This window comes from Bombina bombina, chromosome 1 (genome assembly GCF_027579735.1).
Source record: "Bombina bombina isolate aBomBom1 chromosome 1, aBomBom1.pri, whole genome shotgun sequence".
NCBI lineage: Eukaryota > Metazoa > Chordata > Amphibia > Anura > Bombinatoridae > Bombina > Bombina bombina.
In genome coordinates this window covers 63,512,290-63,800,647 of record NC_069499.1, presented here as the reverse complement: position 1 = coordinate 63,800,647, position 288,358 = coordinate 63,512,290, and positions in this window count along the sequence as shown.

Genomic DNA, 288,358 nt, shown 5'->3' with positions numbered 1-288,358 from the left:
TTACATTTTTTACAAAAATGTAAAGAGGGCTGTAGCGGAGAGGCAGTAGGATCTGTAATATCTTTTGGGTAGGCAGAGACAAGCATGTAACTACTCTTGGTAATTGTAATAATAACCCTTTTCCACCAATAATTAGACGACACATAGCCTGGGAGTTAACAAAGACTTTTTTTTTTTTTGGAGTTAACAACTTTTTTTTTCAACGCCAAAAACAACCAACTTTTAAAACAGTCTCCCCTACAAGGGGTTTCCAAACTGAAACAATGACATCATCAAACATATAATTGTATTACAGTAACATACAGTTTAACATACATATTACAGTAACATACAGTTTAACATACACTTTAACCATTAGCCTAAATAACAATTCCCGCATAGTTCATAAGTGGCGAGGTTTGCCACAAGGGCTATGTTTTAAAGTAAAAGTTTTCATTTCTTTTTGTCTCCATAAGTAATAATACAATTATTTAAAGGTTGTGCTTAAAGCACTATTGAATTAAAAGAGTAGAATAGTAATTGTCAGTACAAGTTGGGACTGGACTCAACTCTCAGAACTATGCTCATGACGTGCCCCACAATGGGTTGAAGGAGCAGATTGTTGTTGCACAGTTGGGTTGGTATTATACATCTGCAACACTAAAAAATTTGTTTCGTTTAGTTTTCATTAGTTAAATAAATAATTTCGTTTTGGCAAATTAGTTTAGTTAAGTTTAAAAAAACCTTAGTTTCGGCAAATTATTTATGTTAAGTTAAATTGTTTTTTCGGATCCGTTACTTTTTTCAGGTCCATTCTTTATTCATATGCATTATTCTATTCTGAAGTTTAGAATAGAATAATGCATATGAATAAAGAATGGATCTGAAAAAACAAAAGGATCCAAAAAAACGATTTAACTAAACATAACTAATAAGCGGGCGATTGCCGAAACAAAATTATCTAAAACCACTGCCTCCACCCACATCGCCGACACTAAATAAAGCTATTAACCCCTAAACCGCTGTCCACCCACATCGCCAACACTACCTAAACCTATTCACCCCAAACCACAGTTCCCCGACATTTTAGTCACTAACTAAATCACTAAATAAATCTATTAACCCCTAAACCGCAGTTCCCCAGACATCGCCTACACTAACTAAACCTATTAACCCCGAAACCGCAGTTCCCCAACATCGCCGACACTAACTAAAACACTAAATAAACCTATCAACCCCTAAACCGCCTTTTCCAAATGTCGCCAACACTAACTAAACATATTAACCCCTAAACCGCAGTTCCCTGACATCGCTGACACTATCTAAACCACCGTACACCCACATTGCCAGCACTAACTAAAACACTAACTAAACCTATTAACCCCTAAACTGCCGGCCCCCACATCGCAACAACCTAAATTAAACTATATTAACCCCTAAACCTAAAACCCCCTAACTTTAACATAATTAAAATAGACCTAAATTGAAGTTACACATATTAACTAACTACCTATTTAACAATAAATACAAACTTACCTGTGAAATAAAAATAAAACCTAAGCTAGCTAAAATATAACCATTTGCTAACTACCTAGTTAAAATTAATACAAACTTACCTGTGAAATAAAAACATAAGCTTGCACTAATAAAACCTAACATTACAAAAAATAAAAAACCTAACATTACGATAAATAAAAAACTACAATTGCAAAAAATAATAAACACTAAAATTACAAAAAATAACAAATTATCCAAAAAAATAAAAATTATTCCTATTCTAATACCAAGTTTAAAAAAAAACAAAAAACTCCTCAAAATAAAAAAATCCTAATCTATAATAAACTACCAAGGGCCCTTAAAAAGACCTTTTGTAGGGCATTGCTCTAAAGTTAACAGCTCTTTTGCAAAAATAAAATAAAAACAAACCCCCCCTAACATTACAAACCCCCACCTTCCAAACCCACAAAATGAAAATAAACCTAATCTACCCATTGACCCGAAAAGGGCATATATATGGGCATTGCACTTAAAAGGGCATTCAGCTCTTGTACTGCCCTTAAAAGGGCATTCAGCTCTTTTTCAGCCCATTAAAATAAAAAGCCCTAATCTAAAAAAGAAGAGGTCCGGCGAAAGATCTTCATCCCAGCGACGAAGCATCTTCATCTAGGCGGCTCCATCTTCATCCATCACAGGACTGACTTCTTCTTCATCCCTGCGGAGGCGGAGTGGTTGATGCCCGAAGGCCCAAGTGGAGGTCCATTGGTCCGACGTGAGAGGTCCTCTTCATGCAATCGTCCACCGCACACTGAGGATTTAATGCAAGGTACCCCTTTTATATTGATTTAAACAGCCAATAGGATTTAAGCAGCTCTCATTCCTATTGTCTAGTTGGTATCGATACAAGCAAATAAAAACCAAGGGGCAAGAAAAAGCATGGTCCAGGCAGGAGTATAGAAACACATGGGCAAAAAACAAGGCAAATTCAGCAGGTAGAAAGGAGTGTCCAAAAACAGCATGAGTTGAGGTCTAGGAAACAGCAGCAAACAATCAACAGGCGCACTCAGGAACACAGTTCATAAACAGTCAAAAAATGCAATGGTTTGCTTAAAAAAATAGTGCCCTTGGAGGGAAAAAACATAGCATACTGCAACAGCCACAAACAATGCCAAAGACATGGCACCATCGTAACAATATTTCTTCGGAGTCAGCTAGTTTTTGCCCTCATTAAAAACTTTTATTCCTGGAATCCTGTGTGAATGCATTACTGTATATTATATGTTATCTTGATTTCCTAGAAATAATTGTTTAAAGTGATGGTAAACTCTCCCCTTTTTAAAATAAGATCTGGAATGTAAGCGCTATTTTAGATGGAGTTTTATTCATCATGTGCAATGAAGATGCGCTATAACTTCGTTTTTAATATAGATATGAAATTCAAATACCCCACGTTACACCACCCACTTCAAAAGCCAATTTTTCTGTCAGCTAAATGATTGAATTACTCTCCAATTAATGCTCTAGCTACAACAAAAGTGCCATATGGGGAGAGCGCTGATTGGACAACAATTCAATCTGTTAGCTCACAGAAAATTTTACTTTTGAAGTGGGCGGAGGAGCATGCAGTATTTAAATTTCATATCTATATTAAAAAGCATGTTATACTGCATCTTCCTTACAGCTAATGAATTAAACTCCATCTAAAATAGCGCTTACATTCCAGATCTGATTTTAAAAAAGGGAGGGCTTACCATCACTTTAAATGTGATTAACTATATAGAGTTGACCACATTTACCTAAAGCTACACAGAAGCTAAAAAAAAAGAAAAAAAGAAAATAAGGAGCCAATAGGAAAGAGGAAAACCATCAAATCTTATTACAGGCTGATTACATTTTGAAACTGTTTGACATGTTTTGGAATTGGACATTGAATCCTCCTATGACTCATATGGCTCCTTAGCCCCAGCCCCTCCTGGCCCCTGGATGGAGCTCTGCAGGGTAAGTGCTTGTCCTCTTTAAATTAAATTTTGGAAGGGCTACTGCTTTCATAGGGACACTTGATATTGCAGTAGTATACTTTAGTTGACACATTTCACTCTGTGACTTGTTATTTACCTTTTATTAATCTGTTATAGGGCAAGCCCTGGAACACACCTCACTGATGACTAAGTACCTCTGAGGTTCATGTACCACAGGTCAAGGAACTAGGGTACAGAATATATATTGCTCCTTCAGGAGGAAGAAAGACAAGCATCTCACCTGGATAATATTCTTATAATCTTCCCTTCTCCCTCAATAGATTCCTGTGATCTTCTTATATAGATATCAGGAATGTTAATGATATACATATTCAATTTTACATAAAGACAATATCAGACATTTATTATACAATAGTAATTGAATATGTCAAGATGAACAACAATAGATAAATACACTTCATGTTCACAAATACATGGACACCCCCACTCATTATTAGAGTTCAGGTAATTCAGCCACACTCATTTCTGACAGGTGCATAAAATCCGGCACAAAGCTATGAAATCTTCACTGACAAACATTGGCAGACAATGGGTTATAATGAAGAGTTCAGTGACTTAAAACGTTGCACTTCATAGGATGCAACCTTTGCCACAAGTCAGTTTGTAAAATGTCTGCCCTATAAGATCTGCCCCGGCCAACTGTAAGTTCTATTACTATTAAATGCTAGTGTCTAGGAGCAACAACAGCCCAGCCCTGAAGTGCTATACCATACAAGCTTACAGAGCGGGGCTGCCAAGTGATGAATTGCATAATGTGTACAAATCACCTATCATCTGTTGCATCACTCACTGCAAAGTTTCAAATTGTCTTTGGAAACCAAATCAGCAATATAATTTTGTGTCTGGACCTTTATGAAATGGGTTCCATGGTAGATAAGCTGTACACACATTTCACACCAAAATTCTCAATGCCAAGAGTTGGCTTTAGTGGTGCAAAGCACACCGCCTCTGGACTCTGAAGCAATAAAAATGTGTTCTCTGGAGTGATGAGTCCCACTTCCCTATCTAGCAATGTGATGAAAGAATATGGTTGAGGTGGACACCATAGGAACACTACCTACTGGAATGCATACGTCCTACTGTAAAGTTTTGTGGAGGAGGGATAATGGTCTGGGGCTGACTTTCAGAGTTTGGACTTGGCCCCTTAGTTGCACTGAGATGTCATCTTAATGCTATAGGATACAAGCTATTTTAGGCAACTGGGTGCTTACAACTTTGTGTCAACAGTTAGGAGAAGGCTCTTTCCCGTTCCACCATTTGTGCCCCTGTGTACAAAGCAAGGTCCATATAAACATGGTATTATGAGTTTGGTGTGGAGGAACTCGAGTGACCTGCACAGAGCCCAGACCTTAACCCCATTGAATATTTTTAGGATTTTAGCTTGTTGCCTTTCTATCAGAATGGATTCCAAAGGCAGGGGTAGAGGGGAGGAGAGCGGATTGCATAGTAATAGTCCGGACTCCGGAAACTTAAATATAGAAACTGTGCAGTTTATTGGGAGATAGTTACACGGGCAGATAACGTATAATGTATTGAAACAGATTACACCAGGTAACAGGAACAAAATAAATGCTAGCTGGAGCAAACAGTACAAACAGCTAAAGCAAATGTTGGTTGGTACATGCTATTCAGATGCAGGTTGGGAAAGTCAAGAGCCAAGTTCTGAAATACCTTCTACTGACCAGGTAAGAAAAACCAGAGTGCAGTACACAAGCGGTTGGCAACAACAGGCAGGGGCAGAGCTGGAGACAGGATAAGAAAAACAGGCACAGAAGGCAATAAGGAACTGCAACTGAGATAGGCCAAGCAAAAGTACTGAGAGGGACCAATGCAAGTCAGGTCAATCCAAGATTCAAAGGCAGGAAGCAAAAGTGAAGGCCAAAACACAGGTGAGGTCACAGCCAGGGAATCCAGCACAGAACAAGAACCAAGAACACAAGCACAGGAAAGACTCCAATGCCAGAGCAAGGACTAAAAGCCTAAGCTTCTCTATATAAAGTACAGGAGCACTTTGCTAATTGTCTGGCACCCAGAAAGGGTGGAGATAGGAAACCCCCTTACTGATGACAACATTCTTCTACAAACATCCACTAGTGGCACAACCAGAGAAAGCAAGAACCCTGGTTTGATCCAAGTCATAAATGGTGTGTACTCCAATAAAATTCTGTGAAAATAATCACAAACAAGGATGCTTCTTCGTGTAATACTGATAATATTAAAATGAAATGCACACTAAAGAATCATACTCATAAGTATGGCAGCGCCCAATTGTGCTAAGCAGGGCATTCTGGGAACTCTCAGTGTCCCAGCTTAATAATCCACAGAGCAGGGATTCACCCTGGACCGCCCCTTCTGCTGTAAGCTGGATAATGAAAGCTCAGACTCCCAAATGTCTCAAAAATTAAAAGTTTTATTCATAAAAGACATAAAAACAGAGGGCATAACATATACCCTGTGTGAATAAAAATAAATTAAAAAAAATGATAAATGGTGTGTAGTCTGTTTTTTTTGCACAGACAAAGCTTATGGGATCTTGATAGGAATGGACTGGAACGCAGAATATCTTGTACAACATCAGTACCTGATCTCACAAATGCACTTTTGGCTAAATGGGAACAAATTCCTACTGCAAGCCTTCCCAGAAGAATAGGTGCTGTAATAGCTGCAAGGGGAGGGTGCAAATCCATATGAATGCCCATGGTTTTGCAATGGGATGCCAAACATGCCCATATAATGGTGAAGGTCAGGTGTTCACATACGTTTGATTGTATAATGTATAAAGGAGCTTGCACATAGCGCGTATCAACATCAAAACAGAGAAACTATGCTATGCATGTTATAAGGAATGCTAAAATATTGGGAAAAACATAGCAGTGGGATAACTAATAATTAACATAATACTGATGCTTTTATAAGAGATAAATGGGACCTATGCATACATCTGGTACTCTTACACTAAGGAATATACTGTATGTGACTAATAATTGCAAATTTAATTAATGTCTAGACAGAACATGCCATTTTAAGAGAATTTTCAATATACGTCTATTATCAAATTTGCTTCTTTCTCTTGGTATCCTTTATTAAAAAGCATGCCTATAAGGGCTCAGGAGCAGCAATGCACTACTGAGAAATTGGTGGCTGCACACTCTTGCAAGGGTTGAACACATACGGCTAGATTACGAGTTTTTGTTGGTAAGGCTTGCGGGGCTAACGCTCCTTTTTTTCTTACCGCTCCCTTTAAACAAAGCTGGTATTACGAGTTTTCTACAAGCCGGCGTTAGCCTCAGAAAAGTGGGCGTTGAGAAAAATTTAGCTCCACATCTCACCTCGATACCAGCGTTGCTTACGGTAGCGGTAAGCTGGCAAAATGTGCTTGTGCACGATTTCCCCATAGGAAACAATGGGGCTGAGCTGGCTGAAAAAAAACCTAACACCTGCAAAAAAGCAGCATTCAGCTCCTAACGCAACCCCATTGTTTCCTAAGGGGAAATACTTTTTACGTCTACACCTAACACCCTAACATGAACCCTGAGTCTCAACACCCCTAATCTTACACTTATTAACCTCTAATCTGCTGCCCCAACATTGCCGACCCCTGCATTATATTATTAACCCCTAATCTGCCGCTCCGGAAACCCGCCGCCACCTACATTATACTTATAAACCCCTAATCTGCTGCCCCCAACATCGCCGACACCTACATTATATTTATTAACCCCTAATCTGCCCCCCCAACGTCGCCGCAACTATATTAAATTTATTAACCCCTAATCTGCCGCCGCCAATGTCGCCGCCACTATAATAAAGTTATTAACCCCTAAACCTAAGTCTAACCCTAACCCCCCTAACTTAAATATAATTTAAATTAAACGAAATTAATTTAACATAATTAAATAAATTAATCCAATTTAAAACTAAATACTTACCGATAAAATAAACCCTAAGCTAGCTACAATATAACTAATAGTTACATTGTAGCTAGCTTAGGATTTATATTTATTTTACAGGCAACTGTGCATTTATTTTAACTAGGTACAATAGTTATTAAATAGTTATTAACTACCTAGCTAAAATAAGTACAAAATTAATTGTAAAATAAATCCTAACCTAAGTTACAATTACACCTAACACTACACTATCATTAAACTAATTACCTAAACTACCTACAATTAATTACAATTAAATGAAATAAACTAAATTACGAAAAAACAAACAAACACCAAATTACAGAAACTAAAAAAGAATTACAAGAATTTTAAACTAATTACACCTAATCTAATCCCCCTAATAAAATAAAAAGCCCCCCAAAATAATACAATTTCCCTACCCTATACTAAATTACAAATAGCCCTTAAAAGGGCCTTTTGCGGCGCATTGCCTCAAAGTAATCAGCTCTTTCACCTGTAAAAAAAAAATACAATACCCCCCCAACATTACAACCCACCACCCACACACCCCTACTCTAAAACCCACCCAATCCCCCTTAAAAAACACTAACCCCCTGTAGATCACCCTACCTTGAGCCATCTTCACCCAGCCGGGCACAAGTGGTCCTCCAGAGGGTCCGAAGTTTTCATCCGATCGGGGCAGAAGAGGTCCTCCAGACGGCAGAAGGCTTCATCCAGGCGGCATCTTCTATGTTCACCTTTCCGGAGCGGAGCGGGTCCTTCTTCAATCCAGCCGACGCGGAGCCATCTATCATCCGCGTCGGCTGGATTGAAGATGGACCCGCTCCGCTCCGGAAGGATGAAGATAGAAGATGCCACCTGGATGAAGCCTTCTGTCATCTGGGGGATCTCTTCTGCTGCGATCGGATGAAGACTTCGGACCCTCTGGAGGACCACTTGTGCCCGGCTGGGTGAAAACGGCTCAAGGTAGGGTGATCTTCAGGGGGTTAGTGTTAGGTTTTTTTAAGGGGGGATTGGGTGGGTTTTAGAGTAGGGGTGTGTGGGTGGTGGGTTGTAATGTTGGGGGGGTATTGTATGCTTTTTTTACAGCTGAAAGAGCTGATTACTTTGGGGCAATGCCCCACAAAAGGCCCTTTTAAGGGCTATTTGTAATTTAGTATAGGGTAGGGAAATTTTATTATTTTGGGGGGCTTTTTTATTTTATTAGGTAGGTTAGATTAGGTGTAATTAGTTTAAAATTCTTGTAATTCTTTTTTTATTTTCTGTAATTTAGTGTTGTTTTTTTTGTAATTTAGTTTATTTCATTTAATTGTAATTAATTGTAGGTAGTTTAGGTAATTAGTTTAATGATAGTGTAGTGTTAGGGGTAATTGTAACTTAGGTTTGGATTTATTTTACAGGTAATTTTGTACTTATTTTAGCTAGGTCGTTATTAAATAGTTAATAACTATTTAATAACTATTGTACCTAGTTAAAATAAATGCAAAGTTGCCTGTAAAATAAATATAAATCCTAAGCTAGCTACAATGTAACTATTAGTTATATTGTAGCTAGCTTAGGGTTTATTTTATCAGTAAGTATTTAGTTTTAAATTGGCTTAATTTATTTAATTATGTTAAATTTATTTAGTTTAATTTCAATTATATTTAAGTTGGGGGGGTTAGGGTTAGACTTAGGTTTAGGGGTTAATAACTTTATTATAGTAGCAGTGACGTTGGGGTCGGAAGATTTGGGGTTAATAATTGTAGGTAGGTGTTGGCGACGTTGAGGGGGCAGATTAGGGGTTAATAAAATTTAACTAGTGTTTGCAAGGCGGGAGTGCGGCGGTTTAGGGGTTAATACATTTATTAAAGTGGCTGCGATGTCCGGTCGGCAGATTAGTTAATAATTGTAGGTAGGTTGTGGCGACGTTGGGGGCGGCAGATTTGGGGTTAATAAATATAATGTAGGTGTCAGCGATGTTAGGGGCAGCAGATTAGGGGTTCATAGGTATAATGTAGGTGGCGGCGATGTCCGGTCAGCAGATTAGGGGTTAAAAAATTATTTTAGTATTTGCGATGTGGGGGGGAGCCTTGGTTTAGGGGTTAATAGGTAGTTTATGGGTGTAAGTGTACTTTGTAGCACTTTAGTTAAGAGCTTTATGTTCCGGCGTTAGCCCATAAAACTCTTAACTACTGACTTTTAAATGCGGTAGGAGTTTTGGAGGTAGAGGCTGTACCGCTCACTTCTTCCAAGACTCGTAATACCAGCGTTAGGTAAATCCCATTAAAAAGATAGGATACGCAATTGACGTAAGGGGATTTGCAGTAGCCTCGAGTCACGGAAGAAAAGTGAGCGGTACACCTGTACACGTTAGCGGTACACGTTAAAAAGCAGCATTGGGACCTCTCAAAGCTGCTTTTTAAGGCTAATGCCAAACTCGTAATCTAGGCGATAGTTAAATGGCTGCAATAGTGCAATAAAGATGAAATAATAAAAAGCTCTAACACATTAATGTTTGTGTTAGGAGTTTTATGTCCCTTTAAGGAGGACACAATAGTATTTGATTGTAAGAAGAGGGATGAGTTTAATATCTTCATTTTTTTCGTTATAAACCTGGACTGACAATTACTTCACTACTCTCATATTACAAAAGGGCTATTTTCTCCCTTATACAGGTGCATCTATCTGTCTGTTTACTTAATTGTTCTATCATGTTCAAGATATTAGTACTAACTCTGTGCCTTGTGGTTTCTGCAACTATTAGTCACTTATATCCCTTAGCATACAAGTACCAGATGTGTTTTTATAAAAGCATCATTATTAGGCACTTAGATTCTAAAAAAAATACATTTTAGACTGCCTTGTCTCAGTACCACAACAACCTATATGACAACCTACCCCACACCCCTTGTCTCCTTACCCCTCAACCTGTAGATAGTTTCTCCTCTTATAACTAGGGTGACCATATTGCCGCTTTAAAAGGGACACATATGAAAAATACATATGTCAGGGTTCTTATACAATACATTTCTTTAAACAGCCCTGAAAATAGCCCTGACATATGTATTTTTCATGTGTCCCTTTTTAAAGCTGCAATATAGTCACCCTACTTATAACTGTTTTGTTTGATATGCATATATATTTATTTTATGTATTCCATTATGTACCCTTATTCCTTTACTCAGCAATATGGATTTTTGCATTTTTTCACCACCTCTGGTCCACATCGAGATCCATGACCAGTTAACCACCATGACTAAGATATTCATCTAAAAAAGGGTAGATAACCACAGGTTGATGATGTCATGAGATGCAGCACACATGCAGGACACAGCATAGATGGTACAACTCTATTTTATTGTAGAGCATGGAAACATACATCTGGTAGCATTGATCTCACTAACTAACTGCGACACAGACAAACTGACCTAAGCCCCACCCCCAATCTGGTGACATCACTTCCCACTCTCATCACATCTTCCCCCTTTTCAAAGGACAAAGCATACATTTTTTTTTTCATTTGAATATAACAAATAACAAAGTATACAACAACAATGTTGTATAGTATATAACAAATAACAAGTTACAAAAAATATAAACAACATGAATTACTTCCTGACTTGAACATCGGGGTAGACTACCCTAGTCCACAGTGACCATGGGATTATTCTGCCCATACTTCAGGTCACTGCTCTAACTAATGTTAATCCTGATATCGGGCCGGAAGTTTCACCACTCTTCCGCTTGATGTAACTCTACATGAACTGTCCTCTGATACAGAAGGTGATTGAGAGTCCGCTGGAGACAAAGACATATCCTTGCTGGGATCTTGCTGAGAGGAAAGCACCCCTTTTAAAACAGGGGATCCCACCGGCGGTGGTACTGAGGCATCCAGTTCCAAACTCTCAGTTACAGGCTGAAGATGTGTTCGGTTATGGCGTGTAACTGTCTCACCATCAGTAAGGGCTACATAAGACCTTGGTTCTGGAGAGCGTCCAATTACCGTAGCAGGCGTCTTCCATTTCTTCTCATCATCCAGTTTAATTCTGACACTTTTCCCCACATTCAGCTCCTGCAAGGGCCTAACAGAATGTCTCCTGTCGTAGAAGAATCGATAGCCCCTTTTTGCCTCTTCATCCCTTCGTCCCGAGGAATAGAGCTAGTTGGCTGGAAGACACCCACAGAGGGTAAGGTGGTGCGAATCTGGCATCCTAGCATCAGCTGTGCCGGGCTAAACCCTGTGGCTTGAATGGCAGTCGCCCTATAGGACAAGAGGGCCAGTTTCGGCTCAGATTGCTTTAAAATTAATTTTGTTGTTTGAACTGCCCTTTCAGCCATTCCGTTGGCCTGCGGGTAATGTAGACTTGATGTGGAATGTACAAAATCATATTCTCTGCTGAATGAACTGAACTCTGTGGAAGCGAACTGCATTCCGTTATCACTCACCAGCTCCATTGGTATGCCCCACCGGGCGAACAAGCTCTTGAGACGAGTGATAACACCTTGACTTGTGATTTCATTCAAAGGTGCAATTTCCAAATACCTGGAATAGTAGTCGATCGCGACTAAGAACTTTTTCCCGTGCAGTTCGCACAAATCATCAGCTATTTTCTGCCATGGGCCTGCAGGCAGCGGAGTAGAAATCAAGGGATCCCTTCTCTGAGTAGGCCAGCGTTCCCGGCAAAAGGCACATTTAGACACATGGCTTGCAATGTCGGAACTGATTCCAGGCCACCATACAGCTGTAGCTGCCCTTTCTCTGCACTTTGTAATGCCCAAGTGGCCATTGTGAATCCTGTTTAACATCTCCTGCCGCACGCTAACAGGAATAACAATGCGGTCCTGGAACAGCACCAACCCATCCAGCTCCATGAGCTGTGACCTTTCTGACTGGTAAGAACTTAAAGACATCCAGATTGCCCGACTCTCGGGCCAACCTTCTTTTATGTACTTTATAACTTCTTAAAGGTCTGTATCTAAATATGTCTCTTTCTTTATTTGTTCTAGCTTCCCTGAAGAAATGGATTTGGAGGCCAGAACTGAATCTACATACACTTTGACATCTGGTTCCGTTGAAGACTCTTCAGCAGCAGCCAGTTGGAGCCTGGATAGTGTATCTGCCACAACCAGTTGTTTCCCGGCACATGCACTGCCTGAACGTTGAATCTGAGCAGCCTCATTAGAAGTCTCTGGCATCTTAGGGGTGTTTTGTCAATATCATAGGAATTGATTAGAGGGACTAGCGGTTTATGATCAGTCTCCAGACTAAATTTCTCCAAACCCACTAGGTAACGCTGAAAGCGCTCACAGGCCCAAACTGCAGCCAGGCACTCTTTCTCAATTTGGGCGTATTTTGACTCAGCAGCCGTCAGTGTACAGGAACAGTAGGCGATGGGCTGTAGTTTGTTTTCATTCAGCTGCAGGAGGGCGGCTCCTAACCACATAACTACTCACATCAGCACTAACCACAGTCTTTTTGGAAGGGTAGTAGAACCCCAACACTGGGGCAGACCCCAGCAGGGACTTGACCTGCATAAAACATTCTTCCTGTGAAGGTCCCCAGACCCAGTCAACATCTTTCTTTAGCAACTCTGTGATAGGGTGTAGTATTGGGGATAAATCTGGAAGAAACCTGCCCACATAATTTACAAGGCCCAATATTTGTCTCAGCTCATGTATATCAGAAGGATTTTTCATCTGTTCAATAGCAAGAATTTTCTCGGGGTCTGGCTTGATGCCATCCCCATTGATGATATGCCCAAAGTAACATAACTCAGCTTTCACAAAATGGCATTTCTCTTTGTTTAGCTTCAGCCTGGACTCTCTGATAGTCTGCAGCACACAGCTCAATCGCTGATCATGTTCCTCCAATGTAGACCCATACACTAAGATGTCGTCCATAACGACTGCCGTGCCCACGTGGTCTCTTAGGAGAGAACTCATTTCTCTTTGGAAGATTTCAGGAGCAGAGGATATCCCGAAGGGGAGTCTGCAAAAACTAAACCGACCTACTGGTGTAATGAAGGTAGTCAGGTTGCGGCACTTTGGATCCAGAGGTATCTGCCAGAAGCCGCTAGAAGCATCCAATGTAGAGAAGAACTTTGCCCCCACCAATTTCGGAGCTATGTCTTCAAGTGTCGGCAGCACATATCTCTCTCTCTTCACCGCCTCATTCAGCCTTTTCAAGTCTACGTAGATGCGTACCTTCCCATTTTTCTTAGCAACGGGCACAATGGGGGCACACCAGTAAGTTGCTTCAACAACCTCTTCAATAACCCCCATATTCTTCATACGCAGAAGCTCCTTCTCCACTTGAGGCATGAGCGGGAATGGAATTCTGCGGGGAGTGGTAATGCTGTATGGGACTGCATCACCTTTAAGTGATATATGGACTGGGTTGCAATTCAGTAGGCCCAATTCACCAAACATATCTTCTGAGATCTAATTCACTCTGGCCACTAGGCCCAAACCACAGGCTGCTTTTCTGCTCAATAAGTTGTTAACACACTGACCTCTAATCACATGCACCCACATGGTGAATTTCCTTTGCTTGTACTCGCAGCTGGCAAGAAATTTCCCCGCACAATCAATGCGGCCACCAGGACTATGGACTTTTGTTGTAACTTTCGCCAGCTGGGGCTGTCGAGGCAGTTTTATGAACGCTGCAAGAGACATTACAGCGATGTCTGCTCCTGTGTAAATCTTAAAGGCAACTTTGGCTCCCATTACAGTAAGGGTAACCCTCCAATCATCTTCTGAACCCAGCCGTTCAACAACAGTCCCCACAAAGGACACTTCTTGAACCTCCTGGTCGCTATCCACCTGCATCTCCTTAATATATTCAGTCTTACACACCACTTCAAAATGGCCCATCCTGTTACATTTTCTACATCTTTTGTCTTTAGCAGGGCATATGACACTCTGATCATGGGCACGGTTGCACTGTGTGCATCGGGCATGCTGCGCCCATCCACTTCTGGGCCTATCTTTTGCCCTAGGTCTACCGCTCACACTGTGCCTTTCACTAGCAGCTCTCCTGAACTGCTGCACTTCATCCACAATACTCTCAGACCTCAGATCAGCAGTTTGCTTTTTCACCAGTTCACTCTGGCGGTTAAATCAGACTCTAACTGTAGCTTCAGTGAGACTTCACCATCTGCAATTCCAATAACTATTCTGTCTCTGATTTGCTCTTCTTTAGCAAAACCAAACTCACAGAATTGAGCTAGTTCATACAGGCTGCGCACAAATGACTCCACAGATTCTCCCACACGCTGGGCACGTTTGTGAAAACAAGCTCTCTCATGAATCACATTTATTTTGGGCACAAAGTGGGCACTGAGTTCATTCATAACTATTTCAAAGTCAAATTCTTCCCCTTCTTGGAAAGTAAAAGAATTGAACATTGGCTCCACATCTTTCCCCATAGAGTATAAAAGAGAATTAACTTGTACATCACCACTCTCCTTGTCCAGCTTGGAAACAATCCTGAAGCGCTGAAACCGTTGACGCCACGTGGGCCAAGCTGCAGGCTGAGAGAAGTCAAAAGGCTCAGGTGGGGTAAACTTTGACATCGTCATCGATCAGGAAACAGAAGCGCAGACAAAAACTTCTGACACCATGTCATGAGATGCAGGACACAGCATAGATGGTACAACTCTATTTTATTGTAGAGCATGGAAATATACATCTGGTAGTGTTGATCTCACTAACTAACTGCGACACAGAAAAACTGACCTAAGCCCCGCCCCCAATCAGATGATATTGGGGTATGTGCTGCCTGGTCCTAACATAACTTAATGTTTTCTTACTGCTGGAAGAGTATGACTAAATTACAACTCTTTAAAAGCCACTGGATAAAGTTGCCTTGGTCCTAACACCAGCCATGCTAGCAAGCCAACCCGACCACAGTATGTCCTAGAGAAGATCATGTACAGCAGATGTGACCAAAGAGATAAATCATAGGTCTACTAGTGCTCTCCAGCTTGTTACGTCACTTCCTTATTTCGCTGCAGACAGTTCTGATTATATGTCTTTGTACCCATAGCATAGCTTCAATTAGAAAAAATATATATTTTGTAAGAGTAAATCATGATCTGGCACCATAGCATGATAATATTTAGTGCACGATGCACACAGGCGTAGGGCACACAGACAAACTTCATAAAACAAGTAGACCCCTTCACACTAGAGCTTGTGCCCATGTATTAAAGGGACAGTAAAGTCAAAGTTAAAAGGACTGGATATAGAATAACTTTCTAATCAACTTTCCAATTTACTGCTATTATCCATTTTGTTTAGTTCTTTTGATATCCTTTGATAAAGAGTAATTCTAAGTGAGCTCAAGAGTACATGTATATTTAGCTATCTTTAGCAGTGTTTACAACAATGTCAATACCACAGTATGCTAAAAACACATGCACGCTACTAAGCTCCTGTCAGGTTACCTACATGTAATCCTCAACAAAGGATATCAAAAGAACAAAGCACATTTGACAATAGAAATAAACTAGAAGGCAAGGGACAGCCACCTAGGTAACCTGGGTATCTAAAAAAACAACCTATTTCAGGTTTTGTCCTTTTACATATAACATTAACTAACCCTAGCAACAAAAATCAAAACATTCCCCCTACCAATAATCTACTTCTACCGTGCCATGGATCACACCACTCAAATCTAGATGCAATTTCAGCGACACCATCAGAATATCACAATTGATTTAGAATGAAAAATATCAAGTACAATATACAGTACATATAATCCTTATAATCCTTTGAAGTGTAGCCTAATTATTTAAGGTGCTGAGATTCCATATTTATTCATAATATCACCTATTTGACTGAATCATGTTGAGTTTTGTTACATGAGTTTGGAACCTAATACCAATCCCTTTGGCAGATATGAAGGTTTGTTGCAGTATTATAAAAGTGTACTCAGAAGTAGATCTGCTGATGCTACTGTGTATGCATAATTGAAGACCAAGAGATGGCCTGGTTTGAGGAAAGATTCCAAATGTATTCCTCTATCCGTTTCTATGGAAACATTGAAAAAAATATACATTCTAAAAGAGGTAGGATGAAAATAGGCAGGCAGTCCATTTAAAGGGACATTCAAGAGTAAAATAAAAGGTCCTGTTTTTTAGAATTTTTAAAAATATTTTTTTAAACAATTTTTTTCTTTTTACTACATATTCAAAAGGGTTAGATTTACACTATTGTAACTCTCCCATTCTGCTCAAGAAAAGGATTTGGCCTGTGATTGGAGCATACACTTGTAAGCCTGCTTCTTATTTGCTATCAAATATATAATTATCTGGAACAGGAACATGTTTTGACTGTTCATTTGTTTATATAGAGCTGCAAAATACCCCAGTGGTATATATTTAACCCATTTAAAGTAATTTAACTCCTAGTTAAAAAATGGGATAAAAAAAAAGAAAAAAAGATCTATAACATATTGTACACTAGAATGTATTTTTAAGGTATAATTCTTCTCAGATGATACTTTATTGGAGTATTGATGTGGCACAGGTGTACGCGTGATCACCTATAATTTGTAGAATTTTATTAGTGGGCAAGAAAATACAAGTGATATACTAACAAACTATACATAATAATATAACATTAAACTAATGTTAGTGCTTAACACTGTGCTGGTGTGAAAAATAAAATGATTTAATTCAATGTGCACAACATTGTGTTTATATAGACCAATAGAATATCGTCCTTAAAAACCTGAGATTTTAAAAGGATAAAACATTCCCCAGTTTTGCATAACCAACACTGTCACAGAAATATACTTTTTACCATTCATCGTGAGGTTTGATAGAGGTTGGTACAACAGGTTGGTTAAACAGTCCTAGGCGCTTCTCTAAAGTTAGACCACTCATAATGAACAGTTGTAACCTGCATCTCTCTTAACACAAGAAAGGAAAGAGAGGGGAGAGATGGAAATTGGTGGCTCCATACGGGAGGATTAGATGTAGGAATGGGTTGGGGAGGGCCACTCAGGGCTAAACAAGTTTTCATGGTGATTCCAAACCGTTTCTCTCTTTATGTTTGTGTATTATGAGGTTTGAATGGAATCTTCACATATAAATTTTATATCATGAAGAGTGTTCAGTTTCTGTCGCTTGAGGAAACCATGTTCCTCCAGTGTTAATAAGTCAAATACCTTTTTGGTCCATGATGGGGTGATGGGGTAATTTGTATGTTGTTTATGTATTTGTATGTCTTTATGTGCGTGGGTGTATGTGTGTATTTGTAAGTGCTTGTATATATGTGTGCATTTGTTTCTGTATGTATATGTGTGTTTGTGTATGTTATATCCCTTTATATGCTGATATTAACAAGCTGCTGTACTGTCAGCACTAACTGTTATATCCCTTTATATGCTGTTATCAACAAGCTGTTGTACTGTTAATAGCAACTGTTATATCCCTTTATACACTGTTATTAACAAGCTGCTTTACTGTTAGTAGTAACTGTGATATCTTATTATACGCTGTTATTAACAAGCTGCTGTACTGTCAGTAGTAACTGTTATATCCCTTTATACGCTGTTATTAACAAGCTGATGTACTGTTAGTAGTAACTGTTATATCCTATTATACGCTGTTATTAACAAGCTGCTGTACTGTCAGTACTAACTGTTATATCCCTTTATATGCTGTTATTAACAAGCTGCTGTACTTTCAGTACTAACTGTTATATCCCTTTATATGCTGTTATTAACAAGCTGCTGTACTTTCAGTACTAACTGTTATATCCCTTTATACGCTGTTATTAACAAGCTTATGTACTCTTAGTAGTAACTGTTATATCCCTTTATATGCTGCTATTACAAGCTGATGTACTGTTAATAGTAACTGTTATATCCCTTTATACGCTGTTATTAAAAAGCTGCTATACTGTCAGCACTAACAGTTATATCCCTTTATACGCTGTTATTAACAAGCTGCTGTACTGTCAGTGCTAACTGTTATATCCCTTTATACACTGTTATTAACAAGCTGCTATACTGTCAGTAGTAACTATTATATCCCTTTATATGCTGTTATTAACAAGCTGCTGTACTGTCAGCACTAACTGTTATATCCCTTTATACGCTGTTATTAACAAGCTGTCAGTACTAACTGTTATATCCCTATATATGCTGCTATCAACAAGCTGCTGTACTATCAGTAGTAAATGTTATATCCCTGTATATGCTGCTATCAACAAGCTGCTGTACTATCAGTAGTAACAGTTATATCTCTATATATGATGTTATTTACAAGCTGCTGTACTGTCAGTACTAACTGTTATATCCCAATATATGCTGCTATCAACAAGCTGCTGTACTATCAGTAGTAAATGTTATATCCCTGTATATGCTGCTATAAACAAGCTGCTGTACTATCAGTAGTAACAGTTATATCTCTATATATGATGTTATTTACAAGCTGATGTACTTTCAGTATGAACTGTTATATCTCTATATATCCTGCTATCAACAAGCTGCTGTATTGCCAGTGGTAACCGTTATATCCCTTTATACGCTGTTATGAGCAAACTGCTATACTGTCAGTAGTAGTTACTGTTATATACCTTTATACAATGTTATTAACATGCTGCTGTACTGTCAGTATTAACTGTTATATCCATGTATACGCTGTTATGAGCAAGCTGCTATACTGTAAGTAGTAACTGTTATATCCCTTTATACGCTGTTATAAACAAGCTGCTGTACTGTCAGTCGTAACTGTTATATCTTTTTATATGCTGTTAGAAACAAGCTGCTATACTGTCAGCACTAACAGTTATATCCCTTTATACGCTGGTTTTAACAAGCTGCTGTACTGTCAGCAGTAACTTATATATCCCTTTATATGCTGTTATTAACAATCTGCTGTACTTTCAGTATGAACTGTTATATCCCTATATATGCTGCTATCAACAAGCTGTTGTACTATCAGTAGTAATTGTAATATTTCTATATATGCTGTTATTAACAATCTGCTGTAATTTCAGTACAAACTGTTATATCCCTATATATGCAGCTATCAACAAGCTGCTGTACTGTCAGTACTAACTGTTATATCCCTTTATATGCTGTCATTAACACGCTGCTGTACTGTCAGTACTAACTGTTATATCCCTTTATAGACTGTTATTAACAAGCTGCTGTACTGTTAGTAGTAACTGTGATATCCCTGTATATGCTGCTATCAACAAGCTGCTATACGGTCAGCACTAACTGTTATATCCCTTTTTATATGCTGTTATTAACAAGCTGCTGTACTATCAGTAGTAACTGTTATATCCCTTTATATACTGTTATTAACAAGCTGTTGTACTTTTAGTACGAACTGTTATATCCCTATATATGCTGCTATCAACAAGCTGCTGTACTGTCAGCACTAACAGTTAAATCCCTTTATATGCTGTTATTAACAAGCTGCTGTACTGTCAGTAGTAACTGTTATATCCCTTTATATGCTGTTATGAACAAGCTGCTTTACTGTCAATAGTAACTGTTATATGCCTTTATATGCTGCTATCAACAAGCTGCTGTACTGTCAGTAGTTACTGTTGTATCCCTTAATACATTGTTATTAACAAGCTTGTGTACTGTTAGTAGTAACTATTATATCCCTTTATATGCTGCTAACAACAACATGATGTACTTTTAGTAGTAACTGTTACATACCTTTATATGCTGTTATTAACAAGCTGCTATACTGTCAGCACTAACAGTTATTAAGGTCTAGGAGGCTTCATTCCTTTTACCCATTACCACCAAACCAATTTCTTAACACTTAACTCTCAGGGCTGAGCATGCCACGGGATCCCCCATCCCCCCTATGCCCCGTACACATGGTACCCAAACTTCACCGTCACAAAAAGAGACCCTCTTTCGGCCAAACCATCACCACCTTTTTGTGACCTTTCCTTACCTTTACCCATTCTTGGCACATCCCCTTGATGTCCAACAGCAATTGGCACTTCACCACCACAAAAAGAGACCCTCTTTCGACCAAACCATCACAACCTTTTCGTGACCTTTCCTTTACCAATTCTTGGCACATCCCCTTGATGTCAAACAACAATTGGCACTTCACCACCACAAAAAGAGACCCTCTTTCGGCCAAACCATCACCACCTTTTCATGACCTTTCCTTACCTTTACCAATTCTTGGTACATCCCCTTGATGTCCAACAGTAATTGGTCATTTCCTTCGCTGTTAAGTGCACGCCATCGCGTCGGAACAGCTCTTCCCTTTTCGCCGCTATCAGTGGGTGCTCTATTACTCTGCCCCCTATATACCTCATTGCCTTTGCTGCTACCTGGTTTACCTTCCTTCTTGATCGATACCCCGCTTAGCGTGTATCCGAGTTTCTCCAGTATATTCTTGAAACTATGTTGGACCATATTATCTGGACTAATGACCATGCTACTTTTAACAATTTCATTCCTCCTGTCACTTTCTCTTCTAATTCTCTTAGCGGGTAAGCCGCTATGTCATTCCCCCCCAGGTGAATAATAAGTTCATTGGGACAAACCCCATCTTAGCCTTGCCTGCCGTATTGTTGGCACTAACTCGTTCCACTTCATCCCTCTTTTGCCTATCCATCTAATGCTAACTTCCTTGTGCGAAAAACCTAAATGCACCCCTTGCTCTGACGCTGATGCCCTAGCCTGTTCCAAATAAACGTAGGAATGCCCTATGATCCACACCCTTAACACTCTGCCTGAGTGTTAGTCACCGTTAAACGTAACTATAACAAATGCATCACCACACCGCATGAAAAACACAGTCCTTATAACAACCACTTTAATCTTTTTGCAATCTAATATATGATTTGTAGGCTGATGATTTCCATCTTCCTAGTTTTTTAATTTGTTTTCCAGAACAACCTCTACTCATGGCGGCGGTTGCCACTCCTATTCTAAAGGAGTGCAAAGTATGAACTCCCCCAACCCAAGTTCTCCACTAGTCTTTGCAAGACACTTCAAAATGGAAAAATTGTTATCTCTGACCTGTCCAAATGCCGCAGGAATGTACAACTCCCATCCCTGTGTGCCGCTAGATATCCTTTTACGCTTGCTACTGGACATAGCTTTCCCCCTGACCTTTTCATGTTCAGCTATGCCCCTTTACCTTCTGTGTCTGTCTTGGATCTCCTTACAAAATTAAGCACTGTTTCCTCCCCACATCTCACATCCCCTATTTCTACGCCACCCATTCCTATCTTCCTATTTCTAGGTAACAGCTCCCCTATCCTCATGGCTCCGTCATTTTCTCCTCTTTTTTTTTTTAATATACCCCCTGTCCTTGCAGTCTTTTCCACCCACATTTCTATAACCCAGAATATGCTTAGCCTTGAAATTGATGTTAAATCTTAAACACTTCAGTACGAAATATCTCAAGTACCTAACCAGAGGCAGAGATGATGCTGATAATTGGTTTATCACATCCACAACACCCTTATTATCTGACCAGCAGATTATTCTTCTATTTGATAACATCTCTCCCCATAATTCAGTGGCCACCACTATTGGGAATAGCTCCAGTAGTACTAGGTTCTTAACTTACTCCGTCTCCTTCCACCTCTCCGGCCACTCTCCTGCACACCATCTCCACTGGAAATATGCCCCAAAGCCTAAACTGCCCTTTGCGTCAGTATACAGTTCCAGCTCTACCGCTGAGGACACCTCCTGCCCTATCCTAACTCCATTGAATTCTTGCAAGAAGTTGTACCATACTTTCAAATCCTTACTTATCTCCCCTGACACCCTAATCATGTGTTCTGGTCTTTTTGTGCCCTTCGTGCTTAGCTCCAAATGTCTTTAAAAAAATCCTCCCTACTGGTATGACTTTACATGCAAAGTTCAGTAGAAAGAAAAAAGGTTAGTAATCCTTGCTTCCCGTCTCACCTGCCCTTTATACCTTCTCCCAGCCCCCTTCCTGAGGGATATTTTTCTCCTCCCTACAATTTCCCTTATCAAATCTCTGGCCTTTTTCACCGTCTCCATTGTTAACTCACATTGGCCCTTCATGGAGTCTATGACTATACCTAAAAAGGCTAGCCTGATACAAGGCCCCTCTGTCTTCCCTTTAGCTACCGGTACGCCTAAGAATTCCAGAATTCCCAACAAATTCACCTTTAACTTTTCACAATCGTTAGATCCATCTAATCCCATCAACAACAAAAAAATCATCTAAATAGTGAACAACATTGTCCATACCAGACTTCTTAACGATTAACTAATGCAAAGAAGAGCTAAATTTTTCAAAGAGTGAACTTGAAATTGAACACCCCATGGGTAAATTTTATCAATATAATAGTTACCATTGAACTTGCAACCCATTAACTTAAAACTCTCTGCATTAAGGGGCAATAACTGAAATGCTGATACTATGTGAATTTTTGATAACAAAGCTCCCTTACCCAAGGCACGCACCATATGCACTGCCTAGTCAAAAGACTGGTATTCAACCGATGAATCATTTTTAGCTATTGCATCATTTACTGACCCTCCCCTAGGGTAAGATAGGTGTTGGATCATCCTTTACTTGCCCTGCACCTTCTTTGGGGCTACGCCTAATGGAGACACTACTAAATCCTCAATCAGTTTTTCTTTAAATGGGCTTGCCATCCTCCCTAATTTCACCTTCTTGTCCAATTTCTCTTGCAGCACCTCTGGGAACTCTATGGCTGCCTTTAAATTTCTCGCCTTACCTGCCCCTTTCACCTCAAACCATGCTCTAGAAATTTTCTATCCTCTATGTTCTCATATGCCTGTAATTCCTGTAACAACCTATTTTCAGCTGTGTTTTGGCCAACACCCAATCCAACTCCACTGCTAGTATTACCCTGCTCTCAAAAGGAATACCTGGGCCCATTCACATTGCCCCTTTTACAATCCACACCAGGGTGACTTCCGTTACAATATCTACACACATGCCTATATTTAAAGGAATTCCCTCTATCACACCTCTTATTGTAAAAACAAAATTATTTTTCTGCCATAGCATGGTGTTTATCAGATTATATCCCCTATGCAACCCCTCCTCCTAGTGACATCACGCATATTAATTAAACAATCCAGGAGAAGCATGACCAGCTGAAACTGGAAACCTGGCTTACTCCCTCACTCTTTATCTGGTTACCTAGCTTCTAAACAATGACCTAGCTTAAAACAACAAACCACCCCTTACTTCCCTTCACTAACAAACGGCTAGATTTAGAGTTCTGCGGCCAAAGGGGTGCGTTAGCTACTCGTGTATTTTTCCCCCCGCACCTTTTAAATACCGCTGGTATTTAGAGTTCTCTGAAGGGCTGCGTTAGGCTCCAAAAAGTGAGCGTAGAGCATAATTTACCGCCATTGCAACTCTAAATACCAGCGTTGCTTACGGACGCGGCCAGCTTCAAAAACGTGCTCGTTCACGATTCCCCCATAGGAAACAATGGGGCCGTTTGAGCTGAAAAAAAACCTAACACCTGCAAAAAAGCAGCGTTCAGCTCCTAACACAGCCCCATTGTTTGCTATGGGGAAACACTCCCTAAGTCTGCAACTAACACCCTAACATGTACCCTGAGTCTAAACACCCCTACCCTTACACTTATTAACCCCTAATCTGCCATCCCCGCTATCGCTGACCCCTGCATAATGTTATTAACCCCTAATCTGCCACTCTGTACACCGCCGCAACCTACGTTATCCCTATGAACCCCTAATCTGCTGCCCCTAACTCCCGCTGACCCCTATATTATATTTATTACCCCCTAATCTGCCTCCCCCAAATGTTGCCGCTACCTACCTACAATTATTAACCCCTAAACTGCTGACCGGACCTCACCGCTACTCTAATAAATGTATTAACCCCTAAAGCTAAGTCTAACCCTAACCCTAACACCCCCCTAAGTTAAATATAATTTTTATCTAACTAAATAAAATAAATCTTATTAAATAAATTATTCCTATTTAAAGCTAAATACTTACCTGTAAAATAAACCCTAATATAGCTACAATATAAATTATAATTATATTGTAGCTATTTTAGGATTAATATTTATTATACAGGCAACTTTGTATTTATTTTAACCAGGTACAATAGCTATTAAATAGTTAATAACTATTTAATAGCTACCTAGTTAAAATAATTACAAAATTACCTGTAAAATAAATCCTAACCTAAGTTACAATTAAACCTAACACTACACTATCAATAAATAAATTAAATACAAATACCTACAAATAAATACAAATAAATACACTAACTAAAGTACAAAAAATAAAAAAAGAACTAAGTTACAAAAAATAAAAAAATAATTTACAAACATTATAAAAATATTACAACAATTTTAAGCTAATTACACCTACTCTAAGCCCCCTAATAAAATAACAAAGTCCCCCAAAATAAAAAAATGCCCTACCTTATCTTCACCATGCCGGGTATCACCGATCCGTCCAGAAGAGGGTCCGAAGTCTTCCTCCTATCCGAGCGATGTCTTCATCCAAGCGGGGGCTGAAGAGGTCCATCATCCGGCTGAAGTCTTCATCCAAGCGGGGGCTGAAGAGGTCCATCATCCGGCTGAAGTCTTCATCCAAGCGGGGGCTGAAGAGGTCCATCATCCGGCTGAAGTCTTCTATCAAGCGGCATCTTCAATCTTCTTTCTTCCGGCTCCATCTTCATCCCACCGACGCGGAACATCCTTCCTCCATGACGAACTCCCGACGAATGAAGGTTCCTTTAAGGGACGTCATCCAAGATGGCGTCCCTCGAATTCCGATTTGCTGATAGGATTCTATCAACCAATCGGAATTAAGGTAGGAAAAATCTGGATTAGCCAATCAGATTGAGCTCGCATTCTATTGGCTGATCGGAACAGCCAATAGAATGTGAGCTCAATCTGATTGGCTGATTGGATCAGCCAATCGGATCGAACTTGAATCTGATTGGCTGATTCCATCAGCCAATCAGAATTTTCCTAGCTTAATTCTGATTGGCTGAGAGAATCCTATCAGCCAATCGGAATTTGAGGGACGCCATCTTGGATGACGTCCCTTAAAGGAACCTTCATTCGTTGGGATTTCATCGTGGAGGAAGGATGTTCCGCGTCGGCGGGATGAAGATGGAGCCGGAAGAAAGAAGATTGAAGATGCCGCTTGATAGAAGACTTCAGCCAGATGATGGACCTCTTCAGCCCCCGCTTGGATGAAGACATCGCCCGGATAGGAGGAAGACTTCGGACCCTCTTCTGGACGGATCGGTGATACCCGGCGTGGTGAAGATAAGGTAGGAAGATCTTCAGGGGCTTAGTGTTAGGTTTATTTAAGGGGGGTTTGGGTTAGATTAGGGGTATGTGGGGGGTGGGTTGTAATGTTGGGGGGGGTTATTGTATGTTTTTTTTTACAGGTAAAAGAGCAGAATTCTTTGGGTTATGCCCCGCAAAAGGCCCTTTTAAGGGCTGGTAAGGTAAAAGAGCTTTTCAATTTTTATTTTAGAATAGGGTAGGGCATTTCTTTATTTTGGGGGGCTTTGTTATTTTATTAGGGGGCTTAGAGTAGGTGTAATTAGCTTAAAATTGTTGTAATATTTTTATAATGTTTGTAAATAATTTTTTTATTTTTTGTAACTTAGTTCTTTTTTTATTTTTTGTACTTTAGTTAGTGTATTTATTTGTATTTATTTGTAGATATTTGTATTTAATTTATTTATTGATAGTGTAGTGTTAGGTTTAATTGTAACTTAGGTTAGGATTTATTTTACAGGTAATTTTGTAATTATTTTAACTAGGTAGCTATTAAATAGTTATTAACTATTTAATAGCTATTGTACCTGGTTAAAATAAATACAAAGTTGCCTGTAAAATAAATATAAACCCTAAAATAGCTACAATATAATTATTATTTATATTGTAGCTATATTAGGGTTTATTTTACGGGTAAGTATTTAGCTTTAAATAGGAATAATTTATTTAATAAGATGTATTTTATTTCGTTAGATAAAAATTATATTTAACTTAGGGGGATGTTAGGGTTAGGGTTAGACTTAGCTTTAGGGGTTAATACATTTATTAGAGTAGAGGTGAGGTCCGGTCGGCAGATTAGGGGTTAATAAGTATAGTTAGGTAGCGGCGACGTTGGGGGGGCAGATTAGGGGTTAATAAATATTATGTAGGTGTCGGCGGTGTTAGGGGCAGAAGATTCGGGGTACATAAGGATAATGTAGGTTGCGGCGGTGTGCGGTCGGCAGATTAGGGGTTAAAAAAATTTAATAGAGTGGCAGCGATGTGGGGGGCCTCGGTTTAGGGGTACATAGGTAGTTTATGGGTGTTAGTGTACTTTAGAGCACAGTAGTTAAGAGCTTTATGAACCGGCGTTAGCCCAAAAAGCTCTTAACTCCTGACTTTTTTCTGCGGCTGGAGTTCTGTCGTTAGATTTCTACCGCTCACTTCAGCCAAGACTCTAAATACCAGCGTTAGAAAGATCCCATTGAAAAGATAGGATACGCAATTGGCGTAGGGGGATCTGCGGTATGGAAAAGCGGCCGGCCAAAACCAGCGTTAGGACCCCCTAACACTGGTTTTGATGGCTAACGCAGAACTCTAAATCTAGGCGAAAGTAAATCCCTTAAGCTGTTCTCTTGGTATTCTGTCAGTACACTGTACTAAGGGATTTAAACTTTAGTTTTTCATTCCCTGTAATCCCATTAATTTATAACCTTCCCTTCTCCCAATTTATTTTCTTTAATTAATAATAATAAAGACCAACACAAAAGTTTAGCGTTCTCTCCCCTCCATTAGATATTTTGTTTGTTAGAATATCTTAGCGGTGTATTCAATAAATATTAGCACAGTTTAGGAGTGCCCTCCTAATGAGATTATTTATGGATTATAAATATTAATAATTAATAACAATACAATCTTCATCAGCAATACCTCCAATTCATATAGTAGAATCTTAGCAGTGCACCCCAGAAAAATGTTATATAATCTCAGTAGCGCACTCCAAAATAACATTATTTGAGATATTTAGCAATTAATGACAATAAGATTATTATCAAATATTAATATTTAATCCCAAATTAAATATTTCCTAATCTCTGAACAGGTTATTTTTTTATAAACACAGTCACCTAGTCACGAATTTTGCATTAGATGCTGTGCGGTGCTAACAAGCAGTTTTCCCTCACCACTCACTTACCTGCAGCGCTGGTATTACGAGTTTTCAGAAACCCGTCGTTAAAAGGCAAGAAGTGAGCGTTGAGCAAAATTTTGCTCATTACCGCACTCCAATACCAGTGCTGCTTAAGTCAGCGGTGAGCTGGTGTAACGTGCTAGTGCAGGAGCACGAGGAGAGCCGGCTGAAAAAAATTCTAACACCTGCAAAAAAGCAGCGTAAAACTCCTTAACGCAGCCCCATTGATTCCTATGGGGAAATAAAAGTTATGCCTACATCTAACACTCTAACATAAACCCTGAGTCTAAACACCCCTAATCTTACACTTATTAACCCCTAATATGCCGTCCCCAACATCGCTGACACCTGCATTTTATTATTAATCCCTAATCTGCCGCTCCGGACACCGCCGCCCCCTACATTATATGTATTAACCCCTAATCTGCTTCCCCCAACATCGCCGACACCTACATACTATTTATTAACCCCTAATCTGCCTTCCCCAATGTCGCTGACACCTACATTATATTTATTAACCCCTAATCTGCCGTCCCCAACATCGCCGCCACTATATTAAAGTTATTAACTCCTAAACCTAAGTCTAACCCTAAACCTAACACCCACTAACTTAAATATAATTTAAATAAATCTAAATAAATATTCCTATCATTAACTAAATTATTCCTATTTAAAACTAAATACTTACCTATAAAATAAACCCTAAGATAGCTACAATATAACTAATAGTTACATTGTAGCTAGTTTAGGGTTTATTTTTATTTTACAGGCAAGTTTGTATTTATTTTAACTAGGTACAATAGTTATTAAATAGTTATTTAAGGGACACTGAACCCAAATTTTTTTTGTTTGTGATTCAGATAGAGCATGCAATTTTAAGCAACTTTCTAATTTACTCCTATTTTCACATTTTCTTCATTCTCTTGGTATCTTTATTTGAAATGCAAGAATGTAAGTTTAGATGTCGGCCCATTTTTGGTAAATAACCTGGATTATTCTTGCTGAGTGGTGGATAATCTTAATCCACCAATAAAAAAAGTACTGTTTAGAGTGCTGAACCAAAAAAGAAGCTTAAGTGCCTTCTTTTTCAAATAAAGATAACAAGCGAACAAAGAAAAATTGATAATAGAAGTAAATTAGAAAGTTTCTTAAAATTGCATGCTCTATCTAAATCACGAAAGAAAAAAAATTGGGTTCAGTGTCCCTTTAACTATTTAATAACGACCTAGCTAAAATAAATACAAAATAACCTGTAAAAAAAAACCTAACCTAAGTTACACTAACACCTAGCACTACAATATAATTAAATACATTTACTAAATTAAATACAATTACCTAAATTGCATACAATTAGCTAAATTAAATGAAATTAGCTGAAGTACAAAAAAAAAATAAAACACTAAATTACAGAAAATAATAAACAAATTTCAGATATTTAAACTAATTGCACCTAATCTAATAGCCCTATTAAAATAAAAAGCCCCCCAAAATAAAAAACCCTAGCCTAAACTAAACTATCAATAGCCCTTAAAAGGGCCTTTTGCGGGGCATTGCTCCAAAGTAATTAGCTCTTTTACCTGTAAAAAAAATACAAACAGTAAAACCCACCACCCACACAACAAACCCACCAAATAAAATACTATCTAAAAAAAACCTAAGCTCCCCATTGCCCTGAAAAGGGCATTTGGATGGGCATTGCCCTTAAAAGGGCAGTTAGCTCTTTTGCCGCCCAAAGTCCCTAACCTAAAAATAAAACCCACCCAATACACCCTTAAAAAACCTAACACTAACCCCCTGAAGATCGCCGAAGTCCTCACGGGAGAGGTCTTCATCCAAGCCAGGCGAAGTGGTCCTCCAGACGGGCAGAAGTCTTCATCCACACGGCATCTTCTATCTTCATCCATCTGGCTCGGAGCGGGTCCATCTTCAAGACATCCGATGCGGAGCATCCTCTTCTGCCGACGGACTAACGACGAATGAAGGTACCTTTTAATGAGGATGTAGCAATTGTTAAAGAATGGGAGGAGTCTCTGGATGGTTGTGCATTCAAACTAATGGAGATTTTAGTGAGACGTAGAGGTAAAATTATACTTGGACTAGGTCTAGAGATTCGCCAAATCCAGGGTGATTTAGAAGGGCACAAGGATCATCCTGATTATGAGAAAATTAATACTAATGTAATTTTGAGGACTGACAAATATCAGAATGAAATCATTAAGAATAAAAATAAGAAAATGCTTAGAGATCTAGGAGACTATGAATCTGGTCAAGTGTATTCATATAATAAAGAAGAGGAAGGTACAGTGGATGCTGTATCAAATGAGATAGATCAAATACCATATACCTTGATAAAAGAGAAAACAACTCAAGCATTGAATAAGGGTATTAATTCTACTAGCAATAAAAATCATACAAATCTAAAGGGAAGTACCATCCTGCTAAATCAACACAACATATAGCATCAGTTAAGAATAATATGCAAAGTAAGAATACACCCAAACAAAATGGGGGTAATAAGATAGAGACCCCAATGTGGAGAAATAAACAACAACACTTTAGAAATTTTTCAGGAGGTAACTTTAATAAGTACCCCAAAAACCCGAACTTTAATCAAAAACAACATGATAAACAATTTGGTTCCCCTATGGCTTCTACATCTAGGGCCACATGATAATTACTCTAGAGATGTTTTTTTAGAACAGAGATAAGAAAAATTTTGGTCACCAACACCAATGTGGAAGAGGGATCTAGAAATGAGACCCCTAGATCGAGGGACCCCACGAAAAAGACCTTTTGCAAACGGGGTAGTAGAGGAAGGGGTAAGACCCGCAAAAAGACCAAATTGGAGAGATTAAGGAAAGGAATCTTTAATTTATCAACCCTCCAATTGAGTAATACAGAGATAGGGATCTTAGGAAGGGGCCTTAATTTCAGTCCATCAAATTCCCATAATTTTTTTGATCTGTTTGTCGATATAAATACATTTGTAAGAAAATTAAATATACAATGATATTTTGCAGCTAAGAAATTTAAGGGTTCAAACATGAGGGCAAAATTAACGGATGATATGGCCGAGAGAGAAACAACACAATTCATCTGTTTTGAACCTGATGAATTATGGGAGCATATGTGCAATGATGTGATACATACTGATGTAAGACCTATCTCTAGCTTCAATCCATCTGTCCCATCTAATTCCTATTTGGAGGTTTTTTAGAAATTTAGTGCTGAGTGATTTAGAAGGAATCAAGAAATTTGATCTTGATATGGGTAACCTTAATAAATTTGAAAGGAAATCAATTTCAAATTTAATGTCAGACACTGATATTATAATAAGACAGGCGGACAAGGGGGGGGGGGGGGGGGTTGTGTTGGAAAATAAAAAAGAGACTATGGAGCGCTAAAATAAGCCGAAGTGTAACATAAATAGACAGAAAAATATTAATGTATCAGATTGCTCTCAATGCTCAAAGTTAACAAGTGTAGAAGATAAACCACAAGTGTTATTTGATTAGTTAAGAAACAATATAGGAACAGTATATGTTCCAACTATAATAAATTTAAATATAATAATAAATAGTAAGTCAAATTAATAAATCCCAGAATTGATTGAAGGTGCTGGTTACATATAAGTCATACAATAATTTAATAATAACATACAAAAAACACTAAAACAACAATAAAACACACTATTAGGTTGACCTACTAAAATATTACAATAGTCCTACAATAATACAACACACTGTGTATAAAAGATTTTGTAATACACTAATAAAATGCACTGTGTATCAAAGGTACTTGTGGATAAAGGGTTACAATATCAAAATATATATCGAGTCCAAAAAAGGAATGGAGTCCTAGTGCAGGATGGTATATTACGGCCTTGGTTGATTTCCAGCAGCTATCCTTAGTAGAGTTTTATTGCGTGTGTAATTCCACCTATAGAGAGGGGGAGTTCCTTTTAGTGTAGCATAGGATAGCATGGATAAGAAACAATATCCGTATTCACAGTTAAGACTGCTTGTGTCGGCGTCTCATATAGATTACTCCAATTTCATTGTATGGCAAGTTCCCAAAAGCAGGACTTTGTATGCGGTATCTCATCCAACAAGCCACTATCCTACGTACCACCCTTACAGGTGCAAATTAGTATGCAGATATTATACAAGGATTCGGCGGAAAACTCAGTGGCTGCAGATAGTGTCTCCGTTGGGTCTGATCGTAAGCAACAAATCAAGAAAGCCCTCTGGTCTGCCTTCGGCAGTATAATTGCACCACTATAAGAGTTTATTTGCCATAACCTAAATTCAGCAAATTAACAGCTGTGCTTCACTAGGGAAGCGAGAGTGAGCAACGCATTTCAAATTACTTTCTTTCTCAAGCTCATAATGGGGCGATAACGTGCTCCCTTTTATATCTGACCTATTAATCCTATTGGTTGAATCATGGCCACACACTTGTAAACGGCTCTACTAAAACAGCAGAAAATAAACTTTATAAATTTATAGTGCTGTTATATTTCATATTTCATACGTGCTAAAAAAGTGATAATTACACAATAAAATTACTACAACATAACGCCTAGATTTAGAGTTTGGTGTTAGCCGTCAAAACCAGCGTTAGGGGCTCCTAACGCTGGTTTTGGGCTACCGCTGGTATTTAGAGTCAGTCAGGAAAGGGTCTAACGCTCACTTTGCAGCCGCGACTTTTCCATACCGCAGATCCCCCTATGCCAATTGCGTATCCTATCTTTTCAATGGGATCTTTCTAACGCCGGTATTTAGAGTCTTGGCTGAAGTGAGCGTTAGAAATCTAATGACAATACTCCAGCCGCAGCAAAAAGCCAGGAGTTAAGAGCTTTCTGGGCTAACGCCGGTTCATAAAGCTCTTAACTTCTGTTGCATTCTATTGGCTGTTCCGATCAGCCAATAGAATGCGAGCTCAATCTGATTGGCTGATTGGATCAGCCAATCGGATTGAACTTGAATCTGATTGGCTGATTTCATCAGCCAATCAGAATTTTCCTACCTTAATTCCGATTGGCTGATAGAATCCTATCAGCCAATCGGAATTCGAGGGACACCATCTTGGATGACGTCATTTAAAGGAACCGTCATTCGGCGAGTAGGCGTCGGTAGAAGAGGATGGATCCGCGTTGGCTGGAAGAAGATGGCTCCGGAAGAAAGAAGATTGAAGATGCCGATTGATAGAAGACTTCAGCCCGATGATGGACCTCTTCAGCGCCCGCTTGGATCAAGACTTCAGCCCGATGATGGACTTTTTCAGCCCCCGCTTGGATCAAGACTTCAGCCCGATGATGGACTTCTTCTGCCCCCACTTGGGCTTGGATGAAGACTTCGGAGGCTCTTCTGGACCGATCGGTGATACCCTGCGTGGTGAAGATAAGGTAGGAAGATCTTCAGGGGCTTAGTGTTAGGTTTATTTAAGGGGGGTTTGGGTTAGATTAGGGGTATGTGGGTGGTGGGTTGTAATGTTGGGGGGGGGGTATTTTTTTTTTTTTTCAGGCAAAAGAGCAGAATTCTTCGGGGCATGCCCCGCAAAAGGCCCTTTTAAGGGCTGGTAAGGTAAAAGAGCTTTTCTATTTTTATTTTAGAATAGGGTAGGGAATTTTTTTATTTTGGGGGGGCTTTGTTATTTTATTAGGGGGCTTAGAGTAGGTGTAATTAGCTTAAAATTGTTGTAATATTTTTCTAATGTTTGTAAATAATTTTTTATTTTTGTAACTTAGTTCTTTTTTATTTTTTGTACTTTAGTTAGTTTATTTAATTGTATTTATTTGTAGGTATTTTATGTAATTAATTTATTGATAGTGTAGTGTTAGGTTTAATTGTAGATAATTGTAGGTATTTTATTTAATTAATTTATTGATAGTGTAGTGTTAGGTTTAATTGTAACTTAGGTTAGGATTTATTTTACAGGTAATTTTGTAATTATTTTAACTAGGTAGCTATTAAATAGTAAATAACTATTTAATAGCTATTGTACCTGGTTAAAATAAATACAAAGTTGCCTGTAAAATAAATATTAATCCTAAAATAGCTACAATATAATTATAATTTATATTGTAGCTATATTAGGGTTTATTTTACAGGTAAGTATTTAGCTTTAAATAGGAATAATTTATTTAATAAGAGTTAATTTATTTCGTTAGATAAAAATTATATTTAACTTAGGGGGGTGTTAGTGTTAGCGTTAGACTTAGCTTTAGGGGTTAATAAATTTAATAGAGTAGCGGTGAGGTCCGGTCAGCAGATTAGGGGTTAATACTTGAAGTTAGGTGTCAGTGATGTTAGGGAGGGCAGATTAGGGGTCAATACTATTTATTATAGGGTTAGTGAGGCGGATTAGGGGTTAATAACTTTATTATGGTAGCGGTGAGGTCCGGTCGGCAGATTAGGGGTTAATAAGTGTAGGTAGGTGGCGGCGACATTGGGGACGGCAGATTAGGGGTTAATAAATATAATATAGGGGTCGGCGGTGTTAGGGGCAGCAGATTAGGGGTTCAAAGGGATAACATAGGTTGCGGCGGTGTACGGAGCGGCAGATTAGGGGTTAAAAAAAATATGCAGGGGTCAGCGATAGCGGGGACGGCAGATTAGGGGTTAATAAGTGTAAGGTTAGGGGTGTTTAGACTCGGGGTACATGTTAGGGTGTTAGGTGCAGACTTAGGAAGTGTTTCCCCATAGGAAACAATGGGGCTGTGTTAGGAGCTGAACGCTGCTTTTTTGCAGGTGTTAGGTTTTTTTTCAGCTCAAACTGCTCCATTGTTTCCTATGGGGGAATCGTGCACGAGCACGTTTTTGAAGCTGGCTGGGTCCGTAAGCACCGCTGGTATTGAGAGTTGCAGTGGCGGTAAATTATGCTCTACGCTCCCTTTTTGGAGCCTAACGCAGCCCTTCTGTGAACTCTAAATACCAGTGGTATTTAAAAGGTGCGGGGGAAAAAAAGCCAGCGTTAGCTACGCGGGTCGTTACCGACAAAACTCTAAATCTAGCCGTAAGATAGTTACAAGAATAAAATACTTCATAATAATAAAAATACTAATAAAAATAAAAATACTATAAGTGTAAAAAACATAATAAACATAAACATCTAATAAATGTGCAACAAATTCATCTAATTTACAAGACTCTAAACATTCCAGCACCTTCAAAGTACAAAAAATAAATATAAATAAAATGTATTTATTTATATATATATATATATATAATGCAATAGTTGAGTAGTTGCATTATAAACCTAATTTAGGATTAGTATATTTGAAAATTCCTTAAAAGGTCCTAATTTTGTCTTTCTATTTTAATCCTTTAAAATCTTAATACTAAGATAAAACTATAACTGCATTTTATTTCATAAAAATTTATATTTTATACTATTTTAAAACTAAGTCATAAGAAACATCCCAAATTGAATTCCTGATTCAAACCATGTGGTGTTAAGGTTTTTAACTCGAAAATCCACTTTGCTTCTAGTTTTGAAGCTCTTTTTGGACATTACAGCCTCTCCAATTGGGTTTCACTTTCGGCTAGATTTAGAGTTTTTTTCGGTAACGACCCGCGTAGCTAACGCTGGCTTTTTTCTGGCCGCACCTTTTAAATAACTCTGGTATTGAGAGTCCACAGAATGGCTGTGTTAGGCTCCAAAAAAGGAACGTATAGCATATTTAACGCAACTTCAACTCTCGATACCAGAGTTGCTTATGGACGCGGCCAGCTTCAAAAACTTGCTAGTGCACGATTCCCCCAAAGGAAACAATGGGGCTGTTTGAGCTGAAAAAAACCCTAACACCTGCAAAAAAGCCGCGTTCAGCTCCTAACGCAGCCCCATTGTTTGCTATGGGGAAACACTTCCTACGTCTGCACCTAACACTCTAACATGTACCCCGAGTCTAAACACCCCTAACCTTACACTTATTAACCCCTATTCTGCCGCCCCCGCTATCGCTGACCCGTGCATATTATTATTAACCCCTAATCTGCCGCTCCGTAAACCGCTGCTACTTACATTATCCATATGAACCCCTAATCTGCTGTCCCTAACACCGCCGACCCCTATATTATATTTATTAACCCCTAATCTGCCCCCCACAACGTCGCCTCCACCTGCCTACACTTATTAACCCCTAATCCGCCTCACTAACCCTATAATAAATAGTATTAACCCCTAATCTGCCCTCCCTAACATCGCCGATACCTAACTTCAAACATTAACCCCTAATCTGCCGACTGGAGCTCACCGCTATTCTAATAAATGGATTAACCCCTAAAGCTAAGTCTAACCCTAACACTAACACCCCCCTAACTTAAATATAATTTAAATCTAACGAAATTAATTAACTCTTATTAAATAAATTATTCCTATTTAAAGCTAAATACTTACCTGTAAAATAAATCCTAATATAGCTACAATATAAATTATAATTATATTATAGCTATTTTAGGATTTATATTTATTTTACAGGTAACTTTGTATTTATTTTAACCAGGTACAATAACTATTAAATAGTTAAGAACTATTTAATAGCTAAAATAGTTAAAATAATTACAAAATTACCTGTAAAATAAATCCTAACCTAAGTTACAATTAAACCTAACACTACACTATCAATAAATTAAGTAAATAAAATACCTACAATTACCTACAATTAAACCTAACACTACACTATCAATACATTAATTAAATACAAAATCTACAAATAAATACAATGAAATAAACTAACTAAAGTACAAAAAATAAAAAAGAACTAAGTTATAAAAAAAATAAAAAAATATTTACAAACATCAGAAAAATATTACAACAATTTTAAACTAATTACACCTACTCTAAGCCCCCTAATAAAATAACAAAGATCCCCAAAATAAAAAAATGCCCTACCCTATTCTAAATTACTAAAGTTCAAAGCTCTTTTACCTTACCAGTCTTGAACAGGGCCCTTTGCGGGGCATGCCCCAAAGAATTCAGCTCTTTTGCCTGTAAAAAAAAACATACAATACCCCCCCAACATTACAACCCACCACCCACATACCCCTAATCTAACCCAAACCCCCCTTAAATAAACCTAACACTAAGCCCCTGAAGATCTTCCTACCTTGTCTTCACCATGCCAGGTATCACTGATCGTTCCAGGCTCCGAAATCTTCATCTAAGCCCAAGCGGGGGCTAGACATCCATCATCCGACGGCTGAAGAAGTCCAGAAGAGGCTCCAAAGTCTTCATCCTATCCCGGAAGAAGAGTAGATCCGGACCGGCAACCATCTTCTTCCAAGCGGCATCTTCTATCTTCATCCGATGAGGACCGGCTCCATCTTCAAGACCTCCATCGCGGATCCATCCTTCTTCACCAACGACTTCCCGACGAATGACGGTTCCTTTAAGGGACGTCATCCAAGATGGCTCCCTCGAATTCCGATTGGCTGATAGGATTCTATCAGCCAATCAGAATTAAGGTAGGAAAATTCTGATTGGCTGATGGAATCAGCCAATCAGAATCAAGTTCATCAGCGGATCAGCCAATCGGATTGAACTTGATTCTGATTGGCTGATTCCATCAGCCAATCAGAATTTTCCTACCTTAATTCCGATTGGCTGATAGAATCCTATCAGCCAATCGGAATTCGAGGGACGCCATCTTGGATGACGTCCCTTAAAGGAACCGTCATTCGTCGGGAAGTCGTTGGAAGAAGAAGATGGGTCCGCGGTGGAGGTCTTGAAGATGGAGCCGGTCCTCATCGGATGAAGATAGAAGATGCCGCTTGGAAGAAGATGGTTGCCGGACCGGATCTACTCTTCTTCCTGGATAGGATGAAGACTTTGGAGCCTCTTCTGGACTTCTTCAGCCGTCGGATGATGGATGTCTAGCCCCCGTTTGGGCTTAGATGAAGATTTCGGAGCATGGAACGATCGGTGATACCTGGCATGGTGAAGACAAGGTAGGAAGATCTTCAGGGACTTAGTGTTAGGTTCATTTAAGGGGGGTTTGGGTTAGATTAGGGGTATGTGGGTGGTGGGTTGTAATGTTGGGGGGGTATTGTATGTTTTTTTTTACAGGCAAAAGAGCTGAATTCTTTGGGGCATGCCCCGCAAAGGGCCCTGTTCAGGGCTGGTAAAGTAAAAGAGCTTTGAACTTTAGTAATTTAGAATAGGGTAGGGCATTTTTTTATTTTGGGGGTCTTTGTTATTTTATTAGGGGGCTTAGAGTAGGTGTAATTAGTTTAAAATTGTTGTAATATTTTTCTGATGTTTGTAAATATTTTTTTATTTTTTGTAACTTAGTTCTTTTTTATTTTTTGTACTTTAGTTAGTTTATTTCATTGTATTTATTTGTAGATATTGTATTTAATTAATGTATTGATAGTGTAGTGTTAGGTTTAATTGTAACTTAGGTTAGGATTTATTTTACAGGTAATTTTGTAATTATTTTAACTATTTTAGCTATTAAATAGTTCTTAACTATTTAATAGCTATTGTACCTGGTTAAAATAAATACAAAGTTACCTGTAAAATAAATATAAATCCTAAAATAGCTATAATATAATTATAATTTATATTGTAGCTATATTAGGGTTTATTTTACAGGTAAGTATTTAGCTTTAAATAGGAATAATTTATTTAATAAGAGTTAATTTATTTAGTTAGATTTAAATTATATTTAACTTAGGGGGGTGTTAGTGTTAGGGTTAGACTTAGCTTTAAGGGTTAATCCATTTATTAGAATAGCGGCGAGTTTCGGTCGGCAGATTAGGGGTTAATGTTTGAAGTTAAGTGTCGGCGATGTTAGGGAGGGCAGATTAGGGGTTAATACTATTTATTATAGGGTTATTGAGGCGGATTAGGGGTTAATAACTTTATTATAATAGCGGTGCGGTCCGCTCGGCAGATTAGGGGTTAATAAGTGTAGGCAGGTGGAGGCGACGTTGTGGGGGGCAGATTAGGGGTTAATAAATATAATATAGGGGTTGGCGGTGTTAGGGGCAGCAGATTAGGGGTACATAAGTATAACGTAGGTGGCGGTCGGCAGATTAGGGGTTAAAAAAATTGAATCGAGTGGCGGCGATGTGGGGGGACCTCGGTTTAGGGGTACATAGGTAGTTTATGGGTGTTAGTGTACTTTAGAGCACAGTAGTTTATAAAGCGGCGTTAGCCCAGAAAGCTCTTCTGGGCTAACGCTCACTTCAGACACGACTCTAAATACCGGAGTTAGAAAGATCCCATTGAAAAGATAGGATACGCAATTGATGTAAGGGGATCTGCGGTATGGAAACGTTGCGGCTGAAAAGTGAGCGTTAGACCCTTTCCTGACTGACTCCAAATACCGGCGGTAGACTAAAACCAGCGTTAGGAGCCTCTAACGCTGGTTTTCACGGCTACCGCCAAACTCTAAATCTAGGCCTTTGTCTATTACAGTATAAGTTAAATGCTTGGTGTTGCCATTATTACACTACTTAAAATGTTTGGGAATATGAAGTTCCTTATTTCTGTCCAAATCCATATTCTCAATTGAGTTGATATGCTCTCTTATTCTATACTTGACAGGCCTTGTCGACTCTCCTACATATTGGGCCCCACATAAACACTCAAGAAGATAAACTACATTTAGTCTATACATCTAAAAACATCTTTTACTTTAAAATCCTTTTTTTGTTACTCCTGATTTGAATACTCTACATTTCTTTGAATGTTTACAGGCCTTGCAGCTGAGACATGGAAAAAAACGGCAATTCTATTCCCTTTCAGATCCCTATCTTTACTTGTGTGATGACCTCCCCTTTTCAAGTCAGTGGGAGCTAGATGAGTTTTGAGATTTTTACATTTCCTGTGTACTATAGTTGGATACTGAGGAATACGTGAACCCAACATATCGTCTGTTTTAAGAAAATGCCAATGTTTCTTTAGAATTTTTTCCAACCTCTTATTATCCTCATTATTTTTAGTTATAAATGGAATCTTTAATGCAACCATATCAGTCGATTCTGGAAAAGTTTAATTCTTCATTTGAGCAAGTAGATCTACTCTATTTAATTTCAGGGCTTCGTCACTTTATGATTCTATTAGATCTAACTTATATCCCTTATTTAAAAATGTATTTACTAAAACATCTGATTGCTCAATGAAATCAGAGTCTGTCATACAATTTTTTCTAATGCACATAAATTGACTTTTTGGAATATTCTTTTTCCATTTATCTAAATGGCAGCTTTCTGCGTGAATATACCCATTGGCATTGACTGGTTTGAAAAATGTTTTAGTCTTAATTTTAGCATCTACAACATCTATTTGAAGGTCCAAAAAGCTAATACTATTATTACTTATTTCCTAAGTAAATTTTACATTTTTTTCGTTTAGGTTCATTCTCGAGAAGACCCATTCCAGATCTTCTTTTGTAGGAGTCAGTAGGAGACCAGATTTGCCCCCAAGTCAGTTGAGTCAAGGAAAATTAATTCCCACAGATCCATGAAAATATTAGCATAACTGGGGGCAAATCTGGTCCCCATTGCTGTACCACATTGTTGCAGATAAAATTTCCCATTAAAATTAAAGTAATTATGAGATAAGATTAAATTAATGCTTTCAATTATAAAAATGTTTGCTCATTCAACAAATTAAGATCTTTGTTAAAATAGAAATTGATGGCTTCAATCCCAAAAATCATGTTTAATGCATGTATATAATGCCAAAATGTTGCACGTGGCTAACAGAAAATTGTCTTCCCACTGTACATTCTATAGAATCCAAAGGACATCAGTAGAGTCCTTGAGATACGAGGGCAGGGCTTTAACATAATCTTGTAAAAATAAATCAATATATTCAGATAAATTTGCAGTAAAAGGATCAATCCCAGAGACTATCGGTCTCCCAGGGGGATTTGACACACTTGTGGATTTTTGGTAGGCAGTATAAAGGAGGGATTCTGGGATTCTTGGGGATTAAATAACCAGTTTCTTTATAATTCAGAATACCAAGTACTTTGGCTCTGTCGATAAAATTAATTAATTTTTTAAAAAGTCACCTGTCGGAACTTTTGTTGAACTCATATACGTTTTTTTGTCGTCTAGTAGTTTGTTACATATTTTTATATAGTCATCTTTATTCATCAAAACTATCCCCCCCCCCCCTTATCCACTGGCTTGACCACCACCTCATTATTATCCTTAAGTTCTTTTATATCAGATAATTGTGCTTTTTTTATATTCAAACTTTTTTTATACAATTTTCCAAATTTAGATTTTGTATATCATTTGTAATCAACTTCTCAAAAGTCTCTAAAGGTCCTCCCTTTATATGTTTTGCATAGAATCGAGATTTTTCTCTTAAATTTGTGTGCTTAAAAGTAGCTGTACTGTCTAGTGTCACCTCATTATTTCTTTCGTAAGGGTCCCTAAGGAACCATTTTTTGACTGTGAGGTTTCTTACGAATTTATGTGCATCTATAAATGCATTAAACTTATTGACTCTTTGTGATGGTGCAAAAGACAACCCCTTATCTAAAACTTTTTGCTTACCAGTTAATTGGATGTCACTAAGGTTAAAAATACTATTTTTTTTTTTTTTTTTTTTTATTTTTTTTTTTAAATTTTTTATTGAGGATAGGAAACATACAACATTTATAAACAGTGTGCAAAATAGTTTCTTCCATTTATAGTAAAAGTAGATGTTTGCTTTAGAGTCCTCATTTTTCTTCCCCATAATTAATATATTAGGTCACTCTTGGACCTTACATGCGATATAGCTAGAGTCCAGGGGATATTTATAATGCAAAGAACAAAAAAGTATCTGTCATTAATAAAATCCTTGCAGATATGATATAAACAAATTATAGTCCAGATACTAATACCAGAGCTGAGCATAGCGCATGTGCATAATATCTTGACACTGTCTATTAACCCTTAAACAGTTGCAACATTAATCAATAAAATACACTGTTGTGGCATGATAATATAAAAGTTAGAAACTACGCCTGTTGCTTTTTTCCTAGGAATGTCGTGCATAGCCCTTTGGGATAAACTAACTTGTCGTTTGTGCGAGATGGTCTGTAGGGTCGAATTGGGAGTACAGGTTGGTGTATCATATTCATAAAAAAGGAATAAATGAAAAGAAGAAGAATGGTTAACTATAGGTGAATTGCTATCTGGATACAATAAATATATATGCCTAAAGTTGGTGGTGTTATCATGGGTGTCAGGAGTTGTACTCATAGTGTCTGTCCCGCAGTCCCGGCCGCAGACCGCTAGACTAGACAGATTATGTATATCTGCAACACCCATTGGTTTGGTGTCCCGTAGTTTCGAGTGCCCCTCCTGCTGTATGGCTTGAACAGTGTCCTCCCAGGGGCCCCCCTCTAACCCCCGCGACATACACCTAGTTGCTTAGTTTGAGGAAGGATGAGGGCACTCTATCTAACAATACACTGTTTAAAAGTTCCAGTTAAGATAATTGTATGTGATGCAATCGTCCCACTGTTGGTTCCACCCTTCCTTACCCCCTTATTGTGTAGAGGAGTTGAGGTATGTGGAGTTAATCAGACAATGCCACCCAAGCAATTTTTGAGCCCTATGTGCACATTAAACAACATTCCAAGACAAGACATTTGCTTAAAGAACTACATTCACAAACAGCGTAAAACATTCTTTAACTTAAAACATGGTATGCTTGTGTCACTTAGCTATAGTCCTAGGGATCTCGTCCCTGCTTGTCTCGCATAGATTTTGTTAGGTAACCGCTAGACCCAATGATAGATGTCTTGCCTTAGATCCCGAGCCCGGCGCGGTCAGAGCAAGGCATTTTCCAGCCATCCCCGCCCGACAACCGGCTCCGTGATCGCTGCGTGCTACTTCATCCTGCAGGGCCAAGGTCTTGAGGATTTCTGGGGAGTCGCCATATAGCGGGTTACTTAAGATGTCTGGAGTCACTGACCTTCCGGAGCCACCCCCCAGGCAACAAGGTGGCCCCGCCGGTCTCGGCTTGTGCCCGCTCAGGTATAATAGATGCGTTGTCTGCAGGCGATGGTGAAGTAGTTCTTTCGCGCCTTCTTTGTGGTCTCCGCCACTGCGACTCAATGCTTCCATTTTTCCAGGCGCCATCTTAACTTGATGGCCATGCCGTTGTATCTCATCTCTCCGTATCGGGAAAGGTTTTCCTGTGCCAGGAAAGTCCCGGTAAGCTTTGTCTGCCCATTCGATATGATCTGCCGGTAGAGGTATATGAAGTAGGGTACCAGCTCGCTGTGAAGGCTCCCCTTCTGTCTGTGCATTAAGTGTGACAACTCTCATGGGCTCTATGTGAGAGTCAGGTCTATGATCCTTAACTTGCTGCGCAGTTTTCATCGGAGAAGTTGCCTTTGGTAGTCTGTCTATAAGGAGCTGCAGCTCACTCTCCGATAATGCTTTCTCTATGAGAGGTTGAAATAGACCCTCTATTCTTGTAAGAAATGCATCCCATTTGTCAGGTAGGGGATTACCTCTCATGGTGGCTGTAATGCTCGGTAGTCTTTATTTTTTCTCGTATGTTGCGTAGGCGTCCACTGTCAACAGCAAAGTTTTATTTAGTTGTAAGCACTCTTGCGTGTCAGAAGTATGTAGTTGTAAGAACAGCTCCGGTCAGACACCCCAGAGAGTCCGGGGGGGAGGCGCCGCCTGTAAGTTTGCCACGACTACAGGCCTCAGGTGTCCTTTTCCGACCCTGGGGTCATTAATACAGCAATCAAGGAAAATTAGTGTAAATGTTCTTTAGTATTCACGAAACCTGTCGTGTGGGCTCTTAATGCTGTGTGAATCAAGCAATAATTGGCAAATTATTAGCTCTTCTCCCGGAGCACTAGAAAAATGCGACTGCTCAGAGTCACTTCTTGGACACGCCCCCTAAAAATACTATTTTTATCCTTCTCTACTAGAATCTTTTTGTTTTGGGATTTCTGTAATCCACTCCCTCTTCCTCCCTGTTTTCGGAGGCCCTTCTTTTTCTTTGATTTTTTTGGTGATGGTTTTGATTCCCATCTCCCCAATTTTGATCTCTCTCTAAAAAATGTCCCTGTTGGGTCCCCAATCCACTTGGACCCTGTTTGGGTTCTTCATTTACTATATATTGATTTTCTCTTTTATAATTCTCTGGGAATGTTAGAGGTTGAAATATATTGTAAGGGGATTTACCTTTGGGGAGTTGGAATACATATTACCTTTGGGGTTCTGATAATAGGATTTTGGTGTCTGCCATTTATTAAAATCTTTTCTTGGTGTATTTTGGGTATTTCTCCAATATTGTTTGAATATCTGTTTCCTCTCCAATTTTGATTCCCATTCTGAGAGCCTCTATTGTATTCTCTTTTATCAAAACTATATTGGACGAATTCTTCTGGACGTTTAGGGTATTGATAAACTGACTGTCTGTTTTCTGATTGTTGGTAGTGTTCATTATTCTTAAAATAGTTTTGTTGTCTTTTGTTTCCTTGATAATACTGTTGTTTATAGTTTACATCTTTCGAGGCATTGAACAGACTATTTGAAAGAAGCAGATCATTTGCTTAAAGATGAATTGTATTATAAAACTTTACCTTTTGATCCCACTCTTGCTTATCTGAGAGAATTGATAAGATTAATTGATGATGGGTACTCCCAGAGGGTTCTCAAAGGGAAAAGCAATTTTTGGTGCCAACTAAACTGAGTGTGGCTTACTATTACCACCTACCAAAGATCCATAAGGGACAAGTTGACCCCCTGGGAGACCCATCATTTCAGGAATTGGATGTTTGACGTATAATTTGTCTTGTTACATTAATACTTTTCTGAAGAAAATTATGGTAAATTTAGATTCTTATATTAAGGATACTACAGACTTACTAAGCAAATTGGGGAAAATCCAGCTGGATAGACTGCAGAATAGTATCTGGATAAGCCTTATATACTAATATTCAACATAATATTGGTCTTGAAGCAGTTAGATATTTCTTAGATTTGTATATATATATATGCCAGTGAAACAGAGAGAGTTTATATTAAATGCTATTCTTTTTATTTTAAAACATAATTATTTTGTATATCAAGATACTTTTTTTCTGCAAATCTGTGGAATGGCCATAGGTATGACGTTCGCCCCAAGCTTTGCTAATCTTTTTATGGGGCACTTTGAAATACATCATATGTACCTCTCGGAGCATTGGGCGAGCGTCGTCCATTATGGCCATTTCATAGATGACTTAATTTTTGTTTGGAATAGCACTGAGGGGGAAACTGAGAAATTTGTAAGTTTTTTGAACAATAATGACTATGCAATCTCCTCCCACAGCATAAGAAGTGACAGTATTGATTTCTTGGATGTCACCTTGGGTTAGGATAGTGATGGCATTATTTATTCTAAAACTTTTTTCAAGGAGGTAGATTGCAATAGTTACATAGATAAGAGAAGCAATCACCATCCTAGGTGGCTTAATAATGTCCCACATAGTCAGTTTTGTAGACTGAGGAGAAATTGTAAGAGAGAGAGTGATTTCTTTAAAGAAGCTGAGCTCCTGTCTGATAGATTTAAAGAGAAAGGATATAACCACAATACTGTCACACGGGGAATTATGAAAGCTTCTTCAAGAAATAGGGATGAATTATTACAGGCCAAAGTACATTGGTAGAATAGATATGAGAATTCTCCTAAATTCATAACGCAATTCAATAGTAACTATAGAGAAATTGCTTATATGCTAGAAAAACATTGGCCCATTTTGAAAAGTGATCCAATGCTTAAAGAGATTATAGGAGAAAAGCCTTTATGTGTATTTAGGAGGGCTTCTACTTTGAAAAATTGTTTAGCTCCTAGTAAGGTGGTGGCATCTAACAAGGGGAAAGATCACCAGCCATCTGGAATTTTGAATTTAAAGAAGGGGATTTACAAATGTGCTAAAAGTAGATGCCAGACATGTGGCTATATTGGACACAAGGAGACGAGCTTTAAATCCACCACGACAGGGGAAGTTTTTCAAATAAAGACACATATGACATGCAAAAGTATATATGTAGTGTACCTGATAACATGTATTTGTGGGATGCAATACTGTGGGCGCACCAGCAGGTGTTTAAGAACACGGTGGGGGGAACATCACAGAAACATCAAAAATAAATACAACAAACAAAGTGTGTCACAACATAGTACACATATGCATGAGGGAAAGGACGACACATATCGTATTATCCCTATTGAATTCATCCCCAAATCTTTGCGCTACAATAGATGTACTAGGTTGCGACAGAGGGAGACCTATTGGATTTGGAAACTGAAGACACTATTCCCTGAAGGGTTAAATGAAAATATTGACCTGGCAGCTTTTCAGTAGGTCTCTTCTCTTTTGCCATAATCTAGGCTAAAAATATACTTTTTATTTTTTATTTTTGGAAGATTGTTGCAAATAATATCCATTTACTTATGAAGTTTTTGGTATGCACACAAATACTTAGTATGTCTGTTGCCACCAATCTTTAGAACCTAGGCTCTGATGCAGTTTATAATTTATAGACACTTATTGTGTTCTCATGCTAACATGTGCTATAGGTATGTGCATATTTCCTTTGTAGGGTTATAGTACTATATAAATGGGTCCATATATATTTTTCTTTTATAGCCGTTAATGTAAATATCTTTTGAATATTGTGTAATTATCTTTTGCACTGGTAGTATATTAGTTATGGATGGTAGACTTAGTATTATTACATGGGTAGTACCAGTGGCGGCTGGTGACTTTTGAGGATGGGGGAGCACTAGCCCCGCCCCTCAAATGGCTCCGCCCATTTTAATGTGTGTGTATATGTATATATATCTATATATAACTTATATAATCAAATTTGCTTCATTCTCGTTGTATCCTTTATTGAAAGAGCATCAATATCCCACTGAGCGCTAGTTGAACATATTGGGTGAGCCAATGACATGAGGCATATATGTGCAGGCACTAAACATCAGTTAATTCCCAGTAGTGCATTGCTGCTTTTGAGCCTACCTAGGTATCCTTTTTTACAACAGATATCAAGAGAACAAAGCATATTAGATAACAGAAGTAAATTGGAAAGTTGTTTAAAATTGTTCTATCTGAATCATGAAAGGAAACATTTGGGTTCCATGTCCAGTTAAATATTTTATTTTACAATCTAAAGTTGTTTTATGCCACAATAACTTAAAACATTTTACCTGAATAAATGTAGCTTTAATCAGTCATTACACAAAACTGTGTAATGTGACAGTTGTAGAGAGCTGCCCCTTTAAACACTAATAATTCTGTTTGTGGTTCTTACAAAAAGAAAAAAGAAAAGAGAGAGCAGTCTGGGCTCATCTTTTTTAAGTTTTTTCAGAAGTTCATCATTTCCCCAATAAAGGTAGACAGACCTCACTCATAGTATACATACATACATACACACACAAATTCAAATATATATATATATATATATATATATATATATACACTCACACACACATATACATACACACACATATACATACATACATACACACACACACAAATATATATATATATATATACACACTCACACACACATATACATACACACACATATACATACATACATACACAAATATATATATATATATACACTCACACACATATACATACACACACATATACATACATACATACATACACACACACAAATATATATATATACACTCACACACACATATACATACATGCATACATACACACACAAATATATGTATATATACACTCACACACACATATACATACATACATACATACATACATACATACATACACACACAAATATATATATATATATACACTCACACACACATATACATACACACATATACATACATACACACACACACACACACAAATATATATATATATACACTCACACACACATATACATACACACATATACATACATACACACACACACAAATATATATATATACACTCACACACACATATACATACATACATACATACATACACACACACACAAATATATACACTCACACACACATATACATACACACACTGTAACTGCAGCTTATGTCAGTGTGACTGTGTGATATAAACTTTAGGACAGCAAGTAAGAATGAAATGTTTTTTTAAAAAATGGTCTTAAAACTCTTCTCAGTAACTTAAGACAGCTCCTGGTTTAACAGTCCCTACTGGAACTAGAAGGGTTAATTAGCAAAAGTGGTTCCTTGCTTACTTTTAGAGAGAGGCTGGCCAGATTTATTTGCGGAGGTGACTGTCAGCTCAATACAAACAATAAATCAGAGATTCAGTTCAACACATGGAAGGTCCTTACCTTTATAACCCGGCAGGTCAAGACAGCCATAAAATGCACATTTCTGTTAGAGAAGCGCTGCAGTAATCTCTGTGCACACTTTCCTCAACAGGCTGCTTAGATTTATTTGCCGAGGTGACAATTCAAATACAATTGCCTCGATAACGGCTCCCACCATGCAGCAATCCCTTAACCTGTACTATCTATACATACACACAACTTGGAAGGAAGTCCCTGTGCTAACTATCTAATTACTTGCAGCGTTGGGGTAAATAATCAAAAGCACACTGACTCAGTCAGCAGTTGTACCGAAGGGAAGAGGGACCGTCTGTGGCCAGATTGAGTGCTGTCTAATTACTGGGAGTGCGGGCCGGGTCATGCCGGGGACCCATATTCAGTGAAATGAACTAGCGGTCAACCCTCAGTAAAGGCTTTACCCAAGATTGACCCTTGACTGCTAGTAGTAACTTTCATTTCACTGCATGTGGGTCCCCGCACTCCCAGCAATTAGACAGCACTTAATCTGGCCACAGACGGTCCCTCTTCCCTTCGGTACAACTGCTGACTGAGTCAGTGTGATTTTGATTATTTACCCCAACGCTGCAAGTAATTAGATAGGTAGTTCCGCCCCTGCTCTTACCTCCTTAGACTGCTCTTCTGAAACTGGTGCTTGCTTACAGGCTTGAGGCTGCACTCCACTGCTCCAGCCCAGAGAGCTCCTCTCAGCTCAACCACTATCTCTGCAATGAGATTTCGCGCCGTTGAGCTGGGAGGAGCTTGTCGAGCGTCATCACGTGACTGTGAGTGATGACGCTCTTCTCTGTCACTGGCTGCTGATGGCCTGCTGCCTGTCTCTCTCTAACACCTCCCACCCCTCGCACAGGCTGAAGTGTGCGAACAGCTAACTATGGGGATGGGGAGGCTGGGAGCTGCGCAGCAGGCAATTTTACAATGCGCAAAGCACAGTGCCATAGCTTAGGCTATCGCACGTGCGGTTAGGGCTTTGTATGTGTAAGTAATACTGACTGTATTTGTGATTGGGCATTGGAGACTGTGGACAATAATATTATTTAGACAGTGGCACTTTTACTACATGAATAAATGATAAAAAAAGAATATAAGTTTATATTATATTTTTTTCTGGGGGTAAAAAAATATATAATTTTTTCAATAGGGGGCTATTGGAAAAATTATATATTTTTTTCTGAATTTTTTTTTCTTCTGGAATGCTGAGGGGGGCACGTGCGAGTGTGTCAAATGGAGGAGCCTCCACTGGGTAGTACATGTTCTAATAGGTCACTAGTATCATGTTTATATAACCAACTATTACTGTTTTGAGAGAGATCAATAGGTAATCATCTTATACATTATAATGTGGTTGGTTTAGTCCAATATTTATCGTGACAGTTCTTGTAAATCCGTCTCATGACCCCTGATTGTTTATTACTATGGTGGATCTTTGTTGTCCCGGATACGTTGCTATGTCAACGTTACTTTATCGTCATTAAGTAATTTTATATGACTAGTATGGTTCAATGGGGATGCCGTAATGCTGACTAGTAACATAGATGAGAGATGATATGAATATCATGTAGTTTGTTTTATTTAACGTTGATCGTGACATTTTGTGTAACTCCGCCTTACGACCTCTGATTGGCTTATACTATGGTGAGTCATAAATGTTTTGGATACGTAGCTATGGCAACGTCATGCTTACGTTAAATCAACATATCCACATGGCTAACATGGCTCAATGGGGGAATCGTAATGCAGACTAGTATTATAGATGAGTAACGATATGAATACTACGATCGATTACAAAATGGGGAACTGTTTGTTTTTTTTGCAATTTATATTTATGCTCCAATGTTTAGGTTGGCCACAAGGATATATATTTTGCAATAGGGGGATTATACCATACATTTGGGAATGTTTTGCAATGTGTGTATATATTTTAGGATGTTTGAATTTCTTGTAAATATTGGTTATTATTTGATTATGATCAGTGTGTGGTCTCAGGAATGAGGCAACAATTATATCTATTGATATCATTAGGTATCTAGTAAATGGTACTAGATTGGAGAAAGGTTTTATTTTTACTGTGTTGTCTCAACTCAGCTGTAGACCATCAGCAATCAGAATCATGTGCTTAGATTTTAACAATCAGAATCATGTGCTTAGATTTTAACATGTGTATCTATGTTTGCTAGTATCCTCTCTATATATATATGTTGTCTTTTTCATAGCTCACTTAACACTGCCTGATGAAAAGGTGCCATTAGCACCTTGAAACGTGTAGCAGATATTTATTGTATTGATTTTAAATGATCTTTTAATAGATGATATCCTACTTCTTGGGATATTTCAGTTTTACTGGTTTGTGTGCTTTTATTTGAGGAAGTGACTGTGGATTGTGTATCCTGTGCCTTGGAGTGAGTCAGCTGATAGGCTCTGATACACCAGCTTTTGTTACTTGCACTGCATTATATATTGTGCAGCCTATGTGAGTATCTAGTCTCAGTGGGGATTTACTACTGGGATTTATGCTGTATCATAGTGACTGTCTGCACTATTGGAGTGTGCTTTTCCCCCTTTCCCTATTCTTCTTTCTACCACTACAGGATTGAGGTGACATTGTTATCTGTGGGAGCTAGCTGGTGGGCTCTGATCAATCCAGCCTGTACGAATAGCACTGCTTTATAGTGCGCTCTCTCTGTGAGTATCCATCTATAGAGAGGGTGTTTTCTGGGAGTGACATTCAAATATTTGTTGAAACATTCTGCACCATTGGAGCACCTTCTTCTTTTAGTTTTTCATGTCCAGATTGTTTATCCATATTTAAGAAGAGCTGACCTTGGTGAAGTGTCTACCATCAATGATAGCCTGAGGAGGGCGCCTTTGTCTTTTGCTACTATCGCTTGGATGGCTACAAATTGGTGACTTTATTAATACTGTAAGTCAGATACCTTTTCAGTCCATGATGGGGTGATGGGGTAATTTGTATGTTGTGTATGTATTTTTATGTCTTTATGTGCGTGGGTGTATGTGTTTGTATATATGTGTGCATGTGTGTATTTGTGTGTGAGTGTATGTGTATTTCTCCAACATTGGTGTGTCCGGTCCACGGCGTCATCCTTACTTGTGGGATATTCTCTTCCCCAACAGGAAATGGCAAAGAGTCCCAGCAAAGCTGGTCACATGATCCCTCCTAGGCTCCGCCCACCCCAGTCATTCTCTTTGCCGTTGCACAGGCAACATCTCCACGGAGATGGTTAAGAGTTTTTTGGTGTTTAAATGTAGTTTTTATTCTTCTATCAAGTGTTTGTTATTTTAAAATAGTGCTGGTATGTACTATTTACTCTGAAACAGAAAAGGATGAAGATTTCTGTTTGTAAGAGGAAGATGATTTCAGCAGACAGTAACTAAAATCGATTGCTGTTTCCACATAGGACTGTTGAGATGAAGTAACTTCAGTTGGGGGAAACAGTTAGCAGACTTTTCTGCTTAAGGTATGACTAGCCATATTTCTAACAAGACTGTGTAATGCTGGAAGGCTGTCATTTCCCCTCATGGGGACCGGTAAGCCATTTTCTTAGTCAAAAACAAACAGAATAAAGGGCTTATTATGGGCTAAAAAACTGGTAGACATTTTTATGGGCTAAATCGATTGCTTTATTTGTGCATATTATTCAAATTTAGGCTAACTATTGACATTTATAATCTTGGGGAACGTTTATAAAACGGCAGGCACTGTATTGGACACCTTTTTCAGTCAGGGGGCCTTTCTAGTCATAGACTGAGCCACATTTTCGCGCCATTATTGCGCAGTTGTTTTTTAAGAGCAGGGCATGCAGATGCATGTGTGAGGATCTAAGAATCTCTGAAAAAGCTTTTAGAAGGCGTCATTTGGTATCGTATTCCCCTCAGGGCTTGGTTGGGTCTTAGCAAAGACTGTATCTGGGACTGTATAGGGGTTAAATTGAAAAACGGCTCCGGTTCCGTTATTTTAAGGGTTAAAGCTCTGAAATTTGGTGTGCAATACTTTTAAGGCTTTAAGACACTGTGGTGAAAATTTGGTAATTTTTGAACAATTCCTTCATACTTTTTCACATATTCAGTAATAAAGTGTTTTCTGTTTGAAATTTAAAGTGACAGTAACGGTTTTATTTTAAAACGTTTTTTGTGCATTGTTGACAAGTTTAAGCCTGTTTAACATGTCTGTACCTTTAGATAAGCTATGTTCTATATGTATGAAAGCCAATGTGTCTCCCCATTTAAATTTATGTGATAATTGTGCCATAGCGTCCAAACAAAGTAAGGACAGTACTGCCACAAATAATGATATTGCCCAAGATGATTCCTCAAATGAGGGGAGTAAACATGATACTACATCATCTCCTACTGTGTCTACACCAGTTTTGCCCATGCAGGAGGCCCCTAGTACATCTAGTGCGCCAATGCTTATTACCATGGAACAATTAACGGCTGTAATGGATAACTCCATAGTAAATCTTTTATCCAAAATGCCTACTTATCAGAGAAAGCGCGATTGCTCTGTTTTAAACACTGAAGAGCAAGAGGACGCTGATGATAATTGTTCTGTCATACCCTCACACCAATCTGAAGGGGCCATGAGGGAGGTTTTGTCTGAGGGAGAAATTTCAGATTCAGGAAAAATTTCTCATCAAGCTGAACCTGATGTTGTGACATTTAAATTTAAATTAGAACATCTCTGCGCACTGCTTAAGGAGGTATTATCTACTCTGGATGATTGTGACAATTTGGTCATTCCAGAGAAATTATGCAAGATGGACAGGTTCCTAGAGGTTCCAGTGCCCCCCGACGCTTTTCCTATACCCAAGCGGGTGGCGGACATAGTAAATAAAGAGTGGGAAAAGCCCGGCATACCTTTTGTTCCTCCCCCTATATTTAAGAAATTATTTCCTATGGTCGACCCCAGAAAGGACTTATGGCAGACAGTCCCCAAGGTCGAGGGGGCAGTTTCTACTCTAAACAAACGCACTACTATTCCTATCGAAGATAGTTGTGCTTTTAAAGATCCTATGGATAAAAAATTGGAAGGTTTGCTTAAAAAGATTTTTGTACAGCAAGGCTACCTTCTACAACCAATTTCATGCATTGTTCCTGTCACTACGGCAGCGTGGTTCTGGTTCGAGGAACTAGAAAAGTCGCTCAGTAGAGAAACTCCATATGAGGAGGTTATGGACAGAGTTCACGCACTTAAATTGGCTAACTCTTTTATTTTAGATGCCGCTTTGCAATTAGCAAAATTAGTGGCGAAAAATTCAGGGTTTGCTATTGTGGCGCGCAGAGCGCTTTGGCTAAAGTCTTGGTCAGCGGATGTGTCATCCAAGACAAAATTACTTAACATTCCTTTCAAAGGTAAAACTTTATTTGGACCTGATTTGAAAGAGATTATTTCAGACATCACTGGGGGAAAGGGCCACGCCCTTCCACAGGATAGGTCTTTTAAGGCTAAAAATAAGCCTAATTTTCGTCCCTTTCGCAGAAATGGACCAGCCTCTAATTCTGCATCCTCTAAGCAAGAGGGTAATGCCTCACAACCCAAACCAGCTTGGAAACCAATGCAAGGCTGGAACAAGGGTAAGCAGGCCAAGAAGCCTGCCACTGCTAACAAGACAGCATGAAGGAGTAGCCCCCGATCCGGGACCGGATCTGGTGGGGGGCAGACTCTCTCTCTTTGCTCAGGCTTGGGCAAGAGATGTTCAGGATCCTTGGGCGCTAGAAATAGTTTCTCAAGGTTATCTCCTGGAATTCAAGGAACTACCCCCAAGGGGAAGGTTCCACAAGTCTCACTTATCCTCAAACCAAATAAAGAGACAGGCATTCTTACATTGTGTAGAAGACCTGTTAAAGAGGGGAGTGATACACCCCGTTCCAATAAAGGAACAAGGAATGGGATTTTATTCCAATCTGTTCGTAGTTCCCAAAAAAGAGGGAACGTTCAGACCAATTTTGGATTTGAAGATCCTAAACAAATTTCTCAGGGTACCATCGTTCAAAATGGAAACTATTCGAATGATCCTACCCACCATCCAGGAAAGTCAATTTATGACTACCGTGGATCTAAAGGATGCGTACCTACATATCCCTATCCACAAGGAACATCATCAGTTCCTAAGGTTCGCTTTTCTGGACAAACATTACCAGTTTGTGGCTCTTCCATTCGGATTAGCCACTGCTCCAAGGATTTTCACAAAGGTGCTAGGGTCCCTTCTAGCGGTTCTAAGACCAAGGGGCATTGCAGTAGTACCTTACTTGGACGACATTCTAATACAAGCGGATGGAAGGTGAACAAAGAAAAGAGTTCTCTGTCCCCGTCAACAAGAGTTCCCTTCTTGGGAACAATAATAGATTCCTTAGAAATGAGGATTTTTCTGACAGAGGTCAGAAAATCAAAACTTCTAAGCTCTTGTCAAGTGCTTCATTCTGTTCCTCGTCCTTCCATAGCGCAGTGCATGGAAGTAATAGGATTGATGGTTGCAACAATGGACATAGTTCCTTTTGCACGAATTCATCTAAGACCATTACAACTGTGCATGCTCAAACAGTGGAATGGGGATTATACAGACTTGTCTCCAATGATTCAAGTAGATCAAAAGACCAGAGATTCACTCCGTTGGTGGCTGACCCTGGACCATCTGTCCCAGGGAATGAGCTTCCGCAGGCCAGAGTGGGTCATTGTCACGACCGACGCCAGTCTAGTGGGCTGGGGTGCGGTCTGGGAATCCCTGAAAGCTCAGGGTCTATGGTCTCGGGAAGAGTCTCTTCTCCCGATAAACATTCTGGAACTGAGAGCGATATTCAATGCTCTCAGAGCTTGGCCTCAACTAGCAAAGGCCAAATTCATAAGGTTCCAATCAGACAACATGACGACTGTTGCTTATATCAATCATCAAGGGGGAACAAAGAGTTCCCTGGCGATGAAAGAAGTGACCAAAATTATTCAATGGGCGGAGGATCACTCCTGCCACTTGTCTGCGATCCACATCCCAGGAGTGGAAAATTGGGAAGCGGATTTTCTGAGTCGTCAGACATTTCATCCGGGGGAGTGGGAACTCCATCCGGAAATCTTTGCCCAAATAACTCAATTATGGGGCATTCCAGACATGGATCTGATGGCGTCTCGTCAGAACTTCAAGGTTCCTTGCTACGGGTCCAGATCCAGGGATCCCAAGGCGACTCTAGTAGATGCACTAGTAGCACCTTGGACTTTCAACCTAGCTTACGTATTCCCACCGTTTCCTCTCATTCCCAGGCTGGTAGCCAGGATCAATCAGGAGAGGGCCTCGGTGATCTTGATAGCTCCTGCGTGGCCACGCAGGACTTGGTATGCAGACCTGGTGAATATGTCATCGGCTCCACCATGGAAGCTACCTTTGAGACAGGACCTTCTTGTTCAAGGTCCATTCGAACACCCAAATCTGGTCTCCCTCCAACTGACGGCTTGGAGATTGAACGCTTGATTCTATCAAAGCGTGGGTTTTCAGATTCGGTGATAGATACTCTGGTTCAGGCCAGAAAACCTGTAACTAGAAAAATTTACCATAAAATATGGAAAAAATATATCTGTTGGTGTGAATCCAAAGGATTTCCATGGAATAAGATAAAAATTCCTAAGATTTTCTCCTTTCTTCAAGAAGGTTTGGAGAAAGGATTATCTGCAAGTTCTCTAAAGGGACAGATCTCTGCTTTATCTGTCTTACCACACAAAAGACTGGCAGCTGTGCCAGATGTTCAAGCATTTGTTCAGGCTCTGGTTAGGATCAAGCCTGTTTACAGACCTTTGACTCCTCCCTGGAGTCTAAATCTAGTTCTTTCAGTTCTTCAAGGGGTTCCGTTTGAACCTTTACATTCCATAGATATTATGTTACTATCTTGGAAAGTTTAGTTTTTGGTTGCAATTTCTTCTGCTAGAAGAGTTTCAGAGTTATCTGCTCTGCAGTGTTCTCCTCCTTATCTAGTGTTCCATGCAGATAAGGTGGTTTTGCGTACTAAGCCTGGTTTTCTTCCTAAATTTGTTTCTAACAAAAATATTAACCAGGAGATAGTTGTACCTTCTTTGTGTCCGAATCCAGTTTCAAAGAAGGAACGTTTGTTACACAATTTGGACATTGTCCGTGCTCTAAAGTTCTATTTAGAGGCTACTAAAGATTTCAGACAAACATCTTCCTTGTTTGTTGTTTATTCTGGTAAAAGGAGAGGTCAAAAAGCGACTTCTACCTCTCTTTCCTTTTGGCTTAAAAGCATTATCCGTTTGGCTTATGAGACTGCTGGACGGCAGCCTCCTGAAAGAATCACAGCTCACTCCACTAGGGCTGTGGCTTCCACATGGGCCTTCAAGAACGAGGCTTCTGTTGACCAGATATGTAAGGCAGCAACTTGGTCTTCACTGCACACTTTTGCCAAATTTTACAAATTTGATACTTTTGCTTCTTCGGAGGCTATTTTTGGGAGAAAGGTTTTGCAAGCTGTGGTGCCTTCCGTTTAGGTGACCTGATTTGCTCCCTCCCTTCATCCGTGTCCTAAAGCTTTGGTATTGGTTCCCACAAGTAAGGATGACGCCGTGGACCGGACACACCAATGTTGGAGAAAACAGAATGTATGCTTACCTGATAAATTACTTTCTCCAACGGTGTGTCCGGTCCACGGCCCGCCCTGGTTTTTTAATCAGGTCTGATGAATTATTTTCTCTAACTACAGTCACCACGGTATCATATGGTTTCTCCTATATATATTTCCTCCTGTCCGTCGGTCGAATGACTGGGGTGGGCGGAGCCTAGGAGGGATCATGTGACCAGCTTTGCTGGGACTCTTTGCCATTTCCTGTTGGGGAAGAGAATATCCCACAAGTAAGGATGACGCCGTGGACCGGACACACCGTTGGAGAAAGTAATTTATCAGGTAAGCATAAATTCTGTTTTTTATTTGTATATTTTTATGTGTGTATTTGTATCAGGCAGTGGACTGGGGAGGACTCAAAGGTGTATTTGTGTGTTTACATAAGTGTATATGTGTATTTATAAAACTATATGGGTATGTGTGTATCTGTATGTGTGTGTGCATGTGTGTATATGTGTGTTTTTATATGAGTGTTTGTGTATACATACTGTATATACTGTGTATGTGTATATATATATATATATTATCCTTTAGATTGTAAGCTTGAGAGCCTTTCTACCTGCAGGCCACTTTGTATTTAAAGTGAACTACTACTGATTGTGCTCAAGGGCAGGGCATTTCTCTCCTTTTGTATAACTGAATTATCACACTTACAACTGTTATTTACCCCTAGTGTACTTGTTTGTGTATTACTGTATCCCTGTAATGTTTTTTATTCTTTGTATAGCGCTGCGTAATCTGTTGGCGCTTTATAAATAAATTATAATAATAATAATAATAATAATAATAATAATATATATATATATATATACAGAGAGAAGTGCACTCACAGGAACGAACAACTGGCTCAATACCATTGTTAGCCTGTTCTATGGCGATTTACCACCTGGGTGCAGCTTTTTAGCCCAGTAATGCTTTTCACAGATAAGAACTTTCCTGTAGTATATCAGTCTGATCCCGCCTATTACGGTCAGTCCAGCACCGAAATACCAGGCAATTCCTCTCTGAACAAGGAAGACAGCAACCCCAGACGATCGTTTCGGCCTTCATTGGGCCTCGTCAATGAGGTGTAGCCATATTCCTCTAAGCACACTGAGCAAGGAGACCACGTCTGGTAGCCCCTTTTGCTCAGTGTGCTTAGAGGAATATGGCTACACCTCACTGATGAGGCCCAATGAAGGCTGAAACGATCGTCTGGGGTTGCTGTGTTCCTTGTTCAGAAAGGAATTGCCTGGTATTTCGGCGCTGGACTGACCGTGATAGGAGGGATCAGACTGATATACTACAGGAAAGTTCTTCTCTGTGAAAAGCATTACTGGGCTAAAAGAAGCTGCACCCAGGTGGTAAATCGCCATAGAACAGGCTAACAATAATATTGAGCCAGTGGTTCATTCCTGTGAGTGTGCTTCTCTGTGTGTGTATATATATATATATATATATATATATATATATATATATATATATATATATATATATATATATATAAAATCAATACAACATTTTTGCATAGAAAATTAGCACATCCAGGCAAGTTCCCTGCTTGCTTTTCCCCAGTAAAACTCCATGTACACTGCTACCAATGCACAAGAGGATTCTGGGTAAGATATGCAAATTAGATATTCAAAATCTCAGTTTTTTGCTTTAAATACTGTTTTTACACAGCGATCCCTTAATAGGGTTATTGCAGCAATACAGAAGCCACTGCTAGACAGCCTGTTTCGTTCTTTTTAGAACTCTTCAGTAGCAGATAGATTTTGCATATCTTATTTGCATATCTTATCCAGAATCCTCTTGTGCATTGGTGACAGTTTATATATGGAATTTTACTGGGGAAAAGCAAGCGGGGAACTTGCCTGGATGCGCTAATTTCCTATGCAAAATTTGTGTATTGATTTACTTTTGAGACATGGAGGATTTTAATCTCAGACTTTTATCTCCACCATAAAACATTTTTGTGTGTATTTGTATATGTGTGTATGTATGTTTATTTGTATGCTCTTATCTGTGTGTTTGCATATGTGTTCCTACAATCAACAAGCTTCTGTACTGTCTGTACTAACTGTTATATCCCTGTATATGCTGCTATTAACATGCTACTGTACTCTTAGCACTATCTGTTATATCCATGTATAATCTTCTAATATATGCTGTTATTAAGAAGCTGCTGTACTGTCAGTACGAACTGTTATATACCGGTATATGCTGCTTTCAACAAACTGCTGTACTGTCAGCACTAACTGTTGTATCTCTTTATACGCTGTTATTAACAAGCTGCTGTACCGTCAGTACGAACTGTTATATCCCTGTGTATGCTGCTATCAACAAGCTGCTGTACTGTCAGTAGTAAATGTTATATTCCTTTATACGCTGTTATGAACAAGCTGCTTTACTGTCAGTAGTAACTGTTATATCCCTGTATATGCTGTTATCAACAAGCTGCTGTACTGTCAACAGGGGTCAAGTCCTGTGCGAAGGCATGGTAACGGAGTTCCTGTACTATATTTGCAGGTGGAACTAAGTTCCGCCTGGAAAGAAAACAGAAACGCTTTAGTAAACACTGCTGCTGTCGGTGGGAGGAGCTGGAGCACAGTCTTTTTAGAGGGATAGTGAGATTCTCTAGTAATGGGCAGTAACACTTCCTACAATACACTATAAGGCAAGCCTGTCAGCAGAAATAGGACTATTGCACCTTAAATGGGTGAGACTCTGGGGGGTAGTTATCAACGTGTCAACTTTCCTGCCTTCGCCGGCCCAATACGTCTGCCTAAGCTCGCCTACCTTCGCCGCCGCGGACCTGAAAAAATACGCCTAAGTTATCAAATAAAGCTGTCAAAAAGCCGCGGGGCGATGAGCAGCGGACTGTGAGAGTTATCACTCATCCGATCTTGCTGCTCTTCGGCTTTTTCCCAGCTTTATTGCTAGCCTGTCACTAAGCACTCACACTAAACTACACTGTTCTACCCCCTATACCGGCGCCCCCAGAGCCCCCCGCAACTAAATAAAGTTACTAACCCCTAAACCGCCGCTCCTAGACCCTGCCGCAAGCCTTATAAATGTATTAACCCCTAAACCGCCGCTCCTAGACCCCGCCGCAAGTCTTATAAATGTATTAACACCTAAACCGCCGCTCCCGGACACCGCTGCCACCTACATTATACCTAGTAACCCCTATCCTGCCCCCCTATACCGTCGCCCTCTATAATAAAGTTATTAACCCCTATCCTGCTGATCCCGCACCTCGCTGCAAATAAATAAATAGTTTAACCCCTAAACCGCCGCTCCCTGAACCCGCCGCAACCTATATTAAATTTATTAACCCCTATCCTGCCCCCCCTACACCGTCGCCACCTATAATAAATTTATTAACCCCTATCCTGACCCCCACTACACCGCCGCCACTGTAATAAAATTATTAACCCCTAAACCTAAGTCTAACACTAACCCTAACACCCCCCTAACTTAAATATTAATTAAATAAATCTAAATAATATTTCTATTATTAACTAAGTTAATCCTATTTAAAACTAAATACTTACCTATAAAATAAACCCTAATATAGCTACAATATAAATAATAATTATATTGTAGCTATCTTAGGATTTATTTTTATTTTACAGGCAACTTTCAATTTATTTTAACTAGGTACAATAGCTATTAAATAGTTATTAACTATTTAATAGCTTACCTAGCTAAAATAAAGAGAAATGTACCTGTAAACTAAAAACTAACCTAAGTTACAATTACACCTAACACTACACTATACTTTAATAAATTATTCCTATTTAAAACTAAATACTTACCTGTAAAATAAACCCTAAGATAGCTACAATATAATTAATAATTACATTGTAGCTATCTTAGGATTTATATTTATTTTACAGGTAACTTTGTATTTATTTTAGCTAGTTAGAATAGTTATTAAATAGTTATTAACTATTTAATAACTACCTAGCTAAAAGAAATACAAAATTACCTGTAAAATAAATCCTAACCTAAGTTACAATTAAACCTAACACTACACTATCATTAAATTAATTAAATAAACTAACTACAAATAACTACAATTAAATACAATTACATAAACTAACTAAAGTACAAAAAATAAAAAAAGCTAAGTTACAAAAAATAAAAAAAATAAATTACAAACATTTGAAAAAATATTACAACAATTTTAAGCTACTTACACCTAATCTAAGCCCCCTAATAAAATAACAAACCCCCCCCCAAAATAAAAAAATGCCCTACCCTATTCTACATTAAAAAAGTTCAAAGCTCTTTTACCTTACCAGCCCTTAAAAGGGCCTTTTGTGGGGGCATGCCCCAAAGAGTTCAGCTCTTTTGCCTGTAAAAGAAAAATACAACCCCCCCAACATTAAAACCCACCACCCACATACCCCTAATCTAACCCAAACCCCCCTTAAAATAACCTAACACTAATCCCCTGAAGATCATCCTACCTTTAGTCGTCTTCACTCAGCCGAGCCACCGATGGAACTGAAGAGGACATCCGGACCGGCAGAAGTGATCATCCAAGGGGCGCTGAAGAAATCTTCCATCCGATGAAGTGATCCTCCAAGCGGCGCTGAAGAAATCTTCCATCCGGGCGAGGTCATCTTCCAAGAGGCGCTGAAGAAGTCTTCTATCCGGGCGAGGTCATCTTCGAAGCCGGGTCTTGAATCTTCATCCCGCCGACGCGGAACATCCTTCTTTCCCGACGGACTACCGACGAATGAAGGCTCCTTTAAGGGACGTCATCCAAGATGGCGTCCCTTCAATTCCGATTGGCTGATAGGATTCTATCAGCCAATCGGAATTAAGGTAGGAAAATTCTGATTGGCTGATGGAATCAGCCAATCAGATTCAAGTTCAATCCGATTGGCTGATCCAATCAGCCAATCAGATTGAGCTTGCATTCTATTGGCTGTTCCGATCAGCCAATAGAATGCAAGCTCAATCTGATTGGCTGATTGGATCAGCCAATCGGATTGAACTTGATTCTGATTGGCTGATTCCATCAGCCAATCAGAATATTCCTACCTTAATTCCGATTGGCTGATAGAATCCTATCAGCCAATCGGAATTCGAGGGACGCCATCTTGGATGACGTCATTTAAAGGAACCGTCATTCGGCGAGTAGGCGTCGGTTGAAGAGAATGTTCCGCGTCGGCTTGTAAGCAGATGGCTCCGCTCCGCTCCAGAAGAAAGAAGATTGAAGATGCGGCTTGATAGAAGACTTCATCCCGATGATGGACTTCCGACTTCAACCCGATGATGGATTTCTTCAGCCGCCGCTTGGATCCAGACTTCGGCCCGAGGATGGACATCACTCTTCAGCCCCCCGCTTGGGCTTGAATCAACACTTCCGAGGACCGATCGGTGAACCTGGTATGGTGAAGATAAGGTAGGAAGATCTTCAGGGGCTTAGTGTTAGGTTTATTTAAGGGTGGTTTTGGTTAGATTAGGGGTATGTGGGTTGTGGGTTGTAATGTTGGGGGGGTATTGTATGTGGTTTTTTTTACAGACAAAAGAGCTGAATTCTTTAGGGCATGCCCCACAAAGGGCCCTGTTCAGGGCTGGTAAGGTAAAAGAGCTTTGTACTTTTTTAATTTAGAATAGGGTAGGGCATTTTTTTATTTTGGGGGGCTTTGTTATTTTATTAGGGGGCTTAGAGTAGGTGTAATTAGTTTAAAATTGTTGTAATAATTTTCTAATGTTTGTAAATATTTTTTTATTTTTTGTAACTTAGTTCTTTTTTATTTTTTGTTCTTTAGTTAGTTTATTTCATTGTATTTATTTGTAGATATTGTATTTAATTAATTTATTGATAGTGTAGTGTTAGGTTTAATTGTATATAATTGTAGGTATTTTATTTAATTAATTTATTGATAGTGTAGTGTTAGGTTTAATTGTAGATAATTGTAGGTATTTTATTTAATTAATTTATTGATAGTGTAGTGTTAGGTTTAATTGTAGATAATTGTAGATATTGTATTTAATTAATTTATTGATAGTGTAGTGTTAGGTTTAATTGTAACTTAGGTTAGGATTTATTTTACAGGTAATTTTGTAATTATTTTAACTATTTTAGCTTTTGAATAGTTCTTCACTATTTAATAGCTATTGTACCTGGTTAAAATAAATACAAAGTTGCCTGTAAAATAAATATTAATCCTAAAATAGCTATAATATAATTATAATTTATATTGTAGCTATATTAGGGTTTATTTTACAGGTAAGTATTTAGATTTAAATAGGAATAATTTATTTAATAAGAGTTAATTTATTTCGTTAGAATAAAATTATATTTAATTTAGGGGGGTGTTAGGGTTAAAATTAGTAGCGGTGAGCTCCGATCGGCAGATTAGGGGTTAATACTTGAAGTTAGGTGTCGGCGATGTTAGGGAGGGCAGATTAGGGGTTAATACTATTTCTTATAGGGTTATTGAGGCGGGAGTGAGGCAGATTAGGGGTTAATAACTTTATTATAATAGCGGTGCGGTCCGCTTGGCAGATTAGGGGTTAATAAGTGTAGGCAGGTGGAGGCGACGTTGTGGGGGGCAGATTAGGGGTTAATAAATATAATATAGGGGTCGGTGGTGTTAGGGGCAGCAGATTAGGGGTACATAGCTATAATGTAGCTGGCGGCGGCGTGCGGACGGCAGATTAGGGGTTAATAAGTGTAGGTAGCTGGTGGCGACGTCGTGGGGGGCAGATTAGGGGTTAATAAATATAATATAGGGGTCGGCGGTGTTAGGGGAAGCAAATTAGGGGTACATAGGGATAACGTAGTTGGTGGCAGTGTACGGAGCGGAAGAGTGGCTGCGATGTGGGGGGGCCTCGGTTTAGGGGTACATAGGTAGTTTATGGGTGTTAGTGTACTTTAGAGCACAGTAGTTAAGAGCTTTATAAACCGGCGTTAGCCCAGAAAGCTCTTAACTACTGACTTTTTTCTGCGGCTGGAGTTTTGTCGTTAGATTTCTAACGCTCACTTCAGCCACGACTCTAAATACCGGAGTTAGAAAGATCCCATTGAAAAGATAGGATACGCAATTGACGTAAGGGGATCTGCGGTATGGAAAAGTCACGGCTGGAAAGTGAGCGTTAGACCCTTTCTTGACTGACTCTAAATACCGGCGGTAGCCTAAAACCAGCGTTAGGAGCCTCTAACGCTGGTTTTGACGGCTACCGCCCAACTCTAAATCTAGGCCTTATTTTGCTGTCAGGGGCCTGGCACCATTCTTAGTTATCCCATTCACAAGTCTCTTGTAGAAAAAGAAGGAGAAGGATGGAAAGCAATAGGGGCCAGAACCTGTGCTTTGTTGGGGGTAAGGTAATACAATTTTATGGCCCTACCATTGCCCGGGAGAAACCTCTACTCTAAGGTATATGTGCTATATATGATGTTGTATAAGTAGGCTGCAATGTCGCAGTTATTGCCACGTGGGTGGTGATTTGAGAAAGCAAATAGTCAGTACCTGTTAAGTAGTGTGGAGTGATGGATCCAGATGGATTGTTGTGGTGTTCGGTAGTGTCCAGCTATGGGATACTTCCCTTAATTGCCAAAGATGCGTCCTGCTATGGCCAACTACCTTTTCTGGCCTGCCTTAACCCAGGCTTTCAAAATGGCGCTGATGTTATTTTGTAAAACTCGTCTTTCTCCCTTAAAGAAATCCAGCCAATGTGCCTTTGAAGTTGGGTGTGCGGCTATCCGATATGCTTATCGTGGCTTCCGTGTGCACTTTTACTGTACAGTTGGTCTGACACTATAGAGGTAGGGTGCGTGCGCCCGGTGTATGAAGATCAGTCCGGGTCTCTGCTACTGGATCCGGTCTTGAAACAGGTACAGTTAGTGCGAGCAGTGTCTCCCCTCAACAATTATGCTGGTTAGGTGTCCAGATTGCGGCTGAGTCACATATGCAGACTATTTGTGGGCATCTCAGCTACGGAGCATTAGTTTTCTGTGGCCATGTTGGTAGCTTGCTGGCTCTGCCCCCTTTTAAATATATTTTTGATGTATTTTGTGCAACATATTTGTCGAGAGTAACAGTTAACAAGAGCTCTGAAGTTGCACTATCCCAACGTGCAAGCGAAAGCATTTACTTTCAACTTGTAATACTCGCGTTACAGTTGTGTAGGTGATTACTATTTTTTATTGTGAACTACAGCATGCTGGGGATGGGGGCAAGTTAGAATGGTTAAAGAAAATACTCAACTCACATCTACTAGAAATTAACAGATGATCTTTCTAATGAGGGTTTATAGGCACACTGCATGGTGTTTTGCAAAATAAGATGTCAATTCATACATTACCTAAAAACATGTTGGGGTCTATTTATGAAGCAGCGGATGTTGCCTCAGACCCACTTCAGTTCCGACTGAAGCGGAAGTTAAGAAGCAGCGGTCCTAGACCACTGCTCCTTAACTCATCCGCCACCTCTGAGGCGTATCCGATCGGGCTGATTGACACCCCCTGCTAGCGGCCCCGAATCTGCAGGGGCTGGTATTGCATTTATCGATGTGTGATGGACATGATCCGCTATATCAGATCATGTCCATCTGCACATTAATAAATGGACCCCGTTGAGTGATTGTTTATCTAATCTCTTTTAAATGTGCCCAATTAGCACTAGGTATAATTATGTTTGTGCACTTATCTAAGCAATCACTGTAGGGTATGTAGCTGAGTCAGGTAAACAAGTACCCAATTTCAGCACCAACCTCTATGGGTAGAGTGGGAAAATCAGTTTTCAGAGATATTTTACAACCAAACAAGCAAAGTGAATAGTGGCTGGAAATTGCAATGCTGATTTATTTTCATTAATTAAACATCATTGCCCAGATTACACAGGGTGCAATATTAATATTACTGGACTGTGCTAGGATTAGTGTGCAATTGATATAATTACCAGGTAATGTTTAGCATGCAGCCCATATCCCTTTAGTGGGGCATAAACCTTCAATGGATATCACAGCCGTAATAAACATCGCCCATATTAGTTGAAAGTTATGTGTTGTGCTCGATCACAACGCATAACAGCGCTTATCAGCACGACCTCAGACCTGAAGTAAATTGTGTTAGGACTAGAATAAAAGTTTCACAAAACACATGAAAAACATATTAAAATAAAGTATTACACTTATATATATATATAAAAATATACAGTCGTATGCAAAAGTTTAGGCACCCCTGACAATTTCCATGATTTTCATTTATAAATAATTAGGTGTTTGGATCAGCAATTTCATTTTGATATATCAAATAACTGAAGGACACAGTAATATTTCAGTAGCGAAATGAGGTTTATTGGATTAACAGAAAATGTGCAATATGCATCAAAACAAAATTAGACAGGTGCATAAATTTGGGCACCCTTGTCATTTTGTTGATTTGAATACCTGTAACTACCTAGCACTGATTAATTGGAACACACAATTGGTTTGGTGAGCCCATTAAGCTTTGAACTTCATAGACAGGTGCATCCAATCATGGGAAAAGGTATTTAAGGTGGCCAATTGCAAGTTGTTGTTCTCTATGAGCAGCAGACTGTTGTTAACTAACAGTTATCGATCTCGCTGCTTTTCGGCTTTTTCCCAGCTTTATTTATATACTGTCACTAAACACCGCCACTATACTAAAATGTTTAACCCCTATCCCGCCGCTCCCTGACCCCGCTGCAACTTTAATAAAGTTATTAACCCCTATCCCGCCATTCCCGGAGCCCACCGCAACGCTAATAAATGTATTAACCCCTATACTGCTGCTTCTGAAGCAACTAAATAAAGTTATTAACCCCTATCCTGCTGCTCCCCGACACCGCCGCAACTCTAATAAACTTATTAACCCCTATTCCGCCGCTCCCGGACACCACCACAACTAACTAAATGTATTAACCCCTAAACCTCTGGGCTCCCACATCACTACCACTTACTAAACCTATTAATCCCTAAACCGCCAGCCCCCCACATCACCATAAACTAAATTAACCTATTAACCCCTAAACCTAATAACCCGCTAACTTTATATTAGATATTAACTCATCCCTATCTTATAATAAATTAAAACTTACCTTTAGATTTAAATTAAACTACATTAAACTAATAATTAACCTACCCTAACTAGTATACTAAAATTACATTAAACTATATTAAACTAATAATTAATCTACTCTAACTATTAGACTAAAATTACATTAAACTACAAATTAAATTAACTATATTACATATTTAAACACCTAACTCAAATAATTTAAATCTACTATAAAAATTTACAAAGTCTTTTACAGAGAAGACAAGGCACATGCGCTGATTAAGGTCGCTCTTCACAGGCAGTGCTCCTAAACCGTAGCTTCATTTTGAGCCGCTGGCATTTTTGCAGTGGAAGCGTTCTTGGTTAGAAACTTGCCCAGGGATATGCTTACAAGACGAAGCTGGAGGAGAAGATTTTGTGCTGATATGCTGCCTCCCCTTGTCAGCTGTGGTGGTTCTGCAAGCGCAGTGCTTATTGCAGGTCTTAGTAACTAACAGACTGGATGCATATGTGCACTGCTTAGATCAGCTTGTGATATCTAATCATAAACTCTCAGCGCTAATGTATGTTAGCTACTTAAAGCTTTCTCTGCATTCATGTGATGTCTAATCATAAACTCTCAGCGCTAATGAATGTTAGCTACTAATAGCTAGCTTTCTCTGCATTCATGTGATGTCTAATCATAAACTCTAAGCGCTAATGTATGTTAGCTACTAATAGCTTTCTCTGCATTCATGTGATGTCTAATCATAAACTCTCAGTGCTAATGTATGTTAGCTACTAATAGCTTTCTCTGCATTCATGTGATGTCTAATCATAAACTCTCAGTGCTAATGAATGTTAGCTACTAATAGCTAGCTTTCTCTGCATTCATGTGATGTCTAATCATAAACTCTAAGCGCTAATGTATGTTAGCTACTAATAGCTTTCTCTGCATTCATGTGATGTCTAATCATAAACTCTCAGTGCTAATGTATGTTAGCTACTAATAGCTTTCTCTGCATTCATGTGATGTCTAATCATAAACTCTCAGCGCTAATGTATGTTAGCTACTAATAGCTAGCTTTCTCTGCATTCATATGATGTCTAATCATAAACTCTAAGCGCTAATGTATGTTAGCTACTAATAGCTAGCTTTCTCTGCATTCATGTGATGTCTAATCATAAACTCTAAGCGCTAATGTATGTTAGCTACTAATAGCTTTCTCTGCATTCATGTGATGTCTAATCATAAACTCTCAGTGCTAATGTATGTTAGCTACTAATAGCTTTCTCTGCATTCATGTGATGTCTTGAGGATGACCTCCCTGGGAGGGGCTACGTCTGCCGGCTTTGGGTGCAGGACCCTATGTGCCCTGTCTAATGATATATTGTGAGGGGAGTAGTCGTCTAGTAGGTACTTAAATAGGTCCTGTAGATAGGGTAGTAGTTTACCTGACAAGACAGTTTCTGGTATGCCTCTAATCCTTAAATTTTGCCTACGGCCCCTGTTGTCTAGGTCCTCTATTTGGGACTGCATCTGCATTATAGACGTATTTTGCTGTGTGATATGTTGTTTGAGGAATTCTGTAGTGTTTTGCAGTTCCTCTGTTCCCTCTTCCAACTCCACCACTCTGTTCCCCATACATCTCTCTTGACTTCTGAGATACCTTCTTTAATCATTTGACCCACTTGTGTCATAAAAGATGCAAAGTCAGTTTTAGTGGGGAGAAAACGGATGTCTGCTCTAGTGAGGGGGCTGTTGTCTTCTGGGGATAGGTCTCCCGGCGATGGAGGGTCAGAGTGCTGTTCTTTGTCTGATGCTGCAGCTTTAATTGCCTTGAAATAAGCATTTAGCTTAGTGTCCATTATATTTGGGGTCTTATTGGATTTCTCTGTTCTGGGAGGCTTTCTTGTAGCCATGTTGAGGGCTAGTAGTTTCTTATCAGGGTCAGAGTCCTAGTTTCCTATTTTATCTTCTCCTGTGTTTACAGTCACTATTGATCAGATGCTACAGTTTATCCCCCTCTCTCTTCTCTTCCATTTAATTTTTATTTATTTATTTATTTGTATTTTTCCCCTAATCTAAAGAGGGGTCACTTGGCAGCTTTATCTGGCCCTTTAGGTGCTGAGGTTATTTTAGTGACCTATCAGTTATTAATGAGGGCAATAACACAACAGTCTTATTTTGCTGTCAGGGGCCTGTCACCATTCTTAGTTATCCCATTCACAAGTCTCTTGTAGAAAAAGAAGGAAAAGGATGGAAAGCAATAGGGGCCAAAACCTGTGCTTTGTTGGGGGTAAGGAAATACAATTTTATGGCCCTACCATTGTCCGGGAGATACCTGATGGGTATATATGTGTGTATGTATGTATGTGTGTATGTATATGTATATATATATATATATATATATATATATATATATATATATATATATATATATATTATGTTATATGGGTAATTTGAATCTCACATATTAAGCATATTGAGGGTAGCCTTAAATCTAGTATCAAATGTTTATAATGCAGCATTCCACAAGTTTATTTTTGTATAAGTTGTAACATATGGTTCTAATATAGCATCCTCTCTACAAATGGTTATATGGGCATATTCTGTTATGTGCTATAACAACATTCTTATTTCCTGTGGGCCCCTTATGCCGATGTGAAGTTAACTACGTTTTTTATATATTTCCTGTGACCTCATGTATGACGTATACATCACTATAAATTCTTTGTGTGTTCTTCAATAAAGGGGACTCTTGTGAAAACACTCAGTTGCATGTGTGTGTGATTTCAGTGGTCACCCCAGGGCCCTGAAGAAAACGTGTGCCGCACCCTTATCAGCCAGAGCAGAGCTAAGGAACAAAAGAAGTAACCCTACAAAACTGGCATCAGAAGTGGGATGAAACAGGGAACTCTCGGAAGGTGAGCTGAACAAAGAGTCCTTTTTATTCTGACCTTTTTTCTCTTACCACGAGACCCCTTAAGTTTCATTTTACATAGGAATAGTTGGAGAATATATATGTGAATCTTTGGTAGATTCTAAAAGAGGAATAGTAGATTTCTTTAATAGAAATCAGGTTAAATATATATATGAATCTTTGGTAGATTCTAATCAAATCTTTGATAAAAAATAAAAAGGGAATAATAGATTTCGTTGGTAGAAATCAGGTTATATTAAGTCTGGCTGAAGGGTTAAACCACACATTTTCTTGCTGCTTGCTTTTGAAATATTGCTGTAGGCTAACATTGCTTTAAAGTTATAAGATAAATACTGTATTGTTTATATGAATTCTTATGCTGCTTGCTTTTAAATGTGCTGTATGGCAAAATACTGTTTATTTGTATAAAGTGTTAAGGAAGTAAAATACTGCTTATTGTATAAAGTATTAAGAAAGTAAATTGTTGCTAATATGTATTGCTGTTTCTAAACGCTACATTTTTTCTGGTGAAGGGTGACCATTGACCTAGAGATAATTAATGCCAGAAACTACTGAAAGGATCAGCATAGTGATATTTTTTTTTCTTTCTCTTGTTGTAAACTTAAGCATTAAGCACAATAACTGGTAACGGAGTACAACCATTCTAGTTAATGTGGTTTTTGCAAAAAGATTCAATAATTAATTGCTCTTAAAGGTAAAGGTATTGTATTTGTTTATTTTTATTATTTTTTTTTATTATTTTTTTTTTTTTGTATTGTATTATATTTTGTTGTAAAAGTTTTAAAAGATAAGTTAGGAGTTGAGAATGGGCAAATCCCAGTCTAAACAATTTCCATCACCTATGCAAGGAGAAATATGTAAAGATTATGTGGGAGAATATGGCAGAATGGACAGAAGCTATGAGAAGCTCTTATCCATTCCCCAGAGAGGGGGATAATGATAAATTTCATATGAATATGGTAAAAGGGTTGTGTCTAGGTGATGAAGAGGCATTTCCATGGTATAAAGGTGATCCAGGGTGGAATATTGATTATATGAAAAAGGGTGGGGAAAATTGGCTGACTGTTGCTCCATACTGGCAATATATTGATATAGATGGGAATAAAAAGAAGGGTAAAAGTGAGAAGCAAAGACAGAAAGCATATCCCCCCCCCTGCCCCATATAATGCCCCTCACCTACCTTTGCCATCATATAACAGACTATATCCTAGCCTTCCATCCCCTAGTGACATAGATCTAGAGACTATTGCTATTGCCTCTGCTCAGGTACCCCAGGAATGGACCTTTGTAGGACCTTCTGTAACTCCCCGATTAAGGTTGAACCAGTAACACCTTCCTACCCCCCTTCAATAACCCCACAATATAAAAGAGGGAATGAAGAAGTAGAGGAGGAGGAGGCATCTGTACCAGAAGCTAGTATGCCATTTCTTACTGTGGGAGACCAATTAATTATTAAACCTTTGTCCCCGGGTGAATTAAGGGAAATTACCAAGGGAGCCCCAAACCCCCGTCAACATCCATCAGCTTGTATTATGTATTTAAAAAGAATGTTACAAGGACAAAACATGACACAGACAGATATAAGAATTATCACTGATGCACTTCTAGACTATGACCCTGAATCAGGTTGGGAGTGGGGTAATGTAAAGAGTATTAGTAAATTGAGTCGAGATCCAACAATTAACTATGCCCTAAACACACGTGAAGGACTTGATGAAATGTGGACAGAATTAAGTATAGAAATGCATAGAATATGGAAGGATAAACAAAGTATGTCAATTGCACTAGCGTGCAAACAGAATACAAAGGAAACAGTAGTAGAATTTGTTAAGCATTTTTATAAATGCTGGAAGGAAGAGGCTGGAATGGAATGAGGAGATGCAATGGGCTCTCTGAAGGTCCAGACTTGCATTAGTAATATGCAACCTCAGCTTTCTTTGTTGGTGAAACAACTTGTCTCTGATTGGCCGGAGTTGACTCCAGCAGAATTCTTGAAAAGAATTCATGAAAAAGAAGGGGCAGGTTGTTTTGACATCAGGAAATTAGAAGGAAAAAATGCTGCTTTTTATCAAAAGCAGAGTTTACAACATTGTGATCCATTCCAGGCCAGGGAAAGGGATAATACAGGGAGTAATAGAATGTATGTGAGAGGTAGAGGGAGAGCTAGAGGAAGAGCTAGAGGGAATTATACTTCAAACAGAACACATTGTTTTAACTGTGGGGAACAGGGACATTGGAAAAATGAATGTCCAAAACCCCCTAATAATTCTTGCCCCCCTTACAATCCCCGACAGTTTAACAGACAGCCTTACATAGCCCCTGCACCCATGGAGGCACCCAAACACAACATACAATGGCCATAGGGGTGCCTAGAAGGTAGCCCTCCAATTTTTCCAGTGGTGTCAACAAGTTATTATGAGCAACCATACTTAGTCCTAGAAGTAGAGGGAGAACCCCTACCATTTCTAGTAGACACAGGAGTTACATGCTCTGCCTTATGCTCAGATATGTATGATGGCATTACTGGAAAATCTGAACCTTCTTTAGGGATTAATGGAGTGCTGACTCAGACTCGCATCACACCGCCACTTGAAGTTAGGGTACCCTGTACTGGCCAACAACTTTTGCACCCATTTCGTATTATAACTGGGTGTCCCCTTAACCTTTTGGGTCGTGATCTTATGGGTCCCCTTGGAGTGAAAGTAGCTGTCACTAGACAGGGTGGGTTAGACGTGAGTCTAGGGTCCACTAACCTGTGTTTTTTTAATGACATATTGACAGATGTCCCATCCTCTGTATGGGCATCTTCAAAACTTGACGTTGGTTTAGTTCAGTGTACCCCATATAAAGCCAGATTAAAACCTAATACTACTCCAGTGTTTTTTAAACAATATCCATTGTCTAGAGAAAAGAAAGAAGGGATAAGACCCATGATAGAGGAATTCCTTAAACAAGGAATCCTCCGTCCAGTAGTTTCTCCCTATAATACCCCCATAAATCCGATCCCAAAGAAAGACAATGAATATAGGTTAGTACAAGACCTAAGGGCAATTAATGAAATAGTAATCCCAATTGCCCCAATAGTCCCAGATGTTACAACCTTACTCACAGCCATTCCACATGACGCCTGTATATTTACAGTCATTGATTTAGCTAACACATTTTTTTCAGTCCGATTGGACCCTGAGACACAGCTACTTATGGCTTTTTATTATGATGGGCGTCAGCTTACCTGGACACGCCTCCCTTTAAGGCTATGTGGCCTCACCTGCGGTCTACTCGCTGGTGCTCCAACGTACCTTGCGGTCATGGACTCCAAGCCAAGGTTCCATCCTCCTTCAGTACGTCGATGACCTACTGTTGTGTAGTCCTAACCAGGAGGCTAATACAGTAGATACAATAAGTCTGTTAAAACACCTTGCTGCTGAAGGTCATAAAATAGCAAAACATAAGCTACAAGTAGGAGTGACAAAAGTGGATTACCTTGGTTTTGTGCTTTCCCATGGCCACCGGTCCATTAGTCCCAAACGAATCCAAGCGATTCAACAGATCCCAAAGCCAGTTACTAGAAAGGACATGCTCACCTTTCTAGGTATGATTAATTATTGCAGACAATGGATTCCTGAGTGCTCCCATCATGATTCCATTCTAAGGCAAGCCACAAAAGGGGATAGCCCTGAACATATACAATGGACCACAGACATGACTAAATCCTACATAGCTCTGAAGACTAGCATTATTAGTGCCCCTGCTTTAGGACTACCTGATTATTGTAAACCATTTCACTTGTATGCGAGGGACAATTGTAAAACCATGGCTGCTGTCTGTGCCCAAGAGCATGGTGGAGGCAATATGCGTCCCGTAGCTTTCTTTTCCAAAGTAGTTCCAATACCGGTACAAGGGATGCCGGCGTGTCTCCGAGCATTGGCGGCTTGCGCCATGGCTGTAGAGATGGTTGAAACAATCACATTAGGCCATCCAATAGTACTACACACTAGTCACCAAGTTTTACATCTTGTAAAAAATGTCACTACCCAACACATGACTTCTCAAAGACTTTCTGGTTATGAATGTATATTACTGAATAATACAAATCTGACTATTAAATATAGTAGTGTATCCTCAGGGCCAACTCAAATACTTAGTGCCTTACTTACAGGATCACCAGACTTTCCAACAGATCATGATTGTATAGAGGTAATACACCAAATTACCACACCAAGACCTGACTTGATGGATAAACCTTTTGACCATGCTGATAATGTGTTTGTTGATGGTTCTTGTTCCCAACCTAGTGATGGTATTTATAAGACAGGCTATGTCGTTGTGCAACTACCAGACATTGTTCTAGATGCAGGCCCCATTCCTTATCCTTCTGCACAAGCTGCAGAATTAATAGCACTTACAAAAGCATGTAAATTGAAAATAAATCTGTTAACATTTACACTGACTCTCGCTATGCTTTTGGGGTTGTGCACGATTTTGGTATGATATGGAAACAACGTGGTTTTGTTTCAGCAGATGGCAAGACCATCTCTTATACAGACCTGATTAATGACCTTTTAGAGGCCATACAACTCCCAAAGGACATAGCGATCATACATTGCTGTGCACATACATACAAGTCTGACCCTATTTCCTTGGGTAATGCACTTGCATATAAAATTGCTAAAGAGGCTGCTTATGTTTCTCATACACCCGGATCCACCATCCGTATGTATGCTGTTTTAGCCCCACCTTCATGTCCTACAGACCATATGCATCTTGAACTCCAGGGACATGCCACTCCTAGTGACATATATTTCTGGACTACTATTGGGTTAACTTTAGATGAGAATGGTTTGTTTTCTAAAGAGGGGAAGGTGGGCATACCGGAAAGCAGTGCACCACTCTTTATAGCACAAGCCCATGGTGTTGGACACCTAGGTATAAAACCAACAACTAACTTGTTGAAGCAATTTTTCTACATTAGAGGTATAGGTGATCATTGCAAGGCATATATTAATAGATGTGTATATTGCTTACAGACCAATGCAACCATCCCCAATAAAGCCCAGCATGACCACTTACCCCCACCTACAGCCCCATTCACACATCTACAAATTGATTTTACACATATTCCAAAAACTGGCACTAAACAATTATATCTGCTTGTAATAGTTGACCAATTTTCTAAGTGGCCAGAAGCTTTTGTTACCCAGAGGGAAGATGCAAAAACAGTCGCTAAAATTTTAGCCACTGAAATAATTCCCAGATTTGGTTGTCCGCTTCAGATTAATTCTGATAACGGTCCATCGTTCATTAGTAAAATCACACATGAGTTAGTAGAATGGTTACAGATTAATTGGAACTTTCACATTCCCTACCATCCTCAAAGCTCAGGGATTGTAGAAAGAATGAATCGCAATATCAAGGAAAAACTTTTAAAGGCAACAGCAGGTACATGGGTTAAATGGCAAAACTATTTACCTGCAATTTTAGCAGAAATCAGAATGACCCCAAATAGGACAACCAGATTGTCTCCATTTGAGGTCCTAATGGGTAGACCATTCCCGACTCCATGGGTAAAAGGCCCACTTATCATTAAAAATGGTGATTTAGATTGTATTAAGGAACAATATGTAAAACAATTGATTGATAAATTGAATGGCATCTATGGTGATGTGTCTTCCCGTTTTCCTCTTCCCTCACAGGAACCAACCCATCCTTTCAAGCCTGGAGATCTGGTCTGCATTCGCCAGCTGAATAAAGCAAAGAAAGGAGGTTTCCCGTTCAGCAAGCCAGTCACTGTGATCGCTGTAACCAGGACTGACTGACGACAAGGACATCTGGATACACGCTTCACGAGTGAAACTCTGTCCAAAGAGAGGAGAAGCGGGTGACAAGCTATCGGTCACCCCTCACAAAGGAGAAGTGGGTGATAAGGTATCGATCACTCCTCACAAAGACCAGGATGACGATCTCAATCATGGATCCAAGAAATTTCTGCAAGATCTTCCTTTTCCTAATGGGGATATTGATCTTCGTGTATATCCCAATAGTATTAATAACTGCATGTTATTACTTACCTGAAGATGCTGAACACTTTACACATATTTTGTTTACTATTATTAACATTGTTTAACTGTTACATGTCTTGTACTTTACGAAAGAAAATATCAGGTATGATACAAGATGCAGAAAAAGTTCAACTGCAAAATTTAATTAGAGGTAGACCCAGATAGTTTATATTGTAGGAACATTACAGGTTATGTGATCACGATGTGATCAAAGAGGGGAATGATGGGTATATATGTGTGTATGTATGTATGTGTGTATGTATATGTATGTATATATATATATATATATATATATATGTATATGTGTATATGTGTGTATATATATATTATATATATTATGTTATATGGGTAATTTGAATCTCACATATTAAGCATATTGAGGGTAGCCTTAAATCTAGTATCACATGTTTATAATGCAGCATTCCACAAGTTTCTTTTTGTATAAGTTGTAACATATGGTTCTAATATAGCATCCTCTCTACAAATGGTTATATGGGCATATTCTGTTATGTGCTATAACAACATTCTTATTTCCTGTGGGCCCCTTATGAAGATGTGAAGTTAACTACGTTTTTTATATATTTCCTGTGACCTAATGTATGACGTATACATCACTATAAATTCTTTGTGTGTTCTTAAATAAAGGGGACTCTTGTGAAAACACTCAGTTGCATGTGTGTGTGATTTCAGTGGTCACCCCAGGGCCCTGAAGAAAACGTGTGCCGCACCCTTATCAGCCAGAGCAGAGCTAAGGAACAAAAGAAGTAACCCTACAATACCTCTACTGGATTGTTGTGATGCTCGGTAGTGTCCAGCTATGGGATACTTCCCTTAATTGCCAAAGATGCGTCCTGCTATGGCCAACTACCTTTTCTGGCCTGCCTTAACCCAGGCTTCCAAAATGGCGCTGATGTTATTTTGTAAAGCTCGTCTTTCTCCGTTAAGGAAATCCAGCCAATGTGCCTTTGAAGTTGGGTGTGCGGCTATCCGATATGCTTATCGTGGCTTCCGTATGCACTTTTACCTCTGTACAGTTGGTCTGACACTATAGAGGTAGGGTGCATGCGCCCGGTGTATGAAGATCAGTCCGGGTCTCTGCTACTGGATCCGGTCTTGAAACAGGTACTGTTAGTTCGAGCAGGGTCTCCCCTCAACAATTATGCTGGTTAGGTGTCCAGATTGCGGCTGAGTCACATATGCAGACTATTTGTAGGCATCTCAGCTACAGAGCATTAGTTTTCTGTGGCCATGTTGGTAGCTTGCCGGCTCAGCCCCCTTTTAAATATATTTTTGATGTATTTTGTGCAACATATTTGTCGAGAGTAACAGTTAACAAGAGCTCTGAAGTTGCACTATCCCAAAATGCAAGCGAAAACATTTACTTTCAACTCGTAATACTCATGCTACAGTTGTGTAGGTGATCACTATTTTTCATTGTGAACTACAGCATGCTGGGGATGGGGGCAAGTTAGAATGGTTAAAGAAAATACTCAACTCGCATCTACTAGAAATTAACAGATGATCTTTCTAATGAGGGTTTATAGGCACACTGCATGGTGTTTTGCAAAATAAGATGTCAATTCATACATTACCTAAAAACATGTTGGGGTCTATTTATGAAGCAGCGGATGTTGCCTCAGACCCACTTCAGTTCCGACTGAAGCGGAAGTTAAGAAGCAGCGGTCCTAAGACCACTGCTCCTTAACTCGTCCGCCACCTCTGAGGCGTATCCGATCGGGCTGATTGACACCCCCTGCTAGCGGCCGCGAATCTGCAGGGGCTGGTATTGCATTTATCGATGTGTGGCGGACATGATCCGCTATATCAGATCATGTCCGTCTGCACATTAATAAATGGACCCCGTTGAGTGATTGTTTATCTAATCTCTTTTAAATGTGCCCAATTAGCACTAGGTATAATTATGTTTGTGTACTGATCTAAGCAATCACTGTAGGGTATGTAGCTGAGTCAGGTAAACAAGTACCCAATTTCAGCACCAACCTCTATGGGTAGAGTGGGAAAATCAGTTTTCAGAGATATTTTACAACCAAACAAGCAAAGTGAATAGTGGCTGGAAATTGCAATGCTGATTTATTTTCATTAATTAAACATCATTGCCCAGATTACACAGGGTGCAATATTAATATTACTGGACTGTGCTAGGATTAGTGCCCAATTGATATAATTACCAGGTAATGTTTAGCATGCAGCCCATATCCCTTTAGTGGGGCATAAACCTTCAATGGATATCACAGCCGTAATAAACATCGCCCATATTAGTTGAAAGTTATGTGTTGTGCTCGATCACAACGCATAACAGCGCTTATCAGCACGACCTCAGACCTGAAGTAAATTGTGTTAGGACTAGAATAAAAGTTTCACAAAACACATGAAAAACATATTAAAATAAAGTATTACACCTATATATGTACATAACAAATGGAAAATATAAGTTTATTTAAAAAAAAAAAAAGGTTTAAAAGGGATAAGCAATATGAGAATGCGCGTTTGACCGTAAAGGGCTCAAAAGTATATATATACTGTATATATAAATATACAGTGTATTTGTCTATTTATAAGTGTTTATGTATACATGCATATGTGTGCATTTATGTGTTTATATGTGTAAATATGTATGTGCACATAAACACACGCACACACACACATACACACACAGACACACACACACACATATATATATATATATATATATATATATATAAATATACAGTCGTATGCAAAAGTTTAGGCACCCCTGACAATTTCCATGATTTTCATTTATAAATAATTAGGTGTTTGGATCAGCAATTTCATTTTGATCTATCAAATAACTGAAGGACACAGTAATATTTCAGTAGCGAAATGAGGTTTATTGGATTAACTATTATGTTTATTGGATTAACTAAAAATGTGCAATATGCATCAAAACAAAATTAGACAGGTGAATACATTTGGGCACCCTTGTCATTTTGTTGATTTGAATACCTGTAACTACCTAGCACTGATTAATTGGAACACACAATTGGTTTGGTGAGCCCATTAAGCTTTGAACTTCATAGACAGGTGCATCCAATCATGGGAAAAGGTATTTAAGGTGGCCAATTGCAAGTTGTTGTTCTCTATGAGCAGCAGACTGTTAACTGTTAACTAACAGTTATCGATCTCGCTGCTATTCGGCTTTTCCCCAGCTTTATTTATATACTGTCACTAAACACCGCCACTATACTAAAATGTTTAACCCCTATCCCGCTGCTCCCTGACCCCGCTGCAACTTTAATAAAGTTATTAACCCCTATCCCGCCACTCCCGGAGCCCACCGCAACGCTAATAAATGTATTAACCCCTATCCCGCCGCTCCCGAAGCCAGCCGCAACTAAATAAAGTTATTAACCCCTATCCTGCTGCTCCCCGACACCGCCGCAACTCTAATAAACTTATTAACCCCTATTCCGCCGCTCCCAGACCCCGCCACAACTAACTAAATGTATTAACCCCTAAACCTCTGGGCTCCCACATCACTACCACTTACTAAACCTATTAACCCCTAAACCGCCAGCCCCCCACATCACCATAAACTAAATTAACCTATTAACCCCTAAACCTAATAACCCGCTAAGTTTATATTAGATATTAACTCATCCCTATCTTATAATAAATTCAAACTTACCTTTAGATTTAAATTAAACTATATTAAACTAATAATTAACCTACCCTTATACTAAAATTACATTAAACTATATTAAACTAATAATTAATCTACTCTAACTATTAGACTAAAATTACATTAAACTACAAATTAAATTTACTACAGTTGCAAGAAAAAGTATGTGAACCCTTTGGAATGATATGGATTTCTGCACAAATTGGTCATAAAATGTGATCTGATCATCATCTAAGTCACAACAATAGACAATCACAGTCTTCTTAAACTACTAACACACAAAGAATGAAATGTTGCCATGTTTTTATTGAACACACCATGTAAACATTCACAGTGCAGGTGGAAAAAGTATGTGAACCCTTGGATTTAATAACTGGTTGAAACTCCTTTGGCAGCAATAACTTCAACCAAACGTTTCCTGTAGTTGCAGATCAGACGTGCACAACGGTCAGGAGTAATTCTTGACCATTCTTCTTTACAGAACTGTTTCAGTTCAGCAATATTCTTGGGATGTCTGGTGTGAATCGCTTTCTTGAGGTCATGCCACATCATCTCAATCGGGTTGAGGTCAGGACTCTGACTGGGCCACTTCAGAAGGCGTATTTTCTTCTGTTTAAGCTATTCTGTTGTTGATTTACTTCTATGCTTTGGGTCATTGTCCTGTTGCAACACCCATCTTCTGTTGAGCTTCAGCTGGTAGACAGATGGCCTTAAGTTCTCCTGCAAAATGTCTTGATAAACTTGGGAATTCGTTTTTCCTTCGATGATAGCAATCCGTCCAGGCCCTGACGCAGCAAAACAGCCCCAAACAATGATGCCCCCACCACCATACTTCACAGTTGGGAAGAGGTTTTGATGTTGGTGTGCTGTGTGTCTTTTTCGCCACACATAGTGTTGTGTGTTTCTTCCAAACAACTCAACTTTGGTTTCATCTGTCCACAGAATATTTTGCCAGTACTGCTGTGGAACATCCAGGGGCTCTTGTGCAAACTGTAAACATGCAGCAATGTTTTGTTTGGACAGCAGTGGCTTCCTCTGTGGTATCCTCCCATGAAATCCATTCTTGTTTAGTGTTTTACGTATTGTAGATTCGCTAACAGGGATGTTAGCATTTGCCAGTGACTTTTGTAAGTCTTTAGCTGACACTCTAGGATTCTTCTTCACCTCATTGAGCAGTCTGCACCGTGCTCTTGCAGTCATCTTTACAGGATGGCCACTTGTAGGGAGAGTAGCAGCAGTGCTGAACTTTCTCCATTTATAGACAATTTGTCTTACCGTGGACTGATGAACAGCAAGGCTTTTGGAGATACTTTTATAACCCTTTCCAGCTTTATGCAAGTCAACAATTCTTAATCGTAGGTCTTCTGAGAGCTCTTTTGTGCGAGGCATCATTCACATCAGGCAATGTTTCTTGTGAAAAGCAAACCCAGAACTGGTGTGTTTTTTTATAGGGCAGGGCAGCTGTAACCAACACCTCCAATCTCATCTCATTGATTGGACTCCAGTTGGCTGACATCTCACTCCAATTAGCTCTTGGAGATGTCATTAGTCTAGGGGTTCACATACTTTTTCCACCTGCACTGTGAATGTTTACATGGTGTGTTCAATAAAAACATGGCAGCATTTCATTCTTTGTGTGTTATTAGTTTAAGCAGACTGTGATTGTCTATTTTTGTGACTTAGATAATGATCAGATCACATTTTATGACCAGTTTGTGCAGAAATCCATATCATTCCAAAGGGTTCACATACTTTTTCTTGCAACTGTATATTACATATTTAAACACCTAACCCTACTCAAATAATTTAAATCTACTATAAAAATTTACAAAGTCTTTTACAGAGAAGACAAGGCACGTGCGCTGATTAAGGTCGCTCTTCACAGGCAGTGCTCCTAAACCATTGCTTCATTTAGAGTCGCTCGCATTTTTGCAGTGGAAGCGTTCTTGGTTAGAAACTTGCCCAGGGATATGCTTACAAGACGAAGCTGGAGGAGAAGATTTTGTGCCGATATGCTGCCTCCCCTTGTCAGCTGTGGTGGTTCTGCAAGCGCAGTGCTTATTGCAGGTCTTAGTAACTAACAGACTGGATGCGTCTGTGCACTGCTTAGATCAGCTTGTGATATCTAATCATAAACTCTCAGCGCTAATGTATGTTAGCTACTAAAATCTTTCTCTGCATTCATGTGATGTCTAATCATAAACTCTCAGTGCTAATGAATGTTAGCTACTAATAGCTAGCTTTCTCTGCATTCATGTGATGTCTAATCATAAACTCTCAGCGCTAAAGTATGTTAGCTACTAATAGCTTTCTCTGCATTCATGTGATGTCTAATCATAAACTCTCAGTGCTAATGTATGTTAGCTACTAATAGCTTTCTCTGCATTCTTGTGATGTCTAATCATAAACTCTCCAGCGCTAATGAATGTTAGCTCCTAATAGCTAGCTTTCTCTGAATTCATGTGATGTCTAATCATAAACTCTCAGTGCTAATGTATGTTAGCTACTAATAGCTTTCTCTGCATTCATGAACCCACGGAGTAAATAGTAAAAGGACACTTAAAAAGTTTAATTACTTGAATGATGGTAATTACTGTATGTTGTTTCATGTGAAGGGCAGTGATTGTTTCAACGTGTATTCTTATTTCCCTCCCTTCCTCTCTACCTTCTTTCCACTTCTCCCTCCCTCCCTCAACTCCCTCCCTCCCTTCTTTCCCTCCCTCCCTCCCTTCTTTCCCTCCCTCCCTTCTTTCTCTCAATTCCCTCTCTTGCTCACTTCTGTCACTCCTTTCTTTTCCTCCCCACTTTTCTCTTCTCTCTCTCCCTTCTTTCCTTTCCCTTCCTTTTCTCCCCTCCCCTCCTTTTCTCTCCCTTCTCTCAGGGAGAAAATGGTATGAGATGCATGCAATTCAACCCACCTGTATGGAAGTATTTTGATAGCCCATTTTCTTTTCAATTGTTAGGAAGAAAAAAAAAAATTTACACACTGACACCAAAAAATATTGAGGGGAAAAAGGCCATAAACCTTTGGGGGGGAGGGGGGGCAGCAGAATTTTGAGTGCCTAGGGCAGCACAAAACCTAAATATGCCACTGATACACACACATGTTTGAGCCCTTCAACCCCAAAAGTTTTTTTGGGGTTTTATTACAAATACTTGAAATTTGGTCTTCACCTAGAAAAAAAAATATTTTTAATTTTAAATATTTAAAAAAATAAAAAATAGATTTGTACATATCTTTTAAATGTGTGTGTGTGTGAAGAACAAAGGTATTTAAAGTATTCTTAACACAACTTTGGCTTCAGCGCTGTTGTCCTAGCGCACACAAAAGCCAGAAGAGGGTGTTGTAGCAAACCCTCTATAGAAGTTATGGAGACAGGGAGTTAACGCGCCAACTCTAGACTGACCTAAGGGGTGCCCGAGTCTTTTGCTCGCACCTCGAGCGCTAACCTTTTATTTTCAATTTGTAATACAAGCGCAAGAATAAGAGGACTATATACTCAATAGCGCTAATATTTTTGCACTTAACCTGTAATCTTATTAAACTGCATTTTAATTGTAATCTCAGTTGATAAAAATAAATACAAACTTTATTTACATAAAATTACATTTTGAGGCTGTTGAAAATTGTATTTACCTGTATTTTTAATTGAAGGTTTAATGGTGTGTGTCCTCTAATCAAAGCGTCTATCATCAGTAGCTAAAGATAAAGCAAATAAAATATCACAATCAATAAATAAATAAAACAAGCATTTCTTTGCCAGTAAATTTTCTGCTTTCTGGACAATAATTTATTTTGTTGACTATCAATTTAAATTAATAATAGAACTGCATGCTGACTAGCACGTTCTCATTATACTATTCCTTGCATTTAGATTATGTGCTGACATTGAGTACACATTTTTTAAGGACCAAAAATTGTACTTTGCAATGTTCTGCAAATATCTTTGTCTACCAGAGGTTAAATTTGCCAAAATGAAAATCGATAAAGAGACATAGTTAAAATTAAAGGGACATAAAACCCCAAATTTTTATTTTGTGATTCACATAGAGTATGCTGTCCTTACATAGCAAACATTAACTCTTTATATTTATGATGCACTTGCAACTTCTAGATGTAAACTGGCATTTATTTACTGGATTACATAACAAGGTGGCTCCTGTAGATTTGCACACAGTAATATGGATAGATACACATATATAGTCCTTTATAATGATTGGCTGCTGCACTCCTTATATTAGCAGTCCTGTACACTGTGTATGCAGCACTATAGTAATCTCAGTATCAGGTAGTATGCAAGAAGACAAGGGAACTACCTGACCAGCTGTATAAAGTCTGTTCTGTGGATAGTAATCCAGGGTAACTTATAACGGTTTACTGTATAACTGCAATATAACTTATAACTGTAATGTGTAACTGACAGTTCTTACTCTTCCTGACTAGCTGATGCTGTATCCTGCTGCACTGATCTGTAGCTGACATTACACTTCTTATTAGCAGCACTTGTCTGATCCTGAGGTTCAGCTCTTGTTACTTGTACTTTATAACTGCATCACAAACCTGTCACATGATGGCTTCTCTACTGTTCTGATTTTTAGCACAGTCTACTTGATGACATCATCTTTGTATGGAAGCCTCAATGTGCCATCTAACTAAACCAGGAAGTAAGCACAACACTACATCTCCTTTCCTACTTATATTTTTTATTTTTAAACTTAACTGCACAACAACAACCGTAAGATAAATCCGTCTTCTACAGCATCCTCTTGTATTTTGGACATGTAAGCTGCTTCTTGTTTCTTCCATTGACGAAAGTTTCTCTGATATGTTGCATGTTGTCTCCAGCGAGTGTCACTGAGATTCACTTCAGGAGACCAACAGGTGTTTGTTGCTTGGGAGTACAAGCATGACTGTTGTGGTCCTTGATAGAATTTCTTGACTCATCATTACAAGGTTCTTCTATAGCGGCTGGTATTTCTGAGTCATCTTCTGTAGCTGAGTCAGAGCCTGTGTTAGGATCATGCCAAACACCACCCCAGATATCAAAGTCATAATCTGATTGCTTTTCGTATGTGATCGTCCTCACCAGCCTGCTCTCTCCTCTCTAGCCATGGTCATAGTTGATTCACATGGCGGCGACACACACCTGATTGCGTGGTTATTACATACATCTTCTCCTCTGTATGGTACACCCTATACCAGACAAAGTCTCCTTCTGTGTAGGTTCGGGAAGGTTTTCCCACTCTCATTTTATCTTGGATGATGTGGACTGGTTCTGCTATATCTGGTGTGATTAAATCCAGCTTTGTACAGATCTTTCTGCCAAACAATAGTTGAGCTGGGGCAACTCCCGTGGTGGGGTGTTGAGTAACCCTATATTTTTGCAAAATTGTAAAATGTTTTTAGTTTTCAGCTGTTTCTCTGCTTTTAGAGCTTTCAGTGCCCTTTTAAAGGTTTGGACAAATCTCTCTGCTTGCCCGTTGGTGGCAGGGTGATATGGTGCTGTCCGATAATGGTGAATTCCATTCGTATTTAAAAAATTCTGGAAGTCTTGTGACACAAACTGGGGGCCATTGTCTGTGACCAGTTTTCTTGGCAACCAAAATACTGAAAACAGTCTTTCTAATGCTGATATGACTTCAGCATTTGTAGTCCTTGTGATTGGAATTACTTCTGGCTACTTAGAGTGTGCATCAATTATGATTAAGTATGAGATTCCATCAATAGCATTGGCAAAGTCCCAATGTAGTCTCTCTCAAGGAGTAGTAGGCCAGTCCCATGGTTGTACAGCTCCTCATGGAAGATTTCCTTGAGCTAGAACACACCATTTGCATGCTATAACATAGTTCTCAATGTCCTTATCAATGGCCAGCCACCAAACATGACCACTAGCCTTCTGTTTCATTCTGACAATGCATGGGTGTCCTTCATGAAGGAGTTTTAATGTAGCTTGTTGTAGCCCATTAGGAACAGAAATCTCACCCCATAAAATACATCCATTTCTGAGTTTGAGTTCTTTCGCTCCTAGTATGTATGTTTGCTGCATATCACAGCCGGTTTTTGGCAAGCCATCTCTCAAATACTTTGCCAGAAGTTGTTATTCAGTATCACAAACTGTCTCCTTTGCAATTTGTTTGGCATGTACTATACCCATAAAACACACACTTGGGAGGTTTTCTTGAACAACTAGTGAGGAATTCATTAGTGGAAGCCTGGACATGGCATCAGCATTTGCAATCTAGCTACTGTAGTGGTTGAAATTCCCTTCCTTGGATTAAAGATGGTCAGCAGTGGCTTATGGTCAGTTAAAAGAGTACATTTTCTACCATAAATATAGTTATGGAACTTCTTCACAGCCCATACAATGGCCAATGCTTCCTTGTCTAATTGAGAATAGTTCTTCTCTGCCGTCGTTAGAGAACGAGAAGCAAAGGCATAGTGCATTAACATCCGGGAACACAGGAGTAGGTTCTTGGATTCCTGGAAGGCTTGATTGCATTCACTGCTCCACAACCAGGGTTGATTTGTCTCAAGAAGCTGATGTAGTAGGTGTAACATATGGGCTAACTGTGGAAGAAAACATTGGTAATAGTTAAGGAGACCAAGGTATAATCGTAGTTGTGATGCATTCTGTGGTATAGGAGCTTCTTGCAAGGCCTTGACTTTGTCATAGACCATGACAATCTATAACATGGCCACAAAATTCCAATTTGTCATGCATGAAAGCACACTTCTCCAAGTTGACCTTCAACCTGTAGGTCATTAGCCGCTGCAGTACCCTCTCTACATTGTGTCAAAGTTCTTCCTCCGTCTTGCCCATGATTAACATGTCATCTAAAAGGCATGGGGTAGTCCATTTAACAGTTCTTCCATGATGTGTTGCCAGATGGCTAGTGCAGGAGCAATGCCAAAGACCATATGCTATAAAAATTGAACTGTGCAATCTCTAATGGCCATGGTTGAAAATGTTGTGTTAAGATCTGTATTATTTCAGACAAAGACTTGGTGGCTGGCTTTTCTGCGTGTAGCAGTCTTTTAGAATCTCATATATTTTAGCACTAGTGATGTCGCGAACATAAAAATATGGGTTTGCGAACGGCGAACACAAACTTCCACAAATGTTCGCTAATGGGCGAACTGGGCAAACCGCCATAGACTTCAATAGGCAGACGAATTTTAAAACCCACAGGGACTCTTTCTGGCCACAATAGTGATGGAAAAGTTGTTTCAAGGGGACTAACACCTGGACTGTGGCATGCCAGAGGGGGATCCATGGCAAAACTCCCATGGAAAATTACATAGTTGATGCAGAGTCTGGTTTTAATCCATAAAGGGCATAAATCACCTAACATTCCTAAATTGTTTGGAATAACGTGCTTTAAAACATCAGGTATGATGTTCTATCGATCAGGTAGTGTAAGGGTTACGCCCGCTTCACAGTGACAGACCAAACTCCCCGTTTAACGTACCGCAAACAACCGCAAACAGTCCATTTGCACAACCGCAAACTCCCCATTTGCGCAAGGTTGGATAACAAGCTAGCCATTGCCCATTCCTTGTCCACTCCTCACTGATGTCATTGAAGGTCTCTTCCTCCACCCAGCCACGTACAACACCAAAGGTCCCCGAAAGTTGACAACAAGCCCCCTGGGACGCCTGCTGTGTTTTGTCTTCCACCTCCTCAAAGCCACCTTCCTCCTTCCTCCTCTTCTTCCTCTGACTCTGTCTTCCAACTCCTCTGCAGAGCCACGCATTCCATGCTTGGCAGCCGTCAGCAGGTTTACCCAATGCGCAGTGTAGGTGAAATACCTGCCCTGACCATGCTTTGCAGACCAGGTATCAGTGGTCAGATGGACCCTTGCCCCAACACTGTGTGCCAGACATGCCATTACTTCCTTTTGCACAATCGAGTACAGGTTGGGGATTGCCTTTTGTGCAAAGAAATTTCGGCCGGGTACCTTCCAATGCGGTGTCCCAATAGCTACAAATTTTTGGAACGCCTCAGACTCCATCAGCTTGTATGGTAAAAGCTGGTGGGCTAAGAGTTCAGACAAGCCAGCTGTCAGATGCCGTGCAAGGGGGTGACTTTGTGACATTGGCTTCTAACGCTCAAACATGTTCTTGACAGACACCTGACTGTGGACAGATGAGCAGGAACTGCTCAAGCCGAGAGACGGAGTGGCGGATGGTTGAAAGGGGGCAAGGAGGACAGCAGTGGTTGACGTGGTTGAAGATGCTGGAACAGGAGGAGGATGGCGGCTTTGAGTTTGTGTGCTGCTTGTACTCATGTGTTGATCCCATAGGCGTTTGTGATGTGCGATCATGTGCCTTTGCAAAGCAGTTGTACCTAGGTGGGTGTTGGACTTCCCACGACTCAGTTTCTTTTGGCACAGGTTGCAAATGGTATCGCTGTTGTCAGAGGCAGACACACAAAAAAAATGCCACACTACTGAGCTCTGCAATGACGGCATTCTGGTGGTGGCAACAGCATGCATTGATTGGCGTGCTGTCTGGCTGACCCCGGGTGCCGATGCATGCTGTCTGACTGTGCCACTAGCTCCTTGCGATGACCTCCCCCTGCTTCCAACTTGTCTCCTCCTCCTCTCTGTCTCCCCATCTGAACTTTCCCCCTGTTCTTCTTCTCTTCTAGCAGGCACCCATGTGACATCCACGGACGCATCATCATTATCAACCGCTTCACTTGTATCTGACAACTCAGCAAAGGAAGCAGCAGCGGGTACAACATCATCATCATCACATTGTACGTCCATGTGTGTAATGCTGCCTGACTGAGACATATCCCTGTTATCTACATCCTCTGGCAATAATGGTTGCGCATCACTCATTTCTTCCAACTGATGTGTAAATAACTCCTCTGACAGATCAAGTGAAGCGGCTGTGGTGCTACTGTTGGTGGTGGCGGCAGGCGGGTGAGTGGTAACTTGAGAGGCGCCCGAAGCTAAGCTGGAGGAGGATGGTGCGTCAAGGTTCCGAGCAGAAGCTGTAGAAGATTGGGTGTCCTGTGTTAGCCAGTCAACTATGTCCTCAGAACTTTTCGAGTTCAGGGTACGTGGCCTCATTGCACTGGGCATTATTCTAGGGCCAAAGGGAATCACAGCACCACGACCACGACGGCCCCTGCGTATGGCGTACGTCCTCGGTTTGGAAAGCAGCTGGAAGCGATCCTGATCGCTTCCAGCTGCTTTCCGGTTATTGCAGGATGCCTCGATATTGAGGCATCCTGCAATAACAAATTTTACCCCTCCGGTGCAGAGAGAGCCACTCTGTGGCCCTCTCTGCACCAGGCATCGATGGCCGCATTCGTTGGTGGGTGGGAGCTGAAGTGGGAGGCGGGTGGGCGGCCATCGATAATGTCCTTGTCAGAGAGGGGGGCGGGATCGGGGGCGGGATCACCGGGGGCGCGCGTGCATGCACGGGAGGAGGCGGGCGGGCGCGTGCACGGGGAGGGAGCGGGTGGGAACCGCTACACTACAGAAAAAAATGTTTTTATAAGTGGGAGAAAGGGGTGCAAAATATTTAGTACTTGGAAATCTAAGTAATCTGGGAGTGGGTGGGGGAGCTACACTACAGAAAAATGAAATAAAAATAAAAAAAAATTTTTATTTGCAAACTGGGTACTGGCAGACAGCTGCCAGTACCCAATATGGCCCCCAATAAGGCAGAGGGGGAGGGTTAGGAAGCTGTTTTGGGGGGGATCAGGGAGGTTGGGGGCTAAGGAGGGGATCCTACACAACAGCATATGTAAATATGCTAAAAATATATATATATAAAAAAAGATACCTTTTATTTTAGTACTGGCAGACTTAAGATGGCAGGGACAATTGTGGGTTGGGGGAGGGAAGAGAGCTCTTTGGGAGGGATTAGGGGGTCTGATGTGTCAGGTGGGAAGCTGATCTCTACACTAAAGCTAAAATTAACCCTGCAAGCTCCCTACAAGCTACCTAATTAACCCCTTCACTGCTGGGCATAATTAATGTGTTGTGCGCAGTTGCATTTAGTGGCCTTCTAACTACCAAAAAGCAACGCCAAAGCCATATATGTCTGCTATTTCTGAACAAAGGGGATCCCAGAGAAGCATTTACAACCATTTGTGCCATAATTGCACAAGCTGTTTGTAAATAATTTCAGTGAGAAACCTAAAGTTTGTGAAAAAGTTGACTATTTTTTTTAATTTGATCGCATTTGGCGGTGAAATGGTGGCATGAAATATACCAAAATGGGCCTAGATCAATACTTGGGGTTGTCTAATACACTACACTAAAGCTAAAATTAACCCTACAAGCTCCCTAATTAACCCCTGCTCTGCTGAGCATAATACACGTGTGGTGCGCAGCGGCATTTAGCGGCCTTCTAATTACCAAAATGCAATGCCAAAGCCATATATGTCTGCTATTTCTGAAAAAAGGGGATCCCAGAGAAGCATTTACAACCATTTGTGCCATAATTGCACAAAATGTTTGTAAATGATTTCAGTGAGAAACCTAAAATTTGGAAAAATGTAACGTTTTTTTTTTATTTGATCGCATTTGGCAGTGAAATGGTGGCATGAAATATACCAAGATGGGCCTAGATCAATACTTTGGGTTGTCTACTACACTACACTAAAGCTTAAATTACCCCAAAAAGCTCCCTACATGCTCCCTAATTAACCCTTTCACTGCTGGATATAATACAATTGTGGTGCGCAGTGGCATTTAGCGGCCTTCTAATTATCAAAAAGCAACGTCAAAGCCATATATGTCTGCTATTTCTGAACAAAGGGGATCCCAGAGAAAAATGTACAACCATTTATGCCATAATTGCACAATCTATTTGTAAATAATTTGATTGCATTTGGTGGTGAAATGGTGGCATGAAATATACCAAAATGGGCCTAGATCAATACTTTGGGATGTCTTCTAAAAAAAAATATATACATGTCAATGGCTATTCAGGGATTCCTGACAGATATCAGTGTTCCAATGTAACTAGCGCTAATTTTGAAAAAAAAAAATGGTTTGGAAATAGCAAAGTGCTACTTGTATTTATGGCCCTATAACTTACAAAAAAAAGCAAAGAACATGTAAACATTGGGTATTTCTAAACTCAGGACAAAATTTAGAAACTATTTAGCATGGGTGTTTTTTGGTGGTTGTAGATGAGTAACAGATTTTGGGGGTCAAATTTAGAAAAAGTGTGTTTTTTCCATTTTTTACTCATATTTTATAAATTTTGTTATAGTAAATTATAGGATATGATGAAAATAATGGTATCTTTAGAAAGTCCATTTAATGGCGAGAAAAACGGTATATAATATGTGTGGGTACAGTAAATTAGTAAGAGGAAAATTACAGCTAAACACAAACACCGCAGAAATTTAAAAATAGCCCTGGTCCCAAACGGACAGAAAATGGAAAAGTGCTGTGGTCATTAAGGGGTTAATGTACACTACTGTTACACCAGATATGAGTTGCACTGGTGTGACACTGTGCCCTGGCTGGCACTGAAACACACACGTGTGAAGGAAACTGACTGCTATTATTTCACAGTCAAAAAAGTGTTGTTTTTTTTAAATGTACACTACTGTTACACCAGATATGAGTGGTGGCACTGGGCAAGTGGGCACAGTATATGCTGTGAGCCTGACACACACGCTGGCAGGCAGGCAACTGCAATTATGTTACACAGGAAAAAAAAAAAAAAAGCAGACTGATGTTCTAGCCCTAAAAAGGGCTTTTTGGAGTGCTGTCCTTACAGCAGAGATCAGATGAGTCCTTCAGGACTGTAGTGGACACTGAATACACTAGCCTAGCTATCGATTTCCCTATTAAATCAGCAGCAGCTACACTGTCCCTCCTCTCACTAAGAATGCAGCTTCCCGAATGAATCTAAAATGGATGCTGTCCAGGAGGTGGGAGGGTCTGGGAGGGAGGGTCTGCTGCTGATTGGCTGGAATGTGTCTGCTGACTGTGAGGTACAGGGTCAAAGTTTACTCAATGATGACGAATAGGGGGCGGACCGAACATCACATATGTTCGCCCGCCGCAGCGAACGCGAACAAGCTATGTTCGCCGGGAACTATTCGCCGGCGAACTTTTCGCAACATCACTATTTAGCACCAATAGTTGTCAGACAGACAGCAACAGACTTAGTATCTCTAATGTCATTGGCAAGTAAATACTGCTGTAGCCTTTCAGTCCAGGAAACCCAGTTATCTGTGTCAGGGTCAAATTCTTTTAATGATCCAAATACAGCCATTATAATGTGAGTTCATGGAAGTATACTCGTCGCCAGATGTGCTGCCCTTACATAGCAAATATTAACTTTTTATATGAATGATGCACTGGCAACCTCTGAATATAGACTGGCACTTAATTTACTGGATTACATAACAAGGTGGCTCCTGTTGATTTGCACACAGTAATATGGATATATACACATATATATAGTCCTTTATAATGAACTAGTCCTAAAGCCCGTGCCATTTTTTGCAGTACAGCCGTCCTTGCTCTCTCTCCCCCCCTCTCTTTTGCTCTCTCACTCCCCCCTCTCTTTTGCTCTCTCTCACTCCCCCCTCTCTTTTGCTCTCTCTCCCCCCTATCTTTTGCTTTCTCCCCCTCTCTTTTGCTCTTTCTCCCCTCTCTTTTGCTCTCTCTCTCCCCCTCACTTTTGCTTTCTCTCTCCCTCTCTTTTGCTCTCTCTCTCCCCCTGTCTTTTGCTCTCTCTCCCCTCTCTTTCCCCCCTCTCTTTTGCGCTCCCTCTCCCCCTCTCTTTTGCTCTATCTCTCTCTCTCCCCTCTCTTTTGCTCTCTCTCCCTCCTCTCTTTTGCTGTATCTCTCCCTCTCTTTTGCTGTCTCCCTCTCTTTTGCTCTCTCTATCCCCCTCTTTTGCTCTCTTTCTCTCCCCTTTCTTTTTCTCTCTATCCCCCTCTCCTTTGCTGTCTCTCTCACTCTCTTTTGCGGTCTCTCTCCCTCTCTTTTGCTCTCTCTATCTCCCCTCATTTGCTTTCTCTCTCTCCCTCTCTTTTGCACTCTCTATCCCCCCTCTTTTGCTCTCTCTATTCACCCTCTTTTGCTCTCTCTCCCCTTTCTTTTGCTCTCTCTCCCCCTCTTTTTTGCTCTCTTTCTCCCCCTTCTCTTTTGCTCTCTCTCTCTCTCTCTCTCTCTCTCTCCCCTTCTCCACTCTCTCTTTTGCTGTCTCTCTTTCTCTCTCCCTCCCTTTCTTTTGCTCTCTCTCTCTCCCCCTCTCTTTTGCTGTCTCTCTCCCTCTCTTTTGCTGTCTTTCTCCCTCTCTTTTGCTCTCTCTTTCCCCCCTCTTTTGCTCTCTCTCTCCCTCTATTTTGCTGTCTCTCTCCCTCTCTTTTGCTGTCTCTCTCCCCCCTCTCTTATGCTCTCCCCCCCCCCTCTCTCTCTCTCTCTCTCTCTCCTCTCTCTCTCTCTCTCTCTCCCCTTTCTTTTGCTGTCTCTCTCCCTCTCTTTTTCTCTCTCTCCATCCTCTCTTTTGCTGTCTCTCTCCCTCTCTTTTACTCTCTCCACCCTCTCCTTTGCTGTCTCTCTCTCCCTCTCTTTTGCTCTCTCTATCCCACCTCTTTTGCTCTCTCTCTCTCTCTCTCTCACCTATTTGGCTTTCTCTCTCCCCCTTTCTTTTGCTTTCTCTCCCCCTTTCTTTTGCTGTCGCTCTCCCTCTCTTTTGCTCTCTCTATCCCACCTCTTTTGCTCTCTCTCTCTCTCTCTCTCTCTCTCTCTCTCTCTCTCTCTCTCTCTCTCTCTCTCTCTCTCTCCCCCCCCCCTTACTTTTGGTATCTCTCCCCCCTCTCTTTTGTTGTCTCTCTCCCTCTCATTTGCACTCTCTATTCCACCTATTTGGCTCTCTCTCCCCCCCTTACTTTTGCTCTCTCCCCCCTCTCTTTTGCTGTCTCCCTCTCATTTGCTCTCTCTATTCCACCTATTTGGCTTTCTCTCTCCCCCTTTCTTTTGCTTTCTCTCCCCCTTTCTTTTGCTGTCTCTCTCCCTCTCTTTTGCTCTCTCTACCCTCTCTCTCTCTCTCTCTCTCTCTCTCTCTCTATCTATATCTCTCTCTCCCATTTCTCCACTCTCTCTTTTGCTGTCTCTCTTTCTATCTCCCTCCCTCTCTTTTGCTCTCTCTCTCTCCCCCTTTCTTTTGCTCTCTCTCCCCCTCTCTTTTGCTGTCTCTCTCCCTCTCTTTTGCTGTCTTTCTCCCTCTCTTTTGCTGTCTCTCTCCCCCCTCTCTTATGCTCTCCCCCTCTCTCTCTCTCTCTCTCTCCCCTTTCTTTTGCTGTCTCTCTCCCTCTCTTTTTCTCTCTCTCCATCCTCTCTTTTGCTGTCTCTCTCCCTCTCTTTTACTCTCTCCACCCTCTCCTTTGCTGTCTCTATCTCCCTCTCTTTTGCTCTCTCTATCCCACCTCTTTTGCTCTCTCTCTCTCTCTCTCTCTCTCTCTCTCTCTCTCTCTCTCCCCCCCTTACTTTTGGTCTCTCTCCCCCCTCTCTTTTGTTGTCTCTCTCCCTCTCATTTGCACTCTCTATTCCACCTATTTGGCTCTCTCTCCCCCCCCCCTTACTTTTGCTCTCTCCCCCCTCTCTTTTGCTGTCTCCCTCTCATTTGCTCTCTCTATTCCACCTATTTGGCTTTCTCTCCCCCCCCTTTCTTTTGCTTTCTCTCCCCCTTTCTTTTGCTGTCTCTCTCCCTCTCTTTTGCTCTCTCTACCCTCCCTCTTTTGCTCTCTCTCTCCCCTTTCTTTTGCTTTATCTCATCCCTCTCTTTTGCTGTCTCTCTCCCCCCTCTCTCTCTTTTGCTCTCTCTCTCCCCCTCTCTTTTGCTCTCTCTCTCCCCCCTCTATTATGCTCTCTCCCCCATCTATTTTGCTCTTTTCCCCCCTCTTTTGCACTCTCTTTCCCCTCTCTTTTGAGCTCTCTCTCTCCTCTCTCTTTTGAGCTCTCCCCTTCTCGTTAGCAAACATTAACTCTTTATATGAATGATGCACTTGCAACTTATAAATTTAAACTGGCACTTATTAACTGGATTACATAACAAGATGGCTCCTGTAGATTTGCACACAGTAATATGGATAGATACACATATATAGTCCTTTATAATGATTGGCTGCTGCACTCCTTATATTAGCAGTCCTGTACACTGTGTATGCAGCACTATAGTAATCTCAGTATCAGGTAGTATGCAAGAAGACAAGGGAACTACCTGACCAGCTGTATAAAGTCTGTTCTGTGGATAGTAATCCAGGGTAACTTATAACGGTTTACTGTATAACTGCAATATAACTTATAACTGTAATGTGTAACTGACAGTTCTTACTCTTCCTGACTAGCTGATGCTGTATCCTGCTGCACTGATCTGTAGCTGACATTACACTTCTTATTAGCAGCACTTGTCTGATCCTGAGGTTCAGCTCTTGTTACTTGTACTTTATAACTGCATCACAAACCTGTCACATGATGGCTTCTCTACTGTTCTGATTTTTAGCACAGCCTATTTGATGACATCATCTTTGTATGGAAGCCTCAATGTGCCATCTAACTAAACCAGGAAGTAAGCACAACACTACATCTCCTTTCCTACTTATATTTTTTATTTTTAAACTTAACTGCACAACAACAACCGTAAGATAAATCAGTCTTCTACAGCATCCTCTTGTATTGTGGACGTGTAAGCTGCTTCTTGTTTCTTCCATTGACGAAAGTTTCTCTGATATGTTGCATGTTGTCTCCAGCGAGTGTCCCTGAGATTCACTTCAGGAGACCAAAGCACAACAGGTGTTCATTGCCTGGGAGTACGAGCATGACTGTTGTGGTCCTGGATAGAATTTCTTGACTCATCATTACAAGCTTCTTCTATAGAGGCTGGTATTTCTGAGTCATCTTCTGTAGCTGAGTCAGAGCTTGTGTTTGGATCATGCCAAACACCACCCCAGATATCAAAGTCATAATCTGATTGCTTTCATATGTGATCGTCCTCACCAGCCTGCTCTCTCCTCTCTAGCCGTGGTCATAGTTGATTCACATGGCGGCGAAACACACCTGATTGCGTGGTTATTACATACATCTTTTCCTCTGTATTTATTATGATTGAGATGTTCTTTAATGCTTTCAGATCACTATGTTTTCTTGGAAATAATCTCTTTTAAAGGGTGTTTTTTTATATTTTTTACTTCAAATAAATATTTATAATTCAGAATACAGGAACGGGGGCGCAAACAAGCAACAAGGAAAAATAAGACTAGTGCACAACAAAATTACTTGACTTGTACAGAGATAAATAATCGGTTCCCGATTAATTGTTTATCACAAACAAAATTAAAATGTTTAATTCACCTCATGGGGTTGTTCAAGGGACATTGTAGTACAAAATCTAATGCTCCTAGAGCATATAACATTACCTTTACTGACCCTGCCAGACTTTGTCATTAAACCAAGCAAAGTGGTTAAACACATACTTAAAGAAACATTCATTATCCACAGAGAACTGCTGGTCCCAAACAGAAAAGGCCAGTTAGCCAATCAGCAGTAGCAGTCTCACAACCTTTTGCAGATCTTTTTTTTCCTTTTTGTTTTTATTAAATAATTAAATATATTTAATTTATTTTAATGGGCTCGGGATTGACCAAGAACAAAAGTGAAACTTAAATACTTATCGGTTGACCCAGGAATCAAAAAATGACAAAAATGACTAGATCAATAGTGAATTGTGCACACTTTTACTGCCTGCCTTCCTTACTTTAAAGTCACATTTACAACTGTATGAATGCATTAACAAATGCAAATTATTTATTAATTTTAACATTCAGCCAAAAACAATTGCACATGTCAAAGTTACATTTTATCACAGAATACCATTCTAAACTGTAAACCATTCAGTGTCTAACAAAAATGACGTCAATAGAATGTTCCAAACTCTTCTGCTATTTGTTTCTTTGTGGACATTCAAATCAAAATATTAAGAAATCCATAGGCTAATCCTGGGGAAATTAACACATTAAGGGCTAGATTACGAGTGGAGAGCAAACATTTGCGTGCAAGCGATATCGTGTTTTCGCTATCATTTGCATGCAGGTTAATTTGTGCTCGTATTACTCGTTGAAAGTAAATGCGAACGCATGTGCGCAATTGGGATTTACACTAGAATGATTATCGCAACCTCAGAGTTCTGGTTTATTGTTTTGCGAAACAAAAAAATGTTCTAACACACATAAAAAACAAAGTACAGTTACACTCATATTAACACCATCTAATATTTTTTTTTTTTTTATTAAATTGCACACAAAAGTTATAAGGGCTCAAAGATATGAGGTCTCAGGTGTTAGAAACAAAAGGCAGGCAAAGGTCTTTAACATTGAGATACATACATATACATCTCTAAAGATGGATATGTATGTATATATATATTTATTTATCTATATATGTGTGCATATGTATTTATATGTGTATATATGTATTTACAGACATATACACACACATACCACATATATAAGTGCATTGGAGCATTTTGCAGTCAAGTAGACGAAAACATGAAAAACATTTATGCAATATTAATTTTTAATAAAGGTTTTAACTATGTATTTATTGTAAATATTTCACATACCATTGTTCTTCACATAGCAGAATATGTTCTATGTATTTAGCACAAGAGTGGGGTGTTAGGTCTTTCTTCCACTTATTTTTCTCCATTGAATTTCATGGGGAACAGTTTATTGCGTGAGCGATATTGTTTGTCTTATTGCACGCATCAGTTTAGCGCGGTAACTTTTTACTTTTAACTCATAATATGAGCGCAGCCTTTTATGGCCATAATAATTTTTGGTCAGGAAATAATGTAATTTTTTTTTTTACATTTCCAAAATAAATGTTCACACAAACAAACACAATCACAGACACATACATACGCGAGTGTCCACAGACACACACACATATACATCTATTGCTGCAATACACATAATAAAAAAATAAACACAGATTTCTTGAAACAATATTTCCACAAATACAATACAAAGCGCTAAAAGACAAAAGGACTAAAGGCAATAGCTCTTTTTAAAATGTAAGCTCTATGGGCAGTCTTATATCATGCCCCTCTAGAATGTAAGCCCTTTAAGCAAAACCTCGCATTATATACCTTTATAATACTTCTAAAATAACTGTAAGCTTCTTACAAATATAGCCACAAAAAAGTGCTCCCCCTCCCCCATCTTCCGCCCTAGGCAAGTGCCTTGTTTGTCTAGACCCTACAGCATGCTATATTCAGCACATAATTTGTGAGTATTCTGTTGTTGGGTGTATATGGTGGAGGAAACTGATGTGGAAGTCTGCACCAAGGAGTTCCTTTTGGTATTTTTTAGTCACTCGATTACATAAAGGTCAAAAGAAGTTGGTGCTTATACACATTTGACTGTGGCACTTACCCCATAAAGGGTTATTATGATTATTATTGAAATCAAATGTTTTTAGATGTTTTAAGGAGTTACATTCAGTAATTTTATTTGCATATGTTGGATACCATATAGCAAGTAAGTGATTATACAGGGAGTGCAGAATTATTAGGCAAGTTGTATTTTTGAGGATTAATTTTATTATTGAACAACAACCATGTTCTCAATGAACCCAAAAAACTCATTAATATCAAAGCTGAATAGTTTTGGAAGTAGTTTTTAGTTTGTTTTTAGTTATAGCTATTTTAGGGGGATATCTGTGTGTGCAGGTGACTATTACTGTGCATAATTATTAGGCAACTTAACAAAAACAAATATATACCCATTTCAATTATTTATTTTTACCAGTGAAACCAATATAACATCTCAACATTCACAAATATACATTTCTGACATTCAAAAACAAAACAAAAACAAATCAGTGACAATATAGCCACCTTTCTTTGCAAGGACACTCAAAAGCCTGCCATCCATGGATTCTGTCAGTGTTTTGATCTGTTCACCATCAACATTGCGTGCAGCAGCAACCACAGCCTCCCAGACACTGTTCAGAGAGGTGTACTGTTTTCCCTCCTTGTAAATCTCACATTTGATGATGGACCACAGGTTCTCAATGGGGTTCAGATCACGTGAACAAGGAGGCCATGTCATTAGATTTTCTTCTTTTATACCCTTTCTTGCCAGCCACGCTGTGGAGTACTTGGACGCGTGTGATGGAGCATTGTCCTGCATGAAAATCATGTTTTTCTTGAAGGATGCAGACTTCTTCCTGTACCACTGCTTGAAGAAGGTGTCTTCCAGAAACTGGCAGTAGGACTGGGAGTTGAGCTTGACTCCATCCTCAACCCGAAAAGGCCCCACAAGCTCATCTTTGATGATACCAGCCCAAACCAGTACTCCACCTCCACCTTGCTGGCGTCTGAGTCGGACTGGAGCTCTCTGCCCTTTACCAATCCAGCCACGGGCCCATCCATCTGGCCCATCAAGACTCACTCTCATTTCATCAGTCCATAAAACCTTAGAAAAATCAGTCTTGAGATATTTCTTGGCCCAGTCTTGACGTTTCAGCTTGTGTGTCTTGTTCAGTGGTGGTCGTCTTTCAGCCTTTCTTACCTTGGCCATGTCTCTGAGTATTGCACACCTTGTGCTTTTGGGCACTCCAGTGATGTTGCAGCTCTGAAATATGGCCAAACTGGTGGCAAGTGGCATCTTGGCAGCTGCACGCTTGACTTTTCTCAGTTCATGGGCAGTTATTTTGCGCCTTGGTTTTTCCACACGCTTCTTGCGTCCCTGTTGACTATTTTGAATGAAACGCTTGATTGTTCGATGATCACGCTTCAGAAGCTTTGCAATTTTAAGAGTGCTGCATCCCTCTGCAAGATATCTCACTATTTTTGACTTTTCTGAGCCTGTCAAGTCCTTCTTTTGACCCATTTTGCCAAAGGAAAGGAAGTTGCCTAATAATTATGCACACCTGATATAGGGTGTTGATGTCATTAGACCCCTTCTCATTACAGAGATGCACATCACCTAATATGCTTAATTGGTAGCAGGCTTTCGAGCCTATACAGCTTGGAGTAAGACAACATGCATAAAGAGGATGATGTGGTCAAAATACTCATTTGCCTAATAATTCTGCACACAGTGTATAACTAGTAGACGCCCTCAAGTTGTGATTATCTCACCTATTAGAGTGAGATTGTATCTCTTTATAATCTGTAGAGTCACAATCCTGCACTTCCTGTTAGCTCCACTTTCCATTTAAACAGATTTTCCTTAACCTATTGCGAGTTCAAGAAATATTGTCAATGTATTTAAATGCTGCACTTTTAGATGATATAGGGTAAACATTGAGTAGCATGTTCTGTTGACAACACTGATAAAGTGCACTGAGAAAATTCATCGGTGGCTTTTCCTTCTATCAGAGGACTTTTTTTTTCTAGAAACTTTTCCAATGATTGATTTTTTTTAAACACATATAAGCTGCACACTCCAAGAAATGAAAAGGTTTATTGACAAGCAACATTTCGGGGCTCCTGCCCCTTTTTTAGCTTGACAAAGGGGCAGCAGCCCCAAAACGTTGCTTGTCAATACATTTTTTCACTTCATGATTTGAAGTGTGTAGCTTATATGTGTTTATATGAATCTTGGAGCAACAGGGTAACTCCATAAGCTAGCACCCACTCATATATATTTTGCAACACTGGTGTAAGAGAGTGCTGGTCCAAAATACAATTTTATTTTTTTAAATGTTTGATTTTTTGTTTCTATTTCACTAGCCGTGTCTTCCTAGACAATTTATTTTGGCCTGTTCTAAACAGTACACCTTGCCCATAGACGCATCATTTTGTCTTCAATGCTTTTAATATATTAATAAACATATCTCTCACCTATGTGTCTCAAAGTCTTCAGGAAATATTGGAAGGTATAGAATTATTTCCTGGTTTAATAAAACGTTTAAGAGATATTAGTCACTTTTATATATGCATATGATATAACAACAACCAGGGCCGCCATCAGGGGTTGAATAGGGTGACTACTGTCAGGGGCCCAGTGGGCCCCCTGAAGCAAGCACAACTATTATTTAAAAAAATGGGAAATGTCATTACAAGGAGTAAAGCATTAGCAATTGAGAGGATTTTGGAGTGTGTACTAAACCGCTATGCACAGTTTGAGACAGACTTGGCACTTCAGTTTGTACAGTGTGTGCCAGAGTCATGCGGCAGATCACTTTTATTTGCAGATTAGGTAGTACCTACTTTGAATTTTTTTTTATTTATTTGTGCAATTTCAGATTATAACTTCAGTGTGGTAGTTGTGTGGTGGGGCCAGGGGTCCATAAAAACTTTTTTTTTAGCAATATGCAGCAGTGTATGTATGATTATTTGACATTGCTGTAGAAATTCTATATTTAAAACCATGCAGAAATGTTTCCTCCTCAATACACAAATGGTAGGTGCCCTTTTAGCAGATATGATTTATTTTTATTTTTACATATATTTTTTTAATTACATTCCAGTTTACTGCCCCTTTATACAAGGACTTTCCAGATGCCAGGAGTTGTTGTGTGTTTTCTGTGGGTGTCTGTGAGTGTGTATGTCTTTGTGTATTTTCTGAGGCTGTCTCTGTGGGTGTTTCTTTGAGTGTATGTGCAAGTTTGTGTTTGAGTTTGCGTTTGTGTCCATTGTCCGTTCCTTTTTAGGACATTTTGACCTTACTACTGATTATTCACATCTTTCTACAGACTTTTAGACTAACTAGACCTTTATGGAAGTCACCAATCCACCACTTAACCTTTAAATTATTGTTTAGGCAGTTCAGGGCCCTTCCTCTCAGCCACTGAATGCTGTTGTCATCATATAGTTGGCATCTTCCTTGACAAAAAGATAATCAGAAATTCATATTTTGTCTTCCAAAGCTCCTTTTTTGACAAAACTGTAGCCTACTTTTATTACTTGTCAGGTCAATGTAAACAAGTGCTGAGTGTCTGCATCTTAGTATGTTTATTTGTGTGTCTGCTAGAGTGTCTATATGTGAACCCTTATGTGTGAGTGTGTGTTTCAGTGTATGAGTGTGTCTGTGTGTTTCTGTATTACTACCTTTACATTATTTCCAAGTTTGACTACACTTAAGACCAAAGTGCATCTACGTTTTAGTCACTTGGTCAAAAATTGCACATGTCAAGTGGGTGGGTGGGGGGGGGTGATCAATGGTTAAGTAAGGGGCCCTAAAATTTCTAGCGGTGGCCCTTACAACAACTAAATACTGAATTGCAAAATATCTCCATACAAAATACAGATTTTAAAAGCATTGTAAAACTGTTAATGTATTAATGATTTGAAAACCCTGGTATGGGTATGTCATCATATTTGTATTAATTGTGGAGGGGCTAGCTGCAAATGAGTTTGCCCTCTGCTCTAAACAGCCACAGTCTAGTATGTAACTGTGTCTGTAAAGTCAAAAGTAAACATTCATGATTCAGATACAGCATGCAATTTTAAACAACTTTGCAATTTATTTTTAAATTTTGCTTTGCTCTCTTATTATCCTTTGTTGAAGCATAACCCTAGGTAGGCTAAAGACACTTGCAGGCTCCTGAGGTCACCTAAGATTACTTTTTGACAAAGGACTCCAAGAGAACTAAGCAAAATTGATAATAGAAGTAAATTGGAAAGTTGTTTAAAATGTCATGCTTTATCCAGTCAATTTAAGTTTCATTGTAACTTTACTGTCCCTTTAAGCAATTTGCAGCATTTTGAAGACAACTTAGGTTACAGAATTTGTGAGTGATGAGCACATTTTTACACATTATTTTACAACTATTTCACAGCATGAGCAAGAAAATAAAAATGAATGTATATTGCAAAGGTTTTCTTTTTGCTACTATGAATAATTAAACATTTTATACTAAGGTATCCTTTGTTTTCCATCTCTTTAAAAATATTGCTGAACCCTTTCAAACTATGAAAATAAGATCATCATAAAGATAATTACGTTTTTGGACTTTCAAACATATTCTGGTGTGGTCAGTACTATTCCTTTAGCCTACTTGACTGTTCTGCTGCAATGTTCAAATATTGACAAATATGATAATGCAAAATCATTTGAAAGAAAATTGGGTTATTTCAGAACAGTAAATAGCAACGTAAAAAGCTTTTTAACCCTTATTGATCCAATTGCATCAGAAACAAATTTGGCATTGTCATCACCTTTTAACTCAAATTACATTTCCTGGAATATTTTTTTATATGAATATAATAAATCAGCAATTAAGCAATCGGCATACTAAGGGGTAGAATACAAGTGGTGCGCTAACTGTTGTGTTCCAGTGATATTGGCTTTTTTGCGTGCAGCGGAAATAGTGCACATATTACAAGTTGAAAGCAAACACGATCGCGAGAGCTGAACCTAAATTGCAAAATATGAATCGCGTTACGCATATTTTCCATTCATATGTTCAATGTAATTTTTATTATTAAATATAAATTTCTATATGTAATAATGTTAATGTAAAATGCATATCTATACCTATTTATCTATATTAATAGATATACAGGTATAGGTATATACAGATATATATAGAAATATCTATTTACAAAACAAATTACATTATCCTGTATAAGAACATTGGAATTTGAAATATGAATAACTCCTGTTAGGTTAGTATGCGAGCCATAGGTGTTAGTTTTTGTTTCTTCTGCACTCTACATTGACTTTTATGGGGAGAATACGTTAACGCAGTCGTGATACTTGGTAAGCGAGCACCGAGTTTCGCTCACACACAAACTTTTTACTTTTAACTTGTGATACGTGCGCAGCACGACACGGGAAAGGATTTCTTCTAGCTAAGTTTACACTCCAGCTAAATAGAGCATTGCATGTAATCTAGTCCAAAATAAATAATACTGTCATTCTGTTTGAAAATTGTGCTTTTTTTTTGTAGTCCAGGGACAATACCTTTGAGCAACCTTTGTTGACAGATATGAATGAGCTCTCTATGCAATTACACTCTGCGATGTAGCAAGGTCGGTGCTCTAAATTGTGCTTATCTGCCTCTCAGGGGGCAGATATGCATTACAAGGAAAGTGCATTATATTATATTGCAAAAGTTAAGCTTTCATATGGATTCTTGTCTTGGAAAGGTCTTGATTTCCATCTGCACATCTAGGAAAAATACAGTGAGGCAATGACAAGGGACATTTATGTGTAACCACCAATCACCATCTTGCTCCCAGAAGTACACTGCTGCTTTAGAGAGAAAACAGCACTTGCATTAAACCTTACATTACACACTATTGTTTGCAAATAGATACTTGTTTAACCCTTGCAAGAAGCATATTTGTGTATCCACTAATCACCAGTTAGCTCCCAGTAGTGTGTAGCTGCCCTGAGCAAAGCAAACCAAGAGAACAAAGTGAATTTAATATTAAAGGTAAATGTCATGCTCTGTCTAACAATGAAAGTTTAGGTTGAAATATTTTTTATTGAGTTTACATCACATTCCAAAGTAAATATAAGCTGTAACATTTATTCAATTGGATACAACGACTTCCAAAAACTTTTCTTTGGTCCATCTTTAACTATGGGATCTGATATCCCTTCAAATCCAAAGGTAATCAAGTTGATTTTACCTGTGAAAGTTTAATGGATGTAAAACCAAATTGTTTTATGATTTCAATAGAGCATACATTTTTTAAACAATGTCCCAGTTTACTTCTATTATCAATTTTTTTTCATTCTCTTAGTATCCTTTGTAGGTAGGAGGAATGCACTACTGGGAGATAGCTGAACAAATGTGCAGCCACCAATCAGCAACTAGCTAGCTCCCAGATCCCCTGAGCCTACTTATTTAAAAAAAAAAAAAAAAAGGATACAAAGAGAACTATACAAATTAGATAATATAATTACATTGAGAAGTTGTTTAAAAGTGTATGCTCTATGTAGTGTTGTGCTTAATTCCTGGTTTGGTTAGATGGCACATTGAGACTTTCATGCAAAGATGATGTCATCAAGTGGGCTGTGCTAAGAATCATGTGACAGTTTTGTGATGCAGTTATAAAGTACAAGTAACAAGAGCTGAACCTCAGGATCAGACAAGTGCTGCTAATAAGAAGTGTAATGTCAGCTACAGATCAGTGCAGCAGGATACAGCATCAGCTAGTCAGGAAGAGTAAGAACTGTCAGCTACACATTATAAGTTATATTGCAGTTATACAGTTAACAGTTATACAGTATATAAGTAACCCTGGATTACTGTCTACAGAACAGACGTTATACAGCTGGTCAGGTAGTTCCCTTGTCATCTTGCATACTACCTGATACTGAGATTACTATAGTGCTGCCTACACAGTGTACAGGACTGCTAATATAAGGAGTGCAGCAGTCATCCTATAATATAAAAGGCCAATTTTGATTGTCCGAAACTTTCATGCGCAGTAGAGACTGCACGAGGACAAATAAAGGTTTGGACAAATCTCTCTGCTTGCCCGTTGGTGGAAGGGTGATATGGTGCTGTCCGATAATGGTGAATTCCATTCGTATTTTAAAAATTCTGGAAGTCTTGTGAAACAAACTGGGGGCCATTGTCTGTGACCAGTTTTCTTGGCAACCAAAATACTGAAAACAGTCTTTCTAATGCTGATATGACTTCAGCAGTTGTAGTCCTTGTGATTTTAATTACTTCTGGCTACTTAGAGTGTGCATCAATTATGATTAAGTATGAGATTCCATCAATAGCACCGGCAAAGTCCCAATGTAGTCTCTCCCAAGGAGTAGTAGGCCAGTCCCATGGTTGTACAGCTCCTCATGGAAACTGTCTTTGAACTAGAACACACCCTTTGCATGCTATAACATAGTTCTCAATGTCCTTATCAATGGCCAGCCACCAAACTCTCACCCCACAAAATACATCCATTTCTGAGTGTGAGTTCTTTCGCTCGTAGTATGTATGTTTGCAGCATATCACAGCCGGTTCTTGGCCAGCCATCTCTCAAATACTTTGCCAGAAGTTGTTATTCAGTATCCAAACGGTCTCCTTGGCAATTTGTTTGGCATGCACTATACCAATAAAACACATACTTGGGAGGTTTTCTTGAACAACTAGTGAGGAATTCATTAGTGGAAGCCTAGACATGGCATCAGCATTTGCAATCTAGCTACTGTAGTGGTTGAAATTCCCTTCCTTGGATTAAAGATGGTCAGCAGTGGCTTATGGTCAGTTAAAAGAGTACATTTTCATCCATAAATATAATTATGGAACTTCTTCACAGCCCATACAATGGCCAATGCATTCTTGTCTAATTGAGAACAGTTCTTCTCTGTCGTCATTAGAGAATGAGAAGCAAAGGCATAGGGCGCCATGTACTAAGGCGTCAATTTTTTCGCACAGACCGTATCAAAATAACCCGCCGGCATTCGCACCATGCGGATGGCACTTCGTTACATGAATGTACTAAAAACCAAGCCGTAAAATTTCACGTCTATTGTGTGTCGAAGACAATCGGATTATTAATAACTTTGAAGCTTCGTTCGGCGCGAAAGAGCAAAGTTAAGAAGCAGTCTGCGACCTGATTGGTTTAGTTCTTTACCCACGTGACGATCTAGGTGTCATAATCGTCAGACAAGGGGCAATTATAACGCTAGACACAGCTTGGAATGAACCGGTGGCAAAAAAGTGTAAGGCTGCCAACAGTTTTAATAGTCCGGGTATGGCTTGTGAACGCGCTGTCATAGGTTCCAGGTATTCTGCTATTTCATAGTAAAGTTCCATAATAGCTTCTCTGTCCAAACGGAATCTCTGGATAATCTCTCGATCAGAAATGCTTTCCAAACCCATACGTGGAAGGAAAACTCTAGGGACTCTGATTCTTCTACCTCTCCTTCTTTGCAAGTTGTCAACCGGTGCCTGTATAGCCCTTCTTCCTCGTAATTGAATTAATCGGAAAAGAAACATGTGTAAAAGTGTCTCCATCTTCATTCAGTGATCCAAAAACCAATAATGCTACAATAGTAGTCTAGTCCTTTCACTTAAGTACTTCTACCTGGCGTCAGGTTGACACGCCCTATAGTTTTCTATTGTATTCGCTACCTAAATGGTCGCAAAGCAAATGACGCAAAGTTACAGTGAAAGTTGGAGCGGACGGATTAGTTGTAACATTCATAATTTCCGATTACAGCGAATTTACGTGCGATCGAACATGTAGTAAGTGGAAAAATTACGATCGCTGATGAAAATAGTGGTTTTTCGACCAGATCGCAGATCGCACATTTTCTACCATAAATATAGTTATGGAACTTCTTCACAGCCCATACAATGGCCAATGCTTCCTTGTCTAATTGAGAATAGTTCTTCTCTGCCGTCGTTAGAGAACGAGAAGCAAAGGCATAGTGCATTAACATCCGGGAACACAGGAGTAGGTTCTTGGATTCCTGGAAGGCTTGATTGCATTCACTGCTCCACAACCAGGGTTGATTTGTCTCAAGAAGTTGATGTAGTAGATGTAATATATGGGCTAACTGTGGAAGAAAAAGTTGGTAATAGTTAAGGAGACCAAGGTATGATCATAGTTGTGATGCATTCTGTGGTATAGGAGCTTCTTGCAAGGCCTTGACTTTGTCATAGACCATGACAATCTATAACATGGCCACAAAATTCCAATTTGTCATGCATGAAAGCACACTTCTCCAAGTTGACCTTCAACCTGTAGGTCATTAGCCGCTGCAGTACCCTCTCTACATTGTGTCAATGTTCTTCCTCCATCTTGCCCATGATTAACATGTCATCTAAAAGGCATTGCACATGGGGTAGTCAATTTAACAGTTCTTTCATGGTGTGTTGCCAAATGGCTAGTGCAGGAGCAATGCCAAAGACCATATGCTATAAAACTTGAACCGTGCAATCTCTAATGGCCGTGGTTGAAAATGTTGTGTTAAGATCTGTATTATTTCAGACAAAGACTTGGTGGCTGGCTTTTCTGGGTGTAGCAGGTCTTTTAGAATCTCATATATTTTAGCACCAATAGTTGTCAGACAGACAGCAACAAACTTAGTATCTCCAATGTCATTGGCAAGTAAATACTGCTGTAGCCTTTCAGTCCAGAAAACCCAGTTATCTGTGTCAGGGTCAAATTATTTTAATGATCTAAATACAGCCATTATAACGTGAGTTCATGGTAGTATACTCGTCGCCAGATATGCTGTCCTTACATAGCAAATATTAACTTTTTATATGAATGATGCACTGTCAACCTCTGAATGTAGACTGGCACTTAATTTACTGGATTACATAACAAGGTGGCTCCTGTTGATTTGCACACAGTAATATGGATATATACACATATATAGTCCTTTATAATGAACTAGTCCTAAAGCCCGGGCCATTTTTTGCAGTACAGCCGTCCCACCACTTGCTCTCTCTCCCCCCTTTCTTTTGCTCTCTCACTCCCCCCCTCTCTTTTGCTCTCTCTCTCCCCTCTCTTTTGCTCTCTCTCACTCCCCCCTCTCTTTTGCTCTCTCTCCCCCTTTCTTTTGCTCTCTCTCTCCCCTCTCTTTTGCTCTCTCCCCCCCTCACTTTTGCTGTCTCTCTCCCTCTCTTTTGCTCTCTCTCTCCCCCTCTCTTTTGAAATCTCTCTCCCCCTGTCTTTTGCTCTCTTTCCCCCTCTCTTTTGCGCTCCCTCTCCCCCTCTCTTTTGCTCTATCTCTCTCTCCCCCCTCTCTTTTGCTCTCTCTCCCTCCTCTCTTTTGCTGTATCTCTCCTTCTCTTTTGCTGTCTCTCTCCCTCTCTTTTGCTCTCTCTATCCCCCCTCTGGGCAATCACCCATTTAAATTTAATTTGTTGGCACTAAAATATCTAGGCATCATGTCTATCGTCTAATAAGACCATATTGTCCAGAGCTAATTATGAAACCCATTTAGTTGCACACCAACAGTTTATGAAAACATGAGTGAATATTGTGGATAGGCAGAATACATCTAGTTTATTTCAGGTGATTCCTCTACCACTCTCTTTTGTCTCCCAGGTAAAGAAGAGATGGGTTGAGCTAGAACATGCCTTAACTCATATACCCCAACTAGAGAGTTGCTGTTGGTTGTTAGCATTTACTAAGCACCCAAGGTCACAACCCTATCCATGAAACTCTTAGTGTATCGAAACACTGAGGAAGTAGCCTCCTATCTCCATATGTCCTCTGCGGCTCTTCTCTTGGTTAAACCAGAATTATCATCAGGTCTAATACATTTTTACTCAGACGCTTGCTAATACCAGTAAGTATAAGTAATGTGTGTGATAAGGTAATCCAAATAAATCCTCAAAAAAGGAGATTTGAGGAGGGTGCTAAGTTTAAAGGGACACTGTACCCAAATTTTTTATTTTGTGATTCAGATAGAGCATGCAATTTTAAGCAACTTTCTAATTTACTTCTGTTATCAATTTTTCTTCGTTCTCTTGATATCTTTATTTGAAAAAGAAGGCATCTAAGCTGAGGAGCCAGCAAATTTGTGGTTCAGAACCATGGACAGCATTTGTTTATTGGTGCTGCCCAATCAGCAAGGACAACCCAGTTGTTCACCAAAAATGGGCCGGCATCTAAACTTAAATTCTTGCTTTTCAAATACACATACCAAGAGAATAAAGAAAATTTGATAATAGGAGTACATTAGAAAGTTGCTTAAAATTGCATGCTCTATCTGAATCACAAAAGAAAAATTTGGGTACAGTGTCCCTTTAAATAAGTCAGTAAAATGTATGTATAGAAAAGATGCACCCTAAAGAGCATTCACTTCACATAAATATAATGATAAGGTAGCAACAACACAAAACATGAGACAAGTAAAAAACAAAAGATAAAAAATAACTTTTAATAACAAAGTAGGTTAAAAATATCAGGGGCAAATCCCCAGAACAGAGGAAAAATTTTAACAGTAAATGCTCAAAGAACACAGCTTGAGTACTGTGCACAAAATGTATTAAATACAGGGAGGTACAGCACCTCTATATTACTGATCTAATAGTAACAGGATAATAAAGTCTGAACCAATATAAAGGAGGGGTTATGGTAGCAAAAATGATGGTACAAAAACGTCTCCAAATAATAATAAGGACACAATCTCAAATAACATGTACCCCAGCCCCTATAGGTAAAGTTAAGTTACATAAAGCATTAGAAATAGATATAAAAGTATATGTATATTTCACACATACCTCTGTACAAAACTGCAATAGGTAGTAGTCATAAGAAATGGTGTGTAGGTCTGGCGCTAGTAAGAACACCTACAGCTCTCTCCAAAAGGGTGCCTAGTCAACCTTAAAATGTGAATGTAAAATTTGGGGTTAAGGATTGAGCGCCAAAGGCAGAGGTGATAAGATCAGTCGACTGATGGTAGAAAGTTTAAAATATAGAGTGTTTAAAATATATTTAATACATAACTATAATAAACAAATAAGTACAACAAATGCTTTAAAAACATGGATCCATGTGTACATGAATTTAAAAACAATTTCAAGAATACATTATTAGTATTAAAAACAATAAAAATACAAATACAACCTAGGTGATGTCAAAGTAGGGAGTTCTGGATGTGGCGTATTTGATGTGTAGACCAGTTAATATACTTAGTAAAAGTTCAAAGGTCAGTGACCATTTGTGAATCAGTCCAGTGTAAAAAGTCCAACACAACCAAGTGTATAAATAAATATCCTGAGTCAATGGGTGTTTAAAGGTGCTGTAGAAAAAATGATCCTATTTGCTGTGAATTCAAAAAATCACAAAAAATAAAATAAAAAAATCCAAATAAAAATCCGAAAAAATTGAGTTAAATCCAAAAAATTTGAAAAAATGTGACAAAATATGACAAATTGGAAAATCAGAAAAATAAAATATCTATCCAAATGTAAAAAATGAAGCACAAAAATCACAAAAACACTAGTGTGTTGTGAGACAGTTCCAGTGTTAAATGAAGTGATATATCCTTAGTGGAAATGATGTGATTAAAATTTTTTGAAATAAATCCGAAAAAACATAGTGAAAACTGTGGAAAAAATAGAAAAACAATCCTAAGAACAATATAAAATACTGGCTTAAAGTATTAGAAAATATCCCACCCTTTATGTCGACACGTTTCGGCCTGGGGACAGACTTGTCTTGATAAAGGCCTGTCCCCAGGCTGAAACGCGTTGACATAAAGGGTGAGATATTTTCTAATACTCTAAACCAGTAATTTATATTGTTCTTAGGATTGTTTTTCTATTTTTTTCCACAGGTTTCACTATATTTTTTTGGATTTATTTCAAATTTTTTTAATCACATAATTTCCACTAAGGATATATCACTTCATTTTGTGCTTCATTTTTTACATTTGGATAGATATTTTATTTTTCTGATTTTCCACTTTGTCATATTTTGTCACATTTTTCACTTTTTTTGGATTTAACTAAATTTTTTCGGATTTTTATTTGGATTTTTTATTTTATTTTTTTGTGATTTTTTGAATTCACAGCAAATAGGATCATTTTTTCTACAGCACCTTTAAACACCCATTGACTCAGGATATGTATTTATACACTTGGTTGTGTTGGACTTTTTACACTGGACTGATTCACAAATGGTCACTGACCTTTGAACTTTTACTAAGTATATTAACTGGTCTGCACATCAAATACGTCACATCCAGAACTCCCTACATTGACATCACCTATGTTGTATTTGTAGTTTTATTGTTTTTAATACTAATAATGTATTCTTGAAATTGTCTTTAAATTCATGTACACATGGATCCATGTTTGTAAAGCATTTGTTGTACTTATTTGTTATTATAGTTATGTATTAAATATATTTTAAACACTCTATATTTTAAACTTTCTACCATCAGTCGACTGATCTTATCACCTCTGCCTTTGGCGCTCACTCCTTAACCCCAAATAGGTAGTAGTCATCAAGACTTAGAATACATCTAGTAAAAAGAGTACTTTAAATAGTGAAGTAGTGTTTAAAGTATCCGGGGGGAATCCCCAAACTCAAGAGAAATATAAATCAATATATAATCAAGAAACACAGGTTGGAGTACTGTGCACCTGATGTATAGAGTACAGAGAGGAACATCACTTATAGATTACCAACCTAACTGCAACAGGGTAATAAAACCACAACTGTAATGTAGGAGGGGTAGTGATAGTAGTAACTATAGCATGAATAGGTCTATAAACAGTCATAGGGACACGATCCCAGGCAATGTAAACCCCAGCCCTATAAAGTAAAGTACAATTACATTAAGCGTTAGGAATATGTAAAAGAGTATATGTGGAACATTTTTCACACTTATTTCTGTACAAAACTACACCAGTTAGCAGTCGCCTGATGCACATTACGCAGATAGTTGTTTGGTAGACTTTTAACAAAAGTAGGTTAGCCAATCAAAAGGCCTAACAAATAGCCTATCAGAGACCGGAGTCCGTGAATGGAGAAGACAGGATATGTGACCATGTCACATGATTTCCTACATTATAATCGGATCAAGGGGGTCTATTAGTGGACTGTAAGTAAAGACTGTAAAAACGCTATATGTAATTAAAATAAGTGGAACTCTATCAAAAAGTAATGTATTAACAATATCCTATTAGATAACAAATTCAAATAGGAGTGCAGAGTGGTGTATATACAGATGTCAATACATCGGATTCGGGTTTATGTTAAAAATCAATGTAGAATAGTGTTATTGTGAAAGGACATTCCACACACGAATGTGGAGTTTATGTGTTGGACTGTTATCTATGCACTAACACACTACCATAAGCAATTACGTAGGAACGATTGTATCAAAAAGGGGGCACAAATTGTGCTAGTAGGTATTAAAAGGTACCACAGTACAGGGAATTGACGTAATATCAATATAAGGTACTTTATACTATAGAGTCTGTGGACATTAACTGTCAAACATACACATACCTATAAAAAATATCAAAAAAGAGGTAAAAAATACATTTGAATTAGGTGGTCAAATGAAGCAAAGGAGAGATATATACAGACAGAACGTGTTACACTCTAATAGCCAGACCTTGTAAAAGTATCCTTGGTGCTCAGTAAAAATATACTCTGTAGATTAAATACATGAGTATATCTAGGTCAAAGGTATATATCATGATGAACGAAATGTCTGCAATAGGGTAGGACTGAATCATTTACAAGAAGGAGCCAAAGCCCACATTTACATTCATACCATAGGGAGTCATTGAGTTGAGCCAAAACATCTATTTACTTTCATATTTATTAATGTACGTTCTATGTTGCCCCCTCAGATGCCAGTTTTAACAACCTGTAAGACAGACATTTTAGCAACAGGTTTGGCTTAATGGTATGCATACTTCCCTCATTGTAATACCAACATATAATTTGGGGCATCCACATTGCAATCAATAGACTACATTTTTAGACCTGCAGTTGGCATAGTTGGTCAATTTCTTAGTTCTCCCTTTAGGAAAGGTTTTGAGTTCCTTCATGTTGTGCAAAAGGAACAGGTCCCGCACCCATAGGTGCCAGATGTGGTTGTTTGTCTTTGCTTATGTACAAAGTGGCTTCTGACCAGCTTGTTGCTCAAGGTAGGAGCCCTTCTCCAGCTTACTGACACTTGCTCACCCACAACTTATTTAAGTCATCATCGGCTCTAAGGATATCGCAGTGATTGTTCAGTATAGCCATGATTTCCTTATATTTCTCATTATAGGTTGTAACAAACCTAACCCTATTGTATGTGGTTTCATTTCTCATTTTGGGTAACAGGAGACTGTCTATCAGTGTGTAGTGCGCAATGGTATGCTTTTTTAATCACTTTGCACGTGTACCCTCTTAACTTCAGTCTCTTCTTAAGTTCTTTAGATCTTGTAAAGAAAGTCTGTGACTCTGAGCAGTTTCTCCTCAAGTGGAGGAATTCCCCAACTGGTATAGCTTTTTTGGTTGGCCAAGAATGACAACTATCGTATTCAAGAATGGAGTTTGTGGCTGTCGGTTTTCTAAATAAATCTGTATTCAGATAGTCAGTGTCATCCTTATAGATCCTAACATCCAGAAATTCCCCTGTTTCAGTGCTTATACAATAGGTCAATTTTAAGTTCAGATCGTTCTAATTGAGTTTTTTATGAAGTTTTTAAATTGATGTTCATCTCCTCTCCATAATATCAACAAATCATCTATATATCTTACCTAAAGTAAGATATTGTCAGTGTATTCTGTCAGTGAATCACAAAAAACTATCTCCCTTTCTCACCAACCTAAATAAATGTTGGTGTATGTGGGCGCACAAGATGAGCCAATTGCTGTTCCATGGGTCTGAAGATAGAAGCGATCATTAAACACGAAGAAATTATGTTCAAGGACACATTTAAGTAATTTAAGAATACATTTGTTTCTTTCCTGTCTGTCCCTGGCTTCCATATTAAGGAAATATTGTATTGCCAAGCAACCTTTATTGTGTTTAATAGACGTATAAAATGATTCCACATCACATGTGATCAAAAGTGTGTTCTCTTCTATCACTATGCCTTCTATCTTTGCCAGTATGTTCATGGTGTCCCTCACATAAGAGGGCAGGGTGATAACAATATATCTGAGACACATGTCCAGGAACTGACTTGCCGGTTTCCATAGGCTTTCTATGCTAGACACAATTGGTCTCCCTGGTGGTTTGTCTATATTTTTGTGTACTTTGGGGAGGAGGTAAAATGTAGATATCTTAGGAGATGTAACGTTCAGAAAATTCCACTCTTTTTCTGTAATACATTCTTGTACTTTTGCATACTCTATCAAGGGGTTGGTTGTCTTTCACTATCACTATCTTCTACTGCAGAAGAGTCATTGGCCTCTAGTTATCAACAAGTCTACTTACCTGCATTCGCCAGCCCAATATGCTCGCCTAACATCGCTGCTGCGGACCTGAATACGTTCGCCAAAGTTATCAAGAAAGCTGTCAAGAAGCCGTGCACCAAGTATGGAGTGATGAGCAGCGGGCTGTTGTTAACTAACAGTCATCGATCTCGCTGCTCATTGGTTTCTTTGCAGCTTTCTTGCTAGCCTGTCACTAAGCACCCACACTATACTATAATGTTATTACCCCTAAACCGCCACTCCCAGAGCCCCCACAACTATAATAAATATATTAACCCCTAAACCGCCGCTCCCGGACACCGCCGCCACTATAATAAATATATGAACCCCTAAACTGCCGCTCCCAGACGCCACCGCCACCTACATTATACCTATTAACCCCTATTCTGCTGCCCCTATACTGCTGCCACCTACATAAAGTTATTAACCCCTATCCTGCCGATCCCGGACCCCGCCGCAAATAAATTAATTGTTTAACCCCTAAACCGCCACCCGGAGCCCTCCACCACCTACATTACATTTATTAACCCCTATCCTGCCCCCCCTACACCGTCACCACCTACAGTACATTGATTAACCCCTAATCTACCCCCCCTACACCACTGCCAATATATTAAATGAATTAACCCCAAAATCTAAGTCTAACCCTAACACCCCCCTTATTTAAATATTATTTAAATTAATCTAAATAAATATTCCTATAATTAAAGGGCCATAATACCCAAATGTTTAAACACTTTAAAGTGCTGCAGCATAGCTGTAAAAAGCTGACTAGAAAATATCACCTGAACATCTCTATTTAAAAAAGAAAGATATGTTACCTCAAAAGTTCCTCAGTAGCCACTTCCAATTGTAAAGGATTTCTAAGCAGCATTTTAGTGTGTCTGTCCTGGGACAGCTGAAAGGATGAGCCTCGTGAACTCTCATATTATTTCACCAATCAGGTAAAGGAAGCTTACTATGAAATCTCATGAGAGTTAAGTGAAATCTCATGAGATCACAGTAAGAGTTCATGACCTCAGCACTGCTGATGCTGATTGGCTGCTGTTCATTTCTTCATTTTTTTTTTATTTTTACCTGCAGCTGGAAGCAGGTGAAGTATAACTTTTTACACAGAACTTACTCTGCTGTGCTGAGGAAATTGTGAGGTAAAATATCTTCCTTTTTTACATAGAGATGCTCAGGTGATATTTTCAGCTTTTTATAGTTATACTGCATCAGTTTCAAGTGATTTAGCATATGAGTATTATGTCCTTTTAAATAAATTAATCCTATTTAAAACTAAATACTTACCTATAAAATAAACCCTAAGGGGCCCATTTATCAAGTTCCGTACGGAGCTTGCGGGCCCGTGTTTCTGGCGAGTCTTCAGACTCACCAGAAACACAAGTTATGAAGCAGTGGTCTAAAGACCCCTGCTCCCATAACCCTGTCCGCCTGCTCTGAGCAGGCAGACAGGAATCGCCGGAAATCAACACGATCGAGTACAATCGGGTTGATTGACAGCTCCCTGCTGGCGGCCCATTGGCCGCGAGTCAGCAGGGGGTGGCGTTGCACCAGCAGCTCTTGTGAGCTGCTGGTGCAATGTTAAATGCGGCAAGTGTATTGCTCTCCGCATTAAGTGAGTTCTTGCGGACCTGATCCGCAATGTCGGATCAGGTCCGCAAGACCGATGATAAATAGGCCCCTTTGATAGCTATTTTAGGGTTTATTTTTATTTTACAGGCAACTTTGTATTTATTTTAACTAGGTACAATAGTTATTAAATAGTTATTAACTATTTAATAGCTACCTAGTTAAAATAATTACAAATTTACCTGTAAAATAAATCCTAACCTAAGTTACAAATACACCTAACACTACACTATCAATAAATTAATTAAATAAATTAACTACAATTATCTAAAATAAAATACAATTAAATAAACTAAACTATATTACAAAAAAACCCAAACATCAGCCAATAGAATTGACCTTGCATTCTATGTATATATGTATATTCGATGTAATCAGCCAATCGGATTTTTCCTACCTTAATTCCGATTGGCTGATAGAATCCTATCAGCCAATCGGAATTCGAGGGATGCCATCTTGGATGACGTCATTTAAAGGACCAGCCATTAGTCGGGTAGTCGTCGGCCTAGAAGGATGTTACGCGCCGGAGGTCTTCAAGATGGAGCTGCTCATCGCCGGAAGGATGAAGATAGATGATGCCGCTTGGATAAAGATGTCTGCCGGTCTGGATGTCCTCTTCTGCCCGGATAGGATGAAGACTTCTGCCGGTCCGGATGTCCTCTTCTGCCCCATCAGATGACCAGTGGTGCCCGGCTGGGTGAAGAAGGCTCAAGGTAGGGTGATCTTCAATGGGGTAGTGTTTTTTTAAGGGGGGATCGGGTGGGTTTTAGAGTAGGGGTGTGTGGGTGGTGGGTTGTAATGTTGGGGGGGTATTGCATTTATTTTTTTACAGGTAAAAGAGCTGATTACTTTGGGGCAATATCCCGCAAAAAGCCCTTTTAAGGGCTGGTAAAAGAGCTGATTACTTTGGAGAAATGCCCTGCAAAAGGCCCTTTTAAGGGCTATTTGTAATTTAGTTTAGGGTAGGGCATTTTATTATTTTGGGGGGCTTTTTATTTTATTAGGGGGCTTAGATTAGGTGTAATTAGTTTAAACTTCTTGTAATTTTTTTTATTTTCTGTAATTTAGAGTTGTTGTTTTTTTGTACTTTAGTTATTTTTAGCTAATTTCATTTAATGTTAGGTAATTGTAGTTAATTAATTTAATTTATTTAATGATAGTGTAGTGTTAGGTGTAATTGTAACTTAGGTTAGGATTTATTTTACATGTATTTTTGTATTTATTTTAACTAGGAAGTTATTAAATAGTTAATAACTATTTAATACCTATTGTACCTAGTTAAAATAAATACAAAGTTGCCTGTAAAATAAAAATAAACCCTAAGCTAGCTACAATGTAATTATTAGTTATATTGTAGCTAGCTTAGGGTTTATTTTATAGGTAAGTATTTAGTTTTAAATAGGATTAATTTATTTAATTATAGGAATATTTATTTAGATTATTTTAAATAATATTTAAGTTAGAGGGGTGTTAGGGTTTTGGGGTGAATTCATTTAATATATTGGCAGCGGTGTAGGGGGGTAGATTAGGGATTAATTAATGTACAGTAGGTGGCGGCGGTGTAGGGGGGATAGATTAGGGGTTAATCAATGTACTATAGGTGGTGGCGGTGTAGGGGGGTAGATTAGGGGTTAATCAATGTACTGTAGGTGGCGGCGTTGTAGGGGGGGCAGGATAGGGGTTAATAAATGTAATGTAGGGGGCGGAGGGCTCCGGGGGCGGCGGTTTAGGGGTTAAACAATTAATTTATTTGCGGCGGGGTCTGGGATCAGCAGGATAGGGGTTAATAACGTTATGTAGGTGGCGGCGGTATAGGGGGAGGCAGATTAGGGGTTAATAGGTATAAAGTAGGTGGCGGCGGTGTAGGGGGGGCCGATTAGGGTTTTTTTAGACTCTGGGTAAATGTTAGGGTGTTAGGTGCAGACACTTCCCATAGAAATCAATGGGATATCGTGCAGCAGCGAACATGAGCTCTCGCTGCTGTCAGACTCCCATTGATTCCTATGGGATTGAAAAACCAGGTACGCTGGCCCAGAATAGTGGCGAGCGTACCTGCTAGTTATGTGATAACTAGCAAAAGTAGTCAGAACATCTGTAGTGACGTAACCATCGATCTGTGTCGGACTGAGTCTGGCGGATCGTATGTTACGTCACTAAATTCTACTGTTGCCGGGCTGTAGGGCTTGATAACTAAAGTGAATCAGCCTCGCCATAAATACGCTGCGGAATTCCAGCATATTTGCGGTTGATGGCTTGATAACTAGAGGCCATAGTATTAGTCTTTACGTAAAAATCCTGCCTTTTTCAAAGTCTTTCAAATCCCTTTTTATTTTAGCACACTAATCTCAGATTCTTTCTTGTCAAGTTCCTGTCTTAGTTTTTGGTATGCAGACTTAAATTTATCAAGAGATTCAAATTTATTCAATTTAGAATTTAGTTCATATATTTGTTGATCAAGTTCTGTCATGACCTCATAATCTGAGTGGATAGCTACCAGGACCTCAGAACAGTTAATAAGTGCTTGCTCCCATCTATCCTTATATGAGTCTATATGGAAAGCAAAGGAAGGGAACAGCCTCACCCTTAGCCCTCTTGGGACAATATGTTTAGCTAATTATTTTTCATACATGCTTTTATTCCAAAAGGATCTTGTGTGTTTATGGCTAAGGTTCCCTTAGGTCTCTAAACCTCTCTCCAAATCGTCCAGTTCTTCCTGATTGAGATTAAGACTGTCACCAAATGAGGCAAAAGTTTTATATATGTCTGATAATCTTTTGTCCTGTCTTTTCTGAAAGTCATCTGATAGTTTAGGATAGCTCACACAAGAATACTATCATAAACAGTCAACACAAACAATATGTATTAGTAATGTGTGTGATAAGGTAATCCAAATAAATCCTCAAACAAGTAGATTTGATGAGGGTGCTCAGTGTAAATAAGTCAGTAAAATGTATGTATAGAAAATATGCACCCTCTGGATTACTGATCTAATTGTAACAGGATAATTAAGCCTAAATCGATATAAAGGAGGGGTTATGGTAGCAAAAATGATGGTACAAAAACATCTCCAAATAATAATAGGGACACAATCCCAAGTAACATGTACCCCAGCCCCTATAGGTAAAGTTAAGTTACATAAAGCATTAGAAATACATATAAGTATATGTATATTTCACACATACCTCTGTACAAAACTGCAGTAGGTAATAGTCATCAAGACTTAGAATACATCTAGTAAAAAGATTACTTTAAATAGTGAAGTAGCTTATAAGTATCCGGAGCGAATCCCCAAACTCAAGAGAAATATAAATCAAAATATAATCTAGAAACACAGGTTGGAGTACTGTGCACCTGATGTATAGAGTACAGAGAGGAACATCACTTATAGATTACCAACCTAACTGCAACGGGGTAATAACCCCATGAGTAGGAGGGGTAATGATAGTAGTAACTATAGCATGAAGAGGTCCATAAACAGTCATAGGGACACGGTCCCAGGCAATGTAAACCCCAGCCCTATAAACTTAACTTTACCTATAGGGGCTGGGGTACGTTACTTGGTATTGTGTCCCTATTATTATTTGGAGACGTTTTTGTTCCATAATTTTGCTACCATAACCCCTCCTTTATATCGGTTCAGGCTTTATTATCCTGTTACTATTAGATCAGTAATCTAGAGGTGTTGTACCTCCCTGTACATTAGGTGCACAGTACTCAAGCTGTGTTCTTTGAGCATTTACTGTAAAAGTTTTCTCTGTTCTGGGGATTCCCCCCTGATATTTTTAACCTACTTTGTTATTAAAAGTTATTTTTTATCTTTTGTTTTTAGTTGTCTCATGTTTTGTGTTGTTGCTACCTTTTCATTATATTTATGTGAAGTGAGTGCTCTTTGGGGTTTATCTTTTCCATACATACATTTTGCTTGCTAATACCAATATATACAGTATTTAATAATAAGTTGAAAGAGCAGTCTATTGAGATAATTTTTACCTCCCTTGGTTTCGCTATCAGCAATTGAACCCTTTTATTTGTACTCAAAGTAATATAATTGTCAACAAGAAATGTAACTCTCACGCTACCTACTATCATACAATCTCTTGTTCTTTGTCATATTAATTACTCAAGCGAGCAAATCATCTCTCCCTACCTACGTAAACTCATATCATAGAGAACTAACCACTACCCTTACTAGAAACAAATTGCATTGTGTATTTGTTAACACAGTAAAGTTTACTGTGTTAAAGAAGAACTTCAAATTGTCAAATTAATGATACCTTATTGCTCAGTGTCTTAAACATATCCTCTCCGGAGCTACAGATCAGTGTTAGAGAGGGGAAGACAGAAGGGTACGCTGTTTCATATTTGGTGGGCTTGCACAGATCTTCCACCATTTGGGAAGACTGTGCAGAATAATACCAATTTGTTGTTCACTAGTATCACCCACTTTTCCTTTTTTCCTCCTTAACTTGCCTCCTAAACTGAACTGTAAATTGAAGAGGAAATTGTTTCATTTTCTGGCCAACAGTGCCACTAGGGTAAAAAGTATCCTCCTTCCATCTCAGCTTGGAAATTAAAAGTTCAGCAAAACTTTAAAGGAAGAGTCTAGTCAAAATTAAACTTAATGATTAAGATAGAGCATGCAATTTTAAGCAACATTCTAATTTACTCCATTTATCATTTTTTTTTCATTCTATTGGTATCTTTATTTGAAAAAGCAGGAATCTAAGGTAAGGTTTTGGTTCAGCACCTGGGTAGCGATTGTTGATTGGTTGCTACATTTAGCACCACACCAATCAGCAAGCGCTACCCAGGTGCTGAACCAAAAACGGGCCGTCTCCTAAGTTTACATTCAAATAAAGATACCAAAAGAGCAAAGAAAAATTTATATTTTGGGGGTGTCGGACGGACATGATCCGCTGTTGGCATTTAACCCCTTAACAACTGACGACGTATGGGGTACATCCTCCAAAAACATACAGTTAACAACCGAGGATGTTGTCGGTCTTTGAAAGCAGTGGAAGCGATCCTGATCACTTCCAGCCGCTTTCCTGTTATTGTAGTGATGCCTCAATATCGAGGCATCCTGCAATAACAATACTTAGCCATCCGATGCATAGAGAGCCACTCTGTGGCCCTCTCTGCATCGGACATCGATGACCGTGATCGTTGGTGGGTAGGAGCCGATGTGGGAGGCGGGTGGGCGGCCACCGATGGGATTTAGCATGACGAGGGGGGCGGGATAGTGTGCAGGGTCACCAGGGGCGTGCACATGCACGGGGGCCGGTGGGCAGGCGCGGGTGGGAACCACTACACTATGGAAAATTTTGTTAGATTAAGTGGGAGAAAGGGGGGTGGGAATGGGGAATCTAAAAGATCTAAGGGATCTGCGAGGTTGGTCTTTGGGGGGGAAGCTACACTACAGAAAAAAAGTAAAAAATATATAAAAAAACGCAATTTTATTGTAAACTGGGTACTGGCAAACAGCTGCCAGTACCCAAGATGGCTCTCAATATGGTAGAGGGGGAGGGATAGAGAGCTGTTTGGGGGGGGGGGATTCAGGGAGGTTGGGGGCTAAGGGGGGATCATACACAGCAGAATAACTTAAAAAAAAAAAAAAACTTTTATTTTAGTACTGGCAGACTTTCTGCCAGTACTTAAGATTGCGGGGACAATTGTGGGGTGGGGGAGGGAAGAGAGCTGTTTGGGAGGGATCAGGGGTTGTGATGTGTCAGGTGGGAGGCTGATCTCTACACTAAAGCTAAATTTAACCCTGCAAGCTCCCAAATTAACCCCTTCACTGCTAGAAATAATACACGTGTGATGCGCAGCGGCATTTAGCGGCCTTCTAATTACCAAAAAGCAACACCAAAGCCATATAAGTCTGCTATTTCTGAACAAAGTGGATCCCAGATAAGCATTTACAACCATCTGTCCCATAATTGCACAAGCTGTTTGTAAATAATTTCAGTGAGAAACCTAAAATTGTGAAAAAATTAACGTTTTTTTTTAATTTGATTGCATTTGGCCGTGAAATGGTGGCATGAAATATACCAAAATGGGCCTAGATCAATACTTTGGGTTGTCTACTACACTACACTTAAGCTAAAATTAACTCTACAAGCTCCCTACATGCTCCCTAATTAACCCCTTCACTGCTTGGCATAAAACACGTGTTGTGCGCAGTGGCATTTAGCAGCCTTCTAATTACCAAAAAGCAACGCCAAAGCCATATAAGTCTGCTATAATGGCATGTCTGGCACACAGTGTTGGGGCAAGGGTCCATCTGACCACTGATACCTGGTCTGCAAAGCATGGTCAGGGCAGGTATATCACCTACACTGCGCACTGTGAAGCGGGCGTAACCCTTACACTACCTGATCGATACAACATCATACCTGATGTTTTAAAGCACGTTATTCCAAACAATTTAGGAATGTTAGGTGATTTATGCCCTTTATGGATTAAAACCAGACTCTGCATCAACTATGTAATTTTCCATGGGAGTTTTGCCATGGATCCCCCTCCGGCATGCCACAGTCCAGGTGTTAGTCCCCTTGAAACAACTTTTCCATCATTATTGTGTACAGAAAGAGTCCCTGTGGGTTTTAAAGTTCGCCTGCCTATTGAAGTCTATGGCGGTTCATCCGGTTCGCGAACTTTTGCGGAAGTTTGCACCCAAAATTTTAGGTTCGCGACATCACTATAAGGGGTTAATGATTTTGAGATAAGGGCTTTGTGGGAGCCACATCATTACTTACGGGACTCCTTTTTATTCTTTACCCTGAAGCTAGTCCTTAAAGACTTTGGCTGTATGTTGGGGTCATTGTCATGCTACCAAATAAATGTGGAGCCAATCAAATGCCTGTAATGTTCAGCATTAAGGAGACCATTTATTCTGACTAAATCCCTAACTAAATTTGCCTAAATGCAGTCCCAAACTTTCTGGAAACCTCCACCATGCTTCACTCTTGCCTGCAGACACTCATTCTTGTCTCGCTCTCCAGCCCTTCGGCAAACAAACTACCTTCTGCTACAGCCAAATATAATATTTTGACTCATCAGTCCAGAGCACCTGCTGCCATTTTTATGCACCACAGTTCCTGTGTTTTTGTGCATAGTTGAGACTATTGGCCTTGTTTCCTCATCAGAGATATGGCTTTTTGGTTGCAAGGCTTTCATAAAGACCTCTTATGACCAGAATTCTCTGGACAGTAGATGGGTGCACCAAAGCCCCACTGATTTCTGCCAGTTTTGAACTGATCTCACTGCTGGACATCTTCCGGTTGTGAAGGGAAGTAAGCATGATGCGTCTTTTATCTGCTGCACTTAGTATCCTCAATATTTAAACTTTTTTGTGCTTCTTCAGAAGAGCTTGGACAGCACATCTGGAAACCCCTGTCTGCCTTAAAATGTGTGCCTCGGAGAGACCTTGCTGATGCAGCATAAATACCTGGGGTCCTGTTGCTGTGCTCAGTCTTGCTATGGTGTATTACTTTTGACATTAAACTGTCTTCAGTAACCTCACCAGAGTTTGGTTGTTCCCTTACCCAGTTTTATCCTCCTACACGGCTGTTTCTGTTTCAGTTAATGGTTATGTTTCAACTTACATATTAAATTGATGATCATTTTGTATAATTGTCTAATCATGAACCTGATTATATGCCTACAAATTAATGACTTTGTGCAACTGTGCCTAGAAGAATTTATGTTGCTCAAAAGCCAAAGGGTGGTCTCACCAAATATTGATGTGATTTAGACTTTTCATCTTTGCACCCACTTTATATTTTGTTTATTGATAAAAATAAACTAGGAACATTTTTGAAAGCATTCTTAATTTAAAGCATTATATCTATCTATTAGACTTGTGCGCGGCGAAAAAAATTGTTTCGGATCGATTCGGATGTTTTTTAATTTCGTTTTCGGATTGTTTAGAATTCGGATACATTCGTTTCAGATTCGTTTGGATTCATTCGGATTCGAATAAATTCGGATGTATTTGGATGTATTCGGTTCGGATTCGATTAGTAAAGGTGGGATGTGCTGTGTATTAGACTAGTATTATGTACTGTAATATTAGGTGTAACCCATAGCAGAGTGATATAACCTAATATTCATTACAATACTAGTGTAATTGTGATTAGTCCATGGCCATCCAAATGTTACAAATAAATCTGAACTAATTCGGATTTATTCGTTAGATTCGGTGCTACGGTAATTCAGAAATTCGAATCGATCCGAATCTCCGAATTTGACAAATTTGTCCGAATTTAAATTCGGAACGAAACGAAATGCACATGTCTACTATCTATCTATCTATCTATCTATCTATATATATATATATATATATATTTATACTGTGTACATATATATAATTATAACTGTATATAATATTTTGCTACTTGTTTTTTAATTTATATTTTATTTTGTCTTTTATGTCACAATCCTGTAATTCTTCATGTTAAAATCTTAATATAAAAAAGCAAAACAAAAAAAATAATACTCAGGAGACAAAATAACTGGCATTTGCCACTTGCTGCCGGACAAACTACAAATGTCTTGTGCAATATTAAAATCAGATGTTAAAAAACATTTTCACTTTTTCTTTGCTTGGGATAACACAGAACAATGATGTCGTATCTTATGATTATTTAGGCTCGTTAGAACATACAGATTTCCTCCACTTTACAAAGCTCCTGAAGGATTCATTGATAGAATAAGCAATGGCTCAGCATGAATGGTAACTATGCTTCAGATGGCAAAAATACGATAATCTGCTCTACATCCTGGTCCTGACATGGGGGCGGATTTATCAAGCTCCGTATGGAAGTTATAAAGCAGCGGTCTAAAGACCGCCGCTCCGTAACTTGTCCCCCTGCTCTGAGGCCGCAGACAGAAATCAACCCAATTGAATAGGATTGGGTTGATTGACACCCCCTGCTAGCGGCCGATTGGCTGCAAATCTGCAGGGGGCGGCATTGCACCAGCAGTTCACAAGAACTTCTGGTGCAATGATAAATGCAGAGAGCGTATGCAGTCTGCATTTATCGATGTGCAGCAGACATTATCCTCTATATCGTATCATGTCCGTTCGCACTATGATACATATTCCCTATCATCTTTCCAACCCTCACTCTCTGTGTAAATCTCTTTAGTGTACTAAATCCACACTGACCTGCTCTACCCTTTTGGCCACCTCACCAACCTGAACTAATCTTATTAAAGGGATATAAAACCCATTTTTTTTCTTTTATGATTCAGATAGAGCATCTGATTTTAAACAACTTTCTAATTTACTTCTATTATCAATTTTTCTTTGTTCTTTTGGTATCTTTTGTTGAAATCAGGGACGTATGCTTAGAAGATTTCTGGAGCACTATATGGCAGAAGTATTGCAAGAATGTTATCCGTTTGCAATAGAACTAGATGGCATCACTATTTCCTGTCATATAGTGCTCCAGATGTCTACCTAGGTATCTTTCAACACAGAATTTAATGGGAACAAAGCACATTTGATAATAAAAGTAAATTACAAACTTTTTGTAAATGCTTTGCTCTGAATCACAAAAGAAACATTTTGTTTTATATCACTTTAAGCGCACACTGTTTTCTTAACATGTGCTCGCTTGTTAGTTTCCATTTGTTATGGTTGACATTATCTGAACTATGCAATAGAGCACAGATCTGCCCTAAAGCTCTATTATTTCACAGGCACTGAATGCCACAACAGGTATAGCATTATTGTTAACTGGAACTTAGCTTGCTGTAAAGGGACAGAAAACCCATGACCTTTTATGTCGTCAAATCTCCGGCCCTTAACCATCAATATACTCAATATCACCATTTTAATAAAAGACTTATAAATAACAGACAACAGACTTAGCTTTGGGGCAAAATTGACCGCAGCCCTTTTATTAATAATAAATAACTTAGTAAAAACTTTCCATAACTTAATAAATAACAGTGCAAACAATTGTAAACATAGTACATCTTGAACCCCAGCGGTGCTAGTCCCTGTTATTTTCTAATTTAACTATGGCCGTAAAAGACTTTGTTTACTGGACCCAACCGTGCAAAATGGTTGGGCCCGTCAGCGATCCTCCATATCCAAGTTTCTAAGGAACCCCTTGCCCTTAGAAAACACCACCTTAAATTCCCCAATGGGAATACAAACTTCCACCACACCAACCACTGGCCATAATTTGTCTGTAATTTAAGGGCTAGCACCCCCGCCTTCCGACTGCGACAGAAAAACCTGTAAAGACTGGGAAAAACACAAACAACACAAATCCACACAAAATAGGGACGGGTGGGAGGGAGATGTTCTCCGTCTGTAACAATTTTTGCTGTGCTGATTTTACCACTCAGCCTGCCCTCTTAATAGCTCGCCCTAAGCCCCTCCTGTCATCCTGCCTACCACCACCGAGAGGAATGGAGAGAGATAGGGCCTCTTTCCTCCTCTGGTCAAAGCTCCTTCCGTCCACCCTGCAGCCTCCAGGAGCCACTTGACCTTTTATGTCGTCAAATCTCCGGCCCTTAACCATCAATATACTCAATATCACCATTTTAATAAAAGACTTATAAATAACAGACAACAGACTTAGCTTTGGTGCAAAATTGGCCGCAGCCCTTTTATTAATAATAAATAACTTAGTAAAAACTTTCCATAACTTAATAAATAACAGTGCAAACAATTGTAAACATAGTACATCTTGAACCCCAGCGGTGTTAGTCCCAGTTATTTTCTAATTTAACTATGGCCGTAAAAGACTTTGTTTACTGGACCCAACCGTGCAAAATGGTTGGGCCCGTCAGCAATCCTCCATATCCAAGTTTCTAAGGAACCCCTTGCCCTTAGAAAACCCCACCTTAAATTCCCCAATGGGAATACAAACTTCCACCACACCAACCACTGGCCATAATTTGTCTGTAATTTAAGGGCTAGCACCCCCGCCACGACTGGCCTGACTCCTGAGCCCAGTCCCGCCAAACTACCAATCGCACACAACGCCTCTTTAAAATTGAGGATAAAAAGCTGCAGCCCAAAATCGTTCAGATGTACCCCGTCAGACAAATAGAATTCACCCTCACCAACCTCAGCCAAGTCTGAATGATGAACAACTGAACCCCCAATCTTCCGAACAAAAGCACCCATGATCTTATTCACTTTACGTCTGCTCTTATCCAGACGTACAGGGTCCCATGCCGCCCTCCAAACCATCCTCGGCAAAATGTCCGACCATATAATGGTCAACGCAGGGAACAAGCTCTTCAGTCTACCAACGTCCCTTTTCATTTGCCTCAACAACTCTCTCTGTGGCAAGAACCCCAGATCATTCCCCCCAGCGTGGATTAACAACACAGTTGGAGGCTGAAAGCGCCTGCAATAATCCAACACCAGAGGCAGTAATCCGTCCCATTTGAGCCCCCGAACACCAAACCATTTCACTTCACAACGAGCTCTGGCAATATCCAACTGCAATCCATCCACCTTTGCCGAGGCCGCCCTCCGGGCCCAATAAATAAAAGAGTGGCCGACCAACCATAAACGCTCCACACCTAAAACATAGAAAAGAAATGAACTCCAAGAACAAAAAAACACCTCAAACACCCAATTCCGGGCGAACATATAACCGAAAACGACCCGAACCCCACCTGCCAATCCCCTTAACTTCCGCTTCGGAAAGTCCCCTCATGGACGCTTCCGTTGCGGCCCCAATCCGAAAAGAGTGGGTTCCGAAATCAGCCGGGTTGATTCCCAACCGGCCCAAGGCTTTTTTAAGCACCGCCTTGAACTGGAAGTGCGACAGTGGCCTCCCGTCCAGATGAACTAACAAGGAACCTCCAATTCCTGGTCTGACCCCCAAGTACTCACGAACACAACGCCAAGGACAAACCACTGAATGAACCACTGGGAAAAAGGACAATCGTCCTACCCTTCCCCAGCTGGTCCGTCTTACTTTTTCTCAGAAATATCTCCACCCTATAGTCAAATAGAATCACATCCTCAATGCCCAAACCACCCATCACCTTCAGGTTCCTGCTAACCAATTCAGAGACCCGAAATGCCTTGAAAAAGGACAGAACATAAGCCACCCTGAACAAGCACGTTTCAAAAGCTGACTGGCACACCTCCCCCAGAACATTATACAACTTCACCAACAATGAAAAAGTAATCGGCCTCCGCTTATCCGGGGAAGGGCCCACCGACCCCTTTTTTAACCCCTTCAGGATCCGCCAAACACAGAAAACCCTGGTAGCATCATGCAGACCAAATAGCCTAAAACGAAAGGACAAAGCCGCCATGCGTCTATCCATAGCCGAAGGCGACAATCCCTGGGACCCCCATTCCCACATCCAATCCAACAGGGCACCAGTAAGATCAGAACCCGGCTCCCAAATACCACACCCCCTCAGCCTGGACTCCCAATCCCACCACACTCTGGAGTAGGAAGCCCAAGTACCTGGAGCGAGCGATGCCTTCACCAGTCCAGCCAATCTTCCATCCCGAGCCTCCACAGAAAAACTGGACACTGGCAACCGATCGCGTCTGCCAGAGGGGCCAACTCCCGGAACCTCCGCCACTGAAAGCGAGAGAGGGAATCGGCTATAGGGTTATCAACACCCGGGATATGTTTAGCTTTAATACACACGTTCATCCTCAGACACTTTAACACCAACAGACGCAACAAACGCAACACCGGCAATGATGAAGACGTCAATGAGTTTAACGCATAAACAACCCCCATATTGTCCGTTGAGAACACCACTGACTTATTGCTCAATTCAACCTCCCAAACATACAGCGCCACAACAATCGGAAAAAGCTCCAGGAAAACCAAATTCTTCACTAAATCACTTGACAGCCATTCATCCGGCCAACCAGCCGCACACCAATGGCCCATAAAGTAAGCTCCGAAACCACAACTACCAGCTGAATCTGTCACCAGTCCCAGCTCCTCATTCGACACCCTAGGTTCCTGAATTAATGCAGAGCCATTGAAACTCAACAAGAAACATCGCCAAACTCTCAAGTCATCTTTCAGCTCCCTCAACAATCGCACAAAATGATGTGGCTTTCCAACACCCGCCGTTGCTAATGACAACCGCCTGCAGAAAATCCTCCCCATGGGGATGATCCTGCACTCGAAATTGAACTTTCCAATCAAAGACTGGAGATCACGCAACGTGATCTTCTTTGCCAACAAGCATCTGTCTACAACTTCCAACAAGTCCTTCACTTTCTCACCGGGTAATCTGCACTCCATGTTTATGGAGTCAATCGTAATGCCCAAAAAATCCAGGGTCGACACCGGCCCCTCCGATTTCTCACTGGCAATTGGCACCCCAAAATCCAACGCCACCTGGCAACAAACATCACACAGCCGCCCGCAAACCTCCGAACCCGCCGGGCCGACAAACAAGAAATCTTCTAGGTAATGTACCAATGACGACAAACCCGACCGCACAGAAACCACCCATTCCAGGAACGAACTAAACTGTTCAAACAACGAACATGAAATAGAGCAGCCCATGGGCAAACATAAATCAACATAATAAGAGCCCTCGACACAACAACCCAACAAACGATGCGAGGACAGGTGAACTGGCAACAACCGGAATGCCGCCTCAATATCAATTTTTGCCAACAAGGCAGCAGGCCCCGCCTCCCTTACCAATGCCACCGCCTGGTCAAAAGAGGCATATTTCACCGATGCCAATTCCTGAGGGATCCCATCATTCACCGATCCCCCTTTAGGAAAAGAGAGATGGTGAATTAGCCGGAATTTACCAGGTTCCCTCTTGGGAACCACCCCAAGCGGAGATATTCTCAAATCCGCAATGGGAGGACAATCGAATGGACCAGCAATACGCCCTAAAGACACTTCCTTAAGCAATTTGTCCCGTACCACCTCCGGCCACAAGCGGGCAGACTTCAAGTTTCCCCGGAAAACCTGGCTACCCCCCTGTGACGGAATGATGAAACCAAACTGAAAACCATGGTACAAAACGGCCGCTGACTCACGACAACCACTTCACCTAGCGTACAGAACGAGCCAACGCTCCATCGTGTCTAGCCTCACCGGGGTTGCCCCCTTTTTCAGCTGTATCTCCTGTTCCGCCAGCCTTTCCCTTCCGAAAACATCTGGAATAGGGGTGAGCTCCTCCACACCCGGAGCACTCATGCTTGAACTTACACGTGGTGCCCCACTTACATGACTTTTCATTAAAAGCGAAGCAACACCCTTTTCTAACCGACACCGGGGACCCTCCGGTGTATGAACCACCAGCTCCCGACCGAAAGGACTGCGAGGCTCTCAAAGGTGTCATTATTTTTAGCCACAACCCCATGTCCCGGTCGTCACACCTCATACCTGGCTTGACCGACAGCCGCTGATGAAAGTGCTCGTCATACGACCACCAAGCCATCCCGCCGTATGTCCTCTGTGCTGCCGCAATTTCATCCAGGTAACAGAACAAGGCACCACCTTGCTCCGGGAACTTATATGCAAAGACACTGGCATAAATCACAAAGGATTGGAACCAGTTAGAAAACGTTTTAGGTAATTTCCTATAACGTTTTTTCCTTTCATCTTCCTCTTTCTTGGCCACATCCTTTTTTGAATCCTCCAGAATCTCGAAGGACTGCTCAAGAGGAAGGAGGGAAAACAGTTCAATGAACTCCCTCTTACATATCTTATCCCTGACTTCCGAAGTCAGATGCATCCCCAGCGGCAACGGGACATCGCCGTGTCTGCCACTCTCAACTCGGACCCCTCCGCCGGTTTTACCGCTGCTGAGGTAGAAACCACCGATGCTCCAAGGCCCTGGGCCTCCATGGACGGACCAGGGGCCTGACCCGCCCCAGGAACCCCGCCAGTGTGTGCCGGTGTGCCCACCAGCACAGGAGCCTCGACCCTCCCCGACACTATAGGACCCGGCGCCGGAACCCAAGCCCTCTCGACCGCAATCTCCTGCGAAGGGGCAACCCCCTCCAACTGCAACAACAAGTCCCGCAAACCTGCAACAACCCTTACAGCCACTGAATCATTATCACTCCCCCCAACATTACCCCTCACATTCACTATCTTAGCCTCACCTGCAGAAGTGTCTACCGCCTGCGATCCTGATGGACCGACCATGGTACCCTGGAGCCCTCCCTCGCGCGGCTCCATTCTCCTCTGTTCACTTTCTTGTCTTATGGCAGCCATCCATGCAGGTTGGTCCGGCTGCCGTGAAGGTTCCTGAACAACAGCAGCACGCGAACACAAATTAATTGGCAGAACCCCCCTACCCCCCCGCCTCCCATGCGGCTGGGTGGTACCTCTAGCCATGTGTAACCCCCTTCCCCTCTTAGGAGCCCACCCCCTTTCGCCCCCCGACCATGCAGTCTCTGCCACTGGCCGTCGTCTAGCTCCTCCCCTAGGGACACCAATCCGGCCTGCCAAAGCGCCCGGCCGTCTGTTCCCTCCCCTCCCACCCCGAATGTGCCCCATGTCCACCCTGGCCCTACCCAAGGACCCGACTAACCCCACCCCTTCTGCCCCTCCTCTCACCTCTACCTCAGCAACGGGCAACGTATCCTGCTGACCGCCGTCATCAGGCTCTATGCGAATCGAGTCCGTCCAAGAGCCGTGCAGGCCAAAGAAGTCCTCCTCTAGGCCGTCCATAGAATCTGCCGCTGTGGACGGGCCTGGCCGCGGGCCGGGCCGTTGTCCAGAAGTGCTTGCATCTGCAAGAGAAAAACTCACATGTGAGACACCCACATCTTCCCCACTACCCACACTGGAAGAAAATGACACACCAGGGTTCCCGCCACCCCCCACAGGCCTACTAACGTTCCCCCCAAATCTGCTAACTGGCTTCCCACTGGCCCCCGGGGAGGGGGGGACAAAATCCTCATCTGAAGAGTCAAGGAATAGGCTAACCTCCCCAGGGTCCAGCTCAAACTCCTCAGCATCCTCACCAGACCCATAATCTAGGTCAACTAAATTGGGGCCACCTAACATGGAGGGACCAGGGCTGACCCCCCCCCCCACCCTCCACAGAATGCTGATCAGGGGCCAAGAGTCCCACACCACTACTAATATCCTCTGCTCCCCCATACACCTCCTGGGCCCCACTAGTACTAGGCCTACCCCCACCTAACTAACTCAAATTACCCTGATCCCCCAGCAGGCCTCTCCCGGCCGTGAATAACCCCCCTCAACCCAGTACCGCATTTTGCGGCCGTCGCCGCCTTAGGCCTCTGAATCATATCACCCCCGCTCCTCTCCGCCGGTGACGTCATCACCGCCGCGGGCCTGGACTGCCCTACTTCAACCGCCGCCACCGGATCACTTGCTTGCCTCCTCTGGGTCCCAGATGCCACTTTCTTGCTGCCTCCAGACCTTCCCCGAACTTCTGGGCTAAGCCTCGACGGAGGCTTTGAAATCCTCCCGGATCTTTGTCTTCCCACAACCGGAACGGGCACCGGAGTGCTCAGAAGGGACCGGACCTGTCCCTCTAGCCATGCAGGGCCTCTCTCAGAAGCAGCCTCCTTGAGCTGCCGCAGTAAGTGCTCAATATCAGCCATGACGCAGGCTGAGCGGGAGAACAGCACACAGGATGTTCTCCGTCTGTAACAATTTTTGCTGTGCTGATTTTCCCGCTCAGCCTGCCCTCTTAATAGCTCGCCCTAAGCCCCTCCTGTCATCCTGCCTACCACCACCAAGAGGAATGGAGAGAGATAGGGCCTCTTTCCTCCTCCGGTCAAAGCTCCTTCCGTCCACCCTGCAGCCTCCAGGAGCCACTATTTTTTTTCTTTCATGATTCAGATAGAGAAAACAATTAAAAAAAAAAATTTCAAATGTACTTCTATTATCAAATGTGCATCATTCTCATGTTATTCTTTGTTGAAAAGATAACTAGATAGGTAGCGTGCAGTGCACATGTCTGCAGCACTACATGACAGGAAACAGTGCTGCCATCTAGTGCTCTTGCTAATGTATAACATTGTTGCAAAACTGCTGCCATATATTGCTGCAGACACGTGCACACTCCTAAACTTACCTTCCTGCTTTTTAACAAAGGATAACAAGAACATATAGAAAATTTCATAATAGAAGTAAATTGGAAAGTTGTATGTTTTATCTGAATCATGAAAGAAAGATTTTCTGTTTTATGTCCCTTTAAATTACTCTATGATTAATCTGCTGTCCACTTGCTGCTAAAGATGGTCCCAAAAGGAAACATAACTATACCCAAATTTCTGGCATTCCTCTGTCTTCACACAAATGCTCCTGCAAACCGCATCTGATCTGAGGAGGTTGCTACATCATGGAATAATAAATACCTTTGTGGGAGTAAAGATATGAAACAAATCTTTATTAGCAACAAATTAAGAACATATCATACGCTCTATGAAAAAACAAGCATGGGCTATGGACAGCGATACGGAGTCGCCTTTAAAGGGACATGAAACCACAAATTTTTCTTAACACCTTTCTAATTTACTTTTATTGTCAATTTTGCTTAATTTGGGGAGCTAGCTGAACACATAATTAAGCAATGACAACAGGCATATATGAGAGGCGACCAATCAGCAGGTAGCTCCCATGGTAGCTCCCATCTCCTGTGCCTACCTAGGTATTATTTTCAACAAAAGATACCAGGAGAATGAAGCAAATGAGATAATAGAAGTAAATTGGAAAGTTGTTTAAAATTGTATTCTCTGTCTGAATCATGGAAGAAAGAATTGGGGTTTCATGTCCCATTAAGTAGTCCAGTATTGCAGCAGTACAGATGGGAGCACACAGGAGACAAGCTGGTAAACTAGGGGTCAAACAAGGATCAGAAAACTTGCAGGAACTTAGGAGAGTCACAACAGGTGTATTGAAGAATTTTAAAACCTTCACAGGCAGGAAATGAACCTACAATATTAGTAGAACATTTATCCTTTTTATTTTTTTTTATCCGATAGGCAGCACATACAGATTTATTCTAAAACATTTTAAAAACAAATTAAGTTTGCTGCAATTGTCTTTCAATAGCCAAACTTTATCAACCAGTCCAGACTTACTGGAGCAGACACAGTTAGCCACAATTATTTTGTTAAAAAACCCCCAGCATTGCTTTGCAGTTCGTTATCTGATCTATGTAGCAGGGTTATCCCTTAGAAGTCTGCAGTGTGCATTTCTAGTTGTGAGAACTGGAAAACACACACTTTACAGAGTTAACTTCCACGAATTAGGGGTAAAATAAAAAAGACAGTATAGTAAAATTGTTTTACTACTCTTAGGGCTCCATTTATCAAGCTGAGTGAGCGACCGTGAAATGGTAGTTAAAGGGAAAGTCTACTCCAGAATGTTTATTGTTTAAAAAGATAGATAATCCCTTTATTAACCATTCCCAGTTTTGCATAATCAACACTGTTATATTAAATATACTTTTTACCTCTGATTACCTTGTATCCAAGCCTCTGCAGACTGCCCCCTTATTTCAGTGCTAGACAGACTTGCATTTTAGCCAAACAGTGCTGACTGCTAAGTATCTCCAGTTCACTATGTTATTTATATGGCACACATGAACTAGTGCTGTCTAGCTGTGATAAACTGTAAAAATGCACAGAGATAAGAGGCGGATTTAAAGGACTTAGAAATTAGCATATGAGCCTTCCTAGGTTTAGCTTTCAACAAATAATACCAAAAGAACAAAGCAAATTTAATGATAAAAGTAAATTGTTACATTTTTTTAAAATTGCATGCCCTATTTGAATAATGAAAGTTTAATTTTGACTAGACTGTCCCTTTAAGTAGCAATGGTCTTAAGACCCCTGCTAATAACCTATCCACCACCTAAAGTTTGGCAAATTGCAATAATCGCAATCCAATTGGGATGATTGACAACCCCCTCTTGCATGTGATTTGCTGTATGCTTGCAGCAAGGTTGGACAGATGATGTCCGTGACAGCGAACCTTGTTCGCCCGCCTAATGATAAATGGAGCCCATAATATTTTAGATTACAATCTCAAAAGGTTTATTGTCCCTTTAACCATTCTATGTCAAATAGCATTAAATTTAAATTTAATTAATCAAATATGGGCTACTGTCAATAATATATATATATATATAAATATATATATAATATATACTGTATATATATATATATATGGCGTCAATTGTTACCATGTTCTGTTGTGTGCGTTTATCTCTGAACCACCTTTCCCGTCGATCTGTATCTGCTGCACCTCTCTGCGAGTCCCTTCATTGGCTCCCCATTCACAGCAGAATTAAATTCAAAATTCTCACCCTTACATACAAAGCTCTCACCAACACCGCTCCCCTCTACCTATCCTCTCTAATACACAAGTATACTCCAGCCCGTCCACTAAGATCCAACAATGACCTGCTCCTTGCATCCGCAACTATCACCTCCTCTCATGCTAGACTGCAGGACTTCTGTTGTGCAGCACCTACCCTCTGGAACACTCTCCCTCGTGCTGTCAGGCTTTGCCCTAATCTGTCTTCCTTTAAATGTTCCCTGAAGACTTTTCTGTTCAGAGAAGCCTACCACCTAACTCAATAATAAATTAACTTCACTTACCTAAAATTTCCTCATCTAACTCTGTATTAACATCTTTCCAAATATTGCAGTCCTCACCTCCTGTTTCTCAACCTCCTATACATCTAGATTGTTCCCACGAGAATAGGGCCCTCAATCCCTCCTGTATGTGTTTGTAAATTTTGTCCTGTCTCTTACAAGTCTTGCATTGTTTTATTCAAATTAATTGTATCCATGGATAGCGCTGCGGAATATGTTGGCGCTTCATAAATAAAGTATAATAATAATAATAATAAACCTTCTGCGATAGTGTGATGGCTTCCCACTTAACCATGGGTATATGTGTTTTTCTATATAGTCTAATTCTACAGTATGCAATTTTTTGTTTTTAAAATTAATCAGCTCTTGCTTATATATATCAATTTGGGTTTTAAGTTTCCTCAGCCAGTCTTTGCTGGTATCATTAGTTAAACAAGTGTTTTTTTTTTGGTTTCTACCATATTAATCTCAGTTTTAGTGATCTTTTTGAGACGTGTTACCATAGTCTCCGGAATGACAGATCCAACGTCATCCGTTCTGCCGATAAGGGCGGTGCAATAGTCATTCTTGACCACTCACTATTACTGAAATGAGTTGTTGCAACAGTTGAAGGATGCATACACCTATTTGTTGTTTATTTTTGCCAGGAATCCTACTAAGGAGTATAAGGTTGTGTTGGATAAAATATTACGCATGGCCCTGCAAAGTGGGTATATAGATGAAGCTATTCACAAGTTTATGGTCACTGATCACCCCAAATATCTGTTTATTTACAGTATCCCCAAGGTTCATAAGGACCCATTAAAACCTCCTGGGTGCCCGATAGTGTCCGCTATTGGGTCATTATACCAAAGTGTTGCCCAATATGTTGACTATCACCTTCAGGATACAGTAAAGAAAACCAAGGTGTTCGATTTAGATTCCATGGAACTTATTAAGATTCTCAGAGAGCAAAGATTTTACAAAGGATGTGATACTGGTTACTTTAGACGTGGCCAGCCTTTACACCATTATCCCTCATTCATTAGGGCTAGAGGCTGTGAGACAAAAATTGTTATCTGATCAGTAATACATTGGTCCACCCATTGAATTCGTTATTGAATTGTTGAATATTTGCTTAACTCATAACTATTTCAGGTTTGAGAATACATACTACTTGCAATTAATAGGTACGGCCATAGGCTCTCCAATGACCCCTTCGTTCTCAAATCTTTTAATGTCATGGTATGAAGACAAATTTGTTTTCTTTGATAACAATCCAAACATTTTAGTGTACCGTCGATATATTGACGATTTGTAATTGTATGGGGTGGCAGCAAGCCTGAGCTTGTGAAATGGCATGAAAAGTTAAATGGGGATTTATCCAATGTCCAATTCAAAATGGAATTTGACTATGATGAGATAAATTATCTTGACCTTTGTATCTATAAAATGCAGGGAACTAATCAATGTAAGTTACACACAAAGTTATACTCCAAGCCCACTGATAGAAACACACTCGTTAAGTTTCAAAGCTTTCATCCCCCACAATTAAAATTTGGCATCCTGAAATCACAACTTTTAAGGGTTATAAGAAATAACTCGGATGAGAAAGATAAACTGTTGCAAAATGATCTTATGAAGGAAAGGTTTATTGAAAGAGGATACAAAGTGTCACCAGTGTGGAGTGTGGAATGAAATTGCTCATTTAGATCAGGGAATGCTCATTTCCCATAGTAGACAGAAAAGATCTGAAGCATAAGTCATCAATTTAATTTCCACATATACACCTGCTAGTTCAACAGTTAAGAAAACATTTGCCAAGAACTGGTTCATATTATCTGAAGACTTAACTTTACCTTTTTCTGGAGTAGAACCTCCTAGTATGGTATATAAGAAAGACAGTAGCCTTAAAATAATGTTGGTTAAACATGATATCCCCTGTGAGTCTCACACATAGTTACCAAAAGGTTGTGTGGGCTGTTTCAAATGTGGAAGTTGTGTGACTTGCAATACTATGGTATCGGGCGATAAGTTCACCCATCTCTATAGATCTAAGAAATATAATATCAGGCGCAGATTAACATGTACCTCAGATTATGTGGTGTATATTATCATTTGCCCATGTAGGAAATTCTATGTGGGCAAGACCTGTACATCTTTCAGGGCTGCCTTGCCAATAAGACTGCCATTAGATCTGCTTATAAAGATGGTACAAGTGATCAACCTGTGGCCCGTCATTTTTTAGAGAGTAAACACACTATAGCCATGCTCAGAACAATGGTTATAGACAGCATTCCCCCTTTAAAAAAGGGAGGCAGCAGAGTTGAGGAGCTTTTAAAAAGAGAAGCTCAGTGGATACACAGATTAGGCACAATGCATCTGAAGGGATTAAATACTCATTTAGATTTGTCTTTATTTTATTAATTTGACCGTTGGTAAATTTTTTATTAGATGTGTAAAAATGTGTTAAAACTTAAGTCACACTTTATCGGTCCCTAGGGTCCATAATATCTGTGTGCTCTTTCATACAGTTGAATACATAATATTGCAATACCCCACTTAGTGGTTCCTTTGAGGGCAATGTACATATTTCATATAAGGTATATTATGCACATGGTTTGAAACTGGTGTCATAATGCTGATACTGTTTTAAAATTATCTATTCAAGTAAAGGTTTACCCATATTGCTCAACACAGGTTGTGGGCATCTTATTAACAAGCTATTAGAGGCACTAAACATTATCTCTCATAAATAATCTAATACATCTCGATCCCTATTTATAGTCCGGTTGATGTGTGTATCTCCGGTTTTTTAAATGGTTAGATTGCACCCAACTTAAAACAACACAGTCAGCATTGGTACACGCCCCCAGTCAATGACACCATTTTTGTCATCAGGCGTCTCAAACCGCGGGTATTTCAACAGTGCTGTAAGTGCTGCAGGTCATACACTATTTGGGAATGGCTGCTTGAAATGCTGAAGTGTCAGTAAGGTATGCAATCTTATGTGGCTATATTGTTAACATGGTTTAAGGGAATTTATCTAGGTTTGTGTGTATGCCATTAGTCTTGGACATAGAAATGTGCAGTATGTTTATTCATAACAATGGGAGTTAGTATTTAAACAGAGACTGAATCGCTACAAATGTTTGATTAAATGGTAACAATTATGGTGTTACTTAATGCAGTAAATCACAACGTAACAGCGTTCTGAGATTATGTGTAATACTCATTAGACACAATTGTTATTACATCTAGCATATTTAACTCTATGTGTATCAATTGAATTTTTATTGTGTGTTCAGCAAGGATACTATACGTGCTGAAATATTGTTTTGTAATAACATACACATAAAGCTGGAAATTTTTAACAATTGTCTTTACATACAAAGAGATATCAGTTGGGGATGACAATTTAAGTTTTTAACGTGTTTCTACTAATTTTTGTGTGCACAAGTTTTGTACATGACTGATTTGTAAATATTATATTCATAGATTGTCTTGAGAAAGGCTCCCTGAATGAGCCGAAACGTCGACTTTTGTGATGCTATACTGCCAATAAAAATATCACTTTAATTCAACAAAGACCTGTGAGTGTCCTCCATTCTTTGTTTGGTTATTATATATATATATATATATATATATATATATATATTATATACTGTATATATATATATATATATATATATATATATATATATATATAAAATATGATTATATATAGGTATAGATACAAACATAGAGATACATACATACACCTCTAAATCTGTGTGTTTATATATATATATATATATATATATATATATAAAACACCCGATTAGAGCTCTTATAACTTTTTATTGCAATATTTTATTTTTTTAATAATTTTCACTAGATAGTGTTATTATATAACTGCACTTTTACATGTCTTTTTTATGTGTTTTGTGACACTTTTTTGTTGAGCATAACAGTTCACCAGAGCTCTCAGGTCACGGTAATTATTCTAGCGTAAATCAAAATTGCGCTCATGCGTTCACATTTACTTTCAGCTTGCAATACGAGCAGAACGATAACTCTCCGCTCGTAATCTAGTTCTACTTGTATTCTGTGCACCACCTTCTAAGTAGTTAGTAATGTAACACTATCAATTGATTATACCAACAGATTTTTTTCCTGTAATCCAAAACAGATCCCTACTTGTGACAAAATATTTTTGTATTAAAAAAAAAAATAAACAGTACAGTCCCATGATCACTTTATTTAAAAATGACCCTAAATTGCTACACATAATAGGAATTGCAAGACCATTTTTCCACACATTTTGATTGCAAAGCCTTTTGTCAAGGTAGAACATTTTCGTTCACATCAAGTGTAATAATCTGCTTTTAGTAGCAAGTTGTTCAAAAGAAAAGCGCTCTGCTTTGAATGGTGTAGGTTTTTTCCATTCACTGGTGGAAGCACACGGAAACAAAGAAGCAGAACAAATACTTTAGCAAGCACCTATATTCCTTTACACATTCCGCAGTGTGGAGTGTTCCAGATGCATTGAAATGTATGTGGTTAGGAAATGAACTGATTGTGGGGGAGATTAATAGCGTTGAATACTGAAATGGATATTCTATGCTGTAATAGCTTTAGTGTGCAGTGGCAGGTAAAAAATAATTAATGTCTTTTAATGTCTATCACCAGAAAAACAAACAATGCTCCTCTGTATTTTTTGAAGATGTTGGAATAATCCTTATTGTTGGGTGTTACTAAGGTTTTGTTAGTGTAGAGCCCTGGAATGGACTCAAAGTGCCGTAAGGGTTAAGGTATTCAGGGGGTGTAATAGAAGGGGTCGTAAAAAGAGGTAGGTAGTAATACTGCCTGGAATGTGAGGGAGTTGCTTACCTGGCTTAAAGGGACAGGCTACACCAAAATAGAGAATCCATTTATTACCCATTCCCCAGTTTTTCATAACCAACACAGTTATATTAATATACTGTACGTTTTACCTTTGTGATTACCTTATATCTAAGCCTCTGCAAACTCCCTTCTTATTTCAGATCTTTTGACAGGCTTGCATTTTAGCCATTCAGTAATGACTCATAAATAACTCCACAGGAGTGAGCACAATAATATCTATCTGGCACACATGAACTAGCACTGTCTAGCGGTACAAATGTCAAAATGCACTGAGATAAAGGCTGCCTGCAGTGGTTTAGAAAGAGGCAAACATTTATAGGTTTAAAAGTTATAAAGTATATTATTATAACAATGTTGATTGTGCAAAACTGGGGAATGGTTAGTAAAGGTAGTATCTATATTTCTTTCCTATGGCATGGAGAGTCCATGATTTCATTCCAATTACTAGTGGAAATTCAACTCCTGGCCAGCAGGGGGAGGCAAAGAGCACCCCAGTCATTCTTTCCCTTCATCACGGGAGGATGTGCGAAGATGGTGTCTGAAGATTTTTAATCCTTTGATGGGTACTTCTCCCTTCAAGCAAGGATTGGGGTCAAGCTGTGTCCATGTAATTCTCTTTAGTAAGAGTAATGTTTTTTTTTTAGCAGTTATAAAAAGAGAGAATCGCTCAACCTGGGAAAGAACAATAGCATAATAGCTTGTTATATGGCTAGTTACCACTCAAGAAGCAGCCTCTTTTTGCTCAACATGTGCCTTTTACAGAGAAGAACTTTCCTGAAGCATATCAGTCTGATCCTGACTTCACAGTACAGTCCAGCCCCGAAATACCAGGCAATCCCTCTCTGAACGAGAGAAACAGAAAAATCCTAGACGTACGTTTCGGCCTATTGTGGGCCTTGTCAGTGAGGTGCAGCCATATCCCTCTAGGAATACTGAGCAACGGGTCCACGTCTGGATTCCTGCATTACACATAGGGAGACTTCCCTAAGTGTCATAATTTCCATAAATAAAAAGAGAGAAGCGCTCAACCTGAGAACTAACAATAGTATAATAGCTTGTTCTATGGCTAGCACAAGCAGTTAGAAGGCGGCGAGGTGGTCTTTGCTTAACTTCTAACATTAATGCTACCTCTTTATAGAAAACCAGGGTTAATTACACTGTTTTTTCTTTATCTACAGGTCCCTGTCATAAATGAGTGAATCTGTCACACCTAAGAAGCTGTTCTTGCCCTGCAGCTGGATCCACAGACTTGCTTTCTAGGTCTGAAGGAAAGCACTTCAGGGGTAAGATTGAAATAATTATCCAGAATTATACTCAGTGGATTGCATTGGGACACTATCATCCCTTTATACAGGGATATATATATATATATATATATATATATAGGCAGTTCTGCAGGCACTTTATATGTGAAAAAGGAGGAATTAAAGGGTTAATTCTAGCTCATTTTTATTAGCGGCTGGCTTGAGAGTGGGACTCTTTTACATGGCACTCTGGGGACTAGTTTTATGTTCTCCAGGGTATTTTTTTGCTTTTGGGCTAATCCTTCCTGTGACAGTTTCAGAGGAAGCCGTTATAGCTGCAATTACCTTTATCCTCTGTCCGGTATCGCAGTGTAACTCACATGCTTTTTCCTATGTCGCACTTCATATTTTTAGCTAGGGTCACATGACCGCTCTCCACTTTTCAATTCGGCTCTTAGATCTTCACTTTCAATCGGAGAGTGTAGTTCTTGCTGTGACAGATCTCAGAGCAGTTAGAGGAGCATTCCTGACTCTGGTTTAATTGCGGCCAATATCGATATCCTACAGTGGGAATCTCTCTGGTGGGGTAAGCCCTCAGCAGATGCTGAGGTTATAGAGGTGTTAGTTTTTTTAGACTATTATTGCAATAAAGACAATTGTTTTAAATCTGGCTTATTCTTTAAAATAAAAGACAGAAAATATTTTTATTTAAAGGTACAGAACTGGTTCTGTGTTGGAGCCCATGGATAAGAAGCTGGAGCCTTACTTATGAAAGATGTACATACTTCAGGGATTATAGTGGCAACCAGTTGCAAGTATTGCTACGCTTGCGAGGGCAGCATCTTATTGGTGTGATGCCTTGTCTAACCTAATTTCAAAAGAGACTACCATAGAGGAGATCCAGGATAGGATCAAGGCTCTAAAGTTGGCCAATCTGTGATGCAAACATGCAAGTGGTTAAACTGGGAGCCAGATTTCTAGACTTACTGTTCTAGATCAAGTGGTGGGCAGACTTTGCTTCTTTCTGCAGGCTTGGATCTGCGACGTCCCAGATCCTTGGGCCATGGATACAGAATAGGATTCAAGTCTTGTCTCCCCAGGGGCAGATTTATCCTGCCAAGGTTATCTGCAAACCAGGTAAAGAGAGAGGCCTTCTTAAATTGCGTAAAGGACCTATCTTTGCTGGGAGTAATTGTTCCAGTTACTGTAGAGGAACAGGGTTAAGGATTCTATTCAAATCTTTTTGTGGTTCCCAAAAAAAGAAGTAACTTTTTGTCCCATTTTAGACCTAAAGTGTCTCAACAATTTCCTCAAGGTTCAGTCCTTCAAAATGGAAACTTTTCGTTCCATTCTACCTTTGGTTCAGGAAGTTCAGTACATGACTACCATAGATCTGAAGGATGCGTACCTTCCTGTTCCCATTCACAGGGAACATCATCAATTACTTCGGTTTGCCTTTCTGGACAAACATTTCCAATTTGTTGCTCTTCCCTTTGGCCTTGCCACGGCTCCTTGAATCTTTACAAAGGTCCTAGGGGTCCTTTTGGCGGTGGTCAGATCAAAGGCCAAAATAGGGGTAAAGGGGCTACTTGTAAACAATTTAATACATACCTGCAGGTAAAATGAATCACTGGGAACAATTTAAATGGAAGAATTTTTTGGGGTGAACTGTCCCTTTCAAGGCTCAAGGTCTTTGGACTCGAGAGGAGTCTTCTCTTCTCATAAACATCCTAGAGTTGAGAGCAATTTACAATGCCTTAAAAGCGTGGCCTCAACTAGCTTTAGTACAGTTTATCAGATAATCACCTCAGTGGCATACATCAATCACCAGGGAGGAACTCAGAGTGCCTTAGCAATGAAGGAGGTAACTCGCATTCTCCAGTGGGCGGAGTCTTGTGATTGCCTCCTCTCTGCAATCCACATGCCAGTGGACCACTGGGAAGAAGATTTTCTGAGCAGGCAGACCTTTCATCCTGGGGAGTGGACTCTTCATCCGGAAGTATTCTCAAAGATAACCCTCAGGTGGGGGGTTCCGGAGTTGGATCTGATGGCGTCACGTCTAAACGCCAACCTTCCAAAGTACGGTTCAAGATCAAGAGATCCACAAGCCGCTCTGATAGACGCTCTGGCAGTGCCCTGGAACTTCAGTTTAGCATACCTGTTCCCCCCCCCCGTTTGCTCTCCTTCCTCGAGTCATTGCTTGCATCAAGCAAGAGAGGGCGTCTGTGATTCTAATAACTCCTGCCTGGCCTCGAAGGAATTGGTTCGCGGATCTGGTGAAGATGTCATCTCTTTGCCCTTGGAGGTTTCCTCTGAGGAAGGACCTTCTACTTCAGGGTCCCTTCCTCCATCCAAATCTAGATTCTCTGAAGCTGACTGCTTGGAGATTGAATGCCTAGTTTTGGCTAAGCGTGATTTTTCTGAGAAAGTCATTGATACTATTCTTCAGGCTCGTAAGCCTGTTACTTGTAAGATTTACCAAAAGTTATGGCATAAATATCTGTATTGGTGCGAATCGAAGAGTTTCTCTCGGAGTCGGGTGAGGGTTCCTCACATTCTGTCTTTTCTTCAGGAGGGCCTGGAGAAGGGTTTGTCAGTCAGTACATTGAAGGGTCAGATATCTGCACTGTCTATCCTTTTGCACAAACATTTGGCCGATCTGCCAGATGTTCAATCTTTTGTTCAACCTTGGTCAGAATCAGGCCTGTGTTTAAACCTGTTGCTCCTCCCTGGAGCCTTAACCTTGTTCTTAAAGTATTACAGCAGGCTCCATTTGAGCCTATGCATTCGGTTGATATTAAGTTGTTATCGTGGAAATTTTTATTTTCTATTTGCTATTTCATCTGCTCGCAGAGTTTCCAAGCTTTTGGCTTTGCAGTGTGATTCCCCTTATCTTATTTTTCATGCAGATAAGGGGGCCCTTCGTACTAAATTGGGATTTCTTCCCAACCTGGAAATTGTGCGTGCTCTAAAATTTTATCTACAAGCAACTAAAGATTTTCGGCAGTCTACGGCCCTGTTCGTTGTTTTTGCTGGTAAGCATAAGGGTCAGAAGGCCACTTCTACTGCTCTTTCTCTCTGGTTGAGAAGTGTTATCCGATTAGCATATGAGACAGCAGGAAAACAGCCTCCTGAGAGAATTATGGCTCATTCCACTAGGACTGTCTCTTCTTCCTGGGCTTTCAAAAATGAAGCATATGTGGAGCAAATCTTCATGGCTGCCACTTAGTCCTCATTGTATACTTTTTCCAAATTCTACAAATTTGATAATTTTGCCTCGACTGAGGCTTCTTTTGGGAGAAAGCGGTGGTGCCTTCTGTTTAGGTCTGCCTGTCTTGTTCTTCCTCCCTTTCATTCTTTGTCCTTAAGCTTGGGTATTGGTTCCCACTGGTAATTGGAATGAAATTGTGGAGTGTCCATGTCATAGGAAAGAAAACAAAATGTATTCTTACCTGATAAATTTCTTTCTTTCCGGGCATGGAGAGTCCACGGTCCACCCTTATTACATTTAAAACGGCATTTTTTATATAAACTTCAGGCACCTCTATACCCTTGTGTTATCTTCTTTTTCCATTTTCCTTCAGCCGAATGACTGGAGATTATGGGTAAGATAAGTGACACTTAACAGCTCTGCTGGGGTGCTCTTTGCCTTCTCCTGCTGGCCAGGAGTTGAATTCCCACTAGTAATTGAAATGAAATCGTGGACTCTCCATGCCCGGAAAGAAAGAAATTTATCAGGTAAGAATACATTTTGTTTTTTAAACAATAAAAACTTTGCAGTAGACTATCCTTTTAAGCCTGGGGCAATAGTCAGTTGTTCCATTCACCTCCAGGACTTCAGGATGAGAAGAATAGATCTTTTAAGGTATATTTCTGTCCCTCCAAAACCCTTCAGAGATCCAGCTCTCCCAGGGTGTTGCTTAATGATGAAGAAAAATATTAATATTATAACACAGGCTGAGGTTAATCTTACAACTCCTGTCGCAGTAGTAAAGGCTAGGACTGTGGAGCTGTTTTTAGGGCTGAGAGGGCTGCTAATTTTATTCCCAGTTTGGGGTAGCTTCAGGCTCATGTGTCCTGGATAGGGATGTTGCTGGGGTATCCCCTGGTCCCCCTCCCACTTACCCATCCACACTCATTTTGTTTCCGGCCTGGTGTCTACTGGGCAGACCCTCTCGCCAGCAGTGGTGGCCTCTATCTTTGCTTTCATTGCAGTCTCTGCCCTTGTTAGGTGTTACTGAGGATTTTGTGTGAGGTTTCTGTGGTGCACTCTAGGATAGGAGGATGCAATGAGTTTAGGAAATGAGACACAACTACTTTATTACCTTGTTCCATAGCTAGGGTTGCCATCTCAACCATGTTTTCCTGGACAGTTATAAGTTACACATGCTGCAGGGTGTGCAGGAAGAAACATATAGTGCTCCTGGGCAATACTATCCATGTTCCTCCTTGCAGCATGCGTAACTCATAACTGTCTAGGAAAACATGGCCGAGGTGGCGACCCTATTCTTAGCCTGTAGTATGTGTATCCCTGGGGGAACCTGACACTCCTGTAGGGGGTACACAGTGCCTTGTTCTTTCCTGCCTGGCTGGTCAGCTGTTCACTCACTGTGACTAATTCACCTGTAATCAGGTAGAGGAATCCTTAGAATCCATACAGCTAGTGAGATTTGAGGACTGGAGTTTAGAAGTGCTGATATAAAGTGTGTCAAAGAGAAATCATATGGCGCTGTGATTCATATATATGTGATACAGATATAAGGACACAGTGAAATATCACAAGGAAAACAGGCTATGATGCAATGTGTAAGGTAAAGCAAACCTCCTAACATTTGGAGGTTAGTGGTTTGTTTTAGGTATCAACATGAATCAACATAATTCTTCAAGATCTATAATTATACAAAATTCAGTGCATGTTTGGTGATACCCCCATAATGTGTACTTATAGCCCATAATGCATAATGTGTACTAAAACCCCTATAATGTGTAGTGATACCCCTATAATGTGTACTGATACCCCATAATATGTACTGATTCCCCCATACTGTTTATTGATACCCCATCATTTGTACTGATACCCTATAATGCATAATGTGTACTGATATCCCTATAATGTGATACCCCAAAAATGCATTATGTTTACAAATACACCCTTAAAATGTGTTAGTGATACCCCATAATGTGTACTGATTACCCCATTATGTATAATTATTATTGTTTAAAAAGATAGATAACGCCTTTACGACCCATTCCCCAGCTTTGCACAACCAACATTGTTATATTAATATACTTTATAACCTCTAAATGTATGCCTGTTTCTATGTCAATACAGACAGCCTCTTATCACATGCATTTTGTCATCTTTTCACAACAGGGGACTGCTAGTTCATGTGGGCCATATAGATAACATTGTGTTCATGCCCGTGGGTTGTGGATGACACTGCACTAATTGGATAAAATGCAAGTCAATAGATAATGAATAAATAGCCATGGGATCAGGGGGCTGTCGAAAGAGACTTAGATACAAGGTAATCACAGAGTCTAATAGTATATTAATATAACTGTGTTAGTTATGCAAAACTGGGGAATGGGTGATAAAGGGATTATCTATCTTTTTAAACAATAATCATTTTAATTTGACTGTCCCTTTAAGTGACTGCAAATATATCCATGAAGAACAAGTCTTAGTGGCCCTCAAAAACCACTTCTGTCTATTTTTTATCTGCTTAAAGGGACAGTAAATTTAGAATTTTGGATATCATTTTACTAAATGCCTAATGCATCTATGACAGGATATCATTATTTTATAATAAAAAAACTATTTCTAACATACCTAAAACAGACCGCTAATCTTACATGTAGGAAGTTAACGCCGGCCGCCCAACACTTCTTATTTGTAGCGACCTTTTTACATGCTTCTTAATTCTTACCAAATCTCTTTATATCAATTGCGCAGCTCCTTGAGTGTCAGGGGCACGTGTTCTTTGATTGACAGGGATTGCTGAAGACATACTGGGCATGTGCATTATCACGCTACACAGGAACTGTAGCATTTCAACACACCAGAATTCACTGTTCATACCAGTGATTAGCATTGTGCTTCCAAGGCTTTAGATTATTTATTAATTATTAATTAATTATTGATTTCATAATTATTTAATAAGCCATAATTCCTTTGCTGCCCCTTCTCATATACTATTATTATTATTATTATTATTATACTTTATTTATTAAGTGCCAACATATTCCGCAGCACTGTCCATGCATACAATTCATTTAAATAAAACAATACAAGACTTGTAAGATACAGGACAAAATTTACAAACACATACAGGAGGGATTGAGGGCCCTATTCCCGTGGGAATTTACAATCTAGAAACACTGAATCTCTATAGTGAACAACGATCCAGTATTTAGCATATCACTCCACTTTTGCTAATGAGCATGCGCAGTTTTAGACGGCAAGATAGGCAGAAGCTTGTGAACTAGCAGTAATGGGAGGAACGGGGGCGTTTGTAGCCCTTCCTATGGGATGAACTGTTAGCAGTAGCCGATTGATGGGCGGTGAGTGAGGACTTCCATAACGGTTATGTTCCGTATCTTACAAGTATTATAACTTAATTTTCAAAAACAGAAATAGCATAAATATTACAACATTAGAGTCTGCCTATATGTGAAATGTTAAACAACACAATTTACTGACACTTCAATCAATTGCTTCTTAAGAATAATGCATTTCCTCTTGGAGCTTCTTTGTCGGCTAGATTACAAGTGTTGCGGTACGGCTTTTAACGCTGAAAAAAATGGCAATTCCAGAGTAATAGCCAGGAACGCATATTACGAGTCGTGTCGGTATAGCTATACCTCAAGCATTTTAGCCTGTAACGCAACGTCCTTTCGGCACTCAAAAAAATGACATTTTTGTGTGGGATTTTCATTTTTGTGTGGGATTAACCCCTAAACCTCCGGCCTCCCACATCGCCGCCACTATAATAAAGTTATTAACTCCTAAACCTCGGCCTACCTCATCTCCTCCACTAAATAAACCTATTAACCCTTAAACCGCCGGCCCCCAACATCACAAAACACTAAATTAAACTATAAACCCCTGTGTTAGTTTTTTTTAAATTTGTCATTTAGATTTTTTAATTGGTACTAGTATTTTTACATTTTATTATAATAGTAATGTTAGTTTAATTTATAGTTTAATATTAGGCTTATTTTTAATTCCCAGGTAAGTTTGTATTTATTTAAATATAGTTATATTGTATTTTAATTTAAAGTTAGGGGGTGCAAGAACCATAGGGAGATTACAAAACAAATTAATACAACACACAGAGAAAGTCCAGCACTCACTTACAAGCTCTCAGCTAAGATTTAAAAGCAAAAATGGAAAGGTTAGTTACCGCATTTGGCCAAATGGGAGAAGCCCAGGTACGACATCAAGGTCCTTTCCAATACCTGGGACCCTAAAACAGCCACACAATGCAAGCTATGAAGATAGAAGATGCCATCTGGATGAAGACTTCTGCCCGCTTGGATGAAGACTTCTGCCGGCTGCTGCCCCTAACATCACTGACACCTACATAATATTTATTAACCCCTAATCTGCCCCCCCCAACGTCGCCGCTACCTAACTACACTTATTAACCCCTAATCTGCCGACCGGACCTTGCCACTACTCTAATAAATGTATTAACCCCTAAAGCTAAGTCTAACCCTAACACTAATACCCCCCTAAGTTAAATATAATTTAAATCTAACGAAATAAAATAAATCTTATTAAATAAATTAATCCTATTTAAAACTAAATACTTACCTGTAAAATAAACCCTAATATAGCTACAATATAACGAATAATTATATTGTAGCTATTTTTTAGGATTTATATTTATTTTACAGGCAACTTTGTATTTATTTTAACTCGGTACAATAGCTATTAAATAGTTAATAACTATAGCTACCTAGTTAAAATAAGTACAAAATTACCTGTAAAATAAATCCTAACCTAAGTTTCAATTAAACCTAACACTACACTATCAATAAATTAATTAATTAACTAAACTATCTACAATTATCTACAATTAAATCAACTAAACTAAATTACAAAAAAAAAAAAGATTACAAGAATTTTAAACTAATTACACCTACTCTAAGCCCCCTAAAAAAATAACAAAGCCCCCCCAACAATCAGATTGAGCTTGCATTCTATTGGCTGATCAGAACAGCCAATAGAATGTGAGCTCAATCTGATTGGCTGATCCAATCAGCCAATCGGATTGAACTTGAATCTGATTGGCTGATTCAATCAGCCAATCAGATTTTTCCTACCTTAATTCCGATTGGCTGATAGAATGCATCTTGGATGACATCACTTAAAGGAACCTTCATTCGTCGGGAGTCGCCGGAAGAAGAGGATGGATCCACGTCGGCTGCTTCAAGATGGTCCCGCTCCGCGCCGGATGGATAAAGATAGAAGACGCCGCCTGGATGAACATGTATACCGGTCCGGATGTCCTCTTCCTGCTGGATAGGATGAAGACTTCGGACCCTCTTCTGGACCTCTTCTTGCCAGATAGGATGAAGACTTCGGACCCTCTTCTGGACGGATCGGTGATACCCGGCGTGGTGAAGATAAGGTAGGGAGATCTTCAGGGGCTTAGTGTTAGGTTTTTTTAAGGGGTGTTTGGGTTAGATTAGGGGTATGTGGGTGGTGGGTTGTAATGTTGGGGGCGGGTATTGTATGTTTTTTTTTAAATGCAAAAGAGCTGTTTTCTTTGGGGCATGCCCCGCAAAAGGCCCTTTTAAGGGCTGGTAAGATAAAAGAGCTGTTAACATTTTATTTTAGAATAGGGTAGGGAATTTTTTTTATTTTGGGGGGCTTTGTTATTTTTTTAGGGGGCTTAGAGTAGATGTAATTAGTTTAAAATTATTGTAATCTTTTTTTATTTTTTGTAATTTAGTGTTTTTTTTTTTTTGTAATTTAGTTTAGTTGATTTAATTGTAGATAACTGTAGATAGTTTAGTTAATTAATTTATTGATAGTGTAGTGTTAGGTTTAATTGTAACTTAGGTTAGGATTTATTTTACAGGTAATTTTGTACTTATTTTAACTAGGTAGCTATTAAATAGTTATTAACTATTTAATAGCTATTGTACCAAGTTAAAATAAATACAAAGTTGCCTGTAAAATAAATATAAATCCTAAAATAGCTACAATATAATTATTTGTTATATTGTAGCTATATTAGGGTTTATTTTACAGGTAAGTATTTAGTTTTAAATAGGATTAATTTATTTAATAAGATTTATTTTATTTCGTTAGATTTAAATTATATTTAACTTAGGGGGTGTTAGTGTTAGGGTTAGACTTAGCTTTAGGGGTTAATACATTTATTAGAGTAGCGGCGAGGTCCGGTCGGCAGATTAGGGGTTAATACTTGAAGTTAGGTGTCTGCGATGTTAGGGAGGGCAGATTAGGGGTTAATACTATTTATTATAGGGTTTGCGAGGCGGGTGTGAGGCGGTTTAGGGGTTAATACATTTATTATAGTGGTGGCGAGGTCCGGTCGGCAGATTAGGGGTTAATAAGTGTACTAAGGTAGCGGCGATCCATTTATTACCCATTCCCCAGTTTTGCATAACCAACACAGTTATAATAATACATGTTTTACCTCTGTAATTATCTTGTATCTAAGCTTCTGCTGACTGCCCCCTTATTTCAGTTCTTTTGACAGACATGCAGTTTAGCCAATCAGTGCTCACTCCTAGGTCACTTTACATGCATGAGCTCAATGTTATCTATATGAAACATGTGAACTAATGCCCTCTAGTGGTCAAAATGTATTCAGATTAGAGGCAGTCTTCAAGGTCTAAGAAATTAGCATATGAACCTCCTAGTTTTAGCTTTCAAGTAAGAATACCAAGAGAACAAAGCAAAATTGGTGATAAAAGTAAATTGGGAAGTTGTTTAAAATTGCATGCCCTATTTAAAACATGAAAGTTTTTTTGGACTTGACTGTCCCTTTAATTATATTTAAGCTAGGGGGTGTTAGGGTTAGGGTTACGTTAGGGTTAGGTTTATGGGTTAATAGGTTTATTATAGCGGCGGTATGGGCGGACGGCAGATTAGGGGTTAATAACTGTAATGTAAGTGGCGGCAATGTTAGGGGCAGCAGATTAATGGTTAATAGTTTTATGTAGGTGGCAGCGATGTCGGGCGGCAGAATAGGGGTGTTTAGACGTGGGGTTTATGTTAGGGTGTTAGGTTTAAAGGTAACTTTTTCTTTCCCCATAGACATCAATGGGGCTGCGTTACGGAGCTTTTGTTTCCGCGATCGCAGGTGTTTTTTTTTGCCAGCTCTCCCCATTGATGTCTATGGGGAAATTGTGCATGAGCACGTCAAAGCAGCGATTGCATGTGGGTCAGGTATGGAGCTCAACGCAACCATATCGCCCGCACAAGCCGGGTTTTTTAAAACCTGTAATACCAGCAGTATGAAAGTTGAGCGGTGAAAATAACGTACAAGTAATGAGCGACCAGCCATAGCACAAAACTCATAATCTGGCTGATAATCAAATCAGTAGAAGTAGGCTTGGTTTCCCTCATTTATAAATTATTAATAAAGCATCATTCCAGAAACCTTTCGATTTATACTTCTAAATGGTCAGAAGAATTACAAATACAGATACCCTCAAAGGATTGGTTAAAAATCTTTGTGAATATGAGTAGTCATACCTCCTCCATAGCCCAATTAGAGACAAATTTAAAAATGATGTGTTGATGGTACTATACCCCAGTTAGACTAGCTTCTATCTTTAAAAATGGAAGTAACGCATGTTGGAGGTCATGCGGTGGTATAGGAGATATCCAACACATATGGTAGACTTGCCCAGATATCACACATTACTGGCAAGAGATACAAAACGCTGTCAAACACACCATAGACATTCTATTACCTCTAGACCCAACTATATTTTTACTTCACAACTTCCCTAAGATTAAATGTAAATTAAGATACCGACTATTGATCATCATGCTTAACTGTACTAGAAGATTAATCCCTCGGAACTGGAAATCATCCAAAATTCCATCCATATCATAATGGAAATCCCTAGTCACACATACTTTGATACTCGAGAAAAACACCAATTTGTCACTACTAAATGCTTGGATGATTTACTTGCCATAAACTTTCTGTGGGAAGAATACTGTAATTCACATATATTAATTAACTTGTTTTTACTTGTTGCCATTTTTTCTTTCTGAATGTTTAAGTGGTAATCTATGATTGCTTATTTAACAGCAATTAAGGTCCCCATTATCTCTTTCCCTGATTCTCTGTCTGTGATTTAAATGTCCAAAGTTGATTAGCATAATTTGAGATATTAATACCAGGGGTATTCTTTGACAGTTCATCTACTGTTATTTAAGTTCTGCTTTATATGATCCCTGTCAGCCTTCTCATATTTATTACCTATGAGGGGCTCATATGGTCACCTGCCTCTTTTTCTTTGTTTTTAGACAGAATGGTGGTCAGAAATGTTTTTACAAACCCTGCTTGCAGCTATAGTCATATTGCACCTGGGATGTGTACTTAAAGTGTCAGTAAACTTTAAAAATAATGTTAAATAATTCTGCACATAACATTATATTAGCCAAACATTTATAAAACATAATATTCCCTATTAATTTTTTTAAAAAAGCGCTGTTTCACAGACCCGCTCTCTGCTCTCTGCTGAGCGGGTCTGTTATATTTACTCAATGCACCCGACCACGCCATAAGACTAAGTGCAGCTCGCTCCTGTAACAGGAGTGAGCTGCACTTAGTCTTATGGCGCGGTCAGGCCGGGCTGTGACTATACAGCTGGCCTGATGTGCTGAGTAGATATAACAGACCCGCTCAGCAGAGAGCAGAGAGCGGGTCTGTGAAAAAGCGTTTTTTTTAAAAAAATTAATAGGGGAAATTATGTTTTATAAATGTTTTGGCTAATATAATGTTATATAATTCTGCACATTAGAGCCAATCAACATCAGACACTCCCTCACAGACCCTCCCAGCTACTCGGAATCCGCCATTTTAGACTCATAACGACCTTGCTTTCTTAATGAGAGGACGTGTTGTGTTTTTGCTCCTGACATTAATAGGAAAAACATAGCTAGGCTAGTGTATTTAGTGTCCACTACAGTCAAGAAGGACTCCACTCATCTCTGCTGCAAGCACAGCACCCCAAAAAGTCCTTTTTAGGGCTATATTTTGTGCCGTTTTTTTTTTTTTTTTTTTTTTTTTTTCAGGCTGTGTTTTTAAGGCTCACAGCATATGCTGTGATTACTGCCACCACTGATATCTCCCTAACAACATTAGTTTAAATTTAACTAACCAAAAAATTTAATTATTTTGCTAGTGTAATTTTTTTTCATTTTCTATCAGGCCTGTGTCACACAGCATATACTCTGGTTCATTGCTCTGTGCCAGCCACCAGTGTTAATATCCGTTAAATTTAAAAAAAATAAAAAATATTTTGCTAGTGTAATCTAATTACATTTACTATCAGGCCTGTGTCTGTCAGGCTCACTCAGTATTAATATACCTAATTTTTTTGAGTCTTTTGGTTAATTGGTCTGTGCCAGGCAGCCACCCAGCACTCATATCTTCTTCACCTTAATTTAAATATAAAATTTTTTTTTTTAAATTTGTTTGATAGTGTAATCATTATGGCTTAAAAGCAGACTCTGCTTAAACTATGTAATTTTCCATGGGAGTTTTGCCAGGGATCCCCCTCCAGCATGCGACAGTCCAGGTGTTAGTACCCTTGAAACAACTTTTCCATCACTATTGTGGCCAGAAAGAGTCCTTGTAGGTTTTAAAGTTCGCCTGCCTATTGAATTCAATGGCGGTTTGCGCGGTTCGCGAACCAAAAATTTTAGGTTCGCAACATCACTAATCTTCATCTCTAGCAGCCCACTAACAGGTAATCCTCACTAATTATACAACTTCATTATTCTTTCATTGGGTTAGATTGCAAGTGGAGCGCTATATATTACTTTCATGAATGTGATATTAGTGCTCCACTTTGTAATACCAGTGCATGGTAATGTTCGCTGTTATTACAAGGTAGCCACAATGAGAACGCAAGCTTGTGCTTAAATTGCTCGTTCTTATGCCTTTACAGATGGCATCAGAACTTCAGCTCCAGCAAAGGGGGTACGCCGCGCAGCGATGGCAGCAATCAAATATATATGTACTTGCTGATATACATCTATATTTGTGTGTTAATATGTGTATATGTTTTATAATAATCTACACTAGACAGTATTTTGGGGGTATTTGGGGCAGATTTATAAAATTAACCAGGCACTTGTTATGGCTGGCTAATTATCTCGCTCCCGCAAATGGGCAAATTTGCCTGTTTGCAAAAGCGTGATAATTTATAGCGCCACTTGTAATCTAACCCCATATCTTTTCTGTTCTTTCTATCTGCCATTCTCCTAAAACTCACTGCACGTCCCTATAACAATAATAACAACAACCCATACACCATTTATATGTTATCCTTCCTGCTCTCATCCCATATGGTGTCCTGCTATGAACTACTATGTCTCCTTAGAAATTCTTCCCCATCTAATTCTCTTGTCTGAAATCACTCTCTGCATCTTTCCCCCAGCAATCAAGAATTACATTAGTTCCTTACCGTCTTCATTACGCCTAACTACCTGCCTGCTTGACCCTATCTCTTCACATCTACTACCGTCTCTGTCTTCCACCCTAACTCCAGCTTTTACTCACATCTTCAGCCTATCCCTCACTACCAGTTCATTCCCATCTTCTTTCAAACATGCAAAGGTCACTCCCATACTCAAAAAACCCTCCCTTGACCCTAATTCTCTTGCAAACTACCACCCCATATCACTGCTTCCACTAACATCAAAACTCCTGAAAAAACTGTAAAAAAATCTTCATCAAAATGAATGAAAAATGTATATTTTTTCTCTAAACACTTTAGTTTCAAGAAATGGCTATCCTCATATATAAATACACATTTATACACACCAGGTGATCACCTTGCTATTAAAACTTATATAGAGGCTTTATTTCAAATAGAGGCTTCTGGGCTTTAAAACAAGGGATCTTTATTATATTTATTTGTATATATTTTTGAATATATATATATATATTTATATAAATTGTGCGTGTATATACATGTGTGTGTGTGTGTGTATATGTAGCAAATTATGTCCGCTCGACCTTGCTAAATGTTGACAGCATACGCTGTCAGCATTTAACATTGCACAACCATTTCTGGTGAAATGTTTGTGCAATGCCGCCCCCTGCTCACTGGTGGCCAATCAGCCGCTAGCAGAGGCCTTCAATCATCCCGATTGTATCATATCGGGATGATTTTAGTCTGACAACCGCTGCTTCTTAACTTACGTTTCAGGCAGACCTGAAACGATGGGGCTCTGAAGCAGCATTTGCTGCTTAATAAATGGAGCCCAAAGACTGAACAAGTATGGTTTGTATAGAAGGTTTGCCAGGAGAGAGCCTATATTCTCTAAAATAAACAGCAGCACAGCTTAGGTTTGCAAAGTTGAATTAGAACAAACGCCAAGACTTCTGGAATAATGTCCTTTGGACAGATGAGACCAAAGTGGAGATGTTTGGCCATTATACACAGTGCCACGTTTGGAGAAAACCAAACACAGCATCTCAGCACAAACACCTCATACCAACTGTCAGGCGCTGTGGTGAAGGGTGATGATTTGGGCTTGTTTTGCAGCCACAGGACCTGGGCACCTTGCAATCATTGAGTCGACTAACAATTCCTCTGTATACAAAAGTATTCTAAAGTCAAATGTGAGGCCATCTGTCCGCTAAAGCTTGGCTGAAATTGGGTCATGCAACAGGACAATGATCCCAGGCACACCAGCACATCTACAACAGAATGGCTGAAAAAGAAAAAAATCAAGGTGTTTTAATGTCCAGACCTCAACCCAATTGAAATGCTGTGGCGGGACCTTAACAGAGCTGTGCATAAATAAATGCCCGCAAACCTCAATGAACTGAAGCAACATTGTAAAGAAGAGTGGGCCAAAATTCCTCCACAACAATGTGAGAGACTGATAAAGTTATACAGAAAACAATTACTTCATGTTAATTCTGCTAAAGGTGGTTCTACAAGCTATTGAATCATCAGGTGTACTTAGTTTTTCACACATGGCTTTTCCATTTTGGCTTTATTTTTGTTAAATAATTCAGGACACGGTGTAATGTGTCATGTGTTGTTCAGATATATATTTTGTGTCGTTTTTTTTGTGGTATCTAAAATAGAAAAGGTATTTAAAGTTTTTTTTTGTAAACTAGATGTTCCTATACTTAAAAATATTGCCTTTGAGGTATTTCAATAACCTATAATCAATAAAACGCCTTTGTGAAGCTAGATATGTCACAGAAAAACTTAACGCAACATTGAAACTTGTGGAATTCATACAGCTTTGTACATGAGACTCATCAACACTAAAGGTTGCTAGTCACTCACTCTTCATTATTATCAATGCATCAGCATCTTATAACCATTCAATTCTTATTGCTTATTGGCTGAGAAGCTGAATTTCCATTGTTTATTGGTGGACAGTCATCAACACAAACTCGCACATAGTCTAGATATTCACACTCTCACACACTCTAACATACTAGCACACATACTCTCTCTCTCACACACACTCTTTCTCTCTAATACACACACACAAGGACACTAATGCTCTCACACACACACTCTCTCACACACTGTCACACACATTCTCATACACACTCACAAATACACTTTCTTTCCCACACAGACTCGGACACCCAGAAAGACACTAACAAACACACACACATAATCTCTCTCTCACACACACTCTTTCTCTCTAATACACACAGACACTAACACTCTCATGCACACAATCTCTCACACACTAACATACACACACTCACACACATTCTCATACACACTCACAAATACACTGACTCTTTCACACACAGACTCACACACACAGAAAGACACTAACAAATACACACAAACACACATAATCTCTCTCTCACACACACACTTTCTCTCTAATACACACAGACACTTACACTCTCATGCACACACTCTCTCACACACTAACATACACACACTCACACACATTCTCATACACACTCACAAATACACTGACTCTTTCACCCACAGACTCACACACACAGAAAGACACTAACAAACACACACACACACACACACATAATCTCTCTCACACACACTCTTTCTCTCTAATACACACAGACACTAACACTCTCATGCACACACTCTCTCACACACTAACATACACACACTCACACACATTCTCATACACACTCTTTCACACACAGACTGACACACATACAGAAAGACACTAACAAACACAAAGACACACAAACACTTACACACACAGACCCACTCCCACACAAAGACACACACATGCAATAGATAAATAATTGTATGCACGTGCAGTGTATTACACGTGCATAACGTCACCTTTTTGGCTGTGGCTTTTTCCCACCAAACCCAGGCATTTGTATATCTAAGCCTCACTCAAGTTTAAACACAAATAAACTAATACAAAATCAAACTGTCTGGGTCATTCCCGGACAGGTGGCAACCCTAATATAACCACAGGATAGCCTCTTCTTGTTAACATATTCTTGAATTGTTTTAGAGATTTTGTCCCTACTTACAGACCCCTTTTTAAAAGTAGTACTTTTGCACATTTCAAAAGTTAATGCTGAAAACTGTGTATACACTTAGAGTAAACATCTGCAAGAAACCATTTCTACGGCAGCTTCAGAATTCACAGTCTATTAATTTTTCTGTCCACTTGAAGCATCTGTCTTCGTCTCAGGAAAGCCTGTGACAGAAACAGCTTTTAATTCGCACCTCATCGGCAGGTTACTGAGGGATGCAACCGCTGAACTCTTTCTAGACGCAAAACCACAGGACATGTCAAAAATGTGTGGGTGACCGCTTTAATATTCATAAAATTAAAATGTGAGTGAAGAGTCTGTGAAGATAAGGTTGTGGAGTCTGTTTATAAAAATATTCAGTTTTCTTTTTATTCCAAACTGACATAAAATTAGAACTGAGTATTTATTCTTCAGTGTTTTTTGTTGGTGTTTTGGAAAACATATTTGATATAAAGTGATGTAAAATATTAGGGCATATTTATTGCACTACAAGCATATGCTGGTAATGATTTGCTCACCAGACTGTGTTGGTCAAATGATAAGCACAAATTGCCAAGTCAATGATGAATTTAATTCCTTTATGAATAGTGGAAAAAAGGAAATGCTCGAATGCATTACAGTATTTTCTGATTGCAGCTTTATGCCCCTTTAAGAATAGTATAACTGATATTGGTAGCATCTGGTAAAAAAAGAGAGGCGCCCTATGTGTGTATCAGTAGACCATAGCAGAGGATCATAAATAAGGGAAACTATGAATGGGTGCTCATATTTCCATATAGCACCCTTATGTGCTTGTGGACGCAGGCTGACAGATTTAAAGGTGTGTCAGCTCACCAACTCCAGGCTCCTGCAGACAAACCTAGGACTGCTCCAAAGGTACAGGTGTGTATCAGGCAGCAATGGAACACAGGTGCTTGTTTGATATAAAGGGCTTGGAAACACTGTACTTTTAAAACCAAAACCATTTAAAAACAATACAGTGAAAAAACTTGGAGCATCACAATAGCTACCCCAGATTATGCAACGCGTTTCTCAGCATTACGCTGTTTCATCAGGCATACCAAACCCTATTAACTGACACTTATTTAAATGCACTTGTAGCCAATCAGATTGAAGAAGCACAGATGTGAAAATATGTCATACAATTGTATCCAATCCCATTGATGTCAAATAAATTGCTAATGTGTAATAGAATTAGTTCAAAGTCTGGTAGTGCTTAAAGTGAATGTAAATTTTCCCGTTTTAAGGAGTCAATTATAAATCAGTGTATTAGTCAAAACGCAATTTTTTTCCCCCCAAAATTCGCAAAATATCACATTATATTTTAAATGCAAACTTATCTCCGTTTTCGCTTCTAGCTCCTCCTATCCATTTCTTCCTTTATTTCTTCCGCCTAACGTATAGAGCGGTCCCACCCGCTCTATGACGTGTTTGAAAAGCTTGTTCACGATGTGTTGTTTTTTTGCGCATGCGTTTAACATTCAGTGCCTGATTTGCGCATGCGTTATTAAATTCTCTGTGTATCCAGGAAGCAAATGACTGCTGCATTGTTATGCGTATGCTTAAATCGTGTACGCGCAGCGCTTCTGAATCAAACAGCAGTTGGTTTACGCATGCGCATAAAGAAAGACGCATGTTCATAAAGAGATAGTGACGTCTCCGAAAAGGGGCTGGACGCCACAGGGTATGATTGATTATTAGTAGACTACAGTGTCAATCAACCTTCAAAATGCGGTCAAAAATGGCGGGCGGAGGAAGCGAGCAAGATGATTAACAGTAAATAAGTATATAGATCGATATAATTATACATTTAAAAAAAAATATAAATTAAACAACTTAATTTTGAATGATAAACAAATTGAAATTGTGCGATAGCATTGACTTTACATCCACTTTAATCAATAATAATAAAATACATGAGTATACATAAAAATACTTATATATAAGTATACATATACATAAATCAATAAAAACCAATACATATTAATACAAATGATGAAAAGACATACAATTATATATTAATAAAAAAATATATATATCACACAATCTAACAATGTGTTTATATATGAGATATTCATCCGGTTAGTAATCCCTGTATTACATTCGTTACCCGGACCCTTCTAAACAAGTAATATACGGCTAGATTTAGAGTTTTGTCGGTAAGGACCCGCGTAGCTAACGCCGGCTTTTTTCTGGCCGCACCATAAAAATAACTCTGGTATTGAGAGTTCACATAAAGGCTGCGTTAGGCTCCAAAAAAAGGAGCGTAGAGCATATTTAACGCAGCTTCAACTCTCGATACCAGAGTTGCTTACGCAAGCGGCCAGCCTCAAAAACGTGCTCATGCACGATTCCCCCATAGGAAACAATGGGGCTGTTTGAGCTGAAAAAAAACCTAACACCTGCAAAAAAGCCGCTTTCAGCTCCTAACGCAGCCCCATTGTTTGCTATGCTCCGTAAACCGCCGCTACTTACATTAGCCCTATGTACCCCTAATCTGCTGCCCTAACATCGCCGACCCCTATATTATATTTATTAACCCCTAATCTGCCCCCCACAACGTCGCCTCCACCTGCCTACACTTATTAACCCCTAATCTGCCGAGCGGACCTGAGCGCTACTATAATAAAGTTATTAACCCCTAATCCGCCTCACTAACCCTATAATAAATAGTATTAACCCCTAATCTGCCCCCCCTAACATCGCCGACACCAAACTTCAATTATTAACCCCTAATCTGCCGACCGGAGCTCACCGCTATTCTAATAAATGTATTAACCCCTAAAGCTAAGTCTAACCCTAACACTAACACCCCCCTAAGTTAAATATAATTTACATCTAACGAAATAAATTAACTCTTATTAAATAAATTATTCCTATTTAAAGCTAAATACTTACCTGTAAAATAAATCCTAATATAGCTACAATATAAATTATAATTACATTGTAGCTATTTTAGGATTAATATTTATTTTACAGGCAACTTTGTAATTATTTTAACCAAGTACAATAGCTATTAAATAGTTAAGAACTATTTAATAGTTACCTAGTTAAAAAAATTACAAAATTACCTGTCAAATAAATCCTAACCTAAGTTACAATTAAACCTAACACTATACTATCATTAAATTAAATAAAATACCTACAATTACCTACAATTAAACTTAACACTACACTATCAATACATTAATTAAATACAATATCTACAAATAACTACAATGAAATAAACTAACTAAAGTACAAAAAATAAAAAAGAACTAAGTTACAAAAAATAAAAATATATCTACATAAGAAAAATATTACAACAATTTTAAACTAATTACACCTACTCTAAGCCCCCTAATAAAACAACAAAGCCCCCCAAAATAAAAAATGCCCTACCCTATTCTAAATTACTAAAGTTAAAAGCTATTTTACCTTACCAGCCCTGAACAGGGCCCTTTGCGGGGCATGCCCCAAGAAGTTCAGCTCTTTTGCCTGTAAAAAAAACATACAATATCCCCCCCCCCAACATTACAACCCACCACCCACATACCCCTAATCTAACCCAAACCCCCCTTAAATAAACCTAACACTAAGCCCCTGAAGATCTTCCTACCTTGTCTTCACCATACCAGGTTCACCGATCGGTCCTGAAGAGCTCCTCCGATGTCCTGATCCAAGCCCAAGCGGGGGGCTGAAGATGTCCATGATCCGGTAGAAGTCTTCATCCAAGCGGGGCAGAAGAGGTCTTCCATCCGATTGAAGTCTTCATCCAAGCGGGGCAGAAGAGGTCTTCCATCCGATTGAAGTCTTCATCCAGGCGGCATCTTCTATCGACATCCATCTGGAACGGAGCGGCAGCATCCTGAAGACCTCCGACGTGGAACATCCATCCTGGCCGACGACTGAACGACGAATGACGGTTCCTTTAAATGACGTCATCCAAGATGGCGTCCCTCGAATTCCGATTGGCTGACAGGATTCTATCATCCAATCCGAATCAAGGTAGGAATATTCTGATTGGCTGATGGAATCAGCCAATCAGAATCAAGTTCAATCCGATTGGCTGATCCAATCAGCCAATCAGATTGAGCTCGCATTCTATTGGCTGTTCCGATCAGCCAATAGAATGCGAGCTAAATCTGATTGGCTGATTCCATCAGCCAATCAGAATATTCCTACCTTAATTCCGATTGGCTGATAGAATCCTATCAGCCAATCGGAATTCGAGGGACGCCATCTTGGATGACGTCATTTAAAGGAACCGTCATTCGCCGTTCAGTCGTCGGCCAGGATGGATGTTCCGCGTCGGAGGTCTTCAGGATGCTGCTGCTCCGTTCCAGATGGATGTCGATAGAAGATGCCGTCTGGATGAAGACTTCAATCGGATGGAAGACCTCTTCTGCCCCGCTTGGATGAAGACTTCTACCGGATCATGGACATCTTCAGCCCCCCGCTTGGGCTTGGATCAGGACATCGGAGGAGCTCTTCAGGACCGATCGGTGAACCTGGTATGGTGAAGACAAGGTAGGAAGATCTTCAGGGGCTTAGTGTTAGTTTTATTTAAGGGGGGTTTGGGTTAGATTAGGGGTATGTGGGTGGTGGGTTGTAATGTTGGGGGGGGGTATTGTATTTTTTTTTACAGGCAAAAGAGCTGAACTTCTTGGGGCATGCCCCGCAAAGGGCCCTGTTCAGGGCTGGTAAGGTAAAAGAGCTTTTAACTTTAGTAATTTAGAATAGGGTAGGGCATTTTTTATTTTGGGGGGCTTTGTTGTTTTATTAGGTGGCTTAGAGTAGGTGTAATTAGTTTAAAATTGTTGTAATATTTTTCTTATGTTTGTAGATATTTTTTTATTTTTTGTAACTTAGTTCTTTTTTATTTTTTGTACTTTAGTTAGTTTATTTCATTGTAGTTATTTGTAGGTTTTGTATTTAATTAATGTATTGATAGTGTAGTGTTAGGTTTAATTGTAGGTAATTGTAGGTATTGTATTTAATTAATTTATTGATAGTGTAGTGTTAGGTTTAATTGTAGGTAATTGTAGGTTTTTTATTTAATTAATTTAATGATAGTATAGTGTTAGGTTTAATTGTAACTTAGGTTAGGATTTATTTTACAGGTAATTTTGTAATTATTTTAACTAGGTAACTATTAAATAGTTCTTAACTATTTAATAGCTATTGTACCTGGTTAAAATAATTACAAAGTTGCCTGTAAAATAAATATTAATCCTAAAATAGCTGCAATGTAATTATAATTTATATTGTAGCTATATTAGGATTTATTTTACAGGTAAGTATTTAGCTTTAAATAGGAATAATTTATTTAATAAGAGTTAATTTATTTCGTTAGATGTAAATTATATTTAACTTAGGGGGGTGTTAGTGTTAGGGTTAGACTTAGCTTTAGGGGTTAATACATTTATTAGAATAGCGGTGAGCTCCGGTCGGCAGATTAGGGGTTAATAATTGAAGTTAGGTGTCGGCGATGTTAGGGAGGGCAGATTAGGGGTTAATACTATTTATTATAGGGTTAATGAGGCGGATTAGGGGTTAATAACTTTATTATAATAGCGGTGCGGTCCGGTCGGCAGATTAGGGGTTAATAAGTGTAGGTAGCTGGCGGGGACGTTGTGGGGGGCAGGTTGGGGGTTACTAAATATAATATAGGGGTCGGCGGTGTTAGGGGCAGCAGATTAGGGGTACATAAGGATAACGTAGTTGGCGGTCGGCAGATTAGGGGTTAAAAAAATGTAATCGAGTGTCGGCGATGTGGGGGGACCTCGGTTTAGGGGTACATAAGTAGTTTATGGGTGTTAGTGTACTTTAGAGTACAGTAGTTAAGAGCTTTATGAACCGGCGTTAGCCCAGAAAGCTCTTAACTACTGACTTTTTTCCTGCGGCTGGAGTTTTGTCGTTAGAGTTCTAACGCTCACTTCAGCCACGACTCTAAATACCGGAGTTAGAAAAATCCCATTGAAAAGATAGGATACGCAATTTACATAAGGGGATCTGCGGTATGGAAAAGTCGCGGCTGAAAAGTGAGCGTTAGACCCTTTTTTGAGTGACTCCAAATACCAGAGTTAGCCTAAAACCAGCGTTAGGAGCCTCTAACGCTGGTTTTCACGGCTAACGCCAAACTCCAAATCTAGGCCATAGAATATTACCGCAACATCTACGGTCTTGATCTCAGTAAATAAAAACGCTGTTTGTTTTTACTTCCATGTAGTGTTTACTTCCTAGTGAGTCATATGATACGCTAGCGGTCATATGACCGCAATGCGAACAAAAATAATGTAGAATAATCACAGAAGTGTGTTGGTGTGAACTAATAATAAGTGGGGGTGTAAGAATATTATATAATAATATAAAGTGCATCAGGACAAGTGATCCCATTCATAAGTATTGATCTGACTGTCAGATGATTTGTGAGTGACATTATGTAAATATATATATCTACACATATACATATATGATGTAGATAAAGAGTTTATTTATATGTGAAAATCTGGCTAATGTAAGTAACATTAAATTCTGAAATCAGAATTAGACTCAGACCAGGATGTCTCAAATATACACAAGTACCCTGATAGAAATATGAGTCTTAAGTACATCCCTTAAGACATTATCAGTAGGAAGTATATATATATATATATATATATATATATATATTTTTTTTTTATATGTATATTATAAGACTTAATATTATGCCCAGATCTAATATTTAAATATATAAGAATCTATACTCTATCAATATACCTTTGTCTAGTATTTAAATATATGTGTTCAGTCAAATTAAACAATCACATATATATTAACCAGATGCATTATTAAAGTAGGAAATTGTAAGCATATTGAATATACATTTATGAAAATATATATTGTTTTGTACTTCACAATTATCTTACTGATAAAACCACATTCCAATTCATGTTGCCCCTGGTGTTCAATATGAGAATTGCAGCCAAAAAGATACTTAATTAGAGGAATTAAGTAAACAGAGTGGCATTCCCCAGGGCCAATGAGAGCTGAACTCAGACTCAAAGTGCGTACCCAGACTTCTATTGAATGATTAAATAAGGAAGGAGGAGTCTATCACTGATATAACCTTTCACATTATGCAAGAGAGGCACAGACTCGCTTTGTTAAACAAGAAAATTACACCGTTTGGGCCTGCTTTTTTTTTTTTTTTTTAAATAAGTTTCTGAACCCTGGTTGGAAAACTCTCTTAGTGGAATTTCCTTCACGTATGACAATAGATATCTGGAATATTGAACTCTCAAATTGATGTACTGGTAATGTATCAGCGATTGTTTTAAGTAATTTTAATAGATTTTAGCAAAGATATTCTTTATATTTATAGTTTAATTGAAGCTGTGATTTATAGTGATAATTTAATACTTCATAACCTGTGTAGTCTATAAATAATTACATTAGTGCTAAGTAACTTTATTATTAAGAAGAGGGGTTTTGCAGTCCATACTTATAAATTCATTTTTTTATTTTCTGTGAAATCTTTTAAGAATTGCACATGAATTGGCTAGTATGTTGATAATATATACATTTCTCTGGTTAATTATTTGAAGCAATATAAGGCTATTTTTGGCTAGTTTTTGAACAATAAACTCCCGCAAATTACATTAGACTTATTGAATTTGAGCTAAGATTCTTATTATAACATTTGGGATATATTTTGTTAATCAAGTGTTGTTAAATCATTAACCTATATTTTGGCATTGGATTAATGTTATAAATTGTTGAAGTAAACTTTAATTGTGATATTTGTTAGGAAATTAATTTTTTAGTTAAGGTTAACTTTTAGATAATGTTATCCATACACAGGATAACTGATCATTCCAATAAATATTAAATGACCTAAAGGTTTTTATAGCGTGTTGTATGACCTTGAGGTTGTAATATTCAGTTGATATATATATCTGGTCATAAGTGATATTCAGTTACTACATACATTTAATTAATGTGCTCATAGAGATTAACTGGTCAGAATTTAGGAATTAATTTAATTTGAGATTAAATATTAATTTTTATAATAATTTTATCGTCAGAATTTCTAGATATCTCAATAGCATTTTGGAATACACTACAGAGATTATATATAACGTTTCACTGGAGTGTATTGATAAGATTCTACTATATTAGTTGGAGTTATTACTGACGATAATTTTATGATTGATTATTAATATTCATAATTCCATTAATCAAAAATATTGTTACATAAATATATAACACATTGGAGGACACTCCTGAGATATACAAATATTATTAGGACATACCGCTGAGATAGTCTAATAGACAAAATTACATCATATTACTGGAGGTTATTACTGAAATCAATTAAATAAATAATATTGTAAACTAAGTTAAATATAATAATAAAATTGGTGGCAACATTAGATAAAATACACCAACAATTTGGAGGCACTGCTGAGATCATTACATCTTCATCACATTGATATAATATGCTTTGTAGTTAAGTAGCAATTATTATAAAAAATGTGTTTAAATTATATTAGCGCTTTAATTTAATTAAATACTAAGCTAAAATTACAATATCTTTTACTAGAAGTGACTCAAATGAATCTGTACACAATATTAAAACGTGTTACCAAAGATTGCACCTTACTAAGGCAGACTAACTTAAAATGGATGCTATAGGCCACATTAAAAATAGAATTAATATTTCAGGTCAATTAAATTATTATATTGAAATGCCTACCACTAAGGCCAAAAATATCGCTATTGAAAATAAAGTGTGGAATGAGACAAGTGAATTATTCCAAGAATAATTAGAAATTAATCAATGCAAGGGTTCTAAAAAATGGGATGAGATATACTCAAATCTTGGCTGCTAATAATATGCATTAATGATAAACTATCCACGTACATGATAGAAAAGGAATTGCAATTACGGCAGCTAAGAGATGAAATTCGCTCATCACGCAAATGTGAAGAAAATTTAGAAATAGCCCAAAATGAAATTGTCACACTTAAACAAGACATGGCAGCCTTAGATAAACATAACCAAAAATGAATTGCTAAAATAAAAAACTTAAATGAGCAACTCATCAATAATATGCCCCCCCTACATTAGTGATGAAAATAATGAGAATAATATAGAGATATAAAATAATTTGTGATATAAGGTATAAGTGAAGAAATTAAACAGAGGACCCTGAATGGCTCAGAAATATACTTCCCAAATAGGCAGTCACCTAATGTTTTAAATTTAAGGAATTTCTATACTTTAGAAGAAGAGGGCAGTTACTTTAGTGAGTCCTCTACTCAGATAGCCCTTATCAAAATAATGCACATAAGGGATCTCCCTATAGTAAAAATAGGACAGATAGGGGCCCTCCAGTCCAATTAATAAGGTCCCTAGGAGAACCAAAAATGTACCGAATAAGGTGTATGACACCCCTCAGGTAATTAAATTCTTAAACAATGCAGTACCTATATTCCCCAAAAGGGGGACCACTTCTATAATTTATCCATATTGTAACGCCACCACAGCTAAAGCCGCTATATACAATTTGAATTGTGGCCCAAATCAAAGTCCAATTGAATTCCATTCTATACTAAAAGGAGCTTACTGCATGGCTGAAAACAAACCCAAATTTGAAAGCTCAGAATTTGTCACTTTATTCTATGAAGCATTACCTGCACACATCAAAGTAAATCTGGCTACAGACTTTGACAATAACTGTTCATTGGGTTGGATGATCAGAGAGAGTAAAACATGATACTCCATTCAGCAGTCCAGTGAACAGGGAGTTCAAAGAGAGCCATGGCCTAATGCTAAAATTGTGGCAGAAGTGAGGGTGTACCGTAGCCCCCTAAAAAAAGAGGACTTATGCTGAAGTGGCCAGGGAAAATAGGCCTCACAGGCCACAACATTTTATATCTGCCCCTCCCCCACCAAGGGCTGAGGCACAGAGTTTGCAGGATGATTGAAGGGAGTATGCTCAAAATGTAGGGCATACCCAGATAAATAGCTCTCCCCAAGGAGATAGATATACTGAAAGGCCTAGGTAACCCCAGAATGATATTGTTTCCCAAGGAAATAGATATCCTGAGAGGCCTAGGTACCCCCGAAATGATAATTTTCCCAGAGAAAGTAGATATCCTGAGGGGCCCAGATACCCTCAGTATAATCAAGCACCCCAATTAAATAGTGCATCCCGGGATATTAACACCAGACAAGTTGAACCTCAAAGACAACTACGTAAAAATAAATACAATAGCTCTGATTCTGAGGGATATCAAGAATCCAGGAATCACTAACCTGGGGCATCAAAAAAATCAGTAGAAATAGCTTATATAACCAAGTAGGTCAATTTAGTACCCAGTTTAATCAATTATGTGAACAATTTGCTAATATGAGCCAAGCTTTCATAGCTCAGCAACCTAATAATCCTTTTTTAGGTGTGGCACCAGTGGCCAACAGTGCGCCACAGGCACTAGCATAAATACTCAGATATTATCTGAGGGTAGAGAAATACCACATGAGATAATGAATGTTAATAAGGATACTAATCAAATTCTCTCCTTACAGCCCAGCAATGGAAGGCCTGACTGTGATGAAAGGTATCCCCACTATGGAAGTATTAATGACTTTCCTCTTTTGCAGTTCTCCCTAAGCCTTATTCCCACAGGTGGATGTGCAGAGCAATCCTCACCTGGAGAAGGAAGGCCTGACTGTGACACAATATGCATGAAACCCGTTATCCCTATTACAGAGGAGGCGGTGGGTAAAAATTATATCAGGTAATGTGGCTGATTCAGGTAAATCGTGGCAAAGTCCACAAATGTTTAAACATAATAATTTTATGTGTGAAATGGTAGATACTGTGGGGATATATTATGTATTAGCTGAGCTCCAGGATTCACCAACCCTATAATGGGATTAATTAAAACTGGATCTCAAACAACTATTTTATTTTACAGGTACTACACACAGCTAAATGAGCTATCGCCCCACAAGCCTAAACTCAGGGAATTTGATGGTTCGTTAATAGTTGTTGGGGGTGACTCTCTCAAAGTCTCGGGCACTGCATGGCTAAAACTAAAGCTGGGAAACAGGGTAATAATCATTATAATGGATCTACCAAATGATTGTTTATAAATTGGTATTGATCTCCTTAAGCGATTAAGTATTGCAATTTATTGCATAAATAATATAATTTGGTCACAAGTCAAAAGACATATTAATTATGAATGGTCCAGCATACATCACACCAGACATAACTGTCATGTGGTGGAAGAGAGGTCTGATGCTTTGTACCTGAAATAACTGTCCTACAAATAGATGATCAAACTCCCATAAGAGGCTCTGATGATCATACCATTACATTTTCAGCTGGGAAAATAGCCAATATTTTCCTAGACAGCGATGTATTAACCATATCTCTCCACAAGGGGGATCCTAAATCCCCTAAAGGGGGTGATCACTCTCAATTCCTTGCAAAAATTGAGAAAACTAAGGATGATTTATTTATTCCTATGCAAGTGCATGACCTTGGAAAAAACATGGAATTTAAAACAGGAAGCTATCTACATAAGTGAAGGCTTATGAGCGAAGATAGCTGAACCTAAAGAAATTAAATATCTTTCATCCCAAGATCACTGGGTTCATGACTTAGATGATAACTCTGAAAGCTATAACATTATAGCTAAATGTTTATTATCTATTTCTATAGGTAGTACATCAGCAAAAGACACCTGTTTTTAGTTTTGAATAATCCCCATAATCAAATATATATTGGCAATGATCTCTTGCATAGATATGCCATACAAAAAGATTTGATTAACCTTTGCCTCTGGAGCAAGTTAAAAGGGGACCCTGAGGTATTTCAGGATGAAAATGCAGCCCTGAAATCAAACCAGCAAATACAATATGCTATGAATATGCAGGTGTCTGATGATATTCTAATCCCTGCTGGGCCTGATAAATTTCTCTTACCCTTAAAGGTGAAAAGGGGTCAGAATTTAAAAACTTCTGAAGCACTAATTTGCATCTCCCAGAGAATGCAAAATATGGGTATACCATTGACCCATACTCCTATGGTAAACATTGGAAAATTCCAATACATGTTAATGAACATACCATGACCCCAAAAGATATCACCTTATCCAAGGGAACTACCATAGGGTATGCTCTGGAATCCATTTATTATACTTTCGGATTTCAGAATACTATAATCGGGCTAATACCTGAAATATACTTAAAGGGACAGTATACACTAATTTTCATATAACTGCATGTTATAGACACCACTATAAAGAATAAGATGCAAATATACTGATATAAAAATCCAGTATAAAACTGTTTAAAAACTTACTTAGAAGCTCTCAGTTTAGCTCTGATGAAAAGGTAGCTGGAAAGCCCACTGCAAGTGACAAATAAGACACTCCCCCCCCTTCTTTTGCATATGAAAAGACCCTTTACACAAACAGGAGCAAGCTGGAGAAGGTAGCTGATGGTATTCACATAAAACTTTGGGGCTTGGTTAGGAATCTGAAAATCAGAGCAATGTTATTTAAAAATAAGCAAAAACTATACATTTTTAAAGAATTTTTTTATATGGGCTATATAAATAGATAATCTACAAAACATTTATGCAAAGAAAAAATGAGTGTATAATGTACCTTTAACTGAAGATCAGTTAATAGAACAATCCTTTGCATCCATGCCAGAAGGATTATTTACAATTCAGTCTATTTACCCTTTCAGCTCAGAGGAAGGCATCTGGAAAACTGAAGAAGCCTCCCTAGTATTTGATCAACTGATCAAAGGACAAGAATGCCCCAATATCCAGAATCATGGGGGTAATGTAAATTATAATCAAGGGGACCTCACGTCTAGGCTTGAAGAAGCCTATGAGATAGGACAGCCGGAAATCTTTCCAGGATTTCACCAAATAGTCGAAGAGCAAATCTCCTTAGCTAATGGCTGTTCCAGTGATGATGAACGCCAACAGCTAAGAGAAATTCTGATGGAATACCAGGATATTTTTGCTAGAGATTCTTATGACTGTGGGACTATAGACCTGCACATTGCAAGAATCCAAACAGATCCCAATGCACCACCTGTATTTGTTAAACAATACAGACTCCATTTAGCCTCATATGATTCACTTGCAGAAATCATAAGGGACTTGGAAGAAAGGGGTATCATTAGACAGGTGCACATCTCTTATAATTATCCTATTCTAGGTATTCTTAAACCCAATGGACAATGGCATTTGTGTGCTGACCTAAGACAACTAAACAAACAGGTGTAGATTTCTGGCTGGCCTGTGCCATACATTGTCCAGTCCTAGCGCAGATGCAGGGATCTAAGATATTCATTACCATTGATTGTGCACAGGTATATTGAACCTTAAAGGTGCATGAGGAAGACCAGTATAAACTTGCATTCTCCTTCCAACAGGTTCAATATGCATTCACCCAGCTTCCATTTGGATACATAAATTCAGGACATGAATTTGCTGTATTCATGCATAAGGCTATGCCTGATTCACTGGAAAGGGAACATTATCCTATGTTGATGATGTGTTAATCAAAAGCACAGACTTTGAAAAACACATCACAGAACTTAATCATGTCCTCAGCCAACTTAAATGGGCAGGTGTCAAATTATCCCTACAAAAAGCTCAATGGTGCTGTACTCGTGTCAACTTGGGACATGAAGTTACTTCTGAAGGGTTAAATCCTCAGAAGAAAAATGTTGAAGCCGTAATAAATTCTAAGAGCCCAACTAACTTAAAGGATTTAAGATCATTCCTGGGTTTGACAAGTAAGTCTCACAAATTTATTGATAATTATGCGGAATTAGCTAAACCACTGCTACATCTTCTAAAGAAGGATGTAGTATGGCACTGGAGTGAGGCTCAAGAGAAAGCCATAAGCGAACTTAAGAGAAAGTTCACTTAATCACCTTGCTTTGCTTACCCTGAAGGTGTTAAACCTTTCTACCTAGAGACAGGTAACACACATGTAAGTATGAGTGCTGTTTTATATCAAAAACACAATAATTTAAGCAACTTTAGCCCCCTGTAGAAATAAAATTAAATGATTGCGAAAAAGCCCTCTTACCTACTGTTTGGGCTTTACAAAGTTTTCACTGCTACATACAGGGCGAGAAAATTATTGTAGAAACGGCCCACCAGTCCTTGCTATTAGTGATGTCCCGAACTGTTCGCCCGCGAACGGTTCACAGCGAACATAGCTTGTTCGCGTTTGTGGGCGAACACATGGCGATGTTCGATCCGCCCCTATGTGTCATCATTGTGGAAACTTTGACCCTTTATGTCACAGCCGCCTGACACATTAGAGCCAATCAACATCAGACACTCCCTCACAGACACTCCCAGCTACTCGGAATCCGCCATTTTAGACTCATAACAACCTTGCTTTCTTAATGAGAGGACGTGTTGTGTTTTTGCTCCTGACATTAATAGGAAAAACATAGCTAGGCTAGTGTATTTAGTGTCCAGAAGGACTCCACTCATCTCTGCTGCAAGCACAGCACCCCAAAAAGCCCTTTTTAGGGCTATATTTCGTGCCGTTTATTTTTTTTCCGTTTTTTTTTTATTAGCATTTGCCTGGCTTTGTGTTTAAGGCTCACAGCATATGCTGTGACTACTGCCACCACTGATATCTCCCTAACAACATTAGTTTAAATTTAACTAACCCAAAAATTTTATTATTTTTCTAGTGTAATTTTTTTTCATTTTCTATCAGGCCAGTGTCACACAGAAAATACTCTGGTTCATTGCTCTGTGCCAGCCACCAGTGTTAATATCCGTTTATAACATTATTTTAAATTAAAAAAATAAATAAAAATATTTTGTTAGTGTAATCTAATTACATTTACTATCATGCCTGTGTCTGTCATGCTCACTCAGCATTAATATACCTCCTTTTTTTCAGTATTTTGGTTAATTGGTCTGTGCCAGGCAGCCACCCAGCACTCATATCTATTCTTCTTCACCTTAATTTTAATATAAAAAAAAAGTTTAAATTTGTTTGCTAGTGTAATCTAATATAATTTTCTATCCGGCCTGTGTGTTTTGCTGACATAGAGAGCCTACTGTGTTTACTTGCTCCCTAGTCTATGAGCCATGACTCATATGTGTTTAACCTTTTTTTAATTTCCCCCGCCAAAAAATAATTCCAATCATTTTTCTAGTGTAATCTAATAGTATTTTCTATCAGGCGTGTGTGTATCCGACTTACAGAGCCTACTGTTTTTAATAGCTGCCCTTCCAAGGCTATCAGCCACGACTCATATGTCTGTGCTTAACCTTTTTCTTAAAATTTACAACAAAAAGTCTTTAAATCATTATGCTAGTGTAATCTAATTGTATTTTCTATCAGGCCTGTGTCTAACTGTCTATCTGACTTACACAGCATACTGTAGTTATAATTGCTGCCCTACGTAGCAGCCAGCCAGTGCGACCACTCATAGAGTCATATGTGCATTGCACTTCTTAACATAATTTTAATATTAAAATCTAAAATTTTAAAATATTTTGCTAGTGTAATCTAACTTAATTTTCTATCAGTCCTGTGTTTTTGTCACTTACACAGCATCCATGACTCATATCTGCCAGCCTGTCTGCCAGGCCCAAGTAGCCAATTAGTGGCACCAATCACAATTCTTGTAACAGTAATTAAAAAAAAAAATCATATTTTTTTGGACTGCAAATATTCAGTCTCCTAGTGCCATTGAATTTCATTTACCTCCTGCCTGCCACTGCCAGCCTTTTGTGCCAGGCCGTCTATCCAACTATTTACACCAATCATAATTGTTGTCACAGACAGTATAGTTAGTAATTTAAATAAAAACATTTTTTAGTGTTAATCTTAATCCTCAGTTTGCTCGTGCCCTAGAATTGCACTTTTCTACTGCCTTCCAAGCCTGTGTGCCCATTTGCCAAATAGTGCCAAACAATCATATTTGTTGCCACCGTACTTGTAAGTTGTAATATTTTAAAAAATTAACAATTTGTGATTTTTAAAACATCTGTCTTTTTTGTTGTTGTCAGTCTCACAGCGTATACTGTGCCCACTTTCACAGTGCCACCACTCAATTGGTGTAATAGTATTGTTAGTGTCCATTTAAAAAAAAAATGACAGGCAGAGGCAGGCCACCCCGCAGGTTCCGTGGTCGTGGTCGTGGTGCTGTGATTCCTTTAGACCCTACAAATATGCACATTGTTCAGACCCCGGGTGCCAGGGGGGACGCAAAAACTTCTGAGGAGGACCTAGTTGAATGGCTAACACAGGACAGCCAATCTTCTTCAGCTTCCGCTGCTAGTCCTCCTAACCTTGACGCACCATCTAAGTCCAGCTGTGCTTTGGGCAGGTCTCAAGCGACCAGTGCCACTCCGCCGCCTGTCGCCACCACCAACACTAGCACCACAGCCGCTTCACTTGATCTGTCACAGGAGTTATTGACACATAATTTGGAAGAAATGAGTGATGCGCAACCATCATTGACAGAGGATGTAGATAATAGTGATCAGTCTCAGTCAGGCAGCATTACCGACATGGAGGTACGGTGTGATGATGATGATGATGATGATGTTGTACCCGCTGCTGCTTCCTTTCTTGATGTTTCAGATACAAGTGAAGTGGTTGATGATGATGTGTCGGTGGATGTCACATGGGTGCCTGCTAGAAGAGAAGAAGAAGAGGGGGAAAGTTCAGATGGGGAGACAGAGAGGAGGAGGAGGAGACGATTTGGAAGCACGGGGAGGTCGTCTCAAGGAGCTAGTGGCACAGTCAGACAGCATGCATCGGCACCCGGGGTCAGCCAGACAGCACGCCAATCAACGCATGCTGTTGCCACCACCAGAATGCCGTCATCGCAGAGCTCAGCAGTGTGGCAATTTTTGTGTGTCTGCCTCTGACAACAGCGATGCCATTTGCAACCTGTGCCAAAAGAAACTGAGTCGTGGGAAGTCCAACAGCCACCTAGGTACAACTGCTTTGCGAAGGCACATGGTCTCCCATCACAAAGGCCGATGGGAAGAACACATGAGTAGAAGCAGCACACAAAGTGAAAGCCGCCCTCCTCCTCCTGCTCCAGCATCTTCAGCCACGTCAACCAGTGCTGTCCTCCTTGCCCCCTCTCAACCATCCTCCACTCAGTCTCTCTTACGTAGCAGTTCCTGGTCATCTGCCCACAGTCAGGTGTCTGTCAAGGACATGTTTGAGCGTAAGAAGCCAATTTCTCAAAGTCACCCCCTTGCCCGGCGTCTGACAGCTGGCTTGTCTGAACTCTTAGCCCGCCAGCTTTTACCATACAAGCTGGTGGAGTCTGATGCTTTCAAAAAATTTGTATCTATTGGGACACCGCAGTGGAAGGTACCTGGCAGAAATTTCTTTTCACAAAGGCAATCCCAAACCTGTACTCTGTTGTGAGAAAGGAAGTTATGGCATGTCTGGCACACAGCGTTGGGGCAAGGGTCCATATGACCACGGATAGCTGGTCTGCAAAGCATGGTCAGGGCAGGTATATCACCTACACTGCGCATTGGGTAAACCTGCTGACTTCTGACAAGCATGGAATGCGTGGCTCTGCAGAAGAGTTGGTGACACCGCCACGACTTGCAGGCAGGCCTGCTGCTACCTCCTTTACTCCTCCTACTCCATCCTCTTCCATAACCTCTTCCTCGGCTGAGTCCTCTTCAACTTCTACGTCTTGCTCCACATCTATGGCACCCCCCAGCTCCCCAGGTACTATGCTACATCCCGGGTACGGCAGTGTCACACCGTCTTGGGGTTGACTTGCCTGAAAGCGGAGAGTCACACCGCACCAGCACAGGTGGATCAGTGGCTGACTCCGCACCAACTGGAGATTGGCAAGGTTGTTTCTGACAATGGAAGTAATTTGGTGGCGGCATTGAAATTGGGCAAGTTGACACATGTGCCGTGCATGGCACATGTGTGTAATTTAATTGTCCAACGATTTGTCCATAAGTACCCAGGCTTACAGGACGTCCTGAAGCAGGCCAGGAAGGTGTGTGGCCATTTCAGGCGTTCCTACACGGCCATGGCGCACTTGTCTGATATCCAGCGTCGAAACAACCTGCCAGTGAGGCGCTTGATTTGCGACAGCCCGACACGGTGGAATTCAACACTCCTAATGTTTGACCGCCTGCTTCAACAAGAAAAAGCTGTTAATGAGTATTTGTATGACCGGGGTGCTAGGCCAGCCTCTGGGGAGCTGGGGATATTTTTTCCAAATTACTGGACGCTCATGCGCAATGCCTTTAGGCTCATGCGTCCTTTTGAGGAGGTGACAAACCTTGTCAGTCGCACCGAAGGCACCATCAGCGAAATCATACCATTTGTTTTCTTCCTGGAGCGTGCCCTATGAAGAGTGCTGGATCAGGCAGTAGATGAGCGTGAAGAGGAAGCGGGAGAGTTGTGGTGTCCATCACCCCCGCAAACAGCCGAATCAGCATTGCTTGCTGGACCTGCGGCAACGCAGGAAGAGGATTGTGAGGAAGAGGAGTCAGAGGAGGAATGTGGCTTTGAGGAGGATGAGGAGGAGGAAGACCGAGCACAACAGTCATCCCAGGGTGCTCGTTGTCACCTCTCTGGTACCCGTGGTGTTGTACGTGGCTGGGGGGAAGAAGATACCATCAGTGAGATCAGTGAGGAGGAGGAACGCGACATGATTAGCTCAGCATCCAACCTTGTTCAAATGGGTTCTTTCATGCTGTCGTGCCTGTTGAGGGACCCTCGTATAAAAAAAGCTGAAGGAGAACGACCTGTACTGGGTGTCCACGCTCCTCGACCCCCGGTATAAGCATAAAGTGCCTGAAATGTTACCAAATTCCCGCAAGTCGGAAAGGATGGAGCATTTTAAGAATAAATTAAAAACTATGTTTTACACAGCGTATAAGGGTGATGTCACAGCACCACGGGAATGTAACAGGGGAAGAGATGAAATTAATCCTCCTCCTCCTCCTCCCACGACCACGGCGGCAAGGACCGGGTGCTTTCCTGACGTCTTGTTGATGGAGGACATGCGTACCTTTTTAACTCCCTTGCACCATCAGAGCCTTTCGGGATCCAGCCTTAGAGAAAGACTCAACCGACAGGTAGCAGACTACCTAGCTTTAACTGCGGATCTCGACACTCTCAGGAGCGATGGACCACTTGACTACTGGGTGTGCATGCTGGACTTGTGGCCTGAGCTATCCCAATTTGCAATGGCACTTCTGGCCTGCCCCGCTTCAAGTGTCCTGTCCAAAAGGACTTTTAGTGCAGCAGGAGGTTTTGTCACTGAGAAGAGAAGTTGCCTAGGTCAAAAAAGCCTTGACTATCTCACTTTTATAAAAATGAATGAGGGCTGGATCCCGAAGGGACTGACATCGGGCGATACATTTGAATAAAAAAAGTCCTGATGATGAGATGAGCTGGCTTGGGCTACAACTGGTACACAGGCTGGCCTTTTTTTTTTTTGTTATAAAGCCGGAGGACTTGCTTGACTTATCCGCCAACAAGTAGTGTTCAAGCCACAAGCTTTTAGGGCACTTTATAAATGTTTTACAAACATCGATTTTTCTGGCCGCTGCTACAGCAGTTGCTACAACAATACCCCAATTTTTCAGTCATTTGTACATTCCAAATTTTTCTGGCCTCTGCTGCAGCTCTGTGGGTACAAAACTCAAATAAAAAAAATAAGGCACATAACACTAGTGATTAAACTGTTACGAATTGTACAACTTAACACACCACTCATATCTGGTGGACCATTAAATTGAATGCAAAATGCCACAAATTTGAAAGAGTAGGACCGACCAAGCATCTTTATCCGTCTCTTGGTTGCTCTAAATTATCTCCGTGTTCCATCTATGCCATACCTGTACTCTATTGTGCAAAAGGGTGGCATATGTGGTGTTTCATGCTGTTGTGCCTGTTGCGGGTCGTGGCCCATGATATAAAAAGGCTGAAGGAGAACGACCTGTAATGGGTGCCCCATCCAGTTTTTAGAAAAATGTTCCTGGTTCCTCTCAATTATCTCTGGGTTTCTAAAATGGATGCCATACCTGTACTCGCTTGTGCAAAAGGATGGCATATGTGGTGGTGTTTCCTGCAGTTGTTTCTGTTGAGGGTGCTGGACCCTCTTATAAAAAAGCTGAAGGAGAACGACCTGGAGTGGGAGTCCAAGCATGGTTTTTGGGGCTATTTCACTTTTACAAACAATTATCTGTGGGTTTCACAAATCAATGCTGTACCAGTACTCTATTGTTCCAAAGTATGCCATATGTTCTCTTTCCTGCTGGTATTTTGTTTGAGGTTCCTGGACCCTCTTATAAAAATGCCTAAGGAGAAAGAGGTGTACTGGGTGTCCACTCATTTTTTTTTTTCAATTTCACATTTGACCAAAATTATCTCTGGGTTTGTAAAATTAATGCTGTACCTGTACTCTATTGTTCAAAAGGATGCCATACGTCCTCTTTCCTGCTGGTGTTTTTTTTGAGGGTCCAGGACCCTCTTATAAAAAGGCCTAAGGAGAAAGAGGTATACTGGGTGTCCACTCATTTTTTTTCTATTTAACAATTGACCAAAATGATCTCTGGTTTTGTAAAATCAATGCTGTACCTGTACTCTATTGTTCAAAAGGATGCCATACGTCCTCTTTCCTGCTGGTGTTTTTTTTGAGGGTCCAGGACCCTCTTATAAAAAGGCCTAAGGAGAAAGAGGTGTACTGGGTGTCCACTCATTTTTTTTTTTTCAATTTCACATTTGACCAAAATTATCTCTGGGTTTGTAAAATTAATGCTGTACCTGTACTCTATTGTTCAAAAGGATGCCATACGTCCTCTTTCCTGCTGGTGTTTTTTTTGAGGGTCCAGGACCCTCTTATAAAAAGGCCTAAGGAGAAAGAGGTGTACTGGGTGTCCACTCATTTTTTTTTTCTATTTAACAATTGACCAAAATGATCTCTGGTTTTGTAAAATCAATGCTGTACCTGTACTCTATTGTTCAAAAGGATGCCATACGTCCTCTCTCCTGCTGGTGTTTTTTTTTGAGGGTCCAGGACCCTCTTATAAAAAGGCCTAAGGAGAAAGAGGTGTACTGGGTGTCCACTCATTTTTTTTTTCTAATTAACAATTGACCAAAATGATCTCTGGTTTTGTAAAATCAATGCTGTACCTGTACTCTATTGTTCAAAAGGATGCCATACGTCCTCTTTCCTGCTGGTGTTTTTTTTTTTAGGGTCCAGGATCCTCTTATAAAAAGGCCTAAGGAGAAAGAGGTGTACTGGGTGTCCACTCATTTTTTTTTTTCTATTTAACAATTGACCAAAATGATCTCTGGTTTTGTAAAATCAATGCTGTACCTGTACTCTATTGTTCAAAAGGATGCCATACGTCCTCTTTCCTGCTGGTGTTTTTTTTGAGGGTCCAGGACCCTCTTATAAAAAGGCCTAAGTAAGGAGAAAGAAGTGCACTGGGTGTCCATCGAATCATTTTTTTTATTAAAATTTCCATTTACAAAAAATTATCTCTGGGTTTCTAAAATCAATGCCTTTCCTGTACTCTATTGTTCAAAAGGATGCCATATGTCGTCTTTCCTGCTGGTGTTTTGTTTGAGGGTCCTGGACCCTCTTATAAAAAGGCCTAAGGAGAAATAATTGTACTGGGTGTCCATCCAATCATTTTTTTTAATTCAAATTCACGGTTGCAACAAATTATCCCCGGGTTTCTAAAATCAATGCCTTTCCTATAATCTTTTTTTCACAAAGGATGCCATATGTCCTCTTTCCTACTGCTGGTTTTGTTGAGTGTCCTGGAGCCTCTGCTAAAAAGGCCTAAGGATAAATAAGTGTACTGGGTGTCTATTCAATGTTTTTTTTAGATTTCCCGGTTGTAACAAATTTTCTCTGTGTTTCTAAAATCAATGCCTTTCCTGTAATCTATTTTTCAAAAGGATGCCATATGTCCTCTTTCATGCTGTTGTTTCTGTTGAGGCTCCGGGACACTCTTATAAAAAGGCCTATAAAGAAGTGTACTGGGTGTCCAATCAATGTTTTTTTCTATTGCCCGGGTCATATAACTGATCTCTGTGTTTCTAAAATCAATGCCTTTCCTATAATCTATTATTCAAAAGGATGACATATGTCCTCTTTCATACTGTTGTTTCGGTTGAGGCTCCGGGACCCTCTTATTAAAAAGGCCTGAGGATAAATAAGTGTAACGGGTGTCTAATCAATGTTTTTTACTATTTCATGGTTGCAAATAATGATCTGTGGGTTTCTAAAATCAATGCCTTTACTGTAATCTTTTATTCAAAAGGATGACATATCTCCTCTTTCATGCTGTTGTTTCGGTTGAGGCTCCGGGACCCTCGTATTAAAAAGGCCTGAGCATAAATAAGTGTAACGGGTGTCTAATCAATGTTTTTTTCTATTTCACGGTTGCAAATAATGATCTGTGGGTTTCTAAAATCCATGCCTTTACTGTAATCTATTATTCAAAAGGATGACGTATCTCCTCTTTCATGCTGTTGTTTCGGTTGAGGCTCCGGGACCCTCGTATTAAAAAGGCCTGAGGATAAATAAGTGTAACGGGTGTCTAATCAATGTTTTTTTCTATTTCCAGGGTCATATAAATGATCTCTGGGATTCTAAAATCAATGCCTTTCCTGTAATCTATTATTTAAAAGCATGACATATCTCCTCTTTCATGCTGTTGTTTTGGTTGAGGCTCCGGGACCCTCTTATTAAAAATGCCTGAGGATAAATAAGTGTAACGGGTGTCTAATGAATGTTTTTTTCTATTTCAAGGGTCATATAAATGATCTCTGGGATTCTAAAATCAATGCCTTTCCTGTAATCTATTATTCAAAAGGATTACATATCTCCTCTTTCATGCTGTTGTTTTTGTTGGGGGTCCGGAACACTATTCTAAAAAGGTAGAAGGAGAATGACCTGTATTGTACTGGGTGTCCAATCATGTTTTTGTTTTCTATTTCACGGTTCATAATAAATATCGCTGTGTAACTAAAATCAATGCCATACCTGTACTCGGTTGTTCAAAAGGATGGCATATGTGGTGTTTCATTCTGTTGTGGTTGTTGAGGGTCGTGGCCGTGGGACAGCATATAAAACGGCTGAAGGAGAACAACCTGTACAGCCTTGCTCCTCTTTTTAGGCAGGCCAGCTCTTTGCATAAATGCCCACAGACTCTGTAACGCATGCCTCTTTTAGGGAGAGGTGCAGCCATAATGCAGGGTCAGAAACTCTGCCTGCAACTGTTATACTCGATTTTGCGAAAGGAAGTAAGCTTGCCATGGTTCCCTGAACGCACTTATTGTTGTTATATTTTGGTGAGGGTAATCATGATGGCCATGTAGACCACCACCGAGAGTCCTGGAAGTAACAGGGATGAGATGAAAGAGCTAAGAATAGTAGAACTTGAAACAACAGAATTAGCCATGGGTGTTAGTGCAAAACAGCTTGGCTTTTTTTTGGCTTTGGGTGCGGCTATTCATGCAGGCCATATAGAGCTGCCACCATTCGGTGTCGTATCAGCTATTAAACTAATAAGAACAGTACTACCAAAATACACCCAATGAAGGGCCTTAGGAAGACTGAGCCAAGGTTGGATTGTAGTATTTGGTTAGGCTAATCATGATGGCCATGTAGACCACCACCGAGAGTCCTGGAAGTAACAGGGATGAGATGAAAGAGCTAAGAATAGTAGAACTTGAAACAACAGAGTTAGCCATGGGTGTTAGTGCAAAACCGCTTGGCTTTTTTTTGGCTTTGGGTGCGGCTATTCATGCAGGCCATATAGAGCTGCCACCATTCGGTGTCGTATCAGCTATTAAACTAATAAGAACAGTACTACCAAAATACACCCAATGAAGGGCCTTAGGAAGACTGAGCCAAGGTTGGATTGTAGTATATGGTTAGGCTAATCATGATGGCCATGTAGACCACCACCGAGAGTCCTGGAAGTAACAGGGATGAGATGAAAGAGCTAAGAATAGTAGAACTTGAAACAACAGAGTTAGCCATGGGTGTTAGTGCAAAACCGCTTGGCTTTTTTTGGCTTTGGGTGCGGCTATTCATGCAGGCCATATAGAGCTGCCACCATTCGGTGTCGTATCAGCTATTAAACTAATAAGAACAGTACTACCAAAATACACCCAATGAAGGGCCTTAGGAAGACTGAGCCAAGGTTGGATTGTAGTATTTGGTTAGGCTAATCATGATGGCCATGTAGACCACCACCGAGAGTCCTGGAAGTAACAGGGATGATGAGATGAAAGTGCTAAGAATAGTACTACTTGAAACAACAGAGTTAGCCATGGGTGGTAATCCAAGACCGCTTGGATTTATTTTTGTATTGGGTGCGGCTAATCATGCAGGCCATATAGAGCTGCCACCATTCGGTGTTGTATCAGCTATACAAATAATAAGAACTGTACTATCAAAATACAGACAATGAAGGGCCTATGAAGACTGAGCAAAGGTTGGATTGTAGTATTTTGTTCGGCTAATCATGATGGCCATGTAGACCACCCATAATAGGGATGAAAGTGCTAAGAATAGTACTAATTGAAACAACTGAGTTAGCCATGGGTGTTAGTCTAAGACCACTCGGCTTTTGTTTGGGTTTGGGTGCAGCTAATCATGAAGGCCAGATAGACCTGCCACCATTTGGTGATGTAACAGGTATTAAACTGCAAAGAACAGTACTACTTAACACAACCAACTTACCATGGGTCCCAGAGCATATGTTTGGTTGTTATATTTTGTAAGGGTAATCATGCAGGCCATATAGACCTCCACCAATAGGGTGAGTATGAGTAACAGCTATTAAACTGCGAAGGACATTACTAATTAACACAACATAGTTACCATGGGTCGCATACCAAGAGCAGATGTCTTATTATATTTTGTATGGGTAATCATCCAGGCCGTATAGACCTCACCAAATAGGGGGAGTTACAGAGATTAAAGTGCTAAGAATGGTAGTGCTTAAAACACAACCTAGTTAAAATAGGTAGCAGACCGCATGTCTTATTATTATAATTTTTCAGGGTAATCTGGCAGGCCATATAGAACACCCCCGATAGGTGGGGGGAACAGGGATTAAAGTGCTAAGAAAAGTACTAATTAACACAAGCTAGTTGGGTCCAAGAATGCATGTTTAATTATTAGACTTTATTAGGGTAATTATATATCTAACAAATATATCTATTTCTCTTCTATCGATTCTATCTAACTATCAATCTATGTATATCTGTCTATCCTATCTATCAATCTATCTTCTGTCCGGGATGTTTTGAGACAGCCACTTTGGGAATTTTAGTTGATTTAGACCCATTATGGCTTAAAAGCAGACTCTGCATAAACTATGTAATTTCCCATGGGAGTTTTGACAGGGATCCCCCTCCAGCATGCGACAGTCCAGGTGTTCGTACCCTTGAAACAACTTTTCCATCACTATTGTGGCCAGAAAGAGTCCTTGTAGGTTTTAAAGTTCGCCTGCCTATTGAATTCAATGGCGATTTGCACGTTTCGCGGGTTCGCGAACAATACCGGAAGTTCGAGTCCGCCGTTCTCGAACCGAAAATTTTAGGTTCGCGACATCACTATTTGCTATATTTGCAAAGTGAGAAAATAAGAGATGGGAATCTGTCCAACAGCCGCATAACAGCTTGGACTCTTTCCTTACAAGGCTGGTCTTTAGAAATTTGCTATAAGCAAAACAAAAAGAATACAGTCACCCAGGGGCTTGCTGAGCTCCATGACTGTACTGCTAAAGACCATGGGGAAGATTTAATAGAAGATGACTTCCTTGAGGAACAATTGCTTTCCCCATATACAATATACAATGAGGACCATTGTCATATTCCTTGGGTATATGTTGATGGTTGTTCTTACCATGCCACTATTGATAATAGACGTAGATTAGTCACTGGCATTGGTGTAGCTTGTGCAAACGGATTCCCAATTATTTCTGCAGGATTCAACATTGGACCAAGATCCAGTCAAGTAGCAGAACTCACTGATATTTTAAAAACCATTGAAATGGCTATTGAATTAATTATTTATGAATTTGTTATCATTACTGACTCAAATTATGTGCGTGACAGTTTTGTTGAATACCTGCCAATTTGGAAATGAAACACTAACAACAAACCAGTTAAACATGGCAAGTTGTTCTGCGAGATTGATAAATTAGTGGTTTCCAATGGGTTAACCATACACTGAAAAAAGACCAAGTGTCATTCCAGGATTCAAGATCCTAATAAAGAAGGTAATGATCTTGCAGACTCATTAGCCAAACAAGGACTCATAACTGGAGAGCTCCTCAATATTGACCACTTAATGGTTGCAATTCATGTAGAGGCCATTACCAGAAACCAGTCTAAAAAACAAAATGAGCCTAACATGGTACAATGGAGTCAGGATTCTCCTAGTGAGGACCTGATCACTAGTCAAAAAGAAGACCCCATTATAGGTATTTTCTATAAACATATAGAAAATCCTGAAAACAACCCCATCTCAAAAGATGACTGTACTGGTAAGGAAGATCTTAGAATCTTAAGTCCAAATCGCAATTCAAATTACAGGATGGTTTCTTAATTAAAACTTCCAAAACAGGCATCCAACAATGGGTTGTACCTACCCAGTTTAGGGATCTCATGCTTTAACATGCCCATGATGCTCCCATATCTGGCCATCGTGGTGCCAAATTAACATATGAAATATAATATACCGATTATACCTTTTGGCCGCATATGTTGAAGGATGCTCAAACCTACTGTTAAGGTTGTTCAGTCTGTCCACAGTGCCAACCCACTGTGCCAACGCATAGAGCAACATTGCAGAAAAAGGGGATGGTAATGCCATGGTCAGACGTACAACTTGATTCTATTGGCCCAGATACATGTAACAGTAACATGCCTGTTCACCAAATGGGTGCATCAGAGCACCTAATAATAATGCTGAATCATGTGCAGCATTGCTCATTAACCATGTGTTTTCCAGATTTGGTTTACCCCAGAGAATCGAATCTGATCGTGGAACCCACTTCATTAGTGAAGTATTGACAAAAATGTGGAAAATTCTAGGAATTAAAAGGAAACTCCATATTGCATATAGATCTGCCTCTAGTGGTGCTGTAGATCTTTACAACCAGTCCATTGTGAAAATCCTTAAAAATTTTGTGAGTAAAACAGGTAAGGACTGAGATGTAAAATTGCCTCAAGTCCTAATGGCATTAAGAGCAACTCCAATTAGTGCTACTAAGATGTCACCTTTTGAATTGATAACTGGTAGAAGAATGGTTCTACCTCAACATTTACTATATCGTACATCAGACCAGAATTTAATAAACACTGCTACGACACATCAATATGTGGAAAATTTAAGAAAGCATCTGCAATATGCTTTTGCATTTGCTCAAAGGAACATAGAGAAGGCCGCAACTGCCGCTAAAACTTATTATGATCTTAAAACTTCCAAAGAGGAATATGAAATGAATGATAAAGTTTATCTTTATAAATTTGGAAGAGACCAGTTTAAGGAGAAAAAGTACCTTCCATCATGGAAGGGTCCTTTTGTCATTACCGACAAAATATCTCCAGTTGCCTATAACATTAGGATCCCTAAAAATTATACTTTTATAGATAAATGGGTCAATATTAATCAGCTGTGAGTGTGCCATCCTAGGTCCCAACTCCAGATCATGGAGGGAGAATGAAATGTAATTTCCCCAAATACACTAATGACGTATTGCAGTTAAAGCATGAATAATATATCTAGCTAAATAACATTAATATGAGGATTCAAAATAACGGACTATCTTCTAATAAGACTGCCTATAATGCATATACCATCAGTACACTCACCAATTACCAATGGTTTTTAATCAATTCCAATAGATGTGTCCCACATATTTTGGGATAAAAAGGGGGATTTATGTCAGATAATTTGTGAGTGACATTACGTAATGTACGTAACACACAATAAGAGGATAGGCACTAATATAATAATAATGTACTTAGTAAGTAAGTAAACTTTTGTAAGTGCTCGAGACCAAGGTGCACTACTACCTATGCACCCAAAAAATAGTATAAATATAAGTCTCCGCACTAATAATGAGCATATGCAATAAATGAATAGCAAGAATGCATTAATGAGCATGAAGAGAAATTTTAATGAAAATAAACATCAAAAAAGAAAAAGAAAACATCCTAATTGCAATCCATAAATGAACACAGATGCAACAAACATACACACATACATGCAAACTGGGCATCAAGCAGCAAAGAACTTGAGTGGTGGAGGTCAGACTCTAGAGCCAAAAGTTAAAACCCTGGCTATATATGGAAACCATGGGCATATTATGATGTTAGATGCAAGCAATGAAATGAACAAACAAGATAAGGCAGTTCATGCACTAGTAGGGATCAAGCAAGATAAGGCAGTTCATGCACTTGTAGCAATTCATGCAAGGAATGATAACGTGGTTAGTAAGCTGACAGTTGCAAAGATGACAAGTTATGCCAAGCAATCAAGAATATATAGCAATATCTCTCCCAATATCAAATGCAGCAATGTTCATGCATTTAATATTGCTAAATACATGTGGATGCTTACAATTTCCTCAATGTGTGATTTGGCACAAAGTGTAAAACTGCTCCGGCACTCGAGGACCAAAGTCCGTCGGTGAAACTGTGTAAGAGTAGCGCTCTGTGAGCGATCTCACCCAATCCGTGTAGGGTCTTCAGAAAACTGAATGAACACTGTCCATGGAAAGACATCCAACAGCGGTAATGATTGTGGCAATCCCTGGCGTGTATCAGGCAGTCAGCGATCCCAACCAGCATGCGAGCATCGAGCTCTATTGGCGTCTGACGTCACTTCCACAACAGCAGGCAACATTGGTTTTTGTTATCAGAAGATAAAATTCTAGCCAGTACTTTTAAGGATTTTCCTTTATTCTCATATAAAAGGAATCGCAACTTGAGAGATACTTTGGTCAAGGCGGATGTAGGAACTGGGCAGACTAGAGTAGCTGAGAGCACTACTGTGAATGGCACATTTCCATGTAATAATTGTGCACAATGTAATTCAATACAATTGGGTGACACTATTACACATCCTAGATCTGGTAAACGCCTGACCATCAGAGGTCAGTTTACTTGTGACTCCAATTTCGTGGTCTATGTAATTAAATGTCCGTGTGGTCTAGCCTATGTTGGCGAGACCACCAAACCTATCAGAGATAGGATCAAACATCATAAAACAGCCATAGGTAAACTTGATCCTTCTGCTCCTGTAGCCCATCATTTTACATTACTAGGTCATAACAAAAGTCAACTTAAATTTCAGGTGGTTGATGGGGTTGGCCCTTTAAGGAGAGGTGGGAATAGACAAAAATTACTTTTTGAAAAAGAAGCACTTTGGATCCAAAAAATGGATTCTATGACTCCCTATGGCTTAAATAGGGACATTACATGGGGTACATTTGTCTAGGGACTGCGGTTTCATTGAGATTTCTCTCTGTTTTTTGAGAGTGTGAATAGTTATAATGAAGAATGAATTGTGATAAATGTCCTTTCAAATTTGTCTTTTATATGTGGACATTTCACTCTTTGTTTTTCTTCCTTGCACTATGTTGCTTTAATATTTATATTTTTTTATTTGATAGTCACTATATGTGTGCATGATACCCCCTCAATTAGCTTGTACATGTGAGTTTAACATTCTATATTAATGCGTTATATGCTTGCTTAATTCATGTATGGAATTTCATGTATTATTATTCATCATGTACATTTCCTGTGTCCGTAATGTCAGCTGTTTGCACTGGCATGTGTCTGCCCATGTCTGGTATGCCTTTGTCATTTTGTGGTGACTCTATGTGGGCGTTACTACTGCACACAGGGAGTATGCTTGAAAAGGAGGTGGTTTTCCGATGTTTGACAGGCCAAGTTGAAGGGCGGAGCCCGAAATGCGCGTTGCCTGCTGTTGTGCAAGTGACGTCAGACGCCAATAGAGCTTGATGCTCGCATGCTGGTTGGGATCGCTGACAGTCTGATACACGCCGGGGATTGCCACAATCATTACCGCTGTTGGATGTCTTTCCACGGACAGTGTTCATTCAGTTTTTTGAAGACCCTATACGGAATGGGTGAGATTGCATATAACATTAATAGGTATATAAGACAGCAAAAACAAAAGACAAAAAAGGGACAAAAACTGCTGCAAGCACAGAGAGTAATTACATAGCAATAATATAAGGGCTAACTTACAACGTGACAAGAGGAATTATAGTACAGAAAATAGGAAATACAAAATAATATGCACATAATCAAATAGTATGTAAAACATAAAGCAGGATCAGCTAAAAATGCTTATGATAATAGTGGCCCTGAGGACAATGCAAGTATGCTAATCCTTTAACTAACACTCGCATGATATTACAACATAAATATATATTACAGACGTGTCAAGCTACTCCTAAAAACATCTGTAACCCGAATCACATCGCAGAGCGCTATTTCAAAGTGTACCGTATACTGTGACAATCCATATCGGTAGCCCCGTATGTCTAGTGGTAAAGACCCAGTGTACTAACCAGACCAGTGTGGGAGGGTTGGAAATAGTCCTGTCGAGCCAGCTGCTGTCTGTCAAAGCACCAGTGGTATCTAATAGGGCTGGGGGGCGCGCCTCTCTATGTATTGCCATAGGGGGGGAAAGGTATGTAATGCGTACCTACCTAATTCACTAGCGGATAGGTGTGGGTGTAACGGGGTACAATGAGAATGAACGATGCATCAAATGGGACAAGTATACAATGTAAAAATGCAATAAATGGTCATACGAAAAATACAATAATCGGTCATGGGAATAAATGCCAAGTGTCCAGTGGTCTGGTGAGACCGGTATGTGTAAGAACAGCCATGTTAATAAGATACAGCCAGCAAATGTATGTGGACAACATGTAGACAGTCTGAAGATTATGTATGTTCACAGTGTGTAAGCTGTGCGTGGAAAGTACATCAGAGCCAACATACACGTCGAAAAAAGTACTAAAGGCAGCAAGGGAGGGGCACAATGCAGAGTGATCAAATATAAGATGTAGAGTGTACAATAAATCCAATATATATACACAAGCTGTAATATGCACGCTGTACATTATAAATATATATTCGCATATGTATACACCACAGGTCAATCACTACTATCAATGAGGCCCCGTATCAGACAAGGGGAGTCAGACAAAGGGGTATGTGGTGATATGTCCCTCAAGGCTCCAACGTGGCTCAATGTCAGAGTAAATGTGTAAGCACATAATAAAAGTACATGGTAAAAGACACTGCTGCAAGCTTACCACTACGAAATAAGTATATACAGGTACTAGACCTGAACAACAGCTAATGTTAGTATTGAGCAACAACAGACAACATGCTTATAGTAACCAATGTCCGTATGTAGTTCAAATATCCCAGATAGGGAGGTATAAGCTAAACAAATAAAGAACTGTTCTCAACAAAGGACTGTAATTCGTCCCAATAATGGTGCATAATGACTTTATGACTTATATAGATACCATGAAGTTCCAGAGACAGCTTAAACTGGGTGACTTCTTCCAGGGAATGACAGTGGAGGACAAGCGACATAGTTTCAAGAACCTTGGAACCACCCACCACTAACCCCAGCATTCACACCTTTACCAGGATTGTCCAACAGAAAGCAACGGATTCCACCGCACCTAAACACAGGAACAATATGACATCCAAAGACTGGGCAGCCACACGTACACTGATTGATGATGCTTCTATTGTAATTCGCCCGGCAGACAAGGGCGGTATAATAGTGGTACAGGAATATCTTGATTATAAGAAGGAAATTGTGTCACAATTAACGGACACCCTCACATATAAGTACCTACCCTGTGATCCCACTATCACTTACAAGACCCACATCGACAGTGTCATTGAGCATGCCTATCATAAGCAATGGATTGATGGGCATCTGAGGGATTGGTTGATTGTAAAATACCCGGTCAGACCTATAATCTACACCCTGCCTAAAATCCACAAAAGACTGGATTCCCCACTGGGTCGTCCCATTGTCTCCAATAGGGGATCTTTACTCCAACCTCTGCCACTTACATAGACTCTCTACTACAGCCTTTTGTACTCAACATGCAATCATACCTACGGGATTCCCTGTCTCTTATTGACATACTCTCTCGGTGCGAGCGACATCGGGCCTGATGACATTTTGGCCAGCATGGACGTTACCAGCCTTTACACAGTAATCCCACAGGAATCTGGTATCTAGATCATATCCCAATGCCTGAACAGATACCATTACGTGGGTCCATTACCCTTCCTGCTCGTTGCCAGGGGCAGTGTCGGCTCAGGATGCGTGTGGCGCTGACGTCATCGCTGCACACTCCTGATGCTGGTGGGTCCTCACTGGCGCGAATCCTGCTCCTATTTGAACTGCTCACTAACGATCTGTCACTGCCCAAGTATAGGTGTCATTCTGTGTGCTCCTGGGTGTGACAGATCGTTCTATCTACTGATTCACTGCTGCTGATTCCTGCCTGCTTACTGACTACCCTACCTGGTTAACCCCTAAACTGCTGGACTGATTTACTGCTGCTGATTCCTGCCTCCTTACTGACTACTCTACCTGGTTAACCCCTAAATTGCTGGACTGATTTACTGCTGCTGATTCCTGCCTGACTGCTGATAACTCTACCTGGTTAACCCCTAAATTGCTGATCTGTCTCTTCATTGCCGAACCCTGCCTGCCTGACCATTCTAGTGGTGTGTCCTTGGACTGCTCTGCTGTTGCCACTGGGTACTGTCCTGCCTGTGGTCAGTGCTGCTCTTCTCATCTTACTACTTTCTTGCTCCGGGATATTCCCTTATCATTCTGGCTCGACGCCGGGATAACAAGACTACTGGCCGAGTTCGGTCTGATAGAGGAGTATCCCATGAGCATTACATTATACTTGGGTCATGCAGCCAGATGAGAAGGCACAAGCTGTTTATCTTCAGGGACAGATGTTGGGAGCCCATACCACACAGCTACAGAATATGGATTCCAAGCTAGAGGCTATTACCGCTCAACTTGCCTTACTAGTTGCCGCAAGGGATACCGCTCCTGTTGCTAGACCACCAGTCCCTACTCCCAGTGCTGTGATTTCTTCCTCCACTCCTGGAAGTATACCCTGGATACTCTTGCCTGACAAGTATGATGGCATGGTACTACTGACTGCAGGGGCTTTCTGAACCAATGCAGAATGCACTTCCACAATGATCATCACACCTTCTAGTATCATCAGTCAAGGGTCACCTTTATCATTTCTTTGTTAAAGGTCAAAGCTCTAGCCTGGGTCTCCCCCCTTTTGGAACAGAATGCTACACTCCTGCAAGATGCTGATGAGTTCATTACTGCCTTGTCTTCTGTGTTTGGGACTTCTGGCCGTACCTCTGCTGCTGAATATTCTCTCCTGGATCTCCACCAAGGCAGTAAAACCTTCAGGAGGGGTCTCCATTAACGCATCAAAGATGAACTCACTTATCGTGATATTCCCTCTTCTTTGGATGATTTTATTGCACTTTGTATCAATCTGGACTCTCGCTTTCAGGAAAGACTAGCCGAGAGAGACAGAGCTAGGAGGGGCCTTCCCTCCCAACCTCCTGTTCGCCCAGTTACGACAGCAGCCGCTACCCCTTTAGATACCCCAGCTACCTCAGTAGAGGAACCCATGGATCTCTCCTCCTTTAGACCTTAAGAGTCCCTTTAGACCTTAAGAGTCTGAAAGACAGAGAAGAAAGAGACTGAGACTATGTTTTTATTGTGGATCTAACACCCACCAACTGAAGGACTGTGACATTTGGCCGGGAAAAGCCAATGCTTAGAGGGTAACACTGGGGTACCTCTAAGCATGGTCTCAACAAAAAACCCTCACTCCTCTCGAATCCTGGTACCTGTTACCCTTACCTTCCTCCAAAACACAGTCCACACTCAAGCCTTCATTGATTCAGGGGCAGCTGGAAACTTCCTGGATCATTGTTTTATGATTTAAGCCGGTTTATCTCTTCTGCCAAAAAGACACTGTCTCAAAATAACCACCCTGGATGGCACCCCCCCTTGGTTCATGTGTGATCCATTTTGAGTCAGCACCCCTGACCCTGACTGTGGGAGTCCTCAACTCTGAACAGCTGCAGTTTGAGGTCATTCATTCCCCAGCACAGCCTGTCATCCTTGGTCTTCCTTGGCTTCGGGTACACAATCCACAATTCGACTGGGCTGAGGGACAACTGGCCTCCTGGGGTACCTCCTGTTTCCACTCCTGTCTTGCTAAAGTCATTCCTCTGCCTCGTATTCCCATAGCCAGTATATTGACTCCTTCAAACCTTCCTTCAGTATACACTGACTTTATGGATGTGTTTGAGAAAAAAGCAGCTGATGTGCTGCCACCCCACCATCCTTATGACTGCAAGATCGACCTCTTTCTCAGAGAGAATTCTTTGGTAGCCAAATCAGAAAAGTGTGAGTTTGATCAGGAGCAAATCCAATTCCTTGGTTATGTCATCTCGAAGGAGGACTTTGTCATGGATCCTGTTAAACTCACCGCAGTACTAGAATGGCCTCAACCTACCTCCCTAAAGGGATTGCAGAGATTCTTGGGATTCTCCAATTACTACCGCAAATTTATAAAGAACTTTTCCCAAACTGTGGCTCCTCTCACTGAATTGACAAAGCGGGACAAGGACTGTAAACATTGGTCTCCTGAGGCCGTAAATGCCTTCTCTTGTCTGAAAAAGGCTTTTTGTTCAGCTCCTATCCTTCACCATCCTGATCCTGACCTACAGTTTACTTTAGAGGTAGATGCCTCTGAGATAGGAGCTGGAGCTGTTCTCACCCAGAGGGACCCTATGACTTCCAAGTCACACCCTGTAGCATTTTTCTCTAAACGCTTTACTCCTGCTGAGAGGAACTATGATGTGGGTAACCGTGAACTCTTAGCCATTAAGATGGCCTTGACGGAATGGTGTCACCGATCACAAGAATCTGACTTACTTAGAGACTGCCCATCGACTCAATCCCAGACAGGCCAGGTGGGCCTTGTTCTTTTCCTGTTTCAACTTTGTGGTCTCTTATCTTCCCGGGACCAAGAACAAGAAGGCGGACGCCCTTTCCCATCAGTTCCCTCACTCAAGTGATTCCTCAGAAGCTCCTATCGAACACATCATACCCTCCTCCTGTGTAGTTGCTAAACTCAACACCACCCTTCTGCAAAGATTGCAACATGGTCAGTCTAGTAAAACTCCTGGTGCCCCCATGGCCTCCGATATCCTGTTTGTTTCTCGGAATCTACGTATCCCTGTGCTAGCCTGGGCTCATGATAGCAAACTTTCAGGACTGTTATACTGTTGCTGATTTCTTCCTGACTACTGATAACTCTACCTGGTTAACCCCTAAATTGCTGATCTGTCTCTTCGTTGCCAAACCCTGTCTGCCTGACCATTCTAGTGGTGTGTCCTTGGACTGCTCTGCTGTTGCCGCTGGGTACTGTCCTGCCTGTGGTGAGTGCCACTCTCCTAATCTTACTACTTTCTTGCTCTGGGATAGTCCCTATCATTCCAGCTCGCTGCCGGGATAACAAGACTACTGGCCGAATTCGGTCTGATAGAGGAGTATCCCACGAGCATTACAGAACTACTTTACATTTGAAAAAAGGTTGCTATCTATAGCTGATCGGTACTGCCATGGGCTCCAATATGGCTCCAGCATTTGCTAACTTATTTATGGTGCACATTGAAGAAAATATCTTTAAAGTATATGAACAGACACAAGTTCTACATTACAAGAGGTACATTGACAATGCCCTCCTTATCTGGAGGGGCACTGAAGAATCCCTGATGGACTGGACCAATCACCTGAATGCACTGAATGAACTGTTGAAATTGAAGATGTGTGCCAGATGCCAGCAGGTTGACTTCTTGGACCTCAGGATCTTCAAGGAGGGAACAGCTCTGGGTACAACACTCTACAAGAAAGAAACTGACAGAAACTCTATTCTCAATGCCTCTAGCTGCCACCCACGGTCCCTCATCAAGGCGATACCAAAGGCCCAAATGCTTTGGGTGGTACGCAACAATACCTCAGACGAACGCTGCCAACAACAACTTGATGAAATGGAACGCAAATTTGCTGCTAGGGGTTATGATAAGGCCACAATTATGTCTTCTAGACTGGCAGCAACAGGTGGAACTGTCGGGACACCGCCAGACATTGAAGTATCTACCTTGAAACCTCTTAGGACCAACTTCATCACCACCTTTACCCCTAAAACTAGGGGTTTGGGTACCACTCTCAAGGAACACTGGGAGATAGTGAGTACCGACATGACACTGCCCTATAGTAAACATTATCCACAGATAATTAGATACAGACAGGGCAGGAACTTGAGGGACATTCTCATGGTGAAAGACCTCATTAGGAGTTATAGAACTGACAGTGGAACTGTCTCTACACGACTTGGTTCGTTCAAATGCCCTAGCTGCACCACCTGCAATACCATGCTGCAGGGCAGCCACTTCAGACATCCCCACAACAATCAAAGGTATGCAATTAAACACCACCTTAGCTGCCCTACGAAGTTCGTCATATATATGCTGAACTGCATTTGTGGATTATTCTATATCGACAAAACTGATGACAATATAAAAAAATGTATGGCTAATCATAGAAGTGCCATACGGGCAGCTATTGACAAAGGGAAGAGCGACCAGCTGGTTGCAAGGCATTTCATGGAACAGGGACATACAGTTAAGGACCTTAGATTCATGCTTATCGACCAAGTACCGCCGCTAAGGAAGGGTGGTGACAGGCATAAACTCCTACTACAAAAGGAAGCCGAATGGATCTATAGACTTGATACCATTCACCCTAAAGGATTGAATATGGGTAATAATTGGAACTGTTTTCTATGATTATGTTGGACCCTATGTCTACACATATTTGTTACGCTTATACCCCCCTATCTGTGATATTTGAACTAAATACAACATTGGTTACTCTAAGCATGTTGTGTGTTGTTGCTCAATACTAACATTAGCAGTTGTTCAGGTCTAGTACTTGTATATACTTATTTTGTAGTGGTAAGCTTGCAGCAGTGTCTTTTACCATGTGCTTTTACTATGTGCTTACACATTTACTCTGACATTGAGCCACGTTGGAGCCTTAAGGGACAAATCACCACATACCCCTTTGACTGACTCCCCTTGTCTGATACTGGGCCCCGTTGATAGTAGTGATTGACCTGTGGTGTATACATATGCACATATATATTTAGACAGTACAGCGTGCATATTACAGCTTGTGTATATATATTGGATTTATTGTACACTCTACATCTTATATTTGATCACTCTGCATTGTGCCCCTCCCTTGCTGCCTTTAGCACTTTTTTCAGATACTGGCTCTGATGTACTTTCCACGCACAGCTTACACACTGTGCACATGCATTATCTTTAGACTGTCTACATGTTGTTCACATACATTTGCTGGCTGTATCTTATTAACATGGCTGTTACCAGACCACTGGACACTTGGTACCAACGGACCTTTCCCTGCCTCCTGCATTTTTTCCCATGACCGTTTATTGTATTTTTCGTATGACCATTTATTGCATTTTTACATTGTATACTTGTCCCATTTGATGCATCGTTCATTCTCATTGTAGCCCGTTACTCCTACACCTGTCCGCTAGTGAGTTAGGTAGTTGCACATTACATACCTTTCCCCCCTATGGCAATAAATAGAGAGGCACGCCCCCCTGCCATTTCTTTTACGTATGATGATAGATATCTGGAATATTGAACTCTCAAATTGGTTTACTGGCAAAGTATCAGAAATTGTTTTAAAGGACCAGTCAACACAGTAGATTTGCATAATCAACAAATGCATGATAAGAAGACAATGCAATAGCACTTAGTCTGAACTTCAAATGAGTAGTAGATTTTTTTTCTGACAATTTTAAAAGTTATGTCTTTTTCCACTCCCCCTGTACCATGTGACAGCCATCAGCCATTCACAATTGCATACACACTTATTCTTGCACATGCTCAGTAGGAGCTAGTGACTCAAAAAGTTGAAATATAAAAATAATGTGCACATTTTGTTAATGGAAGTAAATTGGAAAGTTTTTTAAATTGGCATGCTCTATCTGAATAATGAAAGTTTAATTTTGATTGAGTGTCCCTTTAAGTCATTTCAATAGACTTTAGCAAAAATATTCTTTATAGCCATAGTTTAATTGAAGCTGTGATTTATAGTGATAATTTAATACTTCATAGACCTGTGTAGTCTATAAATAATTATATTAGTGCTAAGAAACTTTATTATTAAGAAGAGGGGTTTTGCAGTCCATACATATAAATTTATTTTCTCCAACATTGGTGTGTCCGGTCCACGGCGTCATCCATTACTTGTGGGACATTCCCCTCCCCCACAGGGAAAGGCAAGGAGAGCACACAGCAGAGCTGTCCACACAGCTCCCCCTCTAGCTCCGCCCCCCAGTCATTCTCCTTGCCGCTCTGAACAAGTAGCATCTCCTCGGGGATGGTGAGGAGTTTGTGGTGTTAACTAGAATGAATTGCTGTTACCACGCAGGACTGTTGAAACCAGAGAACTTCAGTTGGGGGTAACAGTTTGCAGACTCATCTGCTTCAGGTATGACTAGTCTCCTTCTAACAACACAGGCTAATGCTAGATGACAGTCATTTTTCCCCTCAGGGAAAATGGTAAGCCATTTTTCTTTCACCTCAGCAAAAAAGATAACAGGCTTCCCCTTTTTGATTTTTATGCTGGTAGACACTGTTAGGGGCAAAATCGATTGGTTTTTATTACAATATCATGGCATTTGAACTGTTTTATAAGCTCATATACACTTGGGAACGTTTTTTATTGATCTGGCATGTTTTAGACACCTAAATCTAGTCAGGAAGGCCCCTTCACTCTAGTGTGCTGAGGGAGGAAGCCTCATTTTGGTGCTTCAGCTGTGCAGTTGATTTCAAGGCAGTGCATGCAGTTTTTATGTGAGAGGGTCCTGTGACTCAGAAATTGACTCCAGAAGGCTTATTTCTGTGGATGATTGACCCCTAAGGAAGGTAAAATGCTGCAGCAATACTGTAGCATGGATTGTAGTGTATAAAAACGGTTAAATCCAACAATTAGCTCTGGTTTGCTTGTTTTAAGAGCTAGAGTCTCCATATTTGCTGTGCAATACTTTCTAAGCATTAAGACACTGGGGTCCAAATTTCATAAAAATCGGATATTGCCTTCATAGTTTTTTGAACATTCAGAAATAAAGTGTGTAATTTTATTATTTAAAGAGACAGTAACGTTTTTGTTTAAAATCGTTTTTATTGCATTGTTTGCCTGCCTAAATCTGTTTAACATGTCTATGCCATCAGATAACCTATGTTCTGTGTGTGTAGAGACAAATGTGTTCCCCCTTTGAGTGTTTGTGATAATTGTGCCATAGTGTCCAAACAAAATAAGGACAGCTCTGTTACATTTCATAATGTTGCCCAAGATAATTTATCTAATGAAGGTAGTGAGGATAATTCTACATCCTCTCCTTCTGTGTCTACACCAGCTTTGCCCGCGCAGGCGACACCTAGCGCGCCAGTGCTTATTTCTATGCAACAATTAACAGCAGTAGTGGATAATTCTATAGCAAATCTTTTATCCAAACTCCCAGCATTTCAGAGAAAGCGTGATTGTTCAGTTTTAATATCGCAATCGTGTTAACTTCTTCTCTCCATAGACTTTAATGTTGCTTACTTTACAATTCTAAAAAAACTATTATTTATTGCTCACACTAATCTGACACTGTGTTAGACCTACAGCGCTATAACCAAAATTAGTTATTCATATTTTACATTCCAATGTTTTTCACATAGAAGAAAATGTTCTTTTATTTCCCAATATATAATATATATATATATAATGAAGGATAAGTCCTATGGAGGTGCGCACAGCTGATAGCTGAGACCCGGCTCAAAAGCAGTCTCAGGGAAAGCAAAGTTCCTGGGACAGCCAGCAACCAATGTAATCGACAGCACTCTTGGAGAGGAGTAGTTACAAAAATCTGTAGGAGCAGAGAAAAGAGAGGCGCCTTATGGGACAGTATCGTTGTGCAGTGACATAGAGACAGGAGACAGCACACACTACGAGTCAGGGTACTCACAAAGATTTTGGCATAAACGTATGCCTCACTAAGCAGGACGGAACCTTAGTTGCCCGCCAGACAGACCAATGGGGAGATGTATCCGGAACTCCAGGGTCCAATACGCAGCTACAGAAGGTAGAGGCGTCAGAGAGACAAATCGTCCGTGATAGGACCAATTGCTATGAGCTCTTAGTTTGAGAGGCAGGTAACCGGACCAACCAAGAAGCAGTAAACGAAGAGCGGGGATATCGTAAAAACAAATTTATTTAAAATCACTGTTAAAACATATATTATGTTATGGAAAAGAAACAGCAACGCGTTTCTCGACCTTCTGGTTGTTTCATCAGGCTGATATTACATTTGATAACCCCGCTCTATTTAACATGAGAGTCGTCCAATCACAGACCGGTCTGTGTCCACACCCTTCATGGAGCCAATCATAGGTTACGATTGGCATCTGTAGTGACAATTGCACCTGCTCAATAGTAAATAAGAGATGAAGAATGTGGAAACATTACCGACTGTAATATCCATACATGGCAATCAAATATTACATATAAAATGATTATAACATTTGAAATCTGCTCAAATGAAAAACATAAAAACAGAGTCCGCAGTCACAAACAGATCATATATAATTCATATAATTATAACCTTAGATTAAATGAAATGCCTAAATTGGTGAATCTAACTAAGTGGGATAATTAATTCTTGACATCATAGATTTGTAAGTGGAAGTCCTAAGCAGTTCATAAATAGAAACCAAATATATACAAGTTTGACTAGAACCCTATGAACCGATCACAAGCAGAGCTGTGTCTGCACTCCTCATATTGACAATCAAAGGTCTAAAATGACATGAGAGAAAAATCTACTATATAATATATATAATATATGGAATATAACAAAAAAATAAACTAAATAAAGCGTGCAGAGACAGCACCGGCTATGTGTTACACGCAAGAACATATATGTGCCCATAAAATAAATTGGTACATAATCAATGTCCCTAGCGAAAAATCATTGGCAATGTACTATAGTGGTCTGAACGATAACAAGTAACTATATACTTATAATAAATAATAATTCATCCTCAGCCGCACAACATAGATTAAATTAAGTTAGTAACAATAGACATTTTAGGAATGTAGATAGCTACACATATTAGAAAAAGGACCATATATTCTGACAGAGAGATGTCAATGTATATTTAAATGTAGATAATCTTATATTTAGATCAGAATATTGTAAATCAAACTCTAACAGAAAATTCCATCAGATAGTCAGAATCAAAAGATTAGTATACAAATGGCCAATTGATCAGAGACAAATACGAACAAATCCACAGAAACAAGGTAAAGTAGGCTCAGGCAGAGGGACACCAGGATCAAGCCTCTAGGAAAAGGCCGCCAGATCAACACATAAATTAAGACCGTCTGGATGCATGCTTTTCAGCAAATGGATCCAATAGGTCTCCCTCTGTCTGAGCCTGAAAAATCGATTATAAATATGGGATTTGGGAACAAATTCAATGGGAACCACAGAATAGCAGTTAAGATCTCCCTTATGTACATCATTAGAATATCTTGAGACACTATGGAGTCTGAAGTTCTTCTTCATATTCTGATAGTGTTCAGACCATCTAGTACTGAGATGTATACAGGTACCCCCTACATATTGGGCCCCACAGACACAAGTGAGTAGATAGACTACATAAGTGGAAGCGCAAGAGGCATGACCAATTATAGTATAGGACTTATTGGTGACACTAGATCTAAAGGTTTTCCGCTGATCACCAATAAAAATGCACATCTTGCAGCGGGCTCGTCTACATTTAAATGACCCATGACGCAAGTTACTACTGTTAACACCAAGAGATGACTGTCTATGTTGATCTTGCTCAGAGCCAACATTGTTTTGAGGGTCGGAGCCCTTCTATACACTACTCTGGGTTTGTCATCCAAAGTTTTTTTCAAAATAGGATCTTTCAGCAGAATTTTCCAATGTCTAGTGACGATCTCTCTAATTAAATTGTGATTGTGGTTAAATTGAGTGATGAACAGAGGATCTCTATGAAAATTACTATTATTCGTAGGTTCCAGTTGTACATTAGAACCGGTGAAGTATTTGTCCCTATCATCATTTTTGGCTCTCAGATAGCCATTTTCTATAATAGTATTAGGGTAATGTTTTTCCCTAAAACGTTCCTTAAGAATAAGGCTCTGAGATTCATAGTCGGCCATGGAACTACAATTTTGGCGTACCCTTTTGAACTGACCATAAGGGACGTTTAATTTCCAAGGATGGTAGTGGCAACTCTTATAGTCAAGATAGCTGTTACAGTCAACTGCTTTAAAGAAGGTAGTGCTAGTCACTTTACCCTCAGTAAAGCAGAGATTTAAATCTAGATACACTATTGATTGTCTCTCTATAGAGCTTGTGAACACCAAACCTCTATTGTTAGAGTTTAAATGTTCCACAAATGATTCAGCGGTAGATGGTTCACCCCTCCATATAAAGATGAGGTCATCTATATATCTGCCATAGTATACCAGGTTCGCCCCGTAAGCTGAATCATAGATGTAACATTGTTCAAAGGATCCCATAAACAGGTTCGCATAACTTGGGGCGAACCTGGTACCCATGGCAGTACCCTTTATTTGAATATAAAATTCATCCTGAAAAACAAAATAGTTATGTCTCAGGATGAAAGCAATGAGATCTAAAAGAAACTCTCTATGGGTCTGGGGTAGATAGATGTCTTCCTCTAGATATTCAGATACTGCCCGTAGGCCCAGGTCATGAGGGATGTTTGAATAAAGGGCCTGAACATCGCAAGTCACCCAAATCATGTCAGGTGTAATACAGTATGGTTCCAATTTTTTAAGGAGATCAGCTGAATCTCGAATATAGGATTCCAATCCTAAGACATACTTCTGCAAGAAGTGGTCCACATATGATGACACATTGTCAGTCAAATTGCCAATCCCTGCTATTATTGGTCGTCCAGGTGGACACAGACGGTTCTTGTGGACCTTTGGAAGGTGGTAATAAAAGGCCTGGTTGGGTTCGGTAGGGACCAAATAGTCTTTCTCTTTCTTCAAGAGTATGCCTTTTTCAAAAGCTGATGCTATAATTTCTTTCAGTATAGATTTAAACTCCATAGTCGGGTCTGAGCTCAATTTCTTATAATAAGCAGTGTCATGTAATATTTTCCTGGCTTCCGATAGATAATCGGCTAAATCCTGAAGGACCACTCCACCGCCCTTATCGGCCTGTCTTATTACCAAAGATTTATTGCTTTTTAGATTATTCAATGCTCGTTTTTCATTGGGAAATAAATTATCCTTATTTAAAATCTTTTTTGGTATTCTCTCAAAGTCATCACTCACTAGTTGTCTAAATATCTCGATGTGTGCATTATTACTGAGCTGTGGCATGAAGCTAGACTTGTTTTTGAAGGGTGTATGTATATAACCATCACATAAGTGGTCTATCAAGGCATCTGGATCATATGTGGGGATTACTTCATGTCTAAGTCTATCATCCATAGAGTTTGTAAGAATCGGCCTCATCATATAATTTTTTATGGATTTTTCAGCAAAGTATTTTTGCATAGATAGCTTCTGCGTAAATTGGTTTAGATCGACAAAAAGTGAAAAAGTGTTATGTTTATTAGTAGGGCAATATGAAAGGCCTTTACCCAGGACCCGTATCTCATCATTTGTCAAATAATGTGAGGACAGATTATAAATGCCTTTTTTCAAGGTCTGTAATCGTGCCTCTTTGATGGCTGTACCTCTTCCTCTGCTCCCTCGTTTCCGTGAGGTCTTTTGCCTTTTTGTGGAGCGGTGAGTGAAATCACAGGTTCTAGGTAACTGGAAATTGTTTTTTGTTTCCACGCTGGTAGTCTGGGGCCAGATTCTAAAAAATGAGATGAGTTATTGGAGGATAGTCCTGCCTGATTAATATTATCATAATTAGGGCCTGGGTTAGAATTAGAATGGCGAGTTGTTTCGACTCTATATTGGTCATTGCCTGTGCTTGTTTGTGGTCTATTGTTAGGAAACAGGCGGCCATTCTCATTGTTGGCCGTTGGTCTATCATGAGTATATTGACCATTAGAAGAGGATACTTCTCTATAGGACCCTGTATCATGACTCCTAGGGAAATGGCCTCTAGATTTATCAAAATTGTTAGAAGAATGGTATTCAACATTTTGGACATGATGATAATTTCTAGGACCATTTGACCTAAAATTCCTAGAGTCATGGTTTGGAGTATGGGGCCTAGATTGATGGTAATCATAAAAATGACTTCTAGCACCTGAGTAGTCATTATGATTTTGTCTATTAGATGGGTAAATCCGATTGGGAAACTAGACATTGGAAAATTCTGCTGAAAGATCCTATTTTGAAAAAAACTTTGGATGACAAACCCAGAGTAGTGTATAGAAGGGCTCCGACCCTCAAAACAATGTTGGCTCCGAGCAAGATCGTTAAACATAGACAGTCATCTCTTGGTGTTAACAGTAGTAACTTGCATCATGGGTCATTTAAATGTAGACGAGCCCGCTGCAAGATGTGCATTTTTATTGGTGATCAGCGGAAAACCTTTAGATCTAGTGTCACCAATAAGTCCTATATTATAATTGGTCATGCCTCTTGCGCTTCCACTTATGTAGTCTATCTACTCACTTGTGTCTGTGGGGCCCAATATGTAGAGCGTACCTGTATACATCTCAGTACTAGATGGTCTGAACACTATCGGAATATGAAGAAGAACTTCAGACTCCATAGTGTCTCAAGACATTCTAATGATGTACATAAGGGAGATCTTAACTGCTATTCTGTGGTTCCCATTGAATTTGTTCCCAAATCCCATATTTATAATCGATTTTTCAGGCTCAGACAGAGGGAGACGTATTGGATCCATTTGCTGAAAAGCATGCATCCAGACGGTCTTAATTTATGTGTTGATCTGGCGGCCTTTTCCTAGAGGCTTGATCCTGGTGTCCCTCTGCCTGAGCCTACTTTACCTTGTTTCTGTGGATTTGTTCGTATTTGTCTCTGATCAATTGGCCATTTGTATACTAATCTTTTGATTCTGACTATCTGATGGAATTTTCTGTTAGAGTTTGATTTACAATATTCTGATCTAAATATAAGATTATCTACATTTAAATATACATTGACATCTCTCTGTCAGAATATATGGTCCTTTTTCTAATATGTGTAGCTATCTACATTCCTAAAATGTCTATTGTTACTAACTTAATTTAATCTATGTTGTGCGGCTGAGGATGAATTATTATTTATTATAAGTATATAGTTACTTGTTATCGTTCAGACCACTATAGTACATTGCCAATGATTTTTCGCTAGGGACATTGATTAGGTACCAATTTATTTTATGGGCACATATCTGTTCTTGCGTGTAACACATAGCCGGTGCTGTCTCTGCACGCTTTATTTAGTTTATTTTTTGTTATATTCCATATATTATATATATTATATAGCAGATTTTTCTCTCATGTCATTTTAGACCTTTGATTGTCAATATGAGGAGTGCAGACACAGCTCTTCTTGTGATCGGTTCATAGGGTTCTAGTAAAACTTGTATATATTTGGTTTCTATTTATGAACTGCTTAGGACTTCCACTTACAAATCTATGATGTCAAGAATTAATTATCCCACTTAGTTAGATTCACCAATTTAGGCATTTCATTTAATCTAAGGTTATAATTATATGAATTATATATGAACTGTTTGTGACTGCGGACTCTGTTTTTATGTTTTTCATTTGAGCAGATTTCAAATGTTATAATCATTTTATATATAATATTTGATTGCCATGTATGTATATTACAGTCGGTAATGTTTCCACATTCTTCATCTCTTATTTACTATTGAGCAGGTGCAATTGTCACTACAGATGCCAATCGTAAGCTATGATTGGCTCCATGAAGGGTGTGGACACAGACCGGTCTGTGATTGGACGACTCTCATGTTAAATAGAGCGGGGTTATCAAATGTAATATCAGCCTGATGAAACGACCGGAAGGTCGAGAAACGCGTTGCTGTTTCTATTCCATATCTAATATATGTTTTAACAGTGATTTTAAATAAATTTGTTTTTACGATATCCCCGCTCTTCGTTTACTGCTTCTTGGTTGGTCCGGTTACCTGCCTCTCAAACTAAGAGCTCATAGCAATTGGTCCTATCACGGACGATTTGTCTCTCTGACGCCTCTACCTTCTGTAGCTGCAGATTGGACCCTGGAGTTCCGGATACATCTCCCCATTGGTCTGTCTGGCGGGCGACTAATGTTCCATCCTGCTTAGTGAGGCATACGTTTATGCCAAAATCTTTGTGAGTACCCTGACTCGTAGTGTGTGCTGTCTCCTGTCTCTATGTCACTGCACAACGATACTGTCCCATAAGGCGCCTCTCTTTTCTCTGCTCCTACAGATTTTAATATATATATATATATATTATATATACTGTACATATATATTTATTTAAAAATTCTAAGAAATTTTTTTCTACACTGAAATATTTACAGTAAATACACAGTAAAACACAGGGAGGAGGTTGGCTGAAGGACCTGGTAATGGAAGTGTGGAGCTTCTGAAAGAAAGAAGTCTGCTGGTGGCAGGATGGGACTGTGATGGAGCTGCTAAGACTGCTGCCATGTTTGGTGAGGAGACTAGTGCACTCTGATTGTTTCTTGTGGAGGGGTATGACTGTCCTCATAGAGCAGTGGTGGCAATTGGAGGATAAAGCAGATGGACTGGAGGTGGCACAGGTGGGGAGGAGGTGGGGAGAGGAGGTTGGGAGTAGCCAAGGGGATGTGAGTGGGCTGCAGGGGTAAAGAGGGGGCAAGGAGAGAGAAGTTAGGAGGAGGTGGGTAGCAGACTCTATTTCAGCTTGAGTTGGATATGAGTAGGGGGGCATGATTAAGCAGGGGTTAGCTGTGGAGGAAGAGGGCAGGGGGCAGGTTGGGGGTGATTTTGAGTGGTAAGGGGTATAGGTGGTGAAGGGGAATTAGTGGGGCAGGTTAAGGGCAAAGGAGGTAGGCCCAAGACAGGGGCTATAGGCAGGGCTAAGCTGGGTGAGCAAGATAGGCTAAAGGGAGGGTGGAGAGCAGAGGACTTTAATGCTGTTTTGTTTCTCCAGCAGCAAAATGGGAACAGTAAGGTATATCCCTGATAAGTTTCAGGGTGGATCAGGAGAGGCTGGACCAGGTGGATGACGTACTGTAGGTGGAGGATGATATGCAGTAACTTCGGAGGGGAGGAACTGGAAATGGAATCAGCACCAGGAGAGTATACCGCAGACTAGGTAGGGGACCTGGCTGCCTTAACTCAGCTACTTTACTTATTAGACTAGGGTAGTGATGGGGGGAGCTCTGAGGGGCATGTAAGTAGGTCAGGGAGGTTAGGTAATAGGAGGGATGGGAGCTCAGATAGTAAGGGTAGGGGCTTGACTGCCTTCTATCTTCAGATAAGGTCAGTGGCAAAGAAAAGTAGCTGAGATGCTTGGCAGGAGCAGTTCACAGATGGCAAGCGAAGGAATTGATCAATTTTGCCAAGAGAGAATTGTAGAGTCTCAGTTTGTGAAGAGTCACTTACTCTGGGTAGACTGGATTGAGGGGCATCAAGGAGGCATAGAGCTAGATTACAAATGATGCGCTAAATGTCGAGCGGGAGTGATATTGGGTTTTTACTTGCAACGGAAATATCACTCGTTAAACAAGTTGAAAGTAAACTTGATCACGAAAGCGCAAACGCATGTTATGCTCATTGAGTTGGTACGACTAAAAACCTCACGGAAAGAGTACAGCATAAAAATGTTTACACTAAGCACAACATAAATACATTGAAAATCACAGTTTCGCTCATATAAACAAATAAGTTATATAAATATTAAAAAATATATGTGTGTGTGTGTGTACATATGTATTTATGTGTTTTACTGTATATTTACTGTACATATTTCACATTCCAATGTTCTTCACATAAAGCACAATCGACTAGATTACGAGTTTTGCGGTATGAGTAAAAAAGCAGCGTTAAGGCTCATAACGCTGCTTTTTCACTACCGCTGGTATTACGAGCCTTGCAGGTTTAGGGGCACCACACACTTTTTTGGCCGTACTGCAAATTAACTTACGCAATTTGCGTAAAGTCTTTTTTCAATAGGACTTCCATAGCACTTTTTTTTTTTTTTCTGGGAGGCCAAAAAGTGAGCGGTACAGCCTATCCCGCAAGATTCGTAACACATTCTAAAGTCAGTAGTTATGAGTTTTACGCTGCAAAGCTGTAGCATAAAACTCATAACTAAAGTGCTAAAAAGTACACTAACACCCATAAACTACCTATTAACCCCTAAACAGAGGCCCTCCCGCATTGCAAACACTAAAATAAAATTATTAACCCTGAATCTGCCGCTCCCAACATCGCCGCCACTAGAATAAACATATTAACCACTAAACCGCCACACTCCCACATCGCAAACACTAGTTAAATATTATTAACCTCTAATCTGCTGTCCCTAACATCGCCACAACCTACATTACAGTTATTAAAGGACCAGTCAACACATTAGATTTGCATAATCTACAAATGCAAGATAACAAGACAATGCAATCGCACTTAGGGGGGTAGTTATCAAGCCGTCAACCTCAAATATGCTGGAATTCCGCAGCGTATTTGTGGCGAGGCTGATTCGCCTTAGTTATCAAAGGCTAGAGACCGGCAAAAGTAGAATTTTGTGACGTAAGCTTCGATCCGCCGGACTCAGTCCGACACAGATCGATTCTTACGTCACTCCAGATGTTCTGCACACAAGTGCGGCACAATTTGACTACTTTTGCTAATTATCAAATAACTAGCAGGTACGCTCAGCACTTTTCCGGCCCAGCGTACCTGGTTTTCCCATAGGAATCAATGGAGGTCTGACCATAGCAAAAGTTCATGTTCGCTGCTGCCAGACATCCCATTGATTTCTATGGGAGCTGTCTACACCTAACACCCTAAAATGTACCCCAAGTCAAAACACCCCTAATCTGCCCCCCTACACCGCCGAAACTAAATAAAGTTATTACCCCCTAAACCGCCGCTCCCGGAGCCCACCGCCACACTAATAAAATGATTAACCCCTAAACCGTCGCTCCCGGAGCCCACCGCAAGCTATAATAAATATGTTAACCCTTAAACCGCCGCTCCCTGAACCCGCCGCAACTATAATATATGTATTAACCCCTAAACCGCTGCTCCCTGACCCCGCCACAACTATAATATATGTAATAACCCCTAAACCGCCGCTCCCTTACCCCGCCGCAACTATAATATATGTATTAACCCCTAAACCTAAGTCTAACCCTAACACCCCCCAACTTAAATATTAATTAAATAAATCTAAATAATATTTCTATTATTAATTAAATTAATCCTATTTAAAACTAAATACTTACCTTTAAAATAAACCCTAATATAGCTACAATATAAATAATAATTACATTGTTGCTATCTTAGGATTTATATTTATTTTACAGGCAAATTCCAATTTATTTTAACTAGGTACAATAGCTATTAAATAGTTATTAACTATATATAACATGTAGTGTTAGGTTTAATTGTAACTTAGGTTAGGATTTATTTTACAGGTAATTTTGTATTTCTTTTAGCTAGGTAGTTATTAAATAGTTAATAACTATTTAATAACTATTCTAACTAGCTAAAATAAATACAAAGTTACCTGTAAAATAAATATAAATCTTAAAATAGCTAATTATTAATTACATTGTAGCTATCTTAGGGTTTATTTTACAGGTAAGTATTTAGTTTTAAATAGAAATAATTTATTAAAGTATAGTGTAGTGTTAGGTGTAATTGTAACTTAGGTTAGGATTTATTTTACAGGTAAATTTCTCTTTATTTTAGCTAGGTAAGCTATTAAATAGTTAATAACTATTTAATAGCTATTGTACCTAGTTAAAATAAATTGAAAGTTACCTGTAAAATAAAAATAAATCCTAAGATAGCTACAATATAATTATTATTTATATTGTAGCTATATTAGGGTTTATTTTATAGTTAAGTATTTAGTTTTAAATAGGATTAATTTAGTTAATAAGATAAATATTATTTAGATGTATTTAATTAATATTTAAGTTAGGGGCTTGTTAGGGTTAGTGTTAGACTTAGGTTTAGGGGTTAATAATTTTATTACAGTGGCGGCGGTGTAGGTGGGGCAGGATAGGGGTTAATACATTTATTATAGGTGGCAACAGTGTAAGGGGGGCAGATTAGGGGTTAATAAGTGTAATATAGGTTGTGGCGGGGTCCGGGAGCGGCGGTTTAGGGGTTAAACTATTTATTTAGTTGCGGCGAGGTCCGGGATCGTCAGGATAAGGGTTAATAACTTTATTATAGGTGGCGACGGTATAGCGGGGGGGAAGGATAGGGGTTACTAGGTATAATGTAGGTGGCGGCGGTGTCCGGGAGTGGCGGTTTAGGGGTTAATACATTTATAAGAGTTGCGGCGGGGTCTAGGAGCGGCGGTTTAGGGGTTAATAACTTTATTTAGTTGCGGGGGGCTCCGGGGGCGCCGGTATAGGGGGTAGAACAGTGTAGTTAGTGTGGGTGCTTAGTTACAGGCTAGCAATAAAGCTGTCAAAAAGCCGAAGAGCAGCGAGATCGGCTGAGTGATAATTATAACAGTCCGCTGCTCATTGCCCCATAATTGGTGCGCGGCTTTTTGACAGATTTATTGATAACTTAGGCGAAATTTTGCAGGTCCGCGGCGGAGATGGTAGGCGAGCTTAGGCGGGCATATTGGGCCGGCGAAGGCAGGTAAGTTGACACGTTGATAACTAGGCCTCTTATTCTGAACTTCAAATGAGTAGTAGATTTTTTTATAACAAATTTCAAAGTTATGTATATTTCCACTCCCCTTGTACCATGTGATAGCAATCAGCCAATCACAAATGCATATACGTATAGTCAGTGAATTCTTGCACATGCTCAGTAGGATCTGGTGACTCAAAACGTGTAAATATAAAAGACTGCACATTTTTTTTAATGGAAGTAAATTGGAAAGTTGTTTAAAATTACATGCTGTATCTGAATCATGAAAATTTAATTTAACCTGAGTGTCCCTTTAACCCCTAATCTGCCGCCCCCAACGTCGCCGCCACTCTACTAAATTTATTAACCCCTAAACCTAAGTCTAACCCTAACACCCACTAATTTAAATATAATTAAAATAAATCTAAATAAAAATGACTATCATTACCTAAATTATTCCTATTTAAAACTAAATACTTACCTGTAAAATAAACCCTAAGCTACATTGTAGCTATCTTAGGGTTTATTTTTATTTTTACAGGCAAGTTTGTATTTATTTTAACTAGGTAGAATAGTTACTAAATAGTTATTAACTATTTAATAACTACCTAGCTACAATAAATAAAAATGTACCTGTAAAATAAAACCTAACCTGAGTTACACTAACACCTAACACTACAATTAAATAAATTACCTAAATTAAATACAATTACCTAAATTACAACAAAACCCCCCCACTAAATTACACAAAATAAAAAGACATTATCAGATATTTAAACTAATTACACCTAATCTAATATCCCTATCAAAATAAAAAAGCCCCCCCAAAATAAAAAAAAACCCTAGCCTAAACTAAACTACCAATATCCCTTAAAAGCATTGCCCCAAAGAAATCAGCTCTTTTACCTGTAAAAAAAAAATACAAACACTCCCCAACAGTAAAACCCACCACCCACACAACCAACCCCCCAAATAAAATCCTAACTAAAAAAACCTAAGTTCCCCATTGCCCTGAAAAGGGCATTTGGATGGGCATTGCCCTTTAAAGGGCATTTAGCTCTTTTTCAGTGCCCAAACCCTAACCTAAAAATCAAACCCACCCAATAAACCCTTAAAAAAACCTAACACTAACCCCCGAAGATCCACTTACAGTTTTGAAGACCGGACATCCATCCTCAACAAAGCCGAGAGAAGTCTTCATCCAATCCAGCAGAAGTGGTCCTCCAGACGGGCAGAAGTCTTCATCCAGAAGGCATCTTCTATCTTCATCCTTCCGATGCGGTGCGGCTCCATCTTCAAGACATCCGGCGCGGAGCATCCTCTTCTTTCCACGGCTAATGACGAATGAAGGTTCCTTTAAATGACGTCATCCAAGATGGCGTCCCTTGAATTAAGATTGGCTGATAGAATTCTATCAGCCAATCGGAATTAAAGGTGAAAAAATCCTATTGGCTGATGCAATCAGCCAATAGGATTGAGCTTGCATTCTATTGACTGATTGGAACAGCCAATAGAATGCGAGCTCAATAAAAAAAAACTTACCTGTAAAATAAAAATAAACCCTAAGCTAGCTTCAATGTAACTATTAGTTATATTGTAGCTAGCTTAGGGTTTATTTTACAGGTAAGTATTTAGTTTTAAATAGGAATAATTTAGGTAATGATAGTAGGTTTTATTTAGATTTATTTTAATTATATTTAAGTTACGGGGTGTTAGTGTTAGGGTTAGACTTAGGTTTAGGGGTTAATAACTTTAGTATAATGGCGGTGACGTTGGGGGCGGCAGATTAGGGGTTAATAACTGTAATGTAGGTTGCGGCGATGTTAGGGACAGCAGATTAGGGGTTAATAATATTTAACTAGTGTTTGCGAGGCAGGAGTGCGGCGGTTTAGGGGTTAATATGTTTATTATAGTGGCAGCTATGTCCGGAGCGGCAGATTAGGGTTTAATATGTATAATGTAGGTGTCGGCGATGTCCGGAGCGGCAGATTAGGGGTTAATAAGTATAATGCAGGTGTCGGCGATGTCCGGAGCGGCAGATTAGGGGTTAATAAGTATAATGCAGGTGTCGGCGATGTCGTGGTGGCAGATTAGGGGTTAATAAGTGTAAGATTAGGGGTGTTTAGACTCAGGTTTCATGTTAGGGTGTTAGGTGTAAACATAAAATTTGTTTCCTCATAGGAATCAATGGGACTGCTTTACTGAGATTTATGCTGCTTTATTGCAGGTGTTAGACTTTTTTTCAGCCGGCTCTCCCCATTGATGTCTATGGGGAAATTGTGCACGAGCACGTAAAACCAGCTCACCGCTGACTTAAGCAGTGCTGGTATTGGAGTGCGGTATGGAGCTCAATTTAGCTCTATGCTCACTTCTTGCCTGTTAACGCCGGGTTTATGAAAACCTGTAATACCAGCGCTGTAGGTAAGTGAGCGGTGACAATAACGTGCAAATTAGTACCGCACCCCTCATAACGCAAAACTCGTAATCTAGCCAAATGTTATTTTATTGTAAACATGTTTTCCTATATATATCTATATATACCTATACCTGTATTTCTACTTCTATAGATATCATTCCCAAGTATAAGACACTCGCCGGATTAGATAAAAAGTAAAACATAACTTCTATTATCTATATAAAAGACAGCATGATACTTCAATGAACAACGACACCTTTATCAAATTCAACTACAGCTTTGGCAGAACAAGTAAATCCTATCCCGTTTAGTATTATTTATACACGTAAATCCTATCCCGTTTAGTATTATTTATAACTCTATCAACACATAATCCCAAGTGTCATCATATAATCATGACCCTAAATGTCACCAATGACATCGGTAATGCCTCTTTTATTCACAAATAAAGAATAATATTGTGACATGAAGGTGCAAGATCCAAAATCTTGGGACCTCTGTGTACAACCCATTAACAAAATGATATGCTGACAGTTAAATCTAAAAACCTCTACTATTAAAACTCAAATCTATATATATCCTTTTATTATACTGTAATAAATACTTCACAATTCACCAAGTATTGCAGAAATCCCAAGGTTGTGGAGAGGATAAACAATGAAAATAATTATATAGACAAATCCTCTTTCATTTTCATTTTTTTTTTTATTTTAAATGTATTGATCTAAGTCCCATAATGTATTATTGTGGATCAAATTCACAAATCCCCTCTAACAATTTATTCCATTAAGAGACCACTAATCAAACATTTTAGTGAAATATTCCAAAGTCTATAACAGTATTAAGACCTTTTGGTGTGAGTGTATCCAGCATGTAAATCCAGCTAAATTCTGCTTGAAGGAGTTTCTTACCCCTATCTCTCCTTCGTCTCATTGGTGGCATGGGATAATTTAGCATTGTCTTTAAACTAACAACACTATGTCCCTCTTGCATGAAGTGGCGTGCCACTGGTTGTTCAGAGAAGTCATTTTTGATGGCCTCTCTGTTAGCAAACCGTTGGTAGGCCATCCTCTCCTGGAAAGAGGTAATTGTTTTACCCACGTACATTAAAGGCACGGACAAGTTATAAAATTGGTAATTAATTGAATTGGTCTGTGAGTATGTGATCTATATTCAATTTCCTTCCAGAGAGGGGGGGGGGGGGTGATGGAATATAGTGCCAGTAAGCATGCTGTTGCAGGTTACACAATCCCCACACGTGTAATAACCCGGCTTCTTAAAGTCTAGCCAGATACTTTTATGGTAACAATGCACTGGGTCACTCTGAATTAGCAAATCTCTTAGATTTGGTGACCTTCTGTATACCACTCCCGGAGCATCCATATGGGCAAATGTTTATCTTCACCATATTTATGTACCAAAGTTCTTATACCAGGAGGATCTATTGCTATGTAGATGGTAATAAAGTTCGAAGTATCAATCTGTCTGGTTTTGTCCTTATCCTTAGTTCTATCCAAAAATGTTTGTTGACTTTCAGGTAGTAGACCGTCCATGGCTTTCATGTAGTATACCATCCATGGCTGTGTCATAATCTGTTATATTATATCCACAAGCTAATAATTTCATTCTCATGTCATTTCACTGAGTGTCTCTAATACCTTCCTCTGTGTTATTACCAATGTTCCTTGTGAGCTGAGAGGTAACAATAGTATTCTTCTGATGTCATGGGTGATAACTATTTGCCAACAACAGTTTAATACGATCTGTAATTTTTGTTCAATAACAATGTACCAAATTTACAACCTACACCATCATAGACTTTAAAAAAATGTTAAGATCTAAAAAAGTCCTTTGATTAGCGCATGGCGAGTTTTGCTCAAGCACAATCTTTTTACTTTCAACTTGTAATATGTGTGATAGCCGGCACGCAGAATGCTTACTTCTAGCAACATTTATGCTTTAGCAAAAGCTCTAAAAAGTGCACCACTTGTAATCTAGCCCAGGAGAGGTCAAGATCACCAGAAGGTAGAAGGAGTAGGGACAGAATGCACAGAGGGCATACCCATGAGGTGGTAGAGAGGACATTAGCCTGTGGCCAGAGAGCAAGTGGTGAAGGCAATCTACAGGACACTGTTGCATCACATGCAGGTGGGGGTGCTGCACATCAGCAGCCATTTGGTGTGGTTGGGAATGCAGATGTGAGTGGTGTGCCAGGTGCAGTGTTGAAGGGTCTGAGGGAGTTGGTAGTGCAATTTGAAGGGCAGAATAATTTGGCTGCAGAGAGTGGGAATGCTAGGGGATTGCTGGGGCTACCGGTGTGTGGGTTCCCTATGGAAGTGTTGGGGCAAAAGCCACGGTTTGGGCAGGGGAAGCCGGCATTGCTTCTCAGCTGGGGAATCTTGTAGCAGGCCCTAGTGGGGAAGCTATGGATAAGTAGGCACATTAGGTATCCATCTTTCTAAGGAAGTGAAAGAGAAGATATGGAAGTGGAGATATTTTCCCTGCTGCTTCTGGATCACTTTAATGAGGTAAAGGAGGACGCTAATGGTAAGCAAGAGAAGAATGAGGAGGAGGAAATGAAGAAGCACTATTGGAAGTTGTTGAAGACTTTTGCAAATTGATCAAAGACTGTTTGCATCCTTGCCAGTTGGATCGGAGAGAGAGAAACCCTGAGTTATGCTCTGCGTTATTTTGTTATCTGGATGAAATTGCAGGGGCTTTCTTTACATATGAAAGTTTGGCATGGGGGCAGTGATATATATATATATATATATAGAGAGAGAGAGAGAGAGAGAGAGAGAGAGAGAGAGAGAGAGAGAGAGAGAGAGAGAGAGAGAGAGAGAGAGAGAGAGAGAGAGAGAGAGAGAGAGAGAGAGAGAGAGAGAGAGAGAGAGAGAGAGAGAGAGAGAGAGAGAACAAAACAAAACAGATGTCTGGACAAGATGCTCAAAAAACAGGTTCTTTAATGTGAAGTAATAGCACATAAGGTGGGCTATGTCTGACGCGTTTCAGCTCCTATGGAGCCTTACTCATAGACTGCATTACTGTATATGTATATATATAAAATAAATTAAAAATTCAAAAGCTGTGTTAAGATGCTTTGTTTTAAATGAAACACCAAATTTTTCTTTGTGATTCAGACAGAGTGGCCGAATCATGTCGGCATTTATCATTGCACAAGCATTTTTAGTGAAATGCTTGTGCAATGCCACCCCCTGCACATTCGTGGCCAATCGTCGGCTATCAGGGGGTGTCAATCATCCTGATCGCATTTGATCAGGATGATTGCTGTCCGCCACCTAAAGAGTCTGCTTCTTAAGTTGTGTTTCTGGCAAAGCCTCAAGGCTCGCGCGGAAACTGCTGCATTTGCAGCTTAAAAAATATAGCCCAGAGCATGCAGTTCTAAACAAGTTTCTAATTTACTTCTGTTATCAAACTTAGTTCATTCTCTTGTTATCTTTTGTTGAAACAACAGGGAGGTAAGCTCATGGGCGCTCACGTGTATGGAGAACTATATGGCAGCAGTTTTGCTAAATGTTCTCAGAGCACTATATGGCAGCACTATTTAGTACACCTACCTAGGTATTTCTTCAACAAAGAATATCAAAGAAAATTTGATAATAGAAATGAACTTTGTGAGGCCCATTTATCAAGCTCCGTATGTCCGCCTGCTCTATCTATGGAGCTCGGGTTGATTGACACCTCCCTGCTGGCGGCCCATTGGCCGCGAGTCTGCAGGGGGCGGCGTTGCACAAGCAGCTCTTGTGAGCTGCTGGTGCAATGCTGAATACGGAGAGCGTATTTATTGCTCTCCGCATTCAGCGAGGTCTTGCGGACCTGATCCGCACTGTTGGATCAGGTCTGCAAGACCTTTAATAAATAGGCCTCTATGGGTCCGATATATCAAGCTCTGTATGGAGCTTGATGCGCCTTGTTTCTAGCGAGATTTAATAAGGGTCGAATGGCCCTTGTTCCCCGTTGGCTTGCCGGAAACTGAAATTATAAAGCAGTGTTCTAAAGACCCCTGCTCCATAACTTGTCCGCCTGCTCTGAGGCCGCGGAACAGCAATCAACCCGATCAAATGCGAATTTATTATACGAATATAATAACTATACCCCTATAGAACAACTCTTATATTTCAGTATGATACATGAAATACTAGCACACAATCTTATTCTATTTACAAAAAAAAATATTTTAATTGCTCTTCATTAGAAATGTGTACTGTTTTTTTTTCTAGATTTCCACCCAAAACATGAGAACAAAAAAAAATAAAAGTCGTGGGATAGGATAAACCTGCACATTCTTTGTTTCATTACTAACAATACAGAACAACTAATTTTCCATACAATCCCACTCATACAAATATGTCAAAATGCTTTTAATTCTCATGTTGGAGCATAACTGGTTTGTTATTATATTTCAAGGATAAATCAATGGGGGGAAAAAAAACTTAGTGCAAAGATCACCATCAAGGTAAAGCAGAGGAGGTAAAGGCAGCTAAGAAATAAAAAATGATCTTTTAAATCATGTCAAAAAACAGACCATTAGTCTCACAAAAAATAGCAGAAGCATGAATGTATTGCAGACATCAGAGGAGGACGTGTGCATGTGATCCAGGTTAGTGAGAATCCAGTGAAAGTACAATGAGAATGTTTGGAACAGTAAAGCAGGTATTGAGATTTGTTTTATAGTAAAACAGATTAGTTGAACAGTTCCTTGTGCCACAATTTTAGTGACCCAGATGTTTCATGAAGGTAACATAAATATGGATTGAGCTTTAGAAATATCACTTGCATTTCCTTTGTCTTGTTCTTTAATAAAACCAGAAGGAAAATAAGAGATATATGAGACAAGCAGTGTTCCCTCTAAGGCCAGATTTTGTGAGTAGCCCAGCAGTGAAACAGTTAATTATGGAACCACACCCTGCAGTTAGCAAATACTACACAATGCAGACAGCAGGGTGTGCTTACCTTATTAACTGGTTCACTGCTGGGTCCCTCACAAACACTGACCTTTGAGGGAACACTGGAGACAAAATCAGATGTGTTTTTACACAGCAATTCCTTAGAGTACTATTCATATTGTCCTATTGTTTCCATATACTATGCATGGAAAGGGGTTAAACACAGAGTTAAAGTCAGTTGCAGAGCAGAAAGGCATTGCTAAACACATCTGGTGAGCCAATGACAAGAGGCATTTGTGCGTAGCCACCAATCACGAGCTAGATCCCAGTAGTGCATTGCTGCTCCTGAGCCTACTCAGATATGCTAGTAAATACAGGATACCAAGAGAACAAAGCAAATTTGTTACTAGAAGTTAATTGAAAAGTCTGATAAAATTGCATGTGCTTTATCTGAAATGTGAAAATGTAATATTTACTTTCATGCCCCTTTAACTATGTTGCAAATATGCTGTAAAGGGGAAAGGCTGTATATTTTGCTTATAAAAAGGTGCATTCTAATGCGTGTAATTTATTGTCCATAGATAACTATGTGTTATCCCACAAAGAGGTTAGATAAATAGGTAAGTCCCATTTATTCAAGCATTGAATCTCCAGCGCAGAACACAGCCAGTGATTTGCTGGATTGTCCGAATGCTGCCCCAGAGTAACAAAACAAATTTTAACACATTTAACTTCCGCTTTTTATATAAATGATAGGACCATTTTAAGTAAAATATCCCTTTAAGGGCTAGATTACAAGTTGAGTGCTATTTTATCGCACACACGCAAACCGGCAAATTTGGCCGTTTGCTGGAGTGCAATAGATTAACCAGCCATTAAAAGCAATTAGAGTTTATAAAATGAACCTGAGATCAGATCTCTGGTTAATTTTATAAATGTGCCAAAAATCAAGAGTTAGTTTTCTTACCAGGAAGATTGACAGCTCCTGCCTGCGCATAATTGGATGTGTGTGGGTAGGGGATGGGGATGCACGCGAGTGCAAAGGAGCACTCGCATGAAATGCTTAATGTCGCAAGCGGATTGCAAATATATAGATTTGTATGTGTTTGTATATATACTGTATATCAGATGAGCAAACATGAGCTAACATTGATTGGGTGGGGGTTAGGAAACAGATTTCCCAGGGCAGCACAAAAATAAAAGATATATAGATAGACAGACAAATTAGAGAGATAGATAAATAGATAGATAGATAAATGGATAGATTGATGGATAGATATATAGATTTACAGATAGATATACAGATAAATAGATGGTAGATGATGATTGATAGATATAAAGATATGCTAGATGATCATAGATAGATATATATGCAGATATACAGATAGATAGATAGATAGATAGATAGATAGATGATATGAGATAAACATTATTGAAATCTGATCCTATATAAGACCTTATCATGAGCTTGGCCAGAGGTCTGTTTGCATGTGCCTTGCATTGCAATAATATGCAAAAAATAATCAATAGTAACAGACAAGTTTAATAACATCTGGCAGAGATTCAAATGTGTCATACATGCTTATTATGGGATGCCTGCCGAGTGATTTCCTGCCAGGTAATTGCTCTGATTAGCAGGTGTGCAGAGGTTTTACATATTACGAAAATAAGATGCGCTCATATATTGTCTGCTATTTTCACCTCATTTGTAAGATGCCTCGGTGTCCTAATTTCCTATGTAATTTATTGACTCCTGTGGGTGACACTTTGAGGATTTTGCACACAACCTGCATAGATCTATTTATACAACGATACATAAACGTGCTAAAACCGAGCACACATTTCACATACACTGTAAAGTTGTTTTTTCTAACATGTTACCCCCAGCAGCTAATTAGAATCATGCAAATTATACTAAAACAAACACGTACAGTATATGGGGGTAGTGAGATAATCTATATTAATAAATCCTCAGATGCTAGCAATATATTGATGAAAATGTTATGGAAATTATTTTTTTTTCCAGCTAATACTGGGCAAGATTACAAGTATCACGGCAAATCAGTTGCGAAAACTCCGCGTGTGTTATGGCTTTTTCGCATTTGGGGTTGCGCAGCTATTACAGTCAATGGAGAAGACAAATAGAAAAAAACAATATGTTGCTTAAAGCCCATGACGTATTCTCCTCAAAAAGTGTTCATGAAAATGAGAATATTTCATATTGTGAAAATGTTTTCGCAACGGAATAATTCTAATTCTATATAAATATATCTCTATATATGTGATTTTTTGACTAATATATATCTATTTATTGGGAGCTATATACTGTATGTCTATATATCTCGAGATATATATGCAAATATCTCTTTGAAAATCCCTCTGAGATATTGTTTAATGTGCATAAGATTGTAATGTTCAATGTTTTCATTATCTGCATACAGGGAGTGCAAAATTATTAGGCAAATGAGTATTTTGACCACATCATCCTCTTTATGCATGTTGTCTTACTCCAAGCTGTATAGGCTCGAAAGCCTACTACCAATTAAGCATATTAGGTGATGTGCATCTCTGTAATGAGAAGGGGTATGGTCTAATGACATCAACACCCTATATCAGGTGTGTATAATTATTAGGCAACTTCCTTTCCTTTGGCAAAATGGGTCAAAAGAAGGACTTGACAGGCTCAGAAAAGTCAAAAATAGTGAGATATCTTGCAGAGGGATGCAGCACTCTTAAAATTGCAAAGCCTCTGAAGCGTGATCATCGAACAATCAAGCGTTTCATTCAAAATAGTCAACAGGGTCGCAAGAAGCGTGTGGAAAAACCAAGGCGCAAAATAACTGCCCATGAACTGAGAAAAGTCAAGCGTGCAGCTGCCAAGATGCCACTTGCCACCAGTTTGGCCATATTTCAGAGCTGCAACATCACTGGAGTGCCCAAAAGCACAAGGTGTGCAATACTCAGAGACATGGCCAAGGTAAGAAAGGCTGAAAGACGACCACCACTGAACAAGACACACAAGCTGAAACGTCAAGACTGGGCCAAGAAATATCTCAAGACTGATTTTTCTAAGGTTTTATGGACTGATGAAATGAGAGTGAGTCTTGATGGGCCAGATGGATGGGCCCGTGGCTGGATTGGTAAAGGGCAGAGAGCTCCAGTCCGACTCAGACGCCTGCAAGGTGGAGGTGTAGTACTGGTTTGGGCTGGTATCATCAAAGATGAGCTTGTGGGGCCTTTTCGGGTTGAGGATGGAGTCAAGCTCAACTCCCAGTCCTACTGCCAGTTTCTGGAAGACACCTTCTTCAAGCAGTGGTACAGGAAGAAGTCTGCATCCTTCAAGAAAAACATGATTTTCATGCAGGACAATGCTCCATCACACGCGTCCAAGTACTCCACAGCGTGGCTGGCAAGAAAGGGTATAAAAGAAGAAAATCTAATGACGTGGCCTCCTTGTTCACCTGATCTGAACTCCATTGAGAACCTGTGGTCCATCATCAAATGTGAGATTTACAAGGAGGGAAAACAGTACACCTCTCTGAAGAGTGTCTGGGAGGCTGTGGTTGCTGCTGCACGCAATGTTGATGGTGAACAGATCAAAACACTAACAGAATCCATGGATGGCAGGCTTTTGAGTGTCCTTGCAAAGAAAGGTGGCTATATTGGTCACTGATTTGTTTTTGTTTTGTTTTTGAATGTCAGAAATGTATGTTTGTGAATGTTGAGATGTTATATTGGTTTCACTGGTAAAAATAAATAATTGAAATGGGTATATATTTGTTTTTTGTTAAGTTGCCTAATAATTATGCACAGTAATAGTCACCTGCACACACAGATATCCCCCTAAAATAGCTATAACTAAAAACAAACTAAAAACTACTTCCAAAACTATTCAGTTTTGATATTAATGAGTTTTTTGGGTTCATTGAGAACATGGTTGTTGTTCAATAATAAAATTAATCCTCAAAAATACAACTTGCCTAATAATTCTGCACTCCCTGCAGTTAAACAGATTTCTATACATATAAATCCATATTTTTATGCATGTAAAATCCCTGCGTCTGCTTTTTTTTTCTAACACCTGAGATCTCGTATTTGGAGCCCTTATAGCATTTGTGTGCAATATTCTTTTAAAATAATTGTTATTAGACAGAGTTAACTGTACTTTGTAATGCATTTTTGAAGTGTTTCATGAAACTTTTTTGCTGCGCAAAGCTGTTAACTACACCTCTTTGAGCACGGAAAGTATTTTTGCGAAAAAGGAGAACACGTGTGCGCAATCGCGATTTATCAAGACTTGTAATACTTGCACTATGGAAATTGAAAAGACCACATCGCGCACGGAAAAGTTATAACGCGCTAATTGTAATCTTGCCCACTGTGAGCAGCTGAGTTTCACTATCAATAGCTTAAAACGTCTTTATTGCCTTCCAAGTCCAAAAAGAGAGACAAATTAGATGAAAATATCCTATAGACTAGATTCACTAACATCTGTTGGTGTTTTTATTAAAAACCACAATCTCATATCATGGAAATGTGCTTGTGTAGGAGAGGAGAAGGGAAGAAAAATATACGGCTAGATTTGGAGTTTTGTCGGTAACGACCCGAAAAACTAACGCCGGCTTTTTTCTGGCCGCACCATAAAAACAACTCTGGTATTGAGAGTCCACATAAAGGCTGCGTTAGGCTCCAAAAAAGGAGCGTAGAGCATTTTTAACGCAGCTTCAACTCTCGATACCAGAGTTGCTTACGCAAGCGGCCAGCCTCAAAAACGTGCTCGTGCACGATTCCCCCATAGGATACAATGGGGCTGTTTGAGCTGAAAAAAAACCTAACACCTGCAAAAAAGCCGCGTTCAGCTCTTAACGCAGCCCCATTGTTTGCTATGCGGAAACACTTCCTAAGTCTGCACCTAACACCCTAACATGTACCCCGAGTCTAAACACCCCTAACCTTACACTTATTAACCCCTAATCTGCCGCCCCCGCTATCGCTGACCCCTGCATTTTATTTTTAACCCCTAATCTGCCGCTCCGTAAACCGCCGCTACTTACATTATACTTATGTACCCCTAATCTGCTGCCCCTAACACCGCCGACCCCTATATTATATTTATTAACCCCTAATCTGCCGCCCACAACGTCGCCCCCACCTGCCTACACTTATTAACCACTAATCTGCCGAGCAGACCGCACCGCTACTATAATAAAGTTATTAACCCCTAATCCGCCTCACTAACCCTATAATAAATAGTATTAACCCCTAATCTGCCCTCCCTAACATCGCCGACACCTAACTTCGATTATTAACCCCTAATCTGATGACCGGAGCTCACCGCTATTCTAATAAATGTATTAACCCCTAAAGCTAAGTCTAACCCTAACACTAACACCCCCCTAAATTAAATATAATTTTAATCTAACGAAATTAATTAACTCTTATTAAATAAATTATTCCTATTTAAAGCTAAATACTTACCTGTAAAATAAATCCTAATATAGCTACAATATAAATTATAATTATATTATAGCTATTTTAGGATTAATATTTATTTTACAGGTAACTTTGTATTTATTTTAACCAGGTACAATAGCTATTAATTAGTTAAGAACTATTTAATAGCTAATATAGTTAAAATAATTACAAAATTACCTGTAAAAGAAATCCTAACCTAAGTTACAATTAAACCTAACACTATCAATAAATTAATTTAATAAACTACCTACAATTACCTACAATTAACCTAACACTACACTATCAATAAATTAATTAAATACAATTCCTACAAATAACAACAATTAAATAAACTAGCTAAAGTACAAAAAATAAAAAAGAACTAAGTTACAAAAAATAAAAAATAAATATTTACAAACATAAGAAAAATATTACAACAATTTTAAACTAATTACACCTACTCTAAGCCCCCTAATAAAATAACAAAGCCCCCCAAAATAAAAAAATGCCCTACCCTATTCTAAATAACTAAAGTTCAAAGCTCTTTTACCTTACCAGCCCTGAACAGGGCCCTTTGCGGGGCATGCCCCAAGAAGTTCAGCTCTTTTGCCTGTAAAAAAAAACATACAATACCCAAGCCCCCCAACATTACAACCCACCACCCACATACCCCTAATCTAACCCAAACCCCCCTTAAATAAACCTAACACTAAGCCCCTGAAGATCTTCCTACCTTGTCTTCACCTCACCGGGTTCAACGATCTGTCCAGAAGAGCTCCTCCGATGTCCTGATCCAAGCCCAAGCGGGGGGCTGAAGAGGTCCATGATCCGGCTGAAGTCTTCATCCAAGCGGGAGCTGAAGAGGTCCATGATCCGTATGAAGTCTTCATCCAAGCGAGAGCTGAAGAGGTCCATGATCCGGATGAAGTCTTCATCCAAGCGGGAGCTGAAAAGGTCCATGATCCGGATGAAGTCTTCTATCAACGGCATCTTCAATCTTCTTTCTTCCGGATCCATCTTGCAGACCTCCGACGCGGAACATCCTCTTCTCCCGACGCCTACTAGCCGAATGACGGTTCCTTTAAGGGACGTCATCCAAGATGGCGTCCCTCGAATTCCGATTGGCTGATAGGATTCTATCAGCCAATCGGAATTAAGGTAGGAATATTCTGATTGGCTGATGGAATCAGCCAATCAGAATCAAATTCAATCCGATTGGCTGATCCAATCAGCCAATCAGATTGAGCTTGCATTCTATTGGCTGATCGGAACAGCCAATAGAATGCGAGCTCAATCTGATTGGCTGATTGGATCAGCAAATCGGATTGAACTTGATTCTGATTGGCTGATTCCAGGGACGCCATCTTGGATGACGTCCCTTAAAGGAACCGTCATTCGGCTAGTAGGCGTCGGGAGAAGAGGATGTTCCGCGTCGGAGGTCTGCAAGATGGATCCAGAAGAAAGAAGATTGAAGATGCCGTTGATAGAAGACTTCATCCGGATCATGGACCTCTTCAGCTCCCGCTTGGATGAAGACTTCATCTGGATCATGGACCTCTTCAGCTCCCGCTTGGATGAAGACTTCAGCCGGATCATGGACCTCTTCAGCCCCCCGCTTGGGCTTGGATCAGGACATCGGAGGAGCTCTTCTGGACAGATCGTTGAACCCGGTGAGGTGAAGACAAGGTAGGAAGATCTTCAGGGGCTTAGTGTTAGGTTTATTTAAGGGGGGGTTTGGGTTAGATTAGGGGTATGTGGGTGGTGGGTTGTAATGTTGGGGGGCTTGGGTATTGTATGTTTTTTTTTACAGGCAAAAGAGCTGAACTTCTTGGGGCATGCCCCGCAAAGGGCCCTGTTCAGGGCTGGTAAGGTAAAAGAGCTTTGAACTTTAGTTATTTAGAATAGGGTAGGGCATTTTTTTATTTTGGGGGGCTTTGTTATTTTATTAGGGGGCTTAGAGTAGGTGTAATTAGTTTAAAATTGTTGTAATATTTTTCTTATGTTTGTAAATATTTTTTTATTTTTTGTAACTTAGTTCTTTTTTATTTTTTGTACTTTAGCTAGTTTATTTAATTGTTATTTGTAGGAATTGTATTTAATTATTTTATTGATAGTGTAGTGTTAGGTTAATTGTAGGTAATTGTAGGTAGTTTATTTAATTAATTTATTGATAGTGTAGTGATAGGTTTAATTGTAACTTAGGTTAGGATTTCTTTTACAGGTAAATTTGTAATTATTTTAACTATTTTAGCTATTAAATAGTTCTTAACTATTTAATAGCTATAGTACCTGGTTAAAATAAATACAAAGTTACCTGTAAAATAAAGAATAATCCTAAAATAGCTATAATATAATTATAATTTATATTGTAGCTATATTAGGATTTATTTTACAGGTAAGTATTTATCTTTAAATAGGAATAATTTATTTAATAAGAGTTAATTAATTTCGTTAGATTAAAATTATATTTAACTTAGGGGGGTGTTAGTGTTAGGGTTAGACTTAGCTTTAGGGGTTAATACATTTATTAGAATAGCGGTGAGGTCCAGTCGGCAGATTAGGGGTTAATAAGTGTAGGTAGGTGGAGGCGACGTTGTGGGGGGCAGGTTAGGGGTTAATAAATATAATACAGGGGTCGGCGGTGTTAGGGGCAGCAGATTAGGGGTACATAAGGATAACGTAGGTGGCGGTCGGCAGATTAGGGGTTAAAAAAATGTATTCGAGTGTCGGCGATGTGGGGGGACCTCGGTTTAGGGGTACATAGGTAGTTTATGGGTGTTAGTGTACTTTAGAGCACAGTAGTTAAGAGCTTTATAAACCGGCGTTAGCCCAGAAAGCTCTTAACTACTGACTTTTTTCCTGTGGCTGGAGTTTTGTCGTTAGATGTCTAACGCTCACTTCAAACACGACTCTAAATACCGGAGTTAGAAAGATCCCATTGAAAAGATAGGATACGCAATTGACGTAAGGGGATCTGCGGTATGGAAAAGTCACGGCTGAAAAGTGAGCGTTAGACCCTATTTTGAGTGACTCCAAATATCGGCGGTAGCCTAAAACCAGCGTTAGGAGCCTCTAACGCTGGTTTTCACGGCTAACGCCCAACTCCAAATCTAGGCCATAGAGATTAGGAACTGTGGAAAGTGACCAAAAGAGACAGATAGGAAAAAGAGAGAAAGTGGGGGACAGGTAGGAAATAGATAAGATTTAGGGCAAGAAAAAGAGCTTTGTCTGCACTGTTTGAATCATGAAATAAACATTTGGGTTTCCATGCCCCTTTAAAGGGACACTGTAGTCAGAAAACAAAGTACAATAATAATATTGCTATGTTTTTAATTTGAGACATTTTTATCCTGTGATTTATTATATCATATTAAACTGATGACATCAGCACACCAAATATACTTGCACATGCATTGGATATACTTTTGCAAAATACATTTCATGCACCTCCCTCTAGCTATGGTTTCCGGCATTTTGAAACCTATCTGTAAATATATATATATACTGTATATGTGTGTGTAAACACATCAATATATAAACCCCTACACACACACACACACACATATATATATATATATATATATCAAACACCTTATCATATACCATATATCCTTTAACCCTTGTAATATTTTTTTTTAATATTTATATGAATAATGTTACTCAGATAGTGTATATATGAGTGCAAAAATGTATTTTAAAGTACTAAAAGGGACACTAAACCCACATTTTTTCTTTCATGATTCAGATAGAGCATACATTTTAAAGCAACTTTCTAATTTACTCCTATTATCAATTTTTCTTCATTCTCTTGCTTCCTTTATTTGAAAAAGCAGGAATCTAAGCTAAGCAGCCGGCCCATTTTTGATTCAGCACCTGGGTTGTTCTTGCTGAATAGTACCTAATTGTAGGCACCAATCAGCAAGCGCTATCCAGGGTGCTGAACCCAAAATAGGCCGGCTCCTTATCTTAGATTTCTGCTTTTTCAAATAAAGATAGCAAGAGATTGAAAATAGGAGTAAATTAGAAAGTTGCTTAAAATTGTATGCTCTATCTGAATCACAAAAGAAAAAAAATGGGTTTAGTATCCCTTTAATGTTGTTCTTGGTGCAACTTTTTTTTACCCCATACACTTTAGGTCTTCAGTCGAGCTAAGCAGTCAAGCGCAAATTTTATTGCTCTCATGCGCACCACTTGTAATCTAACGCTCTGTGTCCTTTCATTTTACAACCCCTAACACTGCAACATTTTCAGGTGTAACATTTCGGTTGCATCAGTTTTGCAGCATTTATCATGATGCGACATGTGCGGCAAAGAAGCGGTGCCCTAGATTTATCTATAACTGTGGATATGCACGTTGCAGGCATGTGTTTTTTCTTCACAAATAACTACACATATTAAATCTCAAACCCTAACAGCATGCACTTGTCATAGTGAAAAATACACATCAGCTCGCCAGGTGCAGGGAGACAACTGGCGAATGCCCACCTGCCTAGATTTCCATCCTGCCCTGATTTATTTTTTAAAATTAGCATCTCATGAGCCATTAAAATTCTAGTTCTAAAACAAAATCCCAGCAGCAAGTCACAATTAATTGCTGTTACTTTAAAGGGGAGTTGTAAAACCAATTCACTGAGTTTATTATGATGTTATGACAATTAAAGAGACAGTTTGTTTATTTTGCAATAAATAGACATAGTAGGTGAATTTTAAAATGCTTTTAATGCAATCACACATTCTTAGCTGCAATTGCAAACTACCCCCACCATATGCCTTATTTAGCCAATCCCAAAAGTCCAGTATTTTTGAAGGCCCACCAGTAAGCTCTATGCAAAAATACTGGACAATGACCACTTTTTTTAAGTCCCTTGAGAGGCTGCTAAATTGTAATTGCCTCCTGTGCCTCTACATAATATGGACTTGAAAGAAGAAACACTGCACATGGTAAAAATAAAATCCCTGTGTGTTACTGGCAGTCTCAAAGGATGTTAAAATACTGCTCTGTGCGTTATATGTAGCCACTGTGGTAAATCGGTTTTGTTTTTTACTGGTAACTATAGGGATGTAAATATACTGCTCTGTGTGTGCTACCGATGGTCAGAGGGGATTAAATAGATGCTGTGTGTTACTGGCAGCCAAGGGGATAAAATCACAGATGTTGTTTAAACATGTCTGGTGGGGCCTAATATAGAGCTTCGAGGAGCACCTACCACCAGTTCTCAGTCACTTACAGGTTGTCAAGCATTTTTGTGGTGACAGCTCTTTACGTGCCTCAAGCATTATAGCTCTCGAGCAGAAAGCGACTGGTTAACCAATCGGGAGTAACAGTAACACTTAGCCAATCACTTGCAGTTTTCTGCTCAGGAGCTTCAAGGGGTGCTTTGCCTATCTGCAGTGGCATTGCAAGGGAGCGCCAGCAAGGGCACGAGTCACCCCCAGAATAATAGCTGCCCCCTTGTGCTCCCCCATCAGTGACTGTCTCTTGCTTTCCTGGCACAGCTGCACCCAGCCCTGTCGGTGGGGCCCTGCTCACAGCACATTGGTCCTCATGGTGGTTCCACTGACAAATTACTAGTGGCCTCCTGGAAGTGCCCCCACATTTAAGGTCCAGATACTCTACTGTCTATATGTGTAAAAAACTTTGCAATATAATTTTATTGTTTATTGATTATTGTTGTCCTGTAATTTAAGTATAAATATCTAGGTATAATAATGAAAAAAATTACATTCTTTAACAAATAAGGGCATTTCAGTTTTGTGTCACAATATCCCTTTAATTGCTACCTGACAATCACCAAGAGTTTTGCGCTATACCTGGTGCGTAAAGAACGCAAAAAAATGAGCGGTATCACACTTTCCATAGCGCTCCCATTACAAGTTACTGAAAAACCTCCTTGTGCTGTGCAATACTGTGCGTTAAGCTCCATACCACACAAAAGCCAAGGGCCTCTATTTAACAAAGTCTGCCGGACCTGATCCGACAGTGCGGATCAGGTCCACCAGACCTCGCTGAATGCGGAGATCAATACGCTCTCCGTATTCAGCATTGCACCAGCAGCTCACAAGAGCTGCTGGTGCAACGCCGACCCCTGCAGACTCGCGGCCAATGGGCCGCCAGCAGGGAGGTGTCAATCAACCTGATCGTAATCGATCTTGTTGATTTCTGGTGATGAGTTCAGAGCAGGCGGAATGGTTATGGAGCAGCGGTCTTTGTGACCGCTGCTTCATAACTGATGTTTCTGCCGAGTCTGAAGGCTCTCCAGAAACACGTCCCCAGAAGCTCTCTACGGAGCTTGTTAAATGGGCGCCAAGGGCTGAGTTTACGTTAGACATCAATGGGGAGAAAGTGTTAGAAAAAAACGAATAAAGTTATTAACCCCTAATCCCCCGCTCACCGACATCGCCGACACTAACTAAACCTATTAATCCATAAACCGCCGCCCCCCCACATTGTAACGAATAAATAAACATATTAACCCCTAATCTGCCGCCCACCCACACCGCTACTTCTATAATAAACCTATTAACCCCTAAACCGCTGGCCCCCCACATGGCCAATACGTTAATAAAGTACTAACCCCTAAACCACCAGCCCCTCCACATGGCAAAACACTAAATTAAACTATTAACCCCTAAACCTAACACCCCCCCAACTTTAAATTTAAAGTTACAATATAACTATCTTAAAATAAATAAAAACTTACCTGTGAAATAAAAAATAACTAAGATTAAACTAAAAATTAACCTATCATTACTATTCTAATAAAATAAAATAAACTACCAATTAAAAATCCTAAATTACATGATTAAAAAACCTAACACTACGGAAAAAAACAACTAAATTACAAATTTAAATAAACCTAACATTACAAAAAAATCAAAAAAATCTAAGGTTGCAAAAACAAAACAAACCACTAAATTACGAAAAATAAAAAACAAAATTATCCAACATAATAAAAATTATACCTACTCTAATAGCCCTATAAAGAGAAAAAAGCTCCCCCAAAATAAAAACACCCCCTAATCTAACAATAAACTACCAATAGCCCTTAAAAGGGCTTTTTGTAAGGCATTGCCCTAAATTAAACAGCTCTTTTACAAAGCTCCGCGCCACCAGGATGAAGATAGAAGATGTCCCTGCATCTTTTTAAATTTTTTTGGGTGGTTTTTTGTTTTAGATTAGGGTTTTGATGGTCAGTAAAATAGATTAATGCCCTTTTAAGAGCAGTAAAAGAACTGAATGCCCTTTTAAGGGCAATGCCCATACAAATGCCCCTTTAGAGCAATGTGTATCTTGGGATTTTTTTAGACTTAGGTTTTTTATTTTGGGTGATTGGTTTGGTGGGGGTGTTACTTTTAGGGGGGACTGTAATTTTTTCATGTAAAAGAGCTGTTTAACTTAGGGCAATGCCCCACAAAAGGCCCTTTTAAGGGTTATTGGTAGTAGTTTGTTGTTAGGTTAGGGGTTGTTTTTATTTTTGGGGGGCTTTTTTGTTTTTATAGGGCTATTAGATTAGGTGTAATTTTTATTATTTTGGATAATTTCGTTTTTTATTTTTTGTAATTTTTGCATTTTTTTTGTAATCTTTTCGCATTGTTAGGCTTATTTAAATTTGTAATTTAGGTTTTTTATTTTTTCATAGTGTTAAGTATTTTTAATCATGTAATTTAGGATTTTTAGTTGGTAGTTTCTTTTATTTAATTAGAATAGTTATGTTAGGTTAATTTATAGTTTAATCTTAGTTGTTTTTTTTATTTCATGGGTAAGGTTTTATTTATTTTAAAATAGTTATATTATAACTTTTAATTTAAAGTTAGGGGGTGTTAGGTTTAGGGGTTAATAGTTTAATTTAGTGTTTTGTATGTGGGGGACCGGCAGTTTAGTGGTTAATAGTTTTAGTTTATTAGTTACAATGTGGGGGGCTGGCGGTTTAGGGATTTATAGGTTTATTATAGTAGTAGTGATGTAGGTGGGTGGCAAATTAGGGGTTAATAGGTTTATTTATTTGTTGCGATGTGGTGGGCTGGCGGTTTAGGGGTTAATATTTTTATTATAGTAGTAGCGATGTGGGTGGGCAGCAGATTAGGGGTTAATACGTTTATTAGTTGCGATGTGGGAGCCGGTGGTTTAGGGGTTAATAGGTTTATTTTAGTGTCGTGATGTAGGTGGGCAGCGGATTAGGGTTAATAGGTGTAGTATAATATTTGCGATGCGGGAGGGTGGCGGTTTAGGGGTTAATTGGTAGTTTATGGGTGTTAGTGTACTTTGTAACATTTTAGTTATGAGTTTTGTGAAACATTTTTGTTTTGCAAAATCCATAACTACTGGTCTCAGATCACGGAATGGCTCACGGCGGTATAGGCTGTAATGCAAACATTTTAGCCAGACCGCACAACCTGTAAAACTACGCTATTGAAATCCCGCACTCAAATGTCATTTTTTGAGTGCGGAATGGAGAGTTGCGTAAAGCTAAAATGCTTGCGGTATAGCTATACCACCGCAACTTGTAATATGCGTTACCTGCGATTCCGGCGAAATGGCCAATTTTTCAGCGGTATAGCCGTACCGCACCGTACCGCACAACTTGTAATTTAGCCGAATATTTGTAAAAAAAAATTTGTGTAAATATTCAAAATCTGTAGTACAAGAAGATTAATCATTTTGATTTTGTGAAAACAAAGGTTTGGAAGCGCCCAATGCAGAAACATGACGTTAGGCACTAAAATGTAATGAATAATTACTGCTATAGGTGCATAGCTGGAACTTACAATTGTGAATGGCTCTGAGCAAACCCTAATTTGTATTTATAGGCTCAGTCTGGCAAAGGAAACTGCTTCTACATTCAAAAAAATGTATAAATAAACAGCAGATGGCCATTCCTCTCAGCAGGACATTACTAAATACCCCATTGTACATTCATTTAGAGAAATCACAAGAAAAAAAACAAAGCTGTTGAATCATAAAGTAAAAATTATATATATATATATATATATATATATATATATATATATATATAAAGAGAGAGAGAGACGCACTCAGCTGAGACAGAACAAAAGCTAGAATAACTTCCATGCCTGTATATTTTCATTGCCACTCAGGGTGCACACTCTTTTAGCACATTATGCCTTTTCACAGAGAAAAAATATCCTGTAGCATATCAGTCTGACCCTGCCCAATGACAGTCCAGTGCTGAAATACCAGGCAATTTGTCTCTGAACAAGAGAAACAACAACTGCAGACGATTGTTTCAGCCTTCTGTGGGCCTCGTCAGTGATGTGCAGTTGCATCTCTCTAAGGGCATGGGTGCATGGAGTCCACATCTGGTTTTCCCCATTACTCTTATGGAGACCCAAAAACAATATGCATAAATATAAAAAGAGAGAGAGAGAGAGACGCACTGAGCTGAGACAGAACAAAAAGATAGAATAACTTCCATGCCTATTCATTTTCCTTGCCACTCATGGTGCATAATCTTTTAGCACACTATGCTTTTTCACAGAAAAAAAATATCCTGTAGCATATCAGTCTGACCCTGCCCAATGACAGTCCAGCGCTCTTTTCCTAGAGAGATGCTACAGGATATATTTTTTTCTCTGTGGAAAGGCATAGCGTGCTAAAAGATTATGCATCCTGAGTGGCAATGAAAATGAACAGGCATGGAAGTTTTTCACAGAAGGCCAAAACGATCGTCTGGGGTTTGTTGTTTCTCTTGTTCAGAGAAGAATTGCCTGGTATTTTGGCACTGTACTGACATTGGGCTACAGGATATTTTTTCTCCGTGGAAAGGCATCAACGTGTGCTAAAAGATTATGCACCCTGAGTGGCAATGAAAATGAACAGGCATGGAAGTTTACAACATAAGAGGGCAGAAGCTTCACATGGCCCAATATTGTTTGATAAAAGATATATAAACAAATATTAGTGTAATTACACACTCACATTTGGTGAGACACCCCTAGTGCTGTAGAAGAAGCGGTCTGGGATCATGTACAGTCACCCAGCAGACTGACTTCCAATGACTGGTCAACAATCTGTAGATGGTAAAAGCAGATACAGCGCCAATATGGCCTAGTATTGTACGGACATATGAGAACAGTATATGGTAATAAATGTACTCACATTTGGTAAAGCACCTCCCTTGGTGCACTAGAGGCAAACTGGGATCAAACAGTCACCCAGTAGACTGATAACCGGTAAGACAGGAACTCCCAGCAGTCCAAAGAGAAACCAATGGGTGGTAAAAAAGGTCTGGCAGCAAGTGGTAAGTATAATCAAAACTTACTTTATTAAAATATATTAAAAATACTCGCAACACATTTCTCATTCAACTCATCCACTGGTTGGTGAGAAACGCTTTATTAGTATTTTTAATATATTTTAATAAAGTAAGAACAAACACAGTGTTTTTGCAACGGATTAGCCGCTCGACTTGTAATCTTGCCCAAAGTGTTTAAAGGGACAGTCTAGTCAAAAATAAACTTTCATGATTTAGATAGCGCAGGCAATTTAAGGCAACTTTCTAATTTTCTCCTATTATCATTTTTTCTTTGTTCTCTTTGTATCTTTATTTTAAAAAATCAAGAATGTAAACTTAGGAGATGGCCCATTTTTGGTTCAGCACCTGAATAGCGCTTGCTGATTGGATGGCTACATTTAGAGACCAATCAGTAAGTGCTATCCAGGTGCTTAACCAAAAAAATGGTCCGGCTCCTAAGCTTATATTCTTGCTTTTTAAAATAAAGATACCAAGAACAAATAAATATTGATATTAGGAGTAAATGAGAAAGTTTCTTAAAATTGTATTCTCTATCTGAATCATGAAAGTTTAATTTTGACTAGACTATCCCTTTAATGTCACTTTAAAAACTTGTTACCTTGAGGCTTTAAGATAAACTGTGGTTTGTATTGTTGCTTAAAGGGACAGTCTAGGCCAAAATAAACTTTCATGATTCAGATAAAGCATGTAATTTTAAACAATTTTCCAATTTGCTTTTATCACCAATTTTGCTTTGTTCTCTTGGTATTCTTAGATGAAAGCTTAACCTAGGAGGTTCATATGCTAATTTCTTAGACCTTGAAGCCCACCTCTTTCAGATTGCATTTTAACAGTTTTTCACCACTAGAGGGTGTTAGTTCACGTATTTCATATAGATAACACTGTGCTCATGCACGAGAAGTTATCTGGGAACAGGCACTGATTGGCTAGACTGCAAGTCTGTCAAAAGAACTGAAAAAAGGGGCAGTTTACAGAGGCTTAGATACAAGATAATCACAGAGGTTAAAAGTATATTATTATAACTGTGTTGGTTATGCAAAACTAGGAAATGGGTAATAAAGGAATTATCTATATTTTAAAACAATAAAAATTCTGGTGTAGACTGTCCCTTTAATTTATACATAGCTTTGTGACACTATATGGTAGTTAAACTGTAAAAAAAAATCCCACATACTTCACATTGCCCATGACCCTCAATTATGCCCCATAAGTACTAGATTAGTGCTCTGCTCACAGCAAACGGATAACAGCTCCATAAAATTGCACGAGGATATGAGGAATACAGAGCATTTGTCCGGTATTATTTTCCCATGATTCATGCTGTGTGCACAAGTAGCTATTTTCGATCCTTCAGATGCCTGAATTGCATTGCAGTTATCACAGAGCATTCTCTGCATATGACACGGTGATAGGATAACTGCATAATGCATGTCCTGTCTTTGTCAGTGTATTGAGCTCAGTCTTTGTAGGAGCACGTGATAAGCTGTGTCCTATAATCATTTTTACATTTTAGAAATATGTTTGTTAGTCTTGGTAAAGGGCATGGAATTCTATTATTGTATCAGTCACGCATTTAAACGGACATAATGGCACAATGAAAAAGTGATTGCATTTGTTGCAGCACAAATACCTACCTTGTTTCAACACTTTTATTATGAAATGTACGTTGTTCTCTTGAGTACCTTTGTTGAAAAGAATGTGTAAAAATCCTTAGCAACAATGCACTACTGATTGGTGGCTATACACATTTTTCTATTGTCATTGGGTCCCCAATAGTGCATTGCTTGTCTGAAACTGACTTTAATTATCTGTTTAATCCCTTTGCAGAGAGATTTTTCTATATTTTTTTTTTTGCACTTATAGACTTTTCATGCAGGTTAAATCATTAAGTTCCTCATCACCTCCCATATTCTTAAAGGGACACTGAACCCATTTTTTTTTCTTTTGTGATTCAGATAGAGCATGCAATTTTAAGCAACTTTCTAATTTACTCCTATTATCAATTTTTCTTCGTTCTCTTGCTATATTTATTTGAAAAAGAAGGCATCTAAGCTTTATTTTGGTTCAGACTCTGGAGAGCACTTTTTTATTGGTGGATGAATTTATCCACCAATCAGCAAGGACAACCCAGGTTGTTCACCAAAAATGGTCCGGCATCTAAACTTACATTCTTGCATTTCAAATAAAGATACCAAGAGAATGAAGAACATTTGATAATAGGAGTAAATTAGAAAGTTGCTTAAAATTCCATGCTCTATCTGAATCACGAAAGAAAAATGTTGATTTCAGTGTCCCTTTAAGGAATCACATAGGAAGAGTACTATTATAGCAAGTACCAAAATAAGCAACCAAGCAAGGGTTAATTATTAACTATTCTGCATCTGTTAGCAGGACACTAAAATTGCAGAGCCTAATATTAGACAGTGATATTAGCTCAATATGTTTAGCCTGCAAACTGCTGTGCTGGGGCTGCTGGGAAGGAGAACAATATGTGTGTTTTAATTTGCTAAGACACTATTGAAAGTTTTACAAGTAGGTGGCACTTTATGAGGTAAAGATTCATGTTTGCTGCTGCAGTGATTGCTGGCAGTAGGTTAATATACCCAGAAATGCCCCAGTAAATCCAGATTTTTTTTATGCTCTCTGAAATTCAGTCCATGCAGAGCCTGATGTCTGAATCCCCTGCTTAGCAAAGTCTTATTATATAAATGGGCAATTCTACGTTTCCACTTTTGAGATGCCTTGCTTCATCACATTTTGGGGCATATGTATCAAGCTCCGATTGGAGCTTGATCCCCCGTGTTTCTGGCGAGCCTGCAGACTCGCCAGAAACAGCAGTTATGAAGCAGCGGTCGCAAAGGCCGCTGCTCCATAACCTGTCCGTCTGCTCTGAGCAGGCGGACAGACATTGCCGCTATTCAACCTGATCGTGTACGATCGGGTTGATTGACACCCCCTGCTGCCGGCCTATTGGCCGCGAGTCTGCAGGGGGCGGCGTTAAACCAGCAGCTCTTGTGAGCTGCTGGTGCAATGCTGAATACGGCGAGCGTATTGATCGCCGTATTCAGCGAGGTCTGGCGGACCTGATCCGCAGTGTCGGATCAGGTCCGCCAGACCATGATAACTAGAGGCCATTGAATGTTACTTCCCCTTACACCTGACACCTGACCTTCAATTTAACAGAAGACCAAAAATAAAGAAATCTACAGAAAAAAACTTACAGAAAGTATAAATGGTAATGACAATAGAGTAAAATCAAAATCCCCAGCAACCTCTGTGGAGGGAGTACTGCACACAATTTTAAAAAATGACTTACAGACTAAGTTGAACAAGGGACAGACTTAAAAGGCAGGGTCAGAAAGCCAAAAAGACACAGTCCTGGGAAAAATGGTACAGTTGGCAACTATAAGTGCACTCCAAAATGCACACCGCCACTTGATCCTCTTCCCCATGGCAACAAGCACCTGCGGCTGCTCATCCATTTAGACTAATGACTTCTGATTGGCTGTATCGTCCAAAGGCTTCTTTTTAAATAAAAGTGCTCCAGAGCAATGGAACGATGATGGCCAAAGCTGCAAGAAAACAAGCTATAATTGTATTAAAACTATATTTAAAAAATAAAAAAAAGGTAAAAAAGCATATTTTTAAACATATTAATATATTATAATAATCCGACTGGAAGTGATTCATTAAACATGAATTGTAGTGTGAGAATTGAAATTTGGTATTCACTTATATTGGATATGGCTCACAACTACCTTAAATGGAAGATATTTAATATTAGACTCAAGAAGATGCACATCCTACAAGTGGAATATAAATATATAAGCTTTATGGAATACAGTTGATTGTATTTGACCCCTTAAAGGGATAGGAAAGGTATAATTAAACTTAATTGATTCAGAAAGAGCATTTTATTTTAAGACACTTTTAAACTCACTTTTTTTCAAATGTACTTTGTTTTCTTGGTATCCATTGTTAAAAAAGAATATGTACATATACTACACAAGTGGGAGCTAGCAGTGATTTGTGATTGGCTGACAAGAGGTGTTCAGCTATCGCTCAGTAGTGCATTGTTGCTTCTTCAGCAAAGGATATCAAATGAATGAAGCAGAGTTGATAATAGAACTAAACTGGAAAGTTGTTTAAAACTGTGTGCTCTATCTGAATACTGAAATAAAAAAAAAATGTGTTTCATGTCCCTTTAATGCACTGTTATAAGAGGTTTTTACATTATCCTTTCCCCTGCAAAGCCCTGTATTCCTGTCTGGTTACAAAGGGGTTAACAACTAAAGAAAACTCACATGCAAATGACTCAGAGGGAAGTCAGTTTCCATCTTCAGAAGATTTTTCTACAAGAACTGCCAGGGAAAGGCTTTTGATTTTTAATACATTTTGTATAATATACCGTGTTGAATAGTCTGCATAATTGACTTTGTAGAGTGAACCACTTTGGTGGAACCCGGCTGTTTGGAATAAATGAATGCGGGGAAAATACCATAAAGATGCTTCACAATACTCTTTGAAATATTTGTATTATGTGTTAGGAGATATGAACTTTAAAGAAACACGGAACTTCCATATTCTTTATCAGAATTTTTAAAGAGCTTGTTTTGAAAATATCAAACATTTTCTTCCATGAACACCAGATATCTGAAAATTTTGAGATCATAAATTCAAATGTTTTCTCAAGGGTGTGGCAGATACATTTAATCACATTAAATGTCAAACTGGGGGACAAAAAAGTAGATTTTTTTAAAGGCACTTTGAGTGCTGCAATAAGGACTGACTTTTTGTACACTTTTTTCCTATATTGCATGGATGTCATTCAGTGTGGCAACCAGGCTCAGTGCTATCTTTCTCTTTACTCCACTTGCAGTTGTTCAGGGAATAATAAGGTTAGGGTTTAACAGTAGGATTTCATGGCCAGGGACAGGCAGAAGATCTTCAGAGCCAATGGTGTGATCTGGTATTGGTATTTCACTGAAAGAAGGGCCACAGGGCCAAGGGTGTGATCTTGTGAGGGTATATGGCTGGCATAAAGTCCGCAGTGCCAGGGATGTGATATAGTCAGGATATATTTCTGGTATAAAGTCTGCAGGGCCAGGGGTGGAATCTAGTGAGGGTATATTGGTGGCATAAAGTATGCAGGACCAGGGGTGTGATCTGATGAGGGTTATTGGATGGCATAAAGTCTGAAGGGCCAGGGGTGTGATCTAGTGAGGGTATATCACTGGTATAAAGTATGCAGGGCCAGGGGTGGGATATAGTAAAGGTATATTGGTGACATAAAGTCTGCTGGGCCAGGGGTGGGATCTGGTGAGGGTATATGGCTGGCATAAAGTCTGCAGGGCCAGGGGTGTGATCTAGTGAGGGTATATGGCTGGCATAAGGTCTGCAGGGCCAGGGGTGTGATCTGGTAAGGTTATTTAACTGACATAAGGGCTGCAGGGCTAGGAGTGTGAATGTTTGAGGGTATATGATCTGGAGTTCTGCAGGACCAGGGGTGTGATCTGGTATGGGCATTTTATTGACTGTCAGAAGGGCTGCAGGTCCAGGGGTGTGATTTGGTGAAGATATATGGCTAACAGGAGTTCCACAGGTCCAGGGGTGTGACCTGTCAAGGGTAGATGGCTGTCAGAAGGGCTGCAGGGCCAGGGATGTGATCAGGTGAGGGTATTTTGCTAACAAGAGTTCTGCAGGTCCAGGGATGTTATCTACAAAGGGTATTTGGCTGACAGAAGGGCTGTAGGCAAGGGGTTTGATCTAGCAAGGGTATTTGGCTAACAGGAGTGCTGCGGGTTAAGGGGTTTGATCTAGCAAGGGTATATGGCTGATAGAAGGGCTGCAGGCCTAGGGTGTGATTTGGCAAGGGTATATGGCTGCAGGGCTAGGGTGTGATTTGGCAAGGGTATATGGCTGCAGGGCTAGGGTGTGATTTGGCAAGGGTATATGGCTGCAGGGCTAGGGTGTGATCTGGCAAGGGTATATGGCTGCAGGGCTAGGGTGTGATTTGGCAAGGGTATATGGCTGCAGGGCTAGGGTGTGATCTGGCAAGGGTATATGGCTACAGGGCTAGGGTGTGATTTGGCATTGGTATATGACTGCATGGCTAGGGTATGATCTGGCAAGGGTATATGACTGCAGGGTTACGGTCAGGGTGGGATCTGGCAAGGGTATATGGCTGACAGTAGGGTCGCAGGACCAGTGTTCTCATTTAGTGTGGGTATATAGCTAACATATATAAATATTTTAATTATCATTTTTAAGTATTCATTTTTTATTAAATATCAAACCTAATTTAAAAAAAAAAAAGACTGACAAACTTGGTCACTTTATAGTATTATGTTGGCACAGCACAATTAAAAGGTTGCCAGTGCCAGTAACCAAACTATTGAAGTTCTGAAAATGCTTTCCTTCAGCCTTTAGTCCTGGGGTAGAGAATTAAAGTGAGTTTACATGGAACTGGAAATGGATTTCTCTTTATGTGCTTTATATCTGTATTTTGTTATTTTTAAAAGCTCAGTTTTGCTTTATTTTCAATAACATCTGTAGATACTTTAGCTGTCTTAATAAGCCGTCTGATGTCTTGATGTTAAATAACCTGATCAATGTTGCACCCAATTATTCAAACTGTTGCTGTAGCAACTTTAACCTCTATTTAATTAATATATGTGTTTGTAGCAAACAAGTAAAACAGTAAAATATAGTAAAAAGAATGTAATGTAACTGCAATATTACTGTGGCAATGGAATGTAATCAGCAATGTGGAAGACATAGAAATACAAGAAGTTAATTTGCGCACTTCTAGTATGAGTAGGTCAAATGAGTACTGATATTAAAAAATAAACTACAGGATTGGACAAATGAGTGGGACCTAAAATTTTAATACCACAATCTGCAAAATTAGTTATGTATTTTAGGATTCAAATACCAAAAGTTATTAGACTTAACCCTTTAAGGACACAGCTTTCAGTTTGCTCAATTGTTTTATGACGGAAAAATTCCGTCATATGTCCTTAAGAGCATTTTACCTAAAGCAACAAAATAGGATCAGGAGTTGAGAATTATTTTTTCAGAAAAATTAAAATGTATACAAAGCCCGTTGGATACTCGGTTGTATAAGAAGAGGCACTAGGAATAGAGAGCAAGGTATGCTGCTGTGTATATATAAATATAAATATATATATATATATATATATATATATATATATATATATATATACACTAGGCGATAAGCTTGCCCAGAGGGCAGTCTATGTTTAAAAAATTACAAACCCCCAAGCTAATGTTACAACAAAATAAAAAATGTAAATTACAGAAAAAAATAAACAAAGCTATCCAAAATAAAAATGTTTATACCTAAACTAACACTCCTATAAAAATAAAAAATACCCCCAACATAAAAACACCCCCTAATCTAATACTAGACTACCAATAGCCCTTAAAAAGGCCTTTGTAGGGCACTGCCCTAAGTTAAACAGCTCTTTTACTTAAAACAAATGACCAATAACCCCCTTAGTAAAACTAAATCTAAAAAACCTAAGCTACCCATTGCCCCTAAAGGGGCATTTGTATGGGCATTTCCCATAAAAAGGCATTCAGCTCTTTTACTGCCCTTAAAAGGGCAATCAGCTCTTTTACAGCCCATTAAATCCCTAATCTTAAAAATAAAAAAAATATAAAAAAAATCTTAAGACTAAGCCCTAAATAGGTACTCAGCGTTCCTGAAGTCCGGTGGAGAAGGTCTTCTTCCAGACGGCTCCATCATCTTCTATCTTCATCCGGAGAGAAGGCAGCACGGAGTGGAGATGCGGAGCGGTCTTCTCCGATACGCAGATCTGGAGCGGCGGTCTTCAGCGGCGGCGATCCTCAGCAGCGTGGAAGCTCCTCTTCATCCGATCTCTGGCCTACACTAAAAATTGAATGGAAGGTACCACAATCAATTTGGGTACCTTGCTTTCCTATTGGCTGAAATTTTGAAATCAGCCAATAGGATTAGAGCTACTGAAATCCTATTGGCTGTTCAAATCAGCCAATAAGATTTCAGTAGCTCTCAACCTATTGGCTGATTTCAAAATTTCAGCCAATAGGAATGTAAGGTATCCCAATAAATATGGGGTACCTTGCATTCAATCTTCAGTGTACGATGGACGATCGCATGAGGAGGAGCCTCAACGCTGTAATTTAATGTTAGGTTTTATTATTTTAATTGTAACTTAGTATTGGGGTTAATTTAGGGGGTGTTAGGTTAGGGGGCTTAGTAATTAAATTAGTTATTTGCGTTGTGGGGTGTTGGCGGTTTAGGAGTTAATAGGTTAATTAGGTTTATTGCGATGTGGGTGTTTGGCAATTTAGGGGTTAATAGGTTAATTAGGTTTATTACGATGTGGGTGTTTGGCGGTTTAGGGGTTAATAGGTTAATTAGGTTTATTGCGATGTGGGGGGTTGGCGGTTTAGGGGTTGATAGGTTAATTAGATTTATTGCGATGTGGGGGTTGGCGGTTTAGGGGTTAATATTTTAATTATGTTATTTGTGGATTAGGGGTTAATTACTTTATTATTTTGCGATGTGGGGTTGGTGGTTTAGGTGTTTGTTAATACTTCGTGCGGAAGGTTTGTTTTTTTGTTATACTTCGTGCGGGCGGTTAGATATTTTTGTTATTTCATGCGGGTGGTTACGTGTGTTTTTTTAATTTCTTGTTGCCGGTTACGTGTTTTTTTGTTGTTTCGTGCAGGCGGTTGCGTGTTTGTTTTTTTAAGGCTTCATTTGCCTACGCTGCATCCAGGTGGATTCTGAAAATGGCAGGGTGGTGAAAGAATCCACTTCTTTTGGCTGCGCACGCAGCCATGATTCTTTTGGCTGCCTCACGCAGCCAACATTCCTTTGAGGATGTGTGCGCAACTGGCGACACCGATGGATGCGTTACAAACACGATTATAGTATAGATATATATACACACAAAAACACATATACTGATAATCAGCATGCTGTTCTTTATAATTATACTAAGTATGTATACACTGGTATTGAGCATGATGTGTTTCTATAAACTATACCCTGATGAGTACACTGTTCTATATAATGATAAGTATGTCTGATGAATATGCTGTGCTGTATAATGATGGAATATCTATACACTAATAAGAAATTTGCAGCACTGTATGGGCATTGTATGGGCATTGCCCTTAAAAAGGCATTCATCTCTTTTACTGCCTTTAAAAGGGCAATTAGCTCTTTTACAGCCCATTAAATCCCTAATCTTAAAAATAAAAAAAAATATTAAAAAATCCTAAAACTAAGCCCTAAATAGGTACTCACCATTCCTGAAGTCCGGCGGATCCGGAGTGGCGGTTTTCAGCGGCGGCGATCCTCAGCAGCATGGAGGCTCCGGCATACACTAAAAATTGAATGGAAGGTATCGCATACAATTTGGGGCACCTTGCCTTCCTATTGACTGAAATTTTGAAATCAGTCAATAGGATTAGAGCTACTGAAATCCTATTGGCTGTTCAAATCAGCCAATAGGATTTTAGTAGCTCTCAACCTATTGGCTGATTTCAAAATTTCAGCCAATAGAAATGTAAGGTACCCCAATAAATATGGGATACCTTGCATTCAATCTTCAGTGTACGACGGATGATCGCATGATGAGGAGCCTCAACGCTGTAATTTAATGTTAGGGTTTTATTATTTTAATTGTAACCTGGTATTGGGGTTAATTTAGGGGGTGTTAGGTTAGGTGACTTAGTAATTAAATTAGTTATTTGCATTGTGGGGTGTTGGCGGTTTAGGAGTTAATATTTTAATTAACTTTATTGCGATGTGGGGGGTTTGGCAGTTTAGGGGTTAATAGGTTAATTAGGTTTATTGCGATGTGGGGGGTTGGCGGTTTAGGAGTTAATAGGTTAATTAGGTTTATTGCGATGTGGGTGTTTGGCGGTTTAGGGGTTAATAGGTTAATTAGGTTTATTGCTATGTGGGGGTTGGTGACTTAGGGGTTAATATTTTAATTATAATGTATATTATTTATAATTATACTAAGTATGTATACACTGGTATTTAGCATGATGTGTTTCTATAAACTATACCTTGATGAGTACACTGTTCTATATGATGATAAGTATGTCTGATGAATATGCTGTGCTGTATAATGATGAAATATCTATATACTAATAAGAAATTTGCAGCACTATATAATGCTGATGAGTATCTATACACAGATAATGACCACATAGGCACACACTTATGTGCAGACTGGCTGATGCAGAAGAAGGTTGGGGTGTAGCAGCGACCAAGATGTGGTAGTTGCTGTTTGTAGTGGTTTGATTTCGCAATGTAAATATAATGCTGTTAAAGGGACAGTAAATTCTTTTTTTTACATGATGGTGCATAGCCATAGACTAAGCAGGGGGCATTTTGGGAGGCAAAATATAGTGATAATTCTGAATTTTGAACTATGTTTATGAATTATGCACATACTGCACAATTATGTTAAAAAAACAGGGGTTAGTGTTCCTTTAAAAGACAAAATTACGTTTGTTATTAAGTTTCTATGATTTTGATTAATTAATCTGTTGTCAATAAATCTGTTATCAAATGTACCTTTCTCTTGCTCTCCTTTTTTTGAGAAACACAAAAACACAGTAACATACATTGTAAAATAAAAATAACAGTAACATACATTGTTGAAATAAAAAATAGATTAACGAAATAGTTTTTATTTTATTTTTATTTATTTTTTTACAAGAAAATGTGCCTGTAGTTTTCCCTGCACTTAAAGAATAATCAAAGTAATTTGCATTTGTTATTGCTTTTTAAATTCATGCTGAAAGTCAATTTAAACTACGGCCTGTTCACAGCATCTGAGGACTGGAAATAAAATTCTCTGCTTAACGTAATCTTATTTCAAACATTTTTGACATGATCTTTTCTGGCCTTTCAAATACATGGATTACAAATTGGATCTTTTTAAAGTGTAACGTGTGTGAACTGCTTTTTAAAAGACCTTTTACAAAGGGGTAGATTTAGCTTGAAATAATCATGACCTCTAACCCTTCCCTAGCTGTGTCTGACAGTCAATTCAACATAAATGGAGAACACACTACCGAGTCTAAATGCAGAGCCTACATATATATCCCTACGGCAAAACAATTCATGAGGTATCTCCACATGTCAAATTATTATTTGATATAATAAATAAACTTATGACCTGTGTTCATTCTCTCTTTCGTAGTACTTAGATTGCATTACAACAAATATTTAAAGGTATTAAATCCGAAAATTTAAAAAATGCTAGGATTAACCATCACTAAAAATAGACAGGACTTTCAGTGATGACTTTGTAAAAAAAGATGCTAAACTTACCATTTCTGTGTCGCGGCCTCCTCACTACACTGAGCGTGATCTTTCCACCTCTAAACCAAGAGGCATGCTAGTCATATGACACTGTTCTGCATGCTAGCACGGCTAATGGTTTAGAGGTGGAGACGTTACCTAATTGAGAAAAGAGCGTTGTTAGGCAACTTCATAGGGGTCTATTTATCAAAGCGTCAATCTCAGTGCATTCGCCGGCGTCAATACACTCGCCAGACATCGCTGACGTGGATCTGAATATGATCCCCCTATTTATCAAAAAAGCAGTCAAAAACACGCGCGTCAAGTACAGTGCGAAGAGCATCAGACTGTTGTTAACTAACAGTCATCAATGTCGCGGTTATTCTGGGTTTTCCAAACTTTATTTATACCATTTTTTTTTTTTTTTAAATAATTTTTTATTGAGGTTAAATATAAATGACAAACATGAAAAAAATATATAGCAATCAAATTGCTACACAATAAACAAATCTGTTACATCACAGTCATGCAAAGGATATTATAAGTAAACCTCTTATTTTCCATTTTTGTTACATAGAGAAGGAAAACTTTGAACCTCCCTTTTTCAGCATACAAATGAGAAATAGTTGGGGGGCGGAGCCTGGCCAAGCAGGGAAATGGCCGCACACTAACTACTAGGCTCCGTAGCCAAGTTTCTCCTTAAGGGGGTAAAACCTCAAGTTCCCGGTAATTTACACTGCTCTCATCCCATCTAGAGCAACCCTGAATATCTGGGACAGACCCGATTCAAATTTGGACAAAGCCGTGTGATGCATAGGCAAGGAAGCATCGGTAACGGCACGGGCCATCTGACCCACACGCAGTTACATCGGATCGCACAGGTCTCACAGGGCTCTGGCATCACATACGACATAGACTACCACCCGCTTAGGAATCATCAGGCTCAGCAACTAAGACCGACCACCCAAATCTTACCGCAACAGGACCCTGTACCGGCGGACGCCATCACACCTTAGGCCCAAGACATACTGGTAAGACCTACGCAGCTGCTGCAAAGCTCCGGTCGCAGACCACTTCCCGCCCGGATAAAAATTAGGGCATCGACTTGATTAATAATACTGGGCCACACAGCGGCAATCACCCGACACACTGGGCCCTCATTTTAGTGAGATAAAGTGTCAAGTCAGTTCTACTCCGGTGGGGGCCATCAAATATTCACGTAAAAGACAAGACAGGAAAACAGGGGAGCAGGAGGTAAAATATGAACGGCCCCTACCTTCCCTTAACACTCAAAACTTTGTGAAAATAGTTAAAGCCACAAAATATACCTGAAAAACATTTAAACATACTTTATTTTACATCAGATAAGGCCCGTGCTCTATTCAATAAGCACATTTTAAGCTAAATCATTTGAAAATTGCCCTAATTCTTACAGCAGGAACTTTTTGGTCAGAACAGGGGAGATTTGGAATGCCCTGTAAACGGGCACCTAGAATGGAAAAACCACAGAAAAATTCCACCCTCAATCACTACCTTAAGACAGTGGAACCTCAAAACGAAAAAGGACCTGATTCCTCTGAGGTACAAGCTCAGGCTTCATTGCAAGACACCTCACACAATAATAGCCCTTTTATAACAAGAGAGGACATTAAAAACCTGTCATCTAAAGATGACATTAAAGAAGTGCTGAAAGAGGTCAGGGGCTTATTTGGTGAACTGCGAAAAGACATTTCTCAAGTAAAGCAAAAAGTCGCCAAACTAGAAAACATACAAACAATGTTATGTGATGATGTACAGCAATCCACTAAACAGATACATAACCATGAAGAAAATATTAACTTTTTATTAGATAAAGTCGAGGACCTCGATAACAGAAATAGACGAAACAATCTGAGAATCAGAGGGATCCCTGAATCCATCATTCCGTCAGCCCTTTCGGGCTGTTTGCAGGACTTATTTCGCACCATTAAGGGCACCCCGTCTGCACCAGATATGATTCTAGAAAGGGCACATAGGGCCCTCAGGCCCAAGCCAGCGGGGAAAGCACCTCCACGTGATGTGATAGTCCGCTTCCTGAACTTCCTTGATAAAGAAGAAATACTAAAGAATGCAAGAGTTAAGTCCCCCATTACACAAGCAGGCATCAAGATTCAAATATTCTCCGACATAAGCCCTGCCACCCTCCAGAAGCGCCGAGATCTGAGATTTATTACCGACACACTTCGAGCAGAGGGAATCCAATACCGCTGGGGGTTCCCTGTAAGTTTAATCATCACAAAAAATGGGGAAACGATAATTTACCGTGGACCGGACGACCTCCATAGGCTTAATGAAAAATTGGGCCTTAAGATCTCCTTCCCAGATACAGAAGCAGATGACATGAGAGTCACCCCCACTTCTCAACCTGATGACAATCTACCTTCAGCCCCCTCGCCTAGATGAGGTATCGTATGTAGTTTAAACGAGCACTTTGCCATCCATTACCACTTTTGGAAAAGACTTGACAACCTATGCTTTAGGCAGCTATATAATAATCGAGACTTATATGTAAACTTTGAGTTTTCTTTAAAGGACAATGGGGCTTACCTGTATCACCCCAAATTGGACTTTTTCTTGTCAAACATCATTGCATTATAGTAAATGTCAGATTCCAACGCTGTATATGTCTGTGTTCACTTATACATTTTCTAGTTCAAGAGTAGTTTAGTAAATAGTTATGTCTATGTTATTAATACAATTTGTTTTAAATAGCAAGCTATCCTATGATACATGGGGATAGTCCACTATCACAGTGTATCATCATTCCTTCTTAGAGCTAAGAGGTGCTGGTTCTGTAGAATACAATATTTCATGTATAGCCACTGATGATTAGATATACCCACTAGTTTGGAATAATACTTTTTCTCACCATGTTAGACAGCTCGAAATGTGTTTGATGAGGAATAATAAGATATATACTAATTACACAGTTTGATAATGGGAAAATATGTATGCACAGTAAATGTAAAATGTTCCAACCATTTAGCTAACTGCAAATATATCAGAATTGTTTAATATTTTACCTTTCTCTTTTCTGTTGGTGACACTACATAATTTCATATAATGCATCGTTATATCTATTGTGTGTCTACATATGACATGTACAACGATTTCTTTAAAACAAAAAGGTTATCACCTCACTTTCTTTGACGTATAACTCTACCTATACCCATCTACTCACTTGAACATGACTAGACATTGACTGACCCACTGCTGATAACACATAACCAACAATCTATACTTCCACACATCACCAGAAACAACATGACAATCAGAAAACTATATTCTCAGGCTTACACACCTAGTAGCCGGCTAACTCTTTTCGCCACAAGTTAAGATAGAACTATTTTGGACTAGATTGACCCTATCCATAAGGATCTCATAAGCCGGGAACCACACTATATATAACACAAGACTAACACTCCTCAAAGACCCCCAGGAGACAAGGCTCTTTCCTCTTCCTTTTCAATAGTAACCGCACTCCTATCCTAGTAAGCAGGTTACAAAAATCTTATTTCACTACTGATCCTATAATAATTTCACTCCTCTTACTCTCTTTCCCAATCTCCTACTTTACTACCTATCTCTTATTTCACTACTCTCACTTACGCTTAAATTCCCCTACTACTCCCACTCGCCCTACCCACCTCTCCTAACCCACCTACCCCTCCCCCCCCCCCCCCCCTCTTTTTTTTTTTTTTTTTTCTTCCCTCTTTACATATTTCAACAATGGCATGTAAAACCCTTAAACTCGTAACTATTAATGCTAAAGGTTTAAATAGTCCCATGAAACGCCGTATTGTCCTGAAAGACCTTAATAGATTGGGCGGAGATATCGTTCTCCTGCAAGAGTCCCACTTCAAGAAAGGCCATGAACCAAAGTGGCACAATAAAGATTACCCCACTGCCTTCTTTGCCTCCGGCCCCAATAAAAAGAACGGCGTAGTCATTTTGATTAAACAATCTATACCATTTCAATTGATACACACAGACAAAGATCAGGAAGGCAGATTTATTATTGTACAAGGGTTGCTATACGGACGCCCTATCACAATAGTAAACACTTATTTCCCTAACAAAGGTCAAAAGACATTTATGAGACATCTTTCTAGTCACATATTAGACCAGAAGAAAGGCCCTCTCATTTTGGGAGGGGACTTTAACACTCCCATGGACCCCGAACTAGATACATCAGGGGGCAGTTCTACAATCCCTAAAAGAGAACTCAAGTGCATTAACCACCTCCTCAGAGACTTAGCTGTCCATGATGTATGGAGACTATCTAACCCGACCAGAAGAGACTACACCTTTTTTTCCCACCCCCACAGGGTGTACTCTCGATTAGACTACTTCTTTGCAGAGCCACTAATATTATCCACAATAAAAACGTCTAAAATTCTTCCCATCACCTGGTCAGACCACGCTCCAGTTCAGTGTGTAGTAGAGTGGCCCGAAACACCCCTCACTCCGTTCCAATGGCGACTAGATGATCACCTACTAGACGATCCTCTGGTCAGAGTAGACCTAGAGAAAGCAATCCCAGAATATTTCCAATTTAACAAAATAAATATAACCTCAGAGGTGAATAGATGGGAAGCACACAAATGTGTGATTAGAGGGATTCTGATTAAACACAAAGCCAGAATACGCAAATTACACAGAGAAAAATATAATGATTTATTACAAAGTTTGTCAGAGGCAGAAAGAGCCCATAAACAAAATCCAAAAAATATATCCCTTTTAAATCTTTTATCACAAGCTCGCACTAAGGTCAGGGACTTCCTACACCTAGATCAGCAAAAGCAAACTCTAGCACTCAAACAGCACTTTTATACTTATGGGAATAAAGCGGGTCGACTACTCGCTAGATCTCTTAAGCGTAAACATTTAAAATCATATATCTTAACTCTGACTGATAAAAAGGGACACACTAAGACTGACAGCTTTAGTATTGCAGAAACCTTTAGAAAATACTACGAGACTCTTTATAACATTGTCCAACCCACAGCTGTTAATAATCAGGACAGTCAGTTTCGGGGTTCCCCCGACACATGTAAATATATCTCTGACTTGGAACTACCCCACTTAGACCCAACAGACTCAGCATTACTTGACCACCCTATCACATGCGAAGAAGTCTCGATGGCTATAAAACACACCCCAGTAGGAAAAAGCCCTGGACCTGACGGCTTTGGAAGTAAATACTATAGAATGTACTCCGCTGACTTAGCACCCCATCTCACACAATTATTTAATGTCATTGACGAAGTAGGCGGCTTCTCCAAACATATGTTGGAAGCTTACATCACAGTTCTTCCCAAACCGGGTAAGCCGCCTACAAAACCTGAAAATTTTAGACCAATTTCTCTGCTTAATGCAGATGTAAAAATTTATGCTAAAATCCTCGCGGACAGACTTAATAAGATACTACCCAAATTAGTGAACCCAGACCAAGTAGGTTTTGTGCCAGGCCGCGAGGCGAAAGACAATACGCTAAGAATACTCCAACTAATCTCTTACGCCCGTAACAAACAGATCCCTATGATTTTGGTCTCCACAGACGCCGAGATGGCCTTTGACAGGGTCAATTGGGGCTTTCTCGGCTCCGTTCTACAACAAATGAACATTAGTAACAAATTCATTTCCAGGATATTTGCATTATATTCTAATCCCTCGGCTAAGGTGAGAGTTAATGACATTCTATCAGACCCCTTCCAGATCACTAACGGGACAAGACAGGGGTGCCCTCTGTCCCCAATCTTATTCGCCCTATCAGTAGAGGCACTGGCTCATAAAATTAGACAGAACCCACAGATTAGCGGCATCAAAATCAATGACTCAGAACATAAAATGGCACTATATGCCGATGATATTCTGTTTATGCTATCCGAACCAGTGGACTCTATGACAATATTACTAGACGAATTTGACGAATATGGTAGATTTTCAAATTTTCATTTAAATGCTTCTAAATCAGAAATTTTAAACATTAATGCATCATCAGAAACTATATGCAAAATAAAATCTAAATGTCCCCTGGTCGTCCAACCCCACAAAATGAAGTACCTAGGTATATACCTGACAGCAGACCCAAAAGACCTATTCACAAATAATTACAAACCACTACAAGAACAAATCACAGCTGACCTATCTAGTTGGGGCAACAAACAGATCTCATGGCTGGGCAGAATCCAGGTAGTTAAAATGACTATTCTACCTCGCATCCTGTATATATTACAAACACTACCTACACCGCTGCCCAGACACTACATTACAAACCTCCAAGAGATCATAGGACAATACATCTGGCAAAAAATTAGACCACGCATCCCAAAAGCTACTATGTTCCTCCCCAGACTTAGAGGGGGGTTGGGGGTACCAAATATAGAAATTTACAGACAAGCATCAATACTACAACGCCTGGTGGAGTGGTGTTATAATTCAACAGATAAACGGTGGATACAACTTGACAGATCAATCCTAAATTCAGAAAATATGGGAATATGGGCTTGGATCACTCCAAAACTAAGACCTGTAGAAATTACACAATACCCACTGTGGAATGAATTGTTCCTAATCTGGGACAAGCTTCTTAAAACATCCAACCACCTCTCCACCACGCCCTCCCCGATGACGCCATACAAGAGCAACCCTGACTTACCGATCACGGGTTTCCCCTCCCTAACCAGCTCCTCCCCACACATTCAAGAACTCACCTTAAAAAGTATATTAGAAGGAGGTAAGCTGATACAAAGGGAGAACTTGATAGGTACAGGAGGGGGTCACCCCCCTCCTTGGTTCGCTTACACACAATTAGCACATTTTGTTCAAACGCACAAGAAAAGAGAGGAATTTAACCGCCCCCTGACTAAATTCGAAAATCTATGTTCGCAACAAACCCAACCCAAACACATTATATCTAAATTATACAACATACTACTGACTAATAGCGGCAAAACATACCCTTCCTTCACCCACAAATGGGCTATAGACCTGGAAAGAGAAATTAGCCAGGAGACATGGGACCATGCGCTAAAATGCCACAAAGAAGCCACAATCTCCTCTAATATTATGGAAATGAATTACAAATTACTGACGAGGTGGTACCTTACACCAGCCAGAATACAACATATATACAAAAAGAGCAGCGGCAGATGCTGGAGGGGCTGTGGGGAACAGGCAGACCTAATACACATCTGGTGGTCGTGTAGGGAAATAGAGGGTTTCTGGTCTGGGATATTCTCTGAAATAGAAACCATACTCAGTATCCACTTACAAAAAGACCCGGGCACCCTTATCTTTTTAGACATCCCTAAAATCCGTAGTAAACCTAAAAAACTCCTACTTTATATTATGTTAAATAGCGCCAAACTCCTTGTACCACAAAGATGGAAATCAAGTGAGGTTCCCTCACTTGAGAATTGGAAAGAGCAGGTCTCCTCCATGCTTCAAATAGAACGTTATCAACATATGAAAAATGGTACTATGGAACTACATGAGGCAATGATGGAACTATGGAATCCTCCTATGGCCACATGATCTGGTTAGGAGGAAACACTAACTGACAGGTAATGCCCTTCCAGATGGAATGACAATTACTTCCAGTCAGCCCTCAGCTGACTGCTTGATTGATGAACTACCCAATACCAATGCCCCCCCCTTTTTTTTTTTTTTTTTTTTTTTTTCTTTCTCTCCCCCCCATTCTATCCCTTCCTTTCCTTTCCCTGTTTCTCTCTTCACATGTTTATACCTTCACTGACATTTCTCTTTAATATTCTATTATTTAGTACCCACATTAGACATATCAAAACAGTTACTTAAGAATTGTTATATGGATAACCAACAGATAGTTATTCTGTTAAGTTGTAACTTATTATTATGTTAATGTTCACAAAAGAAAATTGAAAACTGAGCTATGGATAATTTGGAGGAGAAGCAGAGACATGGACTTCTAACTCAATAAGATAATGTTGATAATAATGTATTACATGTATAAACCCGAAACGGTTTGTGACTTTGTGTTACCTCTTTATGTATGTTATGCTTTTATTTTTTATGCTCAATAAAAACTATTAAAATAAACAAATGAGAAATAGTCATAACACATGAATATGGTAACCAAAAATATATATCAACAAACTAGATATTGTTAACTACACATTCCAAACCTCTTTAGATCTACATATTTCATTTCGGGTAGCTAACTAAACATAATGTGGTTCTATATTTCTACCATATATACCTAAAATCCTGGAACATACTCACATTTCATTAATATACTTTCCTGCATTTTCCTAAACAGGTGCCTATCCTCACCATCCCTCTCTCTCTTTCTTACATTCTCACCACTATAGTAAAAAAAAAAAATATAGAAACTGATGGAAAACAGGAGTGGATGAGAAACAAATAAAACAGAGCAACCAACAACAACCACAAACAAAACAACAAGAAACACAAAAAAAAAAGAAAAAAAAAGAAACCTGATCAAAATATTCCTCCCTAAATGCCCATCCCCGCCACCACCCCACCCCGTCCCGCCCCCCCAGAACGCCACCGACTAGGACTCCCTCATAGTGCCTTCAATCCATGTATGTGGAAAAATATTTAGTAACGTTAATTCCGCAAAGGTCAATGAGGAGCGAAAAGGAGAAAGAATCCTTTTTTGCAAGGGATATGGATAGGACAGAATGACTGGCGTCCATTTCCAGAAAAACTTCTTGATCCTTTTCTCAGAAGCTTCATGTAGATGAAATGATTCAAAAGCAATTTGATCTTGTAAAAAACTGAAGACCATAGCTAGTCCCGGTGTCCGCCTAGCTTTCCAATTTTTAAGTATACAATATCTAACCGTAAGAATAATAGTATTTAAACTATTTATAGTATTGACATTGAGAGCCTCTTGTGGAGGACATAGAAAAATGACATCCTCCGCAGATAAAGCAACTGATATTTTATATAATTTATTGAACCAAAATATAATCTTTAACCATAGCTGTCTTACCCTGGGGCATGTCTAGAACATATGGAGTATATCAGCTCTGTCATGTGAACATCAAGGACATACACTAACCAAGGCTGGATAAAATCTAGAGATTTTCCACGGCGAAAGGTAAAAATTATTGATCAATTTCATATGAGATTCGTTCCAGGATATCGGGACTTTACACTTACGTAAAGAGTCAAAGCTCTGAGTGATCTTATCATGGTTTACCGAAGGGATTAACGGTAGCCAGGACTTACAAATATTATCCCTAAATAGGAGGCTCTGCTTGGTCAGCATGATATCATAGATCAAGGATATGGAGGAGTTTCCTGCCACGGATTTTTGTATGAGAAGCTTAATATCCGTCCAATCAGAGAATGAAGAAGATAGCCAATTTTGTGAAAAAATAAAATGACGAATTTGAAAATAAGCAAATAGATTAGATCTACCTAGATCATATTTATTAAAAATAGTATCCGCTCTTAATAATTGATCATTTTCATCAAATAGCTGTTTTACATAGTGTAGTCCTTTGTCGGACCAGTCTTTAAAAACTTTTTGATAGAGACCTGGCAAGAAACTTGGATTATTTACAATAGGAAGCCATTCAGAGAGCGAATAATCTATGTCTAGCATAATGCAAAACTTTTGCCAGGCTGACACTATGTTTCTAATGGTAATGAGACAGCTAACATTCTGAGGCAATTTCTGGGCTGCGGTATGTAGTATAGCCTTTAACGCAAATGGGGTGATCAGATGATTTTCTATTTCTACTGATGAGACTAGATTAGTACCAGCAAGCCAATCTATTGCCGTTTTAACCATCGCAGCCAAGTTGTATAATTTGAGGTTAGGAAGCGCCAAACCCGCCGAGTCACAATTTTGCATTAGTCTAGCTAGCGCAATTCGGGGCCTTTTATTATTCCAAATAAATTTAGAGACTTGAGCATTAAAAAGCTTTAAATCTCTATTTAATATGAATAAAGGCAAATTCTGAAGAGGGTATAATAGGCGCAGAAAGATTATTGACTTTATTAGGTTAACTCTAGCTGTGATAGACAATGGGAAAGCGGCCCAAAGATGCAGATCAGATGCGATTTTTTGAAAAAGGGGCTCAAAGTTGGCTTTATACCAACATTTCGGATTTTTATGCAAGACTAAGCCTAGATATTTAATAACCTCAACCAGTTTGAATGGAATATTAAGGTCTACTAACTGCGGGCTATTTATACACATTAGTTCGCTCTTTTCTAAGTTTATCTTATAACCCGAAAAGGAGCTGAAGACTTCTAAAACATGTAGGATTATAGGAACAGACTGCTGAATATTAGTGAGGAAGACCAACACGTCATCTGCATATAGCAGCGTTTTAAGACGATATATACCAAAAGGGACACCTATCAATATATCTCTAAATCTGATCGCAAGAGGTTCCAACGCTATATTGAAAAGTAAGGGGGATAGAGGGCAACCTTGTCTGGTGCCTCTCTGCAATATTATTTTGGGAGATAAGGACCCATTGATAAGCAGGAAGGATATTGGGTTATGATATAATCTAAAAATAAAGTTTGCAAACTCCCCTTTTAAGCCGAACTTCTCCACCGCCCTGAAAAGATATTCCCATACAATCGAATCAAAAGCTTTGACCGAGTCTAAAGAGAGTATAGCAGTCTCTTGCCATAATGGCGTCTTCTTCTCCCTGTCTATATTCCAAGCATAATCTAGAAAATTGATCAATTTGCGGATATTTTTCACAGGATTTCTGGCTACCATAAATCCAGCCTGATCTTGATGGATGATTTTATGTAAACAAGAAGATAATCTTGCAGCAATAATAGCCATTAAAATCTTATAGTCTGTGTTCAAAACCGAGATCGGCCTATAAGAGGCCAGATCTTCGGTTTTTTTACCTTTCTTTAAGATGAGCAAGATATTGGCCGCCGAGAAATAGCTAGAAATCATATTATTGGAACTATAATAATAATTAAATAATTTTTCTAAAGTGGGCAGTAAAACATCACCAAGACATTTATAGAACTCTGCAGGGAACCCATCTGGTCCAGGAGCCTTATTCATCTTCAGATGATCTATGGCTTTTTTAATTTCATCGATAAATATTGGGGCATTGATCAATATTAAATCCTCACTATTTAATTGGGGTGTTTTTATCATAGACCAAAAGATATCTTGATTAATATTATCTATCTCAACTCGAGATTATAATTGTTGATAGTAAGCAAAAAATGCCTCCATGATACCATTAGTCTCTGTATATCTTCCCTTATCGGTTTGGATCGCCGAAATAAGATTTTTCTTTTTTCTAACCTTAATAAGTCTAGCTAAATATTTGGCGGAGGAACCATGCATTCCCTTGAATTGGAGGTTAATTTTTGCTTCTTCTTCTAAAAGTTTTTGTTTTAAAAACAAATCTCTTTCCTTCCTATTATCTTGATATTTTTTCCAATTACCCGAAGAGCGGCTTGAAACATATTTTTTATATGCATTCCTAACTCTATTTGTGATTTGAATTTCCCATGCTTTACTCTTTTTCTTCACTATACTAAGATATGTTTGTATTTCTGCCCGCATTACTGCTTTAAAAGCTTCCCAAAAGATTTCAGGTTTATTAGAATAACTTATATTGTCCGAGAAGTATAGCTGCCAGCGTGATTTCAAGAAATTAACAAATTTAGGATTAGTGTACAAATATCGCGGAAAATAAAAACTAGGCGTTTAAATCCTTTTTTCCAGACCAGTAAGAAATGCCAGAGAAATGATTGCATGATCTGAGATGATAATATCTCCAATTCCTGTCTCTGATTTCTGAATAGATAAATTCTCCGTAATTAAAAATAGGTCAATTCTCGAAAAGGTGCCATGTGCTTTAGACTCACACGAAAATAACTGTTTATCTGGATTTTTTAAACGCCATATATCTATTAATTTTAAGCTAGCGCAAAATTGTGATAGATATTTTGCATGTTTTTCATATACTAATCTATTTTTATTAGATAGTCTATCTAACACCGGACATAAAGTGGCATTAAAATCACCCCCTAAGATTAGATTTTCAGTGATAAAAGGAAATAGTTTAATTTTAATTTTCTCCCAAAATTCTCTAGAGAACTTATTTGGGGAATATATGTTACAAAATATAAATTTAATGTTCTTTATAAACACATGAATAAGAATATATCTTGCAGATTTCAACCTTATCTATCTTATATTCCAACTCTTTATGAAAAAGAATAGCAACTCCACATTTTCTAGATGGACCAGTCGTAGAGACTACTTCCCCTACCCATTTTATCTTCAATTTAGCAGCTTCATATTCATTAAGATGAGTCTCCTGAAGGAGAACAACATCAGGATTATATATTGCTAGGGTCTTAATGACCAACTTACGTTTAATAGGGGAGGATATCCCTCCTATGTTCCAGGATAAAACCTTAATTCCTTCCACCATCCTGATTCAAATTAATTAACTAATTAAGCAATTTGTAGGGAGCAGTCCATTCGGGGCGAGCCGGGGGCACGGAACCGGGGAAGAGGAAAGCGGCGGCGACGGCAAGAAGAGAGAAAAAAAAAAAAAGAGAGAAGGAAAAAAAACACACACAGACAACACAGCCATAAAAAACAATTAAAAAAAATAACAACTTCGCTACGCATGTCTAGCATTGAGAGTGTAGTCTTCAACATTGCTAATAACGTTATAGACTCTAGTTGGTAGCATTTCTACGATTAACTACTCTCAATGTATTTTTTAACTTCTGTAACCTCATCAAATACATGCCTAGTACCAGAGAGATCCTCAACTATAATTCTGGCGGGGTAAACCATACGAGCCTTTAACCCCTTATTTATTAATTGTGTGCAATGGGGGGCCATGAGTCTTCTTCTAGATGAGGTCTCAAAAGAGAAGTCCTGGAACAATAGTATCCTACTGCCTCCAAATACTGGAGGATCAGATTTTTTTAAACAGTTTCAATAAATCAACTTTATCTTGAAATTTAAGAAGTTTGAATAGACAGACCCTACTCCTTGTGATCCCATCTAAGGAACACTTCTTAGGGCCCAATCTATGTGCATGCTCAATCGTGAGTGGTAGCAAATGGGATGGCATACCAAGAGAGAGGGGTAGTGTAGTGGACGTAAATTTTATTAAATCCTCAAATTCTGACTGTTCGGGAAGCCCTACTAATCTAATATTGTTGCGCCTGGAGCTATCCTCAAGATCCTCCAGGCGCAACTGCATATTTTTAATTTTGGATTCTTGTTTTCGTAAAGTATCAGCCTGGATATGCATCTGATCTTCTATATCAGAGATCCTGGCCTCTGCTTCTGTTAACCTCGCTGAGAACTGTCTTACTTCAACTGACAATGAGCCGATTTCAACCGCAATTGAGCCCAGCTCTTTTTTAATAGCTTCAAATTGCAGTGAAAATACTTCTGATATTTTAGCTATAAGGGCTTGTGAATCAAATGGGGACCTGCTAGGTTCCATTGTACTATCTAAACTGGTGTTGATTGTCTTATTTTTCTTATCTTTCGTTTTCACAGGCATTTTAGGAGAATTAGATTTCCCCTGCGTGATAAATTTTTCCATTCAAAACGTGAGAGAAAAAAAAAATCTTACCCCACATATAGTGCCAGAGAAAGCCTGGGAAGTGGACGTGTAAAATAAAAAAAAAAAAAAAAAAAGATATATAGCTTAAATAGATAAAAAAAATATATTAAGTGTGTGTATTGACTCCTCCTGCTCCTTTCTTATTGGTGCGTGTACCTTGTATCTTATCCTTTACTTATGTGTCTCTTCGATCTTTTTTCTATTCCCCTTCTTACCTTTCTTTATTACCCAGTGCAGAAAATAAAAAATCCAACAGTGAAAAACAATAGGGCCTGCAGTCTCTAAGACAGATAAACTTTTCCAAAGTCTAATAACCAGTTAGATAGATATGTAGAAAACGGGAACATATAATACAGGTAAATTCCCCAGATAATGTGGAAAAAACAAAAACAAAAAAAAAAACAGGCTACTTATAACGTTTAAAGTTGGTCAATGTTATATCTATTGTAGTTTCTTAGAAATGTCTTGCAATAAAATTATCTACGTTCCTAAAGAGCCTGGTCTCCTTTAGAAGAAGAAATATTTAAACAGATCACATATGAGGGGAAGCTTTTCCCTTTCTTTATCGTGGTCACCAACTATCAACCAAATTCTTTATAGTGAGATAGAAGGAATCAATAGTGTTAAAAGGACATATAACTAAGAATCTCCTTCATACAAAAAACGCCAAAGACCACTAGCATTACCTATTTGTATAGACTACTTGTGTGGGCTATTTACTGCGTCAGCATAATCTTATCCTTATAGTACCCACATTTACAAACGGGAAAAGGGAACTCTGCAAAGATGAAAGTTACCTAAATCTGATAACAAAACAATAACTCCCAGTTTCTTGGCTTTTTTTTTCTGTTACATACTATAGAGTACTTACACCATTTCCTTGTTTACAAAGATGGGAAAAATTATGGAAACAAGAAGAAAAGAGAAAATTTTGACAAAGAATCACCAAAGTCGCAATTAAATATACTTTTTTTTTTTTTTCCCTTCCCCCTTCTTTTCCCAAAGGAATAGCAACCAGAGAAATTTTAGGCTCAGGCTGTACACTTCAGGCCTGATTGAGAGCGTCCTGTGTAATGTTCTCAGGGAGAAAAAATATAATACAAGATGTATCCAATTACTTTTTTTTTTTTTCCCTTCTAGGCAGTCCTAGTGAACAGCCGTTTGCTGTATTTACATACAGAAGATCCTCCTTTTCTTGTGAAGGTGAATTTATAAGTCCTTCCACCCACCGCAATAGCTGAGTATTAATACCCACACAGAAATTAGCAGATAGAATGTTAAAATGTTTATAACTCACATATATGTCACCCAGTCCGTTAGCTCAGTCCTAAGGGAGTTATTTAAAAGCTCTCCTGACGATTCACAGTCAGCAAACTGCTCCCCTCTTTAAGCTGAACAGTATCTGTGTGAGCTCATGTGAGAATGGTGAGTGTTGTCTGCTTCCTGGCACACCTCCGTTTCCTATTGGGTGGGTGGGGGGGCTCGCACAATGAGCCGTTTTCAGATTGGCCAGGAATCTTCAGCTGTTACGTCCCCAAACAGCAAGTTGCCGGTAGCTTGACTTTTATTACTTGCAGTAATTCCAGAGAGGTTACCGCACTGGAAGTACCCTAGGGGGTAACGCTACCCCGCAACGGGTACGGCTGGTCCTCAGGGTTTGTCTTCTGAAGGTAAGGCTCTTTCACTGTCCACCACCGACCTTACAAGATGCTGTACTGCTGCTTGTGCACGTTTTTAAAGGGGTAAACTGTCTCGTATGGTAGAGACATCTTATGCAGGCGGCAGAGAACCAAGTCAATAGGAATCCCTCGTCAGGATATTCCGGTTACCGGACCCCAGCAGTGGAACGAAGTTGCGGCTCTGACATAAAAGCCGATACTAAGTCTTTTGTGAGTTTCCTGCCTGGGCTTAGATAGAACTTGCCCGACTCCCTAGGATGCTAGCTGCACCGACAACGGGAGATAAGGCAATAGGAGAGAGTTGTGTTGAGCTGTCCGACCTTTGGCTCCCGACGCCGACACAGCGTGTTCACACTGCACAGCTCCTCCCACCGGAAACCCTAGAACCTAGACTGGGCTGTCCAGAACGAACCTCCCAATGGCCGAGAGACACTTCCTGCATACCATTTCATTACTGTCCATGAACAAGTACATTTATCTAAAGCTAATCTTTTATTTTTCAACTGTTAATGTCCAAGAAATTAATAGCTACATTTATACCTCAGCAAACAATATCTCATAGAAAGTTATTGTTATATTTATTTTTTATCCCAAAAAATCTGTTATATTATACTTTCACTTAAATTAATGTGCATTTGTATTTCTAGAAGCCATGATATGCTTTTATCTCATATATTTTTTTATAAATGATTATTAATGCTAGAATTTGTACATATATCTTTGCGCATACTTGTATATATATATATATATATATATATATACATGTGTGTGTGTGTGTTATGTCAGAAATCTTTTTCAAACATATTTACTTTTCCCTAAATTCCTTTTTTTTGTTCAAAAAAATGTTGCCTTTCATATATCTGTGTTTATTTATACCACTATATATAGTGTAAATTTATTATTTTTCTGAGCAGGAATAATTGCAAATATATCATGTAATCAGGGTATCATATGTATTTATTTGCAATCAATGGATATTTTAAGAGCTGGGCCAGTTTACTCTCTGTACCTGTGCAACTCCTCCTGATTGCAATCTAGTTTTAAAAACCACCCCTAAACAGGTGTTATAAAATAGACTGGCATATAAGATGACATTTCTTACTAAAAAATAAATTCAAGAGAAGGAAAAAATACACTGAAAATAACATGCCAGTAAAGAGGTGATTTTAATTTCTGCTGTATCTGAATCATGACAGTTTAATGTTAGGTGGGCTATCCCTTTGAGCTATCAGTTTAAGATTATATTGAATCAAACATCAATTCGAATTTTAAAATCCTTGTCTAAAATATTACACTGTGTGTCCTAATGTCAGCATCAATGTTTATCTTTAATTCTAAATTCACATATACATACTTTCAAAGTATAATACACAATGTAACAAAAGGCACTTACAAGTTCTGATGAGTGATCAGTGACACAAGTATAGAGCAATTTGATTAGTTAGTGATAGTTTAACCCCTTGAGTGCTAACGGCGGCTCTGAGCCATTGTAGAGTTTTCCACTCTGGTGCTAACGATGGCTCAGAGCCGTCGCTAGCACTCTCCCACTTTGAGGGAGATCAGGGGGCTCCCACCCACTTTTACCCTGGCAATCGGGCCTGCATAGTGACAGGCATCGCCGGGGCTTCACGTTTTGGGTGGTGATGTCACGTGCAATGACGTGATGTCACCGCGCAACTTTATTAAAAATGTACAATACAAAGTATAGGGAAAGGGAGGGTACATGCTGCTTAGACGTCTGTATCTCAGGCATCTAAGCAGCTACAGACCCCCAAGACCCACCGTTGGAAAGGTAATCGCCTTGGGGATCTAAAAAAAATACAAAAGTTAAAAACATTTTTTTTTTAAAAAACAAAAAAAAAAAAAAAACCTTAAATCATCTTAGCACCCAGGTGGGAAAGTGCTTAGCACTCAAAGGGTTAAAATGTATATTTAAATCAGATTGGCTGGTGTCCTAAATCATGTGATTATGCATATTCCAATCAAAAGTGGTTAAAAAATTCACTAGTGTGTGGGTTGTTTAGGAGTTTGCGTCATAATTGGTGTGAAAAGTGTTGCGTCAAAATTGGTGCGAAGTGGAGAGTGGGACTTGTATTACATAGTTTAAACATGGTGCACATAGATTTTTCACAAAAAATAAAAAGTAAGTTAGTTACATTATGTTGTGTATTTAATTCATTTTTATCTCTATATCTATTAGTGCGACAAGTTTGGGGCAAAACTTTTCAACAAATTTGTAGAAATAATATTGTCCCTTTGCTTTGTAATGAGAGACAAATTTGCAGCATAATCCATAAGCAGTGGTGTATTTTTCATTTGTATCCCTATATCTACTAGTGCACCAAATGTGGAGCAATAATATTGTTTGATTTAGAAAGGGAATACAATTTTAATAGTTTCTAATTTACTTTTATTATGTAATATACTTCATTCTCTTGCAGCATCGAACATAAGCTTTCTGTGTTTTCAGACTTCCATTGACTTCTATGGCATCCGCAACCTGAAGGGTGGCGGATTGAAAACTAGGTATGCTGCATCAGAATAGACGCGAACGTCAAATATTTGATAAATTTGGAAAAGGTTCAAATAGAGTCAAATCTGAATTTGAAACATCTGTAATGACCCAAGCATCGATCTGAGTCGGATTGAGATCGCGGGATCGTATATTACGTCACAAATTTCAACATTAGCCGATCTTGACGCTTTGATAACTAGAGACAACAATTTAAAAAAACATGTTACATACAATAAGTAAGTTTTTAAACAAATTATAATAAGCAGTTGTTCAGTATAATACATATAAATAACATGCTCTGCATAGTAAGCCATTTTATAGTATAATAACTATATATATAACACATATACAATACACACAGCTCAAATAGATAAATAATTAAATTGCTCCATAACTTGTCCGCTGCCTCTGAGGCTGCGGTCTTCAATCCGCCCGATCCTATACGATCAGGCTGATTGACACCCCCTGCTTGCGGCCGATTGGCCGCAAATGTGCAGAGGGCAGCATTGCACAAGCAGTTCTAGTGAACTGCTTATGCAATGATAAATGCCGACAGCGTATGGTGTCCGCATTCAGCAATGTCTGTCGGACATGATACGCTACAGCGTATCATGTCCGACAGACATTGGTAAATCTAAACCTGTGTCTCTTGCCTCAATTATCATTGTTTAATTACATAGCTAAGGATAATTAATAAAAAAAATACTGTATAACTGCAGCTTCATTTGTGCATTTCCTTAAAGGGATAATAAACCCATTTTTTTTTCTTTTATGATTCAGATAGAGCATGCAATTTAAGCAACTTTCTAATTTACTCCTATTATACATTTTCTTCATTATTTTGCTATCTTCATTTCAAAAACAAGAATGTAAGCTTTAGGAGCCGACCCATTTTTTGGTCAGGACCTGGATTGCGCTTGCTGATTGGTGGCTAAATGTTGCCACCAATCAGCAAGCACTATCCGGGGTTCTAAATCAAAATTGGGCCGGTTCCTTAGCTTAGATTCCTGCTTTTTCAAGTAAAGATAGCAAGAGAACAAATAAAATTTGATAGTAGCAGTACATTTTAAAGTTGATTAAAATTGCATGCTCTATCTGAATCATGAAAGAAGAGATTTGGGCTTAGTATCCCTTTAATCATGTTAAAATCTCATGGTCTCTATATTCCCTGCTAGTTTTATTTTATAGACATCTATAGAATTCAAGTAACATCTGTATAATATTCACGTTATTTATGTTGTATTAATTATCAGGTGAGTCAGATATGTTAGTATATTTAGCAGAAGCCTAGAGTTACTTTTATAAAACTGATAAAAAGAACAACTGATGTGGTTCTCCTTAGCAACTTTTTTAAAGGGCATCTGCTGATTACCCATGTTTTAACATAATTAATCACATAACCCATGATTGGTCCTTACACTTGTCAATCAAAATAGCTTCAAGCAGGTTGGTGCATTCACCATTATAGGATGTTTCAATTCAAAATTTGTACCTTCGTCCTGTGAATATACATAGTTAATAATAAAGTTAATACACATCACCCATTCTCTTTTTACTCCAATTGTAATATGGGAATAACTTGCTAATAGCCAAAGCATTAAATGCAGTGCCATTGGGTTTATCCATGTCCGTGCACTTTCCTGAGCCTACAGTAGTAGTCTTTCAAGGATATGAGCTAAGTTTCAACAAATAAGACCAAGAACTAGAGGAAAATGTATCAAGTGACTTTGAATTCGATGTGTCCATTTTGTTGTTGATATTTAGTCAATAACTTAGGGTCTGTTGGGTTGTGATTACCCGGTCACTTTTCTGATCTGATATTTTTCCAGTATAACAAGGGTTTTTATCGTTTGCATTGTAAATTTTCCAATGTTGAAAAAGTTCTTAATAAAAATAAAGTTAAAATATGTCTTCATGGGGCGGAGCCAACTGTTGAGGAGACTGGACGTGTTCTTATGCAGCTCCTGGTTCTCTAATATACTTACATGGTTTAATGTATGTATAAAAGATTTAAACTTGTATTATGAATTAGCAGAAGACAACTATTACCTATCCTTAACTTATGGAAACTATAGATCTATCATCTTGAAAGTCTAGAGCTGATACCATATACTAGACAGTGCCACGTGGAGAGATTTCATAAGCGTCTAAAGACAAATTGATCTACCAGCATGGAAGCACTAAAAGTATGGGAACAGCAAACTCAACAATGTCTGGAGCGACATTATCGGAGTATGAAGGAGGACCTCATGGATTTATTAGTGGCCCTCACGCTGCCGCGGAGTCATGAAGCTGTGAGATCTAACCTGGAACCGAGCGAGGAGTTATGGACCTCATTTCAACCTCTGCTACAAGAAGACCCAGGGATCCCCGTTGGTGGTCTTATGGTGAGCCATGTTTATGGGGCCCTAGAACAGACTCTGGATTTCGTTCGTCCACTGACTTTGTGCGCTGACCTAAAGGCTAAAGAGGCATCGCGCCCTGATATTGTGCGCACACATGCCGACATATTTCCCATTGCTCTCTCTTCACATATGGGTTTTACAATTCAGCCGCAGGAGGGCATGCCGACTTGTGAGAACTACCGCTTGGAGGAGACCGTGATCCTGACCTCAACTAGACTTGTTCCCTCTGCACGGAGTGAAGACCTCGCCTTAAAGCGCCCCCACTTACTCAGGATCGATCCATTACACAGCTCGCCAGGAGGATGATTTCTACTAATGGACATGAGGTCAGTTTGTGTCGGTTGAAAATAGGAATTGGCCGAGATTTGTGGCAAACACTGTGGTACCGCTTTGGAGTAGGCTGACTCACAGAAAATTCCCATAGCAGAAGAGGAATCTCACACAAAAATTGGGCATACGCTTCCATGAACTGTAAGAATGACGTTGTTGTACATTATTGTTAACAACTGAGGACTCTGTGGGATTCCTTAATGTTACTTGGCTATGCTGTTACTTTCCCCATTTTAGATAACTTTGTTCTGTAGCACATGATCGATTCTACTACATATTTCCCCAAACCTTAATACCAGCAACCCACAAACTATCTCTTCCAAAATTCTTCATCTTGTTATCTTTACTAATGGAATTGACTCGCATATAGCTCTGAGTGCATGTATAATAGGACTCTACGTTATTATGGCATGTATACCAGTATTAAAGGGGGCTGCATATATTATATGTGTCTAACCTTGAGCTGTTTGCATGTATACTTGCTAAGTTAAAGATGCCCTACTAGGGATACATGGATAATAGTCGTTTTTATGAGTGTATAAGTTTTGTCACCCACTTGGGTCCCTTGGACCAGATTCAATTGCTGTCCCACATTCGCATTTTTGTATTGGGATTACACTCCCTCTCTAAATGTCTTCTACGAGCGCAGTGTAGTCTCCTAAAGAGTCGCAGTGGGTATTGGCTTCCCTTTGAAATTCCCCCCCTATATCCTATTAGGATACATGGCAAAAATACAGCAGTCCAGATTAATGTTTCAGTTCCCGCAATATAAAATGTTCAAATTTGTTTTTGTGCTAGTTTATATAATTTTCAAAGGTTGCTTAGATAACCATATCTGTTACATAAGAGAGAGACGTGAGGTTAATGCATTATTTTCATAAGTCAGCTACTACTGCTCTTCTTAACTTATAAAATTTCCTACTGTAGGGTTTCTGCAACGTTTGCATAGATTTTACCATTACAGAGTGCTCGTGGTAAGATGTTATACTATGTATGTACCTTATAATGCCCAAACTCTGGAAACTGCCTAATAACTTGTATTAGCTGATGCATATTTGAGTTTTCAAGGGTGCAAAGATTATGTTTTACTTTTATTTTTAAGGAGAAAAAAAGGGAAGAATTTTTTTTTAGCTTCTGCTAAATTGTTGAATTGTCTTATAGGACTGTAAAATGTTCTAGCTGAAATCAAATCACACAGCTGGCATAATGGGTACTGATCCATGTCTATAAGCTATATTAACATTTCAATTTATATCTGATATTACAGAGCTCCATTTATACCTTAGCAATAATTGATAACCCGATCCACATTTTCACTCACCGCCAATGTACATATGACAGTGGCGTAGCGTGGATTGTCAGCGCCCAGGGCAAGGCAAGTATTGTGCCCCCCCCCTTAACCCATTAGCACTGACGGAGTCTCTTCCACCAGTACAGTAGGGAATGGGATTGGCAAATTTGCTTTGAATCTAGGAGCCTGCAGCTCTCCAGAGCTGGGCAAATATATACAATATTACATTTTAAGATTTATTCTAGTTTTACACATGGGGGAAAGCCCCCCTTAACCCCCATCTGGTGGTGACGCCCTGATCTGTGAAACTTCATGGTACAAATACTGCAGACCACAGGGTGCACCCACCCCCCACATTGCAGCACCCCATATTGTATATGTGGTGCAATAGGTTTTTGGTAAGTCGTTAAAAAGAGGAAAAGGGGACACACAGGTTGGCAGCTGTTACATAAGGTTGTCCCTGCTGGGCAGACTGTCTTTTGGGTGCCAATGACATATAAAAGTGGGGTATATATTCTACCTTAATAAATATAACAATTGTAAGTAATCAATATAAAAGGGGCATGGGACAGACAACCCAGCATTACATACATATATGGGGGGAGGGTGTATGGTATTTAGGGGGTGCTGTTAAATTTATTTACCAACACAAATTATAGTTATTTTTTTTTTTACTTTAAATGCAGTAAGGGTGGGTTTAATGTATATAAAAAAGGCAATGAGCACCCACACCCTAAAAATCGGTAAAAGTCCACAACTCAGGAGTACAGCAAGAAATAGATTCAAGATGGTGAATTCATAGGACTCCTATGATAGGAGACAAACACAGTGAAATGCCTGGTGAGCAGCACAATCCTGGTGTCAGACAGCACACAAATCCCTAAATCTACTTCTGCCCTGGGAAGATCATGGAGGGGAAAAATCAAATACAGGAAACAAGGTCTCATTTTTGTCACAAATATACTTTTTTTTGTGCAAGGACAAGATGGCGTAAGTTGTAAACCGGTCAAACATGAAAGTATGGTCTCTGATCACCCCACCATCCCACATTCCCACTAACTAGGTAACTGGGGTTAACAGAAAGGCAGAGCCCAGTCATGCTGCCACCAGTGCCACGGGTAGGTGGATTTGAAAGAGATTTATTGCAATTTTTAAGGATTCCTCCCCCTCCTTAGAGATCCTTAAAAAGTGCCCCGGGCAATGCATGGCATTCTAGCTCGCTCTGGGTCCTTTGTTGGAAGGGAACTTACTTGTTGGGTAATAATATAACCATAATTAAGCTGCATTTTGTGCGTTGCTAGTATCAGGCAAAAGCAGAGCTATAAGTAAGTTTGGTCCTGATACCTTACCTTAGTCGCGGCGCGCTTGACAGTCTGACTCTGCTGCTCTTCTTCTTCTTCTTCCCTCCTGACCTGCGCGCTAGGAATGGGATGGACAAAGTGACGTAGCAGGTAATGGTCCGGATAACACTTCAGTTCACACTTCACAGTCACTTCAAATTCCTCAGTCTCTGGAGACATCAAAATCTGCAACTCGACGGAATGTGCGACCGTGACGTGACATCACCACATTCCTGACGGGTTGCAGAACAGAGTTGGGCACCTGTCAGATTTTTTAGCCTCCCTTCTTCCCTTTGCTAAGTTGAGGCTGGAAGCGCCCCTCAGAATTATGCGCCCGGGGCAACCGCCCCTGTGGCCCCCCCCACGCTACGCCACTGACATATGATATTATTACTATACATTATTCATATAAATATTTCATAGGCTATTATACTTCTTCATTGTTATGATATCATCTATACATTTGTCCTCTTTATTCAGAGCCAATATATACTGCTCTCAGCATGCTCTATTATATTATTATATTTTGATGACATTAGTATCTTAGATGATGCCTATATCTTTAGCTATTTAAAACAACATTATTTTAAGGCCCAAGCACTGTACTGTTCATAAATATTAATTCTTCAATTATTGTTATACTATGGTTATAGGTGGTGTATATTGCTTAGACTTAGTTAATATCATGCCATCCAAGGCCTTACAGTGACAGTTTGTATTACTTTTCAATTGTTATGTTATTCTTATTTATGACTCCTATCTTGTATATACCATAGATACATGTGAGGGATACATTGTCAGCCTTATTCTAGATAATGGTGCTCCCTATGCTGATTTTATTATTAGAACAAATCATCTATTCCTGTTGGGCCCCTCTCCTCTCTTTCCCGCCGGTACTTGTTGCCTGCGGCTCATACCCCTACTCCTTTTTCCCACATTGCCTATAGCTGGCATTTACCCAGGAGAGGAGCTCATCCAGAAGCCCCCTATATTTTATATTTCATACATATTAATATCCCCCCTTGAGCATAACTTTATCAGGAGTTACCCTTAATCATTTTATACACAAAACTTTACCAGACAGTTGCATTATCTGGCTCCGCCCCCTCATAATGCCCCCCCCCATACTGTTTACTACATGCATAAAACATTCCTACATTAGAACCTTGACACCTCTTTATTTCTCTCCACCTCTTCTTTTGACTACTACCGAGCGGTGTTTACCCGCTGATGCTGGTCAAACGAAGATACCTTGTTATCAGAAATAAGGACAGAGGGCTTAGACATTAACTATTTTATTTTTTCCATTCCTTTTATTATTCTCCTCTCTGAGGAACACCCAAATGTCTTGAGAAGAAGGTGCCAAACATTTACAGATTGTCTTGTACATTAGTGCAATGTTGTCATTCTAAAATATATCACTGGAAATGTATAATTTTTGTGGTTATCATTTTAGGTGCCGTATTGTTTCCTATATCAATTGGCTCATGAGTAGCCATCGAATTAACCACTGTTAAATGCTATTCAATATGTTATAAAATGATATTCTCAAGTTATAGATAACTAAGTATTGTACAATTATCACTTGTTGTTATAGGTGATTTAACGGTCAATTGTGTATCCACTGTGTGGTAACTGCCTACCTTGTTCATGTATAGTACTTGTTATAATAGTTTGTTGACTTATTTTTTGTCTCAAGAATCTCAATAAAAGATTATTTAAAAAAAAAAATATGTCTTAATTCGAACAGAAAAAAAAAATCCCTTTAGCGATTAAAATTAGCCCTTTTTTACTGTAGCACAATCTGAGAGCTGAAGATTGCACACGGTTAAATTAATTGTTTTTTTAAAAAAAAATAAAGATTGCCAAGAATTCTGACTACATTTATATACAGTACACTTTTAGAAACTCTTTGTAATTCTTGCAAAGCTGACACTTAAATCTTGCCTTCCAATGATGTTCAAGTTATACGATTACTTAGGCAAGGTCAGCCAGCCTAATGACCTTATCAACTGTGTTAAATTATCAAGTAGAGGATAGTTGTAAAAAAAAAGTGGAAGATAGTTAGGGATTTAATGCAGTTATAAGGCACCTGTGAGTATTTGGAATACTTGCAGCACATTATAACCACAAAAGAAAATTTAAATGAAAATTAGAACAATTAAAACAAAAATTCTTAAAGTAAAATAAAATATGTTACACAAAGGAAAAAATATAAAGAATCAGCAAAAATAAAAAGACAGCCACCAGAAATCTCAGTGAAATAAAACTTTGATTACGAAAAAAATATTAATTTTCATTGTAATCAGAACGTGATTACAGCAGAATTATAATCACAAAAGAGAACTGAAATGAAAATTAAAACGATTTAAAAGAATACTTAAAATAACTTACACAAAGGAAAAAAAAATAAAAAAATAAATAAAAAATAAACAATAACTAAGAAAACCATTGCTCAAATGTATTAAAAATGAAATGAGAGTTAGGGGCCTATTTATTAAATGCCTGTCCGACATGATCCGATCAGTGGATCATGTCTGACAGACATTGCTGAATGCGGAGAGCAATACGCTCTCTGCATTACACCAGCAGCTCTTGTGAACTGCTGATGCAACGCCGCCCCCTGCAGATTCGCGGCCAAGCAGGGGGTGTCAATCAACCCGATCGTATTCAATCGGGTTGATTTCACGCAAGTTTTTTCCGCCTCCTCAGAGCAGGCAGACAGGTTATGGAGCAGCGGTCTTTAGACCGCTGCTTCATAACTGGTGTTTCTGGCGAGTCTGACGCCAGAAACACGGCCCTTCAAGCTCCATACAAAAGGCCCTTTTAAGGGCTATTGGTAGTTTAGTTTAGGCTAGGGTTTTTTTTATTTTGGGGGGGCTTTTTTTATTTGCTAGGGCTATTAGATTAGGTGTAAATAGTTTAAATATCTGATAATTTCTTTTTTTATTTTGTATAATTTAGTGTTTTTTTTTTTGTAATTTAGTTAATTGTATTTAATTTATGTAATTGATTTAATTTTAGTGTAATGTTAGGTGTTAGTGGAAGACAGGTTAGCTTTTATTTTACAGATAAATTTGTATTTATTTTAGCTAGGTAGTTAGTAAATTGTTAATAACTATTTAGTAACTATTCTACCTAGTTAAAATAAATACAAATTTGCCTGTGAAATAAAAATAAAACCTAAGATAGCTACAATGTAACTATTAGTTATATTGTAGCTAGTTTAGAGTTTATTTTACAGGTATTTAGTTTTAAATAGGAATTATTTAGTTATTAATAGTAGGTTTTATTTAGATTTATTTTAATTACATTAAAGTTAGTGAGTGTTAGGGTTAGGGTTAGACTTAGGGTTAGGGTAAGACTTAGAGTTAGGTTTAGGGGTTAATAAATTTAGTATAGTGGCGGCAACGTTGGGGGTGGCAGATTAGGGGTTAATAATATTTAACTAGTGTTTGCGATGCGGGAGAACGGCAGTTTAGGGGTTAATATGTTAATTATAGTGGCAGTGATGTCCGGAGCGGCAGATTAGGGGTTAATAATTTTATTTTAGTGTTTGCGATGTGGAAGGGCCTCAGTTTAGGGATTAATTGGTAGTTTATGGGTGTTACTGTACTTTGTAACACTTTAGTTATGAGTTTTATGGTACGGCTTTGTAGCGTAAAAGTCATAACCACTGACTTTCAGTTTACAGTATGGATCTTGACGGTATAGGCTGTACCGCTCACTTTTTGGCCTCCCAGGCAAACTCATAATACCGGCGCAAAAAAGGACTTACGGTGCAGTGTGCGGTGCCCCTAATACCAGCGGTAGTGAAAAAGAGCCTTAACGCTGCTTTTTCACTCATACCGCAAAACTAGTAACCTAGATGTTTGTTTGTTATTTTTTGTAAGGGTATTTTTTTTTCGTAATGGTAGTTTTTTTGAATTTTTGTAATGTCATTTTTTCCCCAGTAATGGTAGATTTTTTTAAGGTAGTTAGGAATTATTTTAGTATATTTATGGGTATTTTCATTTGGGTTGAGTTAGGAGGTGTTAGGTTTAGGGGTTTAGATGTTAGTTTATTACTTTGTGCTGTGGGGGGATTGTGGTTTAGGGGTTCAAAGTTTATTTAAGTACTTTGCATTGTGGGGGGGGTGGCGGTTTAGGGGTTAATAATTTATTTAGGTACTTTGTGTTGTGGGTGGATTGCGGTTTAGGGGTTAATAGTATTATTTTGTGTTTATGATGTTGGCAAATGGCGGCTTAGGGGTTAATATTGTAGGTTATGACCTTAAGTGTACTTTGTGATGTATTTTTGTTGTGTTTTGTGCAACTTTTATTTTCTGAACCCAGTTTACTATGCCCTGACGAAGTCACGTTTTGAGTGACGGAAACGCGTCGGCAGGCGTGGCCTCAATTGTTAGCGTGTATTGACACACACAGTACTCATAGCAGCGGAGTCCTCTTTAGATACCGCTGGCGATATTTTCTGTAATACAAAGCGGATAATATTTGGGCTGTTCAGGGGGGAACTTAGGCCTAGATTTAGAGTTGGGCGGTAGCCGTGAAAACCAGCGTTAGAGGCTCCTAACGCTGGTTTTAGGCTACCTCCGGTATTTGGAGTCATTAAAAAAAGGGTCTAACGCTCACTTTTCAGCCGTGACTTTTCCATACCGCAGATCCCCTTACGTAAATTGCGTATCCTGTCTTTTCAATGGGATTTTTCTAACTCCGGTATTTAGAGTCTTGGCTGAAGTGAGCGTTAGACATCTAACGACAAAACTCAAGCCGCAGGAAAAAAGTCAGTAGTTAAGAGCTTTCTGGGCTAACACCGGTTCATAAAGCTCTTAACTACTGTACTCTAAAGTACACTAACACCCATAAACTACCTATGTACCCCTAAACCGAGGTCCCCCCATATCGCCGCCACTCGATTACATTTTTTTAACCCCTAATCTGCCGACCGCCACCTACGTTATACTTATGTACCCCTAATCTGCTGCCCCTAACACCGCCGACCCCTATATTATATTTATTAACCCCTAACCTGCCCCCCACAACGTCGCAGCCAGCTACCTACAATAATTAACCCCTAATCTGCCGACCGCAAAGCGCCGCCACCTACGTTATACTTATGTACCCCTAATCTGCTGCCCCTAACACCGCCGACCCCTATATTATATTTATTAACCCCTAATCTGCCCCCCTCAACGTCGCCTCCACCTGCCTACACTTATTAACCCCTAATCTGCCGAGCGGACCGCACCGCTATTATTATAAAGTTATTAACCCCTAATCCGCCTCACTAACCCTATAATAAATAGTATTAACCCCTAATCTGCCCTCCCTAACATCGCCGACACCTAACTTCAATTATTAACCCCTAATCTGCCGACTGGAGCTCACCGCTATTCTAATAAATTTTTTAACCCCTAAAGCTAAGTCTAACCCTAACACTAACGAAATTAATTAACTCTTATTAAATAAATTATTCCTACTTAAAGCTAAATACTTACCTGTAAAATAAATCCTAATATAGCTACAATATTTTTTGTACTTTAGATAGTTTATTTCATTGTAGTTATTTGTAGGTATTGTATTTAATTTATTTATTGATAGTGTAGTGTTAGGTTTAATTGTAGATAATTATAGGTATTTTATTTAATTAACCCCTTACGGACCAGCGACGTACCCTGTATGTCGCTGGCCTTTTTTTGGGACTTGATTGTTTTATATCGGGGTCTTGCCACCAGCGTTGAGACTGCTCTATTCCACAAAGCCTGCTGGAGGGAGGGAATTAATAGCGTGTTCTTGCTAGACTTGTGCTATTATGTCCTGAAAAAACCCTTAACGACCAGTGACATATAGGGTACATTGTGGTCATTAAGGGGTTAAGTTATTGATAGTGTAGTGTTAGGTTTAATTGTAACTTAGGTTAGGATTTATTTTACAGGTAATTTTGTAATTATTTTAACTATTTTAGCTATTAAATACTTATTAACTATTTAATAGCTATTGTACCTGGTTAAAATAAATACAAAGTTACCTGCAAAATAAATATTAATCCTAAAATAGCTATAATATAATTATAATTTATATTGTAGCTATATTAGGATTTATTTTACAGGTAAGTATTTAGCTTTAAATAGGAATAATTTATTTAATAAGAGTTAATTAATTTCTTTAGATTAAAATTATATTTAATTTAGGGGGGTGTTAGTGTTTGGGTTAGACTTAGCTTTAGGGGTTAATACATTTATTAGAATAGCGGTGAGCTCCAGTCGGCAGATTAGGGGTTAATAATTGAAGTTAGGTGTCGGCGATGTTAGGGAGGGCAGATTAGGGGTTAATACTATTTATTATAGGGTTAGTGAGGCAGATTAGGGGTTAATAACTTTATTATAGTAGCGCTCAGGTCCGGTCGGCAGATTAGGGGTTAATAAGTGTAGGCAGGTGGAGGCGACGTTGTGGGGGGCAGATTAGGGGTTAATAAATATAATATAGGGGTCGGCGATGTTAGGGCAGCAGATTAGGGGTACATAGGGATAATGTAAGTAGCGGCGGTTTACGGAGCGGCAGATTAGGGGTTAATAATAATATGCAGGGGTCAGCAATAGCAGGGGCGGCAGATTAGGGGTTAATAAGTGTAAGGTTAGGGGTGTTTAGACTCGGGGTACATGTTAGAGTGTTAGGTGCAGCTTTTCGGGTCGTTACCGACAAAACTCTAAATCTAGCCGTTAGTGTTGAGAAAGTACCTCTGCTCATCACGCATAGTGTTATTGTGATTGCTCAAACTTCGCTCACTGTATTACAATTACACAATTAGTATGCTCACCTACAATATTTAAAGATTACCTGTATAAGGGAATATTGGAATATGAATGGGCTATAATCTAATTGTATGCAATTGATAACTATTAGTATGCATGTGGTGTTTGTTTGAATGTATGGAGTTATGAATATAGGGATTCAGTTAGAAATCGGCTGACTTTGTTTAATCAAAGCAGTACGCAGGTAGGAGGACGCCCTTGAGCGCATAGCTTGCTTGCAATTGTATGAATACTTTTGTGATTGGTTTGTGATCCTTAAAGATACCCTGCGTCTATTCTGATCCCTATAAACATATCCAACACACGCTCTCTGGGTCCACTGGCCCTTTTTAACTTTTGTTTTAATATTAGTAGTAGTTAGATGCAAGATAGCGTGATTGTTGAATAAGAGTTTGGAAGTATAAGTCCCCATCTCTAATATCCACTACAGCATCTTCCTATCTATTTGTATCCATTTGTATATATGTTAATAAAGTGTAACTGTTTACCCCCTTTTCCTTCTGAACCCAGTTTACCACAGATCTTAGATCGCGGTAAGGATTAAAGTTAAAATCATGATTTCTTCTGACTTGTAATATCAGTGGAATGAAAATGGTTTGAAATTGTGATTGTGCTAGCGCAAAACCGTTTGCACCTCACTTGTAATTTAGCCCTGAATGGGCTAAATTACAAGTGAGGTGTTAGGTGTAGGGTGTTAGGTGTAAACATTACCATAGGAATCAATGGGCTTTAAAAAATTGTACTTAATCACCTAGGTGGGTTTTTAAGGAAGTGATAGCAACATATGCACACACATCTTTCCCTGTAGCTCTGTAAACTGACAGCAAAACTAAAATACTAGCAAACTAAATATATCATTTTTCACAATTTTAGCACTTTGGGGGGTATTTATCAAGCCGTCAACCTCAAATACACTGGAATTCCGCAGCGTATTTGTGGCGAGGCTGATTCGCCTTAGTTATCAAAGGCTCGAGACCGGCAAAAGTAGAATTTTGTGACGTAAGCTTCGATCCGCCGGACTCAGTCCGACACAGATCGATTCTTACGTCACTCCAGATGTTCCGCACACAAGTGCGGCACATTCTCACTACTTTTGCTAGTTATCAAATGACTAGCAGGTACGCTCGGCACTTTTACGGCCCAGCATACCTGGTTTTCAAACCGCCACCCCTGGAGGTGGCGGATCCCATAGGAATCAATGGGAGTCTGACCATAGCGAAAGTACAAGTTTGCTGCTGACAGACATCCCATTCATTCCTATGGGAGCTGTCTACACCTAACACCCTAACATGTACCCCGAGTCTAAACACCCCTAATCTGTCCCCCCTACACCGCCGCAACTAAATAAAGTTATAAATAATAACTATATTGTAGCTATCTTAGGATTTATATTTATTTTACAGGTAACTTTGTATTTATTTTAGCTAGTTAGAATAGTTATTAAATAGTTATTAACTATTTAATAACTACCTAGCTAAAAGAAATACAAAATTACCTGTAAAATAAATCCTAACCTAAGTTACAATTAAACCTAATACTACACTATCATTAAATTAATTAAATAAATTAACTACAAATAACTACAATTAAATACAATTACATAAACTAACTAAAGTACAAAAAATAAAAAAAGCTAAGTTACAAAAAATAAAAAAATAAGTTACAAACATTTTAAAAATATTACAACAATTTTAAGCTACTTACACCTAATCTAAGCCCCCTAATAAAATAACAAACCCCCCCAAAATAAAAAAATGCCCTACCCTATTCTAAATTAAATCAAGTTCAAAGCTCTTTTATCTTACCAGCCCTTAAAAGGGCCATTTGTGGGGGCATGCCCCAAAAAGTTCAGCTCTTTTGCCTGTAAAAGAAAAATACAACCCCCCCCCAACATTAAAACCCACCACCCACATACCCCTAATCTAACCCAAACCCCCCTTACAAAAACCTAACACTAATCCCCTGAAGATCATCCTACCTTGAGTCGTCTTCACTCAGCCGAGCAGCGATGGAACCGAAGTGGACATCCGGAGCGGAAGAAGTTAATCCTCCAAGCTGCGCTGAAGAAATCTTCCATCCAATGAAGTCATCATCCAGGCGGCGCTGAAGAAGTCTTCGATCCGGGCGATGTCATCTTCCAAGAGGCGCTGAAGAGGTCTTCTATCCGGGCGATGTCATCTTCCAAGCCGGGTCGGAACAGCCAATAGAATGCGAGCTCAATCTGATTGGCTGATTCCATCAGCCAATCAGATTTTTCCTATCTTAATTCCGATTGGCTGATAGAATCCTATCAGCCAATCGGAATTGAGGGGGCGCCATCTTGGATGACGTCCCTTAAAGGAGCCTTCATTCGTCGTAGTCCGTCGGTGAAGAAGGAGGTTCCGCGTAGGCGGGAGGAAGATTCAAGACCCGGCTTGGAAGATGACATCGCCCGGATAGAAGACCTCTTCAGCGCCTCTTGGAAGATGACATCGCCCGGATCGAAGACTTCTTCAGCGCCGCCTGGATGATGACTTCATCGGATGGAAGATTTCTTCAGCGCCGCTTGGAGGATTAACTTCTTCCGCTCTGGATGTCCACTTCGGTTCCATCGCTGCTCGGCTGAGTGAAGACGACTCAAGGTAGGATGATCTTCAGGGGATTAGTGTTAGGTTTTTGTAAGGGGGGTTTGGGTTAGATTAGGGGTATGTGGGTGGTGGGTTTTAATGTTGGGGGGGGTTGTATTTTTCTTTTACAGGCAAAAGAGCTGAACTTTTTGGGGCATGCCCCCACAAATGGCCCTTTTAAGGGCTGGTAAGGTAAAAGAGCTTTGAACTTGATTTAATTTAGAATAGGGTAGGGCATTTTTTTTTATTTTGGGGGGGTTTGTTATTTTATTAGGGGGCTTAGATTAGGTGTAAGTAGCTTAAAATTGTTGTAATATTTTTAAAATGTTTGTAACTTATTTTTTTATTTTTTGTATCTTAGCTTTTTTTATTTTTTTGTACTTCAGTTAGTTTATGTAATTGTATTTAATTGTAGTTATTTGTAGGTAGTTTATTTAATTAATTTAATGATAGTGTAGTATTAGGTTTAATTGTAACTTAGGTTAGGATTTATTTTACAGGTAATTTTGTATTTCTTTTAGCTAGGTAGTTATTAAATAGTTAATAACTATTTAATAACTATTCTAACTAGCTAAAATAAATACAAAGTTACCTGTAAAATAAATATAAATCCTAAGATAGCTACAATATAATTATTATTTATATTGTAGCTATATTAGGGTTTATTTTACAGGTAAGTATTTAGTTTTAAATAGGAATAATTTATTAAAGTATAGTGTAGTGTTAGGTGTAATTGTAACTTAGGTTAGGATTTATTTTAGAGGTAAATTTCTCTTTATTTTAGCTAGGTAAGCTATTAAATAGTTAATAACTATTTAATAGCTATTGTACCTAGTTAAAATAAATTGAAAGGTGCCTGTAAAATAAAAATAAATCCTAAAATAGCTACAATATAATTATTATTTATATTGTAGCTATATTAGGGTTTATTTTAAAGGTAAGTATTTAGTTTTAAATAGGATTAATTTAGTTAATAATAGAAATATTATTTAGATTTATTTAATTAATATTTAAGTTAGGGGGGCGTTAGGGTTAGACTTAGGTTTAGGGGTTAATAATTTTATTACAGTGGCGGCGGTGTAGTTGGGGGCCGGATAGGGGTTAATAACTTTATTATAGAGGGCGACGGTGTAGGGGGGGCAGGATAGGGGTTAATAGGTATAATGTAGGTGGCAGCAGTGTCCGGGAGCGGCGGTTTAGGGGTTAATACATTTATCAGAGTTGCGGCAGGGTCTAGGAGAAGCGGTTTAGGGGTTAATACATTTATAAGACTTGCGGCAGGGTCTAGGAGCGGCGGTTTAGGGGTTAGTAACTTTATTGAGTTGCGGGAGGCTCCGGGGGCGCCGGTATAGGGATAGAACAGTGTAGTTTAGTGTGGGTGCTTAGTGACAGGCTAGCAATAAAGCTGGGAAAAAGCAGAAGAGCAGCGAGATCGGATGAGTGATAACTCTCACAGTCCGCTGGTCATCGCCCCGCGGCTTTTTGACAGCTTTATTTGATAACTTAGGCGTATTTTTTCAGGTCCGCGGCGGCAAAGGTAGGCGAGCTTAGGCGGGCGTATTGGGCCGGCGAAGGCAGAAAAGTAGACGGCTTGATAACTACCCCCCTTTATCTCTAATTGATGTTGATTGTGATAGATGACATTGTGAACTCATTAAAATGTCACCAATAATTTTACTACCATTAAAACTTGTAACAACTTTTCTGTAGGGATATATATATATATATAAATATATATTTTTTTTTTTTACTTGTAACAAACTGCTTACTAATCATATCAAAGTCATGACAAGCTATCAATAGGCTTAAACCACAAAATGAAGAAATCAAATGTTCTCAGATTCACACCTCTTGCCAAAGAGATGACAGATGCACCGTCTCCTGAAATATTCTCGTCTCACATTCTGCTCCACATCTAAAAATAAGATATAGATTTGGAAAGGTATGTAAATAGCAGATTGCACTCTCTTAGCAGTTAACATGTTTCCATTTAAATGGTAAATTCATTTTACTATAGTAAAAAAATATAATATTCTGTAGTCTATACGGTTATCCCATTTTACCCCTTCACCGCCGAGCCATTTTTACACTCCTGTAGAGTCTTTTGCATGCATTACATTTACACATCAATGTCAACACTTTTTCTGTGAGTTGCTCACACAAATCATACCTTTATTTTCAGCAGATCAAGTACTTAACTTTAGTTTGCAGAAATATACAAATATGCAAAAACCTCACCATATGAAATGCAAACATGGTAAATTATAGCATGGGAGTTGTCGACCTACATTCACAGAGGCTTATTAGGCTGCCAAAAGGCCTCTTCATTAAGAAAATCTCCTTGGCATCCAGTGGGGCAGTTGGTCACTGTTTCTCATGGTGACCCCTTACTAGTGATGTCGCGAATAGTTCGCCGGCGAATAGTTCCCGGCAAACATAGCATGTTCGCGTTCGATCCGCCCCCTATTCATCATCATTGAGTAAACTTTGACCCTGTACCTCACAGTCAACAGACACATTCCAGCAAATCAGCAGCAGACCCTCCCTCCCAGACCCTCCCACCTCCTGGACAGCATCCATTTTAGATTCATTCGGAAGCTGCATTCTTAGTGAGAGGAGGGACAGTGTAGCTGCTGCTGATTTAATAGGGAAATCGATAGCTAGGCTAGTGTATTCAGTGTCCACTACAGTCCTGAAGGACTCATCTGATCTCTGCTGTAAGGACAGCACCTCAAAAAGCCCTTTTTAGGGGTAGAACATCAGTCTGCTTTTTTTCCTGTGTAATCTAATTGCAGTTGCCTGCCTGCCAGCGTGTGTGTCAGGCTCACAGCATATACTGTGCCCACTTGCCCAGTGCCACCACTCATATGTGGTGTAACAGTAGTGTACATTTAAAAAACAACACTTTTTTGACAGTGAAATAATAGCAGACAGCTGCCAGTACCCAAGATGGCCACCAATAAGGCAGATGGGGAGGGTTAGAGAGCTGTTTTGGGGGGGATCAGGGAGGTTGGGGGCTAAGGGGGGATGCTACACCACAGCATATGTAAATATGCTATAAAAAAAAAATTAAAAACCTTTTATTTTAGTACTGGCAGTCTTTCTGCCAGTACTTAAGATGGCGGGGACAATTGTGGGGTGGTGGAGGGAAGGGAGCTGTTTGGGAGGGATCAGGGGGTGTGATGTGTCAGGTGGGAGGCTGATCTCTACACTAAAGCTAAAATTAACCCTGCAAGCTCCCTACAAACTACCTAATTAACCCCTTCACTGTTAGCCATAATACACGTGTGATGCGCAGCAGCATTTAGCGGCCTTCTAATTACCAGAAAGCAACGTCAAAGTCATATATGTCTGCTATTTCTGAACAAAGGGGATCCCAGAGAAGCATTTACAACAATTTGTGCCATAATTGCACAAGCTATTTGTAAATAATTTCAGTGAGAAACCTAAAATTGCGAAAAAATTTAAGTTTTTTTTAAATTTGATCGCATTTGGCGGTGAAATGGTGGCATTAAATATACCAAAATGGGCCTAGATCAATACTTTGGGTTGTCTACTACACTACACTTAAGCTAAAATTAACTCTACAAGCTCCCTACATGCTCCCTAATTAACCCCTTCACTGCTGGGCATAAAACACATGTGGTGCGCAGTGGCATTTAGCAGCCTTCTAATTACCAAAAAGCAACGCCAAAGCCATATAAGTCTGCTATTTCTGAACAAAGGGGATCCCAGAGAAGCATTTAAAACCATTTATGCCATAATTGCATAAGTTGTTTGTAAATAATTTCTGTGAGAAACCTAAAGTTTGTGAAAAAGTGAAAAAAAATTTTTATTTGATCGCATTTGGCGGTGAAAAGGTGGCATGAAATATACCAAAATGGGCCTAGATCAATACTTTGGGATGTCTTCTAAAAAAAATATATATACATGTCAAGGGATATTCAGGTATTCCTGACAGATATCAGGGTTCCAATGTAACTAGCGCTCATTTTGAAAAAAGTGGTTTTGAAATAGCAAAGTGCTTCTTGTATTTATTTTCCTATAACTTGCAAAAAAAGCAAAGAACATGTTAACATTGGGTATTTCTAAACACAGGACAAAATTTAGAAACTATTTAGCATGGTTGTTTTTTGGTGGTTGTAGATGTGTAACAGATTTTGGGGGTCAAAGTTAGAAAAAGTGTGTTTTTTCCATTTTTTCCTCATATTTTATAATATTTGTAATAATAAATTATAAGATATGATAAAAATAATGGTATCTTTAGAAAGTCCTTTTAGTGGCGAGAAAAATGGTATATAATATGTGTGGGTACAGTAAATCAGAGGAAAATTACAGCTAAACACAAACACCGCAGAAATGTAAAAATAGCCCTGGTCCTTAAGGGAAAGAAATTGAAAAATGGCCTTGGTCCTTAAGGGGTTAAAAAAAAACAACTAGAAATTTGACTGTGAAATAATAGCAGTCAGTTTCCTTCACGCGTGTGCGTTTCAGGGCCTGCCAGGGCACAGTGTCACACCAGTGCAACTCATATCTGGTGTAACAGTAGTGTAATAGATTGAATAGCAGTTAGTTTTCTGCAAGCGTGTGTGTCAGGCCTACAGCGTCTACTCTGCCAACTTCTGCCAGTGCACAGTGCCACTCATATCTGTTGTCACAGTAGCTTGCATGCATAGTACCACTAATCGGAAAAAAAATGACAGGCAGAGGCAGACCACCCCACAGGGCCCGTCGTGGTCGTGGTGCTGTGATTCCCTTTGGCCCTAGAATAATGCCCAGTGTTCAGAGGCCACGTACCCTGAACTCAAAAAGTTCTGAGGACATAGTTGACTGGCTAACACAGGACACCCAATCTTCTACAGCTTCCGCTCGGAACCTTGACGCACCATCCTCCTCCAGCTTAGCTTCGGGCACCTCTCAAGTTACCACTTGCCTGCCTGCCGCCACAACCATCAACACTAGCACCACAGCCGCTTTACTTGATCTGTCAGAGGAGTTATTTACACATCAGTTGGAAGAAATGAGTGATGCGCAACCATTATTGCCAGAGGATGTAGATAACAGGGATATGTCTCAGTCAGGCAGTATTACACACATGGACGTATGGTGTGATGATGATGATGTTGTACCCACTGCGGGAGTTTGGTCTGTCACTGTGAAGCGGGCGTAACCCTTACACTACCTGATCGATACAACATCATACCTGATGTTTTAAAGCACGTTATTCCAAACAATTTAGGAATGTTAGGTGATTTATGCCCTTTATGGATTAAAACCAGACTCTGCATCAACTATGTAATTTTCCATGGGAGTTTTGCCATGGATCCCCCTCTGGCACGCCACAGTCCAGGTGTTAGTCCCCTTGAAACAACTTTTCCATCACTATTGTGGCCAGAAAGAGTCCCTGTGGGTTTTAAAATTCGCCTGCCCATTGAAGTCTATGGTGGTTCGCCCGGTTCGCGAACATTTGCGGAAGTTCACGTTCGCCGTTCGCGAACCCAAATTTTTATGTTTACGACATCACTACCCCTTACATGTTTTTTCCCATTAGTGTTGACAACCCTCGCGTATTTCCCAAGTTCTCCTGTAATTAAGAAAACATCTGTATTTGTTACTTTTTCCCAAATTTTCTATTGGGCTGTAATTAAAAAAAAAAGTTTTTTTAAAGAAGAGAGCAGGAACTCTGGAGGTTATAGAGCACGCTATTTACAGAGTGGGATAGATAATAGGTTAGGCCTGAGGTAAAGGCAGCCGCTTGTGATTCAGCCAGCGGCGAGACTCTGATTCAGGCTTGACTCTTGAGTTAAGTCTGAGGAGCTGCGAGCAGCATTAGAGGGCTGAAAATGTTTTAATGCCCTATTTTGAAGTAACATTTGCTTATTTTTCTGTGTTGAGTTGACTAGCTTTCATCTAGTTTGAGGCCAACTGTAATTAAATGAGTGCTCCTCATGCTTCTATGTGTACAGATGTGTGTGTAATTCATGTGTAGATGGAACTGAGTTAGATGAAATTGCAATCTTGAGTTGTAGTTAGATATAAATAACAATATAGTTGGACACTAGGAATGGGCGAATGTGTTATTATAGAAATCCGATTTAAATAATCGAATGTTGATAAGAACGAATATTCTTAAAAATTCTTTAATCAAATGCTATTTATAGTTTCAAATGTTCATAATTATATTAAATGTCCACATTCGAAATTTGGAATGTAACATTCAATTTAACAAATACTATTCAGAAGTTCAATAGTTCATGTGGTAGGGAATTTAGTAAATTGATACATAATAGATACAAATATATCAATTTGAATGTTTCTATTTCGAATATTGCATAATTCGAATATTACATTCAAAGAAAGCATTAGAAATACTATTACAAATATATAAATTAGAATTTTTCGAATTCAAATATTGCATAATTCGAATCGAATTATTAGAAAAAAATCAAATTGAATATTACATTTAAAGAAAGCATTAGGAATGCTATTACATTAATTGAATGTTAGAATATTGTACAAACATTCAAAATTTGAAATGAATGAACGAATGTGTAAAAATTTGTTTCATCCTTCGAATGTTTACAATTCTTTTTTTATTGAAGAGAGTTCAAGCATACAGAAGGTAAACAGTTACACACATAAGATCTATCATTTGTTGGAGTTACAGTAGATATTGATTTGAAAGGAGTATACAGCAGATGAAATTGAACAGAATTAATTCCAAGAATTTTAACATCCTGAGCGATGCAGAATTTGGTTATAAAAAAAAAAACAACAAAAAAAACCAGATGTGTACCAGACAGTATTCAGTATAGGTACAGCATAATTTCTTAGTAAATTTCACCAAGACTTCTTCAATATCTGTTGCCCAAACCCTCTCATTTTTATATTTTTTTACTAATCTATCCATTAAACTAAACTAAACACAAAACATAAACCAAAACAGAACAATACTAAACTAGGACAAAACATTTAAAACACAGCTCATCCTTCGAATGTTGTGAAACATTCGCCCATCCTTATTGGACACCACAGTTTGTTTCAGAGCTTCTATATGGCCTATGCAGATTTTAGCTTATCCAAAAGTAAAAGCCCCATCTTCTTATTTTGAAGGCAATGAAGAAGGATCATGGCCATATCTATCAATTCGTTTAGATGTGGTTTGTCATAGCTACCTTAACAGGACAATGTCTGTGTCTTGGGTTAAACCCAACATGAGAGGCTCCAAAATACTGTTCTCATTCAGAAGTTTTTGAATGTTCATAGTTGAGCCTGGCTTAAAAGATGTTACTGTATAAAGATGACAGAGGAATCCTCTATCTTTTATATTCTCTATCCAGGATTTTACTGCTAAGGTCTCTTCATCTCACACAATATAAATGAATAAAAATGTTTGTTTTGAAGCTAAATGTACATGATATGGAAATGTTAATCACTTTTAAACACAATAATTATAAACACTTGCTGCAGGGAATGTGGTTTGGGCAAAACAGAATAGTTTCTGGTAGGTATGAACAGGATATTGTGCCACCAAAGATAATAGAAGATAATATGCATTGTTTAAAAAAGGGTTAAGGATGAGGGGGATGATACTGTGTCAAGGATATTTTGCCAAATATCTGATATTCATTTGGTTGTGGGATGTGTGAGTAAACAGTCTTGTCTCCCTGGCAACAACATAACTTCCAGAGGCTAATACTGTAGGCAGCGCTTCTGCCAAATTCTGTCAAATATGTAGCATATACCTTATGCTTTACCGCTTCGTAACCTTACAAATATACACAATGAGGCCTATTTATGAAATGTCTGTTGAACCTGATCCGACATTGCGGATCAGGTCCGACAGACATCGCTGAATGCGGAGAGCAATACGCTCTCCGTATTCAGCATTGCACGAGCAGCTCTTGTGAGCTGCTGGTGCAACGCCGCCCCCTGCAGACTCGCGGCCAATCGGCCACCAGCAGGGGGTGTCAATCAACCCAATCGTACTCGATCGGGTTGAATTCCGGCGATTCCTGTCCGTCTCATCAGAGCAGGCGGACAGGGTTATGGAGCAGCGGTCTTTAGACCACTGCTTCATAACTGCTGTTTCTGGTGAGCCTGCAGGCTCGCCAGAAACACGGGCTCTCAAGCTCCGTACGCTTGATAGATAGGCCCCACAGTCCTAAACCTGCACAGTAATACAAACACACACACATATACGTACATATGTACGTAGATACACACACAGACATACAGTACATACACACACACACACTCATACATAGACACATACATACAAAGGTAAACACACTCATACATAGACACATACATAAATAAGTACACACACATACGTACACACACTCACTCATACCTAGACACATACATAAGTAAGTACACACACATACGTACGTACGTACATACACACTCATACATAGACACATACATACATATGTACACACACATACATACATACATGCACACACACTCATACATAGACACATACATAAATAAGTACACACACATACGTAGGTACACACACACACACACTCATACATAGACACATGCATAAGTAAGTACACACACACATACGTACGTACACACACACTCATACATAGACACATACATACATATGTACACACACATACATACTTACACACTCATACCTAGACACATACATAAGTAAGTACACACACATATGTACTTACACACACACACTCATACATAGACACATACATACGTACACACACAGTCATACATAGACACATACATAAGTAAGTACACACACACATATGTTCTTACACACACACTCATACATAGACACATACATGCGTACACACACACATACATACATACACACACAGTCATACATAGACACATTCATAAGTAAGTACACACACATATGTACTTACACACACACTCATACATAGACACATACATATGTACACACACAGTCATACACAGACACACATACGTACGTACACACACATACATACAATTACATACACACATGTCGATGTTGATTTCCTGCCTGAATTTTTGTAAATTCATAAGTCTCCCTTACTTTTTTCAAGAAAAGTTGGCAACCCTACTTCTCATTTGAATAATTACTCCTAGGTCAAATATGAACCCTCCCCTCAACTGGTACTGCAGGTAATCCCTATTGTTACAACAATGGCCTATGGAAACATGCATAAGGCTCTCCTCTTTCACATGAGGTGTAGTATGGCTTATGTGGTACGGGGGACGAGATATTGGCTCTTAAAGACGGTCCCCCGTCCACAGCCAGGGATAGGCAAGGTGTCCGTACACGGACACTGGTTTCCGTGACTAGCCCTTGCAGTGTCCGCCACAACCTTAGTATATGTTTTGATTGAATAATAGGAATAAAAAAAATATGTAGTGTGAATAAAGTTAGTGGCTTGTCAAGAGACTGCTAGCGATATTGGGTGATAAGTTATGGAATAACTAAAGCCTGAGTGAAATACTGGATGTGTATCTGCATCTGTATAATAACACCCAGCTCTATACAAAGACACAGTAGTGACACTGGCACATGCGTATAGCCAGACAAGGGTTGGTTATAGGGTCAGTGGTATCTGCATCAGTATAATAACACCCAGCGCTATATAATGACACAGTAGTGACACTGGCACATGCGTATAGCCAGACAAGGGTTGGTTATAGGGTCAATGGTATCTGCATCAGTATAATAACACCCAGCGCTATATAATGACACAGTAGTGACACTGGCACATGGGTATAGCCAGAGGAGGGCTGGTTATAGGGTCAATGGTATCTGCATCAGTATAATAACACCCAGCGCTATATAATGACACAGTAGTGACACTGGCACATGGGTATAGCCAGAGGAGGGCTGGTTATAGGATCAGTGGTACCTGCATCAGTATAATAACACCCAGCTCTATACAAAGACACAGTAGTGACACTGGCACATGCGTATAGCCAGACAAGGGTTGGTTATAGGGTCAGTGGTATCTGCATCAGTATAATAACACCCAGCGCTATATAATGACACAGTAGTGACACTGGCACATGCGTATAGCCACACAAGGGATGGTTATAGGGTCAGTGGTATCTGCATCAGTATAATAACACCCAGCACTATATAATGACACAGTAGTGACACTGGCACATGGGTATAGCCAGAGGAGGGCTGGTTATAGGATCAGTGGCATCTGCATCAGTATAATAACACCCAGCGCTATATAATGACACAGTAGTGACACTGGCACATGGGTATAGCCAGAGGAGGGCTGGTTATAGGGTCAGTGGTATCTGCATCAGTATAATAACACCCAGCACTATATAATGACACAGTAGTGACACTGGCACATGTGTATAGCCACACAAGGGATGGTTATAGGGTCAGTGGTATCTGCATCAGTATAATAACACCCAGCGCTATATAATGACACAGTAGTGACACTGGCACATGGGTATAGCCAGAGGAGGGCTGGTTATAGGATCAGTGGTATCTGCATCAGTATATTAACACCAAGCACTATAAAATAATGTTTTTAATTTAAAATGTACCTTGGTGTCCTTCACTAAGGTCTATAGTTTGGAAAATGTCCGCCACAGCCTTTGTCTGTGCCTATCCCTGTCCACAGCGCCTCTTGACACTTATTGTAATTGCAGCCATAATGATGTTCTACATCAATCCAGTTCATTCCTATTCTTCAATAGTGGTGTCCCGAACTGTTCGCCCGCGAACGGTTCACTGCGAACATAGCTTGTTCGCGTTCGCGTTTGTGGGCGAACACATGGCGCCCCTATGTGTCATCATTGTGGAAACTTTGACCCTTTATGTCACAGCCGCCTGACACATTAGAGCCAATCAACATCAGACACTCCCTCACAGACCCTCCCAGCTACTCGGAATCCGCCATTTTAGACTCATAACGACCTTGCTTTCTTAATGAGAGGACGTGTTGTGTTTTTGCTCCTGACATTAATAGTAAAAACATAGCTAGGCTAGTGTATTTACAGTCCAGAAGGACTCCACTCATCTCTGCTGCAAGCACAGCACCCCAAAAAGCCTTTTTAGGGCTATATTTCGTGCCGTTTTTTTTTTTTTTTTTCGTTTTTTTTTTATTAGCATTTGCCTGGCTTTCAGGCTGTGTGTTTAAGGCTCACAGCATATGCTGTGATTACTGCCACCACTGATATATCTCCCTAACAACATTAGTTTAAATTTAACTAACCAAAAAATTTAATTATTTTTCTAGTGTAATTTTTTTTAATTTTCTATCAGGCCAGTGTCACACAGCATATACTCTGGTTCATTGCTCTGTGCCAGCCAGCAGCCACCAGTGTTAATATCCGTTTATAACATTATTTTAAATAAAAAAATAAATAAAAATATTTTGCTAGTGTAATCTAATTACATTTACTATCATGCCTGTGTCTGTCAGGCTCACTCAGCTTTAATACCATTAATATACCTCATTTTTTTTTCAGTCTTTTGGTTAATTGGTCTGTGCCAGCCAGGCAGCCACCCAGCACTCATATCTATTCTTCTTCACCTTAATTTTAATATAAAAAAAAAAAGTTTAAATTGGTTTGCTAGTGTAATCTAATATAATTTTCTATCCGGCCTGTGTGTTTTGCTGACATACAGAGCCTACTGTGTTTACTTGCTGCCCTCCCTAGTCTATGAGCCACGACTCATATGTGTTTAACCTTTTTTTAATTTTTCCCCCCAAAAAATAATTTCAATCATTTTTCTAGTGTAATCTAATAGTATTTTCTATCAGGCATGTGTGTATCCGACTTACAGAGCCTGCTGTTTTTAATAGCTGCCCTTCCAAGGCTATCAGCCACGACTCATATGTATGTGCTTAACCTTTTTCTTTAAATTTCCAAAAAAAAGTCTTTAAATCATTATGCTAGTGTAATGTAATTGTATTTTCTATCAGGCCTGTGTCTAACTGTCTATCTGACTTACACAGCATACTGTTGTTAATTGCTGCCCTACGTAGCAGCCAGCCAGTGCGACCACTCATAGAGTCATATGTGCATTGCACTTCTTAACATAATTTTAATATTAAAATCTAATATTTTTAAAATATTTTGCTAGTGTAATCTAACTTAATTTTCTATCATGCC